The following is a 288,358-nucleotide window of genomic DNA, read 5'->3' on the forward strand; positions in this document are numbered from 1 at the left end:
CATGGACTTCCACTCCATAAAACACCTTTGAGATGCACGAGAACCACTTTGGGTCAATATTATAGCGACCTCTGACTTTTACTGAATGAATACACAAAATCCGTACAAAAGTTACACATAGTGGAACATAGTGGATCACAAAATCACATATTTTTTGTCCAAAAATATTTATCTACAATTTCCCCCAAACATCTCATTCACTATAAATGGTAGTGTAGAAATATGTGATAATACAAATAAAATGTACAGCACAATGTACCACTATTAAAACCACTGTTATGTTTTTATGCGTCGTTAGAGTGGAACCTTGGTTAGTATCATTAATCCGTTACACACTGTCCAACTCTAACCAAAACATACTCTAAATGAATCAATTGTACTCACAAGAAATAATGTAAATCTAATTAATCAGTTCTAGAAAGTCAAAAATGTTAAAACAAAACACAATTTTATAATTTGACATGCAGAAAACAATTCAAACTGCATAGAATTTATGAATGAAGTAATAAATTTAGGCTTCATTGAAGACCTGATTGTTGCCAAAGACACAATGTGGCAGCAAGATCAACTCGGACACCACATTTGTGTTTTGCTATGAGTTATTTCTTCAATCTGATGTCTGCTTTTCTTTTGATCACGGTGCCCACATTTTGATTAAGAAGGTGAAAAATAATTCAAGAAATAACTCACAGCAAAACCAAAGGTGGTGCACACGTTGATCTTGCTGCCTCATTGTGTCTTTGTCAGCAACACAACTTCAATGAATGACCTGAAGGACCAACCTAAGGCAAACATTTTTTGTGAATTTTCATTATTTGAAAAACATGCTAACTGGGGCGTACGCTAGCCAAGGTTCCAAAGTACTGTATATGATGGTTTTTGGTCATTCACTGATAGTCTTGGGAAGTAACTCACAACCTCGGCATTGCTCTACAGTGTACTGTTATATAAGAACCGCAGTAACCGATTGCGCCACTGGAGTTTAGGAGAACTGCAAAGTGGGGACCAACAAATGTTTTATTATATTTTCTCTTCCTGTCCTGGCCATGTGTCCCAACTTTTTGTCCACATGTTTGCTCTGACGAGTTAACGTTCCTTGGCAGCAGGTGGCAGTCTGTGTTTGTCATTGAAATGGAGAACGACTGCTGACGTGAATCGACCAGCGTGTTCCTGTGCTCCTTGGTTCAATGTGTTATTTACATTTCTTAAAAGGCTTTCTTCCATCTAGTTTGAACTAGTTTTAAAGTTTTTTTACTGACTTACTGGCAACTAGGACAACTCTAAACAACCAAGGTATCCTGGTCTTTGTCCAAAGTCTTGGGAAAAGGCCACCGACCTCATTAGGGAGTACTTCCTGCTTTACACCTTCTAACCTTTGACTGACATGCTGAGTTGGCGTTACTTCATTCCCATCCCTTCTGGAGGACATAAAAACAGGAGTTGCTTGCGGAGTAGAAAAAGTGTTATGGTACAAATCCATTATTTTGGTTACTTTGGTTACTTTTCACTCAGTTCACTCCTTGTTGGCACCAGAAATCGGACCCGAAATAAGATACCTATAGTCACCTTTACACGACATCGTACCAGCCATGACGAACTAGTTCTCACAGCTCAGGCTTATTTCCGGATGTGACATCATCACGGTAAGACCACTTGGCTAAAGCTGAGTAAACAAACGCTTCATGGAGGTAGATCATTGCCTCGGTTCGGTATATTTTTCATCAAAATAGTAGTCATGCCAAAACATGGTGTCGCTGCTGGATGTTCATAGTATCCGAGTGACACTAAGTTTGTTTTGTTTTCCAAAAGACGACAGTTTAAGACAACAATGGACGAACAAAAGACAGAGTTCTGGCTTTTGCAGTGATCATTTCACTGATGACTGCTTTGAAGAAAAAAAACCTTCTCGACAAGAATGGGTTAAACCCCATAGCAACCCCAGAGTAACTTACTGTACTTTTCATCTCCAAATGTTCCTTCATCCTCAAACTCTTACCACATTGTGCAAATCTTTGCTATAATCACCGTAAACATCCCATATCCCGTACTCTGCTATGTTTGTGTAGCTGAGTGTTTGGAAATGAGGCTAGTTCGTCTTGGCTGGCGCCTTAAACTGCAAATGGAATTTTTTGCTACTTTACCGTTTGCTGTCAACAAATCGAAACAATATTTAATTTATTTAACCAAAGTTGACGACTCAAGCCCATGCATTGCTGTAAACAAGGTTTAATATACGTATATATATATATACGTATATGTATGTATATTTAGGTGAAGAACCCCAGATCACATTCTCCTAAAGTCTCCCAGGGGTATCTCGCCGAATAAAAACAAACAAATGGAATATTCCTGTTGCATGGCAGAGCAGGATTTGAGTTCACTCAGTAAAGTCTTAAATAAATATATGTATGGTTATGTTAAGAAATGAAGCAGGACACTTTAATGAGCTGAATGGAAAAACAGGATTACACCAAAAGAGAAACAGAAACATTGCTTGTGAGCATACAAACACTCATTTCCTCTGGCTGGCCAGCACATTATATCAACATACGGCTTTTGTTTGAAAGCTGGAGATATGAAATATGGATGTGAGTAAGAACACTGCAACTAGACCTAGCAGAACTAACAACACCCCCTCTTCCTCTGCTGGCGCGCACACACATACGCTCAGGCACAATGCATCCGGGAATTGGCCTTAAACCTTCTACCAGATGCAGGTCAAACCTCAAAGGTGCCCTGAACTCTCTACCTCTCGGTGCTACGGTGTCTCTGTAAATCTTTAGCATTGTTTCATATTTATGTATTCATGTTGAGTGAGTGTGAGTGTGAATAGTTATATTATATTATATACGACCTGTGATCATCTAATGTAGGCTCCAGCTCAGCTGCTTATGCAGTAATCTCTCCGGAAAGGTGAATTTCCGCAAAGTAGGATTCCTTATTTAGGAATGGAATATTTTCATAAAGCATAAAAAAAATCTTTGTGACCTTCTAAACAAATTTATAAACATTATTAGAGCCCTCTGACATAACATAACACCCCTATAGTCACCTTTACACCCCGTTCTACCCAATATCTGGTAAGAGAAATAAGACATTTTCGGACGTAAATTAAGAGGCATGCTTGTGTGCGAAGCAGGGTTCCTTATTTAGGAATGGAATATTTTCATTAATTAATTCATTCATTCATTTTCTACCGCTTTTCCTCACAAGGGTCGTGGGGGGTGCTGGAGCCTATCCCAGCTATCTTTGGGCGAAAGGCGGAGTACACCCTGGACTGGTCGCCAGCCTATCACAGGGCACATATAGACAAACAACCATTCACACTCACATTCATACCTATGGACAATTTGGAGTCGCCAATTAACCTAGCATGTTTTTGGAATGTGGGAGGAAACCGGAGTACCCGGAGTAAACCCACGCATGCACGGGGAGAACATGCAAACTCCACACAGAGATGGCCGAGGGTGGAATTGAACCCTGGTCTCCTAGCTGTGAGGTCTGCGCGCTAACCACTAGAACGCCGTGCCGCCCGGAATATTTTCATAAAACACAAAAAACTCTTTGTGACCTTCTAAACATATTTATAAACATTATTAGAGCTCTCTGACATAACATAACACCCCTATAGTCACCTTTACACCCCTTCTATCCAATATCTGGTAAGAGAAATAAGACATTTTCGGATGTAACTTAAGAGGCATGCTTGTGTGCGAAGCAGGATTCCTTATTTAGGAATGGAATATTTTCATAAAACACAAAAAACGCTTTGTGACCTTCTAAACACATTTATAAACATTATTAGAGCCCTCTGACATAACATAACACCCCTATAGTCACCTTTACACCCCTTCTATCCAATATCGGGTAAGAGAAATAAGACATTTTAAACATTTTAAACACCCTTAGTCAAGAAAGGAAGTAGGCCAAACGCACATTCGACTCCGCCTTCTCACTTCACAGATAGTTCTTATCGCCTTTTCAGCTTGACTGTCAATCACGTCCGAGACCACGCCCGGACTAAGTAAAGCTGCTCTCCTCGGCTGGATAGGACATGTTACATTTTACAGCTTCGTCTCTCACACAGCCCGAGGCATGCTTCCATGCGCCATCGCTTCAGCCTCTCATAGAACATACTAACTCATACTTCAACTTGCTGATATAGTTCATCTTCAAACAGCTAAAATAATGCAATTATTTTATAAAAAAATAACCAATTAGCTAAAAATGTCATCCAATACTTCTCTACAAGAGAGGAGAAATATGATCTCAGGGAAGAAGTACATTTGAAACACTTCTATGCTAGGACTATGTTATGCTAGCCATAGCATTTCAGTATGTGGAATCAAACTATGGAATGGATTGAGTAAGGAAATCAAACAATGCACAACGATGAGCCAATTCAAGAAACAATACAAGCAGTTGATGTTTGCTAAATACAAGGATGAAGAGTCTTGAACCAGTCATGATGTGCTATATCAATTAACATTAATTAATTTTAATTTTAATTTTAATTTTAATTTTAATTTTAATTTTAATTTTAATTTTAATTTTAATTTTAATTTTAATTTTAATTTTAATTTTAATTTTAATTTTAATTTTAATTTTAATTTTAATTTTAATTTTAAAAATATAAAACACTTAAACTATATTAGGAAAGCAGGAAGTGAACAAATGTAACAGTTACTGATTGTAAAAGTACCAGATGGAGGGGTAGGATTTAATAAGCTTTGCTTCTTCCTACTCCTTTTGGACATGTGGAACTGTGAACTGATTATGGGATGCACTCAATTGTAATCTGATGCATGTTCAAATGAAATAAAACCATTACCATTACCATTACCATTACCATTACCATTACCATTACCATTACCATTACCATTACCATTACTATTCACACGGACACATTGATGAGTGAGTGATAAATAAAAATGTGCATAGTTACATAAATGACCAACATCCGTGGTATCCAAAGTGCAGCCTGAGGGCCATTTGTGGTCTTCATGTGATGTTCCCCATGACAGGTTTGTCTTTAGTTTATTTCTATTTTTGCCCCAGTTTTTGCTACCTCCAATCCTGTTGTAGTCCTCGACTCGGGTTCAAGAGTGCTGCGAGTTACGTCTGCCTCCAATTCGTAGCAGAGATGTTATTTAAGTCAGCTAATGTCGGTTTGTTGCACTTTCTGTAAAATGATTAAACTTGTTCATTAGATTAATCTCAGTGTAGCCATGGATTCATTTTGATTAATCACAATTATATAGCATCCATGTTTAATTTTAATCGTGTTTCATTGTGCATGAGTAGAGAGACTCAAGGAAGTGAGGATGTGTGGTATCCAAGGTTTGGGTTTAGGACCATCACATTGAGAAAAATATGATGTGACAAAGCAAACAGAAAGCAACAATAAAGACATTCTATTCTATTCTATTCATAGTATTTAAAATAAAAATCTATCTTCTTGCTGTCTGAGCAGCCAGACAAAGCAGTCTGTTCTTATCAGGCTTTACATTTTATTCACAGTCCTTGAAGGCATGATGTTAGACTACAATGTACTCTCTTTTATTATCAGACAAAAACCTGCCTGTTTATGTCTTTATGCTTCACTAATAATGTTTTTTCACGAGGTGTTGAGATTTCCCATTTTGTTTTGCAGTCCTTGAATGCCCCGTATTTTCCAAAAATCCTTTACCAATCTGGGTTGGGCTATTATTAGCATGAATGATTATTTGTTAGATAATTAAACAAAAAAAACATCTTTCATGATAGCAAAGGCATGATGCCAGTTTTTTTTCCAGGTAGAGGAACTCAAACAAACACTTCCTGCATCTGAGGGGTCAGAGAAGGTAGACTAGGTGAGGCCGAGCCAGCGCCTGAACAAGTCAGCCAGAGCTCAATGTTAGTAAACAGTAGAGACCAAGGGAAGTACCTCATCCGACACATATTTCAAGGTTTACACAGTGCAGCAAGCAAGAAGCATCCCTTTTGCACGGCCCTCACACACACACACACACACACACACACACACACACACACGCTTGCTGAGGAGTCACAAACATTGGCAGTAAACACTCGGGCCCCTCACAAGATGCTTTGTAAATATTTGCGAGCTGGCAGGCGTCGAGGGGAGAGAAACACAGAAAGCCAAGCAGTGACGGTCGAACTGGACCAACACCAGCCGAGCCCAACATGGCCTCCATCGCTGCAGCGGGCAAACAACATGACCTTTTTCAGCATCCGTGATGCGCTGTCTCACCTTGAGTCACCTTGTGACTCGAGCACTCTCCTTCCCTGAAAGTGAAAGGAAGTTTGAGGTGTCATGAATTCAATCCCTGCATGCGGAATGTTCATGATCAGGAATAACAACAGAAGGGACGGATAACATTAAATACTCTTTAAGCTTAACTTCTGCTTCTCACAGCAATTATGGTGCATTCAAAGACAAAATCTCAACACTTGATGAAAAAAATCATAATTAGTGAAGCATACAGACACAAACAAATCAAAACTGTGGGGATTTATTTTTACAGTGGTACATGTATGTATGCTGTACATATTCCGTGTATTATCACATATTTACAAATTATTATCAACTGAATTGGTAATAACATGACAAGCCCACTGTAGTCTCTTGTTTATGTTATAAAAGGAATATTTTCCTAGTTAGAACCTGTTTATGACTTATAAATATGTTTTCTACCATTATTAGAGTCCTGTAGACATAAAATAATACATATATAGTCACATTTACACTTCTATTATTCTTTTTATTTTATTAATTACGACATATTGTGCAACAAGTATGCTGCAGGGACTTGAGACGACCCCTGGCTACTAAGCTAGCAAGCTAACAAGTCAGCAAGCCAAAAAAAAACTTACCACTTCCACACAAAATGGGAGTAAAATTATTATGCCATGCCTGAAGTAGGATTCCTGATTCATAAATGAAATATTTTTGTAATTAGAGTATAAAACATTCTGTTGACAACTTTCTAAATACATTTTTTAACACTATTTGAGCCCTCTTGATATAAAATAACACCCCTATAGTCACCTTTACACTTTTCAATACCCAATATAAAAGACATAATCTAAGAAAATAATACCCACAAGACATAAATACGAATTGTACCTGTGTGTTGCTGTATATGTGTTCCTGTTTCTAGGTGAACTAAGTGGGGGGGGACAGGAAGTGACATTGTTGAGTTTTCATTTGGTGTCGGTTTTGATCGTAAGAGTAGTAGTATGTTAGGGATTATTGTTCCTGTTGTGAGATCACTCAAAAGCATGTTGTTCCAGCGATCAAGTCTGGTGCTTGTGTATCTCATCAAACATTACAGTGACATTACTGACACCTTGTGATCAGAGTAGAATACTGCATATCTTCACAATATTTTTGAATGTGTCTTTTGAGTGCCTTATATTTGTATTTTATTTCATTCAGCCAATTTTATGTTTGAAATTAAATTAAATTGGGCAAAAAATTGCTAAAATATGCATAATTTTATGCATATTTTATTGTAGAACTATATGAATATTTCTTCATGTGGTTGTAGTTTTTGGCAGTATAAAGCGGCACCATAGCCTACGGAGAAGTTTTCTGATATTAAACTAAATAAAGTCATAAAGTGTTTGGACGCATATTGGTATTATGATAACATGAACATAAACAATAATGCAACGTGTGTAAATGCGAGTACCTTCCATTGTGACACAGTACTTGTTTTTCTCTTCATATTTAGCCAACCTCCGCCCATCCAGCACACCGGGGGCCCAAACAACATCTCCAACGTACGAGCAATTATTGCCTGACCTCACGTCGGCCCCGAGCATGCCCAAAACAATACCAGGACGAGCCGAGCTTCCCCGACGCGGCCGTGGAACACAAATAGTAACTTCTCGAAGCTGCTGGCCGCCACTACAGAGCAGAAAGGAAACCCAACGAGGAGAACAAACAGCAGGACAGAGAAGAGGTGGAAATGGGTGGTGGCCAGGAACTGGTGTTCTTCCTGCCCTAATCACAAGTCAGAGAATTTCCTTTCATTGTCGCAGCCTCCAGACTCATTAACCAGTAAGACCCCAGCGTGTACGCGGCTCCGCTTATGGAGCAGATTATCTTTTATGGCGTTTACACGGATGAGGACTTAATCGTACATAACATGTAGCTTTAGTGATTGACACACTGAGTCGCAGGTATCCTACTTGGCTCGGCTCTGATAAACACTTCATTATGAAATATTGAGGATACTGTAAATATTTGCCAGGACGCTTATCGGCCCACCTTATCTTGGCGTGAACTCCTGGGGTCCTTTTCTTTTCTTAATGCTTATGCTGCCACTGATAACTCCAGCGAGCGGCCCGCAGAAAGCACTCATTCTTCCTGGAGTTCCTGGAAAACTTGCATCGTGATGTATACGCGCCAGAGATTAGTATGCGGTCTAGACATTGGAATAATCCAATCAGGGCCGAGGTTGGCGAACAAAAAAGAAAGAAAGAGAAGTCAGCTGCTTAAACTACTGAAAGTACCAACTTATTTGGCTGATACACGCTTACTGTAGTACCATAGTCTTTCAACAGGGGGTGCTGCCTTGAAATGACGCCATGTTTCGTGATGGAAGTGTACGCTTTTATCGCAGGTTTCATAAGAAATTATGGTGTAAAAATGACATGAACCTTGGTATCAAAATGGCACCACACATGACATCACTGGTGGCTGGACTGAAAACGATTGTTAACTAATGTTATATTTTCAATGAATAAATACAATAAGTTAAGTTAATACAATACAAGTTAATACAATAAGTTAATCAAAAAATAAATACTATTAATAAAAAAAATCATAGTAACTAATAATAAGATTTTTTTTAATTTAATTAAATTAATGTTGAAAATATCCTGAATTAATGTTAATATTAATAAGAATTTTTGAAATGATAAGATGTAATGATAAAATACAGTTAATAGTTAATATTGATGACCATTGAAAAAACAACAAAATTAATACAAACACAAATAATAAAAATAAATTTATAAAGAAAATAAATTGATCGTTTAGTTAGACTTTTACAAACATAATACATTAATTTTTAAAATTAAGAATACAATGACAAAAATAAAATTACCAAAAATTAAAAATACAATGTGCAGCTAATATTAATAACAATTTTTAAAAACAGTTGAAATCAATAAAATTAATAATAAAAAAATAGTAGTTCAAATTAATAAAATTAAAAAATAATAAAATGAATGAATGCATCATAAAAATACATATTAATAGTAAAAACAATAAAATACAATATTTACTATAAGTCAGAATAAGACAAAAAAACATTAATCTTAAAGATATTTGTATTTACTGTAGTGTTAATTAAAAAATGTAAAAATAAATAAATATTACAAATAAATAATTCAAAACACAATAAATAATAACAAATTATAAAATGAATAGTTAATTAATTAATTTGTTACAATTTAAATGAGGCAAAAACTAGGCTACAGTTTCTCCATCGCTGTCCACACCAGTTATCATTTTATTTATATTATTGGAGAATTTCAAAGACTAGTCTGCTCAACATTGCATGTCACAAAATTTTGTTATATATATATATATATATATATATATATATATATTTAAACAATTTCAACACTTTAAGCACTTACACTGTTTGAAAAGTGCCAATGGCAGCAATCTGGCACCAGATTAGCCAAGTCATAAAAGTGGCCAGTGTCCAAACACTTCTGCACACATAACTCCAAAGGACAACATCGTTTAATATGTTTGTAAACATGCTTGAATCCTCGTGTTGCACGTCCCCCGGGTGCACCTCTTGTTGAAACACGGTATCGCTTATCAGATTCCAAACCAGATAAACCGGGGACGGGTGTATGGTTCAATGCATTCATGTCTGTCAGTACTTATCTTTGTATTGGATCACATTGCATTGTGGGTTTGGACCACATGATGCATTTATTGAGTTTTCGTACACGGTCTTGTCTTGCGGTTCAGTTCTTATTCCTTTGAAGGTCTGTGGTTGTAAACTGTCGTGGACAAGTTACCGCTTGTTGTGCAAAGCGTGCGTTGAAAAGACCCGTGAGAGCCTGAGGCTAAAAGTGACCAATCCCAGACGAGTCTTTGCGGGGTCTGAAGACCTGTCATGTTCCTGACGTGTCCCTATCTTGAAATGACACGAGGCCTTTGTTTTTTTTTTCCAAAAAGGTTTTTATTGGGAGAACTACAAAAAAAATGTACAGTACAAAGTTAACAGTCTCACACTCAATTTGTAGTGAACTGACTCCCCAAAAACGACAACTCTTTGTTGTCTTTTTGTCCATTTTGTTACATTCAAAAAGCTTTACTTCTGATAAAGTAGTCAAAAGTACATAGTGTGCATCCCCCTGTACCTACTATGTACAAACCAGACAACCACTTCCCTCTGCAGCAAACTCAACACTCAAAACTACATTTTCCATATCGAAAAGACAAGAAAAGCTGAAATCAAGATAAGAGGAATGGGGACTAAGAAAGGTTACGGTTGTCGTCAGAGGATCTGAGTGGTAACAACCTTTAGAAAAATAGAATCTGACACTACATTCATTTCAACCTGCGTATAAAAAGATGCCATGTAAGAAAAATACTTTATTTGGTTAATTTTAAAGGCATGACATGCTGCTGCTGAGCCCCATAGGCACTACGTCATAATAATAATAATAATAATACTGGGGCACATGGGATTGCTACATTCTTTAGCACGTGGCAGGAATCACAGTGTGACCTCGTGCAAACAGAGAAAATAAAACAAAAATACTTTTTTGGTTAATTTATTGACTTGGATTCTTTGTCGCTTAAGTCGGATCTAGATCAAAACTAACGGTTTGGACGGTCTATACAACCACTGTTTACATTCTAAAAAGAATAGGGAGAGGGGAAAAAAAGCCTTCTACAGCATTGACACAAGCTCAGAAGCAAAAACAGCAATTACGCAAACTTTAATAACCGTAAACAAAGAAAATTAATGAAATAAATACATACGTTCTCTTAAATTAAGATTTTTTTTTACTCATTTACAATAAAAATAACCAAGTGAAGTTACAAAAAAAAGGAGAAAACAATATATATTACTGTGAAAGGAACATACACTCCACTTTATGCAGATTAATAATGGCGATCATAATTTAAACATAAAAGAATATAGATCTATTGCTTCATCATACTTGATAAATACAGTATGGACACAAATTACCGATGTAGCCTATACTTGTTTCACAAGATAATAAATAAGTTAAATAGTCCATAGCCAGTTGTGCACCGCTATGCAAATCACTCAAAACAGCTAAAAAAATAGATATTTAACCATCAGCAGTGATTTCCCCAACAAACCCAACTCAAGCAACAAACTGCACTAACCAAACCAACCACTGAGTGGCGCTGCTGTGAGAAGACAGGTACGGAATGGAAGTTGGAAAAAAAAAGAAAGAAATGTTACTTTTGAGTCAAGGCATTTTCTTGGCAGGATGGGAGGAAATCGACCCGCTTATAGTCTGTTCATCTTGTCAAGTCTTGTTCACTAATCCCAAGAAAAGTTGCAAAAAGAAAAAAAAAAACACAGAAAAGGGGGCTGGCATGAACCCTTGGGCAAGGCACTGATGGAATGCCTTCTGTTTGCTATCTAAAGTTCGAGTACAGCTATATTACATCAGAGAAAAGAAAACAAGGACACTTATTGATCCCTGCGGGTGGAACTTTCCTCGCCGTGCCCCCCACCAGGGAGGTCAGAGCGGGGCCACCACTGCTGCTCAAAGGCACTTCAGCACGGTGGAAGCCGGGACCCACCCATAATCCATGATAGTAATAATAATAATAATAATAATAAAAAAATTTAGTCATCAGAAATCGACAGCCTGCTGAAGATTGGCAAACGTCTCCCGGCGTCCAGACTGGGAGACTCGGAGCCGCTGAGGCTCCCCGAAGAGCTGAGGGACCCGCTGGCGTAGCTCTCCCGGTCTGAGAGGGAGTCCGGCGGGCTGGGGGGAGGCTCGAACACCGGCGACTCGCTGAGGCGGCGCAGAGCCTGCAAGTGACTCATGTTGTACGCCGGAGGGGAGGGTGGGCACACGCCGCCCTGCACGCCCCTGTACTGGGCACCAGCGGTGTGGTTGTTCGAGTAGCTGCCGGAGGCGTGCACCGCCAGCGGGGCCAGTAAGGCTTTTAAGTCTTGTCCCGGGAACGAGAAGGCGCTGTTGAGGCAGGAAACCGAGTCGTAGAAGCTGGAGGCGGGCGGAGGGGGGGTCCGCGACGTGGGGCTGTCGAGCAGCGGGGACTCCAGGTCGTGGTGGGTGGAGAAGCCGGAGAAGCTGAGGCTGTGGTGGAGCTTCGGTCGCTCCCTCTGGGTGTAGCATAGCTGCTGCTGAGGGGGGAGGATCTCTCTGTGGTTGTAGCCGCACATCTCCCTTGCGGACCTGGCTTCGCCCGCCTGCACGTTGGCGTTGGCGTTGGGGGCGGGAGCGGGCCGGCGCTCGTCGGCGTTGTGGATGAAGTGACACCGGGGACCGTAGGGGCAGAAGCCGATGGTGTGGAAGGTGCGGCACGGCTCCGTTTTGTACTTGGGGTGGCGGGACAAGCTCCTCAGCTCGTGGTAGCCGTGGGCGAACTGGCATTTCTCGCCGTATTTGCACGAGCCGTTCTCCTCGAAGGGCCGACACAGCTCCGTCTTGTAGCGGGTGGAGTTGATCTGAGAGCCGGCCTTCTGCTGCAGCGCGGCCCGCTCTCCGTTCTCGCTGTAAGCGCGGTCGCGGAACTTGTTTTCCTTGTTCATGAGCGAGGTGGTCCCGCTCGGCGTGTTCTCTTTCAGGACGTTGAATTTGTTGCCGTTGTTCAGCGCCTCCAAGTTGCTGGTGGAGTTTCTGCGGAAAAATCCCGGCGTGAAGGCGCCGCCGGTCCCCGCGGCGGCGACCGGGGCTCCCACCGCCTTCTTGTCCAGCATGCTGTTGATGTGGAGGGCGTTCATGTTCGTGCTTTTATCCTGCTGCGAGACCGGAGAAGCGGCATTAGATATGCGCGGCTTGTCGCCAACATGCACCGAACTCCCACAAACGGATGCAAGAACCCGACACGTACCTTGTAAAGCATGTCCATGTCGTAGAAGGCGGACAAGACGGTGGCAGACATGTCGTTTCCCCAAACTTGCTGGTGCACTCCTTCTTTCATGGAGGAACGAGCAGGCTGCACTGCGACGTGCGCTGGTTTGTGCCACGACTGCTTTTTGGTTGAGGGGGGAAAAGTTGTGGGAAGTTGAGGGGATAGTTTGTGACGATGAGTAGTAAAATGTTGTGATTCCTCCCCTTGAGAAGCGCTGAGGCAAAGTGCTTCACTGCGGGCTGCTGGAGCTTCCCCGGCTATAAATGGCTGGCGGTGCCCGGGGAGGGGCGAAGTCAAGTCGGAGAAAACTTTTCCCGGAGCCGCCTCCCCCTTTTCTTTTTTTTAAACTTCCATTCACTGGTTGGTCGCCGGTTCTTTAACGCCACGCCTTGAAATTCAAGCCCGACACCCACTCCTCGTTATCGTCACATCCCAAAAGTGTTTTTTTTTAAATCACAACCAAATCAATAAGAGTGGGTGATATGCATTGTTTGTATCATTCGATTCCAAGTTCCTGTACACCATACTTTTCCTATAAACTCCATTTTTTATTTTACCCATAAACACGCACATTTCTCTTTTCACTGCGTTCTAAAGATATAAAAACAGATAAAAACAAACAGCTAAAAATGCACATAACGGGCCTTTCAAGCCTTCTTTAAAATAAAAAACACTCAATTTCTATCATGTGACCTGCATATTTCTCTGCTTGACTGATTTTTTCAACAGTCCTTGAATGCACCATAGTTTGTACATAGGCTCATCATACATTATCATGTATTAGCGGTGAGCATTGATACATTCATTCATTCATTTTCTACCGCTTTTCCTCACCAGGGTCGCGGGGGGTGCCGGAGCCTATCCCAGCTGACTTGGGGCGAGAGGCGGGGTACACCCTGGACTGGTGGCCAGCCAATCACAGGGCACATATAGACAAACAACCATTCACACTCACATTCATACCTATGGACAATTTGGAGTCGCCAATTAACCTAGCATGTTTTTGGAATGTGGAAGGAAACCGGAGTGGATTGAGATGGCCGAGGGTGGAATTGAACCCTGGTCTCCTAGCTGCACGCTAACCACTCGACCTCCGTGCAGCCTGCATTGATACATGTCATACGTTAAAAGTGTTTAATGAGTGTGACGCACGCCGCGAGGCAACCACGGCAATTGAAGAGAGAAGCGGAGGGTTTTGAAGCTGAAGTTAATAATAAAGTCACTTTTATTGCCAATGTTGATCCGAAATCAGTGTAGAACATCAACGTCATCCCATATAGCAATGGCATAATATGAAAAACATAAATAAACATATTTGTGAAAATGAACATCAAAAATGGGCCCACCCCTCCAAATTAAAATACACAACTTCCTCCTTGAAGCAATAGAACACACAGCACAGGAAATTGGTTGTCACACACATTGGGACTTCCTGTAAAAAAGCAAAGGGATTGGAACCAGCGTCAACACACAAGCAGCCCTGCCTTCGGGGCCACCACACTTGGAAGCACACACATGCATTTGTAATGGAAGGAAACTCTCCCTGTGGATGGGGTGAGACCACAAGTATGAGTCCAGGCAGAGTGCAGGCCCATTTTTAGCCTCCGCTGGTTGCATAATCTATTTAAGCAGTACAACAACAGCCTATTCCACAATGCTACACATTGACGAACATGCACTTGAAACCCACCACATGACCTACTTGTGGGTCTCCGGCAGACTCAGCTGCAGCCTTTGAACAACACGAGTGGAAAGGTGTGATTTCAATACAAAATAAATAAAACCGACTACGGTTTGATCCTTTCACAGCACTTCCCTTCAGTTTCATCTCTTTACTTGTTTTTCACCATCTGGGAGGCCTGAGTGAAGGAATGTGGGTTTTTTTTTAAACGTGAAACGGGGCAACACTACCCCCTTGTGGCTAAAATAGGAACTGACAGAAATGAACTCGTGCGCCCTCTGCTGAGCAAAACGGTGTAAGGCAGCAATCAAGTCATATTGACAGTTTGCTTCAGTTCCGTTTTTGTTGATAATCATGTTCACGTGACCTTCCCAAAATGGCGGAATGTTCACATTCAATGTCAGAGACCAGAAATTGCTGGTTACGTCAACACCAGTAGCCATTATGTCCCTTTTAATTTACAATCATAATTCATCATGAGATGTTATAAACATATATATATATACGTATATATCTATATATATCAGAAGTCTCATAGTATCTCAGGAGGAAAGGAAAATAGTAACAAGCCGGGGGGAAAAAAATGACATAAGAGTTTGGAATCTACTACGAGCAACCCTAAAATTAGTCTGAGGGCTGCCCCGTTTGCTGCCTGCATTTGAGATAAACACTTTAATATGAAGGACAGACACGGTGAGAAATCCCTTGAATGTGTTCGAGTCCACAGAAACGGCTCCACATCACACGGCTCTGTTTTTACTGGGGGATGTAAAGCTGTTCCAAAACATGACATCAGCTTTACTGTAACAAGGAACATGGCGGCCAGCGAGGGAGAGGGGTCCAACTGTATGTGGGCGCCGTGAACACACACACACACACACACACACACACACAGGACAGTAGGCCATTGTGCTGTCCTCTAAATTACATAACTAGTGGGAAGGACAAAACAGTCCAATTGGAAAGGTCATTAAACACCAGGAAAATAACACCTGGTATGAAGTCCAAGTCCTATGGTATTATGATATAAAATAAATACCTCTTTTCTTCACCCCCCCACCCCCCATTACCCATTTATGATGAATGGAAAATGTATTTGGCGCTTCCTATCGGTTAAAAATAATTTTATAGTTTTCATTACAAAAGCATTCTGCTTATTTTATAGCAGGGGTGTCCAAAGTGCGGCGCTGATGCATTCTTAAAATGTAATTTAACAAGAAAACTAAAAAAAGTAAAAGTAAATCAGCAGTTTTTATTTACAAATTTACAATAAAGTCAAAATATTAAGAAAAAAAGTTGTCATCTAATGGGGAAAAAAAAAATATTTTTTAAGAGAATAACGTAATAATAAGGGCAAAAATCATTCAGGTCATTTTAGTTGAAATATTTAATAAAAATATATTTAAAATGTGGTAATATAAGAAAAAAGAGTATGAATAAAGTCAAAATATTATGGGCACAAAATCATAATTACATGAAGAATATTTTCAAGAAGAAAGTTAAAACAGTTGGGGGGGGTAGCTGTAAGTTTGTGAAAATAAAGTCAAAATACTGAAATTTTCTGAGAATAAATTCGTAATATTATGAAGAAAAATAAAGCCATTTTAGCACAAAAAATATTTGTTTTAAGTTGTAATATGAGAAACTAGCCCAGTGAAAATGAATGCACAATTTCAATGTTGGCCCCAATTGGTGGAAACTAATTTTACATATGTTTGAAAATCTTACTGTGGACTCTTATTAGTCAAAAATATTGAAAGACGTGATGAGACACACAAGCACCAGACTTGATCGTCGGATCAACATGCTTTTATTACAAGTTTGAACAGGCATAATAATCCCTAACATAAGCTACGGTTTAAGATAAAACTAAAATGTCACTGATGGGTCTGGAAACATTTAACCACGATAAATGAGGGATTACTGCATTGTTAAAGGGGTCTTCCGTGCTTAGTTCAGGGTCTTTTAAAATGTTAAAAAGATCCCACTGGCTTTCTTTTAATAAAATACTTAAAATAAGCAAATTTTGGTCCTTTCGGTCCAAATGCTCGGATTGGGCAGATACCTCCTTGAGTAGAGGGGGTGCATGTACAGTATTTCATTAAAAAAGATCAAGTAAGTGAGTAAAAAAAAAAAACAAACAGGCCATAGTCCCAGTCTGAGGTCTCATGACCAGTAAAGATATCCCATATGGGATTCGCTACCCAAGTTGTCCCTTTCACTACCTGAATGTCTCCAGCACATCCAGCGCCAGGGTGGCCCTCTGCTGCTGCAGTTCCAGGTGAGTGTGCTCCACGGTGCAGGAGAACTGGGGCAGGACTGGGAGGGACAGCAGGGCCTGCTTGGTGTTCACGACCTTGGTTTGGGCCTTGGAGGCCAGCGTGGAGATTTGTTGAGCCTCTTCCAGCTCCAAAGCTCCAGAGTCGTGGGTCTGCTTGTAGGCGAGGACGAGGGCGATGAGGTGTTTGTGAAGAAGCTTCACCCACTGGACCGGCTCGGCCCAAAGGTTTAGATCGCCCTTTTCAAACAGGAAATCCTCTTCATCCTAGTCATCATTTAAAATGGCGTCAGTCGACGACAGTGATGATAGTTCAATTACATCAGCAGTATTTCTTTGTAATATTATGAAAACAAAAAACTGTCACTTTTGGAAAAAAAGATATTGGATATTTGGAAATGAATGTTAAATATTTGGAAAGTAAAAAAAAAAAGCAAAAATGGGGGAAAAAAGAGCAAAATTCATATTTACAATAAAGTCAAAATATAAAAAAAAGTTGTAATCTAATGGGAAAAATGTAAAGAGAATATCGTAATAATGAGGGCAAAATAAAAAAAACAAAAATTCAAGTCATTTTAGTTGAACTATTAAATAAAAATATATTTTAAAACGTGGTAATATAAGAAAGAAAGCAGTATTTTTTGAAAAATGTGTTCTTGAAAAAATGAATAAAGTCAAAATATTATGGGCACAAAATCATAATTATGTGAAGAATATTTTTAAGAAGAAAGTTTAAACAGTTTGTGAAAATAAAGTCAAAATACTGACAGAAATTTTCTGAGAATAAACTCATAATATTATGGACAAAAATAAAGCCATAGTGAAATATTAAATAAAAATATATTTAAAACGTGGTAATAAGAAAGAAAAAAGGATTTTTTCCCTAAAAATGTGTTCTTAAAAAATGAATAAAGTCAAAATATTATGGGCACAAAGTCATAATGACGTGAAGAATATTTTCAAGAAGAAAGTTTAAACAGTTGGGGGGGCAGCTGTAAGTTTGTGAAAATAAAGTCAAAATACTGAGAGAAATTTTCTGAGGATAAACTCATAATATTATGGACAAAAATAAAGCCATAGTGAAATATTAAAAAAAATATACTTAAAATGTGGTAATATAAGAAAGAAAAAAATATTTTTTTTCCTAAAAATGTGTTCTTAAAAAATGAATAAAGTCAAAATATTATGGGCACAAAGTCATAATTACGTGAAGAATATTTTCAAGAAGAAAGTTTAAACAGTTGGGGGGGCAGCTGTACGTTTGTGAAAATAAAGTCAAAATATTGAGAGAAATTTTCTGAGAATAAACTCATAATATTTTGGACAAAAATAAAATGTGGTAATATAAGAAAGAAAAAAGTATTTTTTTTCTACAAATGTGTTCTTAAAAAATGAATAAAGTCAAAATATTACTGAATAAATCTCACCAGAACGGAGCTTTCTTCTGCCGCTGCCTCCTCATTGCCTTGTAAATCTCCCAGCAGCCACTCTGTCAGAGCGAGAACGCCTGCAGGGACTTGATTCCACACTTCCAACAGGCGACACAAGAGACCCACACCGATGTCCAAGCCCACGGGAGGACATACTGATACACCCGTCACATCTGCCAGACAAAATTGTGTTATTTATACTTACAAAATGCCAAAAATTAGTTCCTGGGTCAGAAATATCGGTGCCTATTAGGGAGAACCCCCCCCCCCTCCCAAGACTCTGGTGTCAATTCCAAGGTATGACCTTTCCCCGTGAGCAGTGTTTGTTCTAATGGGCGTTTAACTTTTAGGAACTGCCTCACTTGAAGGTTGCACACAAGGTCATCATAAGGTAAACAGGTCAGGGACGCAACAGCCAGTAAAAGTAACCCAGCCGTGAGTTAAAACCAGATCTCAGCGGTCACACCTTACTCTCACTTATTCTTTGCGTACCAAACTAATATTAACTCAGTCAGTTGGTCGAGTTAGCGACAAACGGCATTGCTGGACCATCGTGTATAAATATTAACCTCAAAGTGCAGCTGAAGGCATTCTTTACTAGTGTTGAGGAAATATCTGTTAGACAATTGGATTAGCATTTTGCTAAAGTGTATAAGGAGTTTCAGATGTATGTCAATTAGTTCTCTAATGCTAAGAAGTCCACTGGGCTGGTGCCAGTTGGTGCCAGTTGGTGCCAGTTGGTGCCAGTTCGCGCCAATGCAATTTGCTGTGGAGCCTAGTCTCACCCAGTGGCTCAAACTGCCTCCCAACTGGCTCATGGTGGCCCGTAACGGCGGCAAAAAATCGAGTTTGGCGGCAAAAAAATCGAGTTTGGCGGCAAAAAAAATGTCAAATTTTTTCAAATCTTCGTCCACCAAATGTTGCAAACAATCCGCCTATTAGAATCCACTGGAATGTCATGGCGCGAGCCAAGTTGCGCCCGTGATGCTAGCTAGGAGTCCACTGGGCCAGCGCCAGTTGGTGCCACTTGGTGCCACTTGGTGCCAGTTCGCGGCAATGCAAATTTGCTGTGTCGCCAATAAGGTGCCTAGTGGCATGCAGTGGCTCAGACTGCCTCCCAACTGGCTTGTGGTGGCCCATAACGGCGGCAAAAAAATCAATTTTGGCGGCAAGAAAATGTCAAAATTTTTCAAATCTTCATCCACCAAATGTCGCAAACAATCCGCCTATTAGAATCCACTGGAATGTCATGGCGCCAGCCAAGTTGCGCCTGTGATGCTAGCTAGGAGTCCACTGGGCCAGCGCCAGTTGGTGCCACAGCGAGCCATTACGCACCAACTGGCGCCAGCCCAGTGGACTAGCATACCTAGCATAAGAAAGAAAACATTCTACACTGTCTTAAGTGTGTCCAAGTGGTGTTTCTGTACCACTTCCTCAACAGATCGAGTTGAGCCCTAGATCGGTGCGTACCAGTAATGATTGCCACGAGACCACCGTGTTTATAGATCTGAATAATTGGATAAACGCTAATAGAAAACTTGTCTTGCTTGAAGATTCTCCGTTTCCTGGACGAGGACAGGATATTCTACGGAACACGGCCCTGTTCGCTGGCATTTCAATGCCGTGACATTGTCCTGTACCCGAGCAGAGAAACAGCCCCACAGAAGAATCCATTTTGGACAGTAGGAATGTTTTTCTTGGGAGGTCATATTCAGCATTTCTTTGCCTCCAAACATAGCTCAATGCTGGTCTTTTGACCGCATCATATTCTCCTAAGAACTGGAACACTTTAGATGAGCCTGTCTGAAGACAAATGGATTCTTAGAGTAGAGGATCTTTGCGGGTACTGCAGGATCTCAATCCATTACAGTGAAGTCTCTCACTTTTCTTGACTTGACTTCGGGTCTTGTTGGTCCGGTGATGAAGTCTGGTGCTTGTGTGTCTCGCCGAACATAACATTTTAACGGTGACAAATAATAAGGTCACAAATCGTGAGCATCATGTTTTGCTGCAGTGTTGCACCAACTTTGTTGATGAATTCGATGTAAACAAGGAAGCTAAACAATCTGTGGGTGTTTTGCCGAAATATTGTGATTAGATACAACAAGAGCGGCCCTCCGTCAAGGCTGACAATACCAAAAACAAAGCTGGATTCCTCCTCAATGTAGTACAACATGTAGAACAACAGAAGATACACAAGTATTTGGAAACAAAGCCTGTTTAAAAATAAGATAATAATTGCCCCAAGCGAAGGGGACAAGGCCATGGATGTTTATAAAAATAAATGCTAATTTGGAAAATGACGTACATAGCTATGTTGGTCACAAAAATATACCCATATATTGTTACACTCACATACAGTGCACTTGATGTGCCGGAGAATAAGAAGACGTAGCAAGACCCCTCTAAATAGTCTTTAAAAAAACAGGCACGATAATCCCTAACGTTATCTACTGTTGTGGTCATAAGCCATGCTAAGCTAAAACGCAACTCTGAACCCACCACACCAAACATTTACACCAGCAGTCGTACTTCTGTCTTATTTTCTGTTATGTCGACAATATTGGGTAATATGAGTGGTTGTGATTTCATGTCTAGAGGGCTGTAGCACTGTTAAAAACCATACTTAGAAGGTTGTAAACAGGTCTTCTATGCTGTAACTACAAAAATATTCCACTTATAAATAAGGAATCCTGCTTATCACTAAAATTCACTTATCACGGTTATGTCTACAACCAATGAACAGTGATAAATGAGGGTAAACGATATAGGTTTTACTTTTGTGTGTCACAGTACATATACAGTAAAGTCTCGTTATATCGATATTGTCAGGAGTCGGAAAAAATATCGATATAGCCGGACTGTTGATATATCCGATCCTGCGCCGAACTGCATTAAAAGTGGGCAATAATGCACAGAAGAACCAGAAGAACCAACACAGAAGAACCAACTGCGTTCGTGGTTTCTCTCGTGTGTATAGAATCTATACACACGAGAGAAACCACGAACGCCAGCATGTACATATGAAAAACAGTGATTAGCGATAAAAAGATATCTGAATACAACACAATTAAATACATGTATTTGTACGCTTGTGTCTTCGTTGGAATAGGTGTGTATGCTATGTCAGTTGGTTCTTCTGTTGCAGGCATGTGTTTGGCCAGCTATGTGGGGCGGGTTGAGCATGACCTGTGAACCAGGAAGTGCGGGAATCGGTGTGTGTGTGCTGCGCTCTGGTAGTGGAAGTGTGAAAAATAAAGTTGACTGGAAGCAGCCGTTCGCCGTGTTCTTTTTTGGTATTGAAATCCTTAAGCAAAGATTGATTTAAGCTGCTTTTGTATCGATATAAGCAGACCAAATTGGCTGGCGGGAGATGAAAAGGGCATCCTAGTAACCGGATTATCATAATAACCAGGTATCGTACTAACGGAACTAATTATATCATAAAAGACTAGAAATTTGCCAGGAAATGAAAATAGTATCGTAATAAGCAGTAATTCGTTATAACCGATATCGATATAACGAGACTTTACTGTCGTAAGTATGGTGTGTTCAAGGGTTGCTGAACAAAGTGTGAAATTCTGATACTTTCTAAGTCACATTAGTATTTGCAAAGTCTGTGGAAAAGCCGGTGACTGCGACGGACCGCTTTACCATTTGAGACAGTTTGTGGTGCACGAGTGTGTGTGTTTTATTTTCCCACCTTGACCATCGTCTCTGCAGCTGACACCCAGATAACACCAGACACATCAAACGCTACCACTATGGGAACAAGAGGAGGGGGGGTGGGGGGTGTTGAGGTTTATAGACCCCCATCAGCACACATACAGTATAACACAAAGCGTGATGGGAACCCGGATGGATTTTCCTCTTGAGAAAAGAGGCGTAAAATCAGAGGCTGAGTGCGAAACCCAGTCTGTGAACATTAGAGGCCACTGATTGTACAGCATTACGGGAGATTTAGCAGTTTAAGAGCTTGAGTGACAAATTCTTTTCTTTACCAAGAAGCCACCTCTTGTCCGGGAGTGATCAGCCTCAGATGTCCGAGTCTGCTTTACCGCGCAACATAAAGGGTCCTAATAGCTGCGTGCATTTTCTTTCCGACAGGCAATTCCCACATCTTGTAATGTGATTTCCCTCCTTAAGCTTTTGGCATGAAATACTTTTTCTCAAGGAGATTGTCTGTCATAGCCAACATGAGTGTTGGATGACTGTGTGTGTGTGTGTGTGTGTGTGTGTGTAGTTCGTTTGTTTGCAATAGACCCTACTCTCTTGTGCCAGTTCATGACGGATTTGACGGTATTGAATTATTCTATTTCAGTCTCTCAAATGTTTTTTAATTTCCTTAATCATCCATAAAGGCAGACCTATTATCTTTGCGTTTTAGGTCAAAAAAGATACTAGCCACGTTTACATGGACCCAAATATTCCAATTCCATTCGGGTTATTTGCTCATATGGAAATAATGTAACCTTTGTATACACCTCATTCCGAAAGAAAAATGCCAATCCGAATGAATATATAATGGGATTCCCAGGGGTGGAATATTCCTTTCCCCAATCCGATTGAGGTATCTTGTACTTGTGAGAAAAACTCCTCATGTAAACGTGGCTTTGGGAAACAGTAAATGTTTATGTTTGGTTCATATAGATTGACCTGAACAGATTACTTGATTAATCACAAGCAAGCTTCAGATTAATCAATGAAGACAATAATCATTAGTTGCAGCCCTGCTCTATTTGAGAGCCGTGGAGGACTGTAGAGGGAAAATGTATCCTTATCCTTAGAGCCCTGCATCGGATCATTATTGCATGGGTGGTTATGTTTCTGCTGACCCTTAACTCATGCAGTGAATTCTCTCTCCTTTGTTAAAACAACCATGTCGAAACATCCTGATGATCAATCATCATCATGAGAAAACATTAAATAGATTGCCGAAACTAGTAAAACTGGGTTAAAGAACTGTCCAACACAATCATAAAAAGTGGAAGAATACTGGAGAAATTTTGCAGAGTGGTCCAAATCTCGTACAGTTTACACTTAAAATGTATAAAATAAGTGAGTGAGGCATATTGAAGTCATTTCTATTGCAAATGTTGATCCAAAATCGGACAAGATTACCAACGTCAACTCGCGGGGATCTACTGTACATGGAGAGAATGTCGGACTAAATCTGACGCGGTGCCGTTGGTGTCAGTAAATGTCAGGATGTTGGGGAGTCTTTGCTGTAGGTTCCACACTTTAACACCAGCTAGATCACGCCAGCAATGTTTCCAGCTGCATGGGAATGTTGACTGGGCAGCAAACGCAACCAGTCACAGAAGTGACCCAGACTTTATAAGAGAAGAAATGAATCCGAGCAAACTTGACTGTTCTCTATAAAACTAATTGTTGCTTTAAATCAGTCAACATTCATTCATTCATTCATTTTCTACCGCTTTTTCTTCACAAGGGTCGCAGGGAGTGCAGGAGCCTATCCCAGCTGGACTGGTCGCCAGCCAATCACAGGGCACATATAGACAAACAACCATTCACACTCACATTCATACCTATGGACAATTTGGAGTCGCCAATTAACCTAGCATGTTTTTGGAATGTGTTAGTGTTCTTACAAAGAACACTAAACTCATCACACACCAACTTAACACTCAAGAGGTTAATTATGAAACCAGCTCAACCCAATCATTCATTTATTCATTCATTTTCTACCGCTTATCCTCACAATGGTGGCCAGCCAATCACAGGGCACATATAGACAAACAACCATTCACACTCACATTCATACCTATGGACAATTAACCTAGCATGTTTTTGGAATGTGGGAAGAAACCGGAGTACCCGGAGAAAACCCACGCATGCACGGGGAGAACATGCAAACTACAGGGTGGAATTGAACCCGAGTCTCGGATCTATGAGGTCTGCGTGCTAAACAATCGACCGCCGTGCAGCTTGGCCCGAGTCGCATTTAAAAAAAACACTAAACTAAGAACACTAAACTCATCACACACCAACTTAACACTCAAGAGGTATAATTATGAAACCAGCTCAACCCAATCATTCATTTATTCATTCATTTTCTACCGCTTATCCTCACAATGGTGGCCAGCCAATCACAGGGCACATATAGACAAACAACCATTCACACTCACATTCATACCTATGGACAATTAACCTAGCATGTTTTTGGAATGTGGGAAGAAACCGGAGTACCCGGAAAAAAAACATGCATGCACGGGGCCGAGGGTGACATTGAACCCCGGTCTCCTAGCTATGAGGTCTGCGCGCTAACCACTCGACCGCCGTGCTGCCAGTCAACATTCAATATAAATATACCTGTACTAGCCTAAATGATAGAACCAACGGTAGGAACTCAAGTAAAATACCACCCATCACAGTCTTTACGGAAGACACTCGACTCTCAAACAACATTAAAACAAAACAAGATACTTTAGGGTTTAGAGCCCAGGAAGCTAAAGTGTCACATACAATACAAGGAGGTGTGAAACAAAAACACGCTCTTTACAGCCCTGACTTCCTTTGCTTGTTGGTGGCAAGCAGTGCGAGGTGACCAAATGTTGACGCCAACAGGGAACATTACCCAGAGAGGGACTGAAAATTACCATGACAATAATAGTTCAAGGTTGCAATAATACACCGAGCTTGTCGCAACATATGTAAACGTCACGAGAAAACAGCCAGGCTCTCAAAGACAGCAAAACCTAGAGACCATACAACGCCACCATATTCACGAAAGACAATGCACTTGGTGCTTGAAATTGCTTTCAACTGGGACCGACTTGTAAACCGCTGGAAGTCTTTGGTCGTTGCTGCTAGACACACAAACATACAACAGATTGTAGCCTGTAACGAGGAGAGAGACGGCTGGTCTGTTTGATCCAACTGATCTCACTGAAACACGTCAAATTAGCGAAACTCCTAAAACACCACGTAATGTGGTGGTGGCGGAAACATAATGTGCTAAAATTACACGGGAGAACCGCAATCATAATGACAGAAGAACCGTGACACATTTTGCTTGTGGACCTTGAAGAACCGAAGACTAGTGGCCATGATTATTATTATTATTATTATTCATTCATTCATTTTCTACCGCTTTTTCCTCATCGTGGGGGGGTGCCGGAGCCTATCCCAGCTGTCTTTGGGCGAGAGGCGGGGTACACCCTGGACTGGTGGCCAGCCAATCACAGGGCACATATAGACAAACAACCATTCACACTCACATTCATACCTATGGACAATTTGGAGTCGCTAATTAACCTAGCATGATTTTGGAATGTGGGAGGAAACCGGAATACCCGGAGAAAACCCACACATGAACATCCAAACTCCACACAGAGATGGCCGAGCGTGGAATTGAACCCTGGTCTCCTAGCTGTGAGGTCAGCTCGCTAACCACTCGATCGCCGTGCCGGCCGTTATTATTATTATGAGTTTCAGAATTTCACACAAAAAAAACTTGCTTTTAATTTGGGACCAAACTAAACAATTTGTGATTTTCGATAAAAACACGACCTCGATTTTCACCAATTATGCTTTTTCCACTTTTCTGCATTTGGAAAAGAGCCCTGAAAAAGTTTAGGTTGGCTCTGAACGCTTGACTTCAGAGAGCTTTTTCTAACCCTGGCTGTTTGTGACATCACAACGAGCCAGGTTTCCTTATATGGGCATGCGGTATAGGCTAGATAAGATCTTGGACTGGCCTCCCCACAGGTCTGCTTAGCTCCGTTTACGATAGTTAGCTATCGCTCCCAGGAAATCTTTCCAAGAGGCAAGCTCAAGCAGAAGTGGTTGGAGTTGGTGATTCCCAGTTTTTGTGAACATGAATGTGAAATATCCACCGAAGCTTAGGCATAATGGAATAACGCTGCAATCACGTCAAATGCCAATAATGTAGGATTTGATTTTTCAAATTACCTTATTTTCTGGACTATAAGTCGCACTTTTTTTTCATAGGTTGGCTGTTCCTGCGACTTATACTCCAGAGCGACTTATACATGAAAAAACTGTTTATGTTATATAAACACTGGACACCTTTTCTGTTTATGTTTATTTTTTGTGTAGCTGAATAAGCATTGTGTTAGCATATCTTACATCTATTCAGCCTGTTCTCTATTCTTTTATTGTTAGAACTTGCCTTCTAAGAGGATGTAATGTCTGTTTTGGTCAAGTAGTTTGGAAAATAAATTACATGCAAAAACTGCGACTTATACTCCGGAGCGACTTATGTATGTTTTTTTTCTACCTAATTATGCATTTTTGGCCTTATTAGACTTATACTCGGGAGCGACTTATAGTCCAGAAAATACGGTAGTCTATTTATTTCTGTTACATACAATTGGCTAGCATGGTACGAATAGCCAAGGAAAAGTAAGGAGGACTAACTGAAATAAAAGTGCGCCGTGTCCGAGTGGTGGGTTTGCGTTGCCGGTTTACTGGCTGAGCGAGCAGTAAAGGTCTGTTTAATGAGTGCCGTGCGCCATCATTCAGCTGCATCACCTCACTCGACCGTCAATGAATTCACAGGACACGTGGAATAAATATTTCACAGGGTGACTTTAAAGTTAGCAGCCTGGGTTTCAATAAGTTAGCAGAGAACGGCTCGGAAAAAAAACGCGGGTGCGTCAATCAGTTTGTTTTCAGTGATTTGGTATTTAGTCGTTGAAATTTGCTACGCCAAACTATGAAAAGTAAATTGATCTGACAGTAAAAAAACAAACAAAAAAAAACAATGGTACTATGACTTTAAGGTTCATTTGAATTTGTTATTTTGGTTTCAAAATCACATTTGCATGAAATGGCCTCTGGTGTCCAGCCCAAATCCCTTTGTGGTCTACAGAATACACATAAAGTCATTCTTCCGTTCCCATCTTGAAACCACCATTGCTGGGGGTCCCGTGTGAGAGTGACTGGAGTTTGGTTTCAGACACAATTAGTCTTGAGGTATTTGGCAAGTGGTGGTTATACTGGTCGGGAGGGGGTGGAGGACTTGGGGACTAAATTGGAGATTAATAAATCATCAAGTCCAGTACAATAGCACCATTGTGTCTCACAGCTATGGGAAAAAAAAGTCAACAAATATATGTGACTCATATATTTATTATTTATATTTATTATTTATATTTATTTATATTTATTATTTAGAGTTCCCCTTTAATATATTTATTCCTTTTAAAGTTGATAGTGCCGTTTAAATGTGTATTTAAGAAAGCTAAATCTTCAGTGTTTACATTTCAATAAATATTTGTTTAAATTTGAGACCTGGAATATTTGTTATCTTTGTTATTTTTTCATGTAAATTGAGGGAGCAAAAGCAGTATCGACCACAAATATCGGCTCAAGCAAAATCGGCCAATCGGCTAAGGGTGATGGAAAAAAATCGGTATCGACATCGGCTTGAAAAAAAACCCATATCGGTCGATCCCTATTATTAAGATTAGATTCAGCACCTGAATTACCAATGTATAGCTACTCACAACTAATTGATTATAATGTAGCGTAATACTCATTTATCACAGTTAATTAATTTTTAATAGAATATATTTGTAGTTACGGAATACCAAAACATATTTATGACCTTCCAAGTATATTTTTAACATTATTAGAGCCCAATATACATTGAATAACACCCCTGTAATCACCTTTACATTTGTATTAGTCAACATAGTAGACATAACAAAAAATAAAACATGTAACTGAAAGTGATGTCGGGGATAATGTTAGCGATTATTGAAGCTGTTTTGAGATAATTTTAAAAAAAAATCTGTTTTTAGGGCGCTTTAGTGTCTAACCCAAGATTACAGTAACATTACTGACACCTAGTGACCGGTGTAGAATACTACATATTATCACAACATATTTGAATGCGTCTTCAGAATACCGTATATTTGTATTTTACTTCGTTTAGCCATTTTTATGCTTGAAAATGCTTAATTTAGGCCAAAATACTTCACATTTGTTTGATAGGCTGAAATGTGTGAGGGAACCGTCTCTGCCTGCTCCTCCATATCAAAGGGCCGGAAGTGTCGTCTCCCTCGAAAGCAACGCCTCAAACCCTTGATGACAGGTAATAAAACACACACAACTTAAAAGAAAGACTGGCAGAACACCAGGCGACGGGAAAAACACGCAAACAAGCAAGCACGTACACACACAGTGACGAGTCGTCTCCATGTACGCAAACACACAAACAGTAAATTGGGCTTATTTGCGGGACCAATCATTATGTTAGCAAATGTACTGTATATATACACAAAGCTTTGAAACCCGGGGTGACTCATGGTTGTTGAATGAAAGATGGTAAAATAAAGCAAAAAAAAAAAAAAAACAGGAACAGTGGCGGCTCTCCCTCGTAACCAGTCTCAGGGCGCAGTTACAACTTTAAAAATGGGAGGTTTTATGTTTTTCGGACAGTAAAACAGGCAAAAACACTCCCAAACACTGCTGTTGTATAAACGGGTGACAGACTGTAATGCATCTTTGCCGGATACGAGTATGAAGAGAGTACATTTTGTCATTATACCGTATTCGCGTTCAAAGAAAATGCTCATAATGTATTCACGCTTTACGCTCTGTGGTTGGCCAATCACATACAGCGACCGCCTCTCTCTAGACGGTGCCTTATTCACATGCACGGTGCAACAATATTTTTTCCCCAGAAAATAAGCTTTTTTTTCCCCTGCAGAAGACATGTCAATCACGATAAATCGGTAATACCGTCAATTCGATAAACCTATAATATATAAACAAATATTTTTCCTGCGGCTTAAACAATGGTACAGATAATTTATGGCTGAAGAACTACAATTCCCATGGCGCTGAAAGTGCAGAGTCATTTAGTAGTTCATTTCTGAAGTAGACTCTCATATCGTTTTTAATGTCTTATGCGGTAATCTTGTTTTGATTTGACAAATCTGACCACTGGGAACACCGAGCGCAGGTAGAATTGCAAGGTTTATAGTGCGTCTTTCTGTGTATGTATATCCCATGTTACGACATTGGCACCTGTGAGTGCAATGCAAATGTTGATCTGAAATCGGCGAACAAAGTGAACTGTTATTGACGTTTCAGTTACTCATGATTTTTCGATATTTGCTGATGGTCCCGGAACGTAAGTAACCCGAGCAAAAAGGTCGAACATTTGTTCAGGGTTGATTAATTTAAAAACTAAAACAAAAAAAACGTTGAATGACATACAGGGCTGACAATACAATGCCACCGACTGTAAAAAAAAAACAATAAATAGACAAAAAAAAATATCAGTTGATTGTTTAACCATTGGCTGCACGGTGGACGAGTGGTTAGCGCGCAGGCCTCACAGCTAGGAGACCCGAGTTCAATCCCATCTTCGGCCATCTCTGTGTGGAGTTTGCATGCGGGTACTCCGGTTTCCTCCCACATTCCAAAAACATGCTAGGTTAATTAACGACTCCAAATTGTCCGTAGGTATGAATGTGAGTGTGAATGGTTGTTTGTCTATATGTGCCCTGTGATTGGCTGGCCACCATTGTGAGGATAAGCGTTAGAAAACGAATGACTAAATGAATGATTCGGTTGAGCTGGTTTCATAATTATACCTCTTGAGTGTTAAGTTGGTGTGTGATGAGTTTAGTGTTCTTTGTAAGAACACTAACACATTCCAAAAACATGCTAGGTTAATTGGCGACTCCAAATTGTCCATAGGTATGAATGTGAGTGTGAATGGTTGTTTGTCTATATGTGCCCTGTGATTGGCTGGCCACCATTGTGAGAATAAGCGGTAGAAAACGAATGAATAAATGAATGATTCGGTTGAGCTGGTTTTCGTAATTATACCTCTTGAGTGTTAAGTTGGTGTGTGATGAGTTTAGTGTTCTTTGTAAGAACACTAACACATTCCAAAAACATGCTAGGTTAATTAACGACTCCAAATTGTCCGTAGGTATGAATGTGAGTGTGAATGGTTGTTTGTCTATATGTGCCTTGTGATTGGCTGGCCACCAGTCCTGGGTGTAACCCCGCCTCTGGCCTGAAGACAGCTGGGATAGGCTCCAGCACCCATCGCAACCCTCGTGAGGAAAAGCGGTAGAAAATGAATGAATGAATGTATCAATGCTCACTGCTAATACATGATAATGTACGATGAGCCTACAAACTATGGTGCATTCAAGGACTGTTCAAGCAGAGAAATATGCAGGTCACATGATTAAATTGAGTTTTTTTTCATTTTAAAGAAGGCTTAAAAGGCCCGTTATGTGCATTTTTAGCTGTTTGTTTTTATCTGTTTTTATATCTTTAGAATGCAGAGAAAAGAGAAAAAAAGACTTGTGTTTATGGGTAATTGTTCGATTTCAAATTTCCAAGCGTTAGTCTGGTTTAAATTTTGAAATGCATTGTAAAAATCTCCTGAGAATTTAACTAATGACGCCAACATGTTGCTCGGCTGCACTTATTCAATGCAATGGCTTTAAAAATGGTCTCGATGATTGCTTCTCATGTGGCGTGAGATTAGCCCGATGGCATGAGAATCTGAAATGGAGCGTTCCTAACTATGCACACACACACACACACATCCTTATAAATGCTGTTCCGGTGACCACAGTAAGTACAGTCTTACAATCACAATGACTGTTGTTTGGATATAACTCGTTTGAAAAAAAACTAAATCCAACTCACTGGTGCGCATCTAATTTCAGAACATCAGACAAGTTTAGGCTTCAAAAGTGGACAGACATCACATTTTTTCCAATTCAAGGTTTCTGCGGGTTTCATTTTACAGTCGCTGCAATGTGATTTCTTTTTGGGTTTTTGGGCGCTTTGTCATTTACTTCAGGAATGTGATTTTCCTGGCCTCATCACACATTCATTTCGGATGACCACTTTATAGTGTTTCATTCCTTTTGTTTGGATCACACGTCTGGAATCCAATTCAAAAAGTTCATTATCATATAAAAGCTGGGAAGAATATTAACACTAAACTAACACTAAAATAGACAAAACAGACACTAAATAGTTAATATTTCAGTCCAATCAGACTGGAATTAATCTTAAAATCAGTCTTAAAACCCACTTTTATTCTCTGGCTTTTAACTCGTCGTATGGTGTCTTTTAGTTCTTTCTTTTTATTTTAATTGGTTTTATTTTTTATGTTTTTATTGCTTTGCTTCTTGTTTTTAATATTTTAATATCTATTTTGCTATTTTATTTCTTATTTGATTTTTTAGTTTTGGATTAAATTCAATTTGTGCCTTTATTTATTGTATTTTATTTTTACTTTTTATTTTACTAGTCTGTGCAGCACTTTGGAAACTCTGTTTATAAAATGTGTTATATAAATAAAGTGGATTGGATTGTAATTATATACATTGTGCTCGCTTTTTACTTAAAGAAACTTAAAGAAATGTTTTGTTTCTGAGCCTCTATCTGATTTTTATCCGACTCAGTCTGGCCTTAAATACATAAACCAAATATGAATTAGGAATTATAAATGTATCCTCCTACTGCATTCATTACAAAAGACCATTAAAAACATTATTCAAGTGAATGAAAACCTGCTATCTCTACCCCCCCAATTGATAAAAACTACTCAAGTTGTGTCTTCCTTATGACCCTCTGACATTAGGTTACGGTGTTATGTTACGTGATACCATCGATGTCGCCAGACACAACAAGCGTGGCTGCGACAGGAAAGCTGGGAACACAGAGGAAGTCAGCGCTGTAAGGACAGGAAGTCATGCGGTTGTCTAATATTTGGCAGCTGTCAGTCCTCAGCCTGTAAATGTGTGTTTGTGTGTGCACTCATCTGTGAGAAAGACAATGTGAATTTTTTTTAGGAGGTTATTAAGTTTGAATATATACAATGTTTTTTCCCTCCAGAAACTTCTCTTCAGAGGAATTGTAATTTATTGATGGTCCCTAGAAACAACCATTAGTTAGAGTAGCACTTCCCATACGAGGGGAGACAGAGCCAGAAATGTTTCATTGGGGTGGCCAAGCTAAGACAATTATTTATTTATTTATTATAACTTTTTTTATTATTTATTTTCATTATAATTTCTTTTTTTTATTTTTTTTAAATTGTTATTATTTTTATTTATTTTTAAAATTGTTATTATTTTTTTTAATTGTTATTATTTTTATTATTTTTTTTTAATTGTTATTTTTATGTATTTATTTATTTATTATTTTTTTATTTATTTATTTTTTATTTTTTATGTTTTATATTTTATATTTTATATTTTATATTTTATATTTTATATTTTATATTTTATATTTTATATTTTATATTTTATATTTTATTTTTTATTTTTTATTTTTTATTTTTTTATTTTTTTATTTATTATTATTATTACGATACCTGAAAGAAATGTCTAGATGACCAGTAGGGTGGCCACGGCCACCACTGTAGCTTCGCCACAATGACACAGCAGTTCGGGCAGAGTGACGGGGAACTACCGCTGTAGCTAAGGAGCCAAATATCCAACGTCCAACTTCACCAAGGTACAACGCGACCATGTTTGCATGGCGGTGTTGCATTTTCTTCTTCTTCTGGGCGGCGGCAGTTGAATGGCAACCATCATTTGTGGCACATTAGCCGCATCTACCATATTTAAGTATGTTATACGCCAACCGGATCAGCCCGATCTGGTGGCAGAAGCCGCTGTTATGCGATTTGCAAAATTAACAAATTGCAAGGAGTGGGAGGGAAAAAACTTGTAGAAAACTTGTCATGCACAAGTTTCCGGTGGTAGCACACAACAAGGTAGTGTTCATACAAAAACGGCACAAGGGTTTTCACAAGGGTATGGAGACACCCCTAATAATTCTGAGAAATGTGAGCATTGCTTCAGCGGTGAGTTTGTACCTGCACTAATCAGATGAGCCGGTGCATTAGCAATGAAATCCGCTGCAAAACCTCGAACTTCCTGGTCTTCATCTTGCAACAGCGTAAACAAACTCCTCCACAGAGAGACTGTGCTGACGAGACCTTAGCACACAAACACACACTTTAATATCCGACACTCTTTTCCTCCAATCAGCGCATCTTTGTGGACTCACCGAGTGGGAGCTTAGAGTTGGTGAGCATTGAACCTGTTGAGTTGACCAACACCTTGGCAGCCATCATCTTCACTTCCACCGGCTGCTCTTCACTGCAGCATGAGCACACCAGCGCCGCCCACTGACAAAAGCAAGTCTCCATGCTTGGACCCTAAATATGAGGGGTTGAGAAAGAAATGAAAAATATAAGATTTTCCTCCGTCTTTCGTTAATAATTAATTCATACAGCAGATGCAGTTTGGATTTAAATCAATGTAGTAAAATAATAATAATGTTGACTCAAATTTAAACACAAACATTTGTCAGTAGATGATTGCACTGATGAAACATGATTAAAATAAATATTCATAAAAAATAATATATTTTAAATAATAATATTATTTAAAATAATATATAAATATTATTCAAACAAAACATCAACAAATTCATGGAAGAAAAACAGTCAAAGTGGACGAAAGGGTATTTGGGGTGTATACTCAATATTGAAAAATATACTTTTGGGTAGGTTTTTACCTTTGAGTCAGAGTTCAGAGTTTGGATTACCAGTTGAGAAAGAAGTGTCATGGCTGCACAATAGAGTTCCACGCTGAAACACAAAAATATTTTACCATCAGTTGATCTGATCCTACATGCTTAGTTAAGTTTGATCATGCAAGAAAGCACTCAATTTCTTTTGATTTTTCATTCCAATAAACTAAATCAAAAAAATGTATGCTAAATGTAGCTAAAATGTTGTATTCTTGTGTGCCAAAGTTTCAGATAATGAGGTTTGCACATTAGGAAGTAAGCACTGACAGAAGTTTAGGATGGCTTAAAATGCTCGGTTTTAAAAGGCGTGGTAAAACTGAGCCTTTTGTGATGTCACAGAGGGGCAAACTTCCTTATATGGTTCATAGTTAGGAAGCACTTAGGAAGCTGGCGTGCGACCAGCGGAGTGGGCTTGCCCAGAGGCGGGGCTGTAGGTGTAATAAATGCTGAGTACTCTGAAAAGCGCTATACAAATAAAATGTATTATTTTATTTATTTATTTGATTTTATTTGATTTTATTTGATTTTATTTGATTTTATTTGATTTTATTTGATTTTATTTGATTTTATTTTATTTTATTTTATTTATTTTATTTATTTTATTTATTTTATTTATTTTATTTATTTTATTTATTTTATTTATTTTATTATTAAATTAAAAAGGTTGTTTTGACAGGAAGCACAAATCAAACTCTGCAAAATCTAAAAAGTTTTCTTTGCTGGTTATTGTGTGTAGCTGCTCTATAGGAGACCATAACTCAAAACAAAGGGTCGAAAAATTAGCATAATAATAGGTCCCCTTTAATGAATTCTATGAGGGATTTTCCCTGTTGTGAACGGGTATTGGGGTAACAGAGTGGCTTAATTATTTTGTACTTCATAATAAAGTAACAAATTATTTTTATTTCGACTTTTAGAGTTCAAAAATGATAACGTGATTTTGGGTGGTTTGTATGAAAGCCATCGCTGCACCTCTTATGACATCAACTCTGCAAACACAACGAGCACGTATCAGCTTACTTTCCACAAAAGAAGTGTGCTGGTACTCACCACCATGTTATGAAGCACAAAAGCCCGACTCGCATTCAATCACATCAACCAACCCCAGCAACCCAATCTCATCCTTCCCTGCCTCTAATCATAACCTTGGGCCCACTAGAAGGGAAAGTGGATCCCGGGTTCTGAGATTGTGGTCAGAAAAAGGCTTTCTAGGTCTAATACCCTTTGTAATCTGATCCGTATTCAAGCCTGTACTTTCTTGAAATGGTGAGAAAAGTGCAGCGGCGGCTTGTCAAGGAGGTGCATGTCTGTCAATGGATGTCAAAAGGGGCTCACAATGCGCACACATACACGGCATTCTGGGATATCACATGCCACATCCGCTTGGAAGAAACCACCCGCTGACTCATTACCCAGCAACAAAATAATACGTTGTAGCTGACAGCTGACAATCCTCAAAGAACAATAATGTTGTGATTTTTTGGAGTTTTTCAGTTTTTCAGCCATTAGAGACGTTCGATACCAGTCGTAAATCGGAGGGTTGTGCCGGTTTTGGTCTTTTCTTACTTTGTCCTTCTTCCCCACTCCGTTTGAAACCCTTTCTTAAGTTTAGTATACATAAATTGGGGGCTATCCAGTTAGCTCGGTAGCATGCTTAAAGCGGTGGCCGTCTCCTGTGTCCCTGCGGTGTCAGCCTAGCCCAGGGGTGGGCAAACTTTTTGACTCTCGGGCCGCATTGATATGACAAAATTTACGGGGGGGGGGGGGGCAGACTATATATTTTACACGTAACAGTCCACCTGGTATTATTGTATCTGTAAAATTGTCATGCAATCTGCTATTATTATTTATTATTTTATATTTAAATATTTTAAAAATAATAAAATATTATAATAATTACAATAAAATTACAATAATAATTATTATATTATTATTATGTAAAATATGCAAATATAACAATAATATTATATATAATTAATATAATAATTAGCAATAATATAATAATTATAATAATCATAATAGTTCTAATAATAATTATAATAATCTAATAATCTAATAATAATCTAATAATAATCTAATAATAATAATAATAATAATAATAATAATTATTATTATTATTATTATTATTATGTGCTTGTGTCCCTTTTTTCAGGAGCACTTTGTAAACAACAGACCATGTCAAAAAACGAAATTGATAAAACCATCAAAAGGTTGGCTCAGGCCATGATGCCAGGTTGTATGTTGAGTTTAAATGAAATACTTTGGAAAGATTGGGCGGGCCGTATTCAAACACTTGGCGGGCCGGATGTGGCCCCCGGGCCGTAGTTTGCCCACCCCTGGCCTAGCCTGTACAAGACTTACGTACTGTATGCAATGCAGTGTAATAATGACTAGTGACGGTGACTATAGGGATGCTATAATGGTTCAGATGCTCTTCAGATTCATTCAGATTTTGATTGATATGTATCCACCTTGATTTTTAAATAGTATCAGTATCGATGTCGGCGATACTGCCCTATATTTGGTCGTATTGGATCAAAGCTGCAGTAATTTACACTTGATCAAACCCAAAATTTTAATTGTGGCTTATTCACTGTAGATTAAATTAACATTTCAGGTTAATTTTACCTTAATTGAAGATGTGATTGTTGACAAAGATATAATGTGACAGGGAGATCAAGATGGACACCGCCTTTGTATTTTGCTGTGAGTTGTTATTTCTGGAATTAAATACAGTACTTGGCATCTTTGTGTCAAAATGCCCTCTCTTGAAACTTTATTTGGCTCCATTTTGGATTATTTTGCCAAGCGAAGACTTAAGTTGAGAAAGACTACCAAATATATGAAACAGGTTTTATTTTATTTATTATTATTTTTGCTGTCTGGAACTGATTACCGTATTTTCTGGACTATAAGTCACTCCGGAGTATAAGTTACACAAGGCCAAAAATGCATAATTAGGTAGAAAAAAACATACATAAGTCGCACTGGAGTATATAAGTCGCATTTGACCAAAACAGTCTAACAATAAAAGAATAGAGAACAGGCTGAATAGGTGTAAGATATGCTAACACAATGCTTATTCAGCTACACAAAAAATAAACATAAACAGTTTTTTCATTTATAAGTCGCTCTGGAGTATAAGTCGCAGGAACAGCCAACCTATGAAAAAAAGTGCGACTTATAGTCCGGAAAATACGGTGTTATGAATTTATCTTGCAGATTAATAATTAAGAAAATTTATTTTACAAACTATTTGACCAAAACTGACATTACGTCCTCTTGGAAGGCAAGTTCTAACATTAATAAAAGAATAGATAGGTGTAAGATATGCTAACACAATGGTTATTTAGCTACACAAAAAATAAACATGAACAGAAAAAGTGTCCGCTTTTTATATTTATAAGTCGCTCTGGAGTATAAGTCGCAGGAACAGCCAACCTATGAAAAACAGTATGACTTATAGTCCGGAAAATACGGTAATTGGATTGTGTTTTGGTTAGATTTAGACCTTCTGGGACAGATTAATGAGGATAACCGAGGTTCCACTGTACATGTGGTCCTCGGTTTACGGCATTCCGCGTTACAATGTTTCACGGTTTAAGAACATGCTCCTATAAATCAATTTCCAAAGTAGTTTTAGTCCTTAAACAAGCGAAACGCTGGAGAACAGCTGGAATAAGTTCCAACTTCCACTAAAACTCGATGAACGTCACAGTCTAGGAACGAAACTTGTCGGTAACCTGAGGACCATCTGTACAAGCAAAGCTTCATGGAAAGAAGGTGGTATGTTCTCCGGCGCAGTTCAGGTGTGGCTAGTGAACCGCAGTTTACCTTCACTATGGACTCTGGCGCTGAATGAAGGCCTGTCAATCAACCTTACACAACACTGTGAAGGCTCTTTCATTAAAAAAAAAAAAAAGTTGGGGTTGCAAAGTTGCATCTTGTCTGGCCTCTCTCTCATCCATCACAGATCAACAATAGTTTGTAAAAACCGAAAAAGTTGTTTTGACAGCATGTTTCCAGATAGACTTCATTTTACTTGGTGAATAGAAAGTTTGCACCACAGAGCTGTGTAGAATCAGTCCACCCTCAGGTGTGCTGGAGCCTATCCCAGTCGGCTTCGGTCGAGAGATGGGGTGCACCTTGGACTATTAGCCAAATATAGACAAACAACCATTCACACTCACAATTAACAGTCGCCAGTGAACCCAACATGCATGTTTTTGGAATACACTAAACTCATCACACACCAACTTAACACTCAAGAGGTATAATTATGAACCCAGCTCAACCAAATCATTCATTTATTCATTCATTTTCTACCGCTTATCCTCACAATGGTGGCCAAGCCAATCACAGGGCACATATAGACAAACAACCATTCACACTCACATTCATACCTATGGACAATTTGGAGTCGCCAATTAACCTAGCATGTTTTTGGAATGTGTTAGTGTTCTTACAAAGAACACTAAACTCATCACACACCAACTTAACACTCAATTATGAAACCAGCTCAACCGAATCATTCATTTATTCATTCATTTTCTACCGCTTATCCTCACAATGGTGGCCAAGCCAATCACAGGGCACATATAGACAAACAACCATTCACACTCACATTCATACCTATGGACAATTTGGAGTCGCGAATTAACCTAGCATGTTTTTGGAATGCGGGAGGAAACCGGAGTACCCGGAGAAAACCGGATTGAACTCTGGTCTGCTAGCTGTGACGTCTGCGCGCTAACCACTCGACCGCCGTGCAGCCAATGGTTGAACAATCAACTGATATTTTTTTTGTTATTTATTGCTTATTACAGTCGGTGGTATTGTATTGTCAGCCCTGTATGTCATTCAACGTTTTAGTCAAACCTGAACAAATGTTATGTTCCGTAAAATCACGAGTAATTGAAACGTCAATAACAGTTCCCTTTGTTCGCCGATTTCAGATCAACATTTGCAAAAAAAAAAAAAAAAGCCGACTGTTGGAATCAGATTAGATTGAACTCTAGAATCCTCTTTCTCTCTTCAATTGCCATTTTTCATTTGTGACACAAACCATTTCGTAGACCAGGCACATGCAGCACACTTTGCAAATGTAGTTGTCTAACACGGAGACCAGTGATGAGTGGATCTGTCATGTGATCATCCTCTGACCTGTGCACAGCCCTCTGAGCGAGAGCGAGAAGATGCAGCAGGACCTTGTCTTGAGACAAATGCTGCACACCATCCGTCCAGTGGAGCTCGCCGCCACAGTGCAACACACTCAACACCTGGAGGACCTGAGGATAAGAAGGTGAAGATGAGATGAGGGACGAGGAAAACACAGGAAATACAGTAATCCCTCATTTATCACAGTTCTTTAAATCCTGACCCGACTGTTATAAATGCATTTAAAGTAGGATTCCTTATTAATAAATGGAATACTTCCATTGTCAGGAGCATAGAAAACCTGTTTACAACATTTTATTTGTTGTTTTGGAGTAACTATACTGAATATATAAAACAAAGTTTGCACAGATGTACAGCCAGTTCTTAGCACGCTCGCTTTCCTTTCATCTGAGGCTAACAGTATGGGTTTTCATCCAGACCTTGACATCAAATTACATGTGTAATTGTTTGAATAGATGATCTTGGAAGCTGCGTTGGTCCAAAAAAATGTAATGGAAATAATAATTGTACAGTGGATTCCCGAACGTTTGCGACTCAGCATTCATGGCCCCGCAAAAAAAAACAAAAAACAAAGGCTATTTTATCCACAGAAAAACACACAAGTCCATAATAATTTATGATATCTACGTATTAAATAATAATAATAATAATATAAATAATATATTATTATTAGCAGTAGTATTATATATAATAATATAACCATAGTAACTGTCAATATAGTGATATAACAATAATAACAATAATAATAATAATGAAATAGTAATATTAATATTGATATTTTATTATATAATAATAATAATAACATAATTATTAATTAAACGAATTAATTTAAATTTTATTTAAATTAAATATTATTATTATATAATTAATACAATTTTGTATATATATAATAAAAATATTATTATTAATAATTTATTATTATTATTATTATTATTATTATATCACTACATCTACAGTTACTATGGTACCCATTATGTCATTGTATGGTCATATCACCTCGTACTTTGGTATGTAACATAAAATTAAAATAAAAAAATATTAAAAAAATAACTTAAACTATATTAAGAAAGCAGGAAGTGAACAAATGTAACAGTTACTGATTGTAAAAGTACCAGATGAAGGGGTAGGATTTAATAAGCTTTGCTTCTTCCTACTCCTTTTGGACATGTGGAACTGGGAACTGATTATGGGATGCACTCGATTGTAATCTGATGCATGTTGTAATTAAATAAAACTATTACCATTACCATAATTAATCAATTATAATAATGTGGGTAAAATGTACAGCCTACATGTGCAACTGATAAAAACACAATTTTTTCCATGTTTAGGTCTTCATACATCACTGATAATTGTTGGTTTTTCATCAGTAGACCTTGACTCTGTTCTCGGTAACAAGGTTCTGCATGTTTCAAAGAGGGACAAACTGACAGAAGCCACCTAGCAGGACGCAGTAAACCTGCTGAATAGGTGACTCGGGTTTATGGACACATTGAAATACGACCTCCTGTCACGAGACAGGAAGTAGACCACATTTTCCCCTCCAATAGCTGTTACAGTGGACGCCTTGCAAGTCTCTCCTGAGTGTGTGTGTGTGTGTGTGTGTGAGAGAGCGTTCGAGACCAAACGAGTCAACGCACCGCCAGCACGATTGACGTATAGTATTCTGCCGCGGCTAATTACCGACTCACGCAAGCCTCTGGGGGATGGATGTGGAAATTCAATCAATTTGCATGAAATGTCGTTGTGGTTCAGTGTGAAAATGTTATGAGCAGGAAAACTATTTTTGTCGGGTTGTCCGTTGTATGATGACAGGGCCGCGAATGCGAAGGGTTTAGATACTCACAAGTCAGGAATGTGTAGTGGATCACGTGCACACACACACACGTGCAAAAATCTATAAAATGGACTGGACCCAAAACAAACAAATGTAATGCCTGAATGTTTTTGTGTTGCGTGTGTGGTCTCACCTTGGTCAGACATTGGGGGTGCGTTTCATGAAAAGCGAGGCATGTCAGGTTCGACAGGGTGGTCTCGTTTAGCCATGCGGGTTTCTCTTCCTGGTCTTCTTCCTTTTCCAGTCCGCTCAGGACCCTCTCCAGAGCCAGCTCTCTCACCTCATACAATGGGCATTGAAGCAAGCGCTCCAGGAGCTTAGACGTAAGCCGGGGCCTTCCCCACAGCTCGGGGACGTCCACGCTGGCACTGAGGGCCACCTTGGCAAGGCTGAGCATGTACTGGGTGTTGCCGGGCTCCATATTGGCTGTGGCTGCGGGGTTGTTGGTGACCAGGGTTGAGGTCAATAGGATGGACAGAGTCTCCTGACGGAGCTTGTTGACCTCGGAATCTGATACACAAACAAAAAACAGACATTTTCAGTACATACGAACAAACTACAGTGGAACCTTGGTTAGTGTCATTATTCCGTTCCGGAGGGCCCGACTATAACCAAATCAATTAGATATAAATTGATATATATTGGTAATGGTTTTATTTCATTTGAACATGCATCAGATTACAATTGAGTGCATCCCATAATCAGTTCACAGTTCCACATGTCCAAAAGGAGTAGGAAGAAGCAATCCATCTGGTACTTTTACAATCACTAACTGTTACATTTGTTCACTTCCTGCTTTCCTAATATAGTTTAAGGTTGTTTTTTGGGGGGGGGTTTTGTACGAGGTGATATGACCATACAGTGACATAATGGGTACCATATTTATTTTTTTTTTATTTTATTATTTTTTTTAATGTTTATTTATTTATTTATTTATGTTATTTTTTGTCACGTACCGAAGTACGAGGGGATATGACCATACAATGACATAATGGGTACCATAGTAACTGTCAATATAGTGATATAATGATAATAATAATAATAATAATAATAACAACAATACATTTGTTCACTTCCTGCTTTCCTAATATAGTTTAAGGTTGGTTTTTTGGGGGTTTTTTTGTACGAGGTGATATGACCATACAGTGACATAATGGGTACCATATTTATTTTTTTTATTTTATTATTTTTTTTTATGTTTATTTATTTATTTATTTATTTATGTTATTTTTTTGTCACGTACCGAAGTACAAGGGGATATGACCATACAATGACATAATGGGTACCATAGTAACTGTCAATATAGTGATATAATGATAATAATAATAATAATAATAATAATAATAATAATAATAACAACAATACATTTGTTCACTTCCTGCTTTCCTAATATAGTTTAAGGTTGGTTTTTTGGGGTTTTTTGTACGAGGTGATATGACCATACAGTGACATAATGGGTACCATATTTATTTTTTTTTATTTTATTAAATTTTTTTTATGTTTATTTATTTATTTATTTATGTTATTTTTTTGTCACGTACCGAAGTACGAGGGGATATGACCACACAATGACATAATGGGTACCATAGTAACTGTCAATATAGTGATATAATGATAATAATAATAATAATAACAACAATACATTTGTTCACTTCCTGCTTTCCTAATATAGTTTAAGGTTTTTGTTTTTTTTTTGTCCTGTACCAAAGTACGAGGGGATATGACCATACATTACCAATAGTCATTAAATCCTTATTAAATCCTACCCCTCCATCTGGTAATACTACTAATAATAATTTGTTCACTTCCTGCTTTCCTAATATAGTTTAATGTTTTTTTTTGTTTTAATTTTTTTTTTTTGTCCTGTACCGAAGTACGAGGTGATATGACCATACATTACCACTAGTCATCCACTGTACATATTCTTTAAACTAAAAAATAATAGGAGTTTATAAAAATGTTCATTCCCCAGAGCAAACAACTGCGAAAGAAACACACAAAAATGACTTTGCGAAGTCAACACATGCAGACAACTGAAGAAGACGGTGTTCTTTGTGCCATTCTATTTAGTTTTTATAGGAAAGGTTGCGTCAGCGTCTGTAAATGGACATGGCTGTGCTAACCCAGCCACCTGTGGATGGACAGCCTTGGGGGATTGACGGACACGCAAGTAAACACACAATGGCGTGTACAAACATAAGTACTTCCTCTAGAATGGGATAGATCTCGCTTTGACAGCTATGTGTATCTCATGTCTGTATACACATACACACACACACACACACACACACACACACACACAGAACCCAATGCGATTCGATCTGGCCCTGCAGCAAGTCACAATGCGGTCTGACAAAAGGGCGGGAAATCCAGCATTCCTGCAGAGGTGGGCTGGTCTACTGTGCAGGGCAAGTTACAATGGAATCTGATCCTCAAAGGGGGAGGGGGGGGGGGGGGCGGGGTGCGGGGCCAAACAGGCATAACCTAATGGTTATAATGGTGGGCAGGAGCGCAGTAATGACAGCGGTGATGAAGGTAGGATAGAAGGGGAGGATGACTGAGGGAGACCATTGTAAATATGGTTCCTGAACCCACCACGGTAATTGTATTTCCAGCAAGTATGATTCCTTTTTTTAAATTGAATATTTTTGCAGTTTTGGCAGAGAAAACAAGTTTACAATATTCTAAATATATTTTTCATTAACATTATTAATTATTATATATTATTACTATTAATATAATATAATAATAATGTATTATTGTTAATAATACTTTTATTAAATATAATAATTTATAAAAATGTGAATTAAAAAATAATAACAATAGAATTACATTTATAATAATAAAATTTATTATATAATAATTTATAAAAATGTGAATTAAAAAAATAATACAATTAAATTAATAAAAATAAAATTTATTAAATAATAATTTATAAAAAATTTAATAAAAAAATAATAATAATAGAATAAAATTTATAATAATAAAATGTATAATAATTTATAAAAATTGGAATTAAAAATATTAATAAAATTAAATTTATAATAATAAAATTAATAATAATCTATTACATATAATAATAATAATTTAATTTATAACTCACTTTACATCAAATGACTGATCTCAAAGTGCAACAGTTACAATAAAAGAATAAAAGCTAACAGCAAGTGTCACAATAACACAATAAGAACATCTAAAATAAGTCGAGCAGCGGAGGTGGAAATGACCAAAGCCAAACTAACACAGCACAGTGAACCAAAGATATTAAATATGCATTAAAAAACATTCAAGCCATGTAAAAGCTTTTCTAAAAAGATGTGTTTTTAATCCTTTTTTAAAACAGTTTAATGTCTGTGGCGCCCTGAGATGATCGAGGAGTCCGTTCCACAGACTTGGGGCAGTTCGCCCATAGTGATATATGATTAGTAAACAGGATGGTTTGGAGGGGTCGTGTGTTAAAAATAGACATTTTTATTTTTTTCTGATTTTTTTTGTTTTATTTATCTGTGAATGCTGAATTGTGAGAGATCCACCGTGCTAGTACAGCATGTACATTCTTGAATAACGGCCAAGGGGGTCATTGATCTATGAACAATAACTTCTAATCACGTCATCTTTGTATGCAAGCGGATACTCGTGCCAGATGTAATGAAATTCCTTCATGAGATTCCTGAGATATCACGTTCACAAGAAGAGGCGGCATGGATGGACAACATGAGACTTGCTGCAGCTGGTGCAGATGCATTAACAATCATGGCGTTTAAACAAGTTACGCTGTGCATTAGCAAGACTACCAACTGTGTACAACATGGATGTGCATGTGTGGATACGTGAGCTGGTTTGTAGGAAGGTCATTAAAAACCATTTGCAGAATGTGTAGAGGTGTATGAAGTCGTACATGTGTGTAAGTGTGCATCAGTAAACTTTGCGGCTCTCGACAAGCACAGTCCACAACCCTGTAAAACCGGCAGTAAAGACTCCGCCGTGTCGAGCTGCAGCCTTGGCTAGACGTGTCCATGTGCGCTTACACGCCAGCACACAGCTGGAGTTCACATCAACTTCCAGCATCATTAGCCAAACTGTGAAAAACAAACCCCAGACACATCATGTGTGTTTGCATGTAGCGACTTTCAAGAAAAATAAATGTCAGCCAGCTAAAGAGTCGTGTCTATAAACACAAGTTGCTCCATTCAAGAGGTACTTTTAGCCCTTTATCCACCACTGTATTGTAATATCACATTTTATAATCACAGTGGAACCGACAAAACTGAGGCTTGTAAGCCAAATAAGCAGCATTTCTTTAGTCAAAAGTTACTTACTTTAAAACATTATTAGTAGGGCTGTCAATCGATTATTATTTATCGAATATTTATTTTTTTATTTTTTATTTATTGTCTAATATATATTATTATTTAATTGCATTTGGTCCATAGTTAATTCACAAATAATCACATTTAATCACATTTTATAATCACAGTGGAACCGACAAAACTGAGGCTTGTAAACCAAATAAGCAGCATTTCTTTAGTCAAAAGTTACTTACTTTAAAACATGATTAGTAGGACGGTCAATCGATTATTATTTTTTGAATATTTATTTTTATTTTTTATTATATATATTATTATTTAATTGCATTTGGTCCATAGTTAACTCACAAATAATCACATTTAATCACATTTTATAATCACAGTGGAACCGACAAAAGAGAGGCTTGTAAACCAAATAAGCAGAATTTCTTTAAGTTTCTTCTGTTACGTACTTTAAAACATAATTAGTAGGGCTGTCAATCGATTATTATTTATCCATTATTATTTTTTTAATTATTTTTTTTTATTATTTTATTCTTTATTTTTTATTATTGTTTAATATATATTATTATTTAATTGCATTTGGTCCATAGTTAACTCACAAATAATCACATTTAATCGCATATAGAAATACATTTTTATCTATAATAAGTAGGGGAAATCTCTTTGTGGTAAACCATTCAATGTGCAACTAAAACGATAATTATATCAAATTTTATGTAAAGGGAAAATTCCGGAACTATGGGCTATTATTAAACAATACAGTCAGCAAGCATATTTTTGTATTACTATTTTTCTTTATTAAGAATAATATAATAATTAAATAATTTCTTTATTAGCATATTAGCTCTTAAACTCGGCCACAAACGTTCAACAAATAGAAAATGTGAGCGAGTTTATTTGCGTCAGCGTTCATATTTTATATCTTTACCCGCAATCTAAACTTTTCACAAACTTGGAACTTTAGCAGTTTTGTTTATCATGTTCTGCTTTTTAAAAATGCCTTTTTCTTGAATAATTCAAATTTGATGATGTTATTTGCCTCACAATATTACAACGTTATTCTAGTAAAATGACTTCTATTATTTTGATTTTATTCTCATAAAATTTTTGCAGTTGTTTTTCTTTTAGTTTTTTTGTTAAATTACACCTTTAGAACATGCTGAAGGCCAGTAAAAAAAAAAACATCTGTGGTCTGTAAATGGTCCCAGGGCCGCACTTTGGAAACCACACTTACATTTTTTTCTTTAAAAATGTACTTTGCATAAAAATATGGGACTGTTCACATCTTTGTAGACTTATTTTCCCCCTGTATGATACTGTATTTTAATACAACCGAGTTCAAATACAGAACAGGATAAAGTGATTCGTCAAAAACGAGCAATAATAAAGGCATTAAAGGTGCGTAAGTCAAAGAGAAGGTGCTTATTTTGTTACGTAAGGGGCTAAGCCGGGTCCTGAATCTGTAGGCTTGTTGTGAGAAACCTGCGGTATTTCCACTGTCAAATGCAAACATGTGTTGAGCACATGGCCGACCGAAAACACAAGTTAGTCACCCTCCTCTCTTTTCACAGCACTCAATAAACTGGGTCAAAGGCGCAAACCCACCATCTGTCAAAGATTGCTCGCCTTTGGTTTCACATTCTTCCTGAAGAGACCCCCCCCCACTGAGAAGAGTCCGTGCACACGTGACACGCAAACAACTACAAATCCACAGACATATAAGCGGGGCACTTCTCTGAAGAGTATTTAGGCGTGACCTTTGGGAACAGTCGGTCTAGAAGGAGCGTACCGTGCACAACCGTGCCAGCACACGTTGCAAGGTCATCTGTTTTCATTCACAGCAAATGGAAGGAACACAGTTGTTGCTTTTTGAGCTCATATACTGTAGATCCCTATGTCAACATCACATAAGCGACGCGACTCTAAATCACGTTTAAAAGATTGAACAACAAGAAAATACTTGTGAATTTGCCACAGAGTGGTTGCATCTTCTGCTGTTATCATCTTTATTAAATCTAGAAACCTTTGTTGTGGTTGGCCGTACTTTCTCTTCCCAGTGCAGCTGGTCCTCGGGTTAAGTATGACTTCAATTCCTTGGCTGTTGTAAACTGATGTAAGGTGAGTTTTGGTGTAAGTCGGATCTTACACCTAATAAAAACCCAATTGGCTCCTAAGTCGCTTAAACTATACACAGGCCCATGAAGGACAAAATACGGTAATGCAACACTTAATACAAGAATTAAATCAACACATAAAAGTCTAAGCAAAAGCAATGTTTTTCCATCTCAATAATATGACCACTACACAGCTGGATTATTACTGTCGCAGGATCAGATCCTTTAATATGCTCAAGGATAATAGTAATGGTAATGGTTTTGTTTCATTTGAACATGCATCAGATTACAATTGAGTGCATCCCATAATCAGTTCCCAGTTCCACATGTCCAAAAGGAGTAGGAAGAAGCAAAGCTTATTAAATCCTACCCCTCCATCTGGTACTTTTACAATCAGTATCTGTTACATTTGTTCACTTCCTGCTTTCCTAATATAATTTAAATATAATTTGTTTGTTTGTTTTTTAATTAATGCACCTTGTACCGAAGTACAAGTGACCCTTCTCTTGTAGAGAAGTATTGGATGACATTTTTAGCTAATTGGTTATTTTAGCTTTAGCTAGTTTGAAGATGAACTATATCAGCAAGTTGAAGTATTTGTGATTTTAGAAATAAGGAGTTAGTATGTTCTCTGTAGGCGGCATTATGAATTATCCTTACTGGCCTTTTTTTGCAGTACATGTAGCGAGTGAAGATTGCTTTTATAGTTTATTTATTTTCTTTCTTTATTCATTTCAAATTTCCAATTTCCAATTTTTAATTTTTAATTTTTAATTTTTAATTTCCAATTTTTAATTTTTAATTTCCAATTTTTAATTTCCAATTTTTAATTTCCAATTTTTAATTTCCAATTTTTAATTTCCAATTTCCAATTTCCAATTTCCAATTTCCAATTTCCAATTTTTAATTTTTAATTTTTAATTTTTAATTTTTAATTTTTAATTTTTAATTTTTAATTTTTAATTTTTAATTTTTAATTTTTAATTTTTAATTTTTAATTTCAAATTTCAAATTTTTCTTTAAAAGAAATTGTGGGCGTGTTTAATGTTGTTTTGGTGTGGTTTGCCCGACAGTGGGTTGTTTTGTTTGTGCAATAAAAAAAAAAAAACATTGTTGATCCACCACGTCCTCATTTTAAGACTACTTGGAAAACTGTTCATCTTAAGGAGATTCAAAGTGGAGTTTCAAATTTCAATCTTGACGGACAGCCAATCGTATCTCAAATGTGAGGTGCTTTTTTCTCCATCATGGCATGTTTGACATAGGCAGCACGACCTTGTTCCCATATATAGATTTTACTATATTTAGTTTCATAAAGCCATTGTGCTCACCCTGCTGATCTTTGTAGTGACTTGTATTACATTTGTATTGAAACTGAGTACTTATGAGGTACATATAAAAGATTCTCTCCAGATCTACTCACCACACAAAAGACTCATCTTTGGCCCACACAGGCAGACCAGCACATCCAGAAAAGCTCCTCTGGTGACCACACAGCTGTTCTCTCTGAAATGAGTCCAGAAAAATACGGAAATAACCCATCTTGTTTAATAACACACAAGATCAAATATGGCACTTTTTTTTTTTAATTCTGGACCTCATGGAAATGAATCAGAACATATAATAAAGAATAGGGTCTCCTGGGATCAGCAGCAAAACAATTATAAAAATACTTCCTGTTTGTGCACTTGTAGTTTGTCCTTGTGACGCAATCATCTATCATCAATCATCCCCAGGCGGTACAATGGTGACATTTCATTACAAAATGATGACATCTGCTTCTTCTACTGTGTTTAGGTGAAGCAACTTGTGTGGGCACGGTGTGTTTATGTGCAGCCTCAACCAAGAGTCTAACCAGGATTCTATGAATGCCCACAATTGTGTGAGAACAACGGAGACGGCGTATGAGCGTCACGTCACGTTTTCATTCGGCAGATATTAAAAAACACACACACACTTCACACACATACACCCTAAAAGCGTGCTTAGTTCAGGAACCTACTAAAAAACAAGATAAAACATCAGCTCTAACAGCCTTTATGTAATTCATTCATTCATTTTCTACCGCTTTTTCCTCACGAGGGTCGCGGGGGTGCTGGAGCCTATCCCAGCTGTCTTCGAGCGAGAGGCGGGGTACACCCTGGACTGGTGGACAGCCAATCACAGGGCACATATAGACAAACAACCATTCACACTCACATTCATACCGATGGACAATTTGGAGTCGCTAATTAACCTAGCATGTTTTTGGAATGTGGGAGGAAACCGGAGTACCCGGAGAAAACCCACGCATGCACGGGGAGAACATGCAAACTCCACGCAGAGATGGCCGAGGGTGGAATTGAACCCTGGTCTCCTAGCTGTGAGGTCTGCACGCTAACCACTAGACCGCCTTTATGTCATATATGTCACTAAATAATCACTAAACTATAAAATGATGATGAAAAAGGCAATTTTGTGGATCCCCGCACATTCGCTATTCACACGTTCACAGATTTTTAGTCCAAAATAATTATTCATGTCATTCATCATTAGTCGGTAATAATTTATAAATATGTTATAATACAGGTAAAAAGCCCACAATGGTTATATATGTCTTCATGCTTCATTGTTAATGCAAGCTTTGCACTTTGTTCGGCTGTCCTTGAATGCACCACAGTTGCTGCGAGACACAAAATGTCAAACTCGTACCCAACAATGTGGCCTCAAACCTTGCAAAGAGGTGAATAAGATGCCACTTTTAGCCTGTTTATTTCCATCCTATTGCAAATGTTGATCCACAATCAGAGGGGAATGTTTACATCAAGCTAGCGGGAGGGTTTAGAGGGGAAGGAAGGAGTCTTGTGTTAAAAAAATAGAACTTTTTATAAGTGTAACAATTACTACGTGATTTGGTAGGCAAGGAACGTAACTCCCACAAATAGCAGGGATTTACTGTACTGCAGGTCTCGATTATATATATTTTAAATATATAAAAAATATAAAGTAAATATATAAAAAAATATATAAAATAAACATATAAATATATATATATAAAAAAAATATATAAAATATATATATAATATATATGTATATATATATAAAAAATATATAGAAAACAATCATGTCAGTTAGATGTAACTCTTCTTTCCACTGCTGACTTCATGGTACTTTATTAATTTTTTTTTAATAGTGCACTGCTAACTGGTTAATGACAATGAATCAGCACCTCTATTGTAGTCGTGCATTCATTTTGCTTTAAAATCCCACACAATCGATTTATTCCTACCGGTTGATTCATGGATTATTATGCCACTTCCAAGACTGGACAAGTGTCGAAACCGTAGTCATCAGACTGTGTGTCATCCTTTGATCTAAGTGCTGCATGATCAAATAAAAAAAATAAAAGGCGCTGGCTGCTCCGGTGAGCAAGAATTCACTTTGTCATCCTAATTAAGACTCATCAGTGTAACCATGCAAAACTAGCAGGACTACTGTTGCTAACCCAGCGACCCGGTGTGCTCTGCTGAAGGCTTGAGCACAGAGATGAATGGAGACCCGGTGCTGACCTCAGCAAGGGAATAAAAAGGAGGCAGGGGGTGGTAATCTGTGCCCCATCTCAAGACCTCAATTTCGGGTGAGAGGTCCAGAGGTAGAGTAGAGTACGGGGTAGTAAAGGGAAGGGGGCGGAGGGGGGGACCAGGACAGCAGGCAGCCTCTTTGAAATTGAAGCCCGAGCAAGGACATGAAGCGGACATGGTCGGGGAGGGAATGAGCGTCAACACAAGGAGCTATTCTTCTGCCGGGGGGGGGGAGAACGAGGGATGCTTATCTGCACATGCGTGTGTCTAAGATTACCGAGAGGCGAGCCACATGCGCTGAAGGACAGCCTCACCGATTCCGTTCTCGGCTGGCGGGGGTCTGTGTGACTCACTCCGGTAGGACTGCAGAAGAAACAGCACCTGAATAAACACAAAGTACGCATGTTGTAAACATAAATTACGCAACGGTCAATTAAGTTCCTCCTTTTATCCAGATGATGTTATGTTACTAAATGTATGGGCTTACTCCATTCAGTGTGATGGGTTACATGTTATTAGATCAAACTTGGCGTACGCACACTATGACACGCTGCCATTCCTGCCACGAGACATTGACCAATGGTAATGGTTTTATTTCATTTGAACATGCATCAGATTACAATTGAGTGCATCCCATAATCAGTTCACAGTTCCACATGTCCAAAAGGAGTAGGAAGAAGCAAAGCTTATTAAATCCTACCCCTCCATCTGGTACTTTTACAATCACTAACTGTTACATTTGTTCACTTCCTGCTTTCCTAACATAGTTTAAGGTTGTTTTTTTTGGGCCTTTTTTTGGGGGGGGGGGGTTGCACGTACGAGGTGATATGACCATACAGTGACATAATGGGTACCATATTAACGGTTTTTATTTATTTATTTAATTTTTTTGTCATGTGTACGGAAGTAGGAGGTGATATGACCATACAATGACATAATGGGTACCATAGTAACTGTCAATATAGTGATATAATAATAATAATAATAATAATAATAATAATAACAACAACAATACATTTGTTCACTTCCTGCTTTCTTAATATAGTTTAAGGTTTTTTTTTGTTGTTGTTTTTTTTTTGTCCTGTACCAAAGTACGAGGTGATATGACCATACATTACCAATAGTCATTAAATCCTTATTAAATCCTACCCCTCCATCTGGTACTTTTACAATCAGTAACTGTTACATTTGTTCACTTCCTGCTTTCCTAATATAGTTTACATTTGTTTTTAATTTTCTTTCTTTATTAATTTCAATTTTATTGTATTTTTAATTTTCAAAAAAGGTTGTTTTTTTTTTAAATAATGTACCTCGTACCAAAGTACTCGGTGAAATGAGCATCCAATGCCATAATGGGTACCATAGTAAGTGTCAATATAGTGATATATATAGCACATCATGACTGGTTCAAGACTCTTCATCCTTGTATTTAGCAAACATCAGCTGCTTGTATTGTTTCTTGAATTGGCTCATCGTTGTGCATTGTTTGATTTCCTTACTCAATCCATTCCATAGTTTGATTCCACATACTGAAATGCTATGAATGAACTCCAATGAACTGCTCTGCTGGGAATAATGCTGGGAGGACGTTGAAACCGTTGCTGTTTATTTTAAACTTGTATATTTCTTAGCTACCCTTTGAGTGATAATTTGCTGTGTGATGATTTTAGCCTTCTTTCCAAGATGACTTTTCCAATGGGTTGGTAAGCGTATAGCTGGTCCTCACGGACTTGTGTGCGCCACAATGTCTTTTTATGATGTGGACATGTGCGGCGTATACATGTACAAATCTGTTTTTCCTCTCTAAATTTAGTGGGTCAAATGTTTTTTTCTGGCAGCCGTATTAAAAAATGATCAACGTTCAGCCATTGTTTCCTGCTACAATGTGCGCAGACATTCAACACAAGATAGAATGCTCAAGTTACGTGACATTGTGTGATGCTCTGGTGGTTGGGAGTGTTCAAAGGCCAGGATACTGGATAACTGGCTGACTGGCTGGGTGGCTGGCTGGCTGGCTGGCTGGGGTGTGTATTCTGGGCCTTGGTAAGTATACTCTTTAGGTCTGGGCCATGGCCACAGACCAATAGGAAGCCATTCATTACACTATGCAGGGAAGGCAACGTGGGGGAAAACCAGGCTGACCACGTAGCACCGAGCCTGGCCTGCCCCTTCTGTTCTCCTGCAGTCTCCACACCCAGGCAACACCCACTGGCTCACAAAAACAGCATCCACACTCCTTGGTCCCGCTTCCTCTCGCTGTCATTTGCAAAAGGGCTTTTCCATTACAAGGAGCCAGTGTCAAACGGAATCCCAAACCAAATACTGAAGCATACGACTGTTTTCGCTACTGAAAATATGCTACTGGGGGATGGATGGCTTACACACTCATGGGCCAACACTGGCCCGTTAAGAATTTTCAATCCAGCCCACCAAACATTTCCAAATATTTTTCAAATTTAGCCGGCAATAAGATATACAATGCTTTTTTTACATTGTCATTAACATAATAATTGGTCCAATGGTTCCTAAAGTTAGATTCTATGAGCATTCTAGTGATACACGGGTTTCATTACGGTAATCATAGGCAGTGTCACAAAACAGAGTAGGTGCGGGTCCGTTCATAAAAGTAGTGTGAGCCCATGTGCAAGCTTTGCAGCAGAAAATGCGTCATTACCATAAGATATAATTACTTATTAGCAGTGCTGGATTTGCCTCATTCAATCTCCTCAATCCTCAATCTCAGTCATCTCAGATATTGTTCTTGCTCTGGTATGTGGAGTCATCTGAAAATGTTGCAATCAGTTAAAAAATTATATTAAAAAAAATAGCATGTAACTTGCTTTTGTGGTGCAAAACGACAGTCATTAAGAAACGGCGGAAATACGCCTCTGCTGGCCAACGACGGTCGTTTGGGCGGGGGTGCTGGAGCCTATCCCAGCTGTCTTTTGGGCGAGAGGCGGGGTACACAACCTGGACTGGTGGCCAGCCAATCACAGGGCACATATAGACAAAAAAACATTCACACTCACATTCATACCTATGGACAATTTGGAGTCGCCAATTAACCTAGCATGTTTTTGGAATGTGTTAGTGTTCTTACAAAGAACACTAAACTCATCACACACCAACTTAACACTCAAGAGGTATAATTATGAAACAGCTCAACCCAATCATTCATTTATTCATTCATTTTCTACCGCTTATCCTCACAATGGTGGCCAGCCAATCACAGGGCACATATAGACAAACAACCATTCACACTCACATTCATACCTATGGACAATTTGGAGTCGCTAATGAACCTAGCATGTTTTTGGAATGTGAGAGGAAACCTATGCATGCACGGGGAGAACATGCAAACTCCACACAGAGATGGCAGAGAGTGGAATTGAACCCTGGTCTCCTAGCTGTGAGGTCTGCGCGCTAACCACTCGACCGCCGTGCCACCCAAAACTAGACTTATTTTCTATAAAATGTATTTTTTTGTTAATATTAGATGGCTGGAATGAATTTATATTGGATTTTGCACATTTCCGTTGGCCATCTCAAGAGTGCATAAGGCCTTCAATAAATGCCAATAAGTATAAAAAAAAAACACACACAATGAAACCTCTTCTCTCCAGTGAGAGGTTTAACTACTTGTATGTGAAAGTGTATTTCTGTATGTGAATCTGTGTTGCAACAAACCTTAATCCTTATTTTGGCCTGGTATAAATAGTGGTGGTGGATGTGAGCTCCGTTCAGACTCTGTTATCAGCCTGCCCTGCTGTCCCTCCTACTGCCGCAACCACAGACTGACCACATGATGCAGTCAGTGGATACACACACACACACACACACACACACACACACTTGTGTGAGTGCAGTGCGAGAAATCAAGTCATGGCTTGGTTGAGAAAAGCGTCCGCACTCGAGCTCATAAATTGGCATTCACATAAAACCAAAGCGATGTTGGGCAAAGTGTGGACGCACCCAATTAGGCAAAAAAGACTCCAATAAAGAAGTAAACAAACTTACTTTTGACTGAATTTATGCTGAAAAAAAAACATACCCAGTGAGTTTTTGGTTTTAACATGCACAGCTAAACAACTTAAGGGTGTGTGTCGAGTCATGTATAATTGTGTTATTGTAAAAACTCAGCGGCTGTTATTTCCAGGTATTTTTCCAACACGGGTATGCAGTTGTGCGTCAGTGGATTATTAAATTACTGATCACTTGTAAACTAAATTGGAGCTCCAAGAAATCATGCAATGGATTCCAAGTTGTAATTTACCTACACTAAAAGTTGAATTTACGACAACTTCTAAATGCATATGAACGACTCACATCACAGTGCAAGAGTCGTTAATGGTTGGCGAACGTCTGGCCATTTGAACAGAAAAACACAACTACTTTGTAGAGACTGAAAGCTTTACAGAAAGATGAAGTTAAATGAACAATGTTACCGACACTGAATGGCTACATACATTTTTATTATAATAATGTAAGGATAATTCATAATGCCGCCTACAGAAAAAAAAATGTAAATTTTTTAAAAAAACTAAAAAAAATTAATACAATTTAATAAAATAAATAAACAATTAAAATACATTTGCTAAATGCAAGGATGAAGAGTCTTGAACCAGTCATGATGTGCTATATATATATCACTATATTGACACTTACTATGGTACCCATTATGTCATTGGATGGTCATATGACCTCGTACTTCGGTACGGGACAAAAAATTGCAAAATAAAAAAAAAATGTATTACAGAAAGCAGGAAGTGAACAAATGTAACATTTACTGATTGTAAAAGTACCAGATGGAGGGGTAGGATTTAATAAGCTTTGCTTCTTCCTACTCCTTTTGGACATGTGGAACTGGGAACTGATTATGGGATGCACTCAATTGTAATCTGATGCATGTTCAAATGAAATAAAACCATTACCATTATTTAATTGTGTAAACAATTACCCATCCATCCATCATGGATGGCTTTTGCTAATGGCGTCCTTCCTTATGACAAGAAAAGTAGTATTATTTTATTATTATTATTATTTTGCCAAAAACATGATGCATTTATAATCAGTCAAAAAGGACTACTGTTTTTCAATTGCTACACAACTATATACTTCTGAATACTTTGCACTGATCTAATTTGGTAGAAACTAAACATCAGTTGCTGTATTGCACGGTTTGTTACCAATAAATCAATAAATGCGCTTTACAATTTGAGACAAGTGTATTTAATTATATGGGTTACGTCGTGTAGCTTTTTATATTCCGCATTCTGCCGAATTTAATTATATCGTCACATCATGATACATTCCAAAAATATGATACATGCTAACGTCCATATTGCCCAACCCTACTTAAAACTCTCTTTTAAACAGCTCTGTTTGGAGTCTGTTCTGTCTCATGCGATTTGATGCATTCTTAAAGCCTTGATCAGAAGTTGTGTCCCATGAAAAAAGAAAGTACTCTGATTTTACTAAAAAGAACGTGTCTCTCTATAATTAATACAAAATAATCATTGTGGCTTAAAATTTGTTGCAGGTCTAACTTCCAAAGAGAAATCTACAGCAGGTTTAGCTTTATGACACGTTTTGGAGGATGGCACGGAGTTGTTACTTTTATGAGTGCCGCCATCAGTCTTTACTGTGTATGAACGTCAGCAGGGAGGCACGTCTTGCCTTGGTAGCTGTGATGGTTTCCAGCTCAACACTCGGCCCACTAACAGTTGTTCTTTGACAATAACAGAGGAAGTCATTTCTCCCTCAGGAACAAAACATCTGCTACCTGTTTCGCACAATGGTTCGTTTCCAACGCCTAAACAGTGTTCTCATGATCGCACCGTAACAACACTGTACACCATGTTCAGATGGATATAAACCAGGGGTCTCAAACATGCGGCCCGCGGGCCAAATGTGGCATTGATATGAAAGTTTAATGTTAGTGCGGCCCGCGCAAGTTTGATATGGATGCTGTATGGTATCATGTACCCAGAAAAAATTATTACGTTTGATTAATGTTCATGTTAAAGGTTAAATAACTGTTAATAGTTATCCTCCCTATCCGTGTGGAAGTGGTAAGTTTTTGGCTATTTAAGTTTAAAGGAAATAACTTGAAGGCTACCGTTTAGGTCGCTAGCTCTCTAGTTTGCGAGTTAGCATGTGTCTCAAGACCCTGCAGTTGCGCAATATGTTGTAAATAAAAAGAGTATAAATGTGACTATAGTCGTGTTTTGTCATGTCTACAGGGCTCTAATAATGCTTTGTTCATTTTAATATGAAAAAAATCATTTGTCTACCCACCAAGTATATGTGGTTTCTTAAGTTTTTATTATTTGCCATTTTATTATTATAATATTTATTTATTACTGATTGATTGATTTTCTTTATTCTTGATTTGTTTCTTTATTTTTCATCTTATTTTGTGCAGAAAAATAAAAATTAAGATATTTGAGAACAGTGGAATGTTTTATCAGAGCTTTTATTGTAGAAAATCAGAACCAAAGCACTGAAAAAGTTTGTATATTTTTCTGTTTTTAATGAATACGTTTTTTTTTTTTTTTTAGAAAACCTGATGCGGCCCAGCCTTGCCCAGACCCTAGCTCCAGTCGCCCCCAGGTAAATTGAGTTTGAGACCCCTGATATAAACCATCTAACATAAATCCAGTAGAGCAATGCTTCAAACATTTCCTTGTGTGACAAACTTTCAGATAATGGGGTTTGCGCATTTGGAAGTGAAACTAAATGAAGTTTGGGATGGCTTGAAACGCTATTAAAAGTGGAAAAAGTTCTAAAGATTTTAAAAAAAAATCTAAAAAAAAAAAGTCAAAAAAAAAAGTCAAAAAAAAACTAAAAAAAAATCTAAAAAAAATCTAAAAAAAAAATAAAAAATACACAACAACCTTAAATAAGTGACAGATGCCAGCCTGTTCTATAGTGAATATTTCGCTAACATGCCAACCAGCAATATGTCATTAATCCAGGAGATGACTGACAGTAGCCATAGTTGCTATTGTTATCTGTAAAGAGTGTATAAAACGTGTGTGTGTGTGTGTGTGTGTCAAACCTGTAGCAGTGTCCCATGAATGCTATTGTTTTGGATTTGAGGTCCAGAGTGTGGAGGAAGATCCCGAAGCAAAGAGTGAATGGTGGATGGGATCTGAGTGAGCAGTACAAAAGGAACCAAAGCTCGGGCTGCCATCTCTCGGGTCCGATACACCGCCGAACGGCCACATCTGCAGGACACACAATCATGCACACAGCAACTTAACAGGGTATTATTAAAATCATAAATCATAGACTTCGAGTATAAGCATTGCTATATTAAGTTGCTGGTTCGTGTCTATTGTTTAAGATCATTCATTCATTTTCTACCGCTTTTCCTCACGAGGGTCGCCGAGGTGCTGGGCCTATCCCAGCTGTCTTGGGGCGAGAGGCGGGGTACACCCTGGACTGGTCGCCAGCCAATCACAGGGCACATATAGACAAACAACCATTCACACTCACATTCATACCTATGGACAATTTGGAGTCGCTAATTAACCTAGCATGTTTTTGGAATGTGGGAGGAAACCGGAGTACCCGGAGAAAACCCACGCATGCACGGGGAGAACATGCAAACGCCACACAGAGATGGCCGAGGGTGGAATTGGAACTCTGGTCTCCAAGCTGTGAGGTCTGCGTGCTAACCACTCGACCACTGTGCAGCTGAGCTGGATAATTCGTTCATTCATTTTCTAGCGCTTTTCCTCACGAGGGTCGCGGGGGTAGTGGAGCCTATCCCAGCTGTCTTCGGGCGAGAGGCGGGGTACACCCTGGACTGGTCGCCAGCCAATCACAGGGCACATATAGACAAACAACCATTCACACTCACATTCAAACCTATGGACAATTTGGAGTCGCTAATTAACCTAGCATGTTTTTGGAATGTGGGAGGAAACCGGAGTACCCGGAGAAAACTCATTCAAAAAAGTGCAAACTCCACACAGAGATGGCCGAGGGTGGAATTGAACCCTGGTCTCCTAGCTGTGAGGTCTGCGTGCTACCCACTTGACCGCCGTGCAGCCTGGTTCAACTTTATAATCAACTTTATTAATAAGTAAATGATCTTAAACAACGCCCATGTTTATTGGCTGGCAACCAGTCCAGGGCGTATCCCGCCTCTCGCCCGAAGACAGCTGGGATAGGCTCCAGCATACCCCCGCGGCACTAGTGAGGACTAAGCTGCATAGAAAATACATGGATGGATATTTCAAAAATCCACACTTTTTGCATTTTTATGTTTGTAGCGAGCGGCGACCTGTCCCACTTTGTTTGACGGCCCTTGAACACACCATTGTACATGTGACCCTCGTGAGGAAAAGCGGTAGAAAATGAATGAATGAATAAAGTTGAACCCACCCAAGGAGGTTCTGCCTTCATTTGTGCCTGCTGCTTTTGTGTCTCTTAGCAACGTTACGCAAAATGTATCAAGTCAGTTGTTATGACACATGGGAAAGGGATATAGAATGGTCTAATGGCGGGGGTATTAAATGTTGGACTAATCCATTGAACACACACAAACATGTTAGAAACTGGCCTTGGTGGGGATGTGTGCATAACACACCATCATTATTATTAATTGGAACACCAGGTATAATATGTGAGGGACACTTTTCCACTGTGGAAATATGACGCATGGCTCATTTCATTGGGACACTTGGCTGCTATTTATATGCAAACGTTATGTAACACCTGCATCTTTCCTTTCTCCATCTCCTTCTTTCCCCCCATCAAAAACCAAACATAAATTGAGTATTTTTAAATAATCGTCTAAGCTTCCATTTGCCTTTCTCCCTTTCATTCCATTGAGATGTATTTACAGTATGCCACTCACACACACACACACACACACACACACACACAATGTGTCCTGTCACCTCCAGTTCAAGCTAAAATTAACCTTGTTTATGAGCTGATAGTCTTACTTCCTGTAATGACAAAACATTGTTATGACTGACAGGGAACAACAACATGAGAAAGACTGATGGGTATTTGGTCAGTGCGCATCAAACTAATATTACACGTGGCATTTTTTTTGTCAAAGCAAGAACCATATTTTCGTGCGTGACCAAAAAAATATATATATATAGTTAAAAAAAAATTTTTAATTTTTTTATTACAAATTTAATATTTTTTATAATAATTTATAATAATATTTTTAAATAATAATAAATAATAAATGACATTTTTTTTGTCAAAGCAAGAACCATATTTTCATTTCAAAGGGATGACTAAGATACTGTACCTGGGGTCAAAGGTCACAGTATAGAGCCCACTGCAGTACTCTTTCATGTTTTTTCAGAATTTTCATTATTAAATGAATGATCACTGTTCTGGTCACTAAAGTCACACACCCAAAGTCACCTGGGATAGGCTCCAGCATACCCCCACGGCCCGAGTGAGGACTAAGCTGCATAGAAAATGGATGGATATTTCGAAACCCCACACTTTTTGCATTCTTATGTTGTTTGTAGCGAGCGGCGACCCGTCCCACTTTGTTTGACGGTCCTTGAACACACCATTGTACATGTGCTAACTTTCTCGCACGCTGCACAGCCAGACTACTATACCATTCATTCATTTTCTGTGCTGGAGCCTATCTCCGCTGTCTTTGGGCGAGAGGCAGGGTGCTGGTCGCCAGCCAATCACAGGGCACATATAGACAAACAACCATTCACACTCACATTCATACCTATGGACAATTTGGAGTCGCTAATTAACCTAGCATGTTTTTGGAATGCGGGAGGAAACCGGAGTACCCGGAGAAAACCCACGCATGCACGGGGAGAACATGCAAACTCCACACAGAGATGGCCGAGGGTGGAATTGAACCCTGGTCTTCTAGCTGTGAGGTCTGCGCGCTAACCACTCGACCGCCGTGCAGCCCCTACTATACCAAATTCTAATTATATTTTTCTCATATTTGGTCCCAAATTCTGATACTATGGAGGGAATGCATAAAAGTTAGGATGATGATGATGTTACTGAGTGCTAATGTTCTGTTCACAATTAAGTTAATTCATGCACATATCATCACACATCATACAGCGATGTTCAAATCCAGGCTCCTACTGGTGGATGGTAGCTCTGTTCTTTTCAGAAATGTACATATTGGCTATGTCCACACTTTGGTGTTGTTTTTTGATGTTTTGACTGTATTAGGCATACTGTACATAAAACACTACACGAACAACCCATGTTGAACAAAGATTTCAGGTTATTTATAGTCTGTTTTTTGGAATTAGAGGCGTGTGTGTGCCAAAGAATGGCCTTGGTTTAGCGGTGCAAACAGCGAAGGGGTGGACGCAATGGGAAACACCGGTAAATCTTGACACGGTATGCAGACATGACAAGGACAACTTGGCTGTGGAAAGAGGGAAAGTCAGATATGAACAGAAGCAAAATATGTTCTGCTCGAGTCCAATAAACAACAAATGTACACAAACCAAAACATTTTTTTTGCATAAATCAACTAAAGAAGCATGTTAACCAGGGCGTACAATTAGATTGCATTGTATTATCGCCCACCTTTTTCCAATTTGAAATGCACATGTTAACTATCTTTTTAAATGTGTCCCAATGACACTCTTGTAAAAGGAAATGACAGTTTGGAAGGGTCCAATTTTAGCAACAAGGCTGCGCCTGGTGGGCTCAAGAGGGAGGCTACTGACTGGCATGGATGAGTCTCATCTGGGCTTCATTTTAAAAACAACCGCTCAAATTGTTTCCCCCACAGAGACATCAGTATGTTGTTGAATAAACAAGCTCAAGCACCCAATTGTGCCACTGAATGCAAGTTGGGAAGTGGAACGGTGACGCACTGGAATTGAGCGTGCGTCATTCGGTCATTCAGACAAAATGCAGATCCCTGAAAGTGATAGTATTGCACGGCCAAACCAAAATGACCTTTTACCCTTGTACTTAACATCACACAAGTGTAATAAGAACCATAACCGGATCATCGGTTGAAAAAGGAAATGAAAGTTCTGCCTTGAACGGCCTCGCTAAACAGCAGCGTTCTCAAACACGCGGCCCGCGGGCCAAATGTGGCCCGCAGGCCACTAGTTTGAGGCCCCGGCCTTGATATGAAAGTTTAATGTTATTTAAACTATTATTACGTTTGATTAATGTTCATGTTGAAGGTTAAATAACTGTTAATAGTTATCCTCCCTATCCGTGTGGAAGTGGTATTTTTTTTTTTAGCATGTGTCTCAAGACCCTGCAGTTGCGCAATATGTTGTAAATAAAAAGAGTATAAATGTGACTATAGTCGTGTTTTGTCATGTCTACAGGCCTCTAATAATGCTTTGTTCATTTTAATCTGAAAAAAATAATTTGTCTACCCACCAACTATATGTGGTTTCTTAAGTTTTTATTATTTGCCGTTTTATTATTATTATTATTATTATATTTATACCCCTCATACTCTAGTGAGGATAAGCGGCATGGAAAATGGATGGATGGGTTGTGGAAAAAGTCAAAATAATAAGCAAAAACGTCCTTTTCTGACAAGTTTAAATAATGAGAATATACTCGTATATTATGAGAAAAACTTAATTATAGTAGTATTGAGGTGAAATAATATATAATAATAATAATAATAATAATAACTATTTAATAATAATAATAAGTTAGAATATTTTGAGAAACAAACAAAACAAAATTGTATTTATCGGAAAATTAGAAATTAAAAAAAAGTAACTTAATATATCAGAATATCAGAAAGCTGAAATGCTATTTTTCTAAAATTATACAGTATATTACTTTACAAAATACCAAAGTGAAAAGTTTGGCCACCCCTGGTCTAGTGTACGTGACAGGGTGGATTGTGGAAGCAAGAATGGACTAAAGATATTAATCACAGAACTAAGGTCTTACTGTGGGGGGGTGGGGGGCAGTCATTAATATCATCAGACACGTTCACACATGCCTTCGGGTTGAAGACGGGTTGGGGGGACGGCAGTGTGGTAAACACAACGCTAATTTTAACATTTCCAACATGTGGTCTTCATTCGGGCGGAGGCGTGCACTGCATAGCTTGCAAGCCGGGATTCAGCTGTCAACAGGAAGAGAACTATAATACTGATTTGCTAAATTTAGCCCGGGCGAGCGGTTACATTGTAACTAAGTGTTACATATTTTGGAAGACCAGATTCTTATTAGCAAAGCAAATGATTAACAGCTCATTGTCACGACTGTGCCAGTCCACGACTGGGAATACATTGATATTAAACTGTAAATACTTTACGGTCTCGGTAGCATTAAAGTGATATCACCATGGTTCACATTGCTGCAGGTTATGAAGCCTGATTAAATGTCGAAGCTAATGCTTTTGTAGCCAAACAAACTTTTGGCTAATATATTCAAGGACTGCCAAACTAACTGCGAAATCTCGAAAGAGTTCGATGAAAATAAATATTGTACTTATTTAACAATGGTACATGTATTGGTATTATATACAGGTATACAAAACTGTGGTGAGACCAGCCATGTTGTTTGGTCTGCAGATACAATACCAATACATGTACCATTGTTAAATAAGTTTCATATTTACTATGGTACCCATTATGTCATTGGATGCTCATATCACCTCGTACTTCGGTATGTGACCAAAAATATATATATATTTTTAAAAAATATATAAATTATTTTTTTTAATTAAAAAAATTATAATTTTTATAATAATTTATAATAATATTTTTAAATAATAAAAAAACTTCTACCATTGTTAAATAAGTTTCATATTTACTATGGTACCCATTATGTCATTGGATGCTCATATCACCTCGCACTTTGGTACATGACCAAAAATATATATATATATTTTTTAAAAATATTAATTGTTTTTTTTAATTAAAAAAAATATAATTTTTATAATAATTTATAATATTATTTTTAAATAATAAAAAAACTTGTACCATTGTTAAATAAGTTTCATATTTACTATGGTACCCATTATGTCATTGGATGCTGATATCACCTCGTACTTCGGTACGTGAATAAAATATTAAAATATTATTATTATATTAAATATTTTTTAATTAATTTTTTAATTAATATTTTTTATAATAATTTATAATAATATATTTTTAAATAATAATAAAAAAAACCTAAACTTCATTAGGAAAGCAGGAAGTGAACAAATGTAACAGTTAGTGATTGTAAAAGTACCAGATGGAGGGGTAGGATTTAATAAGCTTTGCTTCTTCCTACTCCTTTTGGACATGTGGAACTGTGAACTGATTATGGGATGCACTCAATTGTAATCTGATGCATGTTCAAATGAAATAAAACCATTACCATTACCAACTATTACCAGAACTTAGCATGCTGCCCCAACTCAATAAATCGGAAGATCAATAAGTCGGGTCGTGGATGCAAAATGTGAAAGATCCACTGTATTTTACACCAGCATGGTTAAAGAGAAATCCAGTTCAGGTCAAATTTGCATGTGAAGAAGATGAATAATGTTTCCCATTCGCCTGAATGCTTCGCCACCCAGTAAACAGTCCAGATAAAACCAAGTATGTACAATCTAATCACCGAGTGTGACATTAGGCTGCACAAACAACAAAACCTTGTACAAAAAAAAAAAAATGTTTTGGTTCCAATGAATACATCTATATTTACATGTTTCACGGTTAGCATCATGGCTTTTTATAGGGGAAAAAAATCTGTGATGTAAAAGTTGTAGTGCAAAGCAAAAAAAAAAGAAAACAAAGCAAAACGCAATGTTTAGACTACATGTGTTGTGTCTGGACGATAGTAGGTTTCTATACTTAGAAAGGCAGCTCGGAGAAACGTTGTTTGAGAAGTTTATCGTGGTTGGGTGAGCAGGTGCGTGACCCTCTTGATGTGATGTGAGCATTCCAGTCGGCCCGCAAGCCGAGCGCAATCACATTCTCATTGATAGGGATGGCAGTGGGAGGAGCCCAGCATGGAACATCATGTATTTAGCAAAGTTAGACACTGAGCCATCACGGGTTTCTTAGAGCTTCTCAAGGGCACGTCAAACAAAATATCCGCACGGTTTGGAAGTTTTCTGTAAGATTATGGAAAAGTTGTTAGGATTAGATTTACAAGGAAGACCGATTATTTTACACATGGTTTATGTTTTTCTTGCAAGTACTCATTCTCAGTAAACGTAACGGAACGTGCGTAAATGTTGTCATTCACTTTTTGCCCACGCACTCAAGTGCCATCCATCGCTCGACATGTTTTAGCTGGAACACACTCAAGACTCTGTGGCAGCCGGGCAAACAATAATTTTGGCTTAAAAAAAGCATTTGTGTTTTTGCTGGAATTTGGAAAAAGATTTAGATGGCAGGCGACACGCTGTCCGAGGAGAAACCAAAATAAAAGCAGTTGCTCAAAGTAAGCCACTGTGACCGACAGTCATGCGATGTTCGAAGTGACATCGAAGCAAGGAAGGGAGAACTGCCCAGTGGTCGGACGGTATAGATGATCTTTGTTAGCTTTTAAAGTTGCACACACACCGATCAATCAATGGGGAATTTAAGGTGGGAATCAGATTCCTCCATACGCTTACACAAAAGGTAACCAAAGTGTGGCCTGGAGGTCATTTAGTGGCCCACAGCACATTACAGAACTAAAATAAAATTAAACGAAAACAGCAAAAATTCATTCATTCATTCATTCATTCATTCATTTTCTACCGCTTATCCTCACGAGGGTTGCTGGGGGTGCTGGAGCCTATCCCAGCTGACTTCGGGCCAGAGGCGAGGTACACCCTGGACTGGTGGCCAGCCAATCAGGTATGGTTGGAAATAAATAAAGCATGTCATAGTATAGATCCCTGAGGTACACCTCGTTTCATGTATTGTGTTAAAATAATGTACAAATTGACCGTCTTGCTGGAAATCCTCAAATTGAAATGGAATAACATTTAAAGTAACATGCAGTCATTACATGAAGAGAAACGTTGTTTTGAAGAAATATAAAAAAAAAAAAATACATTTGCCTGGTTTGGCTTAAATAAAATAGTTTTAAAAATCAAGGAAATGAAAAAATGAATACAAATATACCAAATAAAAGAGACGTAAATAAAGTGTAAAAATATATTAATAATATACAATCAATAAAAATAAATAAAAACTTAATAGAAAAAATATAGTGTGAGAATGCATCAATAATTAAATAAATAAATTAAATAATAAACAAATTACTACATGAAAAAAATAATAAAAATATACAAAATTAAAGAGACTTACATTACCACTCGAAAAAAAATGGCGGGGAAAAAGTGTGGAATTTAATTTTAAGTCTTTTTAATCTAAAAATGTAAAAATCCCGATTTTAGCCTCTCAAATGTGAATTTTGTTTTATTCCATAAGTACTTATCAATGAAGCAGACCTATTATCTTGGGTGTTTGAGGCCGCGATAAGTCAAGTAAGCAGCATTCATAATTATGAATCAAATATTTTTGTAGTCAGAACATACAAAATCTGTAAATTATAACCCACATATGGTTATTAATAAATGAATAATTATTGATATAAATCGATTAATATAAATTAAATGAATTATTAGCCCTCTACAGATAAATTAACACCCCTATAGTCACCTTCACACTTATATAGCTCAGTAGAGTCGATGTAATCATAGAAAATAAGTATGATAAGAAAATGACCGGTAGGAAGCCCAGTTGATGGATTGATTTGAAACAATTAATAATTTAATTAATAATGATTTTTCCTTCATTTGACTTTTACTGTCCATCACATTTAAGCCTTTTTCCTTACCTGATAATAAACGGCATGAAAGGCGCAAGTCCCATTGGTGAATAGGTGCCATCCATCGGCGAAGGGTAGAGTCGATTGAGTACCAGCAGCAGCAAGAAAAGACTGGGATGAAGCTTCACCTGACCGCTGTCACTACACACATGTACAAACACACACAATTACACGCTGTATCACCAAGTATCACCTCTGCACATACAGTAGCAGTAATTCAGTGTGTCGTGCATGTTGCTGAAACTGACTTAACTAAGTTGAGTCTTTGAGTAAAGCTCATCTACCTGTCTGACGCTTTGGTCGTTTTCAGTCATTTTTGTTACGTTCTGTGATTTCACGATGCCACTTTAACTAGTGGTGGGCAAAACCGTTTGAGTGAACCGGATCATTCTGGTTCATTCAGTAAAAAGATTCAGTCAATTGACTGAATAGACTGAAAGGGTATTTTAGGGGCGGTTCATTCTGGTTCATTCTGTTCACAAAAAAGAAGGCCAAATGTAAAAATTGTTCGGTTAATTTCATAGTAGTACATGCACGCAGTACACTTTATTTGTATTATCACATATTTGGAAATTATTATCATATTTGCATGAATGCAAAAAAAATTGTTTTTAATGATTTTATGTCATAAAGAAAAAAAAATAAACAATAAAATAATATTCTAATAACATAATAATATACAAATGTGTTTTAACAATATTAAGTTTTATTAAAAGCAGATGTTTTCTCCATGACGTCCTGTTTTTAAATTTCTAAGAGCGGTTTAGCCAGCACCACGCACTGTTGATAATGTGGGAAGTGGAGATTTGGTTGCGTGGGAAACCTGCAAATGTTTAAACAAGCGGCCGAGGGAGTGAGACGAATTGTGAAAGAGTCCTCAATTAATTGGATCCATCATAAGATAAGGCGGCCTGGGGAGCTGTTAGATGACTCAAATGCTTTTAAAAAGGGAGTTTTGTCCGAGCAGGCAAAGATAAGGCAGATGAGTCTCAGTAGACACAACTCCCCACTGCAGGAACACTAACTCTGGAGACACTTGGTTTATTCTTTTAAAGCTTCCAGCTAATAGCCGAGTGATACTCGAGTAGAACCAAATGTAAGTTCATATTCTTGACGTTGATTTGGATGGAAGATAACTGATGACCGCACCGATTCCATCCTCCCATTGCGATATATTTTGGAATAAATTCAATCAAAGATTAAACAAAAACGGGAAGGTTTAGGCAACCCACTCACCTTTCCACCGTGGCTGCAGCCTCCTTGAGCTGGTTCAGGAGGAACGAATAAAGGGCAGGGAAACGAGTAAAAAACTCTCTGCCTGTCATCCTGTGGGGAGAGACAATCGTGAAATTGTATTGCATACATATACAGTACACAGAAATTGGTTACATTGCTTTTGAGGTATGCCGGTACCAAATACACAAGATAGAAAATACTGCAGCTCAATATGCCCTAAATTATTGTGGCTAATTGGTTCCAGGACCTGACTGTTATAAGCAAATTTAGGATTCTTTATTCATAAATTGAATATTTTCATAGAACATAGAAAACCTGTTTACTTCTAAATACAGTTTAACATCATTAGAGCCCTCTAGACATAAAATAGCACCCCCATAGTCACCTTTCCAGGACCTGACTGTTGTAAACAAATTTAGGATTCTTTATTCATGAATTGAATATTTTCATAGAACATAAACCTGTTTACTTCTAAATACAGTTTAACATCATTAGAGCCCTCTAGACATAAAATAGCACCCCTATAGTCACCGTTCCAGGACCTGACTTGTAAGCAAATGTAGGATTCTTTATTCATAAATTGAATATTTTCATAGAACATAGAAAACCTGTTTACTTCTAAATACAGTTTTACATCATTAGAGCCCTCTAGACATAAAATAGCACCCCTATAGTCACCTTTCCAGGACCTGACTGGTGTAAGCAAATTTAGGATTCTTTATTCATAAATTGAATATTTTCATAGAACATAGAAAACCTGTTTACTTCTAAATACAGTTTAACATCATTAGAGCCCTCTAGACATAAAATAGCACCCCCATAGTCACCTTTCCAGGACCTGACTGTTGTAAACAAATTTAGGATTCTTTATTCATGAATTGAATATTTTCATAGAACATAAACCTGTTTACTTCTAAATACAGTTTAACATCATTAGAGCCCTCTAGACATAAAATAGCACCCCTATAGTCACCTTTCCAGGACCTGACTGTTGTAAGCAAATTTAGGATTCTTTAGTCATAAATTGAATATTTTCATAGAACATAAACCTGTTTACTTCTAAATACAGTTTAACATCATTAGAGCCCTCTAGACATAAAATAGCACCCCTATAGTCACCTTTCCAGGACCTGACTGTTGTAAGCAAATTTAGGATTCTTTATTCATAAATTGAATATTTTCATAGAACATAGAAAACCTGTTTACTTCTAAATACAGTTTAACACCATTAGAGCCCTCTAGACATAAAATAGCACCCCTATAGTCACCTTTCCAGGACCTGACTGTTGTAAACAAATTTAGGATTCTTTATTCATAAATTGAATATTTTCATAGAACATAGAAAACCTGTTTACTTCTAAATACAGTTTAACACCATTAGAGCCCTCTAGACATAAAATAGCACCCCTATAGTCACCTTTCCAGGACCTGACTGTTGTAAACAAATTTAGGATTCTTTAGTCATAAATTGAATATTTTCATAGAACACAGAAAACCTGTTTACTTCTAAATACAGTTTAACATCATTAGAGCCCTCTAGACATAAAATAGCACCCCTATAGTCACCTTTCCAGGACCTGACTGTTGTAAGCAAATTTAGGATTCTTTAGTCATAAATTGAATATTTTCATAGAACATAAACCTGTTTACTTCTAAATACAGTTTAACATCATTAGAGCCCTCTAGACATAAAATAGCACCCCCATAGTCACTTTTCCAGGACCTGACTGTTGTAAGCAAATTTAGGATTCTTTATTCATAAATTGAATATTTTCATAGAACATAGAAAACCTGTTTACTTCTAAATACAGTTTAACACCATTAGAGCCCTCTAGACATAAAATAGCACCCCCTATAGTCACCTTTCCAGGACCTGACTGGTGTAAGCAAATTTAGGATTCTTTATTCATAAATTGAATATTTTCATAGAACATAGAAAACCTGTTTACTTCTAAATACAGTTTAACATCATTAGAGCCCTCTAGACATAAAATAACACCCCTATAGTCACTTTTACACCATTAGTAGACAAAGAAAATGAGACCTGTAAGACATAAATAAGATGAATGTTCATGTGTATTGCTTTAAATGTGTTCCAGTACGAGGGGACCCGAGTTGGGATGGACAGGACGTTAGGTCAGAGGTTCAGAGTTGAGTTTTAGCTTGGGTTCCAGCAGCAACAGTAGCCTGTGTTTTCATTGGGGATTAATGTGTCTGTTGTGAGATCATTCAAACCTGCATTAGTTCTAGTTCTAAATACAGTTTAACATCATTAGAGCCCTCTAGACATAAAATAACACCCCTATAGTCACCTTTACACTATTAGTGCAGAAAGTAACATAAATAAGATGAATGTTCATGTGTATTGCTGTAAATGTGTACAATTTGTTTGCCTTGCTGGCATGAAAATGGATTCCAGCGGTGAAACGAGCCTCCAAAAATAAATAAATAAATAAATAAAATTCACTCCGGAGTAAAAGTCAGGGCCAAAAATGCATAATTAGGTCGAAAAAAAAAAAAAACATACATAAGTCACACTGGAGTACAAGTCACATTTTTTGTTGGTAATTTCTTTTACAAAACAGACATTACGTCAGTAAGTCAAGTTCTAACAATAAAAAAATCCAGTGTTTATGTTTATATTAACATGTTTATATATGTATATATGTTTATTCATATATGTCTGTTGTCAGCTCTATTGTCTAAAACTGTTTTTCATATGTTTCTCCTAGAAGATTATGTACGGCGTGTGTGAAAATACCGGTAATAACGTTGAGGGGGTAGCGGAAATGTTAAAAAAAATGCATAAATAATGGTTGGAAGTGGTAGAAATGGTTGAATGCGTGACAAGAAAATATGCTACTAATAGCGACGTTCAAGACCCGGCTGTAAATGATGATGATGATGCTGATGTTGGAGGATAGTGATGAGGAAAAGGATGGCGAGTGGATCAGACATTTAGATGAGTCTGTTGGGTATCTCGGAGCGGAGAGAGGGATCTGACAAGTTTTGAGTGACAAGCCTGGTGATGTCATAATATGCAAATCAGATGAGTGGATTTACTCTTATCAGACTTTGGGTCCAGCTGATGATTTTTCTCATTTACGGTATGTCTTTATCTCTAACCATTTTCGAGCTACATCCTTTTGAAATAGTCATATCAAATCTGACTATTTTCTCGCTGTATTGAATTATGTATTATGTATTATGTATATGTAATAGATCATGTAGCTAGGTAGATGCCTACTGTATTTCCCAATAGCAGCTCTAAGAGCATGAAAGGTGCTTGAGAATGAGGGCAAAAAATAATTAAGTGTTACAACAGTGTCCCCTGCTGGTGCACCAAGACCAGCTGCATAATTGATGACACTAATTTTATCATAAATTGCCTTAAAGTAGCAAAAAAAATATAGATCAGTGACTAAATGATACCTGTTTTGCAATAGTAATTGCGACCTTGTGATGCTATTTGCACATACATGAATGACAACCAATGATTTGTAGTAAACGTGTGGGCCAACATCAACATTTCATTCCACACCAGAGAGCGAAGAGAAGCGGACCTGTTTTTTTTCGCGTGTTCATCCCTCCCTTTCTTCACTCCAAAGATCCTTGTGATCAGAGTGCTGAAGAGAAGAGTCGAAGAATTCCTGACCTGAAATGAAATAAAAGGATGAATGAGATGGGAGGATGACTGTAGGAAACTTGGATTCCGAGTAGCAGTAATAAAAACACCCACGTCTTCCGGCTGTTTAAAAGCAAGCAAAATAGCTCATGGGTTACAGATCATGGAGTAGTTGTGCAACAGGTTAGGACTTCCGGGTAAGATATCGCCTTCAACTGTTTTTTTAGAGGTAGTTTAATTAAGAGTTTTTTTGTCATTATTAACACAGGCTGCTCAAGAATATAACAACAGAAAACTATTGTATTGTTTTCATTTCCAATCCAATACCAATATTGCAGCATTTAAAGGGCTCAAGCCAAAAATCAGTACGCGGATCAAAAAGATCCGCTGTGGCGACTCCGTAATCAGGAAAAACACAAAAGAAACTAACTACTACTACTTTTTGTGTGGATTATTGTAGTAGATTGTAGTGTGGAGGATTTTAGATGCAAGTCAACATAATATATCAATATACTGTTTTTTTTTTGTCAATATCAGTCCAATGTCAATATCAATTTGGGACCCCGTCTAGCTGAAACCAATCCAATGATACAAAAATTATTGCCTGTATGTCAGATTTGTGTTCACATTTCAAATCTTTCTATGCTTTTTTTCTCCTCGTATTTGTATTTTAGCTGTTATTACTCTGGGTACTGTGATTTAATTAAAGACTTATATTGCACATAAGTGTGAATATCAATGTGAATGTGTTGAGGGTGATAAGAGGGTCTTTGGAAAAATAAATGAGTAATGTATAATGAATGTATACTACATTAAACTGCCACATCAATATGAAATCAAGACCGGAATATAAATGAAGAGCTTGCAAACAAAAGGCGCTAAATCCATTTTGACTGATTTCGAGAAAATCAATGATTTTTGACTACGCACATATCAATCTATTTGGTCATCAAGTCTATATTGCAAGTGAAAGAGCTATCAATATAGGTCATAAAAATGCATGCTATAAAAATCCTGCACACACCATGTATTTTATATATTTTTTTTTATTATTTTTTTCGGATTTAGCGCCTTTTGGCTGAAATAAATTTGAAGTCACCTTTAACTTCTTCAATGGCATTGTTGTAAAAGAATGTAAAGTGCTTTAATGTGCTATGCTATCACTTTTTTTCATATTTTTAAAAATGATTTCAAGACCAAAATATGTGATTTGGATACACATGACAGAGGTCTATTAAACTCATGAAAAACATGCAACTTAGTGAAAATTGGATTTAGCGCCTTTTGGTTGCAAGCTCTTCAAATACTAAAAATGTCCATTACAAACTAAAAACCTTAAATCTTTCACATTCTTTTTCTTTATGTGAGATCTCACACATAAATATATATTCTACTATCACTATACTATATTGTACTACGATATTGTACTACTCGTAGAAAAGCAAAAGAGTGCAATAGAGTGGAACTCACAGCCCACACAGGAGAGGTGAAGCCGAGGACAGCAACCTGCATTCCATCGGACACAAAAGGAATAATGTTTTCTCCCAGACGTGTGTCCCTGTAAAGAGCTCTCAGAATGTTCAGAGCGTGGACCTGTGATAAAACGCCATTGAAGTCATCGTCTGAGCCAAAACACAACACGTCAAAGCACATATGTAGAGTACAGTGGATCCATGTATAGTACAGTGGATCCCCACACATTTGTGATTCAGCACTCACGGCCCCGTAAATTGGTCTTTTATTCTCTCCAGAAATAGGCGTACATTATTTACCAGTGCCAGTAATATTTTTATCATTATAAATATGTGATAATACAGGTGAGAAAAGACAGCAGACACGATATATTAGTGAGAGGCAAAAGTTTGTTTGGCTGTGGTAGCAGTTAGTTAATACACACTATACTCACTATTTCATCCTCCTCACATTTATGTTTATAAATCATGTCATTTTGTGGTGGAATATGGTATATGTTTTTTTATGTATATTTCAGCAAATGCAATAGCTAAATGAACTAATATACAAATATAAGGCATTCAGAAGATGCATTCAAAGACACTGTGGACAACCATATTGGATAATAGGAGTACAAATGTGACTATAGGGTTATTTCATGTCTACAGTGATCTAAAAAACGTATTTGGAAATTCAAAAACGGGTTTTCGGCTGCAGTGGTTAGCGTGCAGACCTCGCAGCTAGGAGACCTGAGTTCAATCCCACTCTCGGCCATCTCTGTGTGGAGTTTGCATGTTCTCCCCGTGCATGCGTGGCTTTTCTCCGGGTACTCCGGTTTCCTCCCACATTCCAAAAACATGCTAGGTTAATTAGCGACTCCAAATTGTCCGTAGGTATGAATGTGAGTGTGAATGGTTGTTTGTTTATATGTGCCCTGTGATTGGCTGGCGTACCATGCCTCTCGCCCGAAGACAGCTGGGATAGGCTGCCGTGCATTAAGTGGAGATCAACTACTGAAAAACTACTGTATTCCAAACCTGAGGAACAGTGTCGTTGTCTGTGTTCCTGTCAGCGGCAGGCATGGCGAGGGCGATCAATTCTTTCATTGTCATTTTCAACAAACTGCAACTTGACGATTTTGGCTCGGAAGACAAAAGAGCCTGTGAAAGAAAACAAAACATGAGGGACATTTTGCAGTTCCGAAGGAGAGGATGCAGAAAAACAGCTGGGTGCAACCATACCGTCAATACTCAGCACATTTATAAAGTGAATGAATAAGTTAAGCAAGCTGTGCCTTAGTGCGGAAGAGGATCACAACCCTGATTTCTCAGAGTAATTACATGGTAACTAGATAATCTGTTTCATCACATGAACAAGTCATCATCATCATGTCCCTCTCATGTACTCTTTCCTGATCCTATCCATCCTGGTCACTCCCAACGAGAACCTCAGCATCCTCATCACTGCTACCTCCAGTTCTAGTGCTTCCAGTCTCACCACAGTTTTGTACACCTTTTGGTTAGTGAATAGAAAACCCATTTATGACCTTTCTAAATACAAGTACCTGTCAGTATGTTACTGTAATGTTTAGCGAGACACACAAGCACCAGGTTTGATACAGTACTTTTACCGCAGGAACACTTTCACAGTAATATACACAAGCACAAGCTTTATTATTATTATGTATATTGGTTAATAGGAGTGCCAAGATATTTATGAAGGTACTATTTCATGTCTCGAGGGCTCTAGTAATGTTAAAAATTGTATTTAGAAAAGGTCATAAATAGTTTTCCTATTCTCTAACCAAAATATATCGCATCACAAATACGCAATCTTACTTTGTGGAAATTATTTTATGATGGTCGGAGCTAAAAATCAATAAATTACGATAAAGGAGGCATTAGTGTACTTCCGTTTGAACTCACATGACCTTCTCTAAACTTGTGAATGCATACGCCCAACTGCTCAGCGTTTCAGTACGTTGTAGTACTTTTACCTGAACGGCAAAAGGTGTACAATCCACAAATCAACCAATAAATGCTGTGCTTCCATCCGAATTGGCATTTAAACAGTGGCCTTAATCATGCTGTTCATCAATCAACCAAGACGATCAAGGGTACCTCGCCGTTGAGCGGCTTCAGATGGGATGTTCCCGGAGGGCAACACGGAGCCACACAAAGCATCCTTTCAGTTTTCAGTACGTGGCCCCGCGGTGGAGAAAGTTTAGACACCTCTGCCTTAGAGGTCAAGCTATAAATTGTAATAATTGCAAACTGATACAAAACGTTGGTCTAACAGTTGTAATTAAGTTAGATAATATACGGTAGTATATTTCTAGAGTGCTGATTTAGTCGACAGTAATTGCTCATTCAAATAAACATAAGCGACAATTCTTCATTGTTCACACCAACATGTTGTGTATGCAGAATATACGTAAATCCAAAGATGTGTACTTCACTGAACAGCAAAAATTGTAGTGTGGAAAGAGCGTGGAATGTCGAAACGAGGCTGTGTTATCTTGACAAGGGGGCTGATGGGAAACATCTGGCCTCAGTTACGGTTAAGAATTAGCCTGGGAGGGATGGAGCGATGACGGTGGGGAGGAGAGGAGAAGGAAACAAGGTTTGGCCCCAACGAACCCCTGGGGAGGAGAGAAGGTGGAAGGAAAACACAGTCTGGTTCCTGTGAAGTGCGTGTCGGGTGCTTCAGACCGTAGTGAAAGCGAGGCGGCATTCCCAGATCTGTCATTCTGGGAAAAGGAAATGAAGGCCAAACTTCTGCCGAGGTGTCAACTTCATCTTCTCTCCAGGGTTTTTCTGTGTTGGTCTATCCTTTATCTTATCTTCTCTGACTTTCCATCTTCCTTATAGTGGCTGGTTTCTATCTTGCACTTTATTGCTAACATAATCAGTCCTTTAAAAAGACATGAAAGTTCTTTACAGTGATATGTTTTTAATTAATGAAGCATGAAAGAATTTTTTTCACGTAAAAATAACTAGAGCCGAGGGTTTTTTTTAACATTAGGAATTGGTATATAGCAATCCCTATATCCCTAATCCCTCATTTAGCACTGAGTACTGTTCCAGACCAGACAGTGATAAGTGAATTTTTACAAAGTAGGAGACCTTGTTAAGAAATTTAATATATTTGGAGTTAAAGCATACAAAACCTTCGAAATACGGTTTCTGACATTATTACTTTTGACATGAAATACTGTATAGTCTGGTTATTTCAAAGAGGAATGGTATGGATTTACTATTAAAAAACTAACCTGTTATGTGATGCTTATTTTCAACACTATATTTTCAAATATTGTAAGTCAAATTTGACTGAACATTTTTTCACTTGTATTGCCCAATATATAGACGTAATAACTGCAAATAAGCTATTTAAGACGTACATAATAATGTGTGTGTTGCTGTGAACGTGAATGTGACAGGAAGTGACTTTCAGATTCAGAGTGGAGTTTCAGCTTGGCTAAAATGTAACAATAGCCCGTGTTAGGAATTAATGAAACTGCTGTAAAACCTGCAATAAAAGCCGGTTGTTCCGGTGAGTAGGTCTGGTGCTTGTTTGTCTCGTCTAACCTTACTGACATGTAGTGACCAGAGTAGAACACTATATACCATGACTATGTCTCTGAATGCATCTTCTGAATGCCTTATACGGGGTATTTGAGTTTAGCCATTTTTATACTCAGATAGAAGGCAGTCAACCTAGAAACAGCTTGGTTCATTAATTAATACAATAAATAAAAAATACGACTTTTATACTAGCATAACTAGCATCCTCTGGACATCTAGCACCTCTGAAGCGGATTACTGCTTGAATAAAACAACAGCTCTTGATATCAGGATTCTAGTCTTTTTCCATTCACAGGAATTTGATAGGACAACGGCTGGAAAAAAACAGTGAGTCACACATGTGTCGAAGTGTGTTAGTCAGGACATTATTCGAGGTATGTGGCACTGGGGACTAAAAAAAAAAAAAGAGGGTCAACCAAAGGACAACGAGTGCATGCGTTATTCATGTGAAAACAAAACAACAATTAAGAAACTCGAAAAGTTCTTCCAGCATGAGTACTTTAACGACATGTCAAGAACTGTTAATTGCAACTGTACTTCATAGTAAACAAGAACAGAAGCAGGCAGAATCTCATCCTTCTTTCACAAAATTGCAGCCAACCTCCTCGTGCCAACGAATGTTGTTAAACAAAAGAAGGAATATCAGTCATTCGTCACCCATATGTAGTATTCTTTGCAAGGTCGCTAGGTGTCAGTAATGTTACTGTAATGTTGGGTGAGACACACAAGCACCAGACTTAATTGTGGGAACAACTTTTATGTTGTACTTATTTATTCCCAGGAACAACAATACCGAATAAACATCCTTAATAAAAACACATGGGGTACTGTTGCAATCGTAACCCATGGCAAACTGAAACTCAACTCTGAACCACAGACACTTCCTGTCCACCTGCCATGCAACTCCCACTACCACTGGAAGACATTTACAGCAACACACATGAGAATGAGTCTTATTTATGCCCGGAAAGTCTTATTATGTCAACTATATTGGGTACTACGAAAGTAAGGGTGAGTATGGGGGTGTTATAAAATGTCTAGAGGGCTCTAAGAAGGTTAAAAACATATTTAGAAGGCCATAAACGACTTAACAAAAAATATATTTTATTTATAAATAAAGAATCATACTTCCAAAAATGTACTAATCACTGTCGGGTTTGGAACCAATGAACCTCAATAAATGAGGGATTATTATTATTATTATTAAATTATTATTATTTATTCAAAATTATTTAAATTATTTGTGCAATTTACTGTTTACGCTGTACATTGTTGTTCATATTTGATGTCATCTATTTATTCTCCACATTATTATTATTATTATTTATTATTATACAGGAGCCAGGCAATGACATTTCGTTGGCAATTTCACTGCTGTGTTATTGTGCAATGACAATAAAGGAAGTTTATCTATTACTGTACTTATAAATGTTGAAGGCATCACAGACACGTTTTGCCGTTCAATTATTTGTTAAAAAAAAGCAATTTGTCTATAAAGTACTGAAACATCGGGCATTAGGACAGATGCATTAAAAAATTAAGTTCACCTGCAAGGGTCGGTCCATTTTAGGTTTATCTTGAAATTGCACATGTAAGCCAAATAGATCTCGTTTTTGTGCAAAGTGTAGTGACTTTCACTAAAATCAACCATAATCACCTGAATGTAGAAGGGTATTCCAGCACTGCGTCGGGTAGCACACAGTTTGGACAAAGGGTCACTGGATTTGACCTCTTCCAGGACCTTGGAGAGCCAATAGGCTGGAAGCTGCTGCAGGACTTTACTTCCACTCCTTTCCCACACAGAAAACCAGACAGTTTTAGTGTAATGTACAAGCAATTATTGAGCATTTTTTTTGTTAATACAAATAAGCAAATACTGTACAATCCTTTGTCACATGTCCACAAAAAGAGATATATTTAAACAATTAAATGACGTTATGAGTGAGAGTTCACCCCACACATGCTTAGTTAGGTATGTGCCGTAAATGTAGGCAAATACTAACATGAATGGATGGCTAGAAGAGTGCTAAAGTCACGTCAAAGACACAAAAAGAAAGAAACGATGGGATCAAGAAAGAGGAGAGCACATAAAGAGATATTCAGGCGCAAACACGGTGGAACACACCGATGCCAGATCCCAAGACAGAGCATCAAAAGACTCAGGGCTAAACACCCTGCAATCAACACCCCATAACTGCATACCAGCCACACACTGTTCTTCTCTTCCTGAAACACATGCATGCTTCCACGCAGCAGAACACACACACACACACACACACACATACACACACAGACAACCACGAGAATTTCACCCTCATTTTACAAGACACTAGCCTTCCTCTGTTGGAATACAACAGTAACAAAACTTCAGAGGTATTCATTTAACTACCAGTTTCCACAATGTAACATGGGATATTTAATACACAAAAAGATTCTTAACTTTTAATTAAATAAATGTGTTTTTTTGTTTGTTTTTTACCCGCTGGAGCCTATCCCAGCTATCTTTTGGACAAGAGGCGGGGTACACCCTGGACTGATGGCCAGCCAATCACAGGGCACATATAGACAAACAACCATTCACTCACATTCATACCTATGGACAATTTGGAGTCACCAATTAACCTAGCATGTTTTTTGGACAGCCTCATAATTCCTTTGTCACACATGTTGTCGGTCTCTCTTTCACTGTCACGGTCCGAGTACTTTTTGTCTTGAAGCAAATTAGCCATTTAGCTTGAGTTATTCATTCATTCATTCATTTTCTACCGCTTTTCCTCACGAGGGTCGCGGGGGTGCTGGAGCCTATCCCAGCTGTCTTCGGGCGAGAGGCGGGGTACACCCTGGACTGGTGGCCAGCCAATCACAGGGCACATATAGACAAACAACCATTCACACTCACATTCATACCTATGGACAATTTGGAGTCGCCAATTAACCTAGCATGTTTTTTGGAATGTGGGAGGAAACCGGAGTACCCGGTGAAAACCCACACATGCACGAGCCGAGAGATGGCCGAGGGTGGAATTGAACCCTGGTCTCCTAGCTGTGAGGTCTGCGTGCTAACCACTCGACCGCCGTGCCTCCTGGGAAGTAAAACCACTAAAGTCGACCTCTTCTTCAAAACTGAACAGCCTCATAATTCCTTTGTCACACATGTTGTCGGTCTCTCTTTCACTGTCACGGTCCGAGTACTTTTTGTCTTGAAGCAAATTAGCCATTTAGCTTGAGTTATCCTCTCGTATTAGTCCGGCCTTTCAATACCCGTTGGTGATAGTGTAGTGGAAAACGTGTAGATAAAACTTCATGAACTTGTACTCTTTTGTACAAGTACTCTTTTGGAGTGACTCCGAATGAGCCGTTACTCCAGTACTACTTTCCTTAAGCTGATACAAGCCACAGGGTTCAAAGCATTACAGCAAAGTAGTGCCATAGACACTGGAAATTATGGTATCTATCTTTTGTTTTTATTTTTAATACCTGGTAGCAGTCATATTTATCATAACATATGAAGAGTGACTGAAGAGGATGTGCATACGGGCTAATTACAAGGTAGCTCAACACTTATCTTTTTCATGTGGAGGCTTACGTCCGCAGCCCTTGAGCGGTATATTACCTTTCAACACTCTCCACTGTACTGTATATGTTACCACATACCTGCATAGCATGTCAGTGAGGCGAACAAAGCCCACATAAGCCAGTTCAAAGGCGCCACGATGACGGGATTGGAGAAGTTGCTGACGGAAATACAAGCCAACCCCCTTCACCTGTGACAGAGAGAGAATCTGCATTGAAATATGAAATGCAACACAATATAATAATAGTGAGTGCTGGCACCAAGCAGAACGGTGCTTCTTCCTGGAGAAGAAGATGGATGAGAAAAGCAATGTCAGTTGCAAACTTGTTTCCAATAAATGTCTAGAAATCTCTAGGCTAAAAGTATAACTTTCACTTTGACACAAATGTACCCATATACTGTATATTTAACGAAAAAAATATATATATACATATTTTAAAAAATATCTAAACACACATGCCACAGCATAAATGACAAATTATGGTTGTTTTACATGAAAATGTATAAACAGATATGACACCATGAACTATATTTTCATATTTGGAACCAACGCGCTTGCATCCGGAACCTCCTGCACGCTACAACCCTCATGCTTTTTCCACTTCCTCCTTCCTGTGTGTGGAATGTGGGAGGGAACCGGAGTACCCGGAGAAAACCCACGCATGCACGGGGAGAACATGCAAACTCCACACAGAGATTTATATGTATTAATAAAGCTATAATAACGTGTTTTGTGTTAGCATTTTTGGAATGGATTAATTGGATTTACATTACATTGTACTTCGGTACCTGACAAAAAAAAAAAAAAAAAAAATTTAACTAAAATAGGAAAGCAGGAGGTGAACAAATCTAAAAAAATTAAATTAAAAAAAAATTTAAAAATGTAAATAAAAATTTAATAAAAATAAAAATTTAATAAAAAATTAATAAAAATAAAAATTTAATAAAATAAAAATAAAAATAAAAATAAAAATAAAAATAAAAATAAAAATAAAAATAAAAATAAAAATAAAAATAAAAATAAAAATAAAAATAAAAATAAAAATAAAAATAAAAATAAAAATAAAAATAAAAATAAAAATAAAAATAAAAATAAAAATAAAAATAAAAATAAAAATATTAGGAAAGCAGGAAGTGAACAAATGTAACAGTTACTGATTGTAAAAGTACCAGATGGAGGGGTAGGATTTAATAAGCTTTGCTTCTTCCTACTCCTTTTGGACATGTGGAACTGAGAACTGATTATGTGATGCATTCAATTGTAATCTGAAATGTGAAATAAAACCATTACCATTACATTCAAAACATGCAAAAAGTCGACCTTCTGAATGGAGTCATGTTGCTAACCACGGCCTATACAGTTTAAATACTGTTTCCTAGTCGCAACTGAATTTAATGAATAACTTCATCCTTGATACTGTACATGCTCCACTCAGCTGCCCATAGCTGATAGCGTTCAAAATGATTTCTTTGAATACTCTGAAAAACCCTAACTGTCAAGTCGGAAAGTCTAATCAGCTCAGAGCGAGACCACCGGATTTTCTCCAGATGCTTAGTTAAAACAGAAAGGAAGTCCTTAAATAAATTTATGAAAGCGCCCATTTGAACGTACCTGTACTTTGTGTTTGAATCATCAAAATATTAATTTGAAAATACCAAAACAATTGAGTTATGTAATCCAATAATGGCTAATCAAATGCTGACATAGCTTTCTGCTAAGCAGTTGAACTAGAAGCAAACGAGAGAAGTTGTTTTTCCACTAAAAGAACTGCAGCTCCACTTTAGCCTTTCCTCTATTTGGCATGAAAAGTCCAGCTGGACCACTGGCAAGAGGCTGGCTTTAGAGACACCACTTGGTTTTCGGCCATTGAGCGGCGAGCATGTCCAGCAGGACAGCAGCATGGCAGTAGCGTGACAAGTGTGTTCAAATAAGGATGCTGAGACATCCGCATAATGGCCAGTCTAAGTAAAACCATCCAGTTAGTAATAGTGTTAGCAACATTATTCTAACTATACACACACACACACACACACACACACACACAAGTGCCATTTCTGTGGCAGTATGTAAACTGGTGAGTGTGTAGCAGGTGAGGCGGCAGGGCGAGGCGGACGCGGAGCTCTAGTGCCCTGTCATTAAAGCTGTGGTGTCACCGCCACCACTGAGGCAGCCAACCCTTGGCTTAGTCAGGGGTGGCACAGAGGGCACCAGGGAGGAGTGACAAAGTTCTAGTGCAAAAAAAACAAACAAACAAACAAACAAAAAACTATCCAAAACGACCCCTTTCTTGGATGTGGGCTAAGACATAACATTTAAACTAAGAGACTTCAGCAATGGCACCTTACTATTCACGAACACAGGTTGATAAACAAAATGGTAATGGTAATGGTTTTATTTCATTTAAACCTGCATCAGATTACAATTGAATGCATCACATAATCAGTTCACAGTTCCACATGTCCGAAAGGAGTAGGAAGAAGCAAAGCTTATTAAATCCTACCCCTCCATCTGGTACTTTTTCAATCAGTAACTGTTACATTTGTTCACTTCCTGCTTTCCTAATATTGTTTAAGTTTTTTTTTTTTAATTCTATTTTTTTAACTCAATTGTTTTGGTATTTTCAAGCTAGCTGATTCAAACACAAAGTACAGGTACATTCAAGGGGCGCTTTACATTTGTTCACTTCCTGCTTTCCTAATATAGTTTAAGGATTTTTATTTTTTTATTTTTTGTTACATTTGTTCACTTTCTGCTTTCCTAATATAGTTTTAAGGTTTTTTTTAATTTTATTTTATTTTTGTCACGTACCGAAGTACGAGGTGATGACCATACATTTTCACATACATTTTCTACCGCTTTTTCCTCACGAGGGTCGCGGGGGGTGCTGGAGCCTACCCCAGCTGTCTTCGGGCGAGAGGCGGGGTACACCCTGGACTGGTCACCAGCCAATCACAGGGCACATATAGACAAACAACCATTCACACTCACATGCATACCTATGGACAATTTGGAGTCGCCAATTAACCTAGCATGTTTTTTTTTGGAATGTGGGAGGAAACCGGAGTACCCGGAGAAAACCGGGTGAGAACATGCAAACTCCACACAGAGATGCCCGAGGGTGGAATTGAACCCTGGTCTCCTAGCTGTGAGGTCTGCGCACTAACCACTAGACCGCCATGCTGCCCATGACCATACAATGTAATGTAAATCCAATGAATCCATTCCAAAAATGCTAACAAGCTCAAAACACAGCAACTTAATAGCCTAGCTATTGAGCCATGATGTGTTCAGTGTCTGCTGGGATAGGCTTTTCAGATCCACAATGGACGGATGAACATAAAATCTAAAAATCTTGGAACACGTGGAAGAAAAATGGAGAGTCGAGGCAGCCCGTTTATTCAGCCAAATGCCGCTTCAGTAAACTCGACTGACCCTGCAGACATAATGTAGACCAACTTAAACACCCGAGCACAGAATGAGTAAAACCACAAGTGCACCAAGCACAATGACTTATCACGTCGGTTTTCGGAATGGCCTCCCAGGACAGGCCTGACCTCACCAGAGTAAAAACAGCAGTCTGTGTTAGATGGTCGAGGTTGCCGGGCCCAGACCACTGCGGTGCCGAGCGAGGCCAAGCCGGGCCGTTGTTTTGTGTATTTAAAGCTTTCTTCCTCAAGGCTCCCGTCTGTGTAACGGTTTAAAAAGGCCAAGCAAGCAGGGCGGAGGAAAGGATTTATTTAGACATCAACTTCCTGTTTGCAAGCGTGTCTATTTCCCTGAAAAAACTTCCCTGTGGACAGAGAAGTTTCCCAAGTCTAATTACATGCATGGCTCAACCCATGACATCGGCCCAAATGGGTTAGGAAGCACTTTGGAGATTGCTCTTCTTTCTACTGAACCTGCAATATACTCTGGGAATTATGAAATTCTATTTTTTTAATTTAATTTTTAAAAACTAACTCTGAGCCGATTTGTTTTCCTCCATCAAAGTCACATTTTAAAACTGAAAAAGCAACAATAGAATTCAATTCTTGTTTTTGGAATCCCTCCTGAGCATATAAGCACGTTGGCTAAGTGGTTGGTGCGGCTACCTCACAGCAAGAAGCCGTGCGCTATATAATCTATCAACTACTCATTGTGGATTGTGCACGTTCTTTCCCGTACGCCTTTCTCTCTCACAGTCCAAAAACATGCATGTGGCCCGCAGGACACCAGTTTGAGGCCCCCGCCTTGATATCAAAGTTTAATGTTAGTGCGGCCCACACAAGTTTGATATGGATGCTGTATGGTATCATGTACCCAGAAAAAATTATTACGTTTGATTAATGTTCATGTTAAAGGTTAAATAACTGTTAATAGTTATCCTCCCTATCCGTGTGGAAGTGGTAATTTTTTGGCTATTTACTCTACTTTATATACTTTTTTGTTTTTTAAACTTGACTACTGCACTGAAAAGAGAAGCTCTCCAATTTTGTCGTACATCTTGTATAATGACAATAAAGGCCATTCCATTAAAGGAAACAACTTGAAGGCTACCGTTTAGGTCGCTAGCTCTCTAGTTTGCGAGTTAGCATGTGTCTCAAGACCCTGCAGTTGCGCAATATGTTGTAAATAAAAAGAGTATAAATGTGACTATAGTCGTGTTTTGTCATGTCTACAGGGCTCTAATAATGCTTTGTTCATTTCATCATATAGACAAACAACCATTCACACTCACATTCATACCTATGGACAATTTGGAGTCGCTAATTAACCTAGCATGTTTTTGGAATGTGGGAGGGAACCGGAGTACCCGGAGAAAACCCACGCATGCACGGGGAGAACATGCAAACTCCACACAGAGATGGCCGAAGGTGGAATTGAACCCTGGTCTCCTAGCTGTGAGGTCTACGCGCTAACCACTCGACCGCCGTGCAGCCCGTTTTTATAGTTTGACATGCATAAAACAAGGTTTCTGTTCCCAAAGACACACGTGGCAGCGAGACACGACACGGACTCCGGCTTCCTGTTTTGTTTGTTTCTTGAACTCACCTTATTATTTTGGGGGGCTGCAGTATTGAGGTGCATTAATGACGTTATATATATTGTCGCATGAGTCTGACCAATGTTTAAAAGCTCTTTTCTAATATAGCAGTTCGGTAATAGTTTAGTCTGGTCTATTAAACTATTACGTAATTACCATTAAGCCAATAGTCCACATGGTAGGAGGCATGAAGCGATGACAGTAATGCTCCTATTGAGTTTACGGCAATGAGCATGTCGGGATGTATTTTTAATCATAGTAACAGAGAAGTCTCTTCCGTGGAAGCAGAGCTCCAACCGATCCCTACCAAGCAATGCCAAACACCCGATCTGTCAAAAGTGACTTTGGTGGTCTTTCACACGTCCCTTCAGGAAAAAGCCCACTGGCTCCCACTTTGTCAACTGCTGTGACAGGACAACAAACCACACTGACAACCATTACAAACATCTTTGCCGCACAAATCATTCTCACGCTAAGCACAATCTCAGACTACGCTGATCACCGTCCGTCAACAACCGCTGCTGTTGCCATGGTGCAAAGGCACTGACAGAAACATCTGTACTGTTGCCGGGCCAACGGAGATGGAACACAGAACGCTGGCTGACAGAGACATGTTTTAGCTCCAAATAAGCACTCTCGTACTACATGCATGTGCTCATGCATGTCATCGCTGCGGTAGGGCAGGATGACTTTGCCCGTACCCGACTTTTTCCAAACACAACAGGGCTCACCCCCCAGACGGTCAATGCCACATCCAGACTCTTCCCTCACACATAGTGTTGACTTGATGAATAATGGATAAAAAAAAAAAGAAAACAAGTATGTCATAAAAACAGAGGTTCAGATTTTCCTCTTACATAATAAGGCGCACCGCTGAAGTGATACTGTTAAAAGTACCAAAGTCACATATTCAAATATCATTCATTCATCCAGTCATAATGCTATGAATTGAGATGGTGACAACTTTTAAGTACCATAAAGTGGACTGGACTTTACAAAAAGTAGTTGTGCTACATGATGAACAAAGACTCCCACCCCCGTGTTCACTGTATTCTTCCGGTAGAATACTTGTAGTGGTACTAACCATTAATACCAATAAGAAATTGAAAAGACAAAGCACGTCTAATACATTTCTCCATGTTAAAATTAGGGCTGCCGTTATTAATGCATTAATAATGACTTAAAAGGGCCCTTTGTATTGAGTTGTGGACTCCTACAGAGCAGCTGCACACAATAACCAGCGCAAAAAAAAGATGTATAGTCCTTCCAGAATCTGCACCTATTCAGCTGTATTTATTTGGATTTCGTGGTTCCCGTGAAAACGGTCTGTTTTAATGAATTCCAATCACGTCCCGCCTCCAGGCACGCCCACTCCACTGTGGTTGGTTAATCACGATTAAATATTTTAATCGATTGACAGACCCAGTTTAAATAAAAGTAACGTTAATGCGCTTGACAAATTTGTATTTAAGACATTTTAGACATTTTAAAAAAGGTAGGGATGCCCAAAGTGTGGCCCGGGGGCAGGGAAGCTTGTTCTTTATTGGTCCTCAACTCATTATGGAAATAAAATTTGACCAAAAGAAACCCCCAGCAAAGAAATCAAAGCTAAAATGTGGATATTAATGACTGATAATAAAGTGTTTAGCCTTTAAATATCTATAAAGTTTTTTAACTTTTTAATAAATTAAAAAATATATATATTAAAAGTGGTGCCATGCATTCTTTACTTTTCTGTATGCAGCCCGCAATGGAAAAAGTTTGAACCCTGTCTTCAGGCCTTAAATTCCAATGACTGGATTTTAGACATATTTGCTGAATTGCCTGCAACTAATTGAGCAAGTACACAAACAACACTTCACACAAAGACACACATTCAGCACATACACTTCCCACTTACTCACTCAGGAGTTTAAATGCAAGGTCAACAGCTAAAAACAACCGGACGCATACATGTAAACACAGCCTTTACCCCCCGCGAAGCCAAACACAGCTTTTGTCTGGTGCTCTTGTTGTTATGGACTTGAACATGCTGAACCACTCATTCTTGTCCAGGTTTCACCGTGTGCACTTGTGGATGTTGTTTGGAATGCTCAGTGGGCAGACCATCGTAGTGAAAATTATCTTTAAAGGGGACCTATTATGCTCATTTTTCGAGCCTTTGTTGTGGTCTCCTATAGAGCAGCTCCACACAATAACAATCACAGAAAACTTTTTAGATTTTGCAAAATCTGCGCCAATTCCAGCTGTATTTAATTTATGCTTCCTGCCAACATGGTCTTGTTTTAATTGATTCCACGCACAGCCCGTCTCGGGGCATGACCACTCCACTGCGACGTCACAAAGATTTTACCACGCCATCTCGAACTTCCTTTAGGGCTCACTTCCAAATGTACATGTACATGGCATCGTTTAACATGAGAATACAACATTCTAACGACATTCATAGGTCAGAAAAGTGGGAAAAGCATCATAGGTGCGCACCTACATGGAGCTGAGGACACATGACAAAGTTTTTGAATATTATAAAAGGTGTATGCATGCACAAAATATACACCAAAATACACCTGTAAATCAATAACTTCATCTTCTGTTGTTAAATAAGGTTTAAAAACATGAAAAAAAACATCACACATTCCTTATGACACAAACACATCCACAAACGATGAGTTTAGCATAACTGCCAATTCTGCAAATTGGACAATTTATGGCATGTAGCGCCCCCCCCCCCCCCCCACATAAACTGCAGACCAGTATACAATTTTGCATTAAATGCATCAACCTGAATACGCCTGATTGTTTTTAACGTCATCATCACTTCTCGGCCTTGTGCTCAATAGAGTTTTTTTTTTTTTTTTTTTAATCACTGGGATAGGCTCCAGCACGCCTGCGACCCTCGTGAGGATAAGCGGTAGAAAATGAATGGATGAATGAATGAATGTTTTTAATGTCATCATCACTTCTCTGCCATTTGGCTAAGATCAAGCGTAGTATCGGTCCCAGGCCTTGTGCCCACTCAAGTTTTTTTTTTTATCAGTGGGATAGGCTCCAGCACGCCTGCGACCCTCGTGACGATAAGCAGTAGAAAATGAATGGATGAATGAATGAATTAATTTTTTTAACGTCAACATCACTTCTCTGCCTTTTGGCTAACATAAAGTGTCGTATCTGTCCCAGGCCTTGTGCCCAATAGAGTTTTTTTTTTAATCAATGGGATAGGCTCCAGCACACCTGCGGCCCTCGTGAGGATAAGCGGTAGAAAATGAATGGATGAATGTTTTTAACGTCATCATCAGTTCTCGGCCTTTTGGCTAAGATCAAGTGTCGTATCTGTCCCAGGCCTTGTGCCCATTAGAGTTGTTTTTTTTTTTTTAATCACTGGGATAGGCTCCAGCACGCCTGCGACCCTCGTGAGGATAAGCGGTAGAAAATGAATGGATGAATGAATGAATGTTTTTAATGTCATCATCACTTCTCTGCCTTTTGGCTAAGATCAAGTGTAGTATCTGTCCCAGGCCTTGTGCCCAATAGTTTTTTTTTTTTTTAATCACTGGGATAGGCTCCAGCATACCCGCGACCCTCGTGAGGATAAGCAGTAGAAAATGAATGGATGAATGAATGAATGTTTTTAACGTCATCATCACTTCTCGGCCTTTTGGCTAAGATCAAGTGTCGTATCTGTCCCAGGCCTTGTGCCCATTAGAGCTTTTTTTTTTTTTTTTTTTAAATCACTGGGATAGGCTCCAGCACGCCTGCGACCCTCGTGAGTATAAGCGGTAGAAAATGAATGGATGAATGTTTTTAACGTCATCATCACTTCTCTGCCTTTTGGCTAAGATCAAGCGTAGTATCGGTCCCAGGCCTAGTGCCCACTAGTTTTTTGTTTTTTTTTTTAATCCCTGGGATAGGCTCCAGCACACCCACGACCCTCGTGAGGATAAGCGGTAGAAAATGAATGGATGAATGTTTTTAACGTCATCATCACTTCTCTGCCTTTTGGCTAAGATCAAGTGTAGTATTGGTCCCAGGCCTAGTGCCCACTAGTTTTTTGTTTTTTTTTTTTTAAATCACTGGGATAGGCTCCAGCACACCCGCGACCCTCGTGAGGATAAGCGGTAGAAAATGAATGGATGATTGAATGAATGTTTTTAACGTCATCATCACTTCTCTGCCTTTTGGCTAAGATCAAGTGTCGTATCTGTCCCAGGCCTTGTGGCCATTAGAGCTTTTTTTTTTTTTTTTTTAATCACTGGGATAGGCTCCAGCACGCCTGCGACCCTCGTGAGTATAAGCGGTAGAAAATGAATGGATGAATGTTTTTAACGTCATCATCAGTTCTCTGCCTTTTGGCTAAGATCAAGTGTAGTATCTGTCCCAGGCCTTGTGCCCACTAGTTTTTTTTTTTTTTTTTAATCCCTGGGATAGGCTCCAGCACACCCACGACCCTCGTGAGGATAAGCGGTAGAAAATGAATGGATGAATGTTTTTAACGTCATCATCACTTCTCTGCCTTTTGGCTAAGATCAAGCGTAGTATCTGTCCCAGGCCTTGTGCCCACTAGTTTTTTGTTTTTTTTTTTAATCACTGGGATAGGCTCCAGCACACCCGCGACCCTCGTGAGGATAAGCGGTAGAAAATGAATGGATGAATGTTTTTAACGTCATCATCAGTTCTCTGCCTTTTGGCTAAGATCAAGTGTAGTATCTGTCCCAGGCCTTGTGCCCAATAGTTTTGTTTTTTTTTTATCACTGGGATAGGCTCCAGCACGCCCGCGACCCTCGTGAGGATAAGCGGTAGAAAATGAATGGATGATTGAATTAATGTTTTTAACGTCATCATCACTTCTCTGCCGTTTGGCTAAGATCAAGTGTTGTATCTGTCCCAGGCCTCGTGCCCATTAAAGGTTTTTTTTTTTTTTTTAAATCACTGGGATAGGCTCCAGCACGGCTGCGACCCTTGTGAGGATAAGCGGTAGAAAATGAATGGATGAATGAATGTTTTTAACGTCAACATCACTTTTCTGCCTTTTGGCTAAGATCCAGTGTAGTATCTGTCCCAGGCCTTGTGCCCACTAGAGTTTTTTTTTTTTTTTAATCACTGGGATAGGCTCCAGCACGCCTGCGACCCTCGTCAGGATAAGCGGTAGAAAATGAATGGATGAATGGAATGCCATGATTGTTTATTATTATCTATATGACTTTTATTCAGTGGCAATAGTTTACTATTTCAGTAAACAGTAAATTAGTTTCACTTTCACTTAGCCAGTGTTCGAATGATCATTTTTATAGTTGCACCAATGACTACTCCAAATGCATCATGTGACGAGGGCAAAAAGGAAAACGCGGCATCCATTCCAGGTCTCACCTGCTCCTCTGTGATGATCCCAGCATGCGTGCATGCTTTGTCACCGGTGTAGTGCAGCGGCAGGCTCTGACACAGCTGCCCCAGCAGCATGGCCACTTCCTTCATGCTCCGCCAGCAGCACACCAGCACCATCTGGGCTGTCACCCTGTAGTCCTCGCCACCTGGAGTATGCCCGCACACTTACGCACATGTGCGGAACCACACAAAAGAAAAAGGGAAGTTTGATCGTTTTTCATTGTGACAACAGCTTGAAGATGGAACATGGAACATGGAACATGTCCCGCACGAAAAGAACAACCACTGCCCCCATCAGGACATCTCTAGAATAACCGGAGACCAATTTACGGTGTGGTGTTAAAATGGTGTGGTGTTACGGTTGTGTGTAACTTACCAGTGCCTGGTGACGTTACACATGTGGTCCGATGTTCTGACTGATCTTCATAATGCGTATCCAGCTCTCTGGGGCTGGTAAAGAAATCGTTGGTGTCCCTGGGTTGAATCTCCTGCAGTATCCTCTGCAGTCCGCTTGAGGTGTCTGGAACAGGAAACACACATGTTGTATCAAATCAACTTTCAAATCAACTTTAGAATTAAAAACAATTACCACAATTAAAAAGAAAAACAATTACAAAGAAACACGTGGCCCGCGAGCCAAATGTGGCCCGCAGGACACTAGTTTGACGCCCCCGCCTTGATATGAAAGTTTAATGTTAATGCGGCCCGCACAAGTTTGATATGGATGCTGTATGTAAAAAATGATTACGTTTGATTAATGTTCATGTTAAAGGTTAAATAACTGTTAGTAGTTATCCTCCCTATCAGTGTGGAAGTGGTAAGTTTTTGGCTATTTAAGTTTAAAGGAAATAACTTGAATGCTACCGTTTAGGTCGCTAGCTCTCTAGTTTGCGAGTTAGCATGTGTCTCAAGACCCTGCAGTTGCGCAATATGTTGTAAATAAAAAGAGTATAAATGTGACTATAGTCGTGTTTTGTCATGTCTACAGGGCTCTAATAATGCTTTGTTCATTTTAATCTGAAAAAAATCATTTGTCTACCCACCAACTATATGTGGTTTCTTAAGTTTTTATTATTTGCCGTTTTATTGTTATTATTATATTTATTCATTTATTACTGATTGATTGATTTTCTTTATTCTTGATTTTTTTTTCATCTTATTTTGTGTAGAAAAATAAAAAGTAAGATATTTGAGAACAGTGGAATGTTTTATCAGAGCAAAGCAAAGTTTATTCATTTTCCTGTTTTTAATAAATGCGTTTTTTGGGTTTTTTTTTTTGAAAACCTGATGCGGCCCAGTCTCACCCAGACCCTAGCTCCAGTGGCCCCCAAGTAAATTGAGTTTGAGACCCCTGACTTAGAGCCTAAACCCTTACGTTCGATTACAATTACCATGACAAAAAAGTCATAAAATTAAGACATTTGTGCCAGATATTATATACATGTGAAAACTTGCAAGACTATCAAAACAACCTACTCAAATACTTCATCCAGGTGCAAATATGTAGACAGTGTAATCATGAATGACCTGTACTAGCATCCATGGGGATGAGCCCCTCTGGGGAAGAGCTCTGAACCACAGGAGAGGCCACATCAGACAACCTGTAACACACAGCAATGAGCTCCGACACCAGACGCCGCCATTCCTCTGTGTGATGCAAAGTCCTGCAAACACATACATCATCAAATTAGCGCTAATTAGGTCATCGACACATTGGCTTTCGAAATCTAACACACCTTATTGGTCATTTCCAAATTAGGGGATTATTGTGATTGTTGTGAGCTCATTCAAACCTACAATAAAAGCCTGTTGTTCCGGCGATCAAGTCTGGTGCTTGTGTGTCTCACCAAACATTACAGTTAACAATACTGACACCTAAAGTCCAGTGTGGAATATCACATATCATCAAAACATTTTTGAATGAATCTTCTGAATGCCTTACATTTATATTTTAGTTCATTTAGCCATTGTAATGCTTAAAAATTGTTAATTTAGGCAAAAATTATATACAATTTGCTTACTTTTTGACTAATAATTTTTTGACTTGGGTTGCATGGCGGATGACTGGTTAGCTCGCAGGCCTCACAGCTAGGAGTGACAAATGCCAATAGTTGGCGCCCCCTGGTGCCCAGTTCCAAATGTAATGATTGTTCTCACTCTATGTTCAGACTCTGCAGGACGGCAGTAATGCAGTGGACTCTGCCATAGAGAGGAGACGAAGCAGCGGCCTGTAAGAGGAAAGACTCTGCTTTGGAGACCTCCGACTGCAGACAAAGCAGCAAGAACTGGATCACTGCGGAGAGAAAGACATGGCGCTCAATATGACGTAAAGTGCAACTCTCTGGAGTCTGGACCGACATCTTACCAGCCAACGTGTTAACCTCCAGAGCATCAGGTGCTGATGGAAGCGAGGAGGGAGGCTGGAAGTCAATTCCCTGCTCCCGGGCGCACTGTTGTAGTTCCAGGCTCAGATTGGGCTGGTGGAGCAGCAGGTTTAGCAGGTGGGCAGCGGTGACGCTGTCAAAGGGTTTGGTGCTGGTGCTCAGGTCCAACGCTGCCTGAAGTAGGTAGCGCATCCTCTCTTGTTCCTAAGCCCACAGACACCAATGACAATGTTAATATGTCTACTACATATAATATAATATACGTAATACAAGTGTAAAGGTGACTGTGGGGGTTTTACTTCATGACTGTGACAGGACTAAACTGTGCTGAACAGATCATAAACAGTTTATTATCTGGTAATGGTAATGGTTTTATTCCATTTGAGCATGCATCAGATTACAATTGAGTGCATCCCATAATCAGTTCACGGTTCCACATGTCCAAAAGGAGTAGGAAGAAGCAAAGCTTATTAAATCCTACCCCTCCATCTGGTACTTTTACAATCAGTAACTGTTACATTTGTTCACTTCCTGCTTTCTTAATATAGTTTAATTTTTAAAAATTATTTTCAAATGTTTTAAAATTATCTTAAAATTAAATTTTTATTTTTTGTCACGTACCAAAGTAGGAGGTGATATGAGCCTCCAATGCCATAATGGGTACCATAGTAAGTGTCAATATAGTGATATATATAGCACATCATGACTGGTTCAAGACTCTTCATCCTTGTATTTAGCAAATGTATTTTATTTATTAATTTATTTTATTAATTTGTATTGAAAAAAATTTTTTTTTTTTTTTATTTTTTAAACATTTTTTATTTTTGTCACGTACGAGGTGATATGACCCTCCTATGACATAATGGGTACCGTAGTAAGTGTCAATATAGTGATATATATAGCACATCATGACTGGTTCAAGACTCTTCATCCTTGTATTTAGCAATTTATTTTATTTATTAATTTATTTTATTAATTTTTATTAATTTTTTTGTTTTTTTTAATTTTTACAATTTTTTTTTTTTTTTTGTCCCGTACCAAAGTACTCGGTGATATGAGCATCCAATGCCATAATGGGTACCATAGTAAGTGTCAATATAGTGATATATATAGCACATCATGACTGGTTCAAGACTCTTCATCCTTGTATTTAGCAAACATCAACTGCTTGTATTGTTTCTTGAATTGGCTCATCGTTGTGCATTGTTTGATTTCCTTACTCAATCCATTCCATAGTTTGATTCCACATACTGAAATGCTATGGCTTTTTAACGTATAGTCCTAGCATAGAAGTGTTTCAAATGTACTTCTTCCCTGAGATCATATTTCTCCTCTCTTGTAGAGAAGTATTGGATGATATTTTTAGCTAATTGGTTATTTTTAGCCTTATGTATTATTTTAGCTATTTGAAGATGAACTATATCTCACTATGAATATATTCTGTTATAAATATGGAATGCTACTTTGTGGAAATTCACTATTTACAGTCGGGTCTGGAACCAATTAACCACGATAAACAAGGGATTACTGCACACTTGCAAGGGATTACTTGCAAACATTTTCTATTCAAACAATGATACTACAATACAGGTATAGACTAGTAACCTGGAGTCCCACAACAGAGGGGGGAAGTTTCTCTAGTAACGTTGAAGCTAGCAATTTGACTTCCAGAAAGTTGCTTGCGACACAGTAGAGGACATTCTGAGCATACGTAGGGGTCACAACATCACCCAGGGCAAAACCATCAGGTCCTGAGGAAAAGACAGAATGGGATGTAATGTAAAACTGATTAAAAAAAAAACATGAATAACAGCAGGACATGTTCCAAGGATTTAGATCCAGTATTCCAGTGTAGAAAATTTAAGTCAAAAAATGATCATGTGGTTTTTCCACAAGAAAACGAATTGATAGATATACTGTACTTTGACATGACAGTTATGAAAGCATAATGTGTACACATACCAACGTCAAAAGTGAAGAGCTGAGCTAGTTCACCAAGCAAGTGGAGGGACATCAGGCATTTAGAAAAAGAAGCTCCAGGAAGCAAAACCTCAAACAACGTTGTACATAACCAGTTCAGGAATTCCTATGACACACACACACACATTATGATTAAATTGAATTCTTGATGAAAACCGTAGGAACGTGTATTGTGTGCAAAATACCTTATAAAGACTTAACGTTTGTAGATCTCTGTCTCTCTGCTCCTGCTCTCTTTCTTGGCTCTGTTTCTTCTGCAGCATCTGTGCGCTGTCCTTTACCCTGCAAAGCATCTGCACAAAAGTCCAAGCAAGTTGACTGCAGGTCGTCAACAAATAATAACCAACAAAAACTTCAGAACATACTGTCAGTAACTGACCTTCTTGAACAGACTGATGGTCTGCTGTCTGACACCCGGTGATTGGCTGTTGAGGTTGGGAAGGAGGAAGTGACGGATGAGGTCCATTTCCTGCGAGGTCAGAACCTCAGTGCTGCGGTTGCTCTCGCACACCAAACCCAAAGCATCCATCCTCACCTAGAAGGAAAGTCACATCAACATTAAGTCAATTTAATAAGTAAGTCAAGATAAGTCAATTTCTGTGAAATAGGATTTCATAGAAAACTTGTTTATGACTTCCTAAATATGTTTTGTAACATTATTAATTATTGTACCTGTTGTGAGATCGCGTACGAAACCTGCAGTAAAACTTGTCCTTGTCCTGGCAACCAAGTCTGGTGCTTGTGTGTCTGACCGAACATTACAGTCACATCACTGACACCTAGTGACCAGTATAGAACACTACAACTATCACATCTTTGAATGCATTACCATCGTAGTTGTATAACAGGCCATATTCATCCACAAGCAGCATGATTTATTCATATTCATTCATTCATTTTCTACCGCTTATCCTCACGAGGGTCGCGGGGGTGCTGGAGCCTATCCCAGCTGTCTTCGAGCGAGAGGCGGGGTACACCCTGGACCGGTGGCGAGCCAATCACAGGGCACATACACAGTCACATTCATACCTATGGACAATTTGGAGTCGCCAATTAACCTAGCATGTTTTTGGAATGTGGGAGGAAACCGGAGTACCCGGAGAAAACCCACGCATGCACGAGGAGAACGTGCAAACTCCACACAGAAATGGCCGAGGGTGGAATTGAACTCAGGTCTCCTAGCTGTGAGGCCTGTGTGCTAACCACTCGTCCGCCGTGCAGCCTCACAAAATTTCCTGAAATGTAAATATGTTGTTATTAGTTTTTATTAATTTAGTCATTCATTTTCTACCACTTATCCTCAAGAGGGAAATCATAATAAAGTCACAAATATAATATACTAATATGTATATACTATGTAATGTACTAATAATATGCTTCATGCTATTGGACGTTTGCATTAGATGTCTGGGCCGAGGGTGGAATTGAACTCCGGTCTCCTAGCTGTGAGGCCTGGGAGCTAACCAGTCGACCGCCGTGCAGCCCAAGTCAAAAAATTATTAGTCAAAAAGTAAGCAAATTGGATATAATTTGTGCCTAAATTAACCATTTTCAAGCATTACAATGGCTAAATGAACTAAAATATAATTTTAAGGCATTCAGAAAATGCATATATATATATATATATATATATATATATATATATATATACATACATACATAGGACATACTAACCTATAACACGTGATATTTACACAGAAAGACTATAAACATTGCAATCCTCGGCGTTCCCAGCATCATTCGTTAGCTTCAGTGAAATGTGAGACGTTTTTTGTTTTTTTTTTTTTATTATTAAATCGGAGTTGAACAGCTGTCGTAATTCCACATGTGAAATTGGACAACCGTTCTTTACACTGAAACAAGGGACTCACTTGATCATGTTTGTGTACCAATGCTTGGCGAAGTAAGATGAGGGGCACCAGTCCCCCCCAAAGACCTTCTTGTGGAGTCTGCATCACGCCTTGAGCCCTGGCCGCCCGCAGGCATGTCATGAGGGCCCCGAGTGCCCCCCTGCTGTCAGACGAACCTGTTGAGCATCAAATCAGTGAAGATGAGAAAAGTGTAAATGCTCCTATGGATTATTTATATGTGTATAGTTTTATATGTGTTGGTTGAATACATACAATTTTATTTTTACCTATGCAGCGGGACGATCTGTGTTGCAAGGCCTGCACCATATGCATCAAACTGGACGGGCTACAGCGCAGCAATTTAGGTAAAAAATAATCCAAAATGTAACTGGTCTGGTCCACCCTGGCACTGCACAACACCTGCAGTAAGGGGGTAACCCACATCCGGTGCCAGCGTTCCATCCAGTCTTCTGCACCCGTCTCTTTAGTGCGGGCTTCAGCTGCAAGCAGTTGTTTATGGCTGATAAAAAACCTTTCCAGTAGGTCGCTGGCATACGGAGCCAAGGTCTGGTCACTCATCAGACCCAGGAGACATGAAGGCAGCTGTGGTTGCAATTCCAGCAGGTGCCCGGCACCGTAGATCTCAACAAGACACCCTAGGGCGCCGTATTTTCCTCTCATGTGCCACTCCAGCTGCAGCAGTCTTTGCACGAGCTCCAAGACATAGCCGTCTGGTGCCGAGTCTGAGGTGGAGGAACTGGTGTGTTGATGGAGTAGTAGGAGGTTCCGGAACAAGGAGTGTGTCTGCTGGCGAACTCCATCCAAGGGATGCTCCCAGTGTGAGAAGATATGCTCCAGGAGACGTCTGTGTAAATCTGACCGCCCACTCAGGGACTGCTGAAGGTTCGGGGAACGGAGGTGCCTCTCTCCCTGCAGGTACTCCAGGGCAGCCCGGCTCCATAGGGTCAGGACTCGAGCTACCACCATCACGGTACTAAACTCTTTCATACTGAAGATAGAAGAATACACAGAATAAGGCAACATATCAAGAAAAATAATACTATTTTTTTTCTCCAAATTGCTTTCAAATCAGGTACTGCTGACTGCTCTCTCACTTGGAGCCCAAGTCCAGGCTACTTGGAAGTCCTGCTAGGACTCCACCAATGTACTTGACCTCACATCCAAAGTCTCATTGGAGAAATCATCTCATCCTCTGCAAGTTTCACGAGTGATATATGTTCTCTTGAAAAAGCAAATAAATGTTTTTACCCGCTGCATGGTGGTCGAGTGGTTAGCGTGTAGACCTAACAGCTAGGAGACCGAGGTTTGCATGTTCTTCCCGTGCATGCGTGGGTTTTCTCCGGGTACTCCGGCTTCCTCCCACATTCCAAAAACATGCTAGGTTAATTAGCGACTCCAAATTGTCCATAGGTATGAATGTGAGTGTGAATGGTTGTTTGTCTATATGTGCCCTATGATTGGCTGGTGACCGGTCCAGGGTGTACCCCGCCTCCCGCCCGAAGACAGCTGGGATAGGCTCCAGCACCCCCGCGACCCTCATGAGGAAAAAGCGGCAGAAAATGAATGAATGTTTTTACCTAAATTAAGGTGATTTTATGGTTCCTTTATTCATATACGTAGTATAACCAATAGCAGGGGTGCAGCTAGGAATTCTGAGCCCCGTGAAAAAAAATTGACCCCCCCCCCTTTAATTAACTCGTTATTTGTTTTTATTAGTGACCTAATTTTTGAAAAAATTATTAGTGATCTATGTGCTCCGTGGCAGTCAAGGGACCTTGGAATTTTCCTACCTCAACCCCCACAGCACCCTTGGCCAATAGCTCTCATCAAAAATTAATTAATCATAATCCATTTGATCGGTATCAGTATCAATCAATTTCACTCATGGATGATCGGAAATCGGCAGCATAACAACCTGATCGGAGCACCGCTATTGGTTTATGACGGAAACATTGCAAGAGCTGTAATGAAAGGTTCTAAAACAACTTTAAACAAGAACAAAAATTAATGTGTAAAAATGGGACTATAGGGGTGTTATTTAATATCTGCAGGGCTCTAATAATGTTAAACATTGTATATCAGTTCCAATTGATGATATTACCTGGCATCTACATCCAGCAGCGTGTCTGCTACCAGCAGCAGCAGTGTTTCCCACTGCGGGCCAGGAAGAGCCCCCTTCCAGTTCAGCATGGCCAGAGCCCCATGACACAGATACACGGAGACACCGGGGGGGCGTGCACCCGTACACAGACGCTCACACCTCTGCTTGAGCCACAGAGGCGCACAATCCAAGCCCCGCGCTGAGCCACGCAGCAAACCGCACACCTGACGTGGACACAAGAGAATATGGTCAACTTTGCCCGATGCCATGTATTAAAACGGGTGAAAAGTGTTATCATTATGCATTAATAATATATAATATATAATAATATTACATGACTCAAATCTTCAACTCACCACAGTCGCAACTTCTTCTCCAGAGCCCATCACAGATCTGATTAAAAGGACGATGGCCATGCCGGCTGTGCTCTGAACTGCCTGGATGAACTCCTCTGGAAGTTAAACGGGTGGAAAGTTGTTTGTTAATTATTATTATTATTAAGTATTGTATATTGTTTCATCTTTTTATGCCGTTTTATGTGTGGTGTTGTTTATAAATGTTCATGTATGTGTAGGATGACGGATGAAATTTAGCTATTGCAGCTAATTTTGGCATATTTACTGTGATGCTTTTGCAATCTGAAGAGAATATCCTATAATTTTGCAAAAATAATGTTTTAATAGTGGCATTTTAGTTCCATAAAGTGGGAATATTAAAGAAAAAAAATGTTTTTCAAAGTTAATGAAAAACAAACAATAAATAAAGTTGTGATTTGGGGGAAAATTAAGTGGTGGAAAAGTTGTGTTAAGAGAATAAAGCCAAATTATGTGAAGAAAGTCATAATTCCGATATATACTGTGATGCTTTTGTTTATATGTTGATTAATATGTACTGTCCTAATTAAATGAGCAAACAAAAATTGTAATCTGAAGAGAATATCTGATAATTTTGCGAGAATAATGTTGTAATAGTAGCATTTTAGTACCATAAAGTTGGAATATTCAAGAAAAAAAAATTTCAAAGCTGTAATGAAAAACAAACAATTAATAAAGTTGTGATTTGGGGGAAAATAAAGTTGTGTTAAGAGAATAGAGCCAAATTATGGGAAGAAAGTCATAATTCCGATACAAAAATGTAGCTGAAATAGTTGAAAAATGTAATAACAACAGCAAAAATGTAGAAACAGCTGCAATTTTAAAGAACTAGATTATTACAAGAAAAATATTGTACTCTAATGTGAAAAAAGGTGCAAATTCACAACAATAACGTTGATTAAACTATTACGTAACTTAAATATTAAAGAAACTTTACTTGTTTAAGCAACAAAAGATAATAAAGTTGGAAAAAAAGTTATTTTATACGAATAAAGTCAAAAAATGAAAAGAATAAAATGAACAAAGGTTATTTCAGAAGAAAAATTTCAGTTACCATGTGATAAGGCGTCTTACCGTCGGTGACAATATGCATGTAGCAGGCCAGCAGGCTGCTCAACGTGTCCACCAGTGACCGGTTGATGGGCAAGGCAGCAGTAACAGAGCCCTGACATTTCTGAATGACGAGCATTGACGTTTTCACCGCCATCAGACAGGAACGCATCAGCTGGGCTTGAGCAAGGTGTCTGCCTTGTAGGTCACTATTTGGACAGCAGAGGGCGACAAAGACAGAGTTACTGAGATGCTGACTGATAGGAGTGCGGTCTCAATACACGATAGAAAGACTCTGAATGCTGACTATATAATAATGACTATATCTTACCTGTTTTGATGAAGGCATTCAAATAATCCCTTAGAAAGAAACTGCAACACTACATTGCACAGAAAAGAGTCAATGGTAGATTATATGCAAAATAAATTTACAAAAAAATAAGGAATTCACAAACAAACCTTCTGGGAGTAATTTATCGATGCATCCCTCACCTAATAATAAAGTTATTATAAATAGTTAATAGCCTGAAAGCAATGTACATTATACATTACATCCAATCATGAGGTAATCACAATGGCCGTGCACGCACCCAGAAGGAAGCCGTCCATACAGCCGGCGATGGTGTCAACAACATGCGAGTACCGGTCTGGGTTGGCGTCAGACAAACAGTCGGACAAGCACGCACACAGACAAGCTGTGGTTTGCTCCTGAAGCCGGGCTGGTACTAAACTCAGGGCGCTACGCAGGGGAGAACACAGACAAAGTTGACGTCATTATTATTATTATTACTAAATTGAATGCAAAATCAAAATCAACTGTTCCTTAAACTCTCCTCCTTTATGCTCATTTTTAGAGTTACAGTTACCGAGGTGAAATATTTAAACCTTGTTTATCATGGTTACTTGTTTCCAGATTCAACCATGATAAGTGAATTTCTGCTACTTATGATTCCTTATTTATAAATAAAATATTTTCATACTTAGAGCATAGAAAACCTTCTTTTTTTTACATTATTACAGCCCTCTAAACATGACATAACACCCCTATAGCCGCCTTAACACTCATATTACACAATATACTAAACATAACAAAAGAAAATAACTCAAAGATTCATAACTTACGGCCGCAGTAGCATAATAATCTTTGTGATTATTATGTGAGATCATTCAAACCTCCAATAAAAAAAGCCTGTTGTTCAACACTCCAGTAACAATACTGACAGACAGTATAGAATATTTCATATTATCATAGCGTCTTTCAATGCATGTTATGAATGCCTTATATTTGTATTTTACTTCATTTAGCCCAGGGGTGTCCAAGGGGCAGCTTGGGGGCAATTGGCAGCCTGGGATGTTATTTTATTAGCCTGCAGCAGCAAAAATACAAATATCAGCCATAATTTAGCATGAATCAAAATATTAACAGGAAAAAGTTGAGAATAATGTAATATGAGGAAAATAATGTAATTTTTGTAGAATAAGGTTGGAATATTAACAAAAATATTTTTTAAGTCGTAAAAATGTGAAATACAAACAAAACAACAACGTTGTCATTTTTGGACAATGAGGTAGTCCAAATATATTATATTATGAGAATACAGTCAAAATATTAAAAAGGAATAAAGTCATAAATCCAAGAAGAAATTTTACAGTCAAGAAGAAAGTTGAATTAGCTGGAACATTTTTAAAACATGAAAATAAATGCTGTAATTTTACAATAATAAGTCAAAATATTAACAGAACGTTTTACAAGAATGAAGTCATAATATTATGAGGAAAAATGTCATTTTAGTAGCATACACGTGAAATATTGATGAAAAAATTTGTTTTTTTTTCCAAGTCGTATAACTTGTCATTATATGGAAAGGTTGGGCAAAAAGTTATAATATGAAAATAAAGTCTAAATATTGTAGGAATTAAGTCATAAAATTATGAGAAGAACATGTGACTTTAAAAGTGACTTCACCACTTTATCTCCATATTTGAAGTGTAGTTTTTTTTCTTGAAATATATATCATTATTTGCATACATGTCGATTTAGCCATTTTTAAGCTTCAAATGCTTAATTTCAGGAATTAAAAAAATGTTAAGAATTTTTTATTGAAAAAAATGTAATAAAAAAAATTAACAAATTTTTGGGGAATTTTTTTTTTTTTTTTTACGAGGGCTGTATTCAACTACGAAAGAACATTAATTATTAATTCCGGCATAAAAAAAAACATATAGAGTGAAGCTGTGAAATCTGAACTGCAAAGTGACAAGAGATTACAGTACGAGTAAATGAAGTCGTGTACCTGGCAATGGCTCTTCGCAAAGGGTTCTTGGCCTGCTGGGAGATGTAAACCAAGGCCAACGTGTGCAGACATGCTCCTAAAAGCGCTTCATCCGTTTGCTCTTCACCGAGTGCCTCCAGCTGTGAACCAACCTAATTGGCGTACAAACACAATATCTTAGGTACATCACTAATATTTAAGACATCCCTGTCAGAATGCAGTACCTTTTTGACCAACTGGATCTGCTGCACTGGATCTTTTAGCTCCAAACAAGACTGCAGAGTGTGTGCAACCTGTCTCACTCCATCGTGTCCTCCATCTATGGATAGAGATGCTAGAGGAAGCAAGAAAACACTGTTCAGTATTATAATGTGACAATGCAAAGTGTATCATGAACCATTGATGACCACAGTGGCTGTCAATCACATTACCTAACAAGTGGTGCAGTTTCTCTTCATCCAAAACCAAAGCCTCAACTTTGGGTGCCTTCTTTTTCACCACCATCACGCCACAGGAGCAGAATTCAACTTAGATTATTTTTTTAAAAACGGCACCTTTAGTCGCAAAGCATATGTCTGCAAAAAAATACACTTTTATTAAAGAAGAAGAAGGAAACCAGGTAATACTTTCCCTGTATTTCATACACGAACTTTCGCCACAATTTTAACGTCAATTTATCTGCTGCTGATAGCAACTTAGGCTAGGCATAAAATAAGAGAAATACTGACAACACCATTTAGACACAAGAATAAAAGCTCAAAACGTCTAAATTGTAGGAATATGTGTGCAAATGTGACTTACCTTTACCGCTGCCCTGTATCATGTGGTTTAGGAAAAGACGCTACAGCTTCCGATATACGTCACTTTCCATAACTTCCGGTAGAAGACGTTCCAGAGTTAAACTCTCGTATGATATTTTGCATCAATTCATTCATTATTCGCACTCACATTATAGGGCATTTCTAAGATTCAGATCTCATAATACCAATAATAATTGTAGCACGTGGTGAAGAAAATCATCTGAGATGAGAAGATGTGAAATTTAATTATTTTGAAAGCAACAAACAACGTTTTTCAATGTTCCGCTGTAATTCAAACTTACTTTACACACTAGTAGTCTTGAATACAACATCCGGTTGGACAGACGAGTCAAATTAAGGTTACTCTATAAAATTATTTAATGCGATCTAATATTTATTATAGCATCACTGAGCATCAGTCTTAGCATGGTTGAGGAGGGAACTAATTTGTTTAAAAAAAAATAATAATAATAATAAAACGGGGGGCTGAGTAACCGAATAGCGCGCGAGTCTTTCATTGGTTGATGATATACGTCAATCAAATAGGCGTCATATTTCTCCCACACAGGGGAACGCCCACTAAAACTGTGATTGGATGTGTTTGACAAAACTACACTGTATCGCTGATACATTCCCAACTTTTACCTGAAACTCCTCGGATAGAGGACAACTGTGCTGTCTTTTTTTCCAACTGAAATCGTTCGACTGGACTATTAAAAGTATAAAGAAGTCGCCGCCGAATATGGCTTGAAGCGGAGTTTTATAGCGTACAGTATTTCCATTAGGTAAGTGGGCAAACTGTTGGAATGTATTAACCTCAATGACTATACTGTTGTATTGCATTTTTTAAAGAAAGATGTCGTGATGTCGTTTTTGGTTTTTTAAAACAAAAAATATGAAAATACTACTTTTGAATGCCAGCCGGTTATGTGCCATAACTGTGGCGGGTCTTCATCATAGAGGAGTTATTGTTAGCATTGAAAGACATCAGTATGCGACTTTATGAATAAAAGTTCTTTTGAGAAGTGTTTTATCAACACATACGGTGTCTAATAGTAAGTAAGACTGAAATGTAATTAATAAAAACATTGTATCATTCAGTTATCATCTGGACACTGTCAATCTGACCAACAGGAAGTTGGAAAAAAAGTCACAAAAAAGGCCATCAAGCAGACAAAAAAAACAAAAACAAGCATGACTCAGGGGTGAAACAGCCTCTCAACTGCCAACCACATCCTTTCTTCATCTCTATGAAATGACACTCTGAAGAAAAATAAAAAGATAATCATACAGAGAATTTGCTGTATGTCCACCATGATGGAAAATCCTAGAAAATGATCTTCAATGGTATGAACGTTCATCGAGACTCATCCAAGTCATCATCAGTGTTTGCCACATCTAAGCAAGCGTCAGAAATAAGCCCGTGGAAGCCGGTTTATGACCTTTCTCCACACATGTTTGCAGTCTCTTTGCTCAGACGCCAGCCTGGTAATGAGAGGTTATTATATGGAGGGGAAAGCCGCGCTTTCTAGCATATACGCCTGGCATCAAAGATTCCCATCCGGCGTTGTCTTTTATCTGTTTTCCAACGACAGCACTGGGAAACTGGGGTTGTTGTTTTTTTCGCTTGGTCGAGCTCAGCGATACACCCACTGCCCACACTGGTCCAGCTGGGATCAACCTCGGAATATTTCAAGGTAGTGGCGACTGCAAAAAAAAACCCAAAAACATTCCATGGCATTTCATTCGGGATATAAACACCAAAGAGTCAATGTATCACCGATATGATGGATATGGTTGTTAAAAAAAGAATATGTACATTTAATTTATGTTTATGTGTGACATCAGTGTGTTCTGTATGTGTTTTCCAGAGACAAGGCAATATGGCGGAAGGAGAGGAGACTATGAGTCAGGAGGATTGGAAGGACAAGTGTATGGTCCTCGAAGCTCTACTCATGAAGTTCAGGGTTCAGATCATCAAAATTAGAGAGCTCACTGCTGACAAGGTTGGTTAGAGTTTCCATTTCCAGTCACTGTCTATACTCAGAGTTCAAATATTGAGGTGAAATAAACAAAATTAGTAATTCACAATGGTGTTTATTAGTGGATGGTGTATTAGGCATGTGGAAACAATCCCCAAAGACCATGCAAATATGCTTCCTAGCATCTGTGAGCGGTATGAGTTTGACTTTGGTATGACGCCTCCTACTGGCAGCTCTAAACATGGCATCCTATTACCAATATATTCACTATCTCACCTTTGGACATGTCCGAACTATCTCAGTCTGGCCTAAAGGACTTTATCTCCAAGGCCTCTAACATGTAATGTCCCTCTGATTTACTTCGTTCCTGATCCTGTCCATCCTGGTCACTCCCAATGAGAGACCAGGCAGAGAGGAAACTGAAAAAAAACAAATTTCCCATATATGAGACAGTATTGCAGACACTCACTATAACAGTCTTTTAATTGTTTCATACAAATAATTGATGGCGTGATCACCCAAAGACCATGCAAATATGCCTCCTAGCATCTGTGAGCGGTACGAGTATGACTTTGGTATGACGCCTCCTACCTGGCAGATCTAAACGCAGCATCCTTCTACCAATATATTCACTATGTCACCTTTGGACATGTCCGAACTATCTCAGTCTGGATGATAACTGACGTTATCTCCAAGGCCTCTAACATGTAATGTCCCTCTGATGTACTCGTTCCTGATCCTATCCATCCTGGTCACTCCCAATGAGAGACCAGGCAGTGAGGAAACTGTATTCACTTGTCAGTAAAAAAAAAAACATTAGGTAATGTGAATTGACAAAAACATTTACTAGCCTCTTTTTTGTCTTTTTTTCTTTCAAATTTGTCGTTATCTTTTCCGTTCATCCATTTGTGTGCTGAGTCTCCACTGTGTGTGTATTTGATCGCGTCCCTTGGCAGACCCTGCCATGTAATGAAATCCTAGAAAGCTTCTGAGAAATGATAGCGAGGGAATGAGGGCAAGAAAATAAAGTAGAGAGAAAAAGGGGGGGGGGGTAGGCCTGGTGTAAAGATTGAGCTCCCCGAGGGAGGAAATACCTAGTTTGGTAAATTGTGTTTGTGTATGCGTGTGTTGCAGAAAGTCTGCTTTGTGTTTGTGTTGTGTCTGTGTTCATATTAATTCATAAAAACGTGTCCAATTTTAGATTTGGTTACAAAAAAGACAAGTGGTTCAGTCCAGCTGTAACCGTGTGCTACTTATCTCATATTGTATGTTTTCTGGATAATTAGGTTGCGGACAAGGCTCCAAGAATAGAGTTGAAATATTATAGCAATAAGGTCATAATTACGATAAAAAGATGTATAAGAACAAAGTTGTAATAGTCAGCTGGGATAAGCTCCAGCACACCCCAGCAGAGTCAAAATATTAAGAGTTGTCTTCTAAGAGAATAAACTCATAATATAATGAGGAACAATAATGTATAAAGTTTTATTATTATTATTATTATTATATAATTTAATACATATTTTAAAAGTTGTAATATTATGAGAATCAAACAAAACAAATGTGTAAATCTTGAAAATGAGGTTGGGGAAAAGTATATAATATTATAATATAATGGGAATAAAATCAAAACATTGTGGGAATAAAGTCATAACATAGCATAAACAAAATTTATGAATATTATTTAATGTAAGAAGACAGTTAAACAACAAAACAACTTCAAAAATTGGGGAGAAAAGAGCTTAAACCAAAGTTCCTAATAATACACTTTTTAATTTACAGTATTTTCTAGTGGAATATACATATATATAACTTGTTAGCATATCTACATATGTTGCTTTACAAAATATGTAAGTGGCCTTTGCATCATTTCATTTTTCATGATGTGGCCCTTGGTGGAAAACGTTTGGCCACCTTGATATAGAGGATCCATTATATTAGAGTCAGAGTGATGCAGACTTAACATGTCAATATTTTATAGTATATTTGGCAATGATGATACTGCAAGTGTATCTAATGTTCTGGCCAGTCAATGAATATGATAGTAAAAACAGTGTAATTTTAGTGAGCATATAGTGAGCATATAGTGAGCATATAGTGTGCAGATGTGTCTACAGGCCATGCCGAGCAGGAAAAGTCCTGCAGGGGATGTGGGTCGTAGAGGCTGAGAAAGAGGCTTTGTGAGCTGGCTGTGGACGGAGGAGGGATGACTGGAGTTCAGGAGGAGGTTGGACACAGAGCGCCGGTTGTGGAATTCCAGGAATGGAAGTCAATTTAGAGTGGATCCGAACAGGGAATGGACTTCAGAGGAGGCATCAGCGAGCAAAACAGAGGTTACCAAGGGTGTGGGAGAGGTGACAGGTCAAATTTGTGTGTTGAATACGCTCAATAGGGGTCTCATATTAGATATATTCAATGAATCCAACCTCTTGCTGCTAATCCCACTACATATATATCTTACACAAAAAGCCATCACACAAACTTGTTTTTTATATGTTATGTCTGCTGTGTGTGTGTATACTCTATATAGCGTATACTCCTCATGCCTTGTAATTAGCATGCCCTTCTCTGCCAGATGCTATATCTGCTATTTGGAGACATGAGTGGCTTGTGGTGCAGCGCAGCGAGCGAGAGGAAGACCGGGTGTTGGAAAATCGGAGTCCCTGTTACCGTTTTCATGACTTCTTATAACCAACAGAATTATCTGCTGTGTATTTGAATCTCATTTACTTTTCAAAATGATAAATCTTCAATTGAACTCTAAAATCCATGACCTTAAATAAGAGCCACCTCCGAGTCCAAGCTTGGGCATAAACAGTGACATCATCTCATAAACCTGCATTCTTAGAAATGGTTTCTCCCAAATCACACTGAACCAACAAGTGGCTACGGCTGCAGAAAAGGCCGGCTGTGTCCAGAGGAGGCCTGGTTTGTGGAAACCGACAGGGTGTGGCTGCTTCTTGCTGGTCTCTGCGAGTGAACAGAAGCTGAGTGAAAGCTGAAGCTCAGCCATGCCGACCTCGAGTTTTTTTTTTTTGTTTGTTTTCAACAAGAAAACTAAAAAGAGCAGAAGTAAAATCAGCAGTTTAACAAAATCAAACATAGTATTATGAGGAGAAATGTCACGCAAACTCAGAGAAGTTGAATAATAGTTAAATAACATTAACAGCGCAAACAAAGATAACAAACCAACAGCGACATAAGACCACTGCTGGTGAGACAGGAGACCCCTGTGATGGTACCGCCATCATAAGACAGGACACACGATGTGTTCGACGATGTGTAATGACACCTAGAGAGTAGAGTTGAAAAAGTGATTCTGGAGCCCATGGACGTTATATCCGCTAAAAAGTCACATTTGGAGTCTGAAAACCAGGCGTCCGAAAACCAACCAAACTTTACATTGTGCACAGCTAATAGAATAGAATAGAATAGAATAGAATATCTTTATTGTCATTGTTATGATACAACGAAACTAAAGTGCAAACCAGACAGTGCATGATTGACGACCATAAAAGCTACATAAAAGCTATATATTTATTATATATATTATTATATGTATAAAAAAGAGTCTAAAAACATATAAGAAGCCTAAATAGACATAAACATAAATACCATTCATATTGCATTCATACAATCCATTCAAGCCTACTTTCATAAGCTGACAGACAGGCAAAACGTGTAAACAAGAATAGTCGAACGCCAATAGTTTTGACTAGGGAGTGATCAAACAGGCTGTTATCGATTGGCGTAGCTGTCAAAAACTGAAGCCATTGAGGTTTGACTCTCCCGACAATACGGGACAAACAGCTTCTTCTCGGCTCTATAAGAGACGTGTCGTTTTTTTGGCAATGCTACGTGACACAGCGGACGCCACAGCAATCGGAAAGGCACCGATCATGTGTGTTTTTTTAAGGAAATCGACCTAAATTGGCCACCTGGTGAGGTGTTCCGGGCATGCCCAGCCGGGTAAAGGCCCCGGGGCAGACCTAGGACACGCTGGAGGGATTATGTCTCCTCCCGGTGGAGCTGGAGGAGGTGGCCGGGGACCGGGAAGTCTGGGCTTCCCTACTAAGACTGCTACCCGGATAAGCAGAGGAAAATGGATGGATGGATGGGTCTATATTGATTGGTGGCCGATCGATCAGAGCATTTCTCTACCCGGAACTTGAATGCATTACGGTTTTTTTTCAGATAGTATATATTATATAGTATAATTGAGAAGCACTGGTATAATGTAAGTGTATAATACAGTGTACTTGTGATTTTCCAAAGTGACATTTTGGATGTGAGTGAAGATGTCCACTTGTGCTGTGAACGTTCTGACATGTTGGTGTTGCTGTTTGAACACACTTCTGGTTTTCATGCTGTTTTCATCCACGTACAAAGACCTGCTTGTGCTTTTATAGATGTGACACCTCATTATCATTATGCAACTGCTTCAAGGTGTTGAATACAGCGCTTGTGTAGTATAGTACCTGAAGTTCATGTTTTTATGTGTGGTGTGTATTTTCCTCCTTACTGCTTTTTTGGCTTTTTTTAATCATTTTTTTTATAAAGTTGTGTTTATTTATGAGTTATAGGAAATTCAAATCATGGCTCGCACTTGTCTGTGTGGAGTTTGCGTGTTTTCCCAGGCTTACGTGTGTTTTCTGTGGGTACTCCAGTTTCCTCCCACAGTCCAAAAGCATGCTTATTAAGTTACTGGAGACAAACTTGGTCCTAGTTGTGAAACCGAATGGTTTCTTTGTTCTATATGTGCCCTGTGATTGACTGGCGCCCAGTCCTTGTCCCCTCCTCTTGGCCAAAATGATTGATGAAGACAAGCAGTAGCAAATACCTTCAGACAATTGGTCAAAGATGAAGGTTTTCAAGGTTAGATGTAGCATTTTTTCACTTTTCATTAGGACTGCAATTAACAATTATTTTTAGTGGATTAATCTGAAGCTTGAGTTTTGATTAATTGAGTAATTCAGCCCTAGACAGAGCATAATTCCACACCTATATGTATTTAAATGTCTTGCTTTAACTAAAACACAGAGATAATAGGTATGCTTTCATGGATGACAAAGGAAAATAATAATCAAACACCAAAATAGTTGTCAATTAATTGGATAATGGATTAATCACGACTTTCTGGTCCCTGCAATTTGTTGGCGACCAGTCCAGGGTGTACCGCACATGCCTATGACTCTATTCTCGAAATAAAATCAGAATTACAAGAAAAAAAAACATAATATTATGTGGAAAAATAATGTCATTTTTATTAGCATAGAGTTGAATTATGAAAGAAAAAAAAATATTTTGTTAAACAAACAAAACAAAATAAAGTTGACATTGGGTTGTCCAAAAGTCCTAATATGATGGGAATAAATTCAAAATATTAGTCATATTAGTCATAATTCATAATATTAAGAAAAGCAAATTTGCAAGATTATTTTCAGAGAAGTTGAGTTTTTGAAAAGACAATATCAAAAATGAGGAAAAAAGAGCAAAAAGCCAAGTTCATAGTAATAATACGCTTTTCCACATGTATCACAAACCTGATATGTGTTTTGTTTAGGGTTGTCAAAAATACGGCGGAAACGAATTTATTTCATTAATTACGTTTTTCGCGTAATTAACACCTGCGCACCAGCAAGCACGGCGCTGAAATGATGACATTTACATTTACCTTAAACTATGGGATGTCTGTGAGCACAATCCCGCATTGCTCATAATAACACAGTTATTAGTAAAGTGGGATTCAAATATTCTCCTGCTATTCAAGAGACTAGTATTTGACAAATAGATTTGTGTGCTAGCTTTTAGCTTGATTGGCATAGTCGGTTCATTTGGAGCTCTTAATACATACTAATATGTATCATCATTTATCTTTCTATTCATCAAATACCGTAAAATTTGCATATTTCATAAGTTGTTAATAGTGATTAATCATGATTAATGTGTTTTTTTATCTGTGATTAATCAGATTATTTTTTTTTTATCATTTGACAGCCCCAGTTTTTTATGAATGAATGAATTGCCATATTTGGTTCATTGCTTGTTGTTTATGATGCAGTGACCTTATCTTCAGCTGCGTTCTCCTGAACGAGCCAAACTGGGCACATCCATGTGTAGGCACATTTGCTATGAGGGCATCAGGCAGTGTCGAGTGCCCTTTGGTTTTAGAAAGATAGATGTGTGTGTGTGTATTGGACGCAAAATCACACCAGTAGTCCATGTTTTGGTGTGTTTGCAGATTCAACAACTGGAGACGCAGGTGATTGATTCAGAAAAACGAGCGTTTACTGCTCAGCAGCAGGTAAGTCATCAGACTTATGTATGTACGTTGCGTTATAAAACATACTCGCTTGCTCTTACCGTACACGTTTACATGTGCACAATTCCAGTTACAGTGGATGGAGGAGAAGCTGAAGGCTCCGGATGGTCAGTCGGAAAACTCCGAGAAGCTTTTATTTCAGCGCTGCCAGGAGCTCCAAGCTTTAGTGCAGGACAAGGAAGGCGTTATCGCTCAGCTTGAGCAGCAGTTGGAAGAACAGGTATCATTGTCTTGTCATTATCATTGTCAAGAACAATGGCTGATGTTTGTACTGCACCTCCGTGACCTTTGCTTTGTTTCCTCGCCAAAGAAACAGTCAAGGCTACAAGATGCCAAGACAGTGGAGGAGAAAGCAGCCAAGATCAAGGAATGGGTGATGCTCAAGTTGTCAGAGGTGGAGAAAAATGTGTTCGTGCAGTTTGAAGCGGAAGGGAAAGACTTCAATCGCCAACTGCCTCCACCTAAAATGTGTTTGTTCTTCAGTTTGAGGCGGAGAACGCTGCACTACGAGAAACCAATAAGCAACAGGAAGCTCAGATTAGGGAGCTGGAGAATAAAATACAAGGTAAGTCTGAAACCGAAATTGCTTTTGATTGGCGTATTCCTATAAATTTTTGAGTACTGTACTTACTTATTTCAGTGATTACTCACGTAAAAGGTTCCTGTAATTGTCTGGGTTTTTTTCTTCCAGAATTTGAGCTGAAGTACTCAGGTGGACGAGCTGTTTTGTGCAGACCGGGTGAAGCCCAGCGTGTCAGCAGTCTGACATTTGGCTGCTTTCAGGTTCGAGGGAAAAGTCCACAGGTCTTAACGGGACCTTCACCTTCCCAGAGGAGCCTCAGCACCCAGGGAGAGACTGAAGGAAGGCTCAACACGGGTAGGAATGCTCAATATGTGCTCTTTTTCCATAATTTATAGTTTATATATATATATATATATATATTAGAATAGAATAGTCCTTTATTGTCATTGTAACAAGTACAACAAAAGTGCCCAACAGTCAGTGCATCGTTCATATATCAACTACATTAAGAATAAATAAATAGGATTTTTTTTTTTAATTAAAATAAAATAAATAAATAAAACAATCAGTCAAGCATAAAATTCATTAAAATGCTTTTGCATGATATTAAGGATTATTCCTTAAGGTATTGAGGGTAGTTACTGCGACCTGGTTTCTAAAAGTGACCTTGAAATAATAATGAATGCATTTGCATTCATGCATTATAGAAATAAAGCTTAATTACTTACTTACTGACAAATTTTATAAACATATAACCTTAAACTACATTTATAGATTAGAAAAGTGGAAAAGGCATAATAGGTCTCCTTTAAAGGAAAAAAAGTCGCAAAATGAAAACAAATAGCAAATAAAACAAAAAATATATTTGTAATTTTAGGAAAATTAGGTTGGGTAAAAGTTATAATGTTACAATAATAAAACCAAAATATGAAAATAAAGACCTAACACTACAAGAACAACGAAAAGAAACAACAAAAAGGTATAATGTAAGGAAAAAAAACATTGATATGAATAATAATATTTGTCACTAATAACACAAAGCAGACATGCAGGCTGTTTTTTTTTTCTTTAAATATAAAAAAACCTCTCTGCATATCTCCATGCATTGGTTTAGAAAATGTAAAAGTAGACCCTCCATCTTTTGATTTGTCAGCATGCGGCCCTCAGTGGAAAAAGTTAGGACACCCCTGCTGTACATTTAACTTGGATGAGCACATATTTAGAAGTTAGGGTGATGGAGTTGTGTTTTCTGCAGAGAAAAGTTGCCTATTTTCAAAGAAAATGTGCCGTCATCAAGTCAGATGTTCTTGTTTTTTTGACAGAAAAAGTAAGAAGTAAGCAGAGAACCTCCTCGTCGTCTGGTGCTGAAACCCAGAGACCAAATCAAAATAGACTCCTGGATTCCCCAGAAGAGACTCAGCAGAGTAACACATTAGATCTTGCAGCAAGTGGGCCTGAGACTGGTAGTGTTTCCTCCGTGCTCTCCAGTGCTGAGGAAGGAGGAAGATGCGAGGTCCGAGAAGAAGGCGGAGCCGCTGTACTGGACTCAAGTCGCGTTGGGAGCGAGGCCTACCTGACCGCCTCAGACGACAGCAGCTCTCTGTTTGACGACGACATGCAGCGAGTGGGCCCCTCAGATGGGGATAAAACGAGGGAGGACTGCACCTCTGAGGAACTCAACCAGCGATTCCGGTCACAGACCCTTGACTCGTCGTCCTCATCCAGCGAACCGAAGACCCCCAGCCCCGGCGTCACGACACCAGCTCTCACTCCTAAACGACCCAACCCACCCCAGGACTTTAGAGACAACCCAGCATCACCCAAGCAACCCCGACTCCGGACCCCAACGGGTGTGGGTTTGGTGCATGTAACCATGGCCAAAAAGCACCTGAGCCAACCGCCGGTCAGCACAGAGGCAGCGCACGGACAAACACGCAACGCCCTCAGCATGCTGCGCTCCCCCCGGCCACAGGAAACAAACCTTGACCAAGGGGCGGAGGTTAGCATGGAAACGGGCAGGGATCCGCCCCCGCAGATCCGCCCCGGCTCTCGTGCCAAACCCACAATGCTTTCCATACAGGCCGCACCCGTCCCTTCTGATGGTTGTCTAGAAATAACCCCAGACAGTCGCAGTTCACCTCCTACACCCCCTTTACACAGACTCCCCTCCTGGGTAAGTATGCATATTTCTAGTTTTGAAATGTGCCGGTAAAAACCGAGACAAATCATCATGAAATTGCTTTGCTGTGGCGACCTCTCCTAGGTAGACGCTGAACGATAAAAACAACCACAACTTTGTATTCTGTTATTACGCAGCCAATGCAAACTTCCAATAGCATCAAGTTTCAGCATATATTGCAGTTATTAGTATATTACTATTTGCCTGTCGTACCACTTTTGTGACTTTATTACGATTTCCCTCGTGAGGATAAGTGGTTGAAAATGAATGAATAAATAATAACAAAAAATATTTATATTTCAGGAAATTTTTTGAGGCTGCATGGTGGTCGAGTGGTTAGCGCCCAGACCTCACAGCTAGGAGACCAGGGTTCAATTCCACCCTCGGCCATCTCTGTGTGGTGTTTGCATGTTCTCCCCGTGCATGAGTGGGTTTTCTCCGGGTACTCCGGTTTCCTCCCACATTCCAAAAACATGCTAGGTTAATTAGCGACTCCAAATTGTCCATAGGTATGAATGTGAGTGTGAATGGTTGTTTGTTAGGATAGGCTCCAGCACCCCTGCGACCCTCGTGAGGATAAGCGGTAGAAAATGAATGAATTAATGACATTTTGGGATTTTTTTTTTTGCCTGAATTGAGTATTTTCAAGTATAAACATTAATAAAAATACAAAAAAATACAAATATTACCCAGGGTTCACACTGAATCCATTGCGGCTCCGGTTCTGATCCAGTCCAGCTTGCCGCAAAATGCCACTCACACTGACTCCGGTAGGCACTGCGGCGAGTGTTTGTGCGCAGACCTCACAGCTAGGAGACCATGGTTCAATTCCACCCTCAGCCATCTCTGTGTGGTGTTTGCATGTTCTCCCTGTGCATGTGTGGGTGCACATGTCCGGGTACTCCGGTTTCCTCCCACATTCCAAAAACATGCTAGGTTAATTAGCGACTCCAAATTGTCCATAGGTATGAATGTGAGTGTGAATGGTTGTTTGTCTATATGTGCCCTGTGATTGGCTGGCCACCAGTCCAGGGTGTAATCCGCCTCTCGCCCGAAGACAGCTGGGATAGGCTCCAGCATACTAATACTTATACATACAACACACTAATGTTGTGGACAGTTTACGTACACTAACGTGCTCGCGTCTCTATAGGAGAGTCGCATCTATGCAGTGGCTAAATCAGGAATCAGGCTCTCCGAGACGTCCTGCGCTGACTCGGCTAGCAAAGGTAAAGTGTGAGATTGTCATGACGACAAAGTCAAACTCAGATGATGACTTATAGACCGTGTGTTGCAGACCCCTCGCTGCAATCTTCCTATCCCGCCTTCGTAATTTACACGTCCCTCGTTTATAAAAACATGACCACACCAGTGTACACTACTCTGAAGGGGGTAAGTACAACACTTTTAAGGCCTGTTGTTATGGTTTCAATGTTGTTATGGTTTCAACGTGTCTCTGCAGAAAGCCACTCTGCTGAGCAGCAGTCCATTCTCCGACGAGTCATCCAGCTCAGACGAGTCGTCCAGTTCAGGAGAAGAGGATGGTTCCTTATGCAGCTCCCACAACTCCTCCGGGTCCCACAAGGACAGTATCCCAGGCAGTCCACGCTCTCTAAAAAGAGGTACTAATCCAAAAACTTTATGTAAATTTCAATCTCAACAGTCAGACGCAAATGCTTCAACAATCAAGTTACAGTAGAGCCATGCTTGCCGGGCAAAATGGCAAAAATCTGTGACTAATTCAGACTTGTGACTCCAATTTCAGATCAACCTTTGCAATAAAAGTTCTTTCATTCATTTATTCTTTTCATTCATTTATTCCTTTTCTACCGCTTCTCCTCACGGGGTGCTGGAGCCTATCGCAGCTGTCTACACCCTGGACTGGTGGCCAGCCAATCACAGGGCACATATAGACAAACAACCATTCACACTCACATTCATACCTATGGACAATTTGGAGTCGCCAATTAACCTAGCAGGTTTTTGGAAATTTTGGAAATTCCAAAAACATGCATGCACGGGGAGAACATGCAAACTCCACACAGAGATGGCCGAGGGTGGAATTGAACCCAGGTCTCCTAGATGTGAGGTCTGCACGCTAACCACTCGACCGCCGTGCAGCCTGCAATGAATATAATATAATATATAATATATATATATAATAATAAAAGTGTACAGATACTCACCGATAATGAACGATAAACAGAGTCACGGTGTTACAAGCATATGTATGAGTTTCACTTTTGCGTCTCGCAGCAAACAACAATGGTGCATTCAAGGGCCATCAAACAAAGTGTGAATTCTCAACCTTGGCTAAAAAAAAATCTCTGTTGAAATCTCAACCTTTACTAACAAAAGTAAAAACATAAACATGGAAAAAATTTAAGTATTATGTACAAAAATAATAATAATTTGTTACTATGAGTTTGCAGTGCCATGAATGTACAGATTTTCCACTGTACACTGATTTTTGTACCGTGGATTTTTGTCATATTCAGCTGTTATTCAGCTTGATTTTATGGAAACGTCCTATCCAGGTTTTGACAAGAAGGTTCCATCCATTTACTGTATGGAAGCACTTTCTATGCATCCATCCATCAGGGTGACGGAGACCTGGAGCCTATCCTAGCTGGCTTTGGGCAAAAGGTAGTTTTACACCCTGGAATGGTCGCCAGTCAAAGTCAAAGGACGACTCACCCACTATAATTTAAAAACTGTATTTTCTGAATTCCATGACCGAAATGTGGTCCATAATATGTTGACCTTTTTGCCTGCAGCGGTGTCCATGTCTTCCATGACATCAGAGAGCGACTACGCCATCCCACCTGATGCCTATTCCACTGACACCGAGTGCTCTGAACCGGAACAGAAACTCCCCAAAACTTGCTCTTCTGCTCGAGACAACAGCAAGAATGTATGTATTTGTATTTCAAACAAACATTACCAATATTAGATGTTCCCAAGACAAATAATGACAGTATAAAGGATAAAACGCTTTGTTTTTTAATCATTTAAGCTTCAAAAATGAAATGCCATTATTGTTTATACATTATACACATTATACACGTTGTTTTAGGAATCAATGGAGAAATCAGGCTACCTGCTGAAAATGGTGAAGACCTGGAAGAAAACCTGGAAGAGGCGCTGGTTCGTCTTGAAAGACGGAGAGCTGCTTTACTATAAATCCCCAGTGAGTTTGTCACATCACGTCTAACACTTCCACATATATGTACGTATGTATGCAGCATAGATTTTCAATATTGTATTTTTACAGCTTTTGAATCAGCGCCGGTATACTAAATATTATATGCTGCTGATAGAAATGTTAACAAATGTTAACAACATGTGAAAAATTGCAAGATTGTGCAGTGTTGGATCTTAAGGAGGTTCTAGGTAGAGTTTCAAAATGGTAATGGTAATAGTAATAGTAATGGTAATGGTAATGGTAATGGTTTTATTTCATTTGAACATGCATCAGATTACAATTGAGTGCATCCCATAATCAGTTCCCAGTTCCACATGTCCAAAAGGAGTAGGAAGAAGCAAAGCTTATTAAATCCTACCCCTCCATCTGGTACTTTTACTGTTACATTTGTTCACTTCCTGTTTTCCTAATATAGTTCAAGTTTTTTTTTTGTTATTTTTTTATTTTTAATTAATAATTATTTTAAAATTATTTTAAAATTATTTTTAAATATTTTAAAATTATTTTTTAATTATTTTTTAATTATTTTTAAATTATTTTTAATTTTTTTGCATTGTTTGGCTTCCTCACTCAATCCATTCCATAGTTTGATTCCACATACTGAAATGCTATGGCGTTTTTTCGGTCTGAGCAATAGAGTGAAATAGGCTGTTCATCAGCTGATGGAAAGTCTAAGCTGAAATCTAGGAGAAAAATATGGACTCAATGTCATTTTCGGTCAGGTCATGATCTTTTGATGGCAAAGGTGAAAGAGCTTTCTCTCTTTGCACACGGTGGGATTGTTGAGCTGCATAAGCAAGGCCTCCCGCAGCACGCCTGGATCTGATGGTTAGGAAATCTGATAGTGGGAGGAAGCTGGAGTTCCCGAAAAAAAAAACACGCATGCACAGGGAGAACATGCAAACCTCACACAGAGATGACCGAGGGTGGAATTGAACTCGGGTCTCCTAGCTGTGAGGTCTGCGCGCTAACCACTCATCCATCCAATGCATTATTATATGAGAAATATGTGACTGTTCTCAACGATTTGAATTTCTACAAGCTCCTATTTATGTTTCCGTAGAGCGATGTGATCAGGAAACCTCAAGGTCAGATTGAGGTCAACGCCACCAGTAACATTGCACGTGGGGAAGGAAAACAAGTTCTCCAGGTATTCTTATGATATTTTAGTCATTGACTATATTTGATGTATTCATTCAAGACAAGTATAACTGCTTTGTCCTTTGTATTGTTGTGTGTAGATAGTAACAGGAAAGCGAGTGTACTACCTCAAAGCAGACTCACCCAACTTGCTGGAGGAGTGGCTTAGAGTGCTGCAGAGTGTGCTGCGGGTCAAAGCCGCAAGTCCGCTCTTCACTCAGCCGGATGTACGTCCCACCATGAAGGGACAGCTTATCAAGGTTACACTGTCGGTCTGACTTTTTCCCGATATGCAATTTTACTGTACATGAAGTTACGTTTGTTTTTTTTTCTGGACATTCACCAATGTTCTTACTTCTCACTGAACAATTTATTTTTTCAAAATGGCAGGTAAAACACGGTTACTCTAAACGGGTTTGGTGCGCCCTGATTGGCAAGACCCTGTACTACTTTCGCAGCCAAGAAGACAAGGTACGATTTACAGTATTACAACAACCTAGCATGCTACAATGCATTGCGGCCACTCTGGTCCACAATATTGAGTATTTACATTTAGGCTTTCGAAGTGATCTCTCGACTCTTTGCGCTTGTACACTATACCACCAAAAGTATTTGCTCACATATGAACTTAAGTGCCATCCCATTAGTAACACATCGGGTTCGATACGATGGCGGTCCACCTTTTGCGGCTATTATGGAATGGAATGGCCTTTATTATCATCATACAAGATGTACAACGAGATTGGAGAGCTTCTCCTTTCAGTGCAGTAGTCAAGTTTAGAAAAAAAAGTACAGTAAAGTCTTGTTATATCGATATTCTCGGGAGTCGGAAAAAATACCGATATAACCGGACTATCCATATATCCGATCCTGCGCCGAACTGCATTAAAAGTGGGCGGATCTTTGATATGGCATGTCATTTTCTCCTTGAGTTCATGGATTGCGTATCTAGCATGCTTTTGTACTACAATAAATTTTGTACTACAGTAAATAAAAATAAACTTACGCTGTAGTGATTACCGGTTACCGGGACATAATTCACCCTGGAACTATCGATAGGGAAGGTGTTGCCACCCGGAGGGGTAGGCGCGAGGGACGGGTGTTTTCCGCTGTGTGTGCTGCACTCTGGTGGTGGAAGTGTGAAAAATAAAGTTGACTGGAAGCAGCCGTTCGCCGTGTTCTTTTTTGGTATTGAAATCCTTAAGCAAAGATTGATTTAAGCTGTTTTTGTATCGATATAAGCAGACCAAATTGGCTGGCGGGAGATGAAAAGGGCATCGTAGTAACCGGATTATCATAATAACCGGGTATCGTACTAACGGAGCTAATTATATCATAAAAGACTAGAAATTTGCCGGGAAATGAAAATAGTATCGTAATAAGTAGTAATTCGTTTTAACCGATATCGATATAACGAGACTTTACTGTATATAAAAGTAGAGTAAAAAAGACAATTTAACAAGATATATACAAGATAATACAATATATATAATATATATACAAGATATATAATATATACAAGATATTACGGCTTCAACTCTTCATGGAATCGATATCGATACCGTGTTTTTCACTGATACTAATCTTGCTTTATAATAGCAATCCCCTCCGCTGATCACACTTCCAAGGCTTGCGATACAAGGCCCCCACGTCCAAGGCTGCTGTACTTGTAAGTGTGGGTAAAATTTGGGGATGAGTACCACCTCGATACGGATTTGGGAGCATGCAGACACTATGCAGGATTGGCAAAAAACCTTGGCGACCCCTAATATAGCCCGTAGTACATTTAACATTTACACTGTATGTATCGGTACCAGCCGATTCACTCATGGATTATCGGTATCGGCAGAATTAAACCCTGATCTGAACCTTTCTAGTCTTTATTGATTTACTGTATTTTTTATATATGTTTTCAGTTTCCACTTGGTCAGATTAAGCTTTGGGATGCCCGGGTGGAGGAAGTAGACAGGTCTCAGGACTCAGACGATGACCTGAAAGCATGCGGGGGCGGCTTACAGGAAGTGTCCTTTACCATCGCCATCCACACGCAGGATCAAGAACCGACTTATTTGCTCATTGAGTCCCGCAATGAGAAGGTACATAAGTCAGTTGATGATGAATCCGTTATCCAATTCATCAACTATTTGGTTAATTGTTTTGGATTTAAAAATGCAAATATTCTCAGATTTCAGCCTCTGAAATATGAATATTTTGTACATTTTCTTAGTCAATATTTTTCCCCTTTCTGTGAAACTACTAAATGTTTGTGTTAGGTACATATTGATTCTGTCTACGGCCTATTATTAGAAAATAATTGTTAGTTCCAGCCCTACTGGATAGGACTACACTTCCAGAACTTGACAAAAGTCTGGGTCTTGTCCAGGCCTCGTGGTTGTACCATCTGTGCGTCGCAGCAGCAACCATGATGGGGAAAGTCGGCACCGAGTTTGAACAATTGGTGGGGAAACTTTTTCAACTGGATGGAGATCCGAGTAAGTGTTTCACATATTTTGGTTTGAAAGACTCAGTTCATACATATATGAAACTATATCACACGTCTCGACTGTCTGGACTGCTTTGTTTGGGGTCTTGGTTCTGCAGACTAGTTTGTTATGGCTAACTTACTCTGTTAGCCATTTGTATTCTTGCAAATGCATAACTAAGGGAAAAAATACATAACATGTATTTTTCATAAATAAATAAATAAATAGAAATACATAATTAAATATATATGAATAAAAAATAAATTAATAAAAATTAAATTAATAAAAAATAAACTAATAAATTCTAAAATAATAAAAAATATAATAATATAATAACAATAAAAATAATAATTAATAAATAAATATATCCTTTTTTTAATGTGATTTTGCATACGATTTTGCTTTTTGTTTCTGTGGTTGCATTTTATGAATTTCTGAGACTCGTGTCAATTAGTCTTTGTTTGCTATCTGTTAATTCATTTGTTTTGAAGAATGATCCTTTTCCATTTTCAGGCTCACCCATGTGGAGACGCCCAACGTTGTCTTTCAGCAAAGAGGCTCTATCGTCTCCTCTCACCACGCTGCCTTCACAGGCCCTGCAAACAGAGGCTGTCAAACTTTTTAAGGTGCAGGAAAGTCCATTACAATATATTACAAGATTTTCTTAGCAATCACTTTGTTTTAATTAAAAAAAACACAGATTGGTGTTTGACTAAGCAGATCCAAACTCCAAAATACAACTCTTCTCAAACTAAAAATCACACTTGATGTGTTTGATACATTCTTTGGCATTTGGACTTGGTAATGGTTTTATTTCATTTGAACATGCATCAGATTACAATTGAATGCATCACATAATCAGTTCACAGTTCCACATGTCCAAAAGGAGTAGGAAGAAGCAAAGCTTATTAAATCCTACCCTTCCATCTGGTACTTTTACAATCAGTAACTGTTACATTTGTTCACTTCCTGCTTTCCTAATAGAGTTTAAGTTGTTTTTTTTTATTTTTTTTTTTTACATCATGACTGGTTCAAGACTCTTCATCCTTGTATTTAGCAAATTTATTTTATTTATTTTACAATATTATATTTTGTTATGTTTTTTATTTTTTTATATTTTATTTTTATTAATTTTTATTTAGTTTTTTTAAAACAATAAATTTTTTTTATTGTTTGTCACGTACCGAAGTAGGAGGTGATATGACCATCTTTGCGCATTGTTGTCTGCTCAGACTTGTCAGCTGTTCATCAACGCGGCTATCGATTCCCCAGCCATCGACTATCACGTATCTCTGGCTCAGAGCGCCCTGCAAGTGTGTCTGACCCACCCAGAGCTTCAAAATGAGTTCCTCTGCCAACTTATCAAACAGACCCGGCAGAGACAACCGCCCGGCCAGCCGGGACCACTGCAGGTGAACATGCTTGATCATGAACTACACCACAGCCACCAACAGAGGGCGCTGTTTAGCAATGAATGGGTGCTTTCATTGGTGACGCATTGCCAGTCTTGTACTGATGTCTGATGTTTCTGTGTCACTTTTTAGGGTTGGCAGTTTTTAGCCTTGTGTGTTGGACTATTTCTGCCTCAGCATCCTTTCCTCTGGCTGCTCCAATCTCATCTTAAAAGACACGGAGAGTCCAGGTGACAGTTCCACCCCCTCCACAATAGCACTACAGTCATCTCTACAGTACACCGGGGGTGGGCAAAATACGGCCAAATCCAGCCCGCTAAGCATTTGCATCTGGCCCGCCAGTTCCTTCCAAAGTATTTAAGTTAAACCGAGACAACCTTTGGATGGTTCAAGTAGCTTTTCAGACAACTACCACACCCAAATTAACCGACCCAATGGAGTCGAAAAAAGGGGTGTCGTTTACATGTTCTTTAATAGTCAATGTTTTATTGTTCATTGTTCATCGACACAAGTTTTGACCAAAATGTAATCAAATTTGAAACATAATTTCCTGATTATGTCGACTGACACATTTTAGCATCATATTTGGCAGTTTGTATGTATGCTTAATAGACTTAATAGTCTTAATAGACTAAAATGCACTTTGACATAAATGATATAATAATAAAACATACACATAATACATTTGTAATACTGACATAGCATTATGCAATTCAGTTTGTGGAAGAAAAAAAGCATTATTTTGAATAATTCTTGTTTCTGTGTGTCAACTTCATACAAATATAATTCAAAATGAAGTACTTGTGACGCTGGTTGCTCTGCATGAATTTTAATCCCATTTGTTTTTCCGGTAATGGAGCCCTACCAGCTAAAATGACTGTAGTTTTATCTTCTACTGATTCAGTATATTGTACCTTGTAGCATGATTAATACTATTATTGGTTTTGTTTTGCTTACAATGTAAATTTAAATTTAGAATGTGATTTTTTTAATTTATTTATTTAACTTAAACTAAATATATGAATGGCATTAAGCCAACTAAAACTAAATATATGAATGGCATTAGGCCAACTAAAACTAAATATATGAATGGCATTAGGCCAACTAAAACTAAATATATGAATGGCATTAAGCCAACTAAAACTAAATATATGAATGGCATTAGGCCAAGCAAATCAACGCTTCCAATTGTGTCCACAGGACCGAGGTGGGTAAATACGCCATCTACTGCCAACGTTCGATGGAGCGCACCCAGCAGAAAGGCGAGAGGCAGGCCAGACCCTCCCGTATGGAGATCCTGTCCATACTTCTCAGGAATCCCTACCACCATTCCCTGCCCTTCAGTGTGCCTGTTCACTTCCTCAACAACACCTATCAGGTAATGATTAGGAACACAGCAGGTCATATTGCCGTCAGATGCCATGCAGGCAGTTATTAAATAGATATGAAGACTTCTGTCAGGCCTTGAATGCACCATAGTTATGCTACACCGCAACACTGCTTCCATCCGTTCATCAATCATCTTACATCATCATGAGTAGCTATACATTTTGTTGTACGTGTAGTATTTCACGTTGCTCACAAGGTGTCAGTAACGTTACGTTACATCACTGAGAACGACACAATAACCACCCCAGAAAGAACTATCCAGAAACTGGAAGTAGAAAAGGAACAACCACAAGGAACTCCCACAATGCTAACATGTGGGAGTCTTCGTGTCTTTAGGGCGAGAGGCGGGGTACACCCTGCACTGGTGGCCAGCCAATCACAGGGCACATATAGACAAACAATCATTCCAACCAATTTGAAGTCGCCAATTAACCTAGCATGATTTTGGAATGTGTGAGGAAAAACCCCAGAGAAAACTCACGCATGCACGAGGGAATTGAACATTGGTCTCCTAGCTGCGAGGTCTGTGCACTAACCACTCTGTCAACATGTCTTTTCTCGTATTATATCTACTATATTGGGCAATGCAAGTGTAAAGGTGACTATAGGGTTATTATTTCATGTCTAAAGGGCTCTAATAATAAAATCAAGAAATGAACGTATTTGAAACAGTTGCTTTTATTGCAAATGTTGATCCAAAATTGAGCGAAAACATGAAGCTGGCAGAGTGGAGTGTTTTTCAAAATGATTTTTTTTATTGGTATATGAATTGCTCAGGGTGGCACGGCGGTCGAGTGGTGAGACCTCACAGCTAGGAGACCAAGGTTCGATTCCACCCTCGGCCATCTCTGTGTGGCGTTTGCATGTTCTCCCCGTGCATGCGTGGGTTTTCTCCGGGTATTGGCTGGCCACCAGTCCAGGGTGTACCCCGCCTCTCGCCCCAAAGACAGCCAGCCGGGATAGGCTCCAGCACCCGATTCACCATATCACCTATTTGTTGAAATGACCAAAATAAATTCTGTGTATATGTGTAACTAATCTGCAATTAATATGAACAACTACAGCTCTAAAATGTCTTTCCGTAGGTGGTGAGCTTTGATGCATCGACCACCGTGGATGAGTTCCAGTGTCGTCTCAACCAGGACACCGGCATGAGGAAAACAGGACTGTCTGGTTTCAGCCTGTACACCGATGACCCGACTGGACGAGAACTGGAACATGGCCTTCATCAGGGAAGCATCAAGGTGCGTTTCTGATCATTGGCAGGGAATGCTTCTGTTGTTTGTACATCACAAATAGAAAGAAAATCATGTGTGTGTGTGTGTGTGAGAATTTGCAAGCTGCCCGTGTGCCTGCATGGATTTACACACAGTCCGTCTACGAGTTAACATTTTTGTCTGCATGTCTCATGCCTGCAGATTTGTGATATTATCTCCAAATGGGAGCAAGCATCTAAAGAGCAGCACTCTGGCAAGTCAGAAAATACCAGAACAGTCCGCCTCACCTACAAGAACAGGTAAAGAAAGCACTCTAGTAGTACTTATGGTTAGCGTGTAGGCGTGTAGGCGATTCCCCCTTGGGCATCTCTGCGTGGGTTTGTGACACAAAACATATTGTTATAGTTTAACAATTATACATTTACATACACAAAACAGTTCAAAATTAATATAAATGATGAATGAAAGGGATAAAGGATTGTTGTTCAGATTGTTGCCAAAGACACGATGTGGCAGCAAGATAACCTCACCACCATTCAATAGTGTTCATTTCCCCTGACCCTCAAATCCCACTCAAGTAAACCATCATATCCAGGATTCGAACCCCTTCAGATACGATCTTCACTTTTCCAGGCTGTACTTCTCCAGCCAGGTGAGGGGAGAATCCGAGAGGGAAAGGTTGCTGCTGGCCTATCAGACCAATGAGGCCATCGTCGCGGGACACTTCCCCGTCAACAAAGAACTGGCTCTGGAAATGGCCGCCTTACTCGCCCAGGTCTGAAAGTACCTTCACGGATCTAACCTTTCTCTGAACATTTTCAGTTATATTTCTATATTTCTATATTTGTCATTTTTCAGGTTGAGTTTGGGGATTTTGAACGCCCCTTCTTGACTCCTGGACCACTTCAAACAAAGTCCAACCAGACCTTGAAACAGGTTCTGGACAGATTCTACCCCAAACAGTACCGCCGGATCACATCTGAGGACAATCTTAGGTACTAAAATACACATTTATGAATAATTATTGCATTTTTTTTTTAGTACAAGTAAGTTTAAAATCTTTGATTTTGCTTCCAGACAATTACTCCAGTGTCTCTCTGCCCGCTGGGCCTCGCTCAGAGGTCGAAGTTCCTCTGAGTGTGTCAGGATTTACCTGACTGTTGCTAAGAAGTGGCCTTTTTTTGGAGCCAAGTTATTTGAAGCAGAGGTGAGTGGGACTGAAATATGGCGAAAATGAATGATGTTTGAACTGTTTGATTCAAAATGAAAGTATTAGAATTTGAAACATAATTTTGGGTGACGGAGAGTATGAGAGAAGAAAAGGGATATTTGACATTTCATGGCTGCATTTATTTTGTTGCTGGCTTTTTTGCTGTGTTTTTGCATGCAAAACGTGTACGTTTACATACTGCTAATTTACTCGTTTATATTTCATAGTGTAAATCCCAACCATTTGAAGTTCTTGTAGTTTTTGGAGGTGTTTTGTCATCACATTTTTAGCATGCAGTACAGCAAAGCAACCTCCAGATGTTTAAAGTGCTCCCACAAAGTAGGAATATTATCATAGTTAGACTACAGAAAAACTTCTAAATATATATATTTTTAAATTATTAGAGCCCTGCAGACATGAAATAACACCGCCATAGTCACTATTATTATGCAATACTGTAGACATACAGTAAGAATATACATATATCAAGGAAGGACAATATTTTATGAGAATAAAGTCAAAATATTTTAGGAATAAAGTCATAATTAGGAAGGAAATTTATCATTAGAAAGCTGAAATATAGACAGCCGAAATAAAAAATGCAATTTTATAAAAATAAAGTTAAAATATTAAGAGAAAAAAGTCGCAATTTTATGAGAAAAAATTTGGAAAAATTATGTTTTAGTGGCATAGAGTTGAAATATTACTGATATTATTGAAATTGTAATATAGTATAAGGAAAGCTATTGTTTTTACTGTAGACATACTAGGAGAAAATGTAAGCCATAAATAAGATTTCAGCTAGTGCGCGTTGTTGAAAATGTGTTCTTGTGTTAGGGGACTTGATTGTGGTGCGGACAGGACGTGATGTCAGGGGATAAGAGTTCATTTGTAGCTTGGCATCGGTTACGGCCACAACAGTGGCCCGTGAGATAATAATCTGGTGCAAAGTTGCTGGATATCTGGTAATGATGTGCCTCACTGAACATTACGGTGACATTACTGACACATAGTGGCCATTGTAGAATACTACACAACTTTGAATGCGTCTTCTGAATGCCATGTATTTGTATTCACCCAGTAGGTAAGTTTAGTGATAATAGAAGGAGACCACCCGTCTGCCTGAGTCAATCGATGTATTTGGGCATTAATCAGTATTGGCATAATGTACCTGGTAGTCTTCATGAGTTTATAATTTCTGTTTTGTGTTTTCAGGCCATCACTGCCTCTCCAGAGGCGGCGGCACATGTTTGGCTGGCAGTTAATGAAGATGGCATCAGCATTCTGGAGCACAACTCTATTGTGAGCTTTTTTTCCCAATTATCCAAAAGCAAGTTCGTTCCTTCGTCTGATATGCTGCACTAATTGTGTGAATATTGCCATTATACCTAGGTATAAACTTCCATCATGACTAAGCGCTGTTATGCTAGCATGCTAATATTTAGTATGTTAGCATTGCATAATGCTAATGTTAGCATTGTTTTCATAGGTATAAACTTACATAGACACGTAGCATTGTTAGCATTTTAGCCACTTTCTCAGGTATTATCTTGCATAGATACCTAAAGCTATTATGGTAGGTGTTAGCATGCTACTAGTATATTAGCATTGCTAGCATGGTAACATTAGCACGTTAACATTTTTAAACACATTCATCGGTGTAAACTTACACAGACACTTTGTGTCCTCATACTAAATGTTAGCATGTTAACATTTAGCATGCCAATGCAAACATTAGCATGTTAGCATTTTAGCCACTTTCTCAGGTATTATCTTCCATAGACACGTAAGGCTATTGTGGTAGGTGTTAGCATGCTACTAGTATATTAGCAGTGCTAGCATAGTAACATTAGTATGTTAACATATTTAAACACGTTCATCGGTGTAAACTTACACATACACTTCTTGTCATCATACTAAATGTTAGCATGTTAACGTTTAGCATGCCAATGCAAACATTAGCATGTTAGCATTTTAGCCACTTTCTCAGGTATTATCTTCCATAGACACCTAAGGCTATTGTGGTAGGTGTTAGCATGCTACTAGTATATTAGCAGTGCTAGCATAGTAACATTAGTATGTTAACATATTTAAACACGTTCATCGGTGTAAACTTACACAGACACTTCTTGTCATCATACTAAATGTTAGCATGTTAACGTTTAGCATGCCAATGCAAACATTAGCATGTTAGCATTTTAGCCACTTTCTCAGGTATTGTCTTCCATAGACACCTAAGGCTATTATGGTAGGTGTTAGCATGCTACAAGTATATTAGCATAGCTAGCATGGTAACATTAGCATGTTAACATTTTTAAAGACTTTCATTGGTGTAAACTTACACAGACACTTTGTGTCCTCATACTAAATGTTAGCATGTTAACATTTAGCATGCCAATGCAAACATTAGCATGTTAGCATTTTAGCCACTTTCTCAGGTATTATCTTCCATAGACACCTAAGGCTATTGTGGTAGGTGTTAGCATGCTACTAGTATATTAGCAGTGCTAGCATAGTAACATTAGTATGTTAACATATTTAAACACGTTCATCGGTGTAAACTTACACAGACACTTCTTGTCATCATACTAAATGTTACCATGTTAACATTTAGCATGCCAATGCAAACATTAGCATGTTAGCATTTTAGCCACTTTCTCAGGTATTATCTTCCATAGACACTTAAGGCTATTATGGTAGGTGTTAGCATGCTACAAGTATATTAGCATAGCTAGCATGGTAACATTAGCATGTTAACATTTTTAAACACTTTCATCAGTGTAAACTTACACGGACACTTCTTGTCAACATACTAAATGTTAGCATGTTAACATTTAACATGCCAATGCAAACATTAGCATGTTAGCATTTTAGCCACTTTCTCAGGTATTATCTTCCATAGACACCTAAGGCTATTATGGTAGGTGTTAGCATGCTACTAGTATATTAGCATTGCTAGCATGGTAACATTAGCATGTTAACATTTTTAAACACTTTAATCGGTGAGTCATGATCATTCAAAGCGCTATTTTTGTTTTCAGAAACTACTGGTGACTCACCCCTACAAAAGTGTGATGACATTTGGGGGCTGCAAACACGACTTCATGCTGGTGGTGGACCAGAACAGCAACAACACGGACAAAGACAAAACCTCAGAGAAGCATACGTTTGCTATGGACGTCTCCAAGGTTAGTGGATAACATTAAAACATTTCAAGAAGGACTAAGGCAAAATGGTACCACTTCCACACGGAACGAGAGGGCGGCCTTTTTTCATTGGTCTTGGCCGTGCTGGCCAGTCAGTAGCCAGTCTCCATGCAGTGTGAAAGGTGAGTCCCGTTGTGTTTCACGCACAGATCAGAGAGATCACCCTCCTCATCTCGAGCTACATCAACAGCGCTCATCAGCAGAAGGCCGCCGCGCATCACCTCTCCGCCCCGGCTCTGATGGTGGCCCAGCCCGTCAGCCTGAAGTGCAAAGAGCTGAGAAGCAAGTCCCCGCCAGCACTGGGACGTCCCAGCAAAACCCCCACCTTGTTGTGACAGCTGATCTCCGGGTTTACAGAACAGGTCGCGTCTCTGCCCTCACCGCAGGGGGCACCCGAGCATGTCATGCATACAATGTCTGGGCGTAGCCGTCCTCACATTTTAACCGCTTGAAAGACATTTTATGGGTCCAAAGGTGAAACAGCACTTTTGTCTTCCTTATGGGTGTCGCAGTCGAGTGTGTGGACTGAACACAAAAGTCAACACGACGCTGTTTACTGATTGACCCAGCTAATGTTCGAAATTTCAGTCATCTCTGCTGTCTGCTGGGCTTTGAGTACAGAGGCTGTTTGGGAAAAAACGTTGCAGTCCAAAATATCTACAGAACTGACGATGTTTGAAACTAAATTATTATAGAGATAATATTGTACACGGTTGGTTATTGTGTTTGTAGTTTCCAGTCATGTTGAACGACTGCATCATGCCAAGATGCAGTTCATTAGGATGGTCGACGGGGGACGGATGGTCGAAGGTGTAGCAACTTCCAAACACATTCTGTATACTTCAGGGGTGTCCAAAATGGTTGGCCACAGCACATTCTAAAAATGTTATTTAACAATATAACTTTTTTTTTAAAACAACAACAGTGGAGCATGAAAAAATCTAGTAAAAAGTAAGTAAAAAAAAGTAAGTAAAAAAAAAATGAACAAATGCAATTTTATAAGAATAAAGTTAAAATATAAGAGGAAAAAAGTCACCATTTTATGAGTAAATTTGTAATTTTATGAGGAAAAATAATGTTTTAGTGGCATAGAGTTGAAATATTACTGATATTATTGAAGTTGTAATACAGTATGAGAAAAGCTTTTTTTTATTTAGATTGAGGAAAAGTTATTATATAATGGGAATAAAGTCAACATATTATAAGAATAAAGTCAAAATATTTTAGGAATAAAGTCATAATTACGAGAAGAAAATTTATCATTAGAAAGCTGAAATATAGACAGCCGAAATAAAAAAAATGCAATTTTATAAGAATAAAATTAGAATATTAAGAGAAAAAAGTGGCATTTTTTTATAAGAATAAACTTGTAATTTTATGAGGAAAAATAATGTTTTAGTGGCATACGTAGAGTTGAAATATTACTGATATTATATTATATTATTGTAAGTTGTAATACAGTATGAGAAAAGACATTTTTTTAAATTTAGGTTAAGAAAAAGTTATTATATAATGGGAATAAAGTCAACATATTATGCAAATGAAGCCAAAATATTACGAGAAAAAATAAAAAAATTAAATATTTGGAAAATTATAAAAAATAAGCAAAAAAAGCAAATGTTCATACAACTAATACACTTTTTCACATATATCACAAATATGAGATTCTTTTTTTTCTTGACATATTGACCTTCACATTCTTTCATATTTTAGTAGTGGTGGAAAAAGTTTGGACACCCCTGGTGTAGATTCATGCAGACCTTGGAATCCACAAAAGTTGACTGGATGCAGATGAGCATCTAAAAGGCTTCTTCCAAGTCTGGTTTTCCCTATTTATGTCCCCTTGGGGGTGTTCCCAATAGGGTTGTTGTCGCCCGCTGTTGCTGGTGACCAACCGTCCTGCATAACAATAAGTTGTCCACCTGCTGTGTTGTAAAAGAGGAATTGGACGGTAATGTGCTTTGTAGTTACTGAGTAGCCAGGACGGAACCAACAGCGTCCTTAAAGCAGCAGAGTGGCTGCACTGTTGAAGTGAAAGAAGTGCGGAAGTGGTTTTTTTGGAGCATTTTCTAAGTGAATAAACTGTTACATATCATGACTGCATCTCCCCGGTTGGTCCTCCCCAGTAAAGTACCCTCGTCGGGGTGGCTGTGAATGACGCCATGATGGTATCAACACGTCATTCAGGCAGCAAGTGACACTCCCTCATTCCAGCACACAAGGCGGGCGGGAGGACATATGATACCTGGCCTGCCTAAACTAGTTTGAGACATGCTTTTGTCCAGGTTGCTATGGGGATAAAAGAAAAGGAGGTGCTAAAAGGGAAGAAGAAAAAATAGTTGAAGTAAAGGAGAATTAAAGTGTTGCAGGCAAATATAAATAATGATGATCCTCCCGTGTGTGTGACTAATGTGCAAAGAATAAGGGCAGAAGTCTGGCTTTTAAACAAAGCTACATTCAACCCACAATAACAATAACAATAGCTTACAGTACATACAGTAATACCTGGAACTGTTGAATTCATTTCAGTTTAACAACTAGTTTTTAGTTCATTTTTTTTTATTTTACAAATATTTCACCTTTCTTTTTCAGGAGTATTTGTAAAATTTCTTTTTGGAATATTATGACTGTTTTCCCATAATATTCTGACTTTATTTCCATAATATTATAACTTTTCCCCAGCCTAATTTTCCATAAATGACTACTTAATTTTGTTTTGTTTGTTTGTCATTATATAATGACTTTTAAAAAAATTAGTAATATTTCAACACTGTCTGACTAAAATTATCACATAATATTAGTTTAATCTTGTAAAATTTTAGTTTTTTTCTGTTCATATTTTGACTTTATTTCCATAATATTATTATTTTTCCCCAGCCTAATTTTCCATAAATTACAACTTAATTTTGTTTTGTTTGTTTGTCATTATTTAATGACTTTTAAAAAACGATTTAGTAATATTTCAACACTATCAGACTAAAATTATCACATAATATTAGGTAAATCTTGTCATATTTGTGTTTTTTTTCTGTTAATATTTTCACTTTAATTCCATAATATTATAACTTTTCTCCAGCCTAATTTTCCATAAATTACAACTTAATTTTGTTTTGTTTGTTTGTCATTATTTAATGACTTTTAATAAACAATTTAGTAATATTTCAACACTATCAGACTAAAATAATATTAGTTTAATTTTGTAAATTTTAGTTTTTTTCTTTTAATATTTTGACTTTCACTTTTTTTATTTCTGCTGTTGTTGTTTTAATTTGTCAACTATTTAAACTTGCGGGAATTATGATTTTATTAATTAATATTTTACTTTATTCTTGTAACATTTTTTGAAACCCATTTCCCAAAAATTGTGCCTTTTTCATAAAGTAATATATTTTATCATAAGATTACAACTTTTTTTCTCAATATTTTTGAATTTATTCTGGTAAAATTACTGCTAATTTTTCCATTTTTGCTATTGTGTTTGTTTTTGTTTTGTTGTTAAATTATTTTTAGAATGTGCTGCGGGCTGCAGACTTAAAACTGAGAAGCGGAGAAGCCGAGAAACAATCCTGTGTACAAGTTGTGACAGGAACCTTCTTCTCCGTGTCTCCATTTTTTTGTTGTGTAACACATTCGCAGTCCGATACTCTGGCCGGTGACTTTTCCCCTGCAGAGTTTCTTGCATGAATCCCGAAAGTGTTCATCGAGCAACCAGGCAAAACCTGACTGTCAGGTTGAACGCAATGCCGAACAACAAGCAGGTAGAACACACCTCTTACTACAATAACAAGTGTTGTCCTCCTGCAGGCTTGCCTCACTCAGTGTTTCCAATAAATGAAGCACCCTCAGCTGTTTTGTATAATCTTATGCAAATCTACAGTGACCCATTGTTTACGGTTATGGAATTGGTTCCAGACCCAACTGTGATAAGTAAAGTAAGTTTCCTTATTTATTAATGGAATATGTTGCAGTTTGAGTACAGAATACCTGTTTATGACCTTCTAAACTGGGTTTTTCAAATAATTAGAGCCCTCTCGACATGAAATAACACCCCTATAGTCACATTAGACTCCTACTACCCAATATATTAGACACAATTTTGACACACGGCTGTCTCTCACTGTTAAGTGACACGAGAGAAAAAAAAAAGTTACTTCAATCTTCATGAAAACAAAAACTGACTTTGCAAAATACAAGCCCAAAGTCAACTGTGACAAGAGGCAACACCAACACCCTCAACACCACAGCAATTTACTGTGTACTGTGTTACTGTAATTTAATGAGTTAGCCTTGCCAATTTACTTATTTTAAACTCAAGTGAACATTTACCACTTCCACATTGAATGGGAGAATAACTTGTCTTTACTTTATCATCACATGACATGGCTGTCTAGGTTGATATCAGCAAACTGACATACAGAAACCAGCGTGATGGGAGGCAAATGCAGGGATTTTTACTGAAAGAAACGCCATCAACTAACCCCGCCTCTTACCCAACGTCAGCTGGGATGGGCTCCAGCATAGCCCTGCAACGCTGTGTGAAGAGTCACTTTCTATGGCCTTTTTTATGACTTATATGGTCATCACCCCAAAAGAGAAGCAAGAGGAAGTGGTGTCTTTAAAACATTTATTAAAAATAAATCCAACAAAAACACACATACTTGTAAGAAACTGTACAACCAAATGAACATCTGCTTTAAAATTAAAATGCGACGTTTGCTAGGACTTTTAAAAAGCACATTATCTCTTGAAGGCGTGGATGTTGAATGCTGACAACTTGACATCATTTATAAATAGAAGGCAGTATGAACTGTGCCGATGTCTTCCTCAGGTAAAAATGGCAACCATGGCACACTGCATCCACAGTCGACGCGTTACGGACTCCTGCAGCGACGTAGAACTTACATGGGATCCATCTCTCGTTGCTGCTTGACAAACAAATGCGTCGTATCAAACACCGGCGTGGATTGAAAAGGTTAGAAAAGGCGTGGCGTTCTCCTCACCTGAGCTTTGTTGTACTTCTGACTCTGGCGCCTTCGGAAGAAAAACTACACACAAACAACAAGCGTGAGTAAAGTGACGCGATGGCGAAGATCTTTACAGATTCATGTGAACTCACCAGAAGCAGAAGGCCGGCGACCACCGCCAGCACCACCACCACGATGACCGCAATGATGCCGCCGGTGAGATGCTTCATGGTGAACGTCGGCGCCTCCTCGTCCACGTAGTACACCAGGATGTTCTCCATCTCCACCTTCTGGCCATTGACAACAGGCTCGAATTTATCTTGGTTCTTGAACAGGGGCAGCACTTTTACCTGGAAGAGAAAAGATTATCAGTATGTCACGTGACTTGTTCAGGAGGGGGGGAAACGGCGAAGTCTCTTATCGTACATCCTTCTCCATGTAGTAGGCCATTTGGGTGAGGTCGTTCTTACGGTCTCCTTTGGGTTTCATCACATCCACCACAATCATGCGGGCATCTTCGTCGTACTACAGAAAGAAAGTTTGTTATGATAGAAACATTTACAATAAATGGCACGTTCTTAAATTAAAAAAAAAAAAATTCCCTCACCTCAACCTTTTTCACCAGGTCTTTGTTAAAGTTGCCGTATCGTTTGTTAATCGCATCTGCAATAGCCCTGTGAGGGAAAGAACGCCCGTTACTGCAAATGTCTTTATAAAAGAGTACAAAAAATAATAATAATAATTAGACGACACCCATAAAGAAACACTCACGCTGTCATTTTGCTCTCATCCATTTTCCCGTTCATGGGTTTGTGCGTCAGCTGAAGACGAACCCAGCTGAAAAGACAAAACATTTTATGAATCCGTTTCCCCCCCCCGGATGTTCTTGAAGTGGATACAAGTACTTACTAGGTCTCCACCAGCTTCTCGCATTTGAGGTTCTTGTCTCCCTTGTCAGTTCGGCGTACACCGGCGCTGTTGACACACCAACACTCCTCGGTGTTGTTGCACTGCTTGGCCTTGAATTTGCCGTCGTTCTCGCACTCGGGGTCGTAGATGCCGTCGTTGTCCACAAAAGCCGTTTCGACTGGCTTTCCTCCAATCGTTCGGGTGTCGAGGCCTTTTTTGGCTCTGTACATCTCAGCCTTCATCAAGAAGCACTTGGGGATCACTAGGGGGGTGAGATGATGGAGGACGTGTCAACGATTGCGAGGGTAGAGGATATTTTTTTGGGGTAGTAAAAGTTGGATGGTTTACTTACATGCAGAACAGTCAAGCGTCTGCTTCATTTGGTCACCGACCATCACGTAACATTTACAAGGATTTCCGTCACAGGTGGCCCACTTCATGCTATCACATGAACCTATTAGTCAGTAAAAAAAAGGGAATTTTTATTTATTCATTTTTTTCATTTTTGAATTTTTTTTTAAATACGTTTTGCTATTCTCATGTTTTTCATGTTAATATTTTATGTTACATGTCTTAAAAAAAAAAACATCAAAACGACTAACTGGCATTAACAGGAAAACAGGGCGCCGAGCAATACAAGCTAATGCAACAAATGGGCGTTGGTTTCTCCACAAGGTGATGTCCCGGGGGAGCGGGACTAACCATTCCCCACCCCCACTCAGCAACGAAACTGAATGCATTTGATATCCGCATTGAGTTTAACCTGAATCTTAAATCTCCTCCCCAAACATGTAATTAAACACACATTAGATGCGTCGAAAGGGTAAACTACGAAGAAAGTCATGGCAGCTACAATTGTAACAGGTGGGTGAGATACTTAAAGACAATACAATAAACGTCATATAGTACTCCAATTAAAAAGGGAGTTGCTCGACTTGAGATGCTTTTAAATAAAACGAAAGTTGTATAGTCGCGCTCAGAAACGATGTTTTTAGTCGGTGAAAAGTTGAATAAATGACTTACAGCTTTGGGCCGAAGCTCCCGCCGCGAGAGCGACAAGCACGAGGACAATCCACATCTTCATAGTAGAATCAATAAAGTTTTTTGTTTTTTTTTTTTAAAAAAAAAGCAAAAGTCAATTTAAACGTTTCCTCCGTTTGATTGCGACCCGTCCGCCGTCCACAAAGGTCAAAAATGGAGGTGAGAGCCGAGTCCTCGCACACAAAGCTTCCTTTTCTTCCTTCAGGTGTGTCCTCGTCAAACCTGTTTTTTCAGACGTACACGGGCGCGCGCGCGTAAGGTAAAACCACAATAGGCGTGTCACTCAACTACACAGTGTGTGTTTACCGCAGCTGACTGGCCGACTTTTTGTTGTTTATTAACTGACAAGAAGTCATGCACGCATTTTTATAACAGGTAGTCTCGGTACGTCACATACGTTTGCATACTTGATGAAGTGGGCGGGGCTAGAAAGAATCGCGCGCACCTGTCCGGTGTGACCATATTTGGTAAACAGGCGCTTGCTTAACGCTAGCGTTTCAAATATTCAACAAACACACCTTTTAAAACAAAGTATGTGAGATATTTATAACAATAACTTGATTGAAATTCCTCACATGTATTTTACACAATGTTTTAAAATGGTTGATTAAATTGAACTTTTCAGTTTTTTAAGTTTGACTCAAGAAGCTTTTCACTAACAATTGGAGGCCATTGTATCAAGATACTATTCTAACAATATATTTTGTCTTTAAATGTCTTATTTTTACATGAATTACAATTCAACACACTCACACCATGACGTAATGGACTGTCTGAGTTATATGGGGAGTATATTTTAAGACTGAAACCCGTTTTCAGAAACTGATTCTCAGCCCTTGTGAGTCATGGTTCATGCAGATGAGTCACAGCTTCAAGTTTCAATGATTTGTTTGCCCGAGGAAGTTTGTCTCCTGCGTAAACTAATTGTTGTGTCCTCGTAAATATTACTCTCTCCGGCGACCCCTGACTGGGAAAAGGACATACGAGGACATGCAAACTCCACACGGAGATGCCCAAGCGGAGAATCGACCCAGGTCTTACAATCTGAGTGGCCTAATCTTTCACATATAGCCCAGCCCCCTACCATTTATTACATGGAAAATAACTCATTGTATGTGTTGTCAAAACAAAGAGAATTGATCAAAAAAAGGTGGAAACAATTATTTATGTTATGTTTTCATAGCGTCTGCGTAGTGCTCAGGTGGTTAGCGTGCAGGCCACACAGCTAAGAGTCCTCGATTCCACCTTCAGGCATCTCTGTCTGGAGTTTGCATGTTCTCCCCGTGTATGTGTGGGTTTTCTCCGGGTACTCCGGTTTCCTCCCATATTCCAAAAACATTATTAGAGCCCTGTAAACATGAAATAACACCCCTATAGTCACCTTTACACTTGTATTACCTAATTTAGGATACATACATAATAAGATATGATAAGCCATAAATAAGACTTGCTTGTGTGTTGTAGTAAATGTGTTGTGTGTGACAGATGCACAGGAAGTGATGTCAGGGTTATAATATATGGGGCCATATTGTATTATTTCTATTGTATATTGATACACTGCAATTTGCTGGTGTACCCCCTCCCCCTCCCACCCAAAGTCAGCTGGGATAGGCTCCAGCATACCCCCACCACCCTAATGAGGACGAGTGGATGAGTCATGAGTGGATTACTGAGTCAGAGATACTGACATGTGAGAAGAACATCATTTAATATTAAGCATCCATATTAAAATAGTGTAATGTATATATGAGGACTCAAAATCAGCTTATTATTTGACATACTATCTCATATACATTGGTTTAAAATAGTGTGTTTGCTGGAGGATAATATGAATATATAAATATATATATGATATATCATATATATAATATGAATTTATAAATGCATAAATGCAAATCAAGTACAGGTACTGTACGGTATATAGCTGATGACATGACATGTAGTTGTACACTTTCTCCAGGAGGAGGCACTGTAGGACATAGATGGAAAGTAAATATATGCATATGTTCATCCATTCATCCAGTTTCTGTACCGCCTATCCTCACGAGGGTCGATGACATGCTTGAGCCTATCCCAGCTGTCTTCCGGCGAGAGGCGGGCTCCACCCTGAACTGGTCGTGTTATGAAATTATACTATAAAATGACACGTTTATAAATGAACTACATAAATATATAAGCCTATCTGGTAAAATATTGTCATTTATTTGTTATTGTGTATTAATTTAAAAGACTGCGTCTCGCTGTATTGCTCAGGCTGCACTACAGTGTCTATTCACAGGCGCGATCCCACTACTGAGCGGTACGGGGGCTTTGACCTGCTCCGTTTCCGACCTGGGCCGGTGCACCCCTCCTTAGGCGACCTGGTGGTCCCGAGCTCCCCCCGGAGCACCATATCGGCACCGAACTTAGCGCGGACACCCGATCGACATAGTCCACTGCAGCTCAGAACTCCTGGGCTCAAGCGATCCGACAACCTCAGCCTCCCGGTAGCTTGGATTACAGGCACGCGCCACGGCACCCGGCGAAGGTAGCACACAGTAGTGGTGCTTTTGACTTGTACTATAGTGACGTCACTGGGATGTACGGCGACCTCTAGTGGCGATGTGTGAAATAGATAGATAGATAGATAGACTCCCTTTATTGTCATTGCACAAAAACACAGTAGTGAAATTGCCAACGAAATGTCGTTTGCCTGGCTCCCATATAATAACAGACACAAAAGAAGATAAGTAATAATAAATAATAATAATAATGTGGAGAATAAATAGATAGAATAGACACCAAATATGAACAACATAATGTAAAGTGCAGCGTGAACAGTAAAATGCCCAAATAATTTAAATAATTTAAATAAATAATAATAATGTAAGTAATGACCTCTCCTTTTGAGGTTTACATTCATCCACAGTTGGGGGCCAATCAAGTACCTCCCAGGTTCATAACTGTTGTGTGGACGTCGTGTGTCGTCATGAATATAAACCTCAAAAGGAGGTCATTTTCGGGCATTTTCACACATCGCCACTAGAGGTCGCCATACATCCCAGTGACGTCACTATAGTACAAATCAAAAGCACCACTACTGTGTGTTGCCTTCGCCGGGTGCCGTGGCGCGTGCCTGTAATCCAAGCTACCGGGAGGCTGAGGTTGTCGGATCGCTTGAGCCCAGGAGTTCTGAGCTGCAGTGGACTATGTCGATCGGGTGTCCGCGCTAAGTTCGGTGCCGATATGGTGCTCCGGGGGGAGCTCGGGACCACCAGGTCGCCTAAGGAGGGGTGCACCGGCCCAGGTCGGAAACGGAGCAGGTCAAAGCCCCCGTACCGCTCAGTAGTGGGATCGCACCTGTGAATAGACACTGTAGTGCAGCCTGAGCAATACAGCGAGACGCAGTCTTTTAAATTAATACACAATAACAAATAAATGAGAATATTTTACTAGATAGGCTCATATATTTATGTAGTTCATTTAAAAACGTGTCACTTTATAATATAATTTCGTAACATGACCAGTCCAGGGTGTACCCCGCCTCTTGCTGGAAGACAGCTGGGATAGGCTCCAGAGACTCTTATGAGGATGTGGTAAAAAAGGAATGAATAAATGAACTTTTATTGCAAAGGTTGATCTGAAATTGGAGTCAAAAGTCTGAATAGTCACAGATCTTTGCCATTTTGGAAAGCATGGTTCTACTGTTCTACTGTCTGACTGTTGAGATTGAAATTTGCCAGTCCAGGGTGCTGGGATAGGCTCCAGCGACCCTTGTGAGGATAAGTGGTAAAAAAAGGAATGAATAAATGAACTTTTATTGCAAAGGTTGATCTGAAATTGGAGTCACAAGTCTGAATAGTCACAGATTTTTGCCATTTTGAAGCATTTGCGTCTGACTGTTGAGATTGAAATTTGCCAGTCCAGAGTGCTGGGGTAGGCTCCAGCACACCCACGACCAAAGTGAGGGTCAGCAACATAGAACATAGATGGATGATGCATATACATAAGAGCAGTGACCATCAGCGTCCTCATCAGAAAGGCCCAGCAGGGGGCGTACTTCCTGCAGTGATATCTGCTCCATGTGCAACCTTAACAAGGCAGTTTGTGTCAGTGTGACTACTTCCTGTAGAAGCACGTCATCTGGTGTGACCTCGCATAAGGCAAGATTGTTGCTCATGGCGAAGCAAGGGGCGGCCAACCGGAACATTCTGATTCAGGTTCATTCTGATTATTAAAAACAAACTGTAGCAGATTCCCAATTCACAGGGGTTACATTCCAGGACCAGAGAATACAGCATAAATGAGATGTGTTTTGCAGAATAAAATAAAATAAAATAAATTGCAGGCAACTGTGGAGCATGATGGAGGTTCCACCAAGTTTGATGCCGTTAGTGATGTCAAGAGGAGGGGCTGCCAAATTTAAGATCCAGAAAATTATGGAACTTCTGAAGGTGCATGGTTTGATATTTACAATAGGACAGGGGACTCAAACACGCGACTCGCGGGCCAAATGTGGCCCGCAGGAAACTAGTTTGAGGCCCCCGCCTTGATATGAAAGTTTAATGTTAGTGCGGCCCACGCAAGTTTGATATGGATGCTGTATGGTATCATGTACCCAGAAAAAAATATTACGTTTGATTAATGTTCATGTTAAAGGTTAAATAACTGTTAATAGTTATCCTCCCTATCCGTGTGGAAGTGGTAAGTTTTTGGCTATTTAAGTTTAAAGGAAATAACTCGGAGGCTACCGTTTAGGTCGCTAGCTCTCTAGTTGTGTCTGTGTCTCAAGACCCTGCAGTTGCGCAATATGTTGTAAATAAAAAGAGTATAAATGTGACTATAGTCGTGTTTTGTCATGTCTACAGGGCTCTAATAATGCTTTGTTCATTTTAATCTGAAAAAAATCATTTGTCTACCCACCAAGTATATGTGGTTTCTTAAGTTTTTATTATTTGCCGTTTTATTATTATTATTATTATTATATTTATTTACTACTGATTGATTATCTTTATTCTTGATTTGTTTATTTATTTTTCATCTTATTTTGTGTAGAAAAATAAAAATTAAGATATTTGAGAACAGTGGAATGTTTTATCGGAGCTTTTCTTGTAGAAAATCGGAACCAAAGCACTGAAAAAGTTTGTATATTTTTCAGTTTTTAATAAATGCATTTTTTGGTTTTTTTTTTTGGGAAAACCTGATGCGGCCCAGCCTTGGCCAGACCCTAGCTCCAGTGGCCCCCAGGCAGATTGAGTTTGAGACCCCTGCAATAGAAGAACCTAAACAAACCTCTGCCAAAAAAAAAAATATATATATATATTTAACCTATTTTCGTTAGAAAATGTAAATCCAATTATTATAGCGCTAGTTAATGTTAGAATAAAATGTAAATACAATTATTATAGTGTTAGTTCTCACACTTATATCCGTTTGCTTAGACAATAGACAAAGTCTCCATCGCTGCCCCCACCCTCTGGAACTCTTTGCCCCCCCCATTCACTCTGTGCTTGCCCTGACCTTCCCAGTTTCAAAAAACAACTAAAAACCCACCTCTTTAAATCACTTTTTTCTCATGTTTTAACTGTGAATGTTGTATTTTAACGTATCTTTTATTCTGTTTACTTGTTTTTATTCAACTCCATTTTTCTCTCAAGTGTCTTTGAGTATTTTGAAAAGCGCTATACAAATAAAATGTATTATTTTTTATTATTATTTAGTGTCTCGAGTGTCGTAAAGGCAGGAACGTTTCATGGCTCTGACCAGCAACTCCCAGCTCCACTGGTCTTGGAGGTGCCTGGGAGTGCCAGCAGCGACCTTGAAGATGTTCCTGTACATCATGCAAAATGTGCCGAGATAAGAACACATGCCAAAAAGTCATTATTCACACATACACACACACATAGACAACAAGTACAGCTCGTGCAACTGCTTGCTTATCCCCCCCCCACCTTAGAGTTCCACGACAATGTATTAGGGCCTCCTAAAGAAAATAAAAAGAGAGGGGCGGCATGTCACTGGGTATGTTGTTTCATGCTCCTCGCTGCGAGAAATATTGAATTTTGTTGTTTTGTTGTTTTTTTGACAAGTGTCACAGGAGTTTGAACCTGACAGTTAGACACTTTGAAATTGAAGTTATGCAATTGAAGCAAAACTGAGCTTGACTTTCATGCAGTCTTTGTCATTAACTCACTAATATCTGCCTCTCCCTTCCCCCCCTGTTTCTTTTCCCTGCTGCCTGTTGTTCTGCACTCGGTCATTCACAGAGACAAAGTAACACAAACTTTTTTTAGTAAAACACATTCCCTGAGTGGAAATGCAGTCTCCAGAGCACTGTTATAACATTTGTTTTCCACTATGGTAATCATCAAGGGATTTCATTCTACACTGAAAAAAATAATCCTTTGGATTTACTTGATTTTAATGTGTACATCGGTCCCACATGATAAGAATGTGAATGACTGACAAAATTTCATTCTTCTTCTCAATGAATTATTACTTACTTATTATTACTTACTTACAAAATATTCCAATTACGTTCGAGTATTTAAAAGAATCAAGTTGATTTAACACCAACGAATTGAGTAATATGAAAGTAATTTTTTCATGTTCAGATACCTGTTTTTCAAATGCAACTCTAACTTGATTTGTTAATGCTAATATAATTTAAATGTATTATGTAACTTGAAAGCAATTTTATTATGTCCTTACAACACAAGTTAGGTCTCTAAATTTAACTTGATTTGTTAAAGCCAGGCAAATACATTGTAGACAATTGTGTGTGCAAATACAAAAATCAAAACTGATTGTATTGACAAAATTTAGTGTATTGATCTTTTAAACTCAATGCAGTTGCCTAGTAACTTCAGCATAAAAGCACAACTTTCAAAACACAAATATTGAAAATACAAATCAAATTAAAACACAAAAACTGTTTTCACAGTAAATTCACAACAAAAATGAATTAAAAGTAAATTCTGCATAAAGTACAATGGATTCATCTTACAAATAATCTAACTTTTTTCAGAGTACCAGGTTCACAGCAGATAACAATCTGAACCTATCACAGTACATTCAAAAATATAATGTGAGCTGGAGCATCCAGTGCATCCTCAAGAGCAAATAGAACATAATAACAGTAACAGGTTTGTAAAGAAAAAGCAATAAATCCTGCATAAACTTGTCACTGAGAAACAAAACATAAAAAAAAGTGCAGTCAAATCAGTGTGACCTGTTCACTGATGGAGCCTGTTTTTCAGAGCAAGTGCTCTGTTGGAAAGTTTCCCTCCAGATCTTTAGAATTACCTCAAAAGTGTAGCGGAGGTCAGCAGGATAGCTGAGGTTCAGCGCATACATCAATCCAAATAAAACACCTAATGCTACATTATCAAGGTTTTGTAACACCTTGAGGCCTTCAAGAACAATGCCAATGTCCTCTGCTTCATCACTTGAAGCATGTTCTTTGACAACATACTATATACCAACTGTAGTGTCTTCAATGGCCTTGTTGATTGTGCAAAACAGACAAAAGGTAAGTAAAGAAAAGTTAGGTAAGTCAAACCTAATCACCAAGCCCCATCGAGAAAAGGATAAACAAAATAGTGACACTCGATCTAGTAAGGTCAAAATTAGAACGGAGGCAAATTTAGAGACAACACAGGACTCTTTTTCAGCACACGCGCACAGATCAGACTGTGGGCAGGCAATCAGATATTTAGATCAGATCAGATCAGATCAGATCAGACTGTGGGCAGGCAATCAGATATTTAATGAATTTCACAAAAAGTCTTGAGAATCTTCTATTCTACCTGTAAGTTGATTTACCAGCAACAAGAAACACTGTAATGATTTTTGGTTATGAAACAGTAAAACAATTGACTTAAAAAAAAAGAATATACTATATTCTTTTAATCAATAAACAATTTCCACACAATGATCAAGAATGGGAACAAGAGAAGAGCGGAAGAAGAACACAAGCACCGATTCATATACATACCACATATTCCTGTAGGAGGTTATCTGGATCTTCGCCCATGTAGACACCGACTCCTTTAATGATGCACTCTCGTCCAGCATCTACATCAGGGGTGGGCAAACTACGGCCCGGGGGCCACATGCGGCCCACTAAGCGATTGAATCCGGCCCGCCTGTTGCTTTTTAAGTATTTCAAATTTTAACATACAATCTGGCAACATAACTTGCAAGTCGGACGTCTTATTTAGTAAAAAAAAAAAAAAAAATTACAAATTAAATGAAAATAAATAACAAGAAAAAAAATATATATTAACAATATATATATATAAATAAATGTATGATATATTAAATGACTGATGTTTAAAGTGCTCCTGAAAAAGTTTTACAGATAAAATTAGACCAAAAAAATCTAGAAAAATTATAAGTATAAAATAGTGTGTATGTTAAATATATGTTATGGCCCCCCCGGACAATTTTGTTAACTCAATGCGGCCCACCAGTCAAAATATTTGCCCACCCCTGATCTACATCATCACACTGAAAGGACATTTCTAGATTAGCATCTTAATTCACCACATGTGCCTTAAAGCGATACTCCACTTTGTAAGTTTAGTCTGTATTTTCAGGTATAATCAAATGCGAAAAATACAAATAACATTTTCTATCAATAATAATAATAAACATTTTTAAATGTATCTGAAGGTAAATGAAAATGCAAATTTAGGGCTTAAAGTAATATGAGAGCACTTACCATTATAGAGCCTTCTGAATATGTATGATGTAGCCAGTGAACCTGTGAAATAAAAAATAAATAAATAAATCGCACACAATCATAAAGCAAAGGTGCTAGATGCAGACATTAACTTTGATTACACTTTCTAAACACAATGGCAAGTAAGGATAGGATTATCTAAAGCACACACACAAACAGTCCTAAACATGCCCTAACTTTGTACTAGTTCTTATTTCCCACATTACATTCTCACTCCCAGCGCGTCAAAATCTAAAATCATGCATAATGAAGAGCGACGTCACTTTGATTGGCAGCTGACTGCTGGCGGTCGGCTGCAAACACCGAGCTCATTCAATCACTGAAATCCGTCTGTGTTTGCGGTGTTTTTGACTTTCGAATAATTTTTCATGTAAATACTGGATAAATAACACGGCTTGCTGTGTGGTTAATTGTACTAACAGACTGTCCAAACAGTCGGCGCTCCGTTTTTTCATCACTTCGTTAGTTAGTTACGAGTAAATAGCGAGCTAATCAATTAGCATCGGGCTAAAGCCCTCCAGCGAGCTGCCGCCGGCTGGTGGTGTCACTAGCTAACGTTCCCCAACTTGATGCAAATATCAAGGCTATACATACACACTGATAGCTAGAGTTAACATGCCGTTGTAATTGTTATATTTGCTGCGTTACTGTTTGAGAACAGCGTTCTACTTAACTATCAGCCAAATTACTAGAACAGAAACATATACATTTGAAGACCTTACTTTTTCGGTGACTGGTCGGTGGCGTATGGCCATTTTTTCCACGAGCCAACTTTCGCGGGCTTAGTGATCTTCTTCTTGGTTATTTGCCATCCAAAGATCGGCGCATCAGCGCCAACTTCTGTTCCGGAGTGGTTAATGACATGTCCTGGCGATATTTGAATGTTTTCCATTTCCGGGTGAGACTAAACTCGAGTACATTGACTTTGTTTTTTTAATTTGATCAAGTTAATTTTACATGAAAAAAACTAGCATGTTCAACATTATCCAAAAACAACTTAAATCTGCTTGACTAAATCACGTTCCCAAGCAGAATATAATTTAATTGTGTTGCATATACAAACTTTACTTGTGTAAATTCAAAGACCCACTGTTTCTCTTTTTTTCCAGTGTAAAAAAACGTTCAAAAAAAGTGATCAAATAATTGAGAAAGTGACTATTTTCAGATAAAATTAAAAAAAAGTAGATAACACACACACACACACACACTAACATACTTCTGACAAAAACGGACCAAAATGGCAGCATCAAGAACTCAAAAAAAGGGAAATTGATCTGCGGGCTGCAAATGGCCCCCAGGCGGCACTTTGACACCCTTTGGTCTAGAGCGATATTTTGCTGTAATGAAAATAATACTTTGATTTGTGACTAAAACCGAAATAAGACAAATGATTTTAAAATATTCCTGCACAATGTATTAAATAGTAATGGTAATGGTAATGGTAATGGTAATGGTAATGGTAATGGTAATGGTAATGGTAATGGTAATGGTAATGGTAATGGTAATGGTAATGGTGTTCCAGTAAACCTCGGATATATCGGATTCAATTGTTCCCACTGGTTTTGTCCGATATAAGCGAAATCCGTTATATGCATATACCGGAAAATGTCCGTTTTACGCATATATCGGATTTATATCCGGAATATGCGTAAATCGGATTTTATCCGTTCTAAAAAGGCACTTCCTTGACTATGTTTCCAATGTACCTGGACTGGGCAATGAAAAGAGACGTAAGGTAATGAGAATTGAACTTTATTGGACTGTGAGCATAACAAATTGTTCATGAAGCTAGGCCCTGTTACGCCCGTCAGGCCTACGTTATTTCCAATAGTGAGGTTAAGATCTCATTCACTGCTGTGCTAGTATTATTGACGTCACTCACTTTTATATTTGTCCTAAATCTGGAGCCAGGAGAAAGACAATAGCCAGTGACATCAACAAGATTAGCATAACGATGCGGCCATCCAATATATGCGAGGGAAATTTAATGGAAATGCATTGGAACGGGACTGGAGATTTTGTCCGAAATAGGTGAAATCCGTTATAAAAAATCTGATATATGCAATGAATTTTTATTGGAAATGCATTACAGAAAAATTGGTTCTTTTTTATCTGTCCGTTGTGAGCGAATTTCCGATATATCCGAGTCCGATATATCCGAGGTTTACTGTATTTCATTTGAACATGCATCAGATTCCAATTGAGTGCATCCCATAATCAGTTCCCAGTTCCACATGTCCAAAAGGAGTAGGAAGAAGCAAAGCTTATTAAATCCTACCCCTCCATCTGGTACTTTTACAATCAGAAACTGTTACATTTGTTCACTTCCTGCTTTCCTAATATAATTTAAGTTATTTTTTTTACTTTATTTTAATATTATTTATTTATTTATTTTTTGTCACATACCGAAGATGAACTATATCAGCAAGTTGAAGTATTTGTGATTTTTTTTTTATTTGTGATTTTAGAAATAAGGAGTTAGTATGTTCTCTGTAGGCGGCATTATGAATTATCCTTACTGACCTTTTTTGCAGTACATTCAGCGAGTGAAGATTGCTGTTCTAGTTATTATCCCATATTTCCACACAATAAGTAAGATATGGTAGAACCAGAGATCAATAAAGAGTGTGGAGTGATTTCTGATTGGGAAGAAATTATGCTTAGTATGTGAGTAAGTTAGCAAAACTGTTGATATTTCAGATTATAATAAATATATTTTAATGCTTATTGATAAATAACTCTGGATTGGTATTCCTCACATTCCATAATAGTTTTTTTTACTTGTGTCTGTGCTTCTAACGAGTGAATCTGGGACGGACCAAAGGAATGGCCTCCACCCTCATGGGCGTCCTCGCTCCCTTTGGTATAAATCCAAGACCTTTCCCCAGGCTTCCCTCAGTCAGTGTTGAGCTGAACTGAAGTTTTTCCAGATTCCAGATTCCAAATTCCAGATCACTCCACCATGACTTCTCCCGTCGGAAGACTCCTGGCTTTGGCTTGTGGTCTCACTCTCCTCCTGGGTAAGAGTTACATTTTTCATGATTCATACGATGGCACATCTTAAAGGACTTTCTGTCCTCCAGGTTGTGAGTTCCAAAAGCTCTACACTGCCCCATTTGGGGCAAATGTCACTTTAGATTGCTATTATAAGCCCGAAGCAGAACCACGTACGGTATGCTGGGGTAGAGGAGTTATGGAGGGCCGGGACTGCAATGATGAGATGATCAGGTCAGATGGGAAAGGGATGGTCAGCAGATCCTCTGAACGTTACCACTTCGCCGGCAACATTGCTGAGGGTAATATGTCAGTGACCATCACGGATGTCAAGGAGGATGACTCTGGACTGTACGTCTGTGTGTCGCGCACCCGAATGATGAAGCTGGTGCTCGAGGTCGCAGGTAAGACCCACCACACAATCAGTGATGTTCTTCATATGTATATGAAGCTCAAAATATCTGCTCGCTTGTTGCAGTATATACTCTACTAGTATATATACTATACTCTATGGGTAGTGATTAAGTAGGAATAACGAGTGGTTTGAACACTTCTGAGCTTGTCTGTGACCCCCCCTCCCCGACAGCACCACCTCCCACCATGGCCGCCACCCCCTCCGCTGTCACCGTGAACGCCACTCCCACCATGGCCGCCACCCCCTCCGCTGTCACCGTGAACGCCACTCCCACCATGGCCGCCACCCCCTCCGCTGTCACCGTGAACGCCACTCCCACCGCCTCCGTTGATGTAAGTATTGTAACTACAAAATAAAATTAAATTAAACTAATAAAATAAAAATAAAAAAATAAATAAATGTAATTTAATTTAATTTAATTTAATTTAATTTAATTTAATTTAATTTAATTTAATTTAATTTAATTTAATTTAATTTAATTTAATTTAATTTAATTTAATTTAAAAAAGTATTGAAACTCAGAGTATGCTGACCGTCAGTGTAAAATAACATATGAAAGTGTCTGCTGTGTTCCTGTGAACTGTTTTGGTATCTTCCATGCTAGGAGAAGAAGACAAATCGAGGAGTTTTGGCGGCTTCCATTGTGACACCCCTGGCTCTGGTGATGCTGGCTGTTGCCCTGGTTACCACATGGTACATTGTAAGTGTGCCTTTTACCTTGAGGCGCCACAAAGTACTTTTTAAAAAAACTTACTCTTCATCCTCTCTTCACAGAAAACCCGGACAGCAAGTGTAGACTTGTGAGTATCGTCTGTTTTTTCAACAACAAAAAAACAAATATTCCCAAATAAGATAGAACTCTTCCCTCTAGAGGATGTGAGCAGGATAGGAATGACATCATAGGAATCATATTTTATTAGCAATCAGCTAAAAAAGGCTGTGATGCTGCTTAACCTAATTAACTTAATTAATTCATCTAATTACAGTATGTACAGTGCACACTCACAGATGCATCTCAATTAATTAGAATATCGACTATATCAGCAGTTGAATTCAAAAACTGAAATGGTTACATTCTATTAATACACAAAATGAAATATTTACAGAATATATTTGTTGAATAATTTAGAATATTAGTAATAAATATTATATTAAATATAATTAAAAAATGTCATTGACCCAATGAAATGACTTTGCAGGTTGACGATGGGGATCAGTGGGGAAATTCCTTACGAGTAAGCACGTGTACATGGATATACCAAGGTTGCCATGGTGATGACCAGCAACGACCCAATCACATGTCTTGTATTTTCAGAGTGGGGTCGGGTACGGGCGTGGTGTTGACGAAGTACACCCGTTTGGATGTAAGTGTTCCTTATTTTTTCTAGATTTGTTTTTTTTTTACAGCCAATGATAACAAAAGCACATTTGATCTAACTTCATTGTTCACCTGTCAGGTGTAGGGAGCCTACCCCAGCTGACTTTGGGCGAGAGGCGGAGGGCACCCTGGTCTGATCCTGATTGAGGCATGCTAACCACTCAACCACCGTGCTGCACCTCCCAAGATGAATCATTACAAGCTGTGATTTCTATACTAAGATCGTGTTCTGTTTGTTGGAGTGATGTGAATGACTGCAAAATGAATATTCTTTATTGAATAATATTCTATTATTTCTATGAATTATTGTGTATTTTATCTCCAGTACTCATTGATGTGTTTATGCCATTTGAATACACTTGAAGAAACATCTCGGTCAAGTCCAGCTTCCTCTGGAAGACTCGTGTAGGTTGTTGTGCACAGAATGGGAACTTGAACGTGCATATAACTGCACCTTATTGCACCTAACAGTGTATTCTATATTCTATAGCCTATATTTGATGTTTTTATTTCGCACTTTAACGCTTTTTAGCTCGGTAAGTCACTTTATGTTCATGTAAATGTAGACCAGAATGTCTGAACTTGTGATACATAGAAATGTGTTTGTTTGAAAGTACCAATTACATATTGCACATTTTTTCCATGTAATGTAATGTAATGTAATGTTTTCCCATGATGTGATTTCAATTCAATAAAATAAAGTCAATCATCGAATTTCAAATTATTTTGAAGTTTTACTCATCAAATGCTCTACATGTACATGTGATATTAAAATATAGCTTTATTGTATAAATTCCATTATAAATCACATGTAAGCATGCTAATTATCAAATTCCTGAGTTCCACGATTTACATCACAACAACAGTACATTTTTTATTTTTTACACAGATACATATAAGAAAGTGAGTGTTTCAATTTCACTCATGAATATTTAATGTATTTTTGCTTTTTGGCAGTATTATGGGCACATTTAGGCGGAAATTGGACATGTAGTTTGTCCAAGTGGTGTTGCCGTACAACAGTGGAGGAAAGGTGCACAAGCACAAAACTGTACTCATTTAAGAGTAGTTTTACTTTACGACAGTGCTTCTGAAATTGTGGTAATTTGGCATTAAATACATGCAGGTATAATGTCTGAATGAACACTTTGGTGAGCTGCTAAACATCAGCTGGTGATCTCCTGCATGGTTGAGACCTCTAGCGTATGGTATAGACAACACAGCACAAACGATATGAAAAAACCCGTGTAGGGATGATGTTGCCACTACATGTCCTGGTCCTCCTCAAAGATCATCCACCTGGTCATAGTAGAGATGTCCCTGTAGGATGAAAGACATAAGCATGTGATGCTGGACATGGATGGATGTTGCATGTTAAAAAGGCGTCCCTCACCCCGCTTGATGGTTGAGGCAGCACGGTGGCTCCGTCTGGCCTAGGTTGCGCCACCTCCCCCCTTTCATTGGGGGCATACGAACCGATTCTCTTACGCCAGTACCAGATACCAACCACAGCACAGACGATAGCCAGCAAAAGCATGGTGGTCGTCACGGCCGCTATTGTAGTTGTATCGCCTTTGCTGGAGGCCGCTGGGTCATTGCTGGAGGCCATTGGGTCATTGCTGGAGGCCATTGGGTCATTGCTGGGGACCGCTGGGTCATTGCTGGGGAATGCTGGGTCATTGCTTGGGGTCACAGGGAACGCAGTGCCTGGAGATTCATCGTCATCGCTCGGTGGTGGATCAAGTGGATCCTTGAGTTGGACCAGACAGCTTTTGGAGGAAGCCAGACCTTCCACCGTACAGAGATAGTGTCCATAGTCGTCGTCGTCTCTGATGTTTATAAACAATTCACCTTTTTTAGTGTCCTCAATGGCGTCGGGAGGCAACATCTTGTTTCCGCTGGTCTTCTTCCACGTGTACCGCACCTTGATGCTTTCTGAGGAACTGCATTTGAACATCACATCCATACCCAGTGTAGGCTCCCCGTGCACGGTACAAGTAACAGGGCCAAACTGCTCCGTCACTTCCATGAAAAAGGCTTCTTCTTTAAGGATTTCAGCTGACTTTCGCACTTTACACACGTAGGTCCCCGTGTCGGAGGTTTGCAAGCCTTTGATGGCTATGGAAGCATCTCCTTTGCTGGGGTCAGGAAATTTGAAGGAGACCCTGCCCTTCATTGGTTGGTACAGATCAGTATACAGGTTGCCATTGGTAAACCTAACAATGCTCCTGTAAACAGGTTCCTTCATACTTGGAAGCTGCTTCAACCACTCGATATCGTAGTACCCGTCGGCAGAGGATAGGGTGTACCTGCAGAGAAATGTGGCGGTGTCTCCACGATGTATCACAAGGGTACTCCTGTAACCTGGGCTACAAAAGCTCAGCATCATCACCAAATACCGCAGCACCCACACCATGGTTGGACTGCTGGACAGGAGCTCGCTGTAAAATAAAATACAAATATGTTTGCTTTATTATACTACGGACCACTGCTGTACAACTATACACATCATACAGGTCACATAGTTATTAAACATATCAGCATCAAGGTTAGCTGAAGAATCATAATCATCTTTATGATGCGCCTTCCTCTTTGATCCTCCCAGTCCTCAAACCAGTTTTCTAAAAAGCCAGGACACTACTTCTACTTTGGCAGGATAGCTTGGTTGAGTTGATTTCCTGTTTATAGTTGACTTCTCTTTTGATCGCATATCGTTATTTGACGATTTTATTCATTACGCCGGCACACAATATGTATAATGTATTTGGTGACCTGGTGTTTATGTCTGCTGTCATTTATCACTATTGTGATTGTTATATATAAAATGAAAATGAAAATAAAATGAAACCATTGACATTAGCATTACCAAATGTGCTACATAAACCAAATTAGAGTTGAATCATCTTTCAAATATGAATGTGGTCCTCTGGTGTTTACTGTTTAATGGCATATTTTCAAATAGATCATAGTAATAATTTGTTTTTTCGTCAGAATATTCCTAGGGCCACGAAAAGAGCACTTTGGCCACCCCCGATTTAGGCTCTATGAAGCATTGTGTATAAAAAGATGCTCTTTACCTGCACTTCTTGAAGGATGAAGGAAGTCTCCGTTAGATGATCTGACACCGGTGCAGTGAACGCATCCAATCCACAGGAAATAAACGCCCCACGTCTCCCTTCACTTTATAACCAGTATGCACCAGTTCAAAGCACAAATACATAAGAGGTGCATGTCATAAAGATGCTTTCATCGTGCTGATTATGATGAAATCTACAACCGTTCCATTAAAAAAAAAAATCCAAGACACTTTTGGAGCGGTCATGTTTACCTTTTAGTTCAAAAGTGGAAAATTTCATGTCCGATTTTTGACAAAAAGTCAAATTCCCCCTAGACCTGCATCATGCAGCCTGTACCGTGCATGCGTGGCTTTTCTCCGGGTACTCCGGTTTCCTCCCACATTCCAAAAACATGCTAGGTTAATTAGCGACTCCAAATTGTCCATAGGTATGAATGTGAGTGTGAATGGTTGTTTGTCTATATGTGCCCTGTGATTGCCTGGCCGCCGGTCCGGGGTGTACCCCGCCTCTCGCCCCAAGACAGCTGGGATAGGCTCCAGCATCCTCATGCTGAGGAGGAGAGGTAGAAAAATGAATGAATGAGTGTAAATATTACATTTTTAAATAAGAAATCCAACTTTACGGAAAAGTACTTCTCATGGTCGGGTCTGGAACCAATCAGCCACCATAAATGACAGATGACTGTTTGCAACGAAAGCATTGGTTTCAATTCAGTGGTCTGTCAGGGGGAAGAAGTGTTTTCACCCCCCCCCCCCCATATCTATTCATTCATAGACATTTATATGTATATTATTTGACAAGCACTGTTCTAATCTAGTATGTCTGGTTCATCTGAAACTACAGCAGAATCTCGAGTCTACAAATCTGAACAGGTGAATAAAATCATGCACAAGGTTTGCATGCCTGACTACAGCAAAAAAAAAAAAACATAAAGGAGGGCCTCAGGGAACTGGTGCATGCATTGTGTGAGAGCTGACACACAACCAGGGAAATATGGGTGTTCCCCTTCCCAAAGGTTTAAGATGTCAGGGCAGTGCACGTTATGATGAGGTGGGCCATTGTTCTGATTCCCTGGGGTGAAGGAATCAAGACAGAAAAGGGGAATAGAAGGAAGTTACTTGAAGATTTTAGCGGAGTGTGATCCTAACCGGGTGGATTTAGACTTTGTCCAAAAAGCCCACACGGATACGGGCGATTATGGGGTGAGTGATAAATGATCAATTCTTTTCGAGAAAGTATTGTTTGATTTTAAGCCTTGATTGAGCCTCACGGTTAACACGAGATGGCAGGGATGAATGATTGTGTAACTTATGGAACGTAACAAGCTAAGCACTAAAATGGATAATACAGTTCCGTCTTCAAAGAAGGATTTTTGTAGTTACATTTTCTTCATAGTTGACTCAATCAAATAAATTCATATATATTTTCAAAAAGCACTGCAAATGGACACCCATACTTAATACTCAAGTTCATCAACTTAACTTAGCAGGGTTGCAATAACAGTAGCTTTATTTCTTGAGTGACACAGAAAGCAGCAGTGTTGCCAACTTGGCGATTTTGTCACTAGATCTGGCGCCATGGCAACCCCCCTTGACGACAATTTTGACCAAATGCGACTAGCATTTTGCAACTTTTTCTGCCGTTGTCGGGGTGTTGTTGTTGTGGTATTTGGGGACTTAAAAGTGAAAGCACATTTTGTGTTCTGCTGTTGACAGGTCCACTCGTCCTGTCCTACTTTTACTATTTTACTACTCTTTTTTTAGTAACGTGTAACAGGAAGAGATTACAGCTGTCCCACGAGGCGCTCCACGTCATGATGCGCATTGTGGCCTCTGATGAGCAGTCCGGTGGGCCCTGTGCATTTAAAGGCAATGAGAGGCGTTTATTTCATTGGTTAAGATTACACGTTGTGTTCAACCTGTGTGCCTTCTCTCCTCCGTCTTTGGCACTTGCACCGGTGGGAGGGACGGAGGTGTGGGTGCGCCACTCTGCGCCGAACTGCACCATTCACAAAAATTGGCACAACGTAAGCCGGGTACACCGTGCCTGCGCCTGAACTACGACAATAAAGTTTAATAGCTCTGTATAGTTTTTTTTTTTTTTAGAAATGTCAAATATCTCTGATATGAGTATTACTTGTATTGCTAAATACAAGGATGAAGAGTCTTGAACCAGTCATGATGTGCTATATATATATCACTATATTGACACTTACTATGGTACCCATTATGGCATTGGATGCTCATATCACCTCCTACTTCGATACGTGACAAAAAAAATATATTAGGAAAGCAGGAAGTGAACAAATGTAACAGTTACTGATTGTAAAAGTACCAGATGGAGGGGTAGGATTTAATAAGCTCTTCCTACTCCTTTTGGACATGTGGAACTGGGAACTGATTATGTGATGCATTCAATTGTAATCTGATGCATGTTCAAATGAAATAAAACCATTACCATTACTTGCCAGAGCATAGTGATTAGCATTCTGTGCATCTTGGTGTTGCCTCTCGTGTGCGGCCACCGTTTTTTTGTTTCTCTGGTTAAAAAAAAAAGGTAACATCCATTATACTGTATATATTATAGAAGGTTTTTAATATGTGTAATCATTTCTGTCATCTTAGGTTCCCACTCCTGTGGCTGATAAGTCTCTTGGCAATGCTAAAATACTCATGTGCAGGTGAACCAACTCATCATCATTGACCTCACACCAAACACACACACACACACACACACACACACACAGACAAAAGAATTCAAATTCAATTTGTTCTTTTCAGTTGCCGACCTACGAGACTGTGAGGAGGCAGGCAGCAAGTGCCATCAACAGGCCGAGTGCCTGAAGGTCAAAAGCAATTTCACCTGCGTGTGTCGCATAGGCTACCAGGGCGATGGACTACTCTGCAGAGACATTGACGAATGTCTCAGCGGCCTCCACAGTTGTCACCCAAATGCCCACTGCAACAACACCTTGGGCAGCTACACTTGCGTCTGTCACAACGGGTATCTCGGCGACGGCACCGATTGCCAGGATATCGACGAGTGTCAAAAAGAAAACGGGGGCTGTCACGCCAATGCCCTGTGTACTAATTTTGAAGGCGGACGACAGTGCCGATGCAAAGTTGGCTTCGATGGAAACGGCTTCCAGTGCAAAGATATAAATGAATGTGCTAACCAGAGGATCTGCCACTGGAATGCGACCTGCACCAACAACCCTGGCTCTTATGTGTGCACCTGTAATGCCGGCTACAAGGGCAATGGAAACTACCTGTGCCTCGATATCGACGAATGCTCAGAGACTCCATATGTGTGTTCATCCTCGCTCGGCCACAAAGGCTGTAAAAATCTGCCCGGGACTTATCGCTGCACGTGCAGCAAGGGCTTTGAAAGCGACGGTCAGAGCTGTGTGGACGTTGATGAATGTGCAAGCAACATCTGCAGTCTGTATGCAGACTGTTCGAACACCGTCGGCTCGTACCGCTGTACCTGCGACGTTGGTTTTGTCGGAAATGGCCTCACATGTGTCGACATCAATGAATGCAACGAAAACAATGCATGCGATCCCAATGCCGTTTGTATTAACAGGCTGGGAAGTTACGAGTGCTCCTGTCTGGAGGGGTTTGAAGGAGACGGCAGGCTGTGCAACGATATTAACGAGTGCACAACACCCGACATCTGCCCGACTACCACTACCTGTGTCAATACCGGCGGGTCCTATTTTTGTGACTGTGGTAGTGGATTCATTTTTAATAACTCCTTATGCCAAGATCTGGATGAATGTGCTTCGGATCGTTGCAGCCCCGACTCCGTGTGCACCAATTCGCCCGGCTCCTTCACATGTCAGTGTGCAGGAGGCTTTAGGGGAGATGGCTTCACTTGTGTGGATGTGGACGAGTGCTCACTCGGAACTCGGTGTCACTCTAACGCCCTTTGCATTAACCTGCCCGGCAATTACAACTGCACATGTGTGCTGGGTTACTCCGGAGACGGGGTGATCCAGTGCAGTGATGTGAATGAGTGTCTGGTGGAAAATGGAGGATGTCGGAATAAGGCTACATGTGTGAACAACCAAGGTTCTTTCACTTGCTTATGCCAGACAGGGTTTGTTTTAGTTAACCACACTTTTTGCCAGGACGTGAATGAGTGTGCGACACTGGAGAGTCCGTGCGGTATCAATGAAGAATGCACAAATATTGATGGTTCGTACGAGTGCCCTTGCCAGATCGGTTATTATCGCCCCGCGGCCAACATGGACTGTGTCGATATCGACGAGTGTAAAGATAAACCTTGCCATGTAAACGCGACGTGCCTCAACACAATTGGCTCCCACACCTGCACCTGTAAGCGAGGTTTTGCGGCAAACGGCACCCAGTGTCAGGACATCGATGAGTGTTCAGTTGCGGACACGTGCCACCCACGGGCACTGTGCACCAACTTCATCGGAGACTTCTTCTGCTCCTGCCGACAGGGTTTCGAAGGTGACGGATTCTCCTGTCAGGATGTGGACGAGTGCACCATCTTGGATACTATTTGTCCCGATTTCTCAAAGTGTGTCAACTTCCCCGGTGCGCATCTCTGCTCATGTTTGAATGGCTCAGTGGCCCTAAATGACACTTGTGTGCTACCCAGTCCACTCTGTGACCCCGCATGCCACGTTCACGGCCTGTGCCACCATTCACCTGCTGGATACCAATGTGTGTGTGACCTGGGCTACATCGGCGATGGGCTGATATGCTCTGATATCGATGAATGCCAGAGGGAAAACATTTGTCCTGACAACGACACGGAATGTGTCAATATCCCAGGATCATATTCCTGTGTTTGCAAACAAGGCTACGTTCTCAGTGAAAGTCAGTGTGTCGGTAAGACAATATGTTTTCTCAAATAACTTTCATATCTGTACATTACGTTAAAAACAGGCTTTTATTACATTAGATTTTATTTGAATTACCTCACAACAGACATAATAATCCCTAACTGTTGCGGCCACAATCCACATCGAGCTAAAACCCAAATAACCCGCCTCTCGCTCGAAGACAGCTGGGATAGGCTCCAGCACCCCCCGCGACCCTCATGAGGATAAGTGGTAGAAAATGAATGAATATTTGAAAAAGGTGGGCTGCACAATAAGCGAGTGATTAGCGCGCAGGCCTCACAGCTAGAAGACCCGAATTCAATTCCATCCTCGACCATCCCTGTGTGGAGTTTGCATGTTCTCCCCGTGCATGTGTGGGTTTTCTCCGGGTACTCCGTTTTCCTCCCACATTCCAAAAACATGCAACTCGAAATTGTCCATAGGTATGAATGTGAGTGTGAATGGTTGTTTGTCTATATGTGCCCTGTGATTGGCTGGCGACCAGTCCAGGGTGTCCAGCACCCCCACGACCCTCGTGAGGATAAGCGGTACAAAATGAATGAATGAATGAATATACTTTGATTTGAAATTCTCTTGTCATGATTGGTTCTGGAACCAATTAACTCTGATGAGTGAGCGATGGTCATGGTTTAGTTCATTTTTGGGACAGGATGGAAACAAGATACAAAACAAAAACTCAACAAAACAGTTTCAATTAATTTAAAAATAACACATATAAATCTGATAACTGCTACCATGATAATTTGTCAATAAATACAACTCTCATCTAAGAAATAAAATTCATTCATTCATTTTCTACCGCTTTTTCCTCACGAGGGTCCCAGCTGTCTTCCAGCGAGAGGCGGGGTACACCCTGGACTGGTGGCCAGCCAATCACAGGGCACATATAGACAAACAACCATTCACACTCACATTCATACCTATGGACAATTTGGAGTCGTTAATTAACCTAGCATGTTTTTGGAATGTGGGAGGAAACCGGAGTACCCGGAGAAAAGCCACGCATGCACGGGGAGAACATGCAAACTCCACACAGAGATGGCCAACTCGGGTCTCCTAGCTGTGAGGTCTGTGCGCTAACCACTCGAGCGCCGCGCAGCCGTGCGGCTTATAATCATAGTGATACAATTTCATAAAAATGAAATATTGTACTTACAGGACAGCCCAAATTGATGCAGCTTGTCTTCCGAGGGTGGGTTGAAACATGCAAACTCACAGACACAGAGAAGGTCGAGGGTGGAATTGAACCCTGGTCACAACCGTAGCTGTGAGGTCTGCGCGCTAACCACTCGACCGCCGTGCAGCCCCTGAGAAATAAAACGATGAAATGATTTAATATACTGTATATACAGTGTACACGTGAAGAACGATTCCTGAGCATTTATATTTTTTTCTTCTTTCTTTTTCTATCTCTCCAGATGTAAATGAGTGTGAAACAGGACGACAGGAGTGCAGTGACTTTGCCCGGTGTGTCAACACAGTGGGCGGCCACCTCTGCTTCTGCCTCAGCGGCTTCACGGGTGATGGGAAAAACTGCTCTGGTAAGTGTCGGCTGCTCAACGGGCAATTTGGTTAATTTGACTCCATTTAGATGCATCACTTGAGAGATTTCATCATCGCCATTTGGGGATGCTTCCCTGACAATGTACTATTTTGGATGAATTATAGACTTCGATGAATGCCAAGTCCAAAATGGAGGATGCCATAACGTTTCCAGCTGCACTAACACTGCTGGATCTTTCATCTGTGCCTGTCCATTTGGAATGGAAGGCGACGGCTTAGAGTGCCAAGATGTAAACGAATGCGAGCTGAATTCCACCCTGATGCATAACTGCAGCCGCCTGGCTTTGTGCCTCAACACATACGGATCGTACATCTGCCAGTGCCAGGATGGATACCAGGGCGATGGCTTTGTTTGTGAAGATGTCGATGAATGTCTGGAGGACACAACTTGTAGGACAAACATGACATGCAGCAACACCGTGGGTTCCTACACCTGCCTGTGTATGGTTGGCCGGGTCTACGACAGGGGGTTATGCGTCGGTGAAGACATGTGCGTGAACACCACTTCCGTCTGCCACCCCCTGACCGAGTGCCACCCACACCAGGGTTCCTTCTACTGTCACTGCAAAGATGGCTATGAAGGCAACGGCTCTGAATGTTCAGATGTGGATGAATGTGACCAAACCCGAGATCGAATCTGCCCAAATTTCTCCTCCTGCTTCAACACCGATGGCTCCTACATTTGTAAATGTTGGGACGGGTTTCTCGAGAATGGGACTAACTGTCAAGACGTGGACGAATGCGCAACGGGGAATTTCACCTGCCCTGACAACAGCACCTGTACCGATGTTGATGGGGGCTACATGTGCACGTGTGATTCGGGGTTCTCGCTCAATGGCTCCGTATGTTTGGACATCGATGAATGCTCTCTTGACTTCATGATGTGTCCTAATTCATCCCGCTGCATCAACTCGGTGGGATCTTTTTTTTGTGAGTGTTGGGAGGGGTACCAACGGAACCAACGTGACTGCGACGATATCGACGAGTGCCTGAACAACTCTTCTTGCCCCGACTATAGCACATGCATCAACACGAATGGTAGCTTCCGGTGTATATGCGATGGTGGATTTTTGCACGTTGGGGAAGCCTGCATGGACATCAATGAATGCAATCATACTAATCATTGCACAAATGGGTCATGCGTCAATACAATGGGATCATATTACTGTGACTGCATCGCTGGATTCTGGAGCAACGGAACAAGGTGTGTGGATGTCGATGAATGCTGGGACTCGGACTCGGGCTCTTTCAACTCAACGGTGTGTCAGCCCCAATCTACGTGTGTCAACACCCCTGGATCTTATCGTTGCCCTTGTAACGAGGGCTTTGTTCGCAATGGTACCGAGTGTCTGGACGTAGATGAGTGTCGTGACCCAAATGGGAACACGTGCACCGAACACTCGTTCTGTAATAACACAGCAGGATCCTTCATCTGTGAGTGTCATCCCGGATACAGGTCCTTCCCGTTGGGTTGTGAAGATATTGACGAATGCGGAGACAACGCCACCTGTCGCTTTGATCAGGTGTGCACCAATCTCCCCGGAACGTACAACTGCACATGTCCTGTGGGGTTCCATGAGGAGAAGAGCACGTGCATTGACACCAACGAATGTGAGGATTCACCGTGCCATTCCTTGGCACGATGCTGGAACACCGTTGGATCCTTTTCATGCCACTGCCCTCTGGGCTTTGCAGGAAATGGCTTCTGGTGCGAGGATGTGGATGAGTGCGTCGCGCTGACTAATCCGTGCCATCCTGTGGCTCGCTGTCACAACTCCCCGGGGTCATACGTATGTGTATGCATGAACGGCTTTCTGAGTATCGGATCCCTGTGCGCAGACCTCGACGAGTGCCAACAGGCCAATGGACAGTGTCACTCTGCCGCCACCTGCTCCAATCACATAGGAGATTTTAAATGCGCCTGCAGTCGGGGCTGGACTGCAACCAAAGACAACGGTCACGGAAAAGGAGGATGCGTGGACTTGGATGAATGTGTGTCCCCTCTGATATGTCCAGGGCGAACGTCTTGTGCTAATCTACCGGGGTCTTACACCTGTTCCTGTCCAGAAAGTCAAACAATGTGCGACATGACTCAGAAGGGTTAGATCCACAATTATTATGACTTTATGTAACTATTATGCACTCATGTTTGCGTCTTAATTGATGTTTTTAGTCATCGTCATATAACTTACAATATAGTATCTCTTGAGTATTCATCTATTCGGCCATTTTCTATTCTGTTTATCGTGGTTAAGGAGGGCTGCTGCACATCCCAGCTGATGTCGCACGACCTAAACGTTAGACCGTGGAGACCGCCATTCACATTTGCATTCATGGCTATGGGCCATTAAGAATATTTTATTGGCAAATTATTAAAACTTAAGAAACCACATATAGTTGGTGGGTAGACAAATGATTTTTTTCAGATTAAAATGAACAAAGCATTATTAGAGCCCCTGTAGACATGACAAAACACGACTATAGTCACATTTATACTCTTTTTTTATTTACAACATATTGCGCAACTGCAGGGTCTTGAGACACATGCTAACTCGCAAACTAGGGAGCTAGCGACCTAAACGGTAGCCTTCAAGTTGTTTCCTTTCAACTTAAATAGCCAAAAACTTACCACTTCCACACGGATAGGGAGGATAACTATTAACAGTTATTTAACCTTTAACATGAACATTAATTAATAATTTTTTCTGGGTACATGATACCATACAGCATCCATATCAAACTTGCGCGGGCCGCACTAACATTAAACTTTCATATCAAGGCGGGGGCCTCAAACTGGTGTCCTGCGGGCCACATTTGGCCCGCGGGCCGCGTGTTTGAGACCCCTGTTTTAGAGCTTCTCTCCCCGAGTCATGTGTGATAAGCACCCCCCCCCCAGCCCTTGAACGGGATAAGCAGTAGAAAATGAATGAATGTAAAAACATTGCAGTTATTCACAAATCACATTTTAAATAACAGTGCAAATATTATTATGATTTTTTTCTACATCATTACATTTATTTTCTACTCCTACAACTGCCGGTGTTTGATGTCATGCGATCTGAGCTGTGAACGCCCAATAACAACTGTTTTGATATTTGATAACTCTTTCCACTGTACCAATAGAGAGCAACTTGTACCCTTTTGGAGCAGACGTTGGTGATGAAAGAATAAACATGGACATGGAAGATGGAACTTCTCCGTACATCAAACCACCAATGGGTTTTCCATTCATGGGAAAATTATATGACAGAATTTATGTAAGTTTTCTGAATGGACATACCTGCATAATGTACAGGTTCTTCATCTACAGTCCCAAATTCAAATGTATCGGATCAGTGAGGCCAAAAGATGAACATGAGAAAGGAGTTTCAAACTTTAGCCTTCTCCATCACTTTGGTAAAGGTTCATCTTTGTCTCATCAGTCTATAAAACTTTTCGAGGCTTGTCTCTGTACTTTTTGCTTTTTGGTGTAGCTTCTGTGAACAGTAGATGCTGATACCTTCACTCTGAAGGTTCTTGCAGTTGTTATAGGGTCTTTCTTTAGAGCGCTCACGATGTTCCTGTGTTCAACTGCTGGTGTTTTCCTTGGTCTACCCGTTGGACCATTGTTAGTTGGTACGCTTTCTTTTTCAGGACATTCCAAAATAGTTGCACTGTCTGTGACCAATGTTTGCGCAATGGCTCTGGTTGATCTTCCATCTTCTCTTAGCTTCACAACTGCTTCACCCACAGACATGTTTATTACACCTCTGATGTCTGCAAAGGCAAAACCCAAACCTGACAACCGAGCGTGGACATTCATTGCTATTTATTGTTTATATAATCGATGCGATAGGACACACCCGGGCAATAAAATACTACACCTGTCAGTCACAATAAAATACTTTGTTGTTTGTAAGTTGTGTATCACATCCAGATGTAAATACCTGGAAATAAAAGCTGGTGTCGAACCCAAACGTTTACAGTTTACAGCAAAAACAACAGAATTGGCCTCACTGTTCCAATACTTTTGGAGGGGACTGTATTGTGTTGCTAAGCTTACAATTATATTAATGACATTTCAACTCTACATTTTGAACTCATTTGAGTAAGTTTTTTGTTATGATCTGTCGTTTTAGTTCTCGGATAACGGCCTTGTCCAGTTTCAGTCAGTTGCTGTGAACGAGCAGTACCTATTTCCAGCGCCCCAATCCACTGGTTTTCCCAACGACATGAATGCATCTCTGTTGGCGGTCTTCTGGGATGATGTTGACCTCACCCGAGGCGATGGACAGTTGTTCTATCAGGTTTGATGTCATTAAAGGTTGAAGGTGGAGGAACGATATCTACTGCATTCTGACGCTATCAGATTATGAATTATTGATTCTGTTTTCAAGGAATACCATAAGTTGGATATGTCAGACGTCTACTCCCACATCGTGTTCAACCGTACAACGGATGATGTGTCAAAATTTGAGCGTCAGAGAGGCAAGCCTGCCTTCAATCCTTCCTGGATTCTCAAGATCACCTGGGATCTTGTAATGGCTGTGTCCTACCAGAAGATCAATCAGTCAGAAGTAAGAAGACTCACAAGAAAAATAATACTCCATTAAAATGACTACAGTACATACATTCATTCATTTAATGATGTCTGAATAATCTTACTTAATTGATGCCAGCCAATCACAAGGCACATTTAGACAAACAACCATTCACACTCACATTCATACCTATGGACAATTTGGAGTTGGAAATTAACCTAGCATGTTTTTGGAATGTGGGAGGAAACCGGAGTACCCGGAGAAAACCCACACACGGACGGGGAGAACATGCAAACGCAAATATTCAAACCCAGGTCTTCTCAATCTACTGATTGTGTGGCCAACATGTGAATCACTTATCCAATATGCGCTGCTTATTAATGATTATAATACAGTAAATATAATTTCATTACAATACAGTAACTATTAGTTAGAAGTCCCGCAGTTTTTGAATGTTTAATGCGAGCGCCGATTTGTCCTACTTTGTTTGACAGTCCTTGAACGCACCATCTATTGTTGTCCCATGCACAAATGGAAGTGTTTTGGATGTGCTTTTAATTTTATGTTCCTGCCATAGTTTTACACAATACATAATACGTAGGGTCAACCAGATATAGTATACGTATATTTTAATGAGGTGTTGGAAATCTTTCCCTAAGCTAATTTGATGCTACATTGATAATGCTAGCACAACACTGGACTTCAGCCACAGTCATCACATCGACAGCCCGTTAATAGCAGCTGTAACTCTAATTTAGCTGGCAGTTCAATGCTCAATACTGTATTTATATATATATATATATTTATTTATTATTATTATTATTATTATTATTATTATTATTATTATTATTATTATTATTATTATTATTATTATTATTATTATTATTATATATTAGATTAGATTCAACTTTGTTATTGCTCATGTCACTGGTACAGGGCAACAAAATGCAGTTAGCATCCAAAAAGCACTAAAACTTGTTATTTTGTTATCTTGCCCACAAGCTCTACTCTATTGGACAATGTTGATGTACATAGAAAAGTCATACATTCATTTACAAACTAACATATTGTGTATTATTTTTAGACGAACACTTTCCAATGCATTCTCACCACGGATGGAGTGCGCTCCTTCGCCCTCCTACAATATGGGAAGATGAATTGGGGTCCCGGACAGAGAGAACATCTTGAAGCCCTCATCGGCTACACAGATGGAAAACACGTCCACATAGAGACTACTGTGCCCCCAGAAAACCTTTTTGGCCCAGGGGGGAGATACAGACCACAGCAAGTGAAAGGGCCTTTGGGAAACTTGGGCCAATTTGTGTATGATTTAACTGGAATTGATGAGGCTTATGCTGAACCAGGATTGATGTGCCAGGCATGGGCGATGAAGGAGCCCGATCCTGCAGAATGGACAGACGGATTGCCGTCATGTCCTTGTGCCCGAACTCAGGCTCTGGAAGACTTGTCCTTCCTGCAAGATACTGCAGACTACGGAGCCAAGTTGAAGACTTTGAGGGGTCAGAGATGGGGTAGCGCAAAAGGCCACGTTTTCAAGTCAGTTTTGTCCAACAAGGAATCAGGAAAGCGATGTGTATATGATCCAGAGGGACCTCTGCTGGCGGGTTACAACGAGCGCTACTTCACAAGTGGAAGTAGCCACAAGCATATTGGTAATACTATTATACGTATTTACACCTACATTGCAGTGATGGAAACTTTGTACTACGGTTATTGATTCATGCATAGAAATTCAACAAACTGTATGGAAAAAGTTTGGACGCCCCTGCTGTATATGACACCAGTGTTGACTCTTCATTTTCATGTTTCAACTCACCTCTCCTCAGATGAAGATCTCCTGCCATTCCAGTGGTGTTGCATCCAGTCTCCTCTTTGCCACCTTTATCTCAGCAAGCGGCCTCTGGATCGTTGCAATGGCTGCAGCTGGGTCGGTCTCGATGGATGCAAAGCCGCCAAAAGCGCAACACAGGGAGTCGGTAAGGGATTTTCTATCATGTGAACAGAGTTTTACAATAAATTAGTACAATATGTATATTTTATATCTGTTTTTTTTTTGGCCATTGGGTGTCTTTGGCTGCAAAAAAGCCTGATCTGCTGCATAAGGTAGAGTGGTTTAAATTCGATATATACCGTATTTTCCGGACTATAAGTCGCACTTTTTTCATAGGTTGGCTGTTCCTGCGACTTATAAATGAAAAAAAAAAATGTTTGTTACATAAAAACTGGACACCTTTTTGTGTAACTAATAACTATTCTTATACTGCCCTTGCGGTGCGTTTCTTTACGCAAAGCTTGACAGCTAGCTTGACAGCTAGCTTAACAGTGCTAAAGTGCGTAAAAGTGCTCCAATAAACGAACAAGGTTTGTCTTTTCTCTGCCTTTACTAGGGTAATTCTTCTAATACTGTAAAACTGTACAGAAACAAACACGGGACCAAATTATACATTACATACAGCGATATAATACAAAGAATAATCAACAATAAGAGTAAAGCTAGCATAATAGCTACGATCTACAAGTTAGCCCCAACTAGCATCACACTTAGTAAACTTATACAACGAAACCACAGTCGTACAATTGCGTTTCTAATGCCATTTAAATGACGTTATATGTTACTCACAGACATATAGGCTCCAGGGCAGAAGTAATGGATCGTATTCTGTAACGACAAGTTACAGCCTTTGTGGCAGAGAAATCGAGTTGAACAGCAGAAGACAAAAATGCAGTGGATTATTGCGTCCACTAGGTGTCGCCAAACCAACAGCCAAACAATACAACATATTAAGGGCAGCATAATTGTGTTAGCATATCTTACTCCTATTCAGCATGTTCACTCTTATTTTATTGTTGCTGTAATGTCTGTTTTGGTCAAGTAGTTTGGAAAATAAATTACCCGCAAAAAATACGACTTATACTCCAGTACAACTAATGTATTTTTTTTCTACCTAATTATGCATTTTTGGCATTGTGCGACTTATACTTGTAGTCCAGAAAATACGGTATATGATGTATATATGTCGACCGGTCTGGTCCTCGATAGGGTAGGTGGTTATGTTGTGTGCTTAATGTCCTTGTTGACGCACTTGTTGAATTGAACGGTTGTAGGACTGCACATCTTTGGTTTCAGGACGTGCTCTGACTGAGTTATGCCTGTGCACCCAAACGCATCTCAGAGTACACAACCTGTTGACCTCCGTCATGTAGTATCACTTACTGAAACTGACCCCCATAGAAATTGATGGATGGATTGAAATCTTTCTAATGAAATTGCTTAACTGTAAAATCTATTGTATGTTTCCGATGCAGCAATGGTGTATGGCAGCCTCCACTACATCACCTTCGACGGGACAGAGTACTCCTTTAAGGCCTTGGGAGAGTTTGTGATTGTGCGACTGTCTTCCAGCACCGGATCTAATATCTTCACCTTGCAAGGACAGACTGAAAGGCTATACACACACGCAAAAGGGAGCATTGACTTCCCCGCGGTGGTACGCATGGCTGCCTTCTACCAGGGCATTGGCAAGGTCAGTTTAGTCAGTTAGCGTGTATGGAAGCAAAAGTGTTTATAGCGGTTCATTCATGACTTCACTTTCGGAGGTTCTTACGCAGTCGATATCATGTTGTTTTTTTTTTTTAAATAGGTCATCCTTCTTCTTTTTCATGTGTCATCGTGAAACATCCAGCTCTGTCATATGTCATCCCGGCTCAACAACAGCATGAAGTCATTGACTATACACAAACAACAGTTAGCTCAGTTCATATTGTTTGTTCATTCTTTCATTCTATAAATGAAAGATGTTGTGCGGTGCATTTCTTTACAGTTCCCAGTCCACTACACCCACTGGTCTGTGGTAAAATTGGGGGGGTTAGGTCCCTTTTTGATGCATTGTGACATTGAAGGCCAAGTTAACGTGTTTGTGTTGCTATGTTCTGTCGTATACAAAACCCTATCATATATAAACTCATTCATTCATTTTCTACCGCTTAGAAGGGTCACGAGGATGCTGGAGCTTATCCAAATGTACACCCTGGACTGGTGGCCAGCCAATCACAGGGCACATATAGACAAACAACCATTCACACTCACATTCATACCTATGGACAATTTGGAGTCGCTAATTAACCTAGCATGTTTTTGGAATGTGGGAGGACAAAACCCACGCATGCACGGGGAGAACATGCAAACTCCACACAGAGATTGCCAAGGGTGGACTCGAACTCGGGTCTCCTAGCTGTGTGGTCTGCGCGCTAACCACTCGACCGCCGTGTAAATATCACCTCATATGTGAACTATGTTTGGCTAATTCTTCCAGATTGAATGGAGATGTGCGGACGAAGGGGAAGGACTGCGAGTGTTTGTTGACAACGTTGAAGTATTCGTCACTGTTGGTATGAACAACACACATCGGCCTTGAAGGCTGATCGGTTTGTACGGAACAGATAAGCAGTTTCTTCTGATGAATATGTTTTCAGGTGTGGCGCACCTAGGAGAGAGAGACTTTGCTGTGCGCTGTGTCTCAGTGGATCGCTGTGCCGCAGTGTACGCTGGAGGTCTGCATGTGCTGGTGTGGCGCGTGGAAGGCCACAGACAGTTGGCAGCCATGGTGGAAGTTCCCCAGACCTTTTACAACCGGACAGTGGGTCTCATGGGCCTCTGGAGTTCCAACCGTGCAGATGACTTCCTTATGTCTGACGGCAGGCTCCTGTCCTCGTCTGATTTCAACCCACCCTCGGAAGACAAGCTGCATCAATTTGGGCTGTCCTGTAAGTACAATATTTCATTTTGATTAAATTGTATCACTATGACTATAAGCCGGGCTGCACGGTGGACGAGTGGTTAGCGCGCAGACCTCACAGCTAGGAGACCCGAGTTCAAGCCCACCTTCGGCCACCTCTGCCAAGCTTATGAAATCCTACCCCTCCATCTGGTACTTTTACAATCAGTAACTGTTACATTTGTTCACTTCCTGCTTTCTGAATATGGTTTAAGGTATTTTTTTGTTGGTTTTTTTTCTTTAAATTTTTTAATTTTTTTGTCCCGTACCGAAGTACTGGTACTTTTACAATCAGTAACTGTTGCATTTGTTCACTTCCTGCTTTCTGAATATGGTTTTAAAAAAATTTTTGTTGTTGTTTTTTTTCTTTAAATTGTTAAATTTTTTTGTCCCGTACCGAAGTACTGGTACTTTTACAATCAGTAACTGTTACATTTGTTCACTTCCTGCTCTCTGAATATGGTTTAAGGTTTTTTGTTGTTGTTTTTTTTCTTTAAATTTTTTAATATTTTTTTCCCGTACCAAAGTACTGGTACTTTTAAAATCAGTAACTGTTACATTTGTTCACTTCCTGCTTTCTGAATATGGTGTAAGGTTTTTTTTGTTGTTTTTTTTTTTTCTTTACATTTTTTAATTTTTTTGTCCCGTACCGAAGTACTGGTACTTTTACAATCAGTAACTGTTACATTTGTTCACTTCCTGCTTTCTGAATATGGTTTAAGGGTTTTTTTGTTGTTTTTTTTTCTTTAAATTGTTACATTTTTTTGTCCCGTACCAAAGTACTGGTACTTTTACAATCAGTAACTGTTGCATTTGTTCACTTCCTGCTTTCTGAATATGGTTTAAGGTTTTTTTTGTTGTTTTTTTTTCTTTACATTTTTTTGTCCCGTACTGAAGTACTGGTACTTTTACAATCAGTAACTGTTACATTTGTTCACTTCCTGCTTTCCATAATACAGTTTAAGGTTGTTGTTGTTGTTTTTTTTAATAATGTACCTCGTACTGAAGTACGAGGTGATATGACCATACAATGACATAATGGGTACCATAGTAACTGTCAATATAGTGATATATATATATATATATATATAAGCCATTGTTCTTTATAATAATTCAAAATACAAGCTATACAACATGGGCATTGCAAAAACTGCTTGTATACGTTGGCACATGACTACAAAAACAATATTATATTTGACCTATTTATCTCTCTAGGGACAGTCCCACAGCCAGAGAGCCTGCTGTTCTCTTCCCCTCCGCTTCTTCCACTTGATCCAATCTCCACCAAAGAGTTGCTGGAAGGCTTCAGTCCCGATGTGGTGGAGGAGCTACGAAGAACCTGTCAAGGCAGCGTGCAGTGTGTACACGACACCCTCGCATCGGGCAGCACAGACCTGGGCCTTCAAAGCTTAATTGCTGAGAAACAGTACCAAAACACGGCTCTTATTTATGGTCATTTCAATACTGTTTTGGGAAGATTTCATCACTAAGAACTGAGCTTCTGACTATATTTAAAATCTGTATTTATATGTATGCTCTGGTAGGCAACACACCTCCCATTGTGACAGAACCTACAGTGATCCATGCTGAAGTCAACTCTACAGTTAACATTCAGATCATTGCCCGGGACCCCAATCAAGATCCAATCACCTATTCACTACTCTTCCCAAGACCTCCACAGACCTCCATTGGCAGCGGTGAGGTCCACACACAGTCCTTCCCTTGCCACTTTACTCTTCAACGTTGTGGCTTCACTCTGTCACGGTTTTACAAAACTACAGTATTTACTGCATGTAAATACTGTATGTGTTTTTTGCCAAAAATGTGCAGTTTGGAAGCATAAAAACGGCTAAATGAAATCAAATAAACATACAAAGTATTCAGAAAATGCATTTAAGTAGTGTGGTGTCAGTAATGTTTGGTGAGAGACACAAGCACCAGACTTGATCGCTGAAACAACATTCATTTATTTTCTACCGCTTGTCCTCACAAGAGGTGCTGGAGCCTATCCCAGCTGTCTTCGGGCGAGAGGCTGGGTACACCCTGGACTGGTGGCCAGCCAATCCCAGGGCACATATAGACAAACAACCATTCACACTCACATTCATACCTACGGACAATTTGGAGTGGCTAATTAACCTAGCATGTTTTTGGAATGTCGGAGGACCCGGAGAAAACCCACAATGCAACATCTTTTAAAAAATCCCTAACACAGGGGTCGGCAACCTTTTTCATCAAAAGAGCCATTTTGCCCCCCAAGCCACTAAAGGACTGAAGCCACAAAACATAAACAAAACAATATCTTAGGAACTTGCGAAAGTTTCTTAATTTGACCAGATTTAACAGCAGCAAAAAATTGTTGTTTCTCGCCACATGTGACTAAATGTAATAAATGATAATAAATAAAAGTACAATCAACGACTCTTTCTCCTGCATAGGTGATGGCTACTTGACCTGGATGCCCCTCAGCACTGATCCCGTCCAGCTGACCATTAAAGTCACAGACAGGCTTTCCAGCTCGTTGTTTACCCCCATTCTGCGTATCTGCAACTGCCTTAACGGAGGGACCTGTCTGTATGACAGCGTCACTGAAAACTATCTGCAGGGAAAGTTTCAGGTAAACTACGTATATGCATATCTGGCACGTCAGGGTTGTGTGTAGTACTATTATTTCTTAACCATGGAGTTCTGATGAGCTAGTTTGTGTATTGAGATGGTAATGGTTTTATTTCATTTGAACATGCATCAGATTACAATTGAGTGCATCCCATAATCAGTTCACAGTTCCACATGTCCAAAAGGAGTAGGAAGAAGCAAAGCTTATTAAATCCTACCCCTCCATCTGGTACTTTTACAATCACTAACTGTTACATTTGTTCACTTCCTGCTTTCCTAATATAGTTTAAGTTTTTTTTGTTGTTATTTTTTTCATTTTTAATTTGTAATTATTTTTAAATTATTTTTAAATTATTATTTTTTTGTCCCATACCAAAGTAGGAGGTGATATGAGCATCCAATGGCCATAATGGGTACCATAGTAAGTGTCAATATAGTGATATATATAGCACAGGGGCGGGCAAACTTTTTTTCACGTAACAGTCCACCTGGTATTATTGTATCTGTAAAATTGTCATGCAATCTGCTATTATTATTTATTATTTTATATTTAAATATTTTAAAAATAATAATAAAAATATTATAATAATTACAATAAAATTTAAATAATAATTATTATATTATTATTATGTAAAATATGCAAATATAACAATAATATTATCTATAGTTAATATAATAATTAGCATTAATATAATAATTATAATAATCATAATAGCTCTAATAATAATTATAATAATCTAATAATAATTATTATTATTATGTGCTTGTGTCCCTTTTTTCAGGAGCACTTTGTAAACAACAGACCATGTCAAAAAACGAAATTGATAAAACCATCAAAAGGTTGGCTCAGGCCATGATGCCAGGTTGTATGTTGAGTTTAAATGAAATACTTTGGAAAGATTGGGCGGGCCGTATTCAAACACTTGGCGGGCCTGATGTGGCCCCCGGGCCGTAGTTTGCCCACCCCTGATATAGCACATCATGACTGGTTCAAGAGTCTTCATCCTTGTATTTAGCAAACATCGACTGCTTGTATTGTTTCTTGAATTGGCTCATCGTTGTGCATTGTTTGATTTCCTTACTCAATCCATTCCATAGTTTGATTCCACATACTGAAATGCTATGGCTAGCATAACGTAGTCCTAGCATAGAAGTGTTTCAAATGTACTTCTTCCCTGAGATCATATTTCTCCTCTCTTGTAGAGAAGTATTGGATGACATTTTTAGCTAATTGGTTATTTTTAGCCTTATGCATTATTTTAGCTGTTTGAAGATGAACTATATCAGCAAGTTGAAGTATTTGTGATTTTACAAATAAAGAGTTAGTATGTTCTCTGTAGGCGGCATTATGAATTATCCTTACTGGCCTTTTTTTGCAGTACATTCAGCGAGTGAAGATTGCTTTTATAGTTATTATCCCATATTTCCACACAATAAGTAAGATATGGTAGAACCAGAGAGCAATAAAGAGTGTGGAGTGATTTCTGATTGAGAACAAATTTTGCTTTGTTCAATACTGAAATATTTCTGGCCACAGATGATGTCTATCGTGTACCTCTGGTCATTTCCCAGGTGTTGGGATGCCTCTGCTCGAAAGGATTCAGTGGGAAGTTCTGCGGGAATGTAGCAGACCCATGTACAGGCAAGCCATGTTACCGGGACGTGCAGTGCCAGGCTGAGTCACGCCCAGGACGCTTTACCTGTGGACAATGTCCGGATAGTACCGTGTCCAGTGGAAAGCAGGGGTACAAGTGCTTTGAGCATGGTCAGTCCCAGAAATCAATTGCAATGTTTTGGGCTCAAACAATCAGTTTCACAATTTGCTTTTCAGATATGTGCATGCCCCCTTTCACATTCCCCTGCCACAAAGATGCCATTTGCACCAGCACGAAGCAAAACTACACCTGCACGTGTAAGCCTGGCTATTTTGGCGATGGAATCAACTGCACAGGTAAAGTCTTTAGAGAGGAATCGGCTCAACTTCACCAAGAGTAATCTAACCGCGCGGTTGTCTGTGTGCATACTGAAGACATAGACGAGTGTGCTGACCTGTCAGCGTGTCCCAACGCCAAGTACGAGTGCAAGAACAAACCAGGCTCTGTTGACTGCTTCTGCAGATACGAGAACCCTCAGGAGTCCGACGGATGTGGTACGTGCGTACGTTTTTTTATCATATTATCAGCATTATTTTTTGTCAATTCAATTGCAGTACAGTGGATTCCCACACATTCGTGATTGTGTTTTTTTTTTTTCTCTCCTGAAATAAGCTGTTTTTTCAACACCTAAACCATCATTTTGCATTTTGTCAGGTGGTCCTTGAACACACCATAGTGAAAACTTAAAACTTCATTCATTCATTTTCTACCGCTTATCCTCACAAGGGTCGCGGGGGCGCTGGAGCCTATCCCAGCTGTCTTCGGGCGAGAAGCGGGGTACACCCTGGACTGGTGGCCAGCCAACCACAGGGCACATATAGACAAACAACCATTCACACTCACATTCATACCTATGGACAATTTGGAGTCGCTAATTAACCTAGCATGTTTTTGGAATGTGGGAGGAAACCGGAGTACCCGGAGAAAAACCACGCATGCACGGGGAGAACATGCAAACTCCACACAGAGCTGGCCGAGGGTGGAATTGAATCCTGGTCTGCTAGCTGTGAACTTAAAACCTATTAGTATTAACATTCCAGGTTCTTCTCTTTACATTTTGCCCTTTTAATGTTTTGTGTGGGTTTTTGTGTTTTTATTTACCGTATTTTCCGGGCTATAAGTCGCACTTTTTTTTCATAGGTTGGCTGTTCCTGCGACTTATACTCCAGAGCGACTTATAAAAAAAAAAAAGTGTTTGTTACATAACCATGGACACCTTTTCTGTTCATGTTTATTTTTTGTGTAGCTGAATAACCATTGTGTTAGCATATCTTACACCTGTTCAGCCTGTTCTCTATTCTTTTATTGTTATTGTTTATCGTAATGTCTGTTTTGGTCAAGTAGTTTGGGAAAATGCGACTTATACTCCGGAGCGACTTATAGTCCAGAAAATACGGTATTTCTGCAATGTGGTGCGTGCCAATAAAAAACAATCTGCAGGCTGCAAATGGCCCACAGGTGACAATTTGGATACCACTTTTATACACCATGGCTCCGATTGCTTCTGTTCGTTGAAGAAGGTACATTATCATTCCTCGGGAGTGAATATCTATACTTTTATACATTTAGTAAGTATAGCTTATTGGACCTCCATCTCAGTGTCGATGGTTCTCGAGTGGCATCACCATGTCGGAGATGAGAACCCGAGCATCTGGTAAAACCAGGCTCTATACCTGGGGAGGCCAACCAGTCAAGAGATCAAGAGCCACATTTTTTTACCGTGTTACTGCAAAGAGCCATGGATCATAGACATGAGAATTCCAGGTTGACGATGGCGTGGAAAGATCACGATCCAACTGGGAAACCGAGTTATTTTCATTCAATGTGCATGCAAGCAAAAATACCGTAATGAACTTGTATAAAGCGTGCACGCAAATAACGTAATGAAGTAAAAATCGATATGCTTTCACGCCTTCATAAGAGCGTCATAACAACGGGTAAAGAGCCGCAGGTTCGCCACCCCGTTTCACCCTCATTTCTCATCTTTTTTTCTCTTCAGGCGACTCTGGCAATCCTCCAGGTGAGCTTTCAAAAAGGTTTTTTATATTGTTTCATTCCTTGTGGCCAATAGCCAAGGTCTTTGGCTAGTTCATAGACATGCCCATATATGGTCATAAGGTAACCCCACACAGGTATTGAGGCTGTTATGTGTCTGCAGGGGGTAATGTGTTCAACGTGTCTGTGGACTGGAGGAGGAACAGAGCAGACGGACTCGAGCAGGTATGTGGCCGTCATGATTCAGAGCGTCCGACAATTACAAATATTCATTTCAAACGAATAATAAGAATAATGTCCTTTTCTTCAGCTGGTTGACATCCTATCCAGGGGTTTCCAGAACAAATTCTACAACGCTAGTAGAAAGGATCCAGGACAGAGTTCTGGTCCACGCCTGGTTGAATATCGCATCAATATGTCCAGTGACACACCTCATTGGTACATCAGAGACTACCTGGCCAGAGTCAGCAGCCACTATGACATCAGCACGATAGAAGTTGATGGTACGTTCAAAGTTGTTCCGTTTTTTTCTAAGAGGCCATTTTTAAGCTTAGCAGTCCAAACAAACAATTATATTTTTTTTATAATTGCACCATGACACAATGAAATATATGGGGATTTGTTATGCTCATTTTGGGCCCTTTGTATTGAGATGCGGACTCCTGTAGAGCAGCTACACACAATAACCCGCACAGAAAGCTTTCTAGATCTTCAAGAATCTGCACCCATGCCAGCTGTATTTTCTTGGATTTCCAAAACTGTCAAAACTGTCATTCTGCTGTGATTGGTCCCTCTCCCAAATGCTCTCGAGGACTTCCGGACTACTGCCGAACCCCACTTTATAACTGTATCAGTATCAGTAAGATAATAAATGAATACACCCTTTGGAGTTATTTGAAAAGTGCTTACACACTTCCTGTGTATGAACTCAAGACACTGCAGACGCGGTCATATAAGGGTCCGAGCATTTAAAGCCATCTCAAACTTCCAAATACGCAAACCTCATTATCTGATACTTTGGTATTGTCCAACATGATAATACAACAATAGAAAAACATTTATAGGTCAGAAAAGTGGAAAAAGCATATTAAGCAGTCAACCATTAATCACCGTTGTCATGTCAGTGAAGAAATGTTTATGTCTCCGACTTGCTCACCGTCTTCCCACCCACAGACTTGGATGAGTGTAAGGCCAAGGAGGCGGTGTGTGTGCACCCTGCCCTCTGCACCAACACTTACGGAGGCTACCGGTGTGTGTGCAATGGCACAACCGATGTGGATGAAGCACAGTCCTGCGTATTAAGTGAGTGCATTTTAAAAGCAATTTCAGAAGATGAATGACGCTGAAGCTAAGAAGTTAGGAAATGCAAGTAAAAGCTGTATAGCCAAGTCAGGGGAAAACAAAAACATGTTTGCATGACTTGATTGAAAAAGTCCATTTGTCACATGTGATGTTATCTGAAACTTAGCAGATCGGGATACATCGAGCAGCACAGATCTGGACCTTATTCTGGGCCTGGTTCTGGGCATCGGCATCCCTTTGCTCCTCCTTCTGGCTGCGTTGGCTTGTTTCTGTTGCCGCAAGAAAACTGTTTCTGGAGAGTAAGTAACACACACGGCACATTCTCACAGAAAAAAAAAACTCAATAAGGTGTACCGCACCTCTCTCCTCCAATCAGCTGGGCTAGGCTCCAGCGTAACCCCGCAACCTAAGTAAGGACAAGCAGCATAGAAAATGGATGCATGGATGGATTAGTTCTGACTGGTGATTAAATTAGTGTGCTGTGTTTATTGAGATATGACGTCTTATCCCCGCCTACCGCTTATCCTCACGAGGGTTGCGAACTGATTGACACTGGCAGTCAACGTTTGCGCTTGGAAAGTGTCCCCAGAACTTTCATGAATATGACACCGCCCTAGTTCGCAGTTCTTTGAAAGCATTGCGCAACTAAATGTGAAGTGGATTATGCATCGTCACATATATTAATGTTAATGTTTTTTTCCCCCGCAGTCTGCCTCACCTGTTAACAAACCAGATCCAGGAACCATACAACTCTCAAGCCTTGGACTTCTCTGACCCCGCCCTGCATTACATGACCCACTGCAGCCCCCGGATCATAGACAACGTCACGCCCCGGCAACGCCAGAGATAGCACATAATGGAAGCATAAAATACACACAGAAATACAGTACATGACGAGCACGGTTGGAGTACATGTTGTATAAGGACAAGATCAATGACTTATTTATCAAGTAAACCATGACTGACTTTTAAATGCTTTCTTTCTCAGTTATTTCCAGTGAGACTTTTTGACTTTTTATTCCCCTAAACGACTAGAAGTCTGACTCGATAGAAGACTGACTTTTGGTTTGGGTTTCCAGCAGCTTCTCTCAATTTACCGGTTGATCTATATTCCCACCCTCTTACGGTAATGAGCTTTGGGTGGCTGGACTCACCCCAAGAGAGTGAGGAGCTCGGTCATCTGGGAGGAGCACAGAGGTCATTCACACGGCGAGGAGTCAGCTGAGGTCGCTCGGGCATCTTGTCCGGATTCCTCCCCGGTGAGGTGTAACTTCCTCGGAAGTGCAACGATCAGACAGCAACTAGTTCTTGTGTTTTACTGATGGATTTATTACAAAACCAACGTGAGAACTAAAAGGGGTTCAAACAGATACAAAATACAATTAATTACTGGTCACATAATACACAAATATACAATAGAATTATGTATACAATTTCGTTTTCTTATCATTAAACAATTTTTCTTTCTTACAATCGTGTAAATAAACCCACCACATTACATACATTTACATCTACAAACAACCATCACATGTTTGGTACAGCATACTGTAAACTAAAACACTAAGAGACTAAAACGAAAATAATACAAAACACATATTATAATAAAGATTATAATAAAGGAATTATAAAGATGATATTTACCTTTTAGAACCTATTAGCTTTTGAGCTCTAAATTGTAGCAAACAACGGAGCTTATTTTCTATGGGTGTAACCATTAAACGTGCACGTGCGGAAACGACGATTTTACAGAGAATTAGTTCCGCCTCATTAACTTATATGCACCTAGGTAGGAACCAAAAACTTCAGGGAGGCGCAGTAGCTTGAGAAAAGCCATAATAAAAGCCATGCACACACTTTTACTTTTTACAGACAGAAAACATGTTCATGTTAAACGCTTTTACATGGTATTGTGATCACAAAAAACAGAACTACGCACAGCTGTGCGGTAGTTAATTATATTGGTCATACCTGTCAACCCTCCCGTTTTTATGAGGAAAGTACAGTGGAACCCTGGTTAGCGTCATTAATTCGTTCCAGAAGGTCCGACTTTGACCGAATCAAATTTTCCGATAAGAAATATTGCAAATCCAATTAATCAATTTAATCCATCTACCACAAATACATATAATGTACTGTCACTGTTTGAAAAACCCTGCTTTATAGTATTCCTAGTGACCTGCAATTTGTGCGGCCAGTCACTAGATGTCGCTGTTGAGTCTTCTAAGAAAGTCAGCTCAATCACGGTTGTTTATGAGCAAAGGCTGAGCCGAAATGCAGCATGCACACACACACACACACACACACACACACACACACACACACAAGGCAGGCGACTGGACACCTGCTCTGTCGCCTTCATGCGGAAGTGGCCACAGACTGCTTCCTGCAGAATGAGATCATCTTGGGAAGGCGTGGACTGCACTATATGCAGGCTTGTGGGTCTCCACCCCTGCGGTGAAAGACCTGCCATGTCGTTGAGCAAGGGTCAGGCACGCCATGCTCCTTGCGGTGAAACACCCAAAACTAACTCTTCTCGGGTTCTATGACACCGAAAGGAAAAACATGAGCTTGTGCCGTATTGGCAACATTATTGACGGTATTGTAGTAGAAAGATCAACCATGTCCGGATCCGTGTGATAGCCACCTTGCAAGACACAGTATTTGTGGAAGGTTCCAGTAGCACATTCATGAACAGTGACTGCAGCAGACAACCTGGAAGCAAGCCAGACTAGGAAGGAGGGGGGGGGGGCAAGAAACGACCCGAGATAGACAGAGAACTGAAGAGCAGAAATGAAAAGCAAGAGTGTAAAGATCAGCTGCTGTTTTTGACAACCAGCAAATGGTTTTGTCCCTCTGATCCCCTCAAATAAAACAAGTCATGTGCATCTATGATCTAATGCAGGGGTCTCAAACTGGCGGCCCGTGCTAGTTTGAGGCCCCCACCTTGATAACAAAGTTTAATGTTGAAATGACAGCTTAAAAGCTGTGTGCACACCGGACACCATTAACATGATTTTGCCCCGCCCATACTGTTACCCTACCCTGTTACCCCGCCCTGTTTTGCTTTGGATTAGCAATGAAGCTAAAGGCTTATGTCGATGATGGGTACAAATAAATGCAGGAAATGATTTGGAATAAAACGGAAAATAAAGCATCTCATCAAACATGTTGTTAAAGTTACGACGCTGCTCCCAGATGGAACTGAGTACATGCTAACTTGCTAATTGGGTCAAATTATTAAGATTCATTAATGTTCATGTTAAAGGTTAAATAACTGTTTAAAAAAATTGTTTTTCTTATTTGCTGTTTTATTATTATTTTACTTATTTATTACTGATTGATTGATTTATTGTCTTTATTCTTAATTTGTTTATTTATTTATTTTTCTTATTTTGTGTATAGAAAAATATTTATATTTATATTATATTTATATAAATATTTATATTTGTGTAGAAAAATAAAAAGTAAGATATTTGAGAACAGTGGAATGTTTTATCAGATATTTTGGTGTGGAAAACCGGAACCAAAGTACTGAAAAAGTGTAGGGAATAGCAGAAGCAAAAGCATTTTTTTTCCAGTTTTTAATAAATGCGTTTTGGTTTTTTGGGTTTTTTTTGAAAACCTGATGCGGCCCGGCTTCACCCAGAACCTAGCTCCGGTGGCCCCCCAGGTAAATTGAGTTTGAGACCCCTGATCTAATGTCAGGCCGCAAAACACAAACGAGGTGGCGGGGATGGAAAAGGAAGTGCACGCTTGACGCCAGATCCATTTCACCACAACATGATTGAAACAGGCAGACCCCAGCAAATCCTCTTATCCGATTTGAGGCCATTAATCATTTCTGCCTCATGTTGTAATTTTGGAAAACAAGTCACTTCTCAGTAACAGGTATAGGCCAGCGTCCTGATGGGATTGGCTCATATACGGCTAGTCTGATGTTGGACTTTATACACCTAATACTGTTATTGCACCACTGTAAAACCATCCATGATGTCATTAAATATTCATCTGCAAACGATCGCACTCATTCCATGTTGGGTCTTTACCATCGATGCACAAAAACATTCGCACGTGATGTACAGAACATACAGAAACATGAGGCAAAACAAACAAGGCACGCATTAAGCAGAAACATGCACATGATGTAATGGTCTTCGTTGATAGCCATGTGCAAACACCCTCTATTCTCCCCCATGAAAGGTGAGCCATTCCCTTGGCGTGGAAGCAGCAGGTGCATTACCGAACCTCATTCATTTATAATGCTGTCTTTATGTTACACAGGTAAGCATCGACGTCTCATATTTGTCCCTCGTGGTCCTTACATCGTACAAAAAGATATTTTTAGCACTGTTCGGCATCTCCATGTTAAGCAGCAGCGGTGCAATGCTAACAATGCTAACAATGCTAACTGCTGCAAGGTCAGGTGGTGTTACAGGCCATTTCATGAAGATGAAGCTGTGACTTTAAACACTCGACTGATCAACTGGAGTGAACTTTGACCCCCAATTGGAAGGAAATGAAAGCTGCCGTTTCTTTCAATTATTCTAGGTCAGGCTATGACTGATAAGGAGTCTTATGATTATGTTTGAAAGTCACATATTCACAAAGCTGATACCACCAGCAAGTAGCAAAAATCCACCAGTAGTTGAGTCATAAAAATGACTATTTTTAAAAGCTAGCTTTTAAGCTAATTTTTCGGCCATTTTTACCGAGTTGCTGACTTCTTTAGAGACGCTAGACACAATAACCAGTATAGAAAGCTTTCTAGATCTTCCACAATCTGCACCTATTCCAGATGTATTTTGGGGATTTTGTGCTTCCCGCAAAAACGATCTGTTTTCATTTATTCCACCCACGGCCTGAGAGTTGATAAACGGTATGTAACGGCGATGTATCTTTTTAAAATGTCCGCTTTCAACATACAGCCATATGTGTTGGATCCAGACTCAAAAAAAGAAGTTACTTCAAGAATTAGCTTTAGCATTTTAGCGTTTTTTTTTTGACCATTTCAAAATTTTTTGCCCGACCACCCTAAACTCGAGTAGTGGGAAAAAGCTATTAGCAAGTCCAGACTCTGAGCTTAAAACGTACACCCTGTATGCACATTCTATAATGCTACACATACACTCAATTTAGTTCCATTACTTGTGACATCACAAACCGCCAGTGTTAGAACACGCCCTCTGAAACCGAGCATTCAGAGCCATCCTATCATCCTATCCTATACAACATTCTATCGACATTTATAAGTCAGAAAAGTGGAAAAAGCATCATAGGTCCCCTTTAACACACCTTGAAGCCCTCCTGCTAGCTCGCTGTTGGTGTTATGTTTGCATTCAGCCTATTACTAGCTTAAAATTCATATATGTAAATTAATCTGAGGACACATTCAAAGATGTTGTGATGATCTGTAGTACTCTACGCTTGTCACTAGGTGTCAGTAATGTCACTTTAACACAAGCAATTGTAACAACAGTTACTGTTGATCTCACAACCGGCACAATACTTTTGCATCCATAACCCAGGCCAAGTGAAAACTCAACTCTGAACCCCTGACGTCACTTCTTGTCCCCTAGAACGGGAACACATTTCCAGCAACAAACACAAGTACGAGTCTTATTTATGTCTCAAATTGCTTATTTTCTCTTATTATGGCTACTATATTGAGTAATAGGAGTGTAAAGGTGACTATAGGGGTGTTATTTAATGTCTAGAGGGCTCTAATAATGTTAAAATGTGATTTTGATGAATGAATGTGCATGAAAAAAAATCACGCTTGGCTTTTATGATAAAAAATTGATTGTGCGGCCGTGCGGTTAGCGTGCAGACGTCACAGCTCGGAGACCAGGGTTCAATTCCACCCTTGGCCATCTCTGTGTGGAGTTTGCATGCGTGGGTTTTCTCCGGGTACTCCGGTTTCCCCCTCCACATGAATGTGGGTGTTAATGGTTGTTTGTCTATATGTGCCCTGTGATTGGCTGGCGACCAGTCCAGGGTGTACCCCGCCTCTCGCCCAAAGAGAGCTGGGATAGGCTCCTGCAACCCCCTGCGACCCTCGTGAGGAAAAAGCGGAAGAAAATGAATGAATGAAGTTTGGTAAGTGATGTCTCTAACCTCTAACCAGCAATCATCTTTGTCCTGCATCAGGTCTTTGGAGAACATGAAGAGCATGACATCAAGGATGCAAACATCTGAGCGGATGAAGAAAAAGAGCTATTGTCATGATGAAATGTTTATGACCCGACAGTAATCTGTTGTGAACAAGACTTGTGTAGTAATTAACTGCAGCTGCAAAGCCAGGCTACGCATAGTAGGTAGAAGCTCAACTAACACGCTACTACATGCCATCCCCCGTTCATTCACACATGCTCCGGCTTATCTGCTTCTTGTGACAGATTCCGGCCTTTGCGCCGTCACCTTTCGGAATTACATAATCTGCGGCGACAGAAAGCTCCTTATTAAGAACAATCCAACAAGCTGGAGATTATGCAGGGAAAGATGTCTAGATCTGAGGCTGCTCAGTGTTGATCACACGACTGCTAGCGTAACCACAGACTGGAAGCGGGAGCCGCTGTGACGTTCAGTAGATGTTTCGAGTGTAAACGTGGTTCTCCGCTTCGCTTGCACCCCTCAACCTCCTCCTCATCCTCATCCTCATCCTCATCCTCATCCCATTGGCCCATTGGGCGGAGACAGGTGGCCACTGGGAGACAGGAGTGCAGTCAAGCATCAGCACTCATGCTATCAGATACTCCCTTCGCACTGTAGCTGCAGAATTACACCCGAGACATGTTAATTCACAATAAAACACATTCACACACTTTACATGTGCATCTCATATATGCAGATACTTGGTGTGTCATTAAAACGTGTGAGCGCAATGACATTACATTGAGGAAATAGCTAATTTTATGTATATATTTTTTAAAAAATAATAGTCGATGACGACATTTACTGACCAAAACGTCGTCTTTTGGAGTTGCCTTTGGGGTGGTGTCCATGAGCATAGACATACTAGGCGCTAGTGACAGGATGTCCATGGCTGGAGATGCAGCGTCGAGCGGAGCATGGGAGTGACGCATTGCAGGTACAAACAAACCAATCACAACGCGCCATTCCTTTCCGCTAGTTCATGTGCCGCATCACAGAGAAGCAGAAAGTATCCATGCGCTGCAATCTAGACCGCCATTGATTCAAAGTATAATTCATCCGATGAAAGTCTCAACCATGGAAAATATACACGCGGGGATGTATTAGTATTTTGTGAAACTCTGCGCACGTCCTTCAGTTCATGAAATCCAAATATCTTTATTTGGGCAACGGGGTAGAGATGACAGCCGGCGGAAGGATATAAAAAGGAGGCGGAGTTTAAGATAACCGTTATAGGCGAGCCCAGTTGTCTGAGCGGTGGTGTGTTCAACGGTTCAAACGGACGGGCAGAGTGGCGAGCTTATGTGCTGAGGATTTTTTTTTTGTTGTGTCGTGAACAAGGACTCCCAACTGCGTCGAAATGGTAAGAGCAAATAACGAGCACACGCTGATTCGTTTTTGAATTTTTGAAGAACATTTGTAAATGATGGAAAGGAATCATAACGTCATCGGCGGGGGCTGCTAACGGTGCTGCCTAATTGTCCGCAGTGCTGGCTAAATAAACAACGAATTGTGATGCTCAGATGAGCTAAACCGTATTTGTATGAACGAAAGACTTGACACAAATGCGGGTGTCGTAGGTTTTGTGACAGCGGTGCGTCATTGTTGGGCCGGTTTTTACTGTAAAGTGCATCTTCTAGCCTCTGCCAAGTGCCTTTTATGATGTTGCGTTCAATGACTCTTTGTTTTTTCGCGATCTAACGTGACCAGCGCTGCATGTATGTCTTTAAATGGTTTTGAGGTTGTTTGCTAAGGCGACTGCTATGTTGTGTGTTATTGTTGTGTGTCCATATAATTGTCCTAAATCGTTCAGTGTAAAAGGGAAGCACACCTCCCGTACGAGTAGTCAAGCCTCGGGTCCGAGTGATTCTTTGCGGGATTCGTCATGATGCCCGCCCAACAGCAGCCTTTAGCGCCACTACAAAATGCAACCAATGGATGTGCTGCTTCTGAATAGCTTTTCATTTGTCATTTTGACTATGCTTTTTTTTTCCAGGCCGATCAGCTTACAGAAGAGCAGATTGCTGGTAAGCCACCAAGTGCATTGATCTTCCCGCTTTCCTCATCCGGCCTGTGTTGTGTGGATCCTTGGATTTTATATTCTTGCCTAATAAGGCATTCCTCAAGGCGACCCTGCTGCTTTTCAAACTGGGAATGAACAAAATGTGGAATGCCTCCAGAGCATTGGTGGATTCCCTCATGGAATACGTAGCATTGCGATGTTCTAAATGATGTAATCCGGCAGCGAGGATCTCATGAGGTGTCCTTTGCCCCGGGGTGTGTCCTACATGGAAGGGGTGCTTCAAGGAAACATTTCATCATAAAGGTTCTCTGTTCTTAAGATGGAATGCAGACGATAGGTTATCCCCGGGTGCTGTTGGTTGTTTATTCCAAAGTACTATGCGGAATACTGCTTCTAATGTGGTATTGCATAATTGGACACGGCTGCGCTTTCATAAGGCCCGAATACCGTATTGTCCGGACTATAAGTCACACTTTTTTTTTTTCATAGGTTGGCTGTTCCTGCGACTTATACTCCAGAGCGACTTATACATGAAAAAACTGTTTGTTACATAAACACTGGACACCTTTTCTGTTTATTTTTCGAGTAGTTGAATACACCTATTCAGCCTGTTCTCTATTCGTTTGTTGTTAGAATTTGCCTTCCAAGATGACGTCAAGTAGTTTGTAAAATAAATTACCACAGAAATTGTTGCTGTACTTCATGTTAGTGTGAGGTTATGGGTCTGGTTTTGGCTTTTCATTCATGTCAGCGACTGGGAAGCCGACTACCACGTGTTCTTTTTGCAGTGGAATGGTGTTACACATTGTTCCTCCTTCCAAGGAAGGCAACACATAGTAAAAAAAAAACAGGTGTATTAGTGTATTTTGAACATCGGACGAAAGGAGTAGGTAGAAGCACAGCTGATGTAGTATTTGCCATCGGCCTTACCGCTTGTACATCCCTCATTAGCTGCCGACTCTGGCCTTTGGTTTGGTGTTTTAGTTGTAAACATTGCCATTGGAAGTCAAAACACATTTGAGTTGATACAGGAAACACAAGTGACGTAATTCCTTTGCTCCGCCCCCCCCCCCTCTACTTCCCACTTTTGCCGCCAGAATTCAAGGAGGCGTTTTCACTTTTCGACAAGGATGGCGATGGCACCATCACCACCAAGGAGCTGGGCACCGTCATGCGCTCCCTCGGTCAGAACCCCACAGAGGCGGAGTTGCAGGACATGATCAACGAAGTCGACGCCGATGGTGAGTGGACTTCCCAAAAGCCCCCCCCCCCCCCCCCACCAGCACAGACACTCGGAACACAACCTCATCGATGGCTTTTGTTTTTCAGGGAACGGAACGATAGATTTCCCCGAATTCTTGACCATGATGGCGAGGAAAATGAAGGATACAGACAGCGAGGAGGAGATCAGAGAAGCGTTCCGTGTTTTCGATAAGGTAAAATCCGCAGTCGCACATCGGCCGCTCCCGGGAGTGTGAGATATGTTGGCTGACTTGCGTGGCGGCGTTCAGGATGGCAACGGATACATCAGTGCTGCCGAGCTGCGTCATGTGATGACAAACCTCGGAGAGAAGCTGACTGATGAAGAAGTAGACGAGATGATCAGAGAAGCAGACATCGATGGAGACGGACAGGTCAACTATGAAGGTTGGTGATGCGTTACTGTCATAATTCCTCTCTGAAATTCCAAATCTAATCCTCCCTTCTCCCGACTCCTTCCTCCCCCACAGAGTTTGTACAAATGATGACGGCGAAGTGAAGGCCTTGTACAGATTTGGTATATAAATAATTTGCCTTTTTTCTTTTGTGTAATTTATCTGTAAAATCTTCTGAACCCCTTGGTCCCGCCCCCTACTGCTGTCCAAAGGAACTGCATGTAAACTGCATAGGCTCTTGTCCCCATGTCCCTTTCTTTTGCTGTCATGGTGTTTGAGTGACGGGCTGTCATACAACCAGATGGAAGCCTGCGGAGCCCCCCCCCTTGGGAGTTGGAGTACCGAATCTTAACTGCGTTGTGCTCGGGGGGGGGGGGGGGCCCTCCATGGCAAGGCCACATTGGAAACGTGTCAGCTGGTTGTCACTTGGCAACACCGTTGGCATGGAAACAATGTAGAGGAGTTGAAACTCTGCATGGACTATGGACAAAAGTATATATGGCAAATCTCAGCATTGCACTACTGCAAAAAAAATGACACGGGTGTATCTCCGAGGTACTCGTACAAACTTTTTGTATCTGCTGTTCTATATACCAGAAAATGACTCATCTTACCATGCTTTTTAATGTTTTTCTCACTCGTTTCTTTTTTTTTTTTTTTTTAAATGGCCTTTGGCCATGCCTCAAATAATCCATTCCAAGTTGTATATTTTTTGTTTTCCAATAAAATTTACAATCTACACGGATTTGAAAATTTGTCTTGTTTTCTCGGTCCTAATTGATCTTTGAGTTTGTGTACCCTGCAACTGCTACTTTTGCATCGAGGGCAGGGCGCTGTGTTTTAGGAGAAATATTTCCTAAAAGCACTGAGGAGCATCAGCCAATGCCTCTTAATGCAAAGATGAGCTCAGATGCCATTTTGTTTTGTGTCATTGAAATAAACACATCGAGTAGGATGAAAAGCTGCTTTGAAATGTGTACTTCGGTACTTTTACTATAGTAAAGGTGCTGCCATTCACTACACAGCTTGTGTGTTGGCATGGCGACGTGTCGCCTGCCTCATGTCTTACTTTTTTTGGTATCTGAACCCAGTCACTCGGTGCAAGTGGTGGAGCGGAAACTGGTGTAAATAGAGGTGTACCTGTTTTCTAATTTCCAATTGAGTTTGTTACATTAGCTTGCAGAGATAACGTTTGTTTGACAAAATAAAAGCACTCTTGTGGACCTCTGGCTCGGCCTTCTGTGGATTTTATGCATATTTTACTGTCTAGGCCAGTGCCCTGATGTATGGAAATACAACTACAAACTGGTCAGCCTAAGAACTGCGCGTTTATTATACAACAGGGGTCTCAAACACGCGGCCCGTGGGCCAAATGTGGCCCGCAGGACACTAGTTTGAGGCCCCCGCCTTGATATGAAAGTTTAATGTTAGTGCGGCCCGCGCAAGTTTGATATGGATGCTGTATGGTATCATGTACCCAGAAAAAATTATTACGTTTGATTAATGTTCATGTTAAAGGTTAAATAACTGTTAGTAGTTATCCTCCCTATCCGTGTGGAAGTGGTAAGTTTTTGGCTATTTAAGTTTAAAGGAAATAACTCGAAGGCTACCGTTTAGGTCGCTAGCTCTCTCGTTTGCGAGTTAGCATGTGTCTCAAGACCCTGCAGTTGCGCAATATGTTGTAAATAAAAAGAGTATAAATGTGACTATAGTCGTGTTTTGTCATGTCTACAGGGCTCTAATAATGCTTTGTTCATTTTAATCTGAAAAAAATCATTTGTCTACCCACCAAGTATATGTGGTTTCTTAAGTTTTTATGATTTGCCGTTTTATTATTATTATAATATTTATTTATTACTGATTGATTGATTTTCTTTATTCTTGATTTGTTTATTTATTTTTCATCTTATTTTGTGCAGAAAAATAAAAATTAAGATATTTGTTACAGTGGAATGTTTTATCAGAGCTTTTATTGTAGAAAATCGGAACCAAAGCACTGAAAAAGTTTGTATATTTTTCTGTTTTTAATAAATGCCTCGGCCTGCTATTGCAATCGTCTTCCTCTCAGTCGAACCCACCAACCAAAGAGTCTAAATTTAGCTCTCCACCAACAGGACCGGCTTGTTGAAAAATTGATTGATGGTGGAGTCGCTGCTATAGTAACAGTTTTAATGGTGCTAAGGTGTCACTGGATCTCCAGCCAGCCAGATAGTGAATGGTACTGCAATGGGAGCAGTGCAGTATCAGGCCTCTTGGACAAACAAAGTCGAGTCGACTACATGTTACCATTTCGGAAAGGTACCAGAACCGATAAGGTAAGACCCTCATTAATGGAGATTGATTGGGATCATTTAATATTGTCGGGGTAAAGGAGACTTATATTGTATGTTTGTTTACGTACAGGCCAACGGCAAGGCCGACCTGCATGACCGAAGTCGGTGGTGTCTGGTAGGACTGAAGGTACTCCTGCTGCCCACGTTGTTTTCTTATCATCAAAATCATTAATAGTTGATTATGGTAATGGTAATGGTTTTATTTCATTTGAACATGCATCAGATTACAATTGAATGCATCCCATAATCAGTTCCCAGTTCCACATGTCCAAAAGGAGTAGGAAGAAGCAAAGCTTATTAAATCCTACCCCTCCATTTGGTACTTTTACAATAAGTAACTGTTACATTTGTTCACTTCCTGCTTTCCTAATATATTTAAAATTTTTATTTTAATTTTTTTTATTTATTATTATTATTTTTTTATTTTTTTTATTTTTGTCACTTACCAAAGTAGTAAGGTGATATGAGCATCCAATGACATAATGGGTACCATAGTAAGTGTCAATATAGTGATATATATAGCACAGTTCAAGAACTGTTACATTTGTTCACTTCCTGCTTTCCTAATATAATTTAAGTTTTTTTAAGTATTTTATAAATTTTTATTTATTAATTTTTGTTTTATTTTGTACATTTTTAATTATTTCTAATTTTTTTAAATTAAAGATATATTTTTTAATTTTTGTTATTTTTTTAATTTTTTTTGTCACGTGATATGACCATAGCAAACACCATATAATCATATAGCATATGATAATAAGCACCAAATACACATAATCCATGCATAAGTAAATGACGTAAAAGGACCAAATTAAAATGAAACATTTGACAAAAGGTAATCGCACAATTAATGAGTACTGTAATTTCAGGACATGGATTAAAATGGCACCAAAACATGTTTATCTTGTTGTTTTCACCATGAAAATACGTAACAATGAAAGGCACATTTCACTGAAATTAGTCTGAAATTGACATTTCCTTCAAAAAACCTTCTCAAAACAATACATTACATGACATGACATTGTTTTTATATCCTGAAGGACTTTAAAAACGCAATTTTTGTTGTGGCTTTTATGGTTTATTTGCGCAAGAGGCACAAAGACGTGATGGTTTGGTTTTTGTATCATTTGCATGAACTCCTGATGGCAAAGGCAAAAAGGCTTTCTGTCTTGCAACGTACCATGGTTGCCGAGGTTGGACGGAGTAAGACGGTGATTTGAAATGTTACAACTGTTTGACCACTTGTGTCACGTTCAGGATACACCAAACCCCGGCGTCTACTACATCCGAGACTTCATTGAGGAAGCGGATCTGAACTCCGTCAGGAAGACCTACGGGTTCAAAGGCACCGGTCGAAAACATGAGATTTTGGGATTGCCCAAAGGGGACCTGTTGCTACCTGGGGCGTATGACCACAGCGACCCCACCCAAGAGTTTCTAAAGCGCAAGATGTCCTACTCTTTTAAAACATGTCCACGGCCTGACATTGTCACTCTGGGCGTCCGAGACAAGGTAGGCTTTGTATGAATAGCAAAATAATATTAAAAAATATTATATAATAATATGTCAAATAATGGAATGACAAGCGACATAAGTATTTGAACTAAGGATCGAACGATACATCGGCCGGCCGATATATCGGGTCGATATTTGCGTTTTTGACTTGAATCGGTATCGGCCGACATCATAAGATTTGCCATATTGCTCTATTTCTATATCGCGACTATAGATCAGAGGTCTCAAACTCAATTTACCTGGGCGCCACTGGAGCTAAGGTCTGGGTGAGGCTGGGCCGCGTCAGGTAAAAAAAAAAAAAATAAAAAAAAAAATAAAAATATACATATATATATACTATATATATAAAAACAGAAAAAAATATAAATATAATAAAAATATTAATAAGTATTAATTATATTAAATATTAATAAATGCATAATATAATAGTCTTCAATGCTTTTGCTATACCCTCCACTTTTTCAGTGCTTTGGTTCTTTGGAAAAGCTCTGATAAAACATTACATTATTATAAATCATTATAAATTCATTTTTATTTAAATTATTAAATAAATGTTTAATCGTACTTTTTATTTTTCGACACAAAATAAGATGAAAAAATAAATAAGCAAATCAAAAAACAAATGAAACAAATGAAACAAGTGAAACAAATTAACAAATTAATATTTATTGAATATTAAATTATTAAATGAATGTTTAATGTTAATTTTTATTTTTCTACACAAAATAAGATGGAAAAATAAATAAGCAAATAAAAAAAACCAAATGAAACAAGTGAAACAAATTAACAAATACATTTTTATTTATTATTAAATTATTAAATAAATGTTTAATGTTAATTTTTATTTTTTGACACAAAATAAGATGGAAAAATACATAAGCAAATCAAAAAAACAAATGAAACAAGTGAAACAAATTAACAAATTTTTTTTTATTGATTATTAAATTATTAAATACATGTTTAATGTTAATTTTTATTTTTCGACACAAAATAAGATGGAAAAATGAATAAGCAAATCAAAAAACAAATGAAACAAATTGACAAATTAATTTTTATTGAATATTAAATTATTAAATAAATATTTAATGTTAATTTTTATTTTTCGACTCAAAATAAGATGGAAAAATAAATAAGCAAATCAAAAAACAAATGAAACAAATGAATTTTTATTTATTATCAAATTATTAAATAAATGTATAATGTAAATTTTTATTTTTCGACACAAAATAAAATAGAAAAATCAAAATCAAAAAACAAATGAAACAAATTAACAAATAAAATTTTCATATCAAGGCAGGGGCCACAAACTAGTGTCCCGCGGGCCACATTTGGCCCCACGGGCCGCGTGTTTGAGACCCCTGCTATATATATATATATATATATATTTGAAGGCCTGTGTCTGTTCCCCGTGGCAGCACATGGACACTTCGCCTTGTGATTATAACGTGGCAGTGAAAGCGGTGGAGAAGACGCCCTGCAAGTAAACACTTCACCTTCCTAACCTCAGCGCTGCAAACAACATTGAACGCATTTCTTCATTTTATCTTCTCTACTTGCAGGCATGTGATGTTTCGGTCAAGAGTGCAAAGGATCACCTTTCCTCCAGTAGGTATCTGATCTCCAAGACTCGTTCTTAGCACTAATCACTCCATTGTCCGGAAAAAGGCTGCATGACAAAAGCCTTTCAGTGGGTTTTGGTTACAAGTCTCGCGCTGCCGTGATGTCCATCTGGTAGAAGTTGCGCATGAGCAGGTTATGACAACCAAAGTAAAACCATCTCCACGCTGGTCTGATGGGAAGATTTGCTCCGTTCGAAGGTTGGGAGTCAGCTTTGGGCTCATATTGCGTCGTGTCGCGGCCTTAGCGGTGCCTCCACGCGAGTAACTGAGATATTTGACACTTGTTGGCAGCTGCCGAGTGTTGACACAGAAGGAAAGGCGCTAAGGGTGTTATTACTGCCGAGTTGGGAGCGTTTTTCCGACTCTGAGACACAATCGTTGTCAAAGGTTAAGCTCATACGCTAATCCCGCGTGTGACGATGGCAGTCTATCACGGGCAGATCTCCGAGCTCACAATGATATTTCCGGAATGGCAGTACAGGGAATGCGTGTGCAGCAGCTCCCATTAAATACGCTTGCATTAGCACCTTCGGGAGCCGGCGGTCCGGCCTGGATCAAGTCAATGGGATCGTGGGATCAAACGGCATTGAATGGTAGCTGCCATTCCTCTGATGAGCACTACTCCCATCTGTCTGATTCGCACGGTGGATGGATAGGAATGTTGGTCCTTTGACACTTCGGAAATCGGAATGCCGGAAAACCTCCAAAAAAAACGAAAAAAAAAGCCAACGAAATCCAATATAAATAATACAGAACTTGAACTTATATTTTTAAATACAAGAATGATGAAGATCATATCACTCCTTCAGAAAGAAGGTCCTGCTCCTTGTGTCTACAATCCTCCAAGCAAGCCTGGAAAAGGCATCACTTCCTGTTTCAAATCCAAGCTGCCACGGCTTCACAGCGTGCATCCAGTGAGTTGTTTTCTCCTAAGTCGTCGTATTTTCAACGTGTGTTGACATTGTCTTTATATACCCCAGAGAACCCCGGGACCCGGGTCATATGAACCCCGCTGGAAGTCAGGTGACCGCCTGAGCATGGAGCCCACTGTGGATCCACACGTCAGCCTTCTCTTCCGTCCCACTCCCTAAGTGTGACATATATGTCATGGTATGGTCATACCACCTCGTACTTCGATACGGGACAAAAAATAAAAAAAAATTATTTTTTTTAAAAACTAAAAAAAAATTAATACAATTTAATAAAATGAATTAATAAATAAAATAAATGTGCTAAATACAAGGATGAAGAGTCTTGAACCAGTCATGATGTGCTATTTATATCACTATATTGACACTTACTATGATACCCATTATGGCATTGGATGCTCATATCACCTCCTACTTTGGTACGGGACAAAAAAATAAAAATAAAAATAAAAATAAAAATAAAAATAAAAATAAAAATAAAAATAAAAATAAAAATAAAAATAAAAATAAAAATAAAAATAAAAACTCTGTATATCAGGTACAATGGACATAAATTTACAGCATAAATGTGAGGAAATGAATTGACAACTCCAGTCACCCCTTGTCACTTCACCTTCAAGTCACAAAAGAAATGTAAAAATAAAAAATAAAAAAAAAACCATAAAAAAATAAAACAATTAAAAAACAAAAAAATTAAAAAAATTAAAAATTAAAATTAAGTTTATTCATTCTTTTTCTACCGTCTATTCATTCTATTCTTTTTCTTTACAAAACTTAAATTATATTAGGAAAGCAGGAAGTGAACAAATGTAACAGTTACTGATTGTAAAAAAATGTTTAATTAAAAAAATGTATAAAACAAAAATTAATAAAATACATTTAAAAAACTTAAATTATATTAGGAAGAGCAGGAAGTGAACAAATGTAACAGTTACAGATTGTAAAAAAATATATATTAAAAAAATGAAAAAAACTTACAAATTAAAAAATGAACAAAAAATAATAAATAAAAATGAATAAAATACATTAAAAATTATATTAGGAAATGAGGAAGTGAACAAAAGTAACAGTTACTGATTGTAAAAAAAATATTAAAAAAATGAAAAGAACTCAAAATTTGTGAAAATAAAACAAAAATGAATAAATAAAAAATAATAAATATAAATATAATATAAATATATAATATAAATATATATAATATATATATAAATATATAAATATTATATATATAAATATAAATATAATAATAAAATAAAAAATAATAAAATAAATAAATAAAAACTTAAATTATATTAGGAAAGCAGGAAGTGAACAAATGTAACAGTTACTGATTGTAAAAGTACCAGATGGAGGGGTAGGATTTAATAAGCTTTGCTTCTTCCTACTCCTTTTGGACATGTGGAACTGGGAACTGATTATGGGATGCACTCAATTGTAATCTGATGCATGTTCAAATGAAATTAAACCATTACCATTACCATTACCATTACCATTACCATTACCATTACCATTACCATTACCATTACCATTACCATTACCATTACCATTCCTGAATACACCAAACCTGTAGTCCCTAAATGCTCGGACTGGTGTTTTTCTGCCCATGTTTAGCGGTCTTCCAGCATAGCATAATAGGCTCCATTTGCCGGCCTGAATTATCTTTAGCGATGGCAGCCAGGGAAGCAGAAAGATCTTATCTGCAACAAAGGGTACTTCATTCCACTTAACTACACGTTCCCGGTGTTGCTCTCACCCTTGCTCTCTTCTCTCTTCTCTCTGCTGCTTTCTCTTCTTCACTGTCGCTGGCAGTCAGGCAGCTACGTCTTGCTACTATCTCTGCCCCGCCATGCACTCAGGAGGAGGAATGCTGCTCAGCCATGCATCACATGCACATAGCTTAGCGTGGCATGCTGCTCCCTCAGATAACGCATTTGCTATTATTATGGGCCCAGGCGGCGGCACACAATAAAACTGCTATTCTTATCGCTACCTGCTATGCATGCTGTCTTTTAGACTCGCGACGCAGCCATGATAGAAAGAAATGGCAACACGGAAGAACAATAACACCTTTTAACTGGTCCACTTAAGACAGCGTGCATTGCATACTGTGGAGTCAGGCATCGAACAAAAACATGCTAGGTTAATTAGCGACTCCAAATTGTCCATAGGTATGAATGTGAGTGTGAATGGTTGTTTGTCTATATGTGCCCTGTGATTGGCTGGCCACCAGTTCAGGGTGTACCCCGCCTCTCGCACAAAGACAGCTGGGATAGGCTCCAGCATACCCGTGACCCTTCAGTTTCTTCAATAATCTTTGTAGATTTTTGTTATTGTAATATTAGGACTGTATTCTCGTAATATTAAACTTTGTTATTAAAATGTATTTTTTTACATTACAACTTTATTAACATGAAAACATTTTCTTTTTGACTACATTTTGACTACAAGATTACATTGTTTTTCGTTATAATTGTAAAAAAGGCACAATATAGTTATTGTGCCTTTTTTGTTGTTGGAACAAAACCTTTTTCTCTTCATATTTTGGCTTTATTCTATAATTTTTTTCCACATTTCTATGACTTACATTTTAGTCAATTTTATGACTTTTAAATCATGAATATTAGATGAATATTTTGACTTGTTATATATTATATTATGTATATTTTGACCCTTGTGATGACATTTTCTTGAATTTTCAACTCTATTTGACTAAGATGACATTATTTTTCATAATAATATTATTGTGCCTTTTTTGTTGTTGGAACAAAACCTTTTTCTCTTCATATTTTGGCTTTATTCTATAATTTTTTCCACATTCCTATGACTTACATTTTTGTCAATTTTATGACTTTTAAATCATGACCGTATGCTATTAAACTATGTTATTTTTCTTCATAATATTACGACAACTTTTTTCTCTTAATATTTTGACTTTATGCTATTTAACTATGTTATTTTTCCTCATAATATTACGACAACTTTTTTCTCTTAATATTTTGACTTTATGCTATTAAACTATGTTATTTTTCCTCATAATATTACAACTTTTTTCTCTTAATATTTTGACTTTATTCTCGTAAAATTACTGCAGATTTTCGCATGTATACAATTGTTAAGTTAATTGTTTTCTTGTTAAATTTTATTTTTAGAATGTTTAGCAAGCAATAAATAATAATAATACATTGCTGAACCATGGTCTAATATTAGTCAAAAGAAATTCTGGTCAATATTTCTTGGTAAATAGAAATGAAATGTCTGCTCTTTCAATTTTGATATATAATTTTAATTGTTTTTTATTTTAATTAATTTTTTTTAAATTATTTTTTTAAATTTTAATTGGCCAGTATTTGTATGCAAACAATTAACAAATAACGCATCACTTTCTTGATAAAAAGCCTTCCAAAACTTTATTGTATTATTGATTATTGATTTTCTAATCATCACTTCCTTCCTGTATATATTATGATGTGTCACTGATATTGATCAGTGCATATTCTTAGCGGTATAACAATAATAATCGTGTACTGCGAGTTATTCCCATTACCAGTTTAGAAATTCCACTCAGGTCCAGGTCACGTTCCCTCCCACATCGGAGGTGATGGTGAGTCAGCTGACAAGGCGTCCAGACGCTCTTGCATGAAAGGACACCTTCACCCAAGAGGGCCGAGGGTGATCAAGTGGGGGGTGAAGTGCCTGATGAAGGAATGCCGCCATGTTAAATGCTTGGACTAGCGTAGCATCGCTGTAGGAATAATTCATCAGTCATTCCCATTAAAATAAGTTCAACATCGTCCCAGCTGCCTCCCGCTGCTAAATAATGCACCGTATTGTTTCAAAGTACGTCATCAAGTTTTTATTGCTTATGTTTTGTATTATGTATAGCAGTCATTCCCACATTCCCACATTCCCACTCACATTCATACCTACGGACAATTTGGAGTCGCCGATTAACCTGGCATGTTTTTGGAATGTGGGAGGAAGCCGGAGTACCCGGAGAAAACCCACGCATGCACGAACAGGAGAACATGCAAACTCCACACAGAGATGGCCGAGCGGGGAATCGAACCTGGGTCTCCAAGCTGTGTGGCCTGCATGCGCGCTAACCACGTACATTTTGATACAGAAAGTGAGACACGCTATTGAACTACAGTTGACTCACGGAGTGTATTAACAGCATGCTAACCATTTTAGCATGCTAATTTTTTTAAATGTTAAAATGCTAATTGAGGTTCGGCAGTCAATGTTATTTTTATTATTCACACTTTTTACATTACAACTTTATTCACATGAAAACATTTTCTTGAATTTTCAACTCTATTCGACTAAGATGACATTATTTTTTGTTATATTATAATATAACATTATATTATATTTTTGTTATATTATATTACAATATTTTTGTGCCTTTTTGTTGTTGGAACAAAACCTTTTTCTCTTCATATTTTGGCTTTATTCTCATCATTTTTACGACAATTTTATGAATTTATATTTTCCTCCCACATTCCAAAAACATGCTAGGTTAATTAGCCACTCCAAATTGCCCGAAGACAGCTGGGATAGGCTCCAGCACCCCCGCGACCCTCGTGAGGAAAAAGCGGTAGAAAATGAATGAATGAAATCATGAACATTACATGAATATTTTGACTTTATGCTATTAAAAAGGTTATTTTTCCTCATAATATTACAACAACTTTTTTCTCTTAATATTTTGACTTTATTCTTGTAAAATTACTGCTGATTTTCGCATGTATACCATTTTTCAATGAATTGTTTTCTTGTTATATTCTATTTTTAGAATGTGCAGCGAGTAATAAATAATAATAATACAACGTTCCCTCGTTTTGTTCTTTGTGATGCTAACGTGAGTACACATTTGTAATAAGATGTAACATGATTGGCTCAGTGAACTCCGGTGTACACACGTGAGCATGTTGTGTATTTGTGTGTGTGTGTTTGTGTGTGTGTGTGTGTGTGGTGACACTGCCGTCGAATCGAGAGCCTCATTTGCTTGTTGTCATTCTTCCAGGCTTTACAGCGACACGCTTCTTCCATTAATCTGTCTTCCTTTTACAAAGGCTGCCGAGGACCACTGTGTGTGTGTGTGTGTGTGTGTGTGCGTGTGTGTGTGTGTACACATCATGTAATGTTTCACCGGCGTCCCCACAGGGATTCGACCATTCATCTCCCAAAGCGCCAGTGTGGGTGTCACAGCGTGCTAATGAGAGGAAGACGGGTACGAGGGAGAGTTGGCTAGCAATGAAGGAACACGTAAAAATAGATTTTCTTTTTTCGACAGACGAAAAAGAAATGACAGCGATAACGATAACGGTTGCGTCGGCCAGAGTGTTGTGAGGTTTTTGTTTTTGTTTTTTTTTTCACATGGGGGCCTCGTGGTCAGGACGTTTAGCCTCAACGGCACGAGATCAAGGGTTCAAACTCGTGAGGATTCCCTTTTCCCGCTTTCCGAAAACATTCGTTGGAGAATATAAATTGTGTGATTGGCAATTATCAAGGATGGAATTTGAAATTTGGCCTTTATTGTCATTATAAAAGACGTACAACGAGATTGTAGAGCTTCTCCTTTCAGTGCAATAGTCAAATTAAAAAGGTATACAAAAAGTAAAAGTAAAAAAAAAAAGACAGTTTAACAAGATATAGCGATGTACATCTGTGCAATACTTTGTTTTTATATTCAGTATAGTTATTCCAGACTCCATTCACTGTGCAATATCTGATCAATATTAAGGCTCAAAGTGCAATATATTAAATATTTTTATAATACCTCATATTAACTCACTTACAAGATCTCATAGTGTATATATATGTATATATATATATATCATATTATCTTGCAAACTGTATTTGTATATAACTCTGGGTAAAATTGTTAATTTGTTATTACTTTTTTTTTTATATTGTTTATTTTTTTATTGTGTATTTCGATTCTGTACTCTTGCTGCTGTGCAATGCAAATTTCCCCACTGAGGGACGAATAAAGGCATATCTTATCTTATCTTATACACATAATATTGCACGGGAGCAGATATGTATTGCAGAAATCGGAATATATATTAATTTTAGTGCAAATAATGAATGGTGTATACAGATGAGTAAAAAAGTCACATATGAGTGTATTGAGTTGTTTTGGAGGTAGTAATGGAAATATTGCATATTTGCATTACGCTACTGAGCGTGTTCGTTGTATGTCTGAGTTCAGAGTGGTAATGGCTGCTGGTAGAAGACAAAGTCATACCTCACATGGCAACGCATGACGACGCCGCATGCACGCATGCATGCATGCATGCGTGCATGCAAGACCGGATATCTCTCCGCTCTCCCCGGTTACTCAAACAAGGATGCTGGATGCTAGGCAACCGAGCCACATCACATCAGGCAAGCAAGTCAGAGAGAGAGAGAGGTGGGGGTGGGGCGGGTGGGGGGGTGTTTGGGAGGCAGCGTTACATAAGATAGTAGGCAAGTCCCAGTGCACACGTTAATGCGGTGAGACACTCGGAAGGGAAGTGATGCCCATTAGTCACAACCGACAAGGCAGGTGAGGATGTGGCATCCGGCGGTGATTTTAAAAGCTGTTATTATTTATAATGGGGGGGGGGGGGATTAAGATGGGATGAGACGAAAACGCAACACAAACGCTATGTGGATGACACACATTGAAGTCAAGGTGTTAGCATACAGAGAATGGGGGACATTTCTCAGAAAATAAGGGAAAATGGTAATGATAATGGTAATGTAATTGTAATGGTAATGGTAATGGTTTTATTTAATTTCAACATGCATCAGATTACAATTGAGTGCATCCCATAATCAGTTCCCAGTTCCACATGTCCAAAAGGAGTAGGAAGAAGCAAAGCTTATTAAATCCTACCCCTCCATCTGGTACTTTTACAATCACTAACTGTTACATTTGTTCACTTCCTGCTTTCCTAATATAATTTAAGTTTTTTTTTAAGTATTTTATTATTTTTTATTTATTCATTTTTGTTTTATATTTTAAATTTGTAGTTTTTTTAATTAAACATTTTCATTTTTTAAATATTTTTTTTTACAATCAGTAACTCTTACATTTGTTCACTTCCTGCTTTCCTAATATATTTTAAGTTTTTTAATGTATTTTATTAATTTTTATTCATTAATTTTTGTGTTATTTTTTAAATGTGTAATTTTTTTAATTAAACATTTTTTTACAATCTGTAACTGTTACATTTGTTCACTTCCTGCTTTCCTAATATAATTTAAGTTTTTTAATGTATTATTAATTTTTGTTTTATTTTTTTAATGTTCAATTTTTTTACAATCAGTAACTGTTACATATGTTCACTTCCTGCTTTCCTAATATAATTTAAGTTTTTTAAATGTATTTACTATTTTATTTATTAATTTTTGTTTTATTTTTACATTTAAAAAAAGATATAATTTTTTTTTACAATCAGTAACTGTTACATTTGTTCACTTCCTGCTTTCCTAATATAATTAAAGTTTTGTAAATGTATTTTATCAATTTTTTTTAATTCATTTAAATTTGTTTTAATTCAAATTTTTTGTCATTAATTTTTTTTTTTCAATTTTTTGTCATGTAGTACCAAAGTACGAGGTGATATGACCATAGCAAACATCATATAATCATATATCAAATGATAATAAGCACCAAATACACATAATCCACGCATAAGTAAATGATGTAAAAGGACCAAATTAAAATGAAACATTTGACAAAAGGTAATCGCACAATTAATGAGTACTGTAACTGTAAAAGGACATGGATTAAAATGGCGCCAAAACATGTTCATCTTGTTGTTTTCACGCACTGATGATTTTTATTAATTAGTACAAGTCTTCTGTTACACACATTCTTTAGTAAATATTACTATTGTATCTAAATTGGCTATCACACCCCCCCCCCATGTGGTCAGAATGCGACAGTCTTGATCACATGACATTGTTACAGGAACTGACAACACACATCCAAGATGATCAAGTACCTTAGTGAGGAACCTGAAGGGGAAGATGGTTGACTGGTCAAGTGCTTCTCCTCCTCACCTGAACCCAAATGAGCACTGGTGGGTCATCCTCGTCCGCCACTGATGTCATCACGGAGGAGTGGACTTGTGCGGCTCCGTCCAATTCCGTGTCCAAGAGGATGCAAGATGGCAGCGCAAGACGACACTAAATATTCACAGCTTGGACGTGTTGCCCCGTAGTTACCCAATCATCTCTGTGTGGAGTTTGCATGTTCTCCCCGTGCATGCGTGGCTTTTCTCCGGGTACTCCGGTTTCCTCCCACATTCCAAAAACATGCTAGGTTAATTAGCCACTCCAAATTGTCCATAGGTATGAATGTGAGTGTGAATGGTTGTTTGTCTATATGTGCCCTGTGATTGGCTGGCTGGCCACCAGTCCAGGGTGTATCCCGCCTCTCGCCGGAACTCAACTGGGATAGGCTCCAGCATACCCGTGGACCCTAGTATGTTCAGGATGATTCAGTTTCTTCTTCAATAATCTTAGTACATTTTTGTTATTGTGATATTATAACTGTATTCACGTAATATTAAAACTTTTTATTAAAACTTATTTTTTACATTACAACTTAATTAACATGAAAACATTTTCTTGAATATTTCAACTCTATTCAACAAAGATGACATTATTTTTCGTTATATTATCGTGCCTTTTTTGTTGTTGGAACAAAACCTTTTTTTCTTCATATTTTGGCTTTATTCTCATCATTTTTTCCAAATTTCTACAACTTACATTTTTGTCAATTTTATGACTTTTAAATCAAGAATATTACATGAATATTTTGACTTGTTATATATTATATTATACATATTTTGACCCTTGTGAGGACAAGCGGTAGAAAATGAATGAATTTGTATTTTCCAATTGCTCTTTTCCAAATTTTTCCTGTTTTATGGTTTAATTGTACTTTTACAAAATGCAGAGGGACAAAAAAAAACTAACTCACAAGCTACAAATGGTGCCCGGGCCACACTTTGGACACCCCTGCTGTATAAATATATTAATAAATATAAATATTGTATAGCCTAAAATCTTCCATTCGTGGCCTCTTATAGAAGCAGGATATGACACTTAAACCAATAAATGCCTCCCCTCCAATAAGTGGCCTTTTTCTCTCTGGAAAAAAAAAAAAAAAAAAAAAAGCTGGCAACCCAAGGTGAGTACTTCACTAGCGCCGCGTGCCAACCGACGGTCAGATTGTCAGATTGGCAAACATCATCACGTGTTGCAGCAGGACGGCGTCTTAGTGGGCGGTGACTTTTTCACTTTTTACCGAATAATTTTGGTCTGGACCAAAGGGGTCACATGAAGCTTTGGTTCGGAATCTGGACTTTATTCCTCAGACAATGAGAACCCATGAGAACGTGATGCAATTAAACTAAACACAAGTCGGCCTGGTAGAGTCGATCGAAACGGAACGAATCGGAACCCATCCGGAGTAAAAATCCACTTTTTCTTGCAAAAATATAATAATTTTCCAATTCCTAAAGGAATGCAAAGCAGAAACAGAAAGTACGCCGGACCATCAGGGCACTTCTGGGGGAATATTGTCTAAAAATCTAAAACCTCGCATTTCCCTCACTTCCTAGTCTGTTTAAGTTTTCTTTGGTTTTTCTGGGGTTTTCTTCCCTTAAGACTTTTTCGACGTTCAATCCCCAGAATGACGCACTTCTATTTCTATTTGTGTTCGACTTCTGAGGGTCCATTCCAGACTTTCATGGAACTGTTTCAGTCGATACTAAACCTCATGGCCGTCTATGAAGTAAATAAAAGGTATAGTAGACTTATTCGACTAACAAAAAAAGGTCTTAAAAGAGTCTTCTATAAAAGTCAGCAAATTAGAACCAAACACCCGAGGTTCCGAAATGGAACGCACGACTGCATTTAAGTTGTGGTTGCAAACCGGATCATCTCCAAAGCTTCACTTTCAGTCCAAACCTGTCAGAGCTCCCTGGGGATGATGGTGAAAGGTCGGATGGGGCAGGATGCTTCCAGGTCCAGAGCTGTCAGGAAGCAGTCGGGGGCCTGACCGGACTCTTGAGACTGCAGCGCCTCGCCCAGTCCACTCCACGCTTCGTGTGATGTGCTGTGGACTTGAACCGCATCGCGCAGGACCTTCTCCCCCAGGTGCACACGCCCGCTTTTCACCAGTAGTCGACCCTGACGTGAGCGATGAAAAAACATGTTCATTTTGGCAAATTGATTACTATGTATAGTATTGTTACAGGGGCTGCACGGTGATCAAGTGGTTAGCGCACAGCTAGGAGACACAAGTTCAATTCCACCCTCTGTGTAGAGTTTTCTCCGGGAACATTCCAAAAACATGCTAGGTTAATTAACAACTCCAATTAACTGTCCATGGCTGTTTGTCTATATGTGCCCTGTGATTGGCTGGCCACCAGTCCGGGGTGTACCCCGCCTCTCGCCCCGAAAACAGCTGGGATAGGCTCCAGCACCCCCATGAGGATAATAATATAAATAAAAATAAAATATTTGGAATTATTTCCCCAACTAATTTTCCAAAATTTGCAACTTTTGTTCCTGATATATTTTGTTTCTTTCATTTTTCAATGTGAAAATTTTTATTTTCGGCTGCACGGTGAAGAAGTGGTTAGTACGCAGGCCTCACAGTTCGGAGTCCCGAGTTCAATTCCACCTTCGGCCATCTTTGTGTTGTCTCTAATTGACAACTCCAATTAACTGTCCATGGCTGTTTGTCTATATGTGTCCTGTGATTGGCTGGCCACCAGTCCAGGGTGTACCCCGCCTCTCGCCCCGGAGACAGCTGGGATAGGCTCCAGCACCCCCGTGAGGATAATAATATAAATAAAAAAATAAAAAAAAAATTGAATAATTAAATTATTACTGTGATTGGCTGGCCACCAGTCCAGGGTGTACCCCGCCTCTCGCCCAAAAGACAGCTGGGATAGGCTCCAGCACCCCCGTGAGGATAATAATATAAATAAAAAAATTTAAAAAAAATGGAATAATTAAATTATTACTGTGATTGGCTGGCCACCAGTCCGGGGTGTACCCCGCCTCTCGCCCGAAGACAGCTGGGATAGGCTCCAGCACCCCCGTGAGGATAATAATATAAATAAAAAAATTTAAAAAAAATGGAATAATTAAATTATTACTGTGATTGGCTGGCCACCAGTCCAGGGTGTACCCCGCCTCTCGCCCGAAGACAGCTGGGATAGGCTCCAGCACCCCCGCGACCCTTGTGAGGAAAAAGCGGTAGAAAATGAATGAATGAATGAAATTATTGTAATTAACTTTTCCCCAACTAATTTTCAAAAATTTGCAACTTTATTTATATATTTTGTTCCTTTTATTTTTCAGTGTGAAAATTTGTATTTTCGGCTGCACGGTGATCAAGTGGTTAGCGCGCTGGCCTCACAGCTAGGAGACCCGAGTTCAATTCCACCCTCGACCATCTCTGTGTGGAGTTTGCACTCCAACGCAAGAGGTGGTTGTACACCCTGGACTGGTGGCCAGCCAATCACAGGGCACATATAGACAAACAACCATTCACACTCACATTCATTCAATTTGGAGTCGCTAATTAACCTAGCATGTTTTTGGAATGTGGGAGGAAACCGGAGTACCTGGAGAAAACCCACAAACAGGGAGAACATGCAAAGTCCAGACCCGGGTCTTCAAATTGTTCTGAATGTGCGGCCGACATGCTAACACTCTGCCATATTGGTACTGTATACTACATTATTACATTATTATTATTATTATAGACATGGATGGGAAATTACTGTATGTTCTTGTAGTGTGAAAAAAAAACCCCAAAAAAAGAGCGAACAGATTGGAGCTCAGAACAAAAGTGAGTTGAAGACGATGGGACTGCTGGTTTCTGGCATGAGAGAAACACAACAACTGGTATGTGTTGGTTTTGCTTTCATTGCTGCAAGCCATCTGGCTCCACTTTTACCTCAGATGATCCCATTCGGCTTGGCCGTGCAGGTTTGCTTCTTGTTAAAACACAAGTCAATCGGCTACAGAAGAAACAGGAGTGAGACAAAAACACATTTTTTTTGCAAACCACCAGCTGATTTAAGGTTTAAGACCATAGCTAAAAAAAAACCTTTTTCAGGCAGGCTTTGTGAAGTGTTGTCGTATTGAAAAAGCCGCTCAATACCACACAGATGAGGGCCTTCAGTCATGAGGGATGCCCCCCTTGCTACATCTCCACATAACCAAATAGTGCCTTTTGACGCCCCTGCACAACCTGAAACTCTATTCTTCCATTGGAGAAAAAAAAGCCACCAGGCCATCAGGACCAATGCTATATATATATCACTATATTGACACTTACTATGGTACCCATTATGGCATTGGATGCTCATATCACCGAGTACTTCGGTACGGGACAACAACAAAAAAAAACATTTAAAAATTACAACTTTTTTTTTAATACATTTTTTTGCAATATTAAGAAAGCAGGAAGTGAACAAATGTAACAGTAAACAAATGTAACATTAAAAAAATAAAAAATAAAAAATAAAAAATAAAAAATACAAAATACAAAATACAAAATACAAAATGAAAAATGAAAAATGAAAAATGAAAAATGAAAAATGAAAAATGAAAAATAAAAAATAAAAAATGAAAAATGAAAAATAAAAAATAAAAAATAAAAAATAAAAAATAAAAAATAAAAAATAAAAAATAAAAAATAAAAAATAAAAAATAAAAAATAAAAAAATTAAAAAACTAAAAATAAAAAAAAATAAAAAAAAACTATATTAGGAAAGCAGGAAGTGAACAAATGTAACAACCAAATGTTAAAACAAAATAAAACAAAAAACAAAAAATTAAAAAATTAAAAAACTAAAAATTAAAAAATATATTAAAAAAAACTATATTAGGAAAGCAGGAAGTGAACAAATGTAACAACCAAATGTTAAAACAAAATAGAATGTCACAAAGAACATCGTCTTCTTCTTGTCTGCATGTGTTGACTTCACAAAGTGATTTTTGTGATTCTTTCGCAGTTCTGAGGATATTCTCTCTGGGGATTGAACATTTTTTTATAAACTCCTATTCTTTTTGAGTTTAAAGAATATGTATGGTGGGTGACTAGTGGTAATGTATGGTCATATCGCCTCGTACTTCGGTACAGTACAAAAACAAAAAAAAAAACAATAAAAAAAACCTTAAAACTATATTAGGAAAGCAGGAAGTGAACAAATGTAACAGTTACTGATTGTAAAAGTACCAGATGGAGGGGTAGGATTTAATAAGCTTTGCTTCTTCCTACTCCTTTTGGACATGTGGAACTGGGAACTGATTATGGGATGCATTCAATTGTAATCTGATGCATGTTCAAATGAAATAAAACCATTACCATTACCATTACCATTACCATTACCATTACCAAATTAAAGACCCACACACTTGCATGGCCAGATCAGATGATGTACGTACGTACGTACATGCATGCATGCATGACAACAAAGCCAGCAGCACTCAGCTCCCAGTCGCCTCTGCGTTTGCTGCCCTGCTTCCTGTTTCTCTCTGGATCTCTTGGACTGCTCCCTCTCTGCTTATCAGAGGTCTTACTCAATAGAATATATTTCCCTGGTTGCTAGGCAATCCCATAAAACGGCAAGAAGCGTTATAAATAATGTATTCGCACGATCCAATCAGCTGACAGCCACCCCCAAGCACGGGGGGGGGGGGGGAGGCGGGAGAGAAAGATGTGAACGTTTGATAATTGGGACACAATTAATTCAATGAGCACAAGTCCCTGTCCTTGACAATTTGCATGCATGTGTGTGAATACACTTTGTGGAAGTTGTTGGTTTTTTTATCTACCCAAAATGTTACTGGAGCTCATATTGAAATATTTAAGAAAGCAAAAGTGAAGTTTTTCTATGAGTGGCGACTATTAGTTGTAGTAGCGGGAGTTACTATGCTATTGAAATCATAATACTGATATTATAACATTAATATTAAACATAAACGATGTTAGGTGGATATATCTTGTCCTGAGTGGAAACTTTGCTGGGCACAGATGGATGTGGTTGGGAATGTATATTCAACCTTGAATATATATACATTATATTTATATATATTTATATTTTTTCTACTTGGTAAAAAGGATAAAAAGGAATTTCGTATATATTAAAGACAAAATTAGTGTAATTACTACCGGGAATTCTGAACTATTAAGCATAAGCTGCTGCACCCAGAAAATGTAAGAGGAACCTTTTTGCTTTTTCCACTTTTCTGACCTATAAATGTAATGGTAATGGTAATGGTAATGGTAATGGTAATGGTTTTATTTCATTTGAACATGCATCAGATTACAATTGAGTGCATCCCATAATTAGTTCCCAGTTCCACATGTCCAAAAGGAGTAGGAAGAAGCAAAGCTTATTAAATCCCACCCCTCCATCTGGTACTTTTACAATCAGTAACTGTTACATTTGTTCACTTCCTGCTTTCCTAATATAGTTTAAGTTTTGTAATTATTTTTATTTTATTTATTACTTTATTTTATAAATTTTTATTAAATTTTTTAATTAAATGTTTTCAATTATACTTTTTTTATTATTTTTTTTAAATTTTTTAGCTAATTGGTTATTTTTAGCCTTATGCATTATTTTAGCTGTTTGAAGATGAACTATATCAGCAAGTTGAAGTATTTGTGATTTTAGAAATAAGGAGTTAGTATGTTCTCTGTAGGCGGCATTATGAATTATCCTTACTGGCCTTTTTTGCAGTACATTTAGCGAGTGAAGATTGCTTTTATAGTTATTAGCCCATATTTCCACACAATAAGTAAGATATGGTAGAACCAGATAGCAATAAAGAGTGTGGAGTGATTTCTGATTGAGAAGAAATTTTGCTTTGTTCAATACTGAAATATTTCTGGCCACCTTATGTTGTATATTTGTATATTTGTATTTCCAATGTTGTATTCTCTTATTAAACGATGACATTTGTTCATTTGGAAATGAGCCCTGAAAGAAGTGACAGTCGGAGTATGTCTGGTTCACAGCAGGTGCCATGATATACATAGGGAGATGAAATGCGGAGGATGTTGGGAGTGGTTGGTTTCATACCACGGTCGGTCCAAGGAACCACATTCCACACACCCCACCATAACACAGACGCAGATGCATCGGGGCTGGCGAGGCATGCAAACGTCATTTTAGCCTACGAGCTGCTTGCAAGTACTAAAACTCTCACATTCATCATGACCAAAACCTTCTTAACGACCACACCCTCGTTGTCATCCATCCCAAAATACCAGCAGCTGGCCAGGCTGGTTAATTGCTGGTTCATTTAGAACATGTTACAAATCTTTACAACACAATCAAATCTCAAATACAAATCCTTGGTCCACAACGTGCTCTTAAATACTTCAACATGTCCAAAATGATGAGGTTTTCATAACAATATCAGTCCGTTTCATAATTGAATTCTGCATGCAGAAATACTTAACATTTTTAATGCTTTGTTTATATTTATATTGTTTATATATTCATCCCTTTTGGGGGTACAAAACCCCCCCAAAAAGGTATATCAGCTGGCTTTTTTTTTAAACAGTGGTACATTTATGCTGTATTGCAATCATCCATCGCCACTTTGTGCGTTGGAATTTACAGCTTCACTCTATCGTGGTTTTGCCGAGATGTTATGTTGCTAACTGCTAGCTTTATTTACAAGCACTCCAAAAGGAGTAGGAAGAAGCAAAGCTTATTAAATCCTACCCCTCCATCTGGTACTTTTACAATCGGTAACTGTTACATTTGTTCACTTCCTGCTTTCCTAATATACGTAGTTAGTTTTTTTTTAAATTTACATTTGTTTAATTTTGGATTTTGTATTTTTTATATACAATTAAATTTTTTATTTTTTTTATATTTTATTTACATTTGTTCACTTCCTGCTTTCCATAATACAGTTTAAGTATTTTTTTTTTTTAAATAATGTACCTCGTACCAAAGTACGAGGTGATACGAAGTGTGTATCAAACTGGTAGCCTTTGCATTAACTCTGGGTTTCAAAAAGAAAAAAATGAAATACCGTATTTTCTGGACTATAAGTCTCTCCGGAGTATAAGTCGCACAAGGCCAAAAATGCATCATTAGGTAGAAAAAAAAAACATACATAAGTCGCACTGGAGTATAAGTCGCATTTTTTGCGGGTAATTTATTTTCCAAACTACTTGACCAAAACAGACATTACGTCCTCTTGGAAGGCAAGTTCCAACAATAAAAGAATAGTGAACAGACATAGTGCAACATGGTGATTAATCATGATTAATTAATTTGAAAACTGTGATCTGAAATGTTTTTTAAAAATGAAAAAATGAAAAAATGAAAAAATGAAAAAATGAAAAAATGAAAAAATGAAAAAATGAAAAAATGAAAAAATGAAAAAATGAAAAAATGAAAAAATGAAAAAATTCAAATTTTGAATTTTGAAAATTCAAACTGTGATCTGATTTAAAATTGCAATCATTTGACAGCCCTACTAATGAATAAATCATGCTGTTTGGTGGTTAATTATTAGTCCCAAAATATGCATATTTAAGTAGATTGTATGTATTGTTGCCAAAATTAACTTACATTTTTTTTAACAACACAAATCCGCTCATTTTTATGGCCACGAATGTGGAATTACAGTGGTGACAGGATCGGCTGTATACTTTTTGTATTTCCCAAATTTTATATTTCCCAATGACAACTGAATCCACTGACCAAACTTTCCATGAGTGACTTATATTATAAAAAAACAGAAAAACCGAATATAACGAGCCCAAGCACCCACTTGACTCAAATCCTGCTTGCGTCACTGTGAAAGCCACAGCAGGGACGCATCTTTTTTTTTTTCTACCCCTATGAACTCAGAAGTGAAAACATCTGAAGGATATTCAAGGCGAGTACAGTACGTACTTTTGCAGAATAATTGCTCAAGAATATCAACCAAGAATATAATCAGAATCCCCCTTAGGGGCAGAGCACAATAAATGGGCCACTGGCACATAAAGTGTCCTCTGCAAATACAGTATATAAAAATACATGAGGGAGCCTGAGCCACTAAGAAAAGCAACCACTGTGGGTTGCATTCTATCAAGCGCATGCAAGGCGGAAATCAGACATGATGTCCAAATGATGTCCCACACACTGTCCCACTTAGCATCCGTCACAAAGCAAGTGTGCAACAATTCAGCACACAGATCCATTAGCATGTCTCCGATCTAATCCCAAATATGAAGGGGAACGCTGTGAGCAGCAGCTCTTATGGTTTATTAGTGCCCACGACAACATGGGAATTAATCCACGCGCACACACACACACACACACACACACACACACACACAATGAGCACATCTGTCCTGTGAGAGTCACAGAGTGGGACACTGCCAGCTGGCTTTGTTTCAACATTTCACCTCTAGGGATTGGCTCTAGCACAGGCCAAATATGGAAAAGACACAACGACACAGCCCCACACACACACACACACACACACACATATGCGCACACGCACACTAAAGTGTACAATCACATCACAGCAAATGCACTATCCTTATGTGGTCACAAGAAAGCCTGTGCTTAAGTCAAAGAGATATCAGCAACACATCTATGGTCGCCATGGAGACGACTGGCATTTTGCATGTGGGAGAACGTGGCGAGTGGGCGCGAGTCTTGAATTTGAGGAATATCCCTCCTCACTCAGAGAGACCTCAAAAAGTCGGATTAAAGTCGGTTAATCAACGGATCATCCGGAGGACGGACTGCTGGTGACACCGATGGAGGGCGGGTGGAAGTGGGCAAGAGTGACAATGTAGTTAATAATGTAATAAGTAAATAATGCATAAGGCTAAATTAACCAATTACCTAAAAAAATTATTAAAAAAATAATTGAAAATAATTACAAATAATTAAAAATAATTTAAAAAATAATAAAAAAATAATTTAAAAATAAAAAATAATTTAAAACAACTTAAACTATATTAGGAAAGCAGGAAGTGAACAAATGTAACAGTTACTGATTGTAAAGGTACCAGACGAAGGGGTAGGATTTAATAAGTATAAGGAATAAAGTCATATAAAATAATTTTTGAAGATTTATGAAAAAGCTGAATATTTAAAAAAAAACAGCAAAAATTGTCCAGAAAAACAGCAAAATAAGTTCATATATTAATATGTCTTTTCACCTATATTCCTTGAATTTATGGGATGTCATAATGATAATGATAATGTCATTTTTGTGTCATAGTGTTAAAATATTAAAAGTCATACATTTTAAAATTATGTTGGGAAATAGTTATATGATTGTGGGAATAAAATCATATAAAATAATTTTTGAAGATTTATGAAAAAGCTGAATATTAAACAAATATTTAAAAAATTAAAAAACAACAACCAAACTACGTATATTAGGAAAGCAGGAAGTGAACAAATGTAACAGTTACTGATTGTTAAAGTACCAGATGGAGGGGTAGGATTTAATAAGCTTTGCTTCTTCCTACTCCTTTTGAACATGTGGAACTGGGAACTGATTATGGGATGCACTCAATTGTAATCTGATGCATGTTCAAATGAAATAAAACCATTACCATTACCATTACCATTACCATTACAGTGATGATTTTTAAATGTATTTTGAAGTGTCTTTCACCTCTGTAGTCATGATATCGTATTTACAGTGAGGCGTCGGCCATTCTCGTTGCCGCACAAAGCCTGTCGTCTGTTGTGTTTGTTTGCCGATACAACACGACATCAACATGTTCTTTCTATTCTATTGTCTATTGTATCATTGTGTTGCTTACCAAGTGCACCAGTATGCGCTCCCCAGTAGGGTGGATGGCCAGGGCGTCATCGTAGAGAATTTTAGCTTCATCCATGTGACCCCGAAGCTCAGCTAGGCGGCCCCTCTGCAGCAACACCGAGTGAGAGTTGGGATAGAGAGAGCCGGCCTCGGCGATGCAAAACTGGGCTTCCTTCAGTCGGCCATCTTCCATGAACAGCTCTCCTGCAGCAGTAGATCAAAATGTTCAAGTCAAACTTTAAAAAGTCTAAAATCTACGGTCAACTTTGTCGTGCAAATACATCCCCTGCCCTTGAATGCCATTTGAACACAACTTGAGGTTATTAGTAAATTAATCTGAAGCTTGTTGTTGCGATTAATCGAGTAATCGGTTAGGCACTAGACCTAAACTTGACACTGAGGGCCACAGGCTGTTTATATTTTTTGTATTTATTATTTTTATATTTCTAACCCTAACCCTAAGTTATATATTTCAAGGAATATAGGTGAAAAGGCATATTAATATATGAACTTATTTTGCTGTTTTTTGGACAATTTTTGCTGTTTTTTTTTAAATATTCAGCCTTTTCATAAATCTTCAAAAATAATTTTATATGATTTTATTCACACAATAATATAACTATTCCCCAACATAATTTAAAAATGTATGACTTTTAATATTTTAACTCTATGACACAAAAATTACATTATTTTCCCATATAATTATTTTCATATTTATATTTTTATATAGTTATATTTTCAAGAAATATAGGTGAAAAAGCATATTAATATATGAACTTATTTTGCTGTTTTTTTGGGACAATTTTTGCTGTTTTTTTAAATATTCAGCTTTTTCATAAATCTTCAAAAATTATTTTATATGATTTTATTCCCACAATAATATAACCATTCCCCAACAAAATTTAAAAATGTATGACTTTTAATATTTTAACTCTATGACACAAAAATTACATTATTTTCCCATATAATTATTTTCATATTTATATTTTTATATAGTTATATTTTCAAGAAATATAGGTGAAAAGGCATATTAATATATGAACTTATTTTGCTGTTTTTTGGACAATTTTTGCTGTTTTTTTTTAATATTCAGCTTTTTCATAAATCTTCAAAATTATTTTATATGATTTTATTCCCACAATAATATAACTATTCCCCAACATAATTTAAAAATGTATGACTTTTAATATTTTAACTCTATGACACAAAAATTACATTATTTTCCCATATAATTATTTTCATATTTATATTTTTATATAGTTATATTTTCAAGAAATATAGGTGAAAAGGCATATTAATATATTAACTTATTTTGCTGTTTTTGGGACAATTTTTGCTGTTTTTTTTAAATATTCAGCTTTTTCATAAATCTTCAAAATTATTTTATATGATTTTATTCACACAATAATATAACTATTCCCCAACATAATTTAAAAATGTATGACTTTTAATATTTTAACTCTATGACACAAAAATTACATTATTTTCCCATATAATTATTTTCATATTTATATTTTTATATAGTTATATTTTCAAGAAATATAGGTGAAAAGGCATATTAATATATGAACTTATTTTGCTGTTTTTTTGGGACAATTTTTGCTGTTTTTTTAATATTCAGCTTTTTCATAAATCTTCAAAAATTATTTTATATGATTTTAGTCACACAATAATATAACTATTCCCCAACATAATTGAAAAATTTATGACTTTTAATATTTTAACTCTATGACACAAAAATTACATTATTTTCCCATATAATTATTTTCATATTTATATTTTTATATAGTTATATTTTCAAGAAATATAGGTGAAAAGGCATATTAATATATGAACTTATTTTGCTGTTTTTTGGACAATTGTTGCTGTTTTTTTTTAATATTCAGCTTTTTCATAAATCTTCAAAATTATTTTATATGATTTTATTCCCACAATAATATAACTATTCCCCAACATAATTTAAAAATGTATGACTTTTAATATTTTAACTCTATGACACAAAAATTACGTTTGTGTGTAGATTGATGTCTGCCTCTCATAAAGTCTCCAGTGTTTTTCTCCCTTAGTGGCCAGGAAGTTAGATTGTGACAGGAAGTGACCGATGGGTGTAGGAATGCTGGGAAGGAACTCGGTCTGGTCCCATTACACAAGGGACACACATGAACACGCACGCAATACATAATAAGAAATGAGCTCATTATAATGTACGCATGTTTTTCCTCATGTATTGAAAATGTTTCCCGCTGACCTGAAAGTGTTCACACTTTATAAATACTTTATGAATTTCCTTAAGTCAATCAAGCCTTTTTTTTTAATGATGCGTGCTGCTGTCATACCAGCTTGCAGCCAGATCCGTTCCAGGGTTGTCCAGATGTACGGAGGTCCTTGGCGATGCATGGAACTAATGTCCGACACTTCTGAGAGTGCTGCATCCAGGCGAGATGCAGCAACCGATGATGGACTCTTTGAACCTGATTGTGGTAAGTGATATTAAAAATGAACGTTTCAAACAATAAGAATTATTATCAAGTCAGTACAAGTTCCTGTACTTTCCGGAAACAAAGTCGCCTCGGTCAAAAAAAATTCACCAAGAAAATAAAAAACATGATAAGTCACGCTGAGCTACATCCCATTTATCGGGATGTTTACCGTATTTTCCGGACTATAAGTCGCACTTTTTTTCATAGGTTGGCTGTTCCTGCGACTTATACTCCAGAGCGACTTATAAATGAAAAAACTTTATGTTACATAAACAGCAATGGATATATAATATATGTTAATAATAATAGTTATAATAATAATATAATAAAATATCTAATAAAATATATTAAAAATATATTTTAATATAATATAATATAATATAATAAAATAAAATAAAATAAAATAAAATAAAATAAAATAAAATAAAATAAAATAAAATAAAATAAAATAAAATATATTTTAATAAAATAAAATAATACAAAACAAAAACAAAAACAAAAACACAAAACCAAAAACAAAAACAAAAACACAAAACCAAAAACAAAACCAAAAACAAAACCAAAACAAAACCAAAACAAAACCAAAACAAAAACAAAAACAAAAACAAAAACAAAAACAAAAACAAAACAAAAACAAAACAAAAACAAAACAAAAACAAAACAAAAACAAAACAAAAACAAAACAAAAACAAAACAAAAACAAAACAAAAACAAAACAAAAACAAAACAAAACAAAAACAAAACAAAACAAAAACAAAACAAAAACAAAACAAAAACAAAACAAAAACAAAACAAAAACAAAACAAAAACAAAACAAAAACAAACTGTTTGATTATATGTTGCGGGATGAGTGAAACTATGAAAAAAAAATTCCGTTTTATGACCCCAGAATGGAAAGAACATTGGACCGACTACCATCATGAGTTTTTACCTGATCTACATCCGCCAGTCTGGCAATATTCAAAATAATTGAGGTTATTGGTTTGATATTGATGGTACCTAGCTGGTTATGAGTGTCATTAACTTACTGACGTCTGTAAATGTACAAATACTTGAACCGATGAGAAAGCACACCAGTGGAAGTGTCTTGGAAGTCAGGCAGAGTGAGGTGGATGGACGTTTTGGTGACTCCGGGGCTGACACTGGGCCTCTCCACCGCTGGCACGCTACTCGTGTCATCGGTCTCGCTGAAACACACACGGACCCACAGACATCAGCTTCTGATAATATTCGTAATATCAGCTCAACAATCACATACGTTCATATTTTCATTCAATTGGTTTGCATAGGGCTGCACGGCGGACGAGTGGTTAGCGCACAGACCTCACAGCTAGGAGACCCGAGTTCAATTCCACCCTCGGCCATCTCTGTATGGAGTTTGCATGTTTTTCCGGGTACTCCGGTTTCCTCCCACATTCCAAAAACATGCTAGGTTAATTAGCGACTCCAAATTGTCCATAGGTATGAATGTGAGTGTGAATGGTTGTTTGTCTATATGTGCCCTGTGATTGGCTGGCTGGCCACCAGTCCAGGGTGTACCCCGCCTCTCGCCCGAACTCAACTGTATGACCCTAGTATGTTCAGGATGATTCAGTTTCTTCTTCAATAATCTTTGTACATTTTTGTTATTGTCATTTTATGACGGTATTCCCGTAATAAAACTTTTTTATTAAAACATTACAACTTAATTAACATGAAAACATTTTCTTGAATATTTCAACTCTATTCGACTAAGATGACATTATTTTTTGTTATAATATTATTGTGCCTTTTTTGTTGTTGGAACAAAACCTTTTTCTCTTCATATTTTGGCTTTATTCTCATCATTTTTTCCACATTTCTACAACTTACATTTTTGTCAATTTTATGACTTTTAAATCATGAATATTTTGACTTGTTATATATGATTATATCTTACATATTATATATATTTTGACCCTTGTGAGGACAAGCGGTAGAAAATGAACTAATTTGTATTTTCCAATTGCTCTTTTCCCAATTTTTCCTGTCATTTTTATGTTTCCTGTTAGTTTTATGGTTTAATTGTACTTTTACAAAATGTACAGGGACAAAAAAAAACTAACTCACAAGCTACAAATGGTGCCAGCGCCACCAAAAATATGCTATGTCCACGGTTGTTTGTCTATATGTGCCCTGTGATTGGCTGGCCACCAGTCCAGGGTGTACCCCGCCTCTCGTCCGAAGACTGCTGGGATAGGCTCCAGCACCCCCACGGATAAGCCGTAGAAAATGAATGAATGTTTAGCATAATAAAAGTATTTTTTCCTTATTTGCAGATTTTTTTGCAACAGTGAAAACAATGTGCACACTCACGTTGAGTGACTGACATCATAGCGGCTTTGCCAGCATTGCAGCATTTCTTCACAGGTCTGTAAGGCGACGCCTGGGCCCAACAGAACCTCTTCAAGCTTCACCTTTGTGAACAGCAAACTGAAAAAGATAGAAAAAAAAAACAATCTTAGATAATATCTAAATATCCTACGTCCGTAACATATTAAAATTGGTTTATGCTTCTGTGTCACCGTGCTGTCCCGAGCAAGTCATCAAAAAGCTAAGGACGCTGTTAACTGGAACTCCTGGATGTGTTCCAAAACGCCCTCCGAGCGAGTCATGTATGCACAGGAAACCATGCACTAAACGCCAATAAATTAAAGCCCTTACATTCCATATCTTATGTTACATTTTTTTTCCCCTGGAAGTCCAGGTCACGTGACCCCGTAAGGCTGCATGGATCCCAGAGCTGATGTCGGATGTTGGTACTGGTACTTTTACAATCAGTAACTGTTAAATTTGTTCACTTCCTGCTTTCCTTATCTAGTTTATTTTGGATTTTTTTTTAAACTTTATTTTATTATTCATTATTTTTTCATTTCTAACAGTTTTGTCATGTACCGAAGTTTTTTTGTTTTTTTTAACTTAATTTTTTTAATTTTGTAATTTTGTAATTTTCATTTTTTTATATTATTATTATCAATTATTATTAATTATCAGTTATTATCAATTACTAATAATTATTAATAATTATTAACTGTTATCAATTATTATCAATTACTAATAATTATTAATAATTATTATTATTTTTATAATTATATTATTATTATAATTATTATTCGTAATTATTAATAAATATTAGTAATTATTAATCATTAATTATTAATAATTATTATCAATCATTATTAATAATTAATTGTTATTATTATGAATTATAATTTGACCTGAAAGTGAAGTGACAAGGAATGACTGGAGTTGCCAATTCATTTCCTCACATTTATGCTGTAAATTTATATCTGAATGTACTTTCATGTATGATTATTGTTAGCTATTAGCATCGTTCTCTCTTACAGTACCGCTCACTGTCCTTTGTACCTGATATACAGAACTGCAGTTTCATGTGGAATTACTGTAAACACAGCTGATGAAAAATATGTGGCAAAGCATCCAAAAATTGAACACACCAGTTATGTTCTTTAAGAGTAGCTGGGGGGTTGAGTGCCAAAAAGCATCAGTGTCCGAGGTCCGAGGCACATATGGATCAACGTATATGTGTGTGTGTGTGTGTGTGTGTGTGTAATTGCCATAGGGCATCTCAGAGGAAGCATTCCGTCACGGGCATTACTAAGAAGTGTGAGGAGAAAGAAGACTGCGGTCTCCTTCGTGCCGTCCACCGCTCCTTCCTGTTGATTGGTCCTCCAATTATCAGATGCCAGAGAACAGACGAGGCGTGTGCGGGAGGCCGAGGCTCAATAGCCGAGTGAGAAGAGCTCGTGTCAGGGGAGAAAACTCTGTGTGAAATGCGTCTTATTACCAACTCATGGGTCAGTGGACCACTGGGGGAGGTGTGTGTGTGTGTTTGAGCGCTGGGGGCGACGGGGGGGGGGGTGCGTGGGAGGATAGGGCTTACGTTTTCAGACGCGCGGATGACAAGCGGTGCAGAGCAGCGCCGTGTGAAGGGTACACCTGCTGTGCGTCTCCAGGCTCCCTATTACCGCTGTGGCAAAACGTTCAGAGGCATTTTGATGGTGTAAACCCATCCTTGTGTTGAAATGTGATGTGGTGAGTCGCTGTGGATCATGTGGACGGACTCTCTGGGGACTAAATAGAGGGTGTTGACTGTCATATTAAACTCGCACATTACAGATGACATTCAAAGTATGGATTTAAATATGCTCTGTAGGGGCTACCACACACGCGTGCACGAGTGCTCAACACATGCCTTTTGTAGGTTTTTTTTTTACAGAAATTTGCAGTACACAAAATGCTAAAAAAGTAATTGACATGGAAATCCATCAGAACATACATTATCAATGTCCAGATTCCATGGAAGTACATAGCACTTACTACTATGTACTACTTTTACCACATATTGAAAGTTATTTAAATGCACATAAAGGCTGCACGGTGGATGAGCGGTTAGCACGCATGCCTCACAACAAGGAAACCCCAGTTCAATTCCACCCTCGGTCATCTCTGTGTGGAGTTTGCATGTTCTCCTCGTGCATGCGTGGGTTTTCTCCGGGTACTCCGGTTTCCTCCCACATTCCAAAAACATGCTAGGTTAATTAGCGACTCCAAATTGTCCATAGGTATGAATGTGAGTGTGAATGGTTGTTTGTCTATATGTGCCCTGTGATTGGCTGGCTGGCCACCAGTGTATCCCGCCTCTCGCTCGAAGACAGCTGGGATAGGCTCCAGCACCCCTGCGACCCTCGTTAGGAAAAAGCGGTAGAAAATAAATGAAATCATGAACATTACATGAATATTTTGACTTTATACTATTAAACTGTTATTTTTCCTCATAATATTACGACAACTTTTTTTTCTTAATATTTTGACTTTATTCTTGTAAAATTACTGCCGATTTTAAGTTAATTGTTTTCTTGTAAAATTCTAGGATAAGTGGTAGAAAATGAATGAATATTTGAAAAAGGTGGGCTGCACGGTGGACCAGTGGTTAGCGTGCATGCCTCACAGTTGGGAGACCCGAGTTCAATTCCCCCAGCACCCCTACTTCAGAGCCACCCAGACAGAAATCCAACATTCTAACGACATTTATAGGTCAAAAAAGTGGAAAAAGCATCATTTTTAGCCCCCTTTAAAAAGTACAACGAGTCATCTCCAATGTACTACTCACATTACGTGTTATTAAGACTGATTGCTTTACTCTACGTCTATGACTGTACTTTGAATTTACGCACACCATCATTTTCATTTATATAAATCCAAAGTGTTCAAAGTCATCCAAGGACACGGCTCGTTATTTAACCACCATTCAAAGCCAGCGTTTGCCTCAGAGCTGCGGCACAAAAGGTAGATTTCAACATGAAATAGTGCACATCCCATCACAACTGTCATTTTCAGCCTCTTGGGAACGAGCCCAGCGTGTGGAGAGGCGCGGTGTTGGCGAGTAGACGGCAGCTAGCAGCAGCAGCGTTGCGGTGTAAAAGCTCGGCGGCGGCCAGCTAGGAGGGATGAGTGCCAGCATCAACTCCATTTTATAAAAAAAAAAAAGTATTACTCATTCTAACACTCCCACAGATCAAACTTGGTTTTCTGCAGACACGTGCAGGTACACACACACACACACATGTGCAAAACATGCAAAGAGATTACTCATGCTTGTGTAGATATGCTTTGTGAAAAGAGCACACACACGTTTATGTAGCTACACAAACACACACACACACACACACACACTAGCTCATGCTGCAACCTCCTGTTCGATGAATGCGGAATCAAAGGCAGGGATTAATCATTCTCTTTAGAACAAACTGTGAGATCACAAGCATGACACACACACACACACACACACAACCTTCCACCTCTCCATCTCATGCAGAAGCCCCTCACACATTAAAAATCATACCCACGTGTCGGATTACTTGAATTCCAGGAGAGGATAATTAATAGTTCATCAATGAATCAAACGCAAAGAAGGCAAGAATTAGAAAAGAACAACAGTCAATATGGCGGATGGAAGCCGATGTGAGAGCGATGCAGGAAGAAGAAATTAGGTTTGTTGACAATTCGGTCGGGTAGAAAGAGGCAATAGCTAACAAGGATCATACACATGCATGCACACGCACACACACACACACACACACACACACACAAAGATGGATGTGCAAGGTTAAGAAGTTAGACGCAAGTACGTCAACCCTTTTGGTGCGTGCACACAACATCAGAAACGTCCTCTCTCCAGCACGGTGCAAAAACTGCAACATGCCCCTCAAATGTACAAAATACATAATATAAACATACAAACATAATATATAGGATCATATAATGCACTGAGACTAAGCTATGGGTCAACATTCAAATTTCGTGACACTATCACCATTTTTCAAGCATAATAAATCATGTTTGTGGTTGATTACAGCCCATCAGTCCAAAAAAAAAATGCAATTTTTTGTAAATTTTACAGTGGTATAAGTGGTACCCCTGGTAATTTTCAATATTTTCCTTTATAAATCACTGCAACTATTTGAATACATTCATTCATTTTCTACTGCTTATCCTAGAATTTTACAAGAAAACAATTAACTTAAAATCGGCAGTAATTTTACAAGAATAAAGTCAAAATATTAAGAGAAAAAAGTTGTAATATTATGAGGAAAAACAGTTTAATAGCATAAAGTCAAAATATTCATGTAATGTTCATGATTTCATTTATTTGCTGGAGCCTATCCCAGCTGTCTCCGAGCGAGAGAAACAAACAACCATTCACACTCACATTCATACCTACGGACAATTTGGAGTCGCTAATTAACCTAGCATGTTTTTTGGAATGTGGGAGGAAACCGGAGTACCCGGCGAAAACCCACGCATGCACGGGGAGAACATGCAAACTCCACACAGAGATGGCCGAGGGTGGAATTGAACTTGGGTCTCCTAGCTGTGAGGCCTGCGCGCTAACCACCCGATTACCATGCAGCCCACCTTTTTCAAATATTCATTTTCGACCGCTTATCCAAGGGTTGCGGGGGTGCTGGAGCCTATCCCAGCTGTCTTCGAGCGAGAGGCGGGTTACAGCCTGGTCTGTTCGCCAGACATGGTCGAGGATGGAATTGAACTCGGGTCTCCTAGCTGTGAGGCATGCACGCTAACCACTCGTCCACCATGCAGCCCACCTTTGTCAAATATTCGTTCATTTATTCATGTTCTACCGCTTATCCTCACAACTCCACACAGAGATGGCCGAGGGGGGGGGGCATTTGAATACATTTAACACTAATTGTTGGAACACTACTTTTGTTCGGTAAGCTAATTGACCCTTGACCTGCATACACAAGTGAAGCCAATCATGAGAAAGGGTATCTAAAGGTCGCATCATCTCTGAATCAGAGTAGCAACATGGTAGCCTCAAAACAACTGTCAAATGACCTGAAAGCAAAGATTGTTCGACATCATGGTGTAGGGGAAGGATACAAAAGAAGCTAGCTCAGAGATTTCAGCTGTCAGGTTCCACTCTGTGGAACATAGCGATGAAATGGAAGAGCACAGACTCAGTTCTAGTTAAGGCCCGGAGTGGCAGGCCAAGAAAAATCTCGAAAAAAAATGGTGAGAACAGTAAAAGTCAACCCACAGACCAGCTCCAAAGACCTACAACATGACCTTGGTGCAGATGGCGTCACTGTGCATCGTTCAACTACTACGTTCGACGACTACACAAAAGCCATTTCAACATGTTTACGGGCCACGACCCATCCGCTAGGGAAATACGCAGACGTTCCTTCTCACGATGACAGCTTTTAAGTCACATTATCCGTGTTTAACATTAAACTCCGCTTTTATTCACCAATTCCGTGATTCCGTCCATGATTTTGTTAACGTGGAAATCATAGAGTCAGATATTGCCTAGGAACCACAGTCAATTTGAACTGTTCCTTTCTGTAAACAGTTAATCTCTTTTTAATCTCACACTGAATTTATTTGTACTGCCAGGTAAGAAAAAAAAAAAAAAAAAAAAAAAGAGCTTGGGGACGAAAACCGTTGCCGTCTGCTCATATGACCTCATGGTTACCGAGGTGACGGGGATTCCTGCTGCAAAGTGCGAATGCGATTGGGTAGGTCTGGAAAAGAGCACTTAAATGGGTCAAAGTAGTCAAGTGTCTCCACAGAGGAAGCTTGTGTGTGTATGTGTGTGTGTGTGTATGTGTGTGTGTGTGTGGTTGTGCATTTTAGCTGGAAGACAGAGCGAAGACAGTAAAAAGATTTTCCGTGCAGGGCAAAGCGGTCCAGCTTTCATCCCAGAAGCTGTCGTCTCTTCTGATGTTTTTCATTGAAATGTTTGTCTTCCATCGATTTTGTTGCGGTTGTGAATCATCACTCTCTCTTTCCCTTCTCTCCCGATGTGGATGTGGATGTGCTCCCGGTCGTCCTGCCGGGGACGATGGAGGCCGATACTGACCCCAAATGGCTGTACTGAGAAGTGCTCTACTGGCCCTTGAAACATCTCAGAGATGATGCAACATACTTTTCACAATGTAGACTATGTGAAGGAAGCGTTCCCGATTCTTATCTCTGTCTTCCTCTACATGAAATAATTATTCCGCATTTTTTTCCTTAAGAACACCGTTTAGTTCATTTAATAGAATTAAGAAATTGACCTTGATTAAAGAAATAGTACGATAATCCAGGACGGTTACTATGTTGGCTATGTTGGGTGTGCATGTTTTTGTAGACACGTCAGCACCCGTGCTTGGGTCAAAGTTGCTGTGTTAAAAGGGTAAGCGGTGTATGAGGGGGGGGGGAATAGGTACCGCAATGCAGGCCTTCACTCTGGCACTTCTAAATAAGGCATTGAGAGTGTGTGTGTGTGTGTGTGTGTGTGTGTGCCTGGCCTCCAACGCAGCGGAGCCGAGACACCCTATCCCTGCAAGATGACAAGTGTTACTGCAGCACGGCTCTTCACAATCACTCAGACACGTTCTCGCTCAAAGACCGTTTTTATACCAAACCCTAAAAAGTCACCCCCTGTTCGATTGCTTTGTATTTTCTATTGCATAAGTGAGTCGGACGGTGTTGCGGGTCTTACTTGAAGTTGTCAGGGTGTTGGCTGAGGGCCAGTTCCAAGGTGTCCAGGGCGTGGCGGTGTTGTTTCTGAGCACTGAGGAGAAGAGTCAGCAGGTGGAGGGAGTGTAAGTCATCCCCTTGGAGAGATAATGCCTCCTGCAGGGGCTCCATGGCTGCCGATACCTGCACACATATCCGTTATAGGAGGTCATTAAAGTCCCGTTTCCATTAAATGTACACTTCACTTTGCTACGGTATCGTTTAGAAGCGGGTGTGAAATATGAAATAACTGTACTCGGACACAGCTTGAAGGTCAGAGAGAAGAGGAGATGGTCAAGCTTTGTGACCTGGACCATCAACACAACATAAGTATAAAGTTCAAACAAATAAAAACAATGATGTGTGATACCGGTGAAAGTTGAGTGTGTTTAGTCCCTTCTTGTAGACAGTGTGCTTTGACGCTCTTAACACTTATCTATTGATGATGCAGCATCAGGACCAACTGGGGGTTCAGTATCATGCCCAAAAGGGCAAGACATGATCAGGGGAGTGCGGAGGATCGAACCTGCAACCTTCAGGTCGAGCCATGCCGCCCCTCCAAATATATCAGGGCCCGCAAAAGTATCGAGTTTGTGTTTATTCATCCTGCAGGCAATTGATTTATTGATTATCGTGACGTGTAGACGTCACAATGAACCAGCAGATGACCAGGGTTCAATTCCACCCTCTGCCATCTCTGTGTGGAGTTTTCTGTGTGTTCTCCCCGTGCATGCGTGGGTTTTCTCCGGGTACTCCGGTTTCCTCCCACATTCCAAAAACATGCTAGGTTAATTAGCGACTCCAAATTGTCCATAGGTATGAATGTGAGTGTGAATGGTTGTTTGTCTATATGTGCCCTGTGATTGGCTGGCCACCAGTCCAGGGTGTACCCCGCCTCTCGCAGGATAAGAGGATAAGCGGTAGAAATGTACCTAGCATGTTTTTGGAATGTGGGAGGAAACCGGAGTACCCGGAGAAAACCCACACATGCACGGGAAAAACATGCAACCTCCACACAGAGACGCCCGAAGGTGGAATTGACTCGGGTCTCCTAGCTGTGAGGCCTCCATGTTAACCGCTTGTCCGCCGTGCAGCCTTTATGTGCATTTAAATAACTTTCAATATGTGGGAGAATCGGCGGTCGAGAGGTTAGCGCGCAGACAGCTAGGAGACCAGGGTTCGATTCCACCCTCGGCCATCTCTGTGTGGAGTTTGCATGTTCTCCCTGTGCATGCGTGGGTTTTCTCCGGGTACTCCGGTTTCCTCCCACATTCCAAAAACATGCTAGGTTAATTCGCGACTCCAAATTGTCCATAGGTATGAATGTGAGTGTGAATGGTTGTTTGACTATATGTGCCCTGTGATTGGCTGGCCACCAGTCCAGGGTGTACTCCGCCTCTCGCACAAAGACAGCTGGGATAGGCTCCAGCACCCCCGCAATGAATGAATGAATGTGGGAGAATCACTGTAAGGACTCCCTGAATGACTTTCAAGAATGCCCATGAGCAAACATTGAGGTGTGTGTGTGTTCACCTGGCGTACGAGAGCTAGCTGGAGAGCCAGGCACATGGCAATGTGAGCATCCAGCGGGTCCAATGAGTGAGCCCTGCAGAGAAATAAGATGAAGCCATAAAAAAAAAACTGTGCCAAAAACTGCATTGCACTCCAACCAATTGTGCAGGTCTTTAAAACGAAAGGAAGACGTACTAAAATCAACAGCATGAGAAGTTACACAACATATGACTGGAGTAACCGGAACTTACTTTCTCAGAATCCGTAGTGATTTTTTGTTGTACTCGTTCCGATCTTCTTTCAGGGAGGCTGAGGATGAACGACAGAATCAGCAGGTTATTTACTTTACTGTTACCACATACAACACACATGTTGCTTCCATGTACATATATACTGTATTGGCACCCTCAATGACACAAATAGTCTCCCATTCGCTCTTCATGGAGGGTATAAGAGTATTTTGTTCATTATGATAATTTTGCAGAGCGAATGGAAAATGTGAATGTTGCTTGATATTAATAAAGTATCTACTTATCTATAACATCTCCCTACCGCAGCAAGAAACTTGTTTTTTTTTTTGATACACAGTAATTCAGTTTGAATTTTACGTCTTAAAAGGGTTGCGGGGGTGCTGGAGCCTACCCCAGCTGTCTTAGAGCGAGAGGCGGGGTACACCCTGGACTGGTGGCCAGCCAATCACAGGGCACATATAGACAAACAACCATTCACACTCACATTCATACCTATGGACAATTTGGAGTCGCTAATTAACCTAGCATGTTTTTGGAATGTGGGAGGAAATAATCACAATTTTTAAAAATAATCAATCCATAAATCAGGCTGTTTTGTGGTTCAACTCGCTGATATAATACTAATACTTCTCACTATCTCTTATTATGTCTACTATATTGGGTAATAGGAGTGAAAAGATGACTATAGGGGTGTTACTTCATGTCTAGAGGGCTCTAAAAATGTTAAGCCAATTTAGAAGGTGGCAAACAGATTTCTACATGTAATACTTCTTACTGTCTCTTATTATGTCGACTATATTGGGTAATAGGAGTGAAAAGGTGACTATAGGGGTGTTACTTCATGTCTAGAGGGCTCTAAAAATGTTAAAAAGCCAATTTAGAAGGTGGCAAACAGGTTTTCTACACGTAATACTTCTTACTGTCTCTTATTATGTCGACTATATTGGGTAATAGGAGTGTAAGGGTGACTATAGGGGTGTTATTTCATGTCTAGAGGGCTCTAAAAATGTTAAAAAGCTTATTTAGAAGGTGGTAAACAGGTTTTCTACACGTAATACTTCTTACTATCTCTTATGTCGACTATATTGGGTAATAGGAGTGTAAGGGTGACTATAGGGGTGTTATTTCATGTCTAGAGGGCTCTAAAAATGTTAAAAAGCTTATTTAGAAGGTGGTAAACAGGTTTTCTACACGTAATACTTCTTACTATCTCTTATTATGTCGACTATATTGGGTAATAGGAGTGTAAGGGTGACTATAGGGGTGTTATTTCATGTTTAGAGGGCTCTAGAAATGTTAAAAAGCTTATTTAGAAGGTGGTAAACAGATTTTCTACGCTTGGTACTTCTTACTATCTCTTATTATGTCGACTATATTGGGTAATAGGAGTGTAAGGGTGACTATAGGGGTGTTACTTCATGTCTAGAGGGCTCTAGAAATGTTAAAAAGCCTATTGCCTAAAGACCTACTGGAGAAAAACACTACTCAAAGATCCTCTATATGGCAGAAACACTTACAGTCAAAGATAAAAGGGTTGCGGGGGTGCTGGAGCCTATCCCAGCTGTCTTAGCGCGAGAGGCGGGGTACACCCTGGACTGGTGGCCAGCCAATCACAGGGCACATATAGACAAACAACCATTCACACTCACATTCATACCTATGGACAATTTGGAGTCGCTAATTAACCTAGCATGTTTTTGGAATGTGGGAGGAAATAATCACAATTTTTAAAAATTATCAATCCATAAATCAGGCTGTTTTGTGGTTAAATAAAAATAAATATTTCTAAAATCACAAATACTTCAACTCAATAATACTAATACTTCTCACTATCTCTTATTATGTCTACTATATTGGGTAATAGGAGTGAAAAGGTAACTATAGGGGTGCTACTTCATGTCTAGAGGGCTCTAAAAATGTTAAAAAGCCAATTTAGAAGGTGGCAAACAGGTTTTCTACACGTAATACTTCTTACTGTCTCTTATTATGTCGACTATATTGGGTAATAGGAGTGTAAGGGTGACTATAGGGGTGTTATTTCATGTTTAGAGGGCTCTAGAAATGTTAAAAAGCTTATTTAGAAGGTGGTAAACAGGTTTTCTACGCTTGGTACTTCTTACTATCTCTTATTATGTCGACTATATTGGGTAATAGGAGTGTAAGGGTGACTATAGGGGTGTTACTTCATGTCTAGAGGGCTCTAGAAATGTTAAAAAGCCTATTGCCTAAAGACCTACTGGAGAAAAACACTACTCAAAGATCCTCTATATGGCAGAAACACTTACAGTCAAAGATAAAAGGGTTGCGGGGGTGCTGGAGCCTATCCCAGCTGTCTTAGCGCGAGAGGCGGGGTACACCCTGGACTGGTGGCCAGCCAATCACAGGGCACATATAGACAAACAACCATTCACACTCACATTCATACCTATGGACAATTTGGAGTCGCTAATTAACCTAGCATGTATTTGGAATGTGGGAGGAAATAATCACAATTTTTAAAAAATAATCAATCCATAAATCAGGTTGTTTTGTGGTTCAACTCGCTGATATAATACTAATACTTCTCACTATCTCTTATTATGTCTACTATATTGGGTAATAGGAGTGAAAAGGTGACTATAGGGGTGTTACTTCATGTCTAGAGGGCTCTAAAAATGTTAAAAAGCCAATTTAGAAGGTGGCAAACAGGTTTTCTACACGTAATACTTCTTACTGTCTCTTATTATGTCGACTATATTGGGTAATAGGAGTGTAAGGGTGACTATAGGGGTGTTATTTCATGTCTAGAGGGCTCTAAAAATGTTAAAAAGCTTATTTAGAAGGTGGTAAACAGGTTCTCTACACGTAATACTTCTTACTATCTCTTATTATGTCGACTATATTGGGTAATAGGAGTGTAAGGGTGACTATAGGGGTGCTACTTCATGTTTAGAGGGCTCTAGAAATGTTAAAAAGCTTATTTAGAAGGTGGTAAACAGATTTTCTACGCTTGGTACTTCTTACTGTCTCTTATTATGTCGACTATATTGGGTAATAGGAGTGTAAGGGTGACTATAGGGGTGCTACTTCATGTTTAGAGGGCTCTAGAAATGTTAAAAAGCTTATTTAGAAGGTGGTAAACAGATTTTCTACGCTTGGTACTTCTTACTGTCTCTTATTATGTCGACTATATTGGGTAATAGGAGTGTAAAGGTGACTATAGGGGTGCTACTTCATGTCTAGAGGGCTCTAGAAATGTTAAAAAGCCTATTGCCTAAAGACCTACTGGAGAAAAACACTACTCAAAGATCCTCTACATGGCAGAAACACTTACAGTCAAAGATAAAAGGGTTGCGGGGGTGCTGGAGCCTATCCCAGCTGTCTTGGCGCGAGAGGCGGGGTACACCCTGGACTGGTGGCCAGCCAATCACAGGGCACATATAGACAAACAACCATTCACACTCACATTCATACCTATGGACAATTTGGAGTCGCTAATTAACCTAGCATGTTTTTGGAATGTGGGAGGAAATAATCACAATTTTTAAAAATTATCAATCCATAAATCAGGCTGTTTTGTGGTTAAATAAAAATAAATATTTCTAAAATCACAAATACTTCAACTCAATAATACTAATACTTCTCACTATCTCTTATTATGTCTACTATATTGGGTAATAGGAGTGAAAAGGTAACTATAGGGGTGCTACTTCATGTCTAGAGGGCTCTAAAAATGTTAAAAAGCCAATTTAGAAGGTGGTAAACAGGTTTTCTACACGTAATACTTCTTACTATCTCTTATTATGTCGACTATATTGGGTAATAGGAGTGTAAGGGTGACTATAGGGGTGTTATTTCATGTTTAGAGGGCTCTAGAAATGTTAAAAAGCTTATTTAGAAGGTGGTAACGCTACGCTTGGTTCTTACTGTCTCTTATTATGTCGACTATATTGGGTAATAGGAGTGTAAAGGTGACTATAGGGGTGCTACTTCATGTCTAGAGGGCTCTAGAAATGTTAAAAAGCCTATTGCCGAAAGATCTACTGGAGAAAAACACTACTCAAAGATCCTCTATATGGCAGAAACACTTACAGTCAAAGATAAAAGGGTTGCAGGGGTGCTGGAGCCTATCCCAGCTGTCTACGGGCGTGAGGCGGGGTATACCCACATTCATACAAACGGACAATTTAGAGTCGCCGTGTTTTTGGAATGTGGGAGGAAACCGGAGTACCCGGAGAAAACCCACGCATGCACGGGGAGAATATTCCCAATCAGAAATGTTTGTAGATTGTTACCATCCGAAGCCTGCAGACTGTAGGAGAGTCCCAAAGCTAGGTAGGCCCGAGGAAGAAATTCTCCAGCTCCTTCTCCCATCGACACAACGCTTTGGGACAAAGCCTCTGCTTCTGAGAACTGCGACACAAACACACAGTTAGCTCATGGAGCTAAGTGGCGATAAAGTGAAGTGTTAAGAACAAAGGAAGAGTCGGGATTAGGACCTCAGCACAAAACTGCTTTTCAGGAATCACACGGTGATGTCATAGGATCAGATTTTAAGTGCTGCGATTGCGGTGCTCTCCGGCACGCATCGACAGACCAAAACATTGGAAATTTTGTCAGCGGCGTCCAGACTCTCCAGTGCGTGTGGGATAATGGTGGCCCATTTACCTAATGCACCACCGTGCAATGACCATTGAGTCCCATTGTGATTAAGACCCTAAGCTCCTTACTGTCTCTCCGGCCGAGCATGATCTCCAGCTACTGCCAGATGTGCTCTCCATACTCACCCCTGTTAACTCGTCTTTTCTAATCCGGTCCTTTTCTCTGTATCTTTCTATCTCGCCCTTGTTCATTCTCTCTCTCTCTCTCTCTCTCGCCCATCCCAAAATGCCAGCGTGGATGTGACTTTCCGGAGCTTGTCTAGGTCACGAACAGCAGGACCGTGCAAGCTGCCCGGGATTCTGGCCACGTGCATCTGTCTGAATGTCTGCATGTCATGATAACCTTGGCAACACCAGGAATATGCCAACAACATGATGTGAAAAAGAATGAAAAATAGTGACCCTTTGAGTTTGTTCTTTGCAGGAATTCAAGTTCATAGCATTCACTTGTTGACTGTTTTTTTTTTTTTTACCCAGTGCAGCTGACTAATGCAAACTTTGGCAGCCAACAGCGGCAACGACGGGTCCTCCGGTCTCATCCTGGCACATTCTTTCAAAACAGACACGGCACCGACAACCTGAAACACACACACACACACGGTCAGTCATGTACAATGGACATTGACGAATGTGCAGATTTTGGGTAAAATGGAGCCTATTTAGCACTGGTGGTCCCGGACGTAACACTGTGAAAAGTGGGGATCTGCAATATATGCAACAGTCTGCCATCATGTAGCTGTAAAATACATCAATAATTAATAGGATCAGCATTGTTCAACCAATTTAACTAATATAATTAAACTACTATTAAAACTACTCATGATGTGATATATATATCACTATATTGACAGTTATTATGGTACCCATTATGTCATTGTATGGTCATATCGCCTCGTACTTTGGTACGTGACAAAAATAAAACAAAAAAAATTAAAAAAAAAAAAAAAACTTAAACGATATTGGGAAAGCAGGATGTGAACAAATGTAAAATAAAAATTTAAACTTTATAATTTAATAAGCTTTGCTTCTTCCTACTCCTTTTGGACACATGGGAACTGATTATGGGATGCACTCAATTGTAATCTGATGCATGTTCAAATGAAATAAAACCATTACCATAATTACTCAATAAATGTAGGCCAGGTCAATAATACATGATATGCAAATTACAGTCTGGCACTAAATAGAAGCGGAACTGACGACACTGACGGGCCCCTTCTCTTTCTTGGGATCAGGCTATTTCTAGAACCCTCATTGATCTGCAGTGTCACTTTTTTAGTGGAACCCAGATCAATTTTTTCTGTCTCACACACACACTGAAAAAGACAGAAACACAGAAGCAACAATTTTCCTAGTCATAACCTGTACTTATTCAAGTTATGTAAAAATGACAATGATGTTCTACACCATTTCCTAATCAAAATCAATATTCCAAGACAGTTGATGCAAATTATTTGAGCATTTAAGGAGAAATGACCTCACCTTCCCAGACGCCACGAGTGACAAGCCCAGCTGGTGCCAGAGGTGGAACTCGTTGAATGAAAACCTCATTGCTTGTTCCAGACACTGCAAGGATGAAGGACAGACTAGTGACAACACTTGTGATGACGTGTAAGTACCGGTAAAGGCATGCTCTGCGTACTTATGTCACAAAAGTCCTTTTAATAAGATTAGGATTATGAACCTCAACATTCCTTTTTGTCACATTTATAGGGTTGCTAAATCTGGCGGCTTCTCTGCTTTGGCATTTTTTTTCTTTCTTGAAATGAAATGTCAGTCACCGTCGCTACCCACTCTGCACTATTTCAATACATAATGATGTGATTGATGGGTGTGTGGATGAGGAGGAGAGCAAGGGAGTGCGGCTCAGCCAGATGTTGTCAGTCAGCGAGACAGCAGAATAGGTCCGTCTGATATTTTCATTTTCGCAGGAAAACTATTACAAACTCAATTGACAGCTCAAGGTGCGGAAAAAGAAAAAAAAAAACACGGGTGATCCTCGGTCTGACTCACGGTTTCATCTTATAAACAGCTTTAAATTCATCGCACAGCGACTAACACTTAAATGTTACACCTCAGAAATATTGAGACATGTATCAATACAAGTTTTAAATAAAAAAACATTTAAAAGTGTTCCCATAATGTATTTTGTTTGGGAAAGCTATTACTCAGAAAGCTATTAAAAAAAAACGTAAACTTTATTATGGAAAGCAGGAAGTGAACAAATGAAAGTTACTGATTGTAAAAGTAAACTGTATTATGGAAAGCAGGAAGTGAACAAATGGAACAGTTAGTGATTGTAAAAGTACCAGATGGAGGGGTAGGATTTAATAAGCTTTGCTTCTTCCTACTCCTTTTTGGACATGTGGAACTGTGAACTGATTATGTGATGCATTCAATTGTAATCTGATGCATGTTCAAATGAAATAAAACCATTACCACGCTTTTACATACAGAACAGAAAATGGCTGCAATGCTGCTTCTGTCCACCACAAGGAGCCAGAGGACCCAGAGCCCAAAGCAAAGAGAGGGAAGCTGACGTCATTGCAGTGCTCCAATTAATATGTTTCTCATACACAATGCCTTATGGGAAAACGTTAAAATGCCAACGTTTTTTTATTTTGCAGTCATAGTGGGACATGTTTGTATATTTGCATATACACCTTTTAAGTATTAAGTTGCTGTGTAATGAATTTAGTGCTGTTAAGTCAAGTGTTCTTTGAAAGAATCCCTTAGTAGAATTTGAGCAGCGTTTATGGTCATTGTGTTGTTGGAAGTCTCTTTGCCACCGATTCTTGAACACCGTTGGCAAGAATCTTCTGATACTGACTGGAGGGCCTGCCACTCCAGACCTTAACTAGAACCGAGTCTGCGGTCTTCCATTGCCTCACTATGTTCCTCAGAGTGGAACCTGAAAAATATGACCTAACTTTTTTGTATCCTTCCCCTAAACCATGATGTTGAACAATATTTGCTTTCCGGTCATTTGACAGTTGTTTTGAGGCTACCATGTTTCTACTCAGAGAAGATGCGACTTGCAATCAATCGGCCATTTTAAATACCCTTTCTCATGATTGGCTTCACTTGTGTATGCAGGTCAAAGGTCAATGAGCAAATTATGTATTCCAATAATTAGTATTAAAGGTATTCAAACCAATAAAACAAATTTTTGCACCTGCCTACTTTTATTTTTTCTGTAAATCCTCTAAACTTCATTTCACTTATACAGCAAGGGGTCGGGTTGAAAAAAAAATAATTGGATAGCGAATGAGTTAAAAAACAAATACAGAATATTATTAAATATTATATCCGGTTGATAGGGGGCGATCATTCAAATGTTTTGCTGCCCCTAACGCATTTCTCACTCATTTGCTCCACACCACCCAGACCAGCAGCATGGTGGCGAGTGCGTTTCACCCACCTCAGACAACATGGTGTACTGCCCCCTCCTGGCCATGCCAACAGTGAGCAAGTCGTACACCGAGACCGAATCCTGCATGGTGGCCTGGCGTGCCTCAGCCTGGTCTGGCTGCCGGCTGATGACCGCATCACCAGTGGCCTGTATGGACAAAAGATGTTTAGAGTGATAAAGAGTAGTAAATGTGTGTGTTTATGTCTCACCATGGACTCGGTGATGAGAAGCAGCAACACGGCCTCTTCCACTACGTCCTGGGGGCAGAAGCAACTGAATTGAAAACAAGAGACACAAACCACGATTGGGAGGCTGTCTTCATCTCGTCAACGCACGTATCGTGGACTTATTAAGGCTTCGCAGGCAGTGTGCCACTTTGCCCGGGGGTGTCATGTTTCGGACTCACCTGGTGTGTAATCCAACACAGACCATCCTTGGAGTATCATCTCACACTCATGCATGCACACACACACACACACACAGTATTGACCACTTTCTTCACCTTCCTTTTAGGGGACATGTTCACCAGATATCATTGGGATCTTTTAAAAGCAGCATGTCAGGCTGTGACTATGGCTGGAATGGGACATGCATTTGTAGTGGGATTTTAATAGGGAATGGTGACTTGCAATTCTCTATCAACACGCGAGGGGGCAGTGTTTCCCTGAGAATGAGCATGTTGACCTGCTACTCTATACCACCAAAAGTATTTGCTCACATATCAAACCAACTTTATTTGTAGAGCACTTTTTCTGCAAAGACATGCAACACAACGTGCTTTACAAAATTAAAAGGAAAAACAATTACTAAGAAAAGCACACACACATGGCATGGCACTGAGGATCAAGGAAACGCCACCTTTGGGGGGCCGTCCACACTGGGAGGAGCTAAAGGCCGTGCCATCGGGGGACCAGCACCCGGGCCTCCCTGACTCCGACAGACGGGCGGACCCCCACATCAAAGGGAGGAAACCCCCAGCCGGCCGGGTCGAAGGGACCCAAGGATGGCACCCCCTCAGCAGACCCGACACAGCCCCCAGTGTGGAGGACCCCCCCCGGAGGAAATACTGGAGTTAAAAGCTAAAGACTAAAAGCATAAAATAGGACTAAAAAGATAAAAAACTAAGAAAAGTTAAAAAATATTATTTAATATTATATTTTATGTATAAAAGCCTGATTAAAAAAATGTGTCTTTTTAAAAAATATCAACAGTCTCCGCAGTCCTGAGGCTCTCCGGCAGGCTGTTCCACAGGTGGGGGCCATAGGGGCTAAACTAGACTGGAGCAAAGTCCAGATTGTTGACTATTTGCAAAGTAGTTAGTAAATAAAGTTCATTCAAGTTTAAACCCCAAGGCCTTGCATTTAACATATTTCATCCACAAATGACTTTGCTGACTTTTCATCAAAATAGTCGTTACGCCAAACGGTGGTGTTGCTGCTGGATGTTCACAATATCTGATAAAAAAAAAAACAGGCAGTGAAACGTAAAGTTTAACAAAAGGTCTTCAAACCTGTCAGTGCTGTAACGCTGCGGTGGTTTGACTGTCGGGTAGAGCGCTTCTTTGGACGTGGCGGCGCCCTCTCGACGGAGCCAGGCGGAGGGTGGGGGGCCCAGAGGGGGCCAGTAGCCGTCTTCACTCACCGAGCTCAGCAGCACCTCTGCTAGCTTTCTTGCTGCAGCCTGGAGATCCACCCACAAAGTGTTAATAGTCGACTTTTTGAAGTACCCGGTTAAAACAAGGGTGTCCCCAAAGGGCACCCCAGGGACCACTTCAAGCCCGCAGTTTTTTTTTTTTTTAAATTGGCATGCAAATTTCATTTGTGGATCTTTTCACCACATTTTGAATGCATGCTTTAAAGTATCATATTACAAAGTGACACAACTCACCTTCCTGAAACCCTGAGAGGCTCGTGACTCCACCACCCGCATCACCCGACGTAGCTGGTGAGCACCCTGCGCCAAATGACTGACAAACACGCAAAGCAGGCACATGTCAGTATTAGGTCCACTTTTTGGTAATGGTAATGGTTTGATTTCATTTGAACATGCATCAGATTACAATTGAGTGCATCCCATAATCAGTTCCCAGTTCCACATGTCCAAAAGGAGTAGGAAGAAGCAAAGCTTATTAAATCCTACCCCTCCATCTGGTACTTTTACAATCAGTAACTGTTACATTTGTTCACTTCCTGCTTTCAATAATACAGTTTAAGTTTTTTTTTTTAAATAGCTTTCTGAGTAATAGCATTCTCAAACAAAACACATTATGGGAACACTTTTAAATGTTTTTTTTATTTAAAACTTGTATTGATACATGTCTCAATATTTCTGAGGAGTAACATTTAAGTGTTAGTCGCTGTGCGATGAAGTTAAAGCTGTTTATTTGTTCACTTCCTGCTTTCCATAATACAGTTTAAGTTTTTTTTTGTTTGTTTTTTTTATGTACCTCGTACCGAAGTAGGAGGTGATATGAGCATCCAATGCCATAATGGGTACCATAGTAAGTGTCAATATAGTGATATATATAGCACATCATGACTGGTTCAAGACTCTTCATCCTTGTATTTAGCAAACATCAACTGCTTGTATTGTTTCTTGAATTGGCTCATCGTTGTGCATTGTTTGATTTCCTTACTCAATCCATTCCATAGTTTGATTCCACATACTGAAATGCTATGGCTAGCATAAAGTAGTCCTAGCATAGAAGTGTTTCAAATTTATACACACAGAAAAAGGAACCACAGAGGAGCGGATGTGAAAAAGACGAATACGTACAGTTTCACACAACATGATTCCTACCCTAATTGAAACATTTTGAGTGATGTGAATTAAGTTTTTCGTAATCAATTATGTAATCAATATCCAAATGCAGTGCATATGATTCATTTTCAAAATGTAAAGAATAATTTAAATGGCAGGTATTACAATTTCAAGTATTACATTTCTGGGGATCACAATACTTGAAAATATGAGCTGGAAGCCTCATATTACAAATATACAAACATAAGCTGCTCCTGAGTCCTAGTACACAACTTTGTTTCAATTCATGAACTAAACTACATGTGATATTGATAATCAATAGGACCTGTGATGCATAACTGCTTGTTCATACACATGACTACAATCCTGTAATATACCTGGCATTTTGTGAGTATATCTATAAGAATTGTTGCTGGTTTGAAGGGTAGTGATGATTAACATATTATTAAACATATTATTTAATCATTATTTATATTCTTGTAAGTATTCTGTCTTTGCAGCATTTTGCCCAAAACCTTATCAGGGAAACACTGAATATTCAGAGAATGCTCCAACCACAGTGAGTATGTGTAGTTTTACTGGACTCACCCTCTGTGCAGCAAACACAAGTAAGCGCTCTGCAGGGCCGCCTGCAGAAAGAAACCCAAGTCCATGTCCGCAGGTGCAGAAAGCAGAGTGACTTTGGCTGCCTTATTGTGGGGCGTTGTTACCACCTGCAAATTATTATTATTATTATTATTATTATTATTATTGACAGTCAGGCTACACTTTCACACACATGAAGCCCACATTCTAAAATACTGTTGACGCAACGTCAATGAAACATTCTATCCGAGCTTACTGTGTACTTTTAGCACACATTTGGGAGCTTTTAGTGACATTTATGCATGAAAGTCAATTTTACATCAGTAAGAGTTTGTGTATCAGATGTTTTGGCCATTTTTATGCATGAAAATGCTTAATTTAGGCAACAATAAGCATATTTTAAACAAATAATAGGCCATATTCAGCCACTCAACAGTGATGATTTCTTTTTTTTTATTTATTTTGAAAAATCTAGTGAAAAACCGATTGAAGTTGACAAATTCAATGTGTAAAGTGGAGATGCAAAGTCCAAACTTGGAAATAATCCCACATAATGTACATACTGAGCCAGCAAGCTTGCGTGGACCACATTATTGGGAGCACAATGTTGTGAGGAGCACCTTATCAAGCTCCTGCAGGTAGGACAGCGCAGCATCGCAAGCTTTGAGGTAACAGGAAAGACTCTCTTCCTCCCGCTCTAGCAGACGGACGCGAGACACTGAAGAAAGTGCCTGGTGGTCCAGAGACAACCCTGGAACACAGAGACACCAGGGTCACGAATCGAACAAGAGGAAACAAGAAAAACATTGACAGTCGTTGATCATTCCTTCTGCAACACAAGCATTCTGATGGAGGACCGTGCTGTATCTGTCCATAGGACATTTGGGATGGAAGTACTGGGACACACAGGAGAGACAACACACATGCAGTAACCTGGGACCTCATATAGACACTGAACATACCTTGGAAATGAATATAGCTGCACTCAAATGCGTTTTTAATTCATTAAAAAAAAGGCAATGGATTTTTGCGTCCACTAGATGTCGCCAAATACTAACAGCTACAAAACAACCCACGTCATATTAAAGCAGGGGCGTCCAAACTGTCCAAACATTTTCCATGGTGGGCTTGACACTAAAAATTAAAAGACGTAAACGTCACTTTGACATTTTGTAAAGCAACACATGCGGATATGCTAAGACGTTATATACATTTATGTTACATTTACGTTACATCCTGGCTTCGGCGTTGAGATGCGAACCCGGTATGCAGGTAAAAAGTTTCCTTTCTCGTAATTATGGCTGTTTTTGTTATCATGCAGCTGCGTGGAAAGCTGCAACAAACGATTCAACGGCAAACTGACCACAACTGAACTTAATAGAAGAAGAACACAAATTAGCAACAGGTGCGAGTGGGGAAAAAAAGGAAAAAAACAAAGCAAGCGGTCACAATCCAGGATATAAACAGGAAGCGCTACAAAAATAAGGGCATGAAACAGGAAGTGAGGCATAACATTGGAAATAAACTAGGTTAGGTTACCTCATGGATCTCAGTTTGTGATATAAAACTTTTAGAAGGTTTTCTTCTTAATATTTTGACTTTTTTGTCATAAAAATTACAGCTGTTTTTCCATTCCTGCTGTTCCAGCTTATATACCTTTTTTTGTTCAATCTGTTCTTTTAAACCATGATAGGTGTAAATAAAGTACACAGAATAACATATATCGCAGAATATCACAGTGTACTTCATTCACAGAGCCCTGTGTGGATAATCTTGTTATCACCAAAATCATCATCATTTATTTCAGCCAATGTTTCCTGATGAGCAGATGTGACTTCCTGCAGGTTGAAATACAATTATGTCAATATTTTAATTCCAGCTTGGTTCCTTGGAAAAGCCTCTAATGATTTTAAGGTGGACTAATGGAGACACGGTGGATGACAATGTTCCTGTACTGCAGCAATAATAAGGGAATCATATTTGGGTGGTGATGTCCATTTGCAACTTTGTGCAACATTGCAAGGCCGCACGGTGCTTGGGTGGTTAGCATATTGGCCACACAGTCAGGAGATAATTAATTAATTTTATTTATTTTTATGAAATTAAAATTAAAATTAAAATTAAAATTAAAATTAAAATTAAAATTAAAATTAAAATTAAAATTAAAATTAAAATTAAAATTAAAATTAAAATTAAAATTAAAATTAAAATTAAAATTAAAATTAAAATTAAAATTAAAATTAAAATTCACACTGTACATCAATTCAGATTGTTTTACTTTCAGTCAGTGTGTTTTTTCCAAATGCAACCCAGGCCACTTTTGTATGTGGATATTAATCCAATATGGATCCGAATGTTCGGGTGTCATATAGCCGACCTATACGTCATCAAAAGGTACGCGCAGACGTAGGCCAAAGTTGCTCTTGGCAACCAAAAATTATTTTATAAATCAGTCAAGTGTCAATCAAGCGGCCCACATCAGTGCGTGACATCAGTGTTTTGTGCGCATGCGTGTCACTTCCTGGTCGTATTGCGTTTACATCTGATACAAAAGTCACATTTTTTCGGTATTACAGTAATCCCTCGTCACTTCCCGCTTTAAAAATTCAAGCGGCTCACATTTTTTCAAAAATGACATTCATAATCATGCTGTTTTATGGTTGAATATGGCCTGTTGGCTTTAACATTTATGAATATTTATGAAATTAATTGCAAGCATAAAAATAGCGAATTGAAGAAAAATACAAATATGGTAAGCCCTCATTTATTACAGTTAATTGGTTCCTAATAAAGAAAATATTTTCATAGTTAGAGCATAGGCGACCTCTTTATGACTTTGTAAATAGATTTTTTTTACCATTATTAGAACCCTCCAGGCATGGAATAACACCCCTATAGTCGTCACCAGAATGTCATGTAACAGAATGTTATAACTCTCATGCCCCCCCTACCCAACAACACACCACAGATACATCGCAGCCCTGTGGGGAATACTGTACGCCATAATTATCAGTTCAGCACGTGCTCATATTCTGCTATGTTTTGCTCTCTACCTTTCGATCCGCTCACATATTTTTCAACGGATGATGCGAGACGTCAACAACGAATAACGACGATCATTCGAATCCCTTGGCAGCCTGGTAGTACCTTTAATGATGAAGGCCTCAGCCAGCAGGCGGAGGTGGTAGGTAGGTTGGTCGTCACGTGTAAGCTCCTCCAGTCCCACCCTGGCACACATTCCCTGGGCATCGCGGTGGCGCCCCTGCACATAGTGCACTTTGGCCATCAGCAGCAGAGCCTCGTTCAAGTACCGGGGCTGGAGAAGAAGAAGAAGAGGAAGAGGAGGAAAAAGTGTGCACGATGCTTCTTCGGTTTGTGTCACACTATGCAAGCGCACCCTAGCGCGACGTTTGACTGACCGTGAGGCGGCCTCGGCTTAGGATGGTGTTGAGGTAGCTTTTGGCTCGGCATAATCTGGGTTGCGTCTTGTCCATCAAAGGTGTGGAGTGCCGTAAAAGGTCCATATTTTCTTGCAAGCACTCTTCTAGAAGTGCCTCGGCCAATAGCAGCGTCCCGTAATCATCTGGGGGCGGGATTTGGAAACACCGACACAACTTCAAAGAAAACATTGACACAGTCCGAGTTGTTGAAGCTCATGGTTCTCTTATGTCACAGGGCACAAGTGTGTTTAAACGCTACTGTCCTAACATTAAATCACAATATTGTATACAGTTTACACAGACGCTAGAGACGCTAGAGAGGGCTATGCGTCATATTTTCCAAAACACTCAATTCAAGCCCTGTTTAGCTTTTGTTGTGCGCTCTGATGTGTTTAAGTCCAGAAGTGTTTAAGTCTGTTTGTTTGTTTTCATTTCAACATAACAGACTTTCCTATATCGGGAATAATATTGATCACAATAGATGGAAATATGAGCTGGAAACATTATATTACAAATATACAACATAAGGTGGCCCGAAATATTTCAGTATTGAACACACATATATATATTATATGTGTCATTGGATGGTCATATCACCTCGTACTTCGGTGCGTGACAAAAAATTTAAAAAAATTTAAAAAATATAAAAACTTTAAAAACTTATTAAAAATTAATAACATTAATTAATGTTTTATATAAGTTATTTAATGATAGGATTAATTAATTAATTAATTAAAATTTTGAACAATTAAAAAACAAAAAAAATTAAAACAATAATAAAATTAATTAAAAAATGTAAATAATAATAAAAAAATTATACAAATTAATAAAAATTAATAAAATTAATAAAATTAATAAATAAAATTAATTTGCTAAATACAAGGATGAAGAGTCTTGAACCAGTCATGATGTGCTATATATATCACTATATTGACACTTACTATGGTACCCATTATGGCATTGGATGCTCATATCACCTCCTACTTTGGTATGGGACTAAAAATTTAAATTAAAATTAAAAAAATGATTTAAAAAAAATTAAAAACTTAACTTAGATTAGAAAGGCAGGAAGTGAACAAATGTAACAGTTACTGATTGTAAAAGCACCAGATGGAGGGGTAGGATTTAATAAGCTTTGCTTCTTCCTACTCCTTTTGGACATGTGGAACTGGGAACTGATTATGGGATGCACTCAATTGTAATCTGATGCATGTTCAAATGAAATCAAACCATATCATACCAATATCAGGTGTATTTGTTCCAGAGTGAAAATGTCATAACTTCCTAGTGGGTCAGTCAGCTGGTTTGTCAAGAGGACAAAGTCCAACTTGAGTACATACTGGTTACACAAATATCTGTACTATTATTATCACATCCTAATGTCGGTGCTTTTAACTGAATTCTGATACTATATATACAGTTTTTATAGTTGGTGTTGAAAACATTTCTCATTATTTCAAGATATGAGTTAACCGGTACGTACTAAAGTATATCTACAGTACAGAACCGGTGTAGCGAACTCACCGTCTTCGTGCATGCGTGCCGCCTGCATGTGTTCGATGATGGGGGGGATCCTGTCCCACTGACACTCGGCCCGGTACCGATCCAGCTCCGCTTCCAGCCGCAGCTGGGTGAACGACACCCGGGATGCCATGGCCGCTCTGTCCCGATGCTGACTGTACTCTCCGGACACGATGGGAGTGACTGCAGACTTACAGGACAAATTCATATGTCATCTTTGGAGTGTGCGCGCGCGTATGTGTGTGTGGTGCGTTTATGATCATCGGTCACTTTAAACACGTGCCTGTGGAACAGTGCTAGCAGTTACTGACAGTTAGTACATTGAGTTGATACACTTCACCTTAGCGGTAGTGGAGCGGAACTCGAACTCATGCTAATCTTCAGTTAGCGCATTAAGGGATCAAGTGGAGCTGAGGAAAGAGCAATGTAACATTTCCTGTGTTTCATAAACAACGCAAATAAACTACTGTGCCTTCGAAGCGTGTGTATGAATTGTGAACACAAGAATATAAAAAAAACACCAAAAAAAGTTCAGTTATGTCTTGATTTATCGGGCCAGACTCAGCATATTCGCAGGCCGGCTGAGGCGTCAGGGAAAGGTCAAACTAACAAATGATAAAGCTGAGTAAAAGTGCTGAAGTGCAAAATAAACCGCTAGAGACACAAATCCAACTATATCCATTGGGATTGTCCTAAGTCACAGCACTGGGTTTGAACAAACACGCACTACTTTAACAGTCAGCTATCGTACGACATCAAATAAAACCTCAAGTCTTCTGAAAAGCGATTTAGCAGCGTCATTTTCTCTCTGGAAACTGGACATTTTGGCCTCAAGTGAAACCACCTCTTCTTCTGTCAGAGAGGATGCGCCCCCTGCTGGCGGCCACAGTCAACACCTGCTCGTGCACCTTTCCTCCACTGTTGTACGGCAACACCACTTGGACAAAATACATGTCCAATTTCCGCCTAAATGTGCCCATAATCATATAATACGGCCAAAAAGCACAAATACATTAAATATTCATCGGTGAGATTGAAACACTCACTTTCTTATATGTATCTATGTGGAAAATAAATAAAAATGTACTGTTGTTGTGATGTAAATCGTGGAACTCAGGAATTTGATAATTAGCATGCTTACATGTGATTTATAATGGAATTTATACAATAAAGCTCCTATATTTTAATATCACATGTACATGTAGAGCATTTGATGAGTAAAACTTATATTCAAAATCATTTGACTTTATTTTATTGAAATCACATCATGGGAAAACATTACATTACATGGAAAAAAATGTGCAATATGTAATTGGTACTTTCTAACAAACACATTTCTATGTATCACAAGTTCAGACATTCTGGTCTACATTTACATGAACATAAAGTGACTTACCGAGCTAAAAAGCGTTAAAGTGCGAAATAAAAACATCAAATATAGGCTATAGAATATAGAATACACTGTTAGGTGCAATAAGGTGCAGTTATATGCACGTTCAAGTTCCCATTCTGTGCACAACAACCTACACGAGTCTTCCAGAGGAAGCTGGACTTGACCGAGATGTTTCTTCATCAAGTGTATTCAAATAGCATAAACACATCAATGAGTACTGGAGATAAAATACACAATAAATCATAGAAATAATAGAATATTATTCAATAAAGAATATTTATTTTGCACTCATTCAGCATCACTCCAACAAACAACACGATTTTAGTATAGAAATCACAGCTTGTAATGATTCATCTTGGGAGGTGCAGCACGGTGGTTGAGTGGTTAGCATGGGTCAGACCAATCAGGATCAGACCAGGGTGCCCTCCGCCTCTCGCCCAAAGTCAGCTGGGGTAGGCTCCCTACACCTGACAGGTGAACAATGAAGTTAGATCAAATGTGCTTTTGTTATCATTGGCTGTAAAAAAAAAACAAATCTAGAAAAAATAAGGAACACTTACATCCAAACGGGTGTACTTCGTCAACACCACGCCCGTACCCGACCCCACTCTGAAAATACAAGACATGTGATTGGGTCGTTGCTGGTCATCACCATGGCAACCTTGGTATATCCATGTACACGTGCTTACTCGTAAGGAATTTCCCCACTGATCCCCATCGTCAACCTGCAAAGTCATTTCATTGGGTCAATGACATTTTTTAATTATATTTAATATAATATTTATTACTAATATTCAAAATTATTCAAGAAATATATTCTGTAAATATTTCATTTTGTGTATTAATAGAATGTAACCATTTCAGTTTTTGAATTCAACTGCTGATATAGTCGATATTCTAATTAATTGAGATGCATCTGTGAGTGTGCACTGTACATACTGTAATTAGATTAATTAATTAAGTTAATTAGGTTAAGCAGCATCACAGCCTTTTTTAGCTGATTGCTAATAAAATATGATTCCTATGATGTCATTCCTATCCTGCTCACAACCTCTAGAGGGAAGAGTTCTATCTTATTTGGGAATATTTGTTTTTTTGTTGTTGAAAAAACAGACGATACTCACAAGTCTACACTTGCTGTCCGGGTTTTCTGTGAAGAGAGGATGAAGAGTAAGTTTTTTTAAAAAGTACTTTGTGGCGCCTCAAGGTAAAAGGCACACTTACAATGTACCATGTGGTAACCAGGGCAACAGCCAGCATCACCAGAGCCAGGGGTGTCACAATGGAAGCCGCCAAAACTCCTCGATTTGTCTTCTTCTCCTAGCATGGAAGATACCAAAACAGTTCACAGGAACACAGCAGACACTTATTTTATTTTATGTTATTTTATTTTATTTTATTTTATTTTTTATTGTTTATTTTTTATTTTATATTTTATATTTTATATTTTATATTTTATATTTTATATTTTATATTTTATATTTTATATTTTATATTTTATATTTTATATTTTATATTTTATTTTTTATTTTATTAGGTTAATTTAATTAAATTTTTTAGTTACAATACTTACATCAACGCAGGTGGTGGGAGTGGCGTTCACGGTGACAGCGGAGGGGGGTGGCGGCCATGGTGGGAGTGGCGTTCACGGTGACAGCGGAGGGGGTGGCGGCCATGGTGGGAGTGGCGTTCACGGTGACAGCGGAGGGGGTGGCGGCCATGGTGGGAGTGGCGTTCACGGTGACAGCGGAGGGGGTGGCGGCCATGGTGGGAGTGGCGTTCACGGTGACAGCGGAGGGGGTGGCGGCCATGGTGGGAGTGGCGTTCACGGTGACAGCGGAGGGGGTGGCGGCCATGGTGGGAGTGGCGTTCACGGTGACAGCGGAGGGGGTGGCGGCCATGGTGGGAGTGGCGTTCACGGTGACAGCGGAGGGGGTGGCGGCCATGGTGGGAGTGGCGGTCACGGTGACAGGGGAGGGGGTGGCGGCCATGGTGGGAGTGGCGTTCACGGTGACAGCGGAGGGGGTGGCGGCCATGGTGGGAGTGGCGTTCACGGTGACAGCGGAGGGGGTGGCGGCCATGGTGGGAGTGGCGTTCACGGTGACAGCGGAGGGGGTGGCGGCCATGGTGGGAGTGGCGTTCACGGTGACAGCGGAGGGGGTGGCGGCCATGGTGGGAGTTGCGTTCACGGTGACAGCGCAGGGGGTGGCGGCCATGGTGGGAGTGACGTTCACGGTGACAGCGGAGGGGGTGGCGGCCATGGTGGGAGTGGCGTTCACGGTGACAGCGGAGGAGGTGGCGGCCATGGTGGGAGTGGCGTTCACGGTGACAGCGGAGGGGGGTGGCGGCCATGGTGGGAGTGGCGTTCACGGTGACAGCGGAGGGGGGTGGCGGCCATGGTGGGAGTGGCGTTCACGGTGACAGCGGAGGGGGTGGCGGCCATGGTGGGAGTGGCGTTCACGGTGACAGCGGAGGGGGTGGCGGCCATGGTGGGAGTGGCGTTCACGGTGACAGCGGAGGGGGTGGCGGCCATGGTGGGAGTGGCGTTCACGGTGACAGCGGAGGGGGTGGCGGCCATGGTGGGAGTGGCGTTCACGGTGACAGCGGAGGGGGGTGGCGGCCATGGTGGGAGTGGCGTTCACGGTGACAGCGGAGGGGGTGGCGGCCATGGTGGGAGTGGCGTTCACGGTGACAGCGGAGGGGGGTGGCGGCCATGGTGGGAGTGGCGTTCACGGTGACAGCGGAGGGGGTGGCGGCCATGGTGGGAGTGGCGTTCACGGTGACAGCGGAGGGGGTGGCGGCCATGGTGGGAGTGGCGTTCACGGTGACAGCGGAGGGGGTGGCGTCCATGGTGGGAGTGGCGTTCACGGTGACAGCGGAGGGGGTGGCGTCCATGGTGGGAGTGGCGTTCACGGTGACAGCGGAGGGGGTGGCGGCCATGGTGGGAGTGGCGTCCAGGGTGACAGCGGAGGGGGTGGCGGCCATGGTGGGAGTGGCGTCCAGGGTGACAGCGGAGGGGGTGGCGGCCATGGTGGGAGTGGCGTCCAGGGTGACAGCGGAGGGGGTGGCGGCCATGGTGGGAGTGGCGTCCAGGGTGACAGCGGAGGGGGTGGCGGCCATGGTGGGAGGGGCGTCCAGGGTGACAGCGGAGGGGGTGGCGGCCATGGTGGGAGGGGCGTCCAGGGTGACAGCGGAGGGGGTGGCGGCCATGGTGGGAGTGGCGTCCAGGGTGACAGCGGAGGGGGTGGCGGCCATGGTGGGAGGGGCGTCCAGGGTGACAGCGGAGGGGGTGGCGGCCATGGTGGGAGGGGCGTCCAGGGTGACAGCGGAGGGGGTGGCGGCCATGGTGGGAGGGGCGTCCAGGGTGACAGCGGAGGGGGTGGCGGCCATGGTGGGAGGGGCGTCCAGGGTGACAGCGGAGGGGGTGGCGGCCATGGTGGGAGGGGCGTCCAGGGTGACAGCGGAGGGGGTGGCGGCCATGGTGGGAGTGGCGTCCACGGTGACAGCGGAGGGGGGTGGCGGCCATGGTGGGAGTGGCGTCCACGGTGACAGCGGAGGGGGTGGCGGCCATGGTGGGAGTGGCGTCCACGGTGACAGCGGAGGGGGTGGCGGCCATGGTGGGAGGTGGTGCTGTTGGGGAGGGGGGGTCACAGACAAGCTCAGAAGTGTTTAAACCACTCGTTATTCCTACCATTATTTGGTCAAATCACTACCCATAGAGTATATACTACAACAAGCGAGCAGATATTTTGATCTTCATATACATATGAAGAACATCACTGATTGTGTGGTGGGTCTTACCTGCGACCTCGAGCACCATCGTCATTATTTGGTTGGGCGACACACAGACGTACAGTCCAGAGTCATCCTCCTTGACATCCGTGATGGTCACTGACATATTACCCTCAGCAATGTTGCCGGCGAAGTGGTAACGTTCAGAGGATCTGCTGACCATCCCTTTCCCATCTGACCTGATCATCTCATCTTTGCAGTCCTCCCGGTCCTCCAAAACACCTCTACCCCAGCATACCGCAAGTGGTCCTTCTTCGGGGTCATCATAGCAATCCAAAGTGACATTTGCCCCAAATGGGGCAGTGTAGAGCTTTCGGAACTCACAACCTGGAGGACAGAAAGTCCTTTAAGATGTGCCATCGTATGAATCATGAAAAATGTAACTCTTACCCAGGAGGAGAGTGAGACCACAAGCCAAAGCCAGGAGTCTTCCGACAGGAGAAGTCATGGTGGAGTGATCTGGAATCTGGAATCTGGAAAAACTTCAGTTCAGCTCAACACTGACTGAGGGAAGCCTGGGGAAAGGTCTTGGATTTATGCCAAAGGGAGCGAGGACGCCCATGAGGGTGGTGGCCATTCTTTTGGTCCGTCCCAGATTCACTTGTTAGAAGCACAGACACAAGTAAAAAAAACTAGAATTATGGAATGTGAGGAATACCAATTCAGAGTTATTTATCAGTAACCATTAAAATATATTTATTATATTCTGAAATATCAACAGTTTTGCTAACTTACTCACTTACTAAGCAAAATTTGTTTTCAATCAGAAATCACTCCACACTCTTTATTGCTCTCTGGTTCTACCATATCTTACTTATTTTGTGGAAATATGGGATAATAACTATTAAAGCAATCTTCACTCGCTGAATGTACTGCAAAAAAAGTCAGTAAGGATAATTCATAATGCCGCCTACAGAGAACATACTAACTCCTTATTTCTAAAATCACAAATACTTCAACTTGCTGATATAGGTAATCTTCGGTATGTGACAAAAAATTAATAAATAAATAAAATGAAATAAAGTAAAAAAATTAACTTAAATTATATTAGGAAAGCAGGAAGTGAACAAATGTAACAGTTAGTGATTGTAAAAGTACCAGATGGAGGGGTAGGATTTAATAAGCTTTGCTTCTTCCTACTCCTTTTGGACATGTGGAACTGGGAACTGATTATGGGATGCACTCAATTGTAATCTGATGCATGTTCAAATGAAATAAAACCATTACACTGAAAAAAAGGACTTTTTTGGCCCTGTAATTATTACCTCAAATATTAATTTAAATTTTACACGGATTTATTATTTAACTTCTTTTACTCTAAAATCTCACTCTTTATTTAATGCCTTACTTGATGATTGTGTGTAAATTTGTATCCTCACATTTATATGTAAATGTGATCACTGACACCAAGTAATATTTACATAACTAATGTATTGATTTTACAACCCGATACCAGATAATAAAATGTACTTGGGTAATAGCAGTAAACCTGGCCCCCTTGTGGCCATTCTGCGCATGCGTCAGATGATCGTTAGCCCTCAGACTTCCCAAGGCAAAGTTCGAGGGCGCCATGTTTTCACGGGAAGACGGTGGAAGACGACATGGACGGTCGTTTAACAAGGAAATTTATCGATGTGGAGCCATATGGGTAGGTCCTATGCTTATCTGACTTTTTTCTGTCACCTTTCCTCATCTGTTTACGTCAGTGTTATAATATGAAATACTCGACGTTAGCATTAGCTTACCTTTAGCCTGCCAGCTAGCTAGCTATCAACTGCGAGCTTTGTGGAGGCGTTTTCGGTTGCAGAACAGGATATTTTTATGTTTATTAAATCTGTAATGATTCATTCCTTATATATGTTATTTGATTATTTTGGCAGCAGCAGTGTCCTCAAAGCCATGGGAATCGCGTGTCGCTTAAACATTTGTTGAAGTATGCTAGCGACCTGAGTCTTGGGGATGCTGTCGGGGAGCGGGAGTTTTTGTACAGCAGCAGTTTGTTCATTCATTCATTCATTTTCTACCGCTTTTTCCTCACAAGGGTCGCAGGGGGTGCTGGAGCCTATCCCAGCTGTCTTCGGGCGAGAGGCGGGGTACACCCTAGACTGGTGACCAGCCAATCACAGGGCAAGAGTTTGTTCAGACCCTGAAAATATATCAATAATGACTGAAACCAGCCTGGAAGGATTAGAAATTTTGGAGCAAGGTTAGTTCACCGCATCTGTTGTCATTTTAATGTCAAAAATATTGTACGGGAACTTTTGTCATCCGTGTTCTACCAATGATCCAAGTATAACCAAATAAACGTTTGTTTTAATTTTGACATATTGGAACACATGATATTGTCATGATTTGTCACTACAATGTTGTTTATTCCACTTGTCAACAGCGTCTAAGAAGCAGAGTCCTCTGTGTAAAACAGCAGCTTGCACCAACTAAGATGCCTGACTGAGAAGGTAACATTACAATATTCCGTATATGGTTATTTGAATCTGTAAATGATGATGATTATATAATGATTTATAATGTTTTCTATGGTATTTCTAACCGCACTCATCACTGCTGGAAGTAAATACAGCGTTACTATAAATGTAGTAAAGGTGTTCTTGTGTGAAAGAATGTTTTGCACAAGATGTGTTAAGATAATTTCATTTAATTCAAAGAAGGCCATCTTAAAAAAATACAACACAATCATATTAGAGGGCGGCACGGTGGTCTAGGGCAGACCTCACAGCTAGGAGACCAGGGTTCAATTCCACCCTCGGGCATCTCTGTGTGGAGTTTGCATGTTCTCCCGTGGGTTTTCTCCGGATACTCCGGTTTCCTCCCACATTGGAATGGTTGTTTTTTCTATGTGTGCCCTGTGATTGGCTGGCGACCAGTCTAGGGTGTACCCTGCCTTACGCCCGAAGACAGCTGGGATAGGCGCCAGCACCCCCCGCGACCCTCAGGAGGAAAACAGTAGAAAATGAATGAATCATATTAGAAAAGTGGTGTAGGTGGTAGCTTAAATCTCATGTAAATATTACTTATAAATTGCTCCAAATTAAGTAAGGGAAAACTAGTTAAACAATCCTGAAAAGTGAGTATAATTATTTGGATTTTTAAGTAGATTCAAAGGTAGTTTTGAGTAAAATTTACTAGCAGTAAATTACCAGAGTCCCTTTTGTGTCTGTGACAGTAAATCTCAAGTAATGTTAAAGTGTATTTTTAATTTAAAAAATAATCCTTGCTGAGAAGTAAATTTTACTTGAATATTTCCCAAGTAAAATTTACTTAGGAATTGTGCGTGCAATTTGTTACCTAGCTTTTCTCAAGTAAATGGCACTCCAAATTTTTTTCAGTGTACCATTACCATTACCATTACCATTACCATTACTATTACTATTACCATTACTATTACTATTACCATTACTTTTTAATACATTGTGCAGGAATCTTTTAAAATCATTTGTCTTATTTGGGTTTTAGTCACAAATCAAAGTATTATTTTCATTACAGCAAAATATCGCTCTAGACCAGGGGTGTCAAAGTGCCGCCTGGGGGCCATTTGCAGCCCGCAGATCAATTTCCTTTTTTTTGAGTTCTTGATGCTGCCATTTTGGTCCGTTTTTGTCAGAAGTATGTTAGTGTGTGTGTGTTATCTGCTTTTTTTTTCTGCTGAAAATAGTCACGGGCGGCACGGTGGGCTAGTGGTTAGCGTGCAGACCTCACAGCTAGGAGACCAGGGTTCAATTCCACCCTCGGCCATCTCTGTGTGGAGTTTGCATGTTCTCCTCGTGCATGCGTGGGTTTTCTCCGGGTACTCCGGTTTCCTCCCACATTCCAAAAACATGCTAGGTTAATTAGCGACTCCAAATTGTCCATAGGTATGAATGTGATTGTGAATGGTTGTTTGTCTATATGTGCCCTGTGATTGGCTGGCCACCAGTCCAGGGTGTACCCCGCCTCTCGCCCAAAGACAGCTGGGATAGGCTCCCGCGACCCTCGTGAGGAAAACGCGGTAGAGAATGAATGAATGAATGAATGAATGAAAATAGTCACTTTCTCAATTATTTGATCACTTTTTTTGAATGTTTTTTAGAATGAAATCCCTTGATGATTACCATAGTGGAAAACAAATGTTATAACAGTGCTCTGGAGACTGCATTTCCACTCAGGGAATGTGTTTTACTAAAAAAAGTTACTTTGTGTTACTTTGTCTCTGTGAATGACCGAGTACAGAACAACAGGCAGCAGGGAAAAGAAACAGGGGGGGAAGGGAGAGGCAGATATTAGTGAGTTAATGACAAAGACTGCATGAAAGTCAAGCTCAGTTTTGCTTCAATTGCGTAACTTCAATTTCAAAGTGTTTAACTGTCAGGTTCAAACTCCTGTGACACTTGTCAAAAAAACAACAAAATTCTATATTTCTCGCAGCGAGGAGCATGAAACAACATACCCAGTGACATGCCGCCCCTCTCTTTTTATTTTCTTTAGGTGGCCCTAATACATTGTCGTGGAACTCTAAGGTGGGGGGGGGGATAAGCAAGCAGTTGCACGAGCTGTACTTGTTGTCTATGTGTGTGTGTATGTGTGAATAATGACTTTTTGGCATGTGTTCTTATCTCGGCACATTTTGCATGATGTACAGGAACATCTTCAAGGTCGCTGCTGGCACTCCCAGGCACCTCCAAGACCAGTGGAGCTGGGAGTTGCTGGTCAGAGCCATGGCGCTTTTCAAAATACTCAAAGACACTTGAGAGAAAAATGGAGTTGAATAAAAACAAGTAAACAGAATAAAAGATACGTTAAAATACAACATTAATTTGTTTTTACACAGTTAAAACATGAGAAAAAAGTGATTTAAAGAGGTGGGTTTTTAGTTGTTTTTTGAAACTGGGAAGGTCAGGGCAAGCACGGAGTCAATGGGGGGGGGATGGGGGAGTTCCAGAGGGTGGGGGCAGTGATGGAGACTTTGTCTATTGTCTAAGCAAACGGATATAAGTGTGAGAACTAACACTATAATAATTGAATTTACATTTTATTCTAACATTAACTAGCGCTATAATAATTGGATTTACATTTTATTCTAACACTAACGAAAATAGGTCAAATATATATATTTTATTTTTTGGCAGAGGTTAGTTTAGGTTCTCCTATTGCAGGGGTCTCAAACTCAATTTACCTGGGGGCCACTGGAGCTAGGGTCTGGCCAAGGCTGGGCCGCATCAGGTTTTCCAAAAAAAAATGCATTTATTAAAAACAGAAAAATATACAAACTTTTTCAGTGCTTTGGTTCCGATTTTCTACAATAAAAGCTCTGATAAAACATTCCACTGTTCTCAAATATCTTCATTTTTATTTTTCTGCACAAAATAAGATGAAAAATAAATAAACAAATCAAGAATAAAGAAAATCAATCAATCAGAAATAAATAAATACATTTAATAATAATAATAAAAACTTAAGAAACCACATATAGTTGGTGGGTAGACAAATGATTTTTTTCAGATTAAAATGAACAAAGCATTATTAGAGCCCTGTAGACATGACAAAACACGACTATAGTCACATTTATACTCTTTTTATTTACAACATATTGCGCAACTGCAGGGACTTGAGACACATGCTAACTCGCAAACTAGAGAGCTAGCGACCTAAACGGTAGCCTTCAAGTTATTTCCTTTAAACTTCAATAGCCAAAAACTTACCACTTCCACACGGATAGGGAGGATAACTATTAACAGTTATTTAACCTTTAACATGAACATTAATCAAACGTAATAATTTTTCTGGGTACATGATACCATACAGCATCCATATCAAACTTGCGCGGGCCGCACTAACATTAAACTTTCATATCAAGGCGGGGGCCTCAAACTAGTGGCCTGCGGGCCACATTTGGCCCGGGGCCCCGTGTTTGAGTCCCCTGTCCTATTGTAAATATCAAACCATGAACCTTCAGAAGTTCCATCATTTTCTGGATCTCAAATTTGGCAGCCCCTCCTCTTGACATCACTAACGGCATCAAACTTGGTGGAACCTCCATCATGCTCCACAGTTGCCTGCAATTTATTTTATTTTATTTTATTCTGCAAAACACATCTCATTTATGCTGTATTCTCTGGTCCTGGAATGTAACCCCTGTGAATTGGGAATCTGCTACAGTTTGTTTTTAATAATCAGAATGAACCTGAACCAGAATGTTCCGGTTGGCCGCCCCTTGCTTCGCCATGAGCAACAATCTTGCCTTATGCGAGGTCACACCAGATGACGTGCTTCTACAGGAAGTAGTCACACTGACACAAACTGCCTTGTTAAGGTTGCACATGGAGCAGATATCACTGCAGGAAGTACGCCCCCTGCTGGGCCTTTCTGATGAGGACGCTGATGGTCACTGCTTTTATGTATATGCATCATCCATCTATGTTCTATGTTGCTTACCCTCACTTTGGTCGTGGGTGTGCTGGAGCCTACCCCAGCACCCTGGACTGGCAAATTTCAATCTCAACAGTCAGACGCAAATGCTTTAAAATGGCAAAAATCTGTGACTATTCAGACTTTTGACTCCAATTTCAGATCAACCTTTGCAATAAAAGTTCATTTATTCATTCCTTTTTTACCACTTATCCTCACAAGGGTCGCTGGAGCCTATCCCAGCACCTTGGACTGGCAAATTTCAATCTCAACAGTCAGACGCAAATGCTTCAACAATCAAGTTACAGTAGAACCATGCTTTCCAAAATGGCAAAAATCTGTGACTATTCAGACTTGTAACTCCAATTTCAGATCAACCTTTGCAATAAAAGTTCATTTATTCATTCCTTTTTTTCATGAACCTGGGAGGTACATGATTGGCCCCCAACTGTGGATGAATGTAAATCTCAAAAGGAGAGGTCATTTTCGGGAAGCGCTGTAGTTTCACGCAACGCCACTAGAGGTCGTCATACATCCCTGTGACGTCACTATAGTACAAGTCAAAAGCACCACTACTGTGTGCTGCCTTCGCCGGGTGCCGTGGCGCGTGCCTGTAATCCAAGCTACCGGGAGGCTGAGGTTGTCGGATCGCTTGAGCCCAGGAGTTCTGAGCTGCAGTGGACTATGTCGATCGGGTGTCCGCGCTAAGTTCGGTGCCGATATGGTGCTCCGGGGGGAGCTCGGGACCACCAGGTCGCCTAAGGAGGGGTGCACCGGCCCAGGTCGGAAACGGAGCAGGTCAAAGCCCCCGTACCGCTCAGTAGTGGGATCGCGCCTGTGAATAGACACTGTAGTGCAGCCTGAGCATACAGCGAGACGCAGTCTTTTAAATTAATACACAATAACAAATAAATGAGAATATTTTACCAGATAAGCTCATATATTTATGTAGTTCATTTATAAACGTGTCATTTCATAGTATAATTTAATAACACGACCATTTCAGGGTGGAGCCCGCCTCTCGCCGGAAGACAGCTGGGATAGGCTCAAGCATGTCATCGACCCTCGTGAGGATAGGCGGTACAGAAACTGGATGAATGGATGAACATATGCATATATTTACTTTCCATCTATGTCCTACAGTGCCTCCTCCTGGAGAAAGTGTACAACTACATGTCATGTCATCAGCTATATACCGTACAGTATCTGGACTGACCAAAAAGGCAACCATCTCAGTTTAAGAAGGTAAATGAAGGTAAATATGAGATAGTATGTCAAATAATAAGCTGATTTTGAGTCCTCATATATACATTACACTATTTTAACATGGATGCTTAGTATTAAATGTTCTTCTCACATGTCAGTATCTCTGACTCAGTAATCCACTCATGACTCATCCACTCGTCCTCATTAGGGTGGTGGGGGTATGCTGGAGCCTATCCCAGCTGACTTTGGGTGGGACGGGGAGGGGGTACACCAGCAAATTGCAGTGTATCAATATACAATAGAAATAATACAATATGGCCCCATATATTATAACCCTGACATCACTTCCTGTGCATCTGTCACTTCGCTAACCAACACATTTACAGCAACACACAAGCAAGTCTTATTTATGGTTTATCATCTTATTATGTCTCCTATATTAGGTAATACAAGTGTAAAAGTGACTATAGGGGTGTTATTTCATGTTTACAGGGCTCTAATGATGTTTTTGGAATATGGTAGGAAACCGGATTACCTGGAGAAAACCCACACACGCACGGGGAGAACATTCAAACTCCACACAAAGATGCCTGAGGGTGGAATCGAGGACTCTTAGCTGTGTGGCCTGCACGCTAACCACCTGAGCACTACGCAGACGCTATAAAAACATAACATAAATAATTGTTTCCACTTTTTTTTTAATCAATTTTCTTTGCTTTGACAATACATACAATGAGTTATTTTCCATGTAATAAATGGTAGGGGGCTGGGCTATATGTGAAAGATTAGGCCACACAGATTGTAAGACCTGGGTCGATTCCGTGTGGAGTTTGCATGTTCTCCTCGTATGTGCTTTTCCCAGTCAGGGGTCGCCGGAGAGAGTCCAACTAATATTTACGAGGACACAACAATTAGTTTACGCAGGAGACAAATTTCCTCGGGCAAACAAATCATTGAAACTTGAAGCTGTGACTCATCTGCATGAACCATGACTCACAAGGGCTGAGAATCAGTTCCTGAAAACGACACTAAACACTAGACACTAAAAATTAAAGGATGTAAACGTCACTTTGACATTTTGTAAAGCAACACATGCGGATATGCTAAGACGTTATATATATATATTTACGCTACATTTACGTTACATCCTGGCTTTGGCGTTGAGACGCGAACCCGGTATGCAGGTAAAAAGTTTCCTTTCTCGTAATTATGGCTGTTTTTGTAATTATGCAGCTGCGTGGAAAGCTGCAACAAACGATTCAACGGCAAACTGACCGCAACTGAACTAAATAGAAGAACACAAATTAGCAACAGGTGCGAGTGAAAAAAAAAGGAAAAAAAGCAACGCAAGCGGTCACAACCCAGGATGTAAACAGGAAGCGCTACTAAAATAAGGGCATGAAACAGGAAGTGAGGCATAACATTGGAAACAAACTGTTAGGTTACCTCATGGATCGTGACAATTTAAAAAAAATCCATCTCAGTTTGTGATATAAAACTTCGCTTTTTTTAGAAGGTTTTCTTCTTAATATTTTGACTTTTTTGTCATAAAAATTACAGCTGTTTTTTCCATTCCTGCTGTTCCAGTTTATATACCTTTTTTTGGTTCAATCTGTCAGAGAGGATGCGCCCCCTGCTGGCGGCCACAGTCAACACCTGCTCGTGCACCTTTCCTCCACTGTTGTACGGCAACACCACTTGGACAAAATACATGTCCAATTTCCGCCTAAATGTGCCCATAATACTGCCAAAAAGCAAAAATACATTAAATATTCATGAGTGAAATTGAAACACTCACTTTCTTATATGTATCTATGTGAAAAATAAATAAAAATGTACTGTTGTTGTGATGTAAATCGTGGAACTCAGGAATTTGATAATTAGCATGCTTGCATGTGATTTATAATGGAATTTATACAATAAAGCTCCTATATTTTAATATCACATGTACATGTAGAGCATTTGATGAGTAAAACTTATATTCAAAATCATTTGAAATTTGATGATTGACTTTATTTTATTGAAATCACATCATGGGAAAACATTACATTACATTACATGGAAAAAAATGTGCAATATGTAATTGGTACTTTCAAACAAACACATTTCTATGTATCACAAGTTCAGACATTCTGGTCTACATTTACATGAACATAAACTGACTTACCGAGCTAAAAAGCGTTAAAGTGCGAAATAAAAACATCAAATATAGGCTATAGAATATAGAATACACTGTTAGGTGCAATAAGGTGCAGTTATATGCACATTCAAGTTCCCATTCTGTGCACAACAACCTACACGAGTCTTCCAGAGGAAGCTGGACTTGACCGAGATGTTTCTTCATCAAGTGTATTCAAATGGCATAAACACATCAATGAGTACTGGAGATAAAATACACAATAAATCATAGAAATAATAGAATATTATTCAATAAAGAATATTTATTTTGCACTCATTCAGCATCACTCCAACAAACAACACGATTTTAGTATAGAAATCACAGCTTGTAATGATTCATCTTGGGAGGTGCAGCACGGTGGATGAGTGGTTAGCATGCCTCAATCAGGATCAGACCAGGGTGCCCTCCGCCTCTCGCCCAAAGTCAGCTGGGGTAGGCTCCCTACACCTGACAGGTGAACAATGAAGTTAGATCAAATGTGCTTTTGTTATCATTGGCTGTAAAAAAAAAACAAATCTAGAAAAAATAAGGAACACTTACATCCAAACGGGTGTACTTCGTCAACACCACGCCCGTACCCGACCCCACTCTGAAAATACAAGACATGTGATTGGGTCGTTGCTGGTCATCACCATGGCAACCTTGGTATATCCATGTACACGTGCTTACTCGTAAGGAATTTCCCCACTGATCCCCATCGTCAACCTGCAAAGTCATTTCATTGGGTCAATGACATTTTTAATTATATTTAATATAATATTTATTACTAATATTCAAAATTATTTAAGAAATATATTCTGTAAATATTTCATTTTGTGTATTAATAGAATGTAACCATTTCAGTTTTTGAATTCAACTGCTGATATAGTAGATATTCTAATTAATTGAGATGCATCTGTGAGTGTGCACTGTACATACTGTAATTAGATTAATTAATTAAGTTAATTAGGTTAAGCAGCATCACAGCCTTTTTATAGCTGATTGCTAATAAAATATGATTCCTATGATGTCATTCCTATCCTGCTCACATCCTCTAGAGGGAAGAGTTCTATCTTATTTGGGAATATTTGTTTTTTTGTTGTTGAAAAAACAGACGATACTCACAAGTCTACACTTGCTGTCCGGGTTTTCTGTGAAGAGAGGATGAAGAGTAAGTTTTTTTAAAAAGTACTTTGTGGCGCCTCAAGGTAAAAGGCACACTTACAATGTACCATGTGGTAACCAGGGCAACAGCCAGCATCACCAGAGCCAGGGGTGTCACAATGGAAGCCGCCAAAACTCCTCGATTTGTCTTCTTCTCCTAGCATGGAAGATACCAAAACAGTTCACAGGAACACAGCAGACACTTTGATATGTTATTTTACACTGATGGTCAGCACACTCTGAGTTTCAATACTTTTTAAAATTAAATAAAATTAAATAAATTGTAAAATTTTTTATTTTACTTTATTAGTTTAATTTAATTTAATTTTTTAGTTACAATACTTACATCAACGGAGGCGGTGGGAGTGGCGTTCACGGTGACAGCAAAGAGGGTGGCGGCCATGGTGGGAGTGGCATTCATGGTGACGGCGGAGGGGGTGGCGGCCATGGTGGGAGGTGGTGCTGTCGGGGAGGGGGGGTCACAGACAAGCTCAGAAGTGTTCAAACCACTCGTTATTCCTACTTAATCACTACCCATAGAGTATATACTGCAACAAGCGAGCAGATATTTTGATCTTCATATACATATGAAGAACATCACTGATTGTGTGGTGGGTCTTACCTGCGACCTTGAGCTCCAGCATCATTATTTGGTTGGGCGACACACAGACGTACAGTCCAGAGTCATCCTCCTTGACATCCGTGATGGTCACTGACAGATCACCCTCAGCAATGTTGCCGGCGAAGTGGTAACGTTCAGAGGATCTGCTGACCATCCCTTTCCCATCTGACCTGATCATCTCATCTTTGCAGTCCTCCCGGTCCTCCATAACTCCTCTACCCCAGCATACCGTACGTGGTTCTGCTTCGGGCTTATAATAGCAATCTAAAGTGACATTTGCCCCAAATGGGGCAGTGTAGAGCTTTCGGAACTCACAACCTGGAGGACAGAAAGTCCTTTAAGATGTGCCATCGTATGAATCATGAAAAATGTAACTCTTACCCAGGAGGAGAGTGAGACCACAAGCCAAAGCCAGGAGTCTTCCGACGGGAGAAGTCATGGTGGAGTGATCTGGAATTTGGAATCTGGAATCTGGAAAAACTTCAGTTCAGCTCAACACTGACTGAGGGAAGCCTGGGGAAAGGTCTTGGATTTATACCAAAGGGAGCGAGGACGCCCATGAGGGTGGTGGCCATTCCTTTGGTCCGTCCCAGATTCACTCGTTAGAAGCACAGACACAAGTAAAAAAAAAACTAGAATTATGGAATGTGAGGAATACCAATTAAGAGTTATTTATCAGTAACCATTAAAATATATTTATTATATTCTGAAATATCAACAGTTTTGCTTACTTACTCACTTACTAAGCAAAATTTGTTCTCAATCAGAAATCACTCCACACTCTTTATTGCTCTCTGGTTCTACCATATCTTACTTATTGTGTGGAAATATGGGATAATAACTAGAACAGCAATCTTCACTCGCTGAATGTACTGCAAAAAAGGTCAGTAAGGATAATTCATAATGCCGCCTACAGAGAACATACTAACTCCTTATTTCTAAAATCACAAAAAAAAAAATCACAAATACTTCAACTTGCTGATATAATTTAACTTCGGTATGTGACAAAACAAATAATAAATAAATAAAATTAAAATAAAGTAAACAAAAATAACTTAAGCTATATTAGGAAAGCAGGAAGTGAACAAATGTAACAGTTAGTGATTGTAAAAGTACCAGATGGAGGGGTAGGATTTAATAAGCTTTGCTTCTTCCTACTCCTTTTGGACATGTGGAACTGGGAACTGATTATGGGATGCACTCAATTGGAATCTGATGCATGTTCAAATGAAATAAAACCATTACCATTACCATTACCATTACCATTACCATTACCATTACTATTTAATACATTGTGCAGGAATCTTTTAAAATCATTTGTCTTATTTCGGTTTTAGTCACAAATCAAAGTATTATTTTCATTACAGCAAAATATCGCTCTAGACCAGGGGTGTCAAAGTGCCGCCTGGGGGCCATTTACAGGCCACAGATCAATTTCCCTTTTTTTGAGTTCTTGATGCTGCCATTTTGGTCCGTTTTTGTCAGAAGTATGTTAGTGTGTGTGTGTGTTGTCTGCTTTTTTTAAATTTTAGCTGAAAATAGTCACTGAGTACATTTTTCTCAATTATTTGATCACTTTATTTGAATGTTTTTTTTAGAATGAAATCCCTTGATGATTACCATAGTGGAAAACAAATGTTATAACAGTGCTCTGGAGACTGCATTTCCACTCAGGGAGTGTGTTTTACTAAAAAAAGTTACTTTGTGTTACTTTGTCTCTGTGAATGACCGAGTGCAGAACAACAGGCAGCAGGGAAAAGAAACAGGGGGGGGAAGGGAGAGGCAGATATTAGTGAGTTAATGACAAAGACTGCATGAAAGTCAAGCTCAGTTTTGCTTTAATTGCATAACTTCAATTTCAAAGTGTCTAACTGTCAGGTTCAAACTCCTGTGACACTTGTCAAAAAAACAACAAAACAACAAAATTCTATATTTCTCGCAGCGAGGAGCATGAAACAACATACCCAGTGACATGCCGCCCCTCTCTTTTTATTTTCTTTAGGAGGCCCTAATACATTGTCGTGGAACTCTAAGGTGGGGGGGGGGGTAAGCAAGCAGTTGCACGAGCTGTACTTGTTGTCTATGTGTGTGTGTATGTGTGAATAATGACTTTTTGGCATGTGTTCTTATCTCGGCACATTTTGCATGATGAACAGGAACATCTTCAAGGTCGCTGCTGGCACTCCCAGGCACCTCCAAGACCAGTGGAGCTGGGAGTTGCTGGTCAGAGCCATGAAACGTTCCTGCCTTTACGACACTCGAGACACTAAATAATAATAAAAAATAATACATTTTATTTGTACAGTGCTTTTCAAAATACTCAAAGACACTTGAGAGAAAAATGGAGTTGAATAAAAACAAGTAAACATGAACATTAATCAAACGTAATAATTTTTTCTGGGTACATCAGAATCAGAATCAGAAAAGGTTTATTGCCATGTATGATCAAACACATACTAGGAATTTGTTTTGGTGTAGTAGGTGCATACACATCTATTAAAAAAAGAATGAAAAATACAAAATATGAACATACAAAATATACAGAATAACAGTATAAATATACATATGTACACAGTCTGTTCTTTGTTTGTTATTCCGGAAGTGCAGTCTGATTGTTTTCCTAAGAGTCCAAACTGAGCGTTAATGTAACGCATATAATGAAAGTGTCAAAGTGGCAGGATGAGGCAGAGGTGGGGTGTGAAGAGTGTCAGGTGGGGTTCCGGGCCTTGTTGATGAGACTGACAGCAGACAGGAAGAAACTGTTCTTGTGGCGTGAGGTTTTGGTCCTGATGGACCGCAGCCTCCTGCCAGAGGGGAGCGTCTCGAAGAGTCTATGTCCGGGGTGACAGGAATCGGCCACAATCCTTTCTGCACGCCTCAGGGTCCTGGAGGCGTACAGACGTACAGATTGCAGCCAATCACCTTCTCTGCAGACCGAATGACACGCTGCAGCCTGCCTTTGTCCTTAGCAGTGGCAGCAGCGTACCAGATGGTGATGGAGGAGGTGAGGATGGACTCAATGATGGAGGTGTAGAAGTGCACCATCATTGTCTTTGGCAGGCTGAATTTCTTCAGCTGCCGTAGGAAGTACAACCTCTGCTGAGCCTTCTTGATGAGGGAGCTGATGTTCGACTCCCACTTGAGGTCCTGGGAGATGATGGTACCCAGGAAGCGGGAGGACTCCACAATATCAATTGTAGAGTCACAGAGGGTGATGATGCCATACAGCATCCATATCAAACTTGTGCAGGCCGCACTAACATTAAACTTTCATATCAAGGCGGGGGCCTCAAACTAGTGGCCTGCGGGCCACATTTGGCCCGCGGGCCGCATGTTTGAGTCCCCTGTCCTATTGTAAATATCAAACCATGCACCTTCAGAAGTTCCATAATTTTCTGGATCTTAAATTTGGCAGCCCCTCCTCTTGACATCACTAACGGCATCAAACTTGGTGGAACCTCCATCATGCTCCACAGTTGCCTGCAATTTATTTTATTTTATTTTATTCTGCAAAACACATCTCATTTATGCTGTATTCTCTGGTCCTGGAATGTAACCCCTGTGAATTGGGAATCTGCTACAGTTTGTTTTTAATAATCAGAATGAACCTGAATCAGAATGTTCCGGTTGGCCGCCCCTTGCTTCGCCATGAGCAACAATCTTGCCTTATGCGAGGTCACACCAGATGACGTGCTTCTACAGGAAGTAGTCACACTGACACAAACTGCCTTGTTAAGGTTGGACATGGAGCAGATATCACTGCAGGAAGTACGCCCCCTGCTGGGCCTTTCTGATGAGGACGCTGATGGTCACTGCTCTTATGTATATGCATCATCCATCTATGTTCTATGTTGCTGACCCTCACTTTGGTCGTGGGTGTGCTGGAGCCTACCCCAGCACTCTGGACTGGCAAATTTCAATCTCAACAGTCAGACGCAAATGCTTCAAAATGGCAAAAATCTGTGACTATTCAGACTTGTGACTCCAATTTCAGATCAACCTTTGCAATAAAAGTTCATTTATTCATTCCTTTTTTACCACTTATCCTCACAAGGGTCGCTGGAGCCTATCCCAGCTGTCTTGGTACACCCTGGACTGGTCATGTTACGAAATTATATTATAAATTGACGCGTTTTTAAATGAACTACATAAATATATGAGCCTATCTGGTAAAATATTCTCATTTATTTGTTATTGTGTATTAATTTAAAAGACTGCGTCTCGCTGTATTGCTCAGGCTGCACTACAGTGTCTATTCACAGGCGCGATCCCACTACTGAGCGGTACGGGGGCTTTGACCTGCTCCGTTTCCGACCTGGGCCGGTGCACCCCTCCTTAGGCGACCTGGTGGTCCCGAGCTCCCCCCGGAGCACCATATCGGCACCGAACTTAGCGCGGACACCCGATCGACATAGTCCACTGCAGCTCAGAACTCCTGGGCTCAAGCGATCCGACAACCTCAGCCTCCCGGTAGCTTGGATTACAGGCACGCGCCACGGCACCCGGCGAAGGCAGCACACAGTAGTGGTGCTTTTGACTTGTACTATAGTGACGTCACTGGGATGTATGGCGACCTCTAGTGGCGTTGCGTGAAATAGATAGATAGATAGACTCCCTTTATTATCATTGCACAAAAACACAGTAGTGAAATTGCCAACGAAATGTCGTTGCCTGGCTCCCATATAATAACAGACACAAAAGAAGATAAGTAATAATAAATAATAATAATAATGTGGAGAATAAATAGATAGAATAGACACCAAATATGAACAACATAATGTAAAGTGCAGCGTGAAGAGTAAAATGCCCAAATAAATTAAATAATTTAAATAAATAATAATAATGTAAGTAATGACCTCGCCTTTTGAGATTTACATTCATCCACAGTTGGGGGCCAATCAAGTACCTCCCAGGTTCATAACTGTCGTGTGGACGTCGTGTGTCATCATGAATATAAACCTCAAAAGGAGGTCATTTTCGGGCATTTTCACACATCGCCACTAGAGGTCGCCATACATCCCAGTGACGTCACTATAGTACAAGTCAAAAGCACCACTACTGTGTGCTGCCTTCGCCGGGTGCCGTGGCGCGTGCCTGTAATCCAAGCTACCGGGAGGCTGAGGTTGTCGGATCGCTTGAGCCCAGGAGTTCTGAGCTGCAGTGGACTATGTCGATCGGGTGTCCGCGCTAAGTTCGGTGCCGATATGGTGCTCCGGGGGGAGCTCGGGACCACCAGGTCGCCTAAGGAGGGGTGCACCGGCCCAGGTCGGAAACGGAGCAGGTCAAAGCCCCCGTACCGCTCAGTAGTGGGATCGCGCCTGTGAATAGACACTGTAGTGCAGCCTGAGCAATACAGCGAAACGCAGTCTTTTAAATTAATACACAATAACTAATAAATGAAAATATTTTACCAGATAGGCTCATATATTTATAAGCCTTTTTACCTGTCTTCTAATAGAAGACAGGTACACCCTGGACTGGCGGCCAGCCAATCACAGTGCACATATAGACAAACAACCATTCACACTCACATTCATACCTATGGACAATTTGGAGTCGCTAATTAACCTAGCATGTTTTTGGAATGTGGGAGGAAACCGGAGTACCCGGAGAAAACCCACGCATGCACGGTACAGGCTGCATGATGCAGGTCTAGGGGGAATTTGACTTTTTGTCAAAAATCGGACTGAGGACATGAAATTTTCCACTTTTGAACTAAAAGGTAAACATGACCGCTCCAAAAGTGTCTTGGATTTTTTTTAATGGAACGGTTGTAGATTTCATCATAATCAGCACGATGAAAGCATCTTTATGACATGCACCTCTTATGTATTTGTGCTTTGAACTGGTGCATACTGTATATAAAGTGAAGGGAGACGTGGGGCGTTTATTTCCTGTGGATTGGATGCGTTCACTGCACCGGTGTCAGATCATCTAACGCAGACTTCCTTCATCCTTCAAGAAGTGCAGGTAAAGAGCATCTTTTTATACACAATGCTTCATAGAGCCTAAATTGGGGGTGGCCAAAGTGCTCTTTTCATGGCCCTAGGAATATTCTGACGAAAAAACAAATTATTACTATGATCTATTTGAAAATATGCCATTAAACAGTAAACACCAGAGGACCACATTCATATTTGAAATATTATTCCATTCTAATTTGGTTTATGTAGCACATTTGGTAATGCTAATGTCAATGGTTTCATTTTATTTTCATTTTATATATAACAATCACAATAGTGATAAATGACAGCAGACATAAACACCAGGTCACCAAATACATTATACATATTGTGTGCCGGCGTAATGAATAAAATCGTCAAATAACGATATGCGATCAAAAGAGAAGTCAACTATAAACAGGAAATCAACTCAACCAAGCTATCCTGCCAAAGTAGAAGTAGTGTCCTGGCTTTTTAGAAAACTGGTTTGAGGACTGGGAGGATCAAAGAGGAAGGCGCATCATAAAGATGATTATGATTCTTCAGCTAACCTTGATGCTGATATGTTTAATAACTATGTGACCTGTATGATGTGTATAGTTGTACAGCAGTGGTCCGTAGTATAATAAAGCAAACATATTTGTATTTTATTTTACAGCGAGCTCCTGTCCAGCAGTCCAACCATGGTGTGGGTGCTGCGGTATTTGGTGATGATGCTGAGCTTTTGTAGCCCAGGTTACAGGAGTACCCTTGTGATACATCGTGGAGAACCCGTCACATTTCTCTGCAGGTACACCCTATCCTCTGCCGACGGGTACTACGATATCGAGTGGTTGAAGCAGCTTCCAAGTATGAAGGAACCTGTTTACAGGAGCATTGTTAGGTTTACCAATGGCAACCTGTATACTGATCTGTACCAATCAATGAAGGGCAGGGTCTCCTTCAAATTTCCTGACCCCAGCAAAGGAGATGCTTCCATAGCCATCAAAAGCTTGCAAACCTCCGACACGGGGACCTACGTGTGTAAAGTGCAAAAGTCAGCTGAAATCCTTAAAGAAGAAGCCTTTGTCATAGAAGTGAGGGAGCAGTTTGCCCCCGTTACTTGTAGCGTGCACGGGGAGCCTACACTGGGTATGGATGTGATGTTCAAATGCAGATCCTTAGAAAGCATCAAGGTGCGGTACACGTGGAAGAAGACCAGCGGAAACAAGATGTTGCCTCCTGACGCCATTGAGGACACTGAAAAAGGTGAATTGTTTATAAACATCAGAGACGACGACGACTATGGACACTATCTCTGTACGGTGGAAGGTCTGGCTTCCTCCAAAAGCTGTCTGGTCCAACTCAAGGATCCACTTGATCCACCACCGAGCGATGAATCTCCAGGCACTGCGTTCCCTGTGACCCCAAGCAATGACCCAGCATTCCCCAGCAATGACCCAGCGGTCCCCAGCAATGACCCAATGGCCTCCAGCAATGACCCAATGGCCTCCAGCAATGACCGAGCGGCCTCCAGCAATGGCGATACAACTACAATAGCGGCCGTGACGACCACCATGCTTTTGCTGGCTATCGTCTGTGCTGTGGTTGGTATCTGGTACTGGCGTAAGAGAATCGGTTCGTATGCCCCCAATGAAAGGGGGGAGGTGGCGCAACCTCGGCCAGACGGATCCACCGTGCTGCCTCAACCATCAAGCGGGGTGAGGGACGCCTTTTTAACATGCAACATCCATGTCCAGCATCACATGCTTATGTCTTTCATCCTACAGGGACATCTCTACTATGACCAGGTGGATGATCTTTGAGGAGGACCAGGACATGTAGTGGCAACATCATCCCTACACGGGTTTTTTCATATCGTTTGTGCTGTGTTGTCTATACCATACGCTAGAGGTCTCAACCATGCAGGAGATCACCAGCTGATGTTTAGCAGCTCACCAAAGTGTTCATTCAGACATTATACCTGCATGTATTTAATGCCAAATTACCACAATTTCAGAAGCACTGTCGTAAAGTAAAACTACTCTTAAATGAGTACAGTTTTGTTGGCTACTCCACCCGTATCTGAGGAGATAACTCATGCCAGATTATACTTGCAAAGCAGGGGCATTAATGTCGGAAACCTTAGCTGCCATAGTGATTATAATCACGTTAGTCAGGTCAACCAATCAAAAACATCGAATCACATGACATCCTATTAGTACTAAGTGTTTGGAGACTTCCTGAGCAAAGGTTATCAGATAAATAAAAGCCACGCTCATCTAAGCTTTTTCTGTTGTCTTGGTGAGGATAACTTTACCAACACAAAGTCCGGGCTGCTATAATGGAGGATTCAGTAAAGGTGCATGAAACTGATATTACAACTACATTATAATAACTCAATAAATGCCATTTGAAATTAAATACCGTATTTTAGCTGTTTGAAGATGAACTATATCAGCAAGTTGAAGTATTTGTGATTTTAGAAATAAGGAGTTAGTATGTTCTCTGTAGGCGGCATTATGAATTATCCTTACTGGCCTTTTTTGCAGTACATTTAGCGAGTGAAGATTGCTTTTATAGTTATTAGCCCATATTTCCACACAATAAGTAAAATATGGTAGAACCAGAGAGCAATAAAGAGTGTGGAGTGATTTGAGAACAAATTGCTTTGTTCAATATTGAAATATTTCTGGCCACCTTATGTTGTATATTTGTAATATGAGGTTTCCAGCTCATAGTTTCATCCCCAGAAATGTATTTCCGTTCACCCTTTCAATGTCCACACAGTCTATTTGTATTTGCTGGTGTGTGTCCTTTCTGCTGTTACCAAACTGCATGATTTTAGTTTTATTTAGGTTCAAGGACAATCTATTATCAAACCATCTTTTTAGTGTGACCATTTCTTCTCTGACCTTTCTAATGATTTCGTTTGTACTCCAAAACAAAAAGCAGTGGTATCATCCGCAAATAATACCAGCTTGGTACTTTTACAATCAGTAACTGTTACATTTGTTCACTTAAGTTTTTTTCATTTTGTCACATACCGAAGTACGAGGTGATATGATCATAAACCATAAAAGAATACAGCTACACAAAAAAACATGAACAGAAAAGGTGTCCAGTGTTTATGTAACAAACATTTTTCATGTGTAAGTCGCTCTGGAGTATAAGTCACAGGAAAAGCCAACCTATGAAAAAAAGTGTGACTTAAAGTCCGGAAACTACGGTAATAATTGATGTTTTTAGCTGTGCTAATGTTGAGGTTGAATGTGGAAATATTGTCCCCCGGTCTACTTACTAGTCGGAAAACCATAACCAATAGCATTTTTGTTTTTGAAACCTTATTTCCTTCATAGCCCAGGACTATCTAGGAATGTGTCATCTTATTTTGGTGGCCGGATGCGAAGTTCTGTATTCCATATGTGGTCCGCAGGGTGCCGGTTGACAACCGTAGCACTATGTCATGAAGAAGGAATGGAATATTGCATTCAGGGAATTCTGGAATGCATAATCTAGTTGATCTCTTTTGGACACTTTGCTCCACACCTTTATTGCAGTTTTTTACTACATTTTGCCGCTTTTTCCTGACCGCTCCTTAGTAGGATTAAGAAACCTTCCATTAGCAAAGCGATGTTATGTTTAACATCCTGAGAAAAGGCTGCCAGTAAATCCCACTCAGGATTATATGAACCACCACCGTTACAGCCGGAGAACATGATCTTTCCAACGCGTATGCACACACGCTCATCATCGGCATCATCAGCCAAGGGTAACGGAGGTGTGGCATCCTCAAAAGTGTATAAAAGTCAGTACTCGACTGCCTGATTCATACAACACTCAGGTGAGTACGATGTCACATGACTTGTACTTATACTACATAATGTGTGTGTTATGAGATGATTTATTTGTTAGCATAAGCTGAGCTTGTTGGCCGTGCAGGTCTGAGGAGTCATGGCCCCAAAGATGTTGACCATGGTTTGGACCATCACTGCTTTTTGGTGGATCAACGTTCCAGGTGATGTCTTATCCTGTCTTGTGTGTTATGTTCTGTAGTGTTGTTTGGTCATGTTGTTTTGTCATCATGTGACCAGAACCATCATGCGCCGCCGTATTCTTTCCATCTTGTCGCACCGTCCTTCAAAAAGTATCCTTGGAGAAAGACGGATGTCAATCGTGTCACATCGTCGAGGCGGCCATTTGTGAGGGTTATTGTTTCAACAAGGTAACGCCGACATTTTGACTTCAACGACAACCGGACTGGACATCGGAGTAATGTATCGGTTCTCATGCAGGACCCGGTCTACATGGATGCTCCTTGGCTCTTTGGCCCCCAGAAGGCGTGCGTGTACGAGGAAGTGCGTTACGAAAAGTTCAAGCTGTCCAACTGTCTTCCGGGAGTAGACCCGTGGATCAAGTACCCCGTGGCTATCAGCTGCAAATGTCATGGCTACTCCCCTGAAACCACATACAATCTCATGACACCCAACAAACCTGACCAATGTCTTCATGATGACTTTGACCAGGATGGCTATAAAGTCATCCACTAAGACCACGTCACCTTCAAGTGCAATCAATTGATGGCAACTGGACTGTTCAGGTTGTCTTACGACCTCGATTCCCAAAGTGGGGAGTTTCATCTCAGTTTCAAGTGTTTCATCTTGAAGATGTTCCAACCAAACCTGTCACTGCGGGTGGAGATTCACCTGAAAATTATCAGTCTTTTTCAGTCAAGTATGCATTTTGGTATTTGGGATACTATTAAGATGGGAGTAGTGGTTCCTTAAGAGTTGGGACACCATGGAAAGATTCCGGTCAGATAATGGACACTTTATACTCAACAGGCAGGTCAAAGCTAGCAAACTGCTGTCAGTGCCGAGCTAGCTTTTTCTAAGAATGGTGCATTCAGGAGCATCACATAACTTCCCGGGCACAAGTTGCAGCTGCATTCACAGACACGCATGCAGCACGTTATTCATAAGAACAATAAGATGTAAGAAAATCTCTACTTATAACAGACATCGATGTTGAATAGACTTTCGGACAGATGCTACTTTATCGTGATTGTTAAATGTTCCCCTTCAACTTCATATGAAATGAATATGCAGAATTAAACAAAGGTCTGATAGGGTAGGCCGCTGGAAAAAGTTTGGGAACTACTGAGACGACTATCTCAGACGGGAGCTGTCCTATTGGCCAATAGACCTGATGAGGTCTTGTAAGACAACATAAACAGTCCGCTAGCAATCCGTTCAATGCCCTACGAATAGAATAGAATAGAATAGAATGACCATCATGCATGACAATATTCAGACACATTAAGCAGCATAACAAAAATCCATTAAAAATGTTTTCTGCAAGTTATACCTGTGTGTCATTTCTGTATTTGTACCTTAAACTATATTAGGAAAGCAGGAAGTGAACAAATGTAACAGTTACTGATTGTAAAAGTACCAGATAGAGGGGTAGGATTTAATAAGCTTTGCTTCTTCCTACTCCTTTTGGACATGTGGAACTGGGAACTGATTATGGGATGCACTCAATTGTAATCTAATGCATGTTGGAATGAAATAAAACCATTACCATTAACATTTCATAAACTCCTCTTTCCTCCGCCTGGACCACCATCATGGCTGATGTCACACATGGAGAATTACACTTTTCTGGATACAGGAGACCTTGCTGATACAACATATAAACAACCTTGCACAGACAATAAATAACAAATTGATTACAACAGGGGCTGTCTACAGGTAATTTCTCAAAATGCTTTTTATTATTGATTTATTTAATATTCGTATGAATAACATTTAATCCTACACAAATTTCACAACATATAATATATGTGTAATAATAACAATCGCCTTTTAGAGCATATAATCAATCATTAGTTTCACTTTTAGGAAACAGTGGCGGGCCTTGCTGGTCACGTGACCCGTGGTCTCGCGGTCTCGCGCTGCATGCCGACGTCACGTCCACAAACTCCTTCAGATTTGTAGTTCTCAATATAAGTGTTCTCGAGTACTCGGACGCGTGTTTAGCCCTTAGCCTCTTTTGGGTGATTTATTTAAATAAGACATTTTTTCCTTAAAGATTTCAGACGGAAATATCAACTCATAAGAAGTGATTCCGGTTCAATGGGAAGCTTTGAGCTGCTCTCTAGAAAGTGACCATTGTTGTAATCAGGTCGAGGCTGTTGTTATTTCTACTTGCTGACCTTCTTAGTTAAACACAATTTTACAGCAGGAAGAGGGGGCAAGTATCCTAAGTGTCATGAAAGAAATGTCAAGGTAAGATAAATATGCGGCCTTCTCACCGCAGTGGGCATTTTATTTGCGTTAAACAACCAGAAAGAATAGGCTAAGAGCTAGCTTTAGCCTAGCTAACTGTCATAACAACCAAATAAGGCCTGTTGCCGTCGCTTGTTGTCGAGGCCGTTACATTAATGTTTGTGTAATTATAGCATAAACGGTGCCATACAGGGACGTGCTTTCACTTGTAGTTTGTCTCTGACAAAGTGCCAACTATTACAGTGTGTCTAAAAAGTGGTTATCAAGTCATTTTCGTCGTAGCAGAAAGCTAACGTTTTGGCTCATGCTAATTTAGCTAACGCTAACGCTTCCAACCTGTTAGCAAGCTCACGGCTAATGCTCGCAGCCCAAAAGCGAGTTTCGCAGTGTACTGTTGGCACTTTTCTCCACCTTGGTATTTTCAATATTTAAGTGTGTTTTAAACTGGAAATATTATTTAACATTTATTGCGGTGGAATTGTTGCTAGCACAGGAGGTGAAAAGGCAAAAGCAGCAATAAAACGACGAATTTGGCAGTTAGGCTCAACTCAGGAATTCTTTTTTTAAAGTACTTTATTTTGGGTAAAAATGAGTTCCAGTGCGATAACGACCATTATGCGTATGTGTTTGCCCCATTGTGAACTAATTTAGCAATCTCATTATAACTAGGGGACTATTTTAGTTTCTGGTGTATGACTTCCTCATCCAGCCCATAACATCTCTGGTTGCAGTCTTAAAGTATTGAAAACCCACTTAGTCCAAATAAGTTGCTTGCAACTACAGTTGCTGTTACCAATCCTTCACAAAAATGTAATGTCTTCCTCACAGCCATCATTCTGTATTCTATGGTTTTGTCTCCAGCTGTCATTAGTTGTCGCTATATTGTCTTGCAGTCTTTTCTGTTATTGCCCTGCTTTGCAACTGCAACTCTAATGTGGGGCTCATAGAGTGAAATTATTGTCTTGCAATATTGCACAGTTTTCACCATGTAATGTGTTCTGTTGTTGCAGCAACATGCCTGGTGGGCAGCAGCCCCAAAAACACTATGGCATCACGTCCGCCATTAGCCTTGCTCCCCCACGAGACATAGACCACCAGTACACCAAAAAGCTTTGCGATGCTATGAAGCCTTTTGGAGTGTTCGAAGATGAAGAAGAATTGAACCACAGGTCAGTATCTGGATGTACCCAGATTCAATGAGCAAGTTTCCTGAATATTCAATTTATCTGCACAATTAGTATTTGTTGCAGTGCTTGTTTATAATGTGTTTACTTATTTATGATCCTGTGTTTTCTACAGGATTGCAATATATATGTGGTGTTGGTTTGGAATATTTTAGTAGTTTACGACCTTCCAAATATGTTTAACACTATTAAACCCTCAAGACATGAAATAACACGCCGATAGTCACTTTTACACTCCTTTTACTCAAGGCAGTAGGCATTGATAGGAGAAAATGAGATATCTTGGACATAAATAGGACATAACATAGACTTACGTTAGCATTGACAGCATACTAATTGCGGTGGCTATTGTCTCATCAATGTAACATTACGGACACCTAGTGACCAGTGTAGTAAAGGCGCTTTTTGTGGTTGAGAGACTCGCCTACTTCAGTTGCTTTACGAAGCAGAGAACACGTGTTTAGTGAACATTCACACAGGAGCTACTGTCGGCCACAACTCACACCAGTCATTGCACTCTCCACATTGCTAAACATGCTCAACCCTAATTAGCTGGCTTCACACACATCACTTACGACATATCACTTTCTTCTGAATGCTTGTCTTATATTTGTATTTTTGTTCCTTTAGCTATTTTATGCTTGAAAATACTTAATTTAGACCAAAATATGTACAGTTTGATTAAATATGCATATTTTTAATAGTAGGTCATATGCAACCACAAAACAGTGAGAATTTATTATTTTGAAAAACTGTGATACAGTAAAGCTGTGAAATTGAACTGCAAAGGGGCGAGGGATGACTGTATTTGGAAATGAATGCACGGGAAACTCTGTAGTATTTGTTAATCAAGAAATCCTCTATTTCCAGACTCGCTGTTCTGGGAAAATTGAATAACTTTGTTAAAGAGTGGATTGCAGAGATCAGTGAATTAAAGGTAGGTTGAATGTTATGCTGTGTTCACATTCTGAATGTGGTTTTAAAAGCCAAAGCCAATTCTGTTACGTGTTCCAACAGAACCTTCCACCTTCCGCTATAAGCTGTGTTGGGGGCAAGATATTTACATTTGGTTCATATCGTCTTGGAGTCCATACAAAAGGTATGCCAAGCTTACACACATTACTAACACAATATTGTGTTTTCACTTGAATGTTGTTTTTTGGGGGTTTTTTTACATTTGGATGTGTTCTGTTGGAAAAGTACAAAAAATGACAAACAGTGTTTGGTTCCCTACTTTGCAAAAGAATTGCAACCTTTCAGTATGGTTACAAAGACAACATTACGGAAAATGTTACAAATGTTTGACAGGCAGAGAATGTACACGTCAGCAATTCCTGAACTGTATCACCGAGTGAAAGATGTGTTGTATGTGCTGAAATATTAGCCCCCACATTAGTTTTAACAATCCACTACATAACTGTGTGTGTGGTTTTTGTTGTTATTGATATTATGATATTGTAATGAATTATTAATCATTAAAATGTGTTTTTTTGCGTGTTTGAATTGTTGTGCAACATTGATCAAGGTGCTGCTCATTGCAGGAGCTGATATTGATGCCCTATGTGTGGCACCCCGACATGTGGAAAGGAGTGACTTTTTTCAGTCTTTCTTTGAGAAATTGAAACAGCATGAAGAAATTAAAGACCTGAGGGTAAGCCAGGCTACATTGCAGGAACATTTAGTACAGGGGTATCCGCACCTTTTCCAGTCCGGGGGGCCCTTCCAACAAACTGAAGAATGCGGGGTTGCTTTTTTGTGTATTGAAGAAAAACAATCCAGTGTTAATATACCTGTATGTTAAGCTATCTACACAAAACATCCATATCCTAACTTTGAGGTATAGTTGGAAAAGTAAATTAGTGTAATATCTACTTAACAACTATAAAACCATTTTCTATGTCACGGGATATGCTGTTGCCTATCCCAGCTGACTTCGGACAAGAGGCGGAATACAAACAGGACTAGTTGACAGCCAATCGGGTCGTTAATAACTAGCTAATTATATTTTGACAATATGCCAAAGGTCAAGAAAAAGCAATCTTTGTGTTGAAAATGACCCTGGGCGGTACGTTAGCACAATAAGACTTGTGATGCATTTCCGTAAATCTATGTTGCTTTGAAGTGAAATATTCACCTTACAGAAAGGAATGCAGATCCTTATTTTTTTTCTCTTATTGTCCCCGGGCTCATTCTTGCTGCCACTCACACTGACTTGGTAGACACTACGGTAAGAGTCCACTTGGGCTGCGGAAACTGCAGATGTTCACATAGTAACTTGCGTTGTACACAGGAAGTTCCTGTAAACAATAGCCGTATTTGCCTGCACAGCCGTGATGTTGTAGATTTTTGTGAGGGTTATTCTCATTTTCTTATATTGACATAATGATGATATGAGAGTGCTCCGGTGTCTGCGGCATGTGTGGCGTCCGGGAAAAAAAAGTTGGATCCCAAATGGATTCTTTCCTGATGGCTGACGGAGCCGGAGCGGTATCATACAGAGCTAGTGTGAGCCTGCAACAGGGATTACAATCTTGCGGAATGCTTCCGGTGGCCGCAACGGAGACTGGAGTCAGTGTGAGCCCCGGGATTATTGACTCGCATGGTTTTCTTATGTAGGGCACGCATACTCTGCATGAGTGATGGTCAGTTATTTGCTGACAGAAGTTATATTGTATATTTCATATGTTCACCTTACCGTGTGAAGTCACCTGGTTTTCTTTCTGTTTTTAGGCTGTTGAGGATGCCTTTGTTCCGGTTATAAAATTCAAATTTGACGGAATAGAGGTAAGTTACTGCACCATCCAGTGTGAAATAAAGCATATTTAAGCATACAATACCAGTCAAAAGTTTGCACACACTAAAAGCAACAACCACGGTCCATAAAGACCATCACAACACAACACACCACAACAAAAGAAGTGTCATGGCTGGCTGGCAATGGGTGGGGGTTTGGTTTAGGGCCGACATACACTGACACAAACGCATGCAGGTGTGCAGCAGAGCGGACTGTAATGCAGTCGCTCCCGAACAATGACATGGCAAGGAAAGTGTAGCGAACTACAGTACAGATCCTAGCACTCGCATTGGCTGAACATGCCAGACTTTAGATGTTAAGTGGATCCAAGTACGAGTACAGCCTGAATGGCTGAACTCAGTATGTTGCACACAAGCAGTGCTGCTCCTTTTTAATTTGGTGTTCTGTCTTTTTCCCATTTTGCACTGTGTGGTGCATGCACGTCTGTACCCAAGTCGCAACATTGAACCGCACTACAATTTCCTGAAGTAAATGTATATGTGTTGAAGTTTTGTGTTTGCTAGCTAAGACATGATTTGAGTTCCAAGACGATTGTTCGGTTTTGTGCCTTGAAATCAAGTTTTCTAATCTACATAGCTTTCATGTTGAACCTTGAATTTGACCCTAACTCTTTGGCCTGTTTCTTAACAGATTGACCTGCTTTTTGCCAGACTGGCATTACAGTCCATTCCAGACAACCTGGACCTACGTGGGGATTCCATCCTACGAAATTTGGACATTCGATGCATTCGAAGTCTTAATGGTAAACCACATGAACATGTGTACGTATGCTGTATAGTGTAACACGTTTGTGGATTTCTGAGGTAGTCCTAATCATTGCTTTTCATCAAATGTTTAGCATATGAAGGGGGATCTAGACAAACAAATCCCAGTCCACTGTGGTCGTCTTATTATGAAAGTGTCTGCTTTAAGTCGACGTTGTCCTAAATAGGTAGCCTCTTTTGTCGACACAAAATTCAAAATCCAAAGGGCTCATTTATGTCTACATATTTAATCATCATTCAGGTCCTCATTGGTAAATTTGTACATGGTAAACAGCCTGGTGCATGTGTCTTCTGGGACAGGGCAAACCTTCAGGCATTTAGTAAAGTGTTATTGTCCCAGCTCTTCCAAGTTTTTATTTTTTATTTTAAAACAAACTCCTCTCATGCAATTCTGCGCAGATACTTTGTTTTCCAGAATCATCCTGAGCAGAGCAAATTCTTAATTTATAACCTGTAAGGATTTTTTTCCGGGTGTAAAAAAAAAAATTCTGTCTGTTAAATAAATATCTCAATAAAACGGATGGGCTGGTCATGTATTTATTTGTCAAGGAACCTATTATGCTTTCTGCTTTTCTGACCTACAAATGTAGTTAGAATGTTGTATTGTCGTGTTAAACGATGCATAATAGGCCCCCTTTAAACGTACAAAATGGGCAAGGTACCAAACAATTATTTTCTCTATAATTAACTTAGGTGGTAACAATTCAGACATTGCGTTTATTAGAGGTGGAGTCCCCTTCTTTGTTTGTTTGTTTTCCTGATATCTTTTGTAATTTCAGGTTGTCGGGTGACTGATGAAATACTCTACTTGGTGCCAAACAAAGAAAACTTCAGGCTGACGCTGAGAGCCATCAAACTTTGGGCAAAACGTAAGCAATTAATTTATTGCATTATGTGCCTGTTTTTTTTACTAAAGGCAGTTTATTAACTGGGGGTTAGATTTTGAATATTGTATTTGTATTAAAAATGACGTTATACAACAGGTCGTGGGATTTATTCCAACATGCTGGGGTTTCTGGGTGGAGTATCATGGGCCATGCTGGTAGCCAGGACTTGCCAACTATATCCAAACGCTGTTGCTGCCACCCTGGTCCACAAGTTCTTCTTAGTTTTCTCCAAATGGTAAGATTCTTATTCATGTCAGTGTGGAGTTGACGTATGTGCAAAGAAGAGAAAAGTTGACGTGTGCAATTTCTGTGATGTAAGCATTGGACATTTCATCACAGTTATCAGATCAGTTACCATTATTATCACAGAATTGTTGAATGTGATGAAAATGCTGAAGTAATGATAGACACACTGAAGTCTAACACAATTTTATGAAAAAAATAAACACACAGGATACTTTCCTTGGCCAAGCCCAACTCTGCAAAGTGCGCATGCACGATGTCTTCTGAGTGCTTGCCGCTTATGGGGTTCGAAAGAACGTGTGATCAATTGCTCAATTCATTGTGAGCCACGGGCACCATTTTTGAGAGCAAGAGCTTTAGCTCAAAATAAAAAAATGTTTATAATTTCACAATTAAATGATCATGTCGTCAGGTCTATGGTCCTTTCCTTTGTGGATTCTTGAGCGTGCAACCCCCGCGGTAACCTCACCATGAATACCAGGGCTTTGGCTACGTGTAATTGATTGGAACAGTGCTCCACTACAAAATAAAAGCCGTCACTCCTTAAAATTTAACTTGATATTATACAACAGTAGAAGGAGTATGATATTAATATATACTTGGAAAAAGGCATTCGACCGTGTCCCTCACGGTGTATTGTGGGGGTGCTTCGAGCCCGCCAGCAGTAAGTTCAGCCTGATTCCGGCGAAGGCTTCCCTTTGTCATCAAGTCTGTTAATAGTTTTCATGGACAGTCAAGGAAGTCCAGTTTATAGGCCTTGAGATCTAGTCTCTGCTTAGCATCTTTGCCGTTAAATTAACAGTTTTGCAACATTCATAAAGATGTGCTGACCCCTTGGTGGCAGCATTTAACAGTTTCTTGTTGGTTGATTTTCTTTAAGAAAAAGAATTTTCTTTAAAAAATCTATTGTTTGTTTCCCTAGGGAGTGGCCAAATCCTGTGCTTTTGAAACAACCTGAGGACAGTAATCTGAATCTGCCTGTATGGGATCCCAGAGTGAGTATTGTCAGAGTAATACTGTGATTTCGGTATGTATGACCTTGGCTGTTGCAGTTTCTGCGGCATACTTTTTTCAAGACCACATTAAGTTTTGATATAATTTTGTCAAAAAGTCTGCACTTGAAAATACTGTAAATGAGAAAAATCGTCAGTATGACCCCAAGTTTGTGATGGGAGTAAATTCACTCATCTGATTTGCATATTATGACATCACCAGGCTCCCTGTCTCCATCATACCAGACTAGTTCATCAAAATGTCTGGCCCACTTGTCATACTCTTCTGTCTCTCATGCTAACACAGCCATCATCATCATCATCATTTACAGCGTGATCCTGGACGCGACTGCTTCTTTCTCTGCTATAAAAAGTTTATTTCCTGCCGTGCATTTTCCTGTGGCTGCCGCTATTTCCACGTTTTGACATTTTTTCCATATTCCCACTACCCCCTACCATTTGGTGTTTTGACCACCTGTGCCACACACTGTACATCATCTTTTTGGAGAAACATGAATTATGATGCTTTGTGGGCCGCCAGCAGCCTTGAGCTTCTGTGTATGCGGCGCTTCAAACTCATGTGTAGAAACATACCCACAGGTGTTGCTCATATTGAAGGCATAGATGTCTGCCACCTCCTGGTCTAAAATAGTAACTGCATAAGGCATTATATTTGTCTCTATGGCATGTTAAATTCATCAATGTTGCCTGTCGTTTAAAAGAGTTAAAATAGATCACACCCAAAACCATCAGTCAGATGGTGAGAAATCTACACTAAGCTTGTGCTATGTCTTTCAGTCAAATGATACCCGTCCTTTTGCCTTTAGGTGAACCCATCTGACAGATATCACCTGATGCCCATCATCACACCTGCCTACCCACAGCAAAACTCCACTTACAATGTCTCCACATCAACACGCACCATTATGAGCGAGGAGTTTAAATATGGTAACTGCAGTGCAAAGTCACGACAAGTGCACTCATTCCTGTTCATGCCTATCCTGAGCTATTTAGTTATTTGGTTTGCTATGTTTCTCTGACTTAACCAGGTCTCAGTGTCACAGATGAGATTCTTCAAGGGAAAGCTGAATGGCCAAAGCTCTTTGAGCCACCCAATTTTTTCCAGAAATACAAGTAAGTTTTGAGTTAAAGCGTGTTTTGTTGTTGTTGTTTTTGAGCACCAAAGTGGAGGGAATGTGCAGTTTGAAATATCCAACTCACCACGAGTGCACCACCTTCCTTGTTTTACATTACATGGGTTCAAAATGGCTGTATTGACTTGCCTTTTCCCCCTAATTTCAATGAAGATATTTTAAAACACATTTTTGTTTCCACATTTTAGTGGAACTGCTAAACTAGGATATTTCTGCTCAAGGTTCTCAGACCATCTCGTACTTGCCCATGTCTATGTAGGATGCTTTTAATTTAAGGATCAGCACAAAGGGAGCAGGTAGCGTGCACGTGTGTTGATGACTACTTCATCTTATGATTTGCTCCGCAGGCATTACATCGTTCTGACAGCCAGTGCATCCACAGAAGAAAATCACTTGGAATGGTAAGTGCGATTAGTGTCAATTGGTGAATCATTATATCCCACCCAGAAAAACCTTGCGCAAAGGAGACAAAATGCCGGCACTCGTCCGGCAGCTTGGCACTACTGCTGAAGTTGGTGTGCATAACGTTTTCAAGTGCGGCTCACACGTGAGCCGTGCACGCTACGACAGTTGAACTGGGGAAGTGCAGAGACTGACATGCACGCTTGTGCGCTCTCATTGCGTGGAAGTGGTTGCAGAGGGCACATGCGTCACACGTCATCCATAGCCTGACGCAGCCCCGCACACAACCAAAGTTCCTCTTACACCAAAAGTGCTACATGCTCCCAAAACCGTACCGAGGGGGGTATGTGCAATAACTATTGTCCAAGAAGGTTAAACAAGAAAAGTGCGATTTTTCCATACTGATGGTGTTAACAGGAGCCCAATCGGGGGTGAGGCCTACCCTCCTTATGAATCACATGCTAGCTTCTGAAGACATTTTTATCACTTATTTGAACCAATCCAATGTGTTTTCCCTCAGGATTGGACTTGTTGAGTCCAAGATTCGTGTTTTGGTGGGGAACCTGGAGAGGAATGAGTATATTACCCTTGCACATGTCAACCCCCAGTCCTTTCCCGGGTCCAGAGAGAACCGAAATGAGTGAGTTCCGTATTTTTTTTACTCCCAAGTACCATAAGGTCAGTGAGATGCCATCCTTTAACATTTTTTGTAAAAACTTTTTATTTTTTTTACAAATCTTCTTTATCCAAGTGAATTGAGAATTTGATTCCAGACCAACCAGCACAAATCTGACTCCCACAGGCCGGTTCTGTTCACATGAAGCACACCAATTAATCCTGTACCTTTTGAGATGTGCTCCTAATCTGAGAGAGGAAATGATGGAATGTGAATATGTTCTACAAATGTCTTACAGGAATGATTTTGTCTCCATGTGGTTCATTGGGATCATTTTCAAGAAGGTGGAGAACGCGGAGAGTGTGAATATTGATCTCACATACGACATCCAGTCCTTCACAGACACTGGTAGGTAACTAGCGGGCACTCGGTCTATCACTGTAGACTCCGATGTTCACCTCCAATGATTCCAAAAGACCCGTAAAATAATGAGAAGCGGGATTTGTTTTGTTTGTAATTTGATTGCACCATTCATCAAATGACCTTAAGGCCCCTGTTGCCTGCAGTGTACAGACAAGCAAACAACATTAACATGCTGAAAGATGGGATGAAGATTGAAGCAACACATGTGAAGAAGAAGCAGCTTCATCAGTATCTTCCTGCTGAGCTGGTGCAAAAGAAAAAGAGAGTGAGTACATATGCTTAGTTTGAACGCTACTGTTTAGTTTGTCTAAAACTTATCTCCTCTCCTTCAGAGCATAGCAGAGTTAAACCGCAGCTCCAATGGAGGGAGCTCCAAGCGGATTTCTCTGGACAGCAGTCACTTGGACAGCTCGAGAGATACCGACTCAGGGACCCCCTTCGCCTCCCCCACCAGCAAAGCCTCCAAGCCAACATCTGACACAGATGATGGGTATGAAAAACCCATCTCAATAATTACTGCATTGTTTTAGTAATAATAATAATGCTTCATTTATCGCAGTTAATTGGTTCCGGACCTCGCTAGGGTTGGGCATTGTTTGAATTTGAGCACTTCCAGTTCTCCAACGATTCTTGATTCCGATTCTTTTCAGAAGTCAGGTCATTTAATGAGTGCATTTACCAAATATCTTGGAAACTGCAGTAGTGTTAACGTCGTTTCATTCTATTTCTTCTCAGTTTGAGCTGAATGCACCTATACAGGATTTATTAATTTTGTGCATTTTTGACATTATAATGTGTTTAATTTCTCAGTATAATACTGTGCTCTGAAATGTACTTTGTTCTAAAGACTATGGGGGAAAAAAAACGATGTCAATGTGAGACGGGTTTTATATCCTGGTATATTTCCTCATGGTTTGTGGGAATCATTCATAGCTCTTCTTAAACTGAACGTTGCCGTTTTTAGTCAGCTGCATTTGCCATTTGTGTTTTAGTTCCCCTTTTTCTTACTGTCACTACTCTTACTTCCTCTCTAGCGTCAGTCCCCCCAAGCAACTTGTTTTGGAGGTCTCTCCCGCAGCCAGCGCAGCACCGGCTGCTAAAGACCACGGCATGTCTATCCTTGGTTCTAGTGAGTCCAATATTTCTATTGACATCATTGATCAAGGTCATTGGAAATGTACAATGTCTTGTTTATCTTGCAGAGCCGGCGGTTAAAGCTGCTCCAGCCAGTAGCGCCGTCTCAGCAATGGCGAGTGGGAATGTGATTCCCAATGCAGCAAGCAGCCCCAAAGAGGAGCCCGAGAGCCAGGAGGACTCTGTCAACGGAGCTGCCAAAAGACCTCACTCCCCGACAGAAGACGACACGACCAAGAGGTCCAAAGACGCACAGGTAAGACTACCTGTTTGGCTTTCACACATTTGGTGTTATCGACATTTTTATTGGCTTTGCTGCAGGTGTCCCCTAACGATGAACCTACATTCAAAGAGCCTTTGCCACCATCCTCGGAGACGCATCGAGAGGTATCGAACATTGTGGGCGTTTGCTCTGTCTGGTTTTGCTAACTGTCCACAAAACCCAACTAAACGGTAATATTTTGGCTTTTCAAAATTAGACTCCTCTCACCGAATCTAAGCCGAAGCCCATTCCGACCATTGACACGCCAAGAACTCAGGTTGCACATCCTTTATAAACAAAAAGGGTTTTGTTATCCTCTGGGGAAAAACAACAGGAAATTAGGTGCAAGTGCTATCATTCTCTCTCCCACCAGCGGCTTCCCAGCATGGAGCTGCCTGACGCCTCCTCACCTCTGCCAGCCAGCAACAGCTGTCGTGTTGTCAAGAACTCCATCAAACTTGCCCTGAACCGCCACAAGTGAGTTTGAAGAGCTGGTGACGTTTCTGTCTCGCCATCTAATGCCTTTTCTCCTCTGGTTGGTCGATTGCAGCATCACGCCTCCCAAGCCCCCGGTGTTCGAGGTCAACGCCACCTCTGAGGCGCCTCCTGCCAATCAAGAAAGGGGCATGTCCATTCCTGTTATTGGATCCAGTGAGTGTCTCCCCTCCCTGAAACCTACACAAACACGCACCCATCTTCCCCATGTGGGTTAAATGCTCTGATGTGATGAGTTTAAAGGGGAACTTTTGCCCATCATTCACAATCCTTATGTGAAACATCAACATGTATTTCTTTCCCTTTTGTGCATTCTAGCGTGAGAAAACGAGCTTATCAGCTTGCCAGCAACAAGCGTTTATTGTGACAGTGTTCCATTTACATAACTGACTTGTATATTAAACTACTACTTCGATACTAACTTACTAACACAACGCGTCACTAGTCTCGCCATCATTCACAGACGGAAGAGTGGACACCTAGCTCTCTCAGTTTTGCTACAAAGACTCAACAAGGGTGCAGTTTCTACCCGAAGACCGGAACGCACGTCTCGTGCTGGAACACACAGCCAACCCAAGGAAGAGCGGACATCGTAAGCGTTGTCGCCGCTGCGTTGTTGACAGAACTGGCGTATATGGGGGTATATCAGTGCGCCTCAAAAAGGTTTTGGTCGCGTTTTAAATAATCAAAATACAGCAAGATACTGCAACTGTTGCATGTTATCAGTGTACTACGTGTTAATCACAGCATGTACACCAAACGATGCAACATTAGATTTTCTTTTTTAAGGGCTTCATAATCGAAGTAGGTGTATCCCAATGACGGCAGTGGAAGCTGTCTGAAATGAGGCACAGAAAAGGGAAAGAAATTAGTGTTCATGTTTCACATAAGACTTGGGACTGATGGGCAAAGTTCCAAAAAAAAAAGTGCAGTTCCCCTTTTGAAGGTATGTTACACAGTCGTCGTTAATCATCAAAAAGAACACAAACATATTTAAGCAAATTGTACGTATTTCTTTTCCATGTTGATTGGGCCAAATACATTGTAATACTCAATACAGTATTGTACATTGCTCAGCAGGTGTCAGTATGAGCTGTTTTAAGCAGAGTTATGATGCCATCTACTGTAAGTTGTAACATAATTATAAGGCGTTAGCTCAATCAGATAGCATGTCGAACGTCAACAGCCTTTGTCCACACCTTCCCCTTTGCAGAACAAGTGGTGTCCAAGCACGCGACGCAAACCGTGGGCAGCTCCATCCCCACCTTGGTGAGTCGAGGAGCAGATCCTCTCAACGGCGCCGCCTCCAAGAGACCTCACTCTCCTTCCCTGGAGGAGCAGTCCAAGAGGCTGAAAGAAACCGAGAAGGCCAGAATCCACATCTCGTGAACTCCCGAGCGGAGTCCGGATTCATGTGTGCACAGAGGTGGGGCTTTGTAGTCGGGTCTAACACAGAAGTTCACTTCACACGTTCAGGTCGCGCAGTTTGGGCTGTCGCGCGCCGGACGGACGGACACCTCACCTCAGATCTCCAGAGGTTACAGATATACCAGAAAATAGGTGATTTGGACAGAGCTGATGTTGTCAGCACTCGTGGGCCCGAGTACCGGAGTGCATTTTATTCAACACTCGCAGAGATCTCAGACAGGAAGTTAAGCAGAACTTTTTTTTTTTTTTACCAACTTTCCACCCCCCCCCCCCCCCCCCCCGCCCCATTTCTTTTGAGTTAACATGTTTTAAATACAAAAGCCCCAATATTTCCTCCACCTTTGCTTCACATCTCATATATGCTGATTTATTTTTGTCTCTTTAATCTCTTTATTTCCTAAACAGAAATTTGTACAGTAAATGTTGATGTACATAACGTCTTTGTCTTAAGAAGCTCACTGTCAAGTCATTTCTTCTATCATAGTTTTATCTAAAAAGGAAAAAAACAATGTTTAAAAAAATGTTTTAATTTTCTTTATGACTTGTCCTGTATAGTTTAGATGAAGCAGCAAGCGTCTCCGGAAGGTTTGCTCGGATTTGACAAATTACAAGCATAGTTGTTCGGACCACCTCAACCACTGCAAAGGATTCCACGTTTATGTCCGTCTTTTAAATGTTTGGAACGGGCCCAGCAGCTGCACGTTTCGTGTGCTCGTTAGACCGGATTTCTGAATAATGAAATACTCCGCTTCTTGGAGTGACTGGGCGGAAATTATGGAAATATGTTGGAGACTGAATCAAAAAGATGACTTTGTTACACTTTGCTTCTTTTTTTTTTATGTTGTGCTTCAGTCCTCCTTATACAACACAAATGGACCGTTGCATCTAAAGCTTCCCTGCAGCCAACAGGGCAGCCATTTTGGCTCTAAGGAGGGCTAAACACTCACAACCAACCCCATGTGGAGCCACCACTTCACTTCCCTGCTGGTAAAGCAAAGGTTTGTGGTGCTTGATGAAAACTGGTTCAGAGCTTTGCCATTCCTTGTGCTTGCTTGTGTGTGTGCGTGTGTGTGCATATGTGGTTGTTTTGTTTTTGAAATTGACTAAATTCCCTTCGTTTTGGGTATTAACCCTCTGCACCTCCTGTGGAGGTTCTTAAAAGGCTTCTCCTGGGCCACCGGGTAGAGGGCATCAGGAGACCACGTCATCCCTCCATAACGAATTCATCAGAAGCTGGGCAGATTTCAGCACAAATTACGCTGCTGCATTTCTAACCATCAAGGAGCCTTCTTCCTCCAGAGCAGGTACTGTTTAGACAGACTGGCTCTTTTTCCGCTCTGTTTTCCCCAACTAAATGTACAGAGAAAAGTTTTTTTGTTTTTTCGCCAAAAAACATATTCTTCATTATTGGGGGTTTTCTTATCACTTAATTTATATTTGCCTATTTGTACCGTTTGATCTTTTTTTTTTAAAAAAAACAAAACAAAAAACAAAACAAAAATAGCATTCATAATACATAGGTCTTTTTTTTTAACAAAAAAAAACTCTACCGCGGATTCAGACAACTGTTTTGCTGTTCAGAAACATTTAACAAAAGAGGTCATCTAGATGTTTGTTTCTAAAATGTATTGAAAGGGTATTTTTGTATGTGTTATCACTTCCTTTAAATGAATCTGTACAACCATTAAACCCCTGAAAACTACCCACCATGTGTGTTTTATTATTGCCGAGATCAAGAAAAAACAGCAAATATGGGAAACATCAGCAGTAATTTTACAGAGAAAAATAACATTTTTAGTAGCAAAGTTGAAACTAAAAAGTAGAAGAAACAAAATTAATAATTTTAGGAAAATTGGGATGCCGAAAAAGTTAAAATATGGGAAATAAAGTCAAAATGTGGAAATAAATGAATAATTATGGAGTAAAGTAAAAAAAAAAACTAAACTGTATTATGGAAAGCAGGAAGTGAACAAATGTAACAGAGTACCAGATGGAGGGGTAGGATTTAATAAGCTTTGCTTCTTCCTACTCCTTTTGGACATGTGGAACTGGGAACTGATTATGGGATGCACTCAATTGTAATCTGATGCATGTTCAAATGAAATAAAACCATTACCATAAATGCACCAGAAGAAATTGGCAATGGGTTAAAAATAGATATGGAAAATGCTTTTGTTCATGCTTTTGAGCATCAAGTTGAAAAAAAGATAAATAATAAATATGTAATATTTATATAAATAATAAATAAAACTCACAATACAAAAACGTGTAATATGATGGGGAAATGTCATTTTAAAGTTTAACTTATTGTCTGTTATTGGACTTCACTCCAACAACAACCATCATTGGTCTTGACAGACAGCCAATCAGATCCTCCGGCTCAGGGCTGGTGACATTTTTTGGGGTTTGTTTGTTTGTTCAATAAGCCTCAGGATCTTCCAGCATCCAACCTCAGCAGCAATAGCACACAGCCAGAGGCCTTGCTTATGCAGCTCAACAATCCCACCGCTTTTTTAAATGGAGCAACACGGACAGTATTTTCACCATTTCGTCACTAGGTGGCGGTATAAAGCTTGCCAACGGCAGAAACATTTGTGACACATTTTTCTATGCAAGTTGAGCCTAGCCATTGTTTAAAAACCATACAATAGCTCATTGTGAGAGAAGAAGAACCAACTGACTACCGTCAAAAAGAGTTATTTCCAGTTGTAGATGACAATTGACTGAAGTTCTTGGCATTTTCCCCGCAACTTCTAACACCTTTTAACGCGAGTGAACACTCTCCGCTCTGTAAGATCTCCGGTGTGACTCGCAGCCTCTTGATTGGTCCAATATGACGGGGGATTTCCGCCCGGGCACTTCCTCCATAACTATTCTTGTCCGCTGTCACTCAGATCAAGCCAGAAGCTTGTGACGAGTCAAGAGTGTGTTTGCTTGGGCATCATGGATGGTGAGTACAAAGTCATTTCTTTCGCTATATAGCTGCTTCCGGTCACACACGAGAGATGTAAATTAACCTGATGGTTAGCAAGGCGGGGGGTTAGCATGTTTTCTCCAGTGCTTCCTCACACGTTACAAAAAAGGCTAAATGGAGACTACATTGTCATGAGTGTGAATGTTTGTATTTATGTGCAATATATGTACCTTGTGATTGACTTGCACAACCAAAATTAGCTGGGGTAGGCTCCAGCCTTGACACTAATGTAGAATGTATTGAAAATGCCGGATGGGTAAACTTAAAAATAAGATAAAATATTTTGTATGCTAGCTAAATTAACAATAAGACTGATGCTAATTTCCTTCAAGTTTGAGTAGATCATTCATGCTAGCTGCTCTTTTCTTGCAGATCTTCTGCCCTCCATGCTTGGGGTTGATCCACACATGAGTAAGTACGACTCCCTTGTCAAAAAACTTGTCACTTCCTGGTTTTGTTTTGATGGTAAGCAAGTGATGAGTCTTGACGTGTAGGTGACAATAAAATCATTATCTTGGGAGTGACATCATCACTCATCACAGCTTGGTCATTATCCGTTTGACATGGTTCGGACAGAAAGACGGCTAAGATGGTTTCGTACTCGCAACCCGCGTCCTCATTCTGGTCAGGGCACCTGTCATATGTCCACAACTTCCTGGTTCATTTCTAGTTCCTCACAGAGGCATCACTAGTACACACGCACAAAGACAATGGAGATCTAAACCCACATCTGGACATGGCAAACCACTAGTCCAACGTGCAGAAGCAACTAACAGTTCTCTTCTTAGTTATTAATATGCAGCTTGTTGATTTGATGAATGGAGGAAGCGGTTACACCTCAGACTGGAGCGCTATGTCGTGCGGCCTGGGGGCCATTTGTGGCTTTCGGCACCTTCTAATGATTTGATGTCATAAGAACATTGAAAAGAAGCACAAAGCTTACACATATCAGGTATGCTCTTGCATACTTCTGCTTTTCAGGATTGCACTCTGGAAAATACATCTGTGTTAAACGGACGAACCAATCAGATGATGGTTTGATCCGCGACATATATCCGAAAAGGCGGCAAAATGTTTCCCAAAGTCACAGCTGATCCCGTTTTGCCGAAAACACAAATATGTCCGCTTTCAGGGATGGCGGACAGATAAAATATTTTCCTTTTAACAAAAAACTGCTCCCTTATGTGAGACTTGAACGCATTCTAAAAGTATACAAACCGCTAAAATGAGGTAACTAAGAATACACGTAATGGGACGCAACTAAGCTAGCACAGCTAATAGAATGTGAACATTTGAGCAGGATCTTGATTTATTTGTTTGTTTTTTTTGTAAATTGAAAGCTGGATGTTAAAGCTTTATTTATCCAAATGCTACACTTGAAGTTTTTACAGAGGAAAGTTAGTGATACAGCATAACATACTGTTCTAACCAAATAAAAATGTATTTAGTACGTGCATATTGCTGGTGTAGTTCAGTTTTTCCAGGAAATAAAAAAAAAACAAAAAAAAAGGTGTGTCCCATCACTTGGATCAATTAGCTGCCTCTTTTGAATCTGTTTTTATATATTTACAACATATCTCATATCTCATGTTCATGTCTCACATAAGGACTGTGGATGATGGTCAAAATTCCTCCCAAAAAAGTGTATTTAAAAAAAAAATGAAAAAACGATTAATTAGTTGTCGATTATTTGGATAATCCATTAATCATGGATGCATAGATTAATCACCACCTTCAGGCATCCTCCTGCTGCAGCAGCTGACTGTTTCCTTTCCTTCCCAGTGGCCGAGCCAGCGATCCGGATCTTCGAGCAGCCCAAGCGGAAAGGAATGCGCTTCCGATACGAGTGTGAGGGTCGCTCGGCCGGCAGCATCCTCGGAGAGAAAAGTACGGACAACAACAGGACCTACCCCAGTCTGCAGGTGATGTTTATGTTGTGTTTGGCTTTCACTTCCATGCCTCGACTGTCTCTGCGTTAAGGGTGTGGAAAATAATCGATATTCGATGCGAATGCATCAGCTCGTTCACCGGGTATGGATGGAATTGACAGGTGAAATCTAGATTCATCGCGATGCATTTGTGGGTATCGGTAAAATCCGATTCAAGCACCGTTTTATTAATGTTCAACTTCACCCCATATGCTGTTCCCCAGGCGCAGTGAATGCACCATCATTGTTTGGTGTTTTGTATTGAATACAGACGGAAGCCGCATCG

General features: G+C 39.5%; 16 protein-coding genes, 5 long non-coding RNA genes and 11 pseudogenes across 33 annotated transcripts in view; 23 read left to right on the plus strand and 9 right to left on the minus strand.

The window, feature by feature from the left end:
• Window positions 1-10,613: 10,613 nt before the first annotated feature.
• zfp36l2 (ZFP36 like 2 zinc finger CCCH-type) lies at window positions 10,614-13,415 on the minus strand. 2 transcript variants are annotated; one of them, XM_058050318.2, is made up of 2 exons: window positions 13,112-13,415; window positions 10,614-13,016 (listed from the first exon to the last, which is right to left on the minus strand). In XM_058050318.2, exons 1-2 carry the CDS (start codon window positions 13,199-13,201, stop codon window positions 11,874-11,876), a joined length of 1,233 nt encoding a protein of 410 aa, XP_057906301.2. In that variant the 5' UTR covers window positions 13,202-13,415; the 3' UTR covers window positions 10,614-11,873. The 2 variants fall into 2 exon arrangements, with proteins under 2 accessions (XP_057906301.2, XP_057906292.2); XM_058050309.2 differs by having other exon boundaries at window positions 10,614-13,019; window positions 13,112-13,414.
• Window positions 13,416-16,607: 3,192 nt separating this feature from the next.
• thada (THADA armadillo repeat containing) lies at window positions 16,608-103,653 on the minus strand. Of its 2 annotated transcripts, XM_078793828.1 has the most exons (38): window positions 103,600-103,653; window positions 103,230-103,373; window positions 103,023-103,132; window positions 102,820-102,950; window positions 101,116-101,264; window positions 100,985-101,017; window positions 100,857-100,905; window positions 100,550-100,734; window positions 99,458-99,552; window positions 99,102-99,325; window positions 97,267-97,988; window positions 97,001-97,155; window positions 95,509-95,664; window positions 95,315-95,422; window positions 95,112-95,235; window positions 94,755-94,900; window positions 93,131-93,353; window positions 92,923-93,058; window positions 92,293-92,429; window positions 91,142-91,285; window positions 90,751-90,929; window positions 80,443-80,552; window positions 78,446-78,578; window positions 74,242-74,364; window positions 73,223-73,345; window positions 71,691-71,782; window positions 68,128-68,217; window positions 66,901-67,032; window positions 58,163-58,331; window positions 51,380-51,483; window positions 48,966-49,048; window positions 41,252-41,628; window positions 39,267-39,391; window positions 34,089-34,161; window positions 33,576-33,726; window positions 33,382-33,504; window positions 18,519-18,694; window positions 16,608-17,358 (listed from the first exon to the last, which is right to left on the minus strand). In XM_078793828.1, the coding sequence occupies exons 2-38, from the start codon at window positions 103,300-103,302 to the stop codon at window positions 17,035-17,037; spliced, it is 5,787 nt and encodes a 1,928-aa protein (XP_078649954.1). In that variant the 5' UTR covers window positions 103,303-103,373; window positions 103,600-103,653; the 3' UTR covers window positions 16,608-17,034. The 2 variants fall into 2 exon arrangements, with proteins under 2 accessions (XP_078649954.1, XP_078649955.1); XM_078793829.1 differs by lacking the exons at window positions 16,608-17,358; window positions 18,519-18,694; window positions 33,382-33,504 and having other exon boundaries at window positions 33,580-33,726; window positions 39,169-39,391.
• LOC144901043 (uncharacterized) lies at window positions 57,700-148,712 on the plus strand. The gene is made up of 3 exons (XR_013629221.1): window positions 57,700-57,714; window positions 148,309-148,525; window positions 148,589-148,712. It is a non-coding gene; the product is annotated as an uncharacterized LOC144901043 (long non-coding RNA).
• LOC131124148 (U2 spliceosomal RNA) lies at window positions 88,678-88,766 on the plus strand (annotated as a pseudogene).
• Window positions 88,854-88,938, plus strand: LOC144901200 (U2 spliceosomal RNA; annotated as a pseudogene).
• Window positions 89,026-89,119, plus strand: LOC144901203 (U2 spliceosomal RNA; annotated as a pseudogene).
• On the plus strand, window positions 89,199-89,287 carry LOC131124156 (U2 spliceosomal RNA; annotated as a pseudogene).
• LOC131124146 (U2 spliceosomal RNA) lies at window positions 89,367-89,458 on the plus strand (annotated as a pseudogene).
• On the plus strand, window positions 89,546-89,637 carry LOC131124144 (U2 spliceosomal RNA; annotated as a pseudogene).
• LOC131124142 (U2 spliceosomal RNA) lies at window positions 89,717-89,804 on the plus strand (annotated as a pseudogene).
• LOC131124153 (U2 spliceosomal RNA) lies at window positions 89,884-89,972 on the plus strand (annotated as a pseudogene).
• On the plus strand, window positions 90,052-90,167 carry LOC131124147 (U2 spliceosomal RNA; annotated as a pseudogene).
• Window positions 90,224-90,314, plus strand: LOC144901201 (U2 spliceosomal RNA; annotated as a pseudogene).
• On the plus strand, window positions 90,398-90,642 carry LOC131124149 (U2 spliceosomal RNA; annotated as a pseudogene).
• On the plus strand, window positions 104,173-132,611 carry plekhh2 (pleckstrin homology domain containing, family H (with MyTH4 domain) member 2). Its single transcript, XM_058064453.2, has 30 exons — window positions 104,173-104,383; window positions 105,470-105,604; window positions 111,822-111,884; window positions 111,973-112,122; window positions 112,213-112,296; window positions 112,386-112,467; window positions 112,594-112,779; window positions 113,748-114,598; window positions 115,758-115,833; window positions 115,902-115,996; window positions 116,067-116,226; window positions 117,382-117,518; window positions 117,681-117,794; window positions 118,873-118,959; window positions 119,051-119,209; window positions 119,340-119,420; window positions 120,866-121,045; window positions 121,333-121,441; window positions 121,946-122,058; window positions 122,665-122,844; window positions 122,977-123,074; window positions 124,045-124,222; window positions 125,319-125,477; window positions 125,652-125,749; window positions 126,084-126,225; window positions 126,309-126,445; window positions 126,528-126,657; window positions 127,876-127,962; window positions 129,702-129,848; window positions 130,016-132,611. The coding sequence occupies exons 2-30, from the start codon at window positions 105,482-105,484 to the stop codon at window positions 130,199-130,201; spliced, it is 4,392 nt and encodes a 1,463-aa protein (XP_057920436.2). The 5' UTR covers window positions 104,173-104,383; window positions 105,470-105,481; the 3' UTR covers window positions 130,202-132,611.
• Window positions 134,477-137,147, minus strand: epcam (epithelial cell adhesion molecule). The gene is made up of 9 exons (XM_058064009.2): window positions 136,763-137,147; window positions 136,092-136,193; window positions 135,740-136,001; window positions 135,602-135,667; window positions 135,438-135,504; window positions 135,257-135,355; window positions 134,983-135,180; window positions 134,867-134,911; window positions 134,477-134,788 (listed from the first exon to the last, which is right to left on the minus strand). Exons 1-9 carry the CDS (start codon window positions 136,821-136,823, stop codon window positions 134,765-134,767), a joined length of 924 nt encoding a protein of 307 aa, XP_057919992.2. The 5' UTR covers window positions 136,824-137,147; the 3' UTR covers window positions 134,477-134,764.
• A 754-nt stretch (window positions 148,713-149,466) lies between the features above and the next one.
• LOC144901180 (uncharacterized) lies at window positions 149,467-150,987 on the plus strand. The gene is made up of 5 exons (XR_013629323.1): window positions 149,467-149,614; window positions 149,689-149,714; window positions 150,114-150,149; window positions 150,230-150,278; window positions 150,372-150,987. It is a non-coding gene; the product is annotated as an uncharacterized LOC144901180 (long non-coding RNA).
• A 360-nt stretch (window positions 150,988-151,347) lies between these two features.
• On the minus strand, window positions 151,348-153,491 carry LOC131107923 (coxsackievirus and adenovirus receptor homolog). Its single transcript, XM_078793831.1, has 3 exons — window positions 153,370-153,491; window positions 151,686-152,733; window positions 151,348-151,612 (listed from the first exon to the last, which is right to left on the minus strand). Exons 2-3 carry the CDS (start codon window positions 152,706-152,708, stop codon window positions 151,577-151,579), a joined length of 1,059 nt encoding a protein of 352 aa, XP_078649957.1. The 5' UTR covers window positions 152,709-152,733; window positions 153,370-153,491; the 3' UTR covers window positions 151,348-151,576.
• A 2,507-nt stretch (window positions 153,492-155,998) lies between these two features.
• LOC144894449 (uncharacterized) lies at window positions 155,999-168,898 on the plus strand. Its single transcript, XM_078793830.1, has 11 exons — window positions 155,999-156,049; window positions 156,150-158,231; window positions 159,664-159,786; window positions 159,914-161,908; window positions 162,932-163,065; window positions 163,927-164,094; window positions 164,185-164,364; window positions 165,413-166,001; window positions 166,176-166,325; window positions 167,656-167,873; window positions 168,663-168,898. The coding sequence occupies exons 1-11, from the start codon at window positions 156,028-156,030 to the stop codon at window positions 168,762-168,764; spliced, it is 5,763 nt and encodes a 1,920-aa protein (XP_078649956.1). The 5' UTR covers window positions 155,999-156,027; the 3' UTR covers window positions 168,765-168,898.
• LOC131108900 (mucin-like protein) lies at window positions 168,779-177,675 on the plus strand. Its single transcript, XM_058060341.2, has 13 exons — window positions 168,779-169,113; window positions 170,340-170,576; window positions 170,669-170,821; window positions 171,563-171,741; window positions 173,313-173,505; window positions 173,572-173,691; window positions 173,770-173,889; window positions 175,395-175,415; window positions 175,554-175,615; window positions 175,701-175,893; window positions 176,564-176,692; window positions 176,859-176,991; window positions 177,401-177,675. The coding sequence occupies exons 1-13, from the start codon at window positions 168,807-168,809 to the stop codon at window positions 177,540-177,542; spliced, it is 1,989 nt and encodes a 662-aa protein (XP_057916324.2). The 5' UTR covers window positions 168,779-168,806; the 3' UTR covers window positions 177,543-177,675.
• A 6,382-nt stretch (window positions 177,676-184,057) lies between these two features.
• calm2a (calmodulin 2a (phosphorylase kinase, delta)) lies at window positions 184,058-187,749 on the plus strand. Its single transcript, XM_058064306.2, has 6 exons — window positions 184,058-184,205; window positions 184,839-184,869; window positions 185,963-186,106; window positions 186,195-186,301; window positions 186,377-186,512; window positions 186,596-187,749. Exons 1-6 carry the CDS (start codon window positions 184,203-184,205, stop codon window positions 186,622-186,624), a joined length of 450 nt encoding a protein of 149 aa, XP_057920289.1. The 5' UTR covers window positions 184,058-184,202; the 3' UTR covers window positions 186,625-187,749.
• A 942-nt stretch (window positions 187,750-188,691) lies between these two features.
• On the plus strand, window positions 188,692-193,346 carry stpg4 (sperm-tail PG-rich repeat containing 4). Its single transcript, XM_078794320.1, has 7 exons — window positions 188,692-188,835; window positions 188,924-188,980; window positions 190,111-190,365; window positions 191,784-191,848; window positions 191,928-191,973; window positions 192,797-192,901; window positions 192,968-193,346. The coding sequence occupies exons 1-7, from the start codon at window positions 188,692-188,694 to the stop codon at window positions 193,076-193,078; spliced, it is 783 nt and encodes a 260-aa protein (XP_078650446.1). The 3' UTR covers window positions 193,079-193,346.
• Window positions 193,347-199,373: 6,027 nt separating this feature from the next.
• Window positions 199,374-255,375, minus strand: ttc7a (tetratricopeptide repeat domain 7A). Of its 9 annotated transcripts, none has more exons than XM_058064001.2 (21): window positions 242,193-242,325; window positions 241,430-241,616; window positions 239,885-240,048; window positions 239,613-239,781; window positions 237,086-237,216; window positions 236,469-236,593; window positions 235,008-235,086; window positions 234,631-234,800; window positions 233,330-233,393; window positions 233,130-233,267; window positions 231,191-231,274; window positions 230,182-230,286; window positions 229,343-229,460; window positions 225,069-225,126; window positions 224,839-224,911; window positions 223,289-223,449; window positions 216,568-216,684; window positions 215,308-215,420; window positions 214,090-214,224; window positions 211,755-211,957; window positions 199,375-203,113 (listed from the first exon to the last, which is right to left on the minus strand). In XM_058064001.2, the coding sequence occupies exons 1-21, from the start codon at window positions 242,247-242,249 to the stop codon at window positions 202,895-202,897; spliced, it is 2,670 nt and encodes an 889-aa protein (XP_057919984.2). In that variant the 5' UTR covers window positions 242,250-242,325; the 3' UTR covers window positions 199,375-202,894. The 9 variants fall into 9 exon arrangements, with proteins under 9 accessions (XP_057919991.2, XP_057919984.2, XP_078649958.1 ...); XM_078793832.1 differs by lacking the exon at window positions 242,193-242,325 and adding an exon at window positions 241,767-241,938 and having other exon boundaries at window positions 241,430-241,609; XM_058064002.2 differs by lacking the exon at window positions 242,193-242,325 and adding an exon at window positions 241,767-241,938.
• Window positions 243,220-244,191, minus strand: LOC131117899 (uncharacterized). Its single transcript, XR_013629324.1, has 5 exons — window positions 244,044-244,191; window positions 243,944-243,969; window positions 243,509-243,544; window positions 243,380-243,428; window positions 243,220-243,286 (listed from the first exon to the last, which is right to left on the minus strand). It is a non-coding gene; the product is annotated as an uncharacterized LOC131117899 (long non-coding RNA).
• On the minus strand, window positions 246,521-247,162 carry LOC144894440 (hepatitis A virus cellular receptor 2 homolog). Its single transcript, XM_078794321.1, has 3 exons — window positions 247,002-247,162; window positions 246,621-246,938; window positions 246,521-246,546 (listed from the first exon to the last, which is right to left on the minus strand). Exons 1-3 carry the CDS (start codon window positions 247,057-247,059, stop codon window positions 246,521-246,523), a joined length of 402 nt encoding a protein of 133 aa, XP_078650447.1. The 5' UTR covers window positions 247,060-247,162.
• Window positions 249,054-256,777, plus strand: LOC131117925 (uncharacterized). Its single transcript, XR_013629224.1, has 3 exons — window positions 249,054-249,067; window positions 254,154-254,265; window positions 255,836-256,777. It is a non-coding gene; the product is annotated as an uncharacterized LOC131117925 (long non-coding RNA).
• Window positions 256,215-257,747, minus strand: LOC131108923 (uncharacterized). The gene is made up of 5 exons (XR_013629223.1): window positions 257,600-257,747; window positions 257,500-257,525; window positions 257,065-257,100; window positions 256,936-256,984; window positions 256,215-256,842 (listed from the first exon to the last, which is right to left on the minus strand). It is a non-coding gene; the product is annotated as an uncharacterized LOC131108923 (long non-coding RNA).
• Window positions 257,748-258,000: 253 nt separating this feature from the next.
• Window positions 258,001-258,687, minus strand: LOC131108930 (hepatitis A virus cellular receptor 2 homolog). The gene is made up of 2 exons (XM_078794374.1): window positions 258,542-258,687; window positions 258,001-258,478 (listed from the first exon to the last, which is right to left on the minus strand). The coding sequence occupies exons 1-2, from the start codon at window positions 258,597-258,599 to the stop codon at window positions 258,069-258,071; spliced, it is 468 nt and encodes a 155-aa protein (XP_078650500.1). The 5' UTR covers window positions 258,600-258,687; the 3' UTR covers window positions 258,001-258,068.
• A 5,113-nt stretch (window positions 258,688-263,800) lies between these two features.
• On the plus strand, window positions 263,801-266,203 carry LOC131116274 (coxsackievirus and adenovirus receptor homolog). Its single transcript, XM_058064463.2, has 3 exons — window positions 263,801-264,130; window positions 264,761-265,802; window positions 265,872-266,203. The coding sequence occupies exons 2-3, from the start codon at window positions 264,786-264,788 to the stop codon at window positions 265,905-265,907; spliced, it is 1,053 nt and encodes a 350-aa protein (XP_057920446.2). The 5' UTR covers window positions 263,801-264,130; window positions 264,761-264,785; the 3' UTR covers window positions 265,908-266,203.
• Window positions 266,204-267,548: 1,345 nt separating this feature from the next.
• LOC131116290 (gonadotropin subunit beta-2-like) lies at window positions 267,549-269,659 on the plus strand. 2 transcript variants are annotated; one of them, XM_058064466.2, is made up of 3 exons: window positions 267,549-268,099; window positions 268,230-268,306; window positions 268,377-269,659. In XM_058064466.2, exons 1-3 carry the CDS (start codon window positions 268,036-268,038, stop codon window positions 268,629-268,631), a joined length of 396 nt encoding a protein of 131 aa, XP_057920449.2. In that variant the 5' UTR covers window positions 267,549-268,035; the 3' UTR covers window positions 268,632-269,659. The 2 variants fall into 2 exon arrangements, with proteins under 2 accessions (XP_057920449.2, XP_057920447.2); XM_058064464.2 differs by having other exon boundaries at window positions 267,565-268,099; window positions 268,176-268,306.
• A 391-nt stretch (window positions 269,660-270,050) lies between these two features.
• papolg (poly(A) polymerase gamma) lies at window positions 270,051-284,872 on the plus strand. The gene is made up of 25 exons (XM_078793834.1): window positions 270,051-270,371; window positions 271,382-271,540; window positions 272,426-272,492; window positions 272,573-272,654; window positions 273,097-273,206; window positions 274,286-274,339; window positions 275,001-275,112; window positions 275,914-276,003; window positions 276,118-276,256; window positions 277,187-277,259; window positions 278,084-278,204; window positions 278,306-278,390; window positions 278,758-278,811; window positions 279,333-279,452; window positions 279,727-279,836; window positions 279,995-280,116; window positions 280,184-280,341; window positions 280,886-280,980; window positions 281,054-281,241; window positions 281,307-281,372; window positions 281,465-281,524; window positions 281,621-281,724; window positions 281,798-281,898; window positions 282,956-283,168; window positions 284,023-284,872. Exons 1-24 carry the CDS (start codon window positions 270,355-270,357, stop codon window positions 283,129-283,131), a joined length of 2,463 nt encoding a protein of 820 aa, XP_078649960.1. The 5' UTR covers window positions 270,051-270,354; the 3' UTR covers window positions 283,132-283,168; window positions 284,023-284,872.
• Window positions 284,873-286,000: 1,128 nt separating this feature from the next.
• The window catches only part of rel (REL proto-oncogene, NF-kB subunit), a 22,008-nt gene continuing 19,650 nt past the window's right edge, over window positions 286,001-288,358 (plus strand). For both annotated transcript variants that reach the window (XM_058064288.2, XM_058064289.2), the window contains exons 1-3: window positions 286,001-286,120; window positions 286,517-286,555; window positions 287,927-288,066. In XM_058064288.2, coding sequence (XP_057920271.2) covers window positions 286,114-286,120; window positions 286,517-286,555; window positions 287,927-288,066 — 186 coding nt within the window. In that variant the 5' untranslated portion in view covers window positions 286,001-286,113. The remainder of the gene's footprint in view (window positions 286,121-286,516; window positions 286,556-287,926; window positions 288,067-288,358) is intronic.

This window comes from Doryrhamphus excisus, linkage group LG10 (assembly GCF_037039965.1).
Source record: "Doryrhamphus excisus strain RoL-2023G ecotype Guam linkage group LG10, RoL_Dexc_Guam_v1.1, whole genome shotgun sequence".
In the NCBI taxonomy this organism is placed as follows: Eukaryota; Metazoa; Chordata; class Actinopteri; order Syngnathiformes; family Syngnathidae; genus Doryrhamphus; species Doryrhamphus excisus.

Coding starts and splice junctions, on each gene's coding strand:
- zfp36l2 (XM_058050309.2), bottom strand. CDS start 13,201: ATGAAAGAAGGAGTGCACCAGCAAGTTTGGGGAAACGACATGTCTGCC. Junction 13,020..13,111: donor ACATGGACATGCTTTACAAG/GTACGTGTCGGG, acceptor CCGGTCTCGCAG/CAGGATAAAAGCACGAACAT.
- thada (XM_078793828.1), bottom strand. CDS start 103,302: ATGGTGGTGAAAAAGAAGGCACCCAAAGTTGAGGCTTTGGTTTTGGAT. Junction 102,951..103,022: donor AGATCCAGTTGGTCAAAAAG/GTACTGCATTCT, acceptor TACGCCAATTAG/GTTGGTTCACAGCTGGAGGC. Junction 95,236..95,314: donor AAACGTTAAGTCTTTATAAG/GTATTTTGCACA, acceptor TGTGTGTCATAG/GAATTCCTGAACTGGTTATG.
- plekhh2 (XM_058064453.2), top strand. CDS start 105,482: ATGGCGGAAGGAGAGGAGACTATGAGTCAGGAGGATTGGAAGGACAAG. Junction 112,780..113,747: donor TGAAGGAAGGCTCAACACGG/GTAGGAATGCTC, acceptor TTTTTTTGACAG/AAAAAGTAAGAAGTAAGCAG. Junction 117,795..118,872: donor TGCTTTACTATAAATCCCCA/GTGAGTTTGTCA, acceptor ATGTTTCCGTAG/AGCGATGTGATCAGGAAACC.
- epcam (XM_058064009.2), bottom strand. CDS start 136,823: ATGAAGATGTGGATTGTCCTCGTGCTTGTCGCTCTCGCGGCGGGAGCT. Junction 136,002..136,091: donor GACGCTTGACTGTTCTGCAT/GTAAGTAAACCA, acceptor TCACCCCCCTAG/TGATCCCCAAGTGCTTCTTG. Junction 134,789..134,866: donor AGAAGTACAACAAAGCTCAG/GTGAGGAGAACG, acceptor TTTGTCAAGCAG/CAACGAGAGATGGATCCCAT.
- LOC131107923 (XM_078793831.1), bottom strand. CDS start 152,708: ATGGTGTGGGTGCTGCGGTATTTGGTGATGATGCTGAGCTTTTGTAGC. Junction 151,613..151,685: donor TGCCTCAACCATCAAGCGGG/GTGAGGGACGCC, acceptor TTCATCCTACAG/GGACATCTCTACTATGACCA.
- LOC144894449 (XM_078793830.1), top strand. CDS start 156,028: ATGCTAAAATACTCATGTGCAG. Junction 158,232..159,663: donor CAGTGAAAGTCAGTGTGTCG/GTAAGACAATAT, acceptor CTATCTCTCCAG/ATGTAAATGAGTGTGAAACA. Junction 159,787..159,913: donor TGATGGGAAAAACTGCTCTG/GTAAGTGTCGGC, acceptor GATGAATTATAG/ACTTCGATGAATGCCAAGTC.
- LOC131108900 (XM_058060341.2), top strand. CDS start 168,807: ATGAATATGTTTTCAGGTGTGGCGCACCTAGGAGAGAGAGACTTTGCT. Junction 171,742..173,312: donor ATCTGCAGGGAAAGTTTCAG/GTAAACTACGTA, acceptor GTCATTTCCCAG/GTGTTGGGATGCCTCTGCTC. Junction 173,506..173,571: donor GTACAAGTGCTTTGAGCATG/GTCAGTCCCAGA, acceptor TTTGCTTTTCAG/ATATGTGCATGCCCCCTTTC.
- calm2a (XM_058064306.2), top strand. Junction 186,107..186,194: donor CAACGAAGTCGACGCCGATG/GTGAGTGGACTT, acceptor TTTGTTTTTCAG/GGAACGGAACGATAGATTTC. Junction 186,513..186,595: donor CGGACAGGTCAACTATGAAG/GTTGGTGATGCG, acceptor CCTCCCCCACAG/AGTTTGTACAAATGATGACG.
- stpg4 (XM_078794320.1), top strand. CDS start 188,692: ATGGTGCTAAGGTGTCACTGGATCTCCAGCCAGCCAGATAGTGAATGG. Junction 188,981..190,110: donor GGTGTCTGGTAGGACTGAAG/GTACTCCTGCTG, acceptor TGTCACGTTCAG/GATACACCAAACCCCGGCGT. Junction 191,849..191,927: donor GTGGAGAAGACGCCCTGCAA/GTAAACACTTCA, acceptor CTCTACTTGCAG/GCATGTGATGTTTCGGTCAA.
- ttc7a (XM_058064001.2), bottom strand. CDS start 242,249: ATGTCCAGTTTCCAGAGAGAAAATGACGCTGCTAAATCGCTTTTCAGA. Junction 233,268..233,329: donor TTCTCATCACCGAGTCCATG/GTGAGACATAAA, acceptor TTGTCCATACAG/GCCACTGGTGATGCGGTCAT. Junction 225,127..229,342: donor CAGTCTGCAGGCTTCGGATG/GTAACAATCTAC, acceptor GTTCATCCTCAG/CCTCCCTGAAAGAAGATCGG.
- LOC144894440 (XM_078794321.1), bottom strand. CDS start 247,059: ATGACTTCTCCTGTCGGAAGACTCCTGGCTTTGGCTTGTGGTCTCACT. Junction 246,939..247,001: donor TGGTCTCACTCTCCTCCTGG/GTAAGAGTTACA, acceptor TCTGTCCTCCAG/GTTGTGAGTTCCGAAAGCTC. Junction 246,547..246,620: donor GATGGTGCTCGAGGTCGCAG/GTAAGACCCACC, acceptor CGCTTGTTGTAG/TATATACTCTATGGGTAGTG.
- LOC131108930 (XM_078794374.1), bottom strand. CDS start 258,599: ATGACTTCTCCCGTCGGAAGACTCCTGGCTTTGGCTTGTGGTCTCACT. Junction 258,479..258,541: donor TGGTCTCACTCTCCTCCTGG/GTAAGAGTTACA, acceptor TCTGTCCTCCAG/GTTGTGAGTTCCGAAAGCTC.
- LOC131116274 (XM_058064463.2), top strand. CDS start 264,786: ATGGTGTGGGTGCTGCGGTATTTGGTGATGATGCTGAGCTTTTGTAGC. Junction 265,803..265,871: donor TGCCTCAACCATCAAGCGGG/GTGAGGGACGCC, acceptor TTCATCCTACAG/GGACATCTCTACTATGACCA.
- LOC131116290 (XM_058064464.2), top strand. CDS start 268,036: ATGGCCCCAAAGATGTTGACCATGGTTTGGACCATCACTGCTTTTTGG. Junction 268,100..268,175: donor TTGGTGGATCAACGTTCCAG/GTGATGTCTTAT, acceptor TCATGTGACCAG/AACCATCATGCGCCGCCGTA. Junction 268,307..268,376: donor AGGGTTATTGTTTCAACAAG/GTAACGCCGACA, acceptor GTTCTCATGCAG/GACCCGGTCTACATGGATGC.
- papolg (XM_078793834.1), top strand. Junction 271,541..272,425: donor GAAGAAGAATTGAACCACAG/GTCAGTATCTGG, acceptor CTCTATTTCCAG/ACTCGCTGTTCTGGGAAAAT. Junction 272,655..273,096: donor TCTTGGAGTCCATACAAAAG/GTATGCCAAGCT, acceptor TGCTCATTGCAG/GAGCTGATATTGATGCCCTA.